Below are 288,358 nucleotides of genomic sequence, written 5' to 3'. Positions count from 1 at the left end.
ATTTGTTCGAAAACATCCAAACAAAACAATTAAAAAGTTTGACTTTCAATGAACCATGGCATAGTTGGATGTCGTATTGATTTTGATAAGCTGTATACGAGGTTGCTAAAATAATTTTATTGGCTAACGTTTCGGCAGAATCGCCTTCTTCAGAGCCTGAATTGGGCCACCCAGTTCACAATTTAAAGGCATCATTTCACGAATCTGAGGTGGTACGGATTTCAGGTGGAGTATTCGTATACGGGATAGTGGATTATGGAGAGGGGGGTGATTCTGACCATTTCTTCCTAATTGCAGTAAAAAACGGCCCGAAAGATACGGCTTCAGGCGTTCTGGCGCACTATTTTCTACAAGGAGTTCAACTGGAGCGCGCAAGCCTTGTGTACGCGCCGCATCTTCCGGGCCGTTTTTTACGGCAATTAGGAAGAAATGGACGGAGTCACCCTCCTCCCCGTAATCCACAGTTAAACTGATAAACTCCATGCCTACTTTTTCAATCACTAGCGAAGCGACTGCAGTGAACTCGGATCCAAGGTGAGCATTCAGTCCAGGGTGGGTGAATATTAAGAATAATGCAACCAGCTGTGGTCGGTCTCCTCTCATGACGTTGCGAACAGGTTGCTCTCCTACCATTGAACGTGATAGAGCCCTGATGCGAAACGTTCCCTCGCATCCTAGAAGATAGAGTTAGGAAGTATATTGCGAGTAAGAGCCCGACCAAGAGCGGGTGTGGTGTAGAGAGTTTCCGCTTCCTGCACGATCGATCGGAGGTTCGAACCCGCCCTAGTGCTCACCAAGTCTTTCATCTCTCCGGAGTCGATAAATTGGTACCAGACTTGTCTGGGAGGATGAAAACACTGACTTGGCACATTGGCTAGCCACCGCAAGTCGTTGTATAGGCCAGTTACACGTTCGTAAACCTCAAGCAATTCTGAACTGAAGTGAACGTGGGGGCTCATCCCAAGTGAATTGATCTACGTCAGAAACTTTGTTCTTTATCCTTTGAGAGCCCGATCACGCTCAATTCCCACTAACTGCCACGGAAAGCGGCGTGAGAAACGGCCGCATCGATCGAATTTCGCTACGAAACACCAGATAACGTGGTCATATGTGCGAGCGCAGACACAGCGAACTGGAGAGACATGGCCACAGTTCACTAACTGTCGGCTCGCCGGCAGACTCACCACGTATGCTTACGCACACATACGTGACAGGTTGTTAAGTAAAGTAGGGAGAGATCCAGAAATTGACAATTTAGTTTTATGCTGCCTTAAAGAATGATATGAGCCATAGTTTGCTCGAGAACTTAACTAAAACGAAAATAATCAGGATAACGGCCGAACAAAAACTCCAGGAACCCTGGCACTGGTAGGGGGATCACAAGCCTTCATTATCCTTGCACGACTAATCAGGAATATCGGGCACCTTGAAGCAAAATTGAGTCTCGATCACGATTAGAGCTGGATTGTGCTGTAGCAAATTAAAAAAAAAAGTGTAAGATGATAGAAGAATTAGGGCGAAAAGAAGCGTGAAATCGTGGATGGACGAGTTAACAGAAAAAATAGAAAAATAGAAAGAGAAGTAAGAATAAAAAAGTTATAGAGTAGAAGATAGTGGAGGGAGATCAACGCAGTTGAAGATGAAGAAAAGTTTGCGGTTTGCTGCTTAGATTCGCTACAAATTTCCAGAAAACTCAGGAACCTCAAAGCGCACTTATTACAGAAATACGTAAGGTTTATAGCGTGCATTCATTTTCTAATCAAAGCATGAGGTCACTCCTCGCTGAAATGATCCATATCTTGGTAGGCAGGGTTTTATTTCATATAGACACGCTAGAACATTCTCCACGTATTTCATTTTATGGAATGACGACAAGTTGCGGCATCCATGAACCAACCATATCCAGCATTTCTCACATGTTTTTCACATGTGCTAGCGGTTCGATAAAGACGTATTTTTTCATATAAGCCCATTCATAAGAGCACCACAATATTTTGACCGTTCCCGAAAATTTCAATCTATGGACACGATAAAGTCGCTTCTTCCACCATACTCGATGATTGCTACGTCTAATTAAGTTGTTATGGTCAGAAAATGTAGGCTAATCGGCACTGGAACAGCCATTCGGAGAGCACCAGCCCAGCGTGCACGGAAAAACACAACGTCTAAACGTGAAATATTTACAGCCATACTCTCGGGGGAGTGTTTTAGGATTGTGTTTTCTTTTCCAGGATGTCTATAAAATTCTGGGATACTTGAAAAATGAAAGGACTATGTAGGCTGTTTGCTTGAGTTGTCCCGAAAAAAAAAACTTTTATGACTTCAAATTTAACCAACTAATCCTGTAGGAAAATTTTTATGACTGCACAGAAAAGACTTCTCATCAGAAACCGTTTTGTATGCAAGAAATAGTAGAAATCGAGGATATGGCACAAGATGCACATAGTGGGGCTAAACATTTCCATTTCCAAGAACCAAAAATTTGAGAGAGTCCATAAAATCAGCCCTCAACCTCAATAAAATGTCTTTTTTCATGTATTACATATTTTTCCACATATTATGTATTTTCATATATTTGCTATTATATTTTTATATTAATTATTTTTTAAATTGTAGTAGTCGCATGGGACCCACGTTGCTACCAATATATCCGAAACATTGAACATTCAACAACTCCCCTTTTAAGGCAGCAGTTCGCAATTTTAAATATATATGCAAAAAAGAAGACCTAAATCTACTTATAAAGAGTGAACACGATCCACATAGTTATCCACAGATCAGAATCAATAATGATCGCCTGAAAGGTGCATCAGTAATGTTTTACAATCATCTTATTTAACAGAAACTTGGAATTTCTTTTTTGGTCTGTAGAAATTCTGGAAACTCGAAGGTGTAAATTTGAGTAAAATCGGCTCCCATCAATACATAAGCAGAAAAAGTGTTGGTGTTAGAGCAATAAGCGCGGATTTGAACAAATAAATGAGAAAAATGAATATTTCGACAAACCAGCGGATTGCCTCAGAAAAAACAGGAAAATAACAGAAGAAGATTTCAGTATTGAGAAGAAGATGTCTGAGATATGTGTCAAGAAGGAAATGCCGTAACAAATTGAGAGAAGAGAAAATGGGAAAGAATTACAACAGAGACTCTCTTGCCTCTACTTCGTCTTTTCTCCAAGTTTCTCTGAAGAAGGAAAGAGAGATCAGGATTCTAACCTGAAGTTTCTCACAATCTTAACACTGAGAAGACCAATCAAAAGTTCCCCAGGTGCAAAAAAGAACTTGTTTTTCAGACTCAACAGAAAACCTATGGGATGGTTGGAACATATCCTCAGCCATTTTTTGAATGACTTCTCTTTTTTATAGGTGTTCCTGAAAGGAAAGGAAGAGCGAACTGCGGAAAGGAAGAGAGAAGAGTGGAGGAAGGAAAAGAGAGTCATAGAAGCAAAAATCCTGACCGAATGATGGAAAATCTGATTTGAAACCCAGCCCGGTTACGCCCCACCACCACCAATTCGATATGGCAACGCGGCTTCTCCGCTCCCCCGCTGACCGTTGCCGGCCGCCAAAGCACAGCGTCGGTGGAACAAAAACGACATAATGAGCCCGATGCCAACCGAACGGAAGAAGCCGTGGCACATCGAACCCGAGAGAAGCGAATGAGGCGAAGAAGTCCCGCACAAGGCGTAGGAAAACTCTAGCCGGCTATTTCTACGGTGTTCTACAGCGCTACTTCTCCTTTGGACACGCAGAGGAGATGTTTAGTCTCGTTCTTTCTCTTCTTCTTATGAGGGTTTTTATCCGTCGTAATAAGAAATAGTCCTGATCACCTACCGCATGAAGGATAGCGTAGGTCCCATGATTTTGTATGCAAGTGAATCTCAGCTTTGCATGATTAAGAAGATGTTGTTTGATTATTGGAGCATTTTTGGATGCACTTGAATAGCTAATTAAACAGATAAATAAATAAACAACGGAAAAAGAGCTGGATAGATTATAATTGTCCAATGAGGGACATGAGATAAGAGAATGAGAAGTATAGGAAGAAGGGAAAGAGATCAACAAAACAGCGCGTAGCCTTCGAGGAAGCGTATTTTTGCATAACATCATCGTGTTTTTATGGTGTTGATTTCAGTTCGGCCGGCTGGAATCAGCAGCCAGCAAAAACATCGATGCAACAATTCACAAATGCGTTTGTCCGACACTTCGGAACTGATGTGCTTTGAACTCCGAATTCATTGTGGTGTTGTTCAAATGCACTCGAAAAGCATCATGCTAAAAAACGTCTTGGAGATTATTTCTCAAAAACAATGTCCAGAATTGGAACGACGGGTACTCCATGCAGTGCATAGTGTAGATGTCTATCGTCTATGCATCTATATATCTTAAGTTCTCACAAGTTACACCCATATTCTTTTGCGTTTCCTGAAAAATACAGAAAAAAACTAGGAGCACTTCATATTTTTGTTTCATTAGAAACGTTACGGTGGCAGTAGCGCAGTCGGTTAGCAGTTCCACTGCCTGCACGATTGATCCGAGGTTGGAATCCGCTGTTTGCTGCTTACCTAGCTTTGCATCCCTCCGGGGTCGATGAATTGGTATCAGACTTGCCTGGGAGGAAAAAACACCGACTTTTCACATCGGGTAGCCCCTGCAAGTTACTGTATGGGCCACGTTCAGAAAACTTCAAACGATTTTGAATTGAAATGAACGTGGTGGTGCATCGCAAGCGGATTTATCAACGCCAGATACTTTGTCTTTTATCCTTAAGAAATGCCTCCGGCAGCTAAATTGAGGTTTCTTTCACCAATACGTTTTGAATCAAATTATTCACTAATTTGTCGATAGTCAAATTTAAGCAACAGCCAAGATTGTTAACAAACTTTATTACGGCTTACATTTCGGCGTTGTGGCCTTCGTCGGAGCCTGGAAAGTAAGAACATTTGCAATATACCCTCTCAAATGCCTCATTCAGAACAGGTCAACATCCCCTAGGATGTTACTATTATATGTTCACTACTTTATTAGCGTGGATTAGATAAGAAAGCCATTTTCTAAAATCTTAGGCTTAGATTTTCGGTCCGGCATTGTTGGTACTTCTTGGCTGTTTCTCTATCGGGCCTATGATAGTAGCGCTTCCAGTTCTACACACCGATTGAGCGAGGTGAGCCAGTGTGATCGTTTCCCGGACTGCCAGCGTTGCACCCACGACTTCTTTGAAAAAGGGCATCTTGGTGGCTGATGTGGATGGATCCCACTATCGTTTAAAGGCATCACCCCACGAATCTGAGGTGGTACGGATTTCAGGTGGAGTATTCGTATACGGGATGGGAGACTACGGAGGGAGGGGTTATTCCGTCCATTTCTTCCTAATTGCCGTAAAAAACGGCCCGGAAGATACGGCTTCATTCGTTTTGGCGCACCATTTTGTAAAGAGGTTCGATTGGAGCGCGCCAGTCTTGTGCGGCGCCGCATCTTCCGGGCCGTTTTTTACGGCAATTAGCAAGAAATGGACGGAATCACCTCCTTCTCCGTAGTCTCCCATCCCGTATACGAATACTCCACCTGAAATCTGCACCACCTCAGATTCGTGGTATGCAGCCTTTAAAGCCTGCTTATACTTTAGTAATTGCTCGGCCATTGAACAGTGGACCTGTCTTCCTAAGAATGGATGTGTTTGAGTACTGAATCACCTAGGCCAGAATCCCTTCACGGAACTGATCCCTGCTCCATTGCGTTACTTTTCTCTATCATTTCACTACGTATTTGCTATAGTTGGTTTACATTTGTCCTTGCCTCATCCTTTTTCACTCAAAATCGAGCGTAATAAATAAATAAATGAATAAATATATAAATGTTTTCCGCAGCACTCAATCCGCCTTATTGGATCCATAACTTTTGTCTCAAGTATAGATATGCTAACACTGTGATGGACAACTATGCGGCCTTAACGGTGAATTAGCTTGAATCCTTAGTCCTTCAAGTATAGGAGTCTATACATTCCTAAAAGAGAACGTTTTCCTTGGTTTCTTTTGCGGAAACTTCCTAAGGATCAGATTACGAAAATAAAACGCAGATACTCGGTAAAACTCGACGCATTTGCATGCACATTTGACAGCTCTCTACTTAACTCCCTATCTTATCCATATCCGACCCCCCCCCTCTTTCCACCAATAACCCTATCCGTACGAGGGGCTGAGATAAAAAAAGGACAAAGTCACTGGCGTATCAATCCACTTCGAATGCACCAATGCGTTTTACTGCAATTCGTAATCGTTGAAGTTCTGAAGCACGTTTTGGCGTTTGCTGTGATTTGTGGACGTGCCAGATCAGTGCTTTTATCCTTCTAGACAAGTCCGGCACCGATTTCGACCTCGCAGGAGTGAGAAGCTTAGTTGATATTAAGGCCCTTTCGAATCGTCGACCGTGTGACCGGACGTCTAACTGACTGCGCCACACCTGCTCCGGCTGGGATAAGACAACGTAAAAAATTCGCATCATAGAAGAATAATGCAAGAACAACACTCATATATGTAGCTAGCTCATAGGAGGGAACGAGCAATAAAAATAATTCACCTGCAGATTTTAATCGAAGCACGACTTTACCTCGTAAAAACGTGAAGAAAAAATGCAAAGATAGTTCTTTTTCAACGAAAAACCTTGACTCGCGAGGTCGTACACAGCTTGAAAAGGGGGAGCGTGCTGAGGAGAATGGAAGCACTCAAGAGCGTAATGTTTTTCTAACGTCAATTAAATGTGCAGAGAAAGAGGAGCATTGGAAATGCTTACTAATTAAGAGTAATTATGTCGAAAGGGAAATTGGAGACTTTTGGGAAGTGTTATGAAGGGAAGAAAGCACATAGAAATAAGATAGAGCATAGAAATAGGTCTGGTGAAATGATCGGTGTCTTTTGACCTGAAAATCTCGGGAAAGTGCAAGAAAATTGCTTGGAACGATAGGTCGACTATAGCTTATATTATAGTATGTCTAGTCTTGCCTATTTTATTATTTATTATTTTTTCAGGGTGGGAGTCTGTTAGAGGTCCGTTGTAGCCACGTGATCGATGTATCGAACCCGCCCTAGGGCAAACCAAGGCCTTCATCCTTCTGGGGTCGATAAATTAGTACCATTCTTGTCCGCGAGAATGAAAGCACTGACTTGATCATCGGCTTGCCCCTGAAATCATTGTGTGGGCCAACACGCGTTCCAGAACCTCGGCGATTACGAATTGCAGTAAAAACGCGCATCCCAACTGTGTTGATACCCCAGTGACTTTATCTTTCTTACTTTTTGTTATTTATTCATATATACCCAGCATTATGCCTAGAATCTGATAGTATGAAAATAAGAGTACCGAACAAGAAGAAATCAAGAAATCCACAAATTTGACTCTGCTCAGTCCTTGGATACAGTGGGCGAACCACCTATTACGGAAGTTCTTATATCCTTTCCGGCTTTTCCAATTTTATGAACACTTACAGGGCAGGGTGCCATAAAACTTCAATTTTTCGGTCTCTCGTGGCCAATATAGAGTTCGGCGCGTGGATTACGAGAGCGGCCACGCTCGATTTTCCCTAATCATGCTAAAAAACGCCGTGGGCAACCGTCTTAGTTCCTACGAAGTACGTTAGAACGTTGCACACTTGTATACGCTCTCAGCACACTCTTGATTGGCTCCGCCTGAATAGGCTGCTGAGGGAACCTCATTGATTTTCAACCGGTCGGTTGTGGATGCGGCCCGTGTACTGGGGCGGCGCGTTCGTTCGTGCGTACCTCGTAGGAACTAAGGCTGTTTCCCATACCATTTCTGGGGACGATTAAAGGGAATTGGCTGTGGGCACGCTCTCACTCGTAATTCGTAACTCATTCCGAACTCTGTTTTGCCTACGAAGGATTCAAACATCGAAAGTTGCATGACACACTGACTTTAAAGATGATTGCAGCTAGAACATGCTCGACACATTGGCTGGTGTTTGCGTTACCAAGTCCAGCTAATGAAGTGAGCACTGGCCAATGTGTTGCGGTTTGAGTTTCCCTACCGCTTGGATGCTTTCTGTAGGTGATAAAGCGCTTGAGAGGATACGTCACTAATGGCTTTGATTTTTCCAGGCTCTGACGAAAGCGCAAACAACGAAGTGTTAGCTGTTAATAAATATCAATACCAATCTTGGCCACAGCTCAAGCAAGTCGATAAAGAACCTGGTCAATCCTAAGCAAATTATCGTCAGGACCATGGAGAAAAAACAGGACGGTAGAAATTCTAGTAGAACGATCCAGCAATTGTCGTTAACCTCAAACGGCTCACTACGGATATCCGAGTTTACGAGTGAACTTAAAAAGAAACTGAATGGTTAACTATGAGCACTTACAGAAGCTAAAATTGTTTCAACATTGCTACTACTATAGGGAAAATATAGAAGAAGAAAGAAGTGGAAAGAAGGAAAAAAACCAGTAATTATGCGGTTCCATCCCAGATTGAGCTTGAACCGATCGATATAGATATCAAAGATCAAAAACGTTGTGGAATGGCTTAGGAGTATGGCTAGGGCTATCAATAAAGCTCAGAAAGACATCTCATTCCCTTCATTTCCTCAATTCCCATTTCCCACAGATATATGAACCTATCTAAGCGTTCCTCAAAAACCATCAAATAAGGTGGTTTTCATGAAAACAACCACGTTTGCAGGGGGTGATCTGAACACGTTCTGAAAAAATTGTTCTCGAGAATGAAAAAATGTAAACAATTCAGGAGTGCGTACAAGAAAAATATTGAATTTGAGGGAATTCTAGTGTAGTGACATTTCTTGTTAGCTTCGCGTTTTTTCCAGAACATAACTGCCGATCTAATTTCCTTTGCGTTGACCGGCTGCAGATCTATTTTCCAATTAAAAAAAGCGTTGCCATAATCTCGACTAAACATACATTCATTGTCACAGTTTAGAAAAATTGAAATGGAATAAAAAACAAAAGTTAGTAAAATTGTTTCAAAAAGAAGCGAATCAAAAGTTCTTCGCTTTTATTTTCCCCCTAGAATCACTCTCTGAAAAATTTTTAGGTACAAAAGCTGAGTTCTGTCGTAGTTCCACACATTTTTGGCTTTCTTCTTCCCTCCTCTGCACTCTTCCGATCGACAAATGCATAATTGATCGGATTTTAATGGTTGGTACAAGTGGTTTTGATGATATTTTCCTGCCATGAAATTGAGGCTGAAATCAAATGCTACCATATCAAAAAAAAAAAACAAATGAGATTCTAAAATTAGCAATGCAGCGTTCACAGCTATGCAGCGTTGATTGGAAAACAGTTGTTTAATGAAAAAAAACTTCAAAAACAATGCGATTGTGTGGTAAACAGTACTAAAATGCTCATAACTACATTAACTACATAGCGAAAATTGCAGCTGCAAGAGCAGGTGAAAACGCTAGCACAGTAAAATCCGTTACTTTGTAAAAACCTGTGTTTTTTTCCACACACTTATTCTCACACAAAACGTTGCGTTATTATCGTCCTCACTTGAGTGGTACAGATTTTAATTTTTAAAGCAACATCAAAAAATGTACAAATTTCATGGAAATGGAAGGAAATTAAACACAAAATGAGCACACAAAGCAGGGATAAAGAAATAAAAGCTGCTTTTCAGTTTTCTTCCCGGAAAAGTTTGACCAATGGAAAGTGAATTTAGTAAAAGCGGAACTCAGGTACGTTAGTCCGAGTATGCCTTTCAGTTTGAGCTTTGCGAAATTTTCAAGCAATTGAATTTTCAAGCTTACTGAATTGAATATGTCGTTATAATTCTTTTAAATTTGAAATCGTTATAATTCTTTTAAATTTGAAAATTTGAAACTATCTTTGTACTGTTTCCTTCGTAGTCTAATTGTTTTAATGTTTTATACAATGGCCATATATTTTTACTGTTACTGTTATTAGATTTGTTCAAAAAATGTTGTTCTTTCTATTCTGATTTGAGCCATGAAAACGAATGGAAAAGCAACAATGGGAATTGCAATTGAAAACTAAACAAAATAAAATAAAATAAATTATTTGGTTATCAAAATTGTTGCCCTTACTTCAAATAAAATTGCCTCGCTATCAAGGCACCGATGTTTTTTCTAAAAATATTACGTAGAAAAAAGGACGTGGAAGGTACAACACTCTTGGATTTAAACTACAGATTATATTTTATAGTTTCTGATTTTCCTTTGGTGCGTGAGAGTTCTTAGGTTATCCTTAAGGATTCTCATAAGGTGATCGGAAAAAGTTCCAAAGCTCCTCAAACCCTACATGAGGCAGCTACGCTTATTTACTTTCCCATATTTACCGAGATTACGTCCATTCTGGAAAGAAAACGCCTAATTTCCTAATATATATGTAGACGATCGTACTTTGGAGTTTGGAGCTCAGAAATCTAAAAACCCTTATTTGGTTTTTAGGCGGCTCTTCAATACGTGGAAGTGCTCAAGCGCCTATGCGCTCAGCCGCCTGGAAAAGCCTTTGGCCTTGAAGAGCCCTTGTTAGGATGCTCGTCTGACTACGACTCGGAGCTGATCTGCTTCCTTCAGTTCAACAGCATTGTCCTATGACGTTTCGCCTGACGTTAACGTCACTTCCGCTCCTCTCCAACGACCGAACTTGAAAGGGAGGCGCAAACTAAGACTAAGTACGAATTTTAGGGACATACGTAGACATTTCTAAATATGCACAATCCGAATCAATGGAGAAATATTTGATAGTGATAGTTCTGGTCAGCAATTTTTACAGATATAATGAAGCATCAACCCTGATATTCTAAATACAGCTCCTAAGTAGTGACAAAAACTTTTTAATTAAAAAAAAATTCTACTTGACGATTTAATTTGATAACGTAGCGCTTTAGTCACTTTTTTGCCAACCAGAGGAAAAACGTGTCCTCTGGCTTGTTGAGTTCCTTTTCATACGGGAGAAGTCAGAAGGAAATTTGAAATAATCTTTTGCCGATAAAATCTTGAATTCTTTGTCGTCATGTCTATCACAATGCAATTGACATCGCAATGACAGAAGTTATCCTGGGATTTTGGTGGAATTTCAAGATTAGTTTGCAACATATGCCAATTTTCAGAGTCAGCTCGACTCATCATTGCATTTTTGGAAGTTTCTGAAGAAAAAAAACCTAAACGACTGTCTCCTTCGCTTCGACACGGACACTGAAAGAAATTCAAGGGTTATAACAGCCCTTTCAAAAAATAATTTCCTTGAATCTTTCCAAATAGCTAGACTAAACAGGTCCGCTTTTTAAATTTTTCGGAAGAGCGGCATCAAGATTTCGTCCAGCGAATACATGATTCCGTCTTTTTCATTCTAGATTGGACTACATATGCGTATATCAAACTAGGCTTTAGTAAGATTTTATTGCTCCCAAAATGGTTTACTTCCAGGAGCAAAGAATGGGGTTGGTTGGTCACTTCCAAAAGTGAAGCATTACAAATCCGCGCCGTATCTTTCTATGAGTTCTTTCCCTTAGGGAAAACAGAGATGAAAGTTTAGGAATTGAAAGTCGACATAGACGGATTCGTCTCAGGCGCGCTGGACGTTTTGTGGGGAAAAATTTGATATTTGATTCCTGATATTGAAGCATTGTTCATTGAGTTTTCAGTACTAGTTCCAAAGATAAACAACATATATTTTAAAAAATATGAATAATTATTAAGCGATTTTAACCACTGTAATAAGTAAACAAACATTTTCACGGGAAGTGGTGAAATTATCTGCGTGCTCTCTACGACTTAAAGCTGGACACTTTCCAAAATATTTCGAGTCTTAAATTATATTATTATTAATATTTAACTACTCTGCTGACACAGGGTTAATTTTAAATACTAAGGACAATTTAGAGATAGCAAAAATAAAATTCTGCCGGAGAAAAAAACCGTGAGATGGTTATGAGGAAAAATTCCGTTCAAAAAACAAAGTAACCGAGATAGGGATAAAATTGGGAAAAAAGAATCCGTATAGTTCTTTTGGAAGACGAGTTTTTGACTGCAATTGTCGGAGAAAACAACTATTTGGTTTTTCAAAAAAAAAAAAACTACCTGGGAATTTTTCAAATTAGAATCCACCAAAATTCATTCCATTCGAAGTAGAACTGTAAAATTAAAAATATTCCACTATGTTTTCTTGAAGGCAATGTGCTACGAAATTGACGATATCATGAAACGATAAGGTTGGTGGCGTGAGACTCGCACAAGAGTATGAACGCGACTACGCTCAATTCCTTCTAAATGTCGTGAATACCGGCGTGGAAAATAGCTTATTGATCAAATTCTCCCACGATACACCTTACAACGTTCCACCTGTAAAAGCGCAGGCATACACTAGTGGGCGCGAGAGACAGTATCAGCGGCCCACCGGCATATGCTTGCGATTTGTGAGTCTCTACTCGCGCTCTTCACGCTTAAACCTATGTTTAGTGTGGATACATCGCTAATTTCATGTAATGCAGCCTTTAAGGCTTACTGTAAATTTTCCGAGTACAGTACAAAAAAAAACTGTGGCTTAAGTTTGGTTATAAACCTAATGGTGTGGCGTGATTGAAACGTATGAAATCTTAAGCAATCGATGCTCCTTCACAATCCTCTAGAATATTATATTATATTATTATATTTTTATATTATATAATATTGGTGTTATAGATATTGCATTATTGCTGCAAACATCTTTATTTCATTATCCTATTACACTATATTTCATTCTAATATAATATTTTTGTATTATGCACCGTTCGGTAATGTCATAAATTGCTGGGATAAAAATTTACGAGGCGAATATTGTCGTAATGACTTCATCGGGGAAGGTTATAAATTTTTTGTGGAAAAAAATTCAAATGGCCATGTCATTGCTTTGTAGTAAATTGCTGGCATTAAGGCTAAGAGCCAGTCATGAGATTCTTAATATGGAAAGATCGGGAGTTCTAAAGTGCTATTACAGGATTTTCAATTGAAATTGGTTTCCGCCCATCTTGTAGGTCCTGGAATTTTTCTAGAATTCCATGAGAATTGCGCGATGCAGATTTTTTCTCATTCTCAACGTTAATCGCAATCATTAGAATAGCTGTTCGAAGTCAATAAGGAGGAAACGGTCAATTATCTTGACGTCATCATGACGAATCTGTCAATGCGGCTGACGGGCTCATAGCATCGTATGCTACGTTAACCCGTCCTAATTGCCCATAAGTTCATAGAATTGCTTGGAAGGAGAAGGAATGCGAGGAAAAAGTGCGGTGATTGAAGCGAAATTATAGGTGGATTTGAGGAGAGAATGCTAGAATTGTGTGGGGAATCAACAAATGCATCTTGAGGGATCTTAAGAAGACTTCATGAATACGTAACTAAAATCTCTAATATTTTAACTTACGTAAGAACCATCTATTATTTGATTCCTTATTTATTATTTATTTATTGTCTATGGGGGCGGGTGTGACACAGATGGTTTAGATTTCCATTGTAGCCACATGGTCGATGGTTCGATTCCGCTCTAGTGCTCCCCAAACCTTTCATCCTTCCAGAGTCGATAAATTGGTACGAGTCTTGTCTGGAAGAATAAAAATTCTGACTTGATCATCGGCTGCCCTCGCAATTCATTGTATAGGCCAACACGCGTTCCAAAACCTCAACGATTACGAATTGCAGTAAAACGCGTTGACGCATCCCAAGTGGATTGATACGCCAGTGACTTTATCCTTATTTTATCATTTATTTATTTTATGATCTTATTTTTCGCTTCTAATTGATTTGTAAAAGCCCAACTGTTGATTATGGATTAGACGTTGAAAAGTCCCAAAAACACTACTGATTGGATTTTTCATGCAGTATTTGGTGCAGTATGGTGCAATTGCGACCGAAACGACGCAGCTTTTAAACGCAGACTCTAAACGGATCAGCGCTTCACAGCTTTAATCGAGTCAAAACGATACGAAGCTCAGTGAACTCGATCTTCAATCGTCGACACGCAGACCGAGTCCGAGTACGGTCAATGTCACTTGATATAGCCGCGTCAGAACGATGTGAAGCTTAGTTCAGCTGTGTATGTGGCTGCGCCCGAGGCGGAGAATTGGGTCGAGGCTGATTCCACTACCTTTTCTGGAGTCCGAGTGAACCAGCGAAGATTCCAGCTTGATAGCTGATTGCTCCCGCTAACTTCACTAAGTTGCTTCGTGCGCAGCTCCTTACGCAGCTGTACTGGGCTTCAGGTCTTTTCAAATATCTATAACTACCGTTCCCATGTTTCTCGACCATCATCCTTTTGCCGCTGGCGGTGCCATCGTCCGCGGTCCATTCCACCATCTTGATGGATCGCTTTGTACAACAAATCGCTGTTAAAACTCCTGACCATGCTTAGGCTTGCTTCTAGCTATTAGATTACTTGATCAGGTTTTGGGATTTCCAGTGTGTAGTGAACTCAATAATTAGGTGATCAAAAAGCTGCATGCCCATAGGCTTCTGCAACCAGGCTGCAGAAATGGACAGGGTCCCATTTCGACCACAGCTTCCTACGCAACCACGCCAGATTTTAACTCCATTAGACCTAGCTATACAGAGAGAGAGTAGTTCAGAAAAATGAGGTGGTGAAGATTAGTTCACCATCATGTACCGCATTCATTGAAATCAGTACAGTGACAAAAAACTGAGGTTATGAACAACAGATGCGAATTCGTCCAGTAAACAAGTCTCCTCAGCATTTAACCGCTGAAAAGGTGGTAATTTTGCGCACAAACGCCCGAAGAATTTCATAAGTAGAGGTTGGTTCTCCTTCTACACGCTGGATCCTATGTTTTCCAAGGATAATTACTACATGAGAAAGAAAACGTAGATGATGAGCTAGAAAAGAGACTACTTACTGTATTTACTGTAGGGAAATAGACAAAAAAAATTAGATTTTTTTCGTGAACGAACCACTTTGGATTGCACTAGTTCTAGAATCGATTAAAAATCGTGAAGGCTTCTCGAGTCGTATGGTGCCTGTAGAATGACCTTTGAGGGTAAGGACATAAATTTGACAACAACTGGAATGTCAAATCAGTACTCTTGTCCTTCCAGACGTGCCAATCTCGTAGAGACGTACGCTTTTAGCACTGAACCTAAGGCTAAGCTAGAGATATTGAAGAATTGCTCTTATTATTTCCTATTACTGTACGGAAGTAGTGTAGCGGTTAGAGGTGCCTGCACGATCGATAGGAGATTTGAATCCGGCGCCCTTGTGGTCACCAAGCCTGTCATCCCTCCGGGGTCGACACATTGGTACCAGGCTTGTCTGGGAAGATAAAAACACATCTTGACACATCACACATCATCACTAGTCATTGTATAGGTCAGTTACACATTCGAAAACCTCAAAGGATTCTGAATTAAGGCCTCCATCCCACGAATGATCCCACGAATCTGGGATAGTACGGAAGGTACGGCGCGTGAACAAGGCTGGGACGCTCCGATCGAACTCTTTGTAGAAAATAGCGCCTCGGAAAGCTCAAAGCTGCATATTCCGGTCCGTTTGTTTACGGCAATTAGGAAGAAATGGACGGAATCACCTTCGTCCCCATAATCTACGATCCTGGAGGGATGTATAAGCATTGCCCATCTGAAACCCGCACCACCCCAAATTCGTGGGGTGGTGCTTTTAAGTGAACGTGGTGGGGCATCCTAAGCAGAATGATTGACGACAGAAACTTTATCCTTTGATCCTTTACCTCTTATTGCTGAGAACATTGTTATTTTAATAAGGCAACGAAACAGATTATTCAATGAACGGTATGCATGGTTTTTTCATACATTTCACATATAAAATTCACGTTCTCGTTGTAACAGTAACTTTGACGGTTGCAGTCTGTGAATGCGCTGGAAGCGTAACCAAAAACAAAGAGCCACTGCAATTAATCCAGGTGATCGGATGGTGGATTCAGCGCACCTTTAGTCGTTTATTCACTGCACTGGAAACTGGCACAAGGTGTCACTCCAACCTTCTTTTGCCGAGGAAAGAAATGTGTGGCAGAGCAAAGTAGCATATGATTTGTTTCGGTTTTTTAAACCAAATTTTTTCTTCGGTTAAGATTCCATGTTTGTGCGTGCTTGTAAGTGCATTTTCTTCCGAAGAAACTGCAAAAAGGAAACACGAGCACAGGCGAATGTTTTTTTTTTTTTGAAGAACTGCTGTTTGCCGGTGCTATCAGCACTGAACGTCATTCGCTTCCAGCTTTGGGACGGAGTATAAATGATAAAGTGCACGGGAATTAATCCTTCTATGGATGCTGGTGGATTCGACTTCATTCAGAATCGCTTAAGGTTCATGAACGCGTTTCCGATCTATGCAAGATCATAGCGTGAAAGGGAGACGTATTTATCGGTCCAGTGTTTTCCCCTCACAAACAAGTCTGTTGTAAATTTTTCGACCACGGAGAAGTGAAAGATTTGGCCGTCAGAGGAATTACTTTGAAGCATTGATCGTACAGGCGCAGCCGAACCTCTTACCGACTGCAATACAGCTGCATTCAGTTGCAATATACGACCACCAACGGATGTAATGCAACTGTTTCAGCTCTGTATACTTTACGCGAGGTACGATAATCTTAAAATATTCTGGATCGCGGGTTTATTCTCATAGAAATGAAGATCCTGATGACATTTTGCTCAGAGATCGTTGGTTTCATTCTGACTCAATTCAAACAGAACCTCACTCAGGCAATTTTTTTTATAATGATCTATGAAGATATGTTTCCTACCGTCTTCCGCACTTTTCTGCATAGCATTGCGATTACGTCGTCACTAAGATTCTCTCCCTGTCATCTTCTCAAAAAAAAACAACAAATCTCCCCATTATCTTAACTCTATTTGCTGTTTCTATGAGCAGAGATTGTAAACGTTGTGAAAACACAAAAAAAAAATCATTCTAATTCTTTTTCCTTGCGTCATCTTTAGGCGAAAATTGATCAGTAACTTTCCATCATTTTCAACAAAATGGCAGAAATTGATCGAATATGCAGAGAAATGAAGTGTGAACTGATTAATAAGTTGGTGAATTTACGTGCTGTCAGTTTCGAAAGAAAGAATTTGCTTCGCAACTTAAAGGATCCACATTGGCTAATTGATGGCTTCATCTTGCGATGAGGATTTACGTGAAGCGAAAGAAATAAAGAACAACTACAGAAGTCCGACACAGAACGAGAGGGTAGAGAACCGCTGCTCGCAAACAATTTGCTGCGTTTCAGAGCTCAGAATGCGAAGAATTGAGCACGCTAGTGCTTCACGTTGATGCTAGCGGCATATTCATTCTTCCAGGAATGCAAACATACTGCCCATCAATTACGAAGCCGTTCTCAAAATCCTCCGCTCCAGAAATAGCTGCACTTACATTTCTAGCTCTAAATCAACTCCTCCTCAAATCGTCAGCATTGATTAAGTGGGATTCCGCTCTCGAATGGTTTTTTTTTTTCGAGCGGAACGCGTGATTCCACGTATCGTTTGAGACGAGACTATAAAATATTTCTTCTTTTTCTAAGATTTTTCATGCAGTCATTTTACTTTCCTGCTCATTTTTTTATTTTGTGATTTTATATTCCCATCAAAAGCAGTTGGAGGACCTTGTAACATCATTACACAATTTCTTCGAAATTACAGGAAGCATAGGATTTTTAAAATTCTTCAGCGCTAGGGAATGTTTGAAGCTTGAATAAGCACCTGATTTCGTCACTTGTCACGCACATCATTGCACGCACGAGGCGAAAAATTTTCACCATGACATTCGAGAGAATTTCTACCGATGATGGTCAAAAATGATTTTTTCATTGTCTCTTTCCACATCAACGATATTTGAATTTCTAAAATGATTGTAGATAAATACTAAAATAAGAAGGATAAAATGAGAACAACTTTTATGAACCGTATGGGGGACGCGTTTAACTTCAATTCAGAATCGTCTGAGGTTTACGAACGTTAGTGACCTCTTGTGCTAACGAGTGATAATTTTTAGGTGCTAATTGGAGGAGGAGGTTCTCCTTTTTCCGTGACATCATTGACATTGATATCAGAAGCTCAAAAATGCTTGATTCTATTCAAATCGACCGACACCAACAGAGACATTAATTGAAAATTGCGAATAGCTAGCTATTCCAGTTATATTACATTGTGTTAGTCCGAAATTCTTGCACCAAAATTTATTTTTTTCAGCAAAACCACTTAAAAGTTTTAAGCAAGTGAGTGAGTGAGAATTTTTTGCGCACATTTTCGCTCAAGTCTACTCTTCTCAACTGCAGAAATTGACAAAATCAGTTAGTGTGAGGCTTAAAAAAAAATGACATGTGTTGCTCCACTTCATGACAATGTCCGACCTCTCATGGTAGAGCGTACATGCCAGGAAATTCCCGAACTTGTTTGGAAAGCTCTACAGCACTCTGCTTATTCTCCTGATTTGGCGCCGTCTGACCACCATTTGTTTCGGGCACTGGAGTTGCATTTACCAGGGAAAAAAATTGATGATCAGAAGGAGCTGGAAAGTGAGATCTAACGCGCTTCTTTGACTCGCATCCTCCAGAGTTCTAGACTTCTGGAACTGATAGTCTAATGAAGCATTGGACATACGTAGTGGATCATGATGATCATTATTCTGTTGATTGTTATCTACGAACGATTAAGTAGTTATAGTAGTTCAAAAAAAGTGTGAAATTTGATAGAAGAGTTTTGGACCAACCTAGTAGCTACGCAAGACGAATCAAAAGGACAACGATTCGATGAGACACTTGAACGTATGCGAATTTCCTGGTATTTCGTTTGAGAACAGAAAGAAAACGCTTTTTCACGAAGTGTCATGAGGACGGAGTGTGCTGCTAAATATTGGAAAAATACGCGAGAGGAGGAGATGATGGAGCGAATCGCGTGGAATGTTCTCTAAAGGAGCATGTCACGGAAGGGAGAGTAAAAAAACGAGGCGAATGCAGTTGCATATAACTAGCCTCGTTGAGTCGCTTGCGCACATTTCGTTACATATTCCTATTTGCTGTATGGAACATCGTTTGTGCTCGTTTTTTTACACGAAATAAAAACCGAGTTACGAATCCGAAATCCTCGAGAATGTTGTTTGTGACAATTTATTACGGATCGAAAAACACAAAAATATCATCAACTGAAATACTTAGAATCTAGCAAATCTCAGATTAATTACTGCAAAAGCTTTCGTGTGGCTACGTTCAATTATACTGGAGTTATCTATATTATTCCCATCCCGATCCAATTTTAATTGTCCAGAAAAGAAGGAAGTCATAAATGATCCACTGTGCATTACGACCCTTTGCAGAGATTTCAAGTGCACTCAATGAGGAAAAATCTGGCAAATATTCTCGGTGCTAAAGAAAGAGCGGTAGGTGGTGAGATCCTGTCTAGAACCATTACTATTGAGAAAATAAAAATTTGAGGAAATGGTAGAAGTGTAGTCGCTGCCGAAAGAATTGTACTAGTCTAATGCAGTATGTCTTCAGTGGAGACGACCAGTGACACTTTGCCTCTCTGAGCGTGCCGATCGATGGGACAATAATCGATAAGAGGGTGGAGCGAAGAAGCTCTTTGAAGATTTCTCTCCTTTTTCATATATAGATTTTTGTTTCTGCATTTCATTAATTTTGCATTGTCGAAATTACTTAACACAAAAAGTCGTGGAAAATCCTCTTCTGGGTCCCGGATATCGTCCCATCGATCGATGGGCGGTGCACGGTGTACGTGTCCTCTACGAGGACGTAACGCGCCATGCAATACATACGGCGGAGTTTCTTCTGATTGTTCTTGATTTTCAAGTGTTCAAAAAGAAGAATTCAATCTAAGATATTCATATCTAAAGTATTCGTAATATTTGAAAAGTAATACACAAATAAGAATAATATGAGTGTTCGAAATTATTCCACGTTTACAGCTTCCCAAATCCTCTCTCCGTAACGCTTCTTTGAGGTCTACTGTTTAAAGGCATCTGAGGTAGTGCAGATTTCATGTGGAGTATTCTTATAAGGGGTAATAGATTATTGAAAGAAGGGTGATTCCGTTCATTTTTTCCTAATTGTCGTAAAACGGCTCGGAAGGTGCGGCGCTTGCACAAAGCTGGCGCGCTCCAATCGAACTCCTTGTAGAAAATAGCGAGCCGGAACGCTCGAAGCCGTATCTTTCGGGCCGTTTTTTTACGGCAATTAGGAAGAAATGGACGGAATCACCCTTCTCTCCATAAGCACTGCTTATATTTTTGATAAAATGAACGCAAAAGGCGTTAGAAGGAAAAGTCTTTTTTTCGAAACAAGTCCCATAGCAGAGGAAAAAGCTATTGCTAAGAGACGCAGTTTGGTGTGAGAATGGGCGATAGCCAATCAGCCAATTGCGACATTTCGTGCCCCTCCCCTGATTCCCTCTAATTCCGAACTAAATAATTAACTGAATTAATTAATAAATAATTAACTGCTATTAGCACCGGAGTAACATTTACACAATGTCTGTTTGTTTATTAATGTGTATTTCGTTAATCACATTAGAGATTAGCATAATGAAACAGAACGTGTAATACAGACTGACAAGCGCAGGAAATAGAGGAAGTAGAACATTATTCAGCGTTTCTAAAGTGCTCTAGGTATGCTTCGAAATAAGAACCAAAAACCCTCAGGGAAGTTGGCCAGGTGTAGCCCTCAGGGTGAGAAAATATGGCTGCATATTTCAAGTAAAAACAAACGAAATGAATGAGTTGAGGAAGAGAGTGTAAAGCGAAAATCGGAAGGAAAACAAGGAGTCTTGTTTTTAGATCTACTGAAGAAAAAGAGGCGCGCAACCCCAAACTTTCAATTTCTGAAATGCAATCCTAGAGCACATAAACCTTCACCAGCGAATGCAGCTTTTCCGAAAATGCCTTTCGTAGTTTTTTCCCATCTCAGTACAGATATGGCTGCATCTTGTCTCTGTAAATGCGCAGACAAATTTCCCCAAATGGACTTTGCTATCAGAAATTTAAAATAAGCAGCCACATTTTGCAAGTGAATAGGATGCTGACTGATAGAAATTTGCTCGGATTTAAATTACTTTTCTGCTCCTCGAGTTACACTTGAAAAGGAAAGTCAATTAATGAAATCTTAGAGTTACCAGATGAGACACAGAGTACACGTGAATTCTTTGCACCACAAACAATCACAGAGAGAACACACGCGTCAGAAGAAATTATTTGCCTTTCTGTTATGCAGCTGCACAAGGAGGAAGAGTCTCTGGATGTTCACGTCATCAAATTTCTTGTTTTCCGACAAAGAAAACGGTAGTTTTGCGCTGCAAACACATAGAAAGGGTGCAGGTTGCACGAAAAACACTTCTACAAATCAAAGCGGATGATAACGATGCTCCTTCCCCTTCCTTCATTCCAGAGGCTGCACCAACCGAGTCTAAGAGCTGCAACTCTTGACTATTTTCGAAAAAATTAAGTGATTTTTTGAATATTTTTCAATGATTACCCCAAAAAAATGCACAAACGAGATGAAAAAGGTAAAATGTTACCATAAGAACTAAGAAGCATTCATTCGGCTGTGACATAGACTGGATCTTATGTCCTGACTACCCCAGGATGTTTCCTAGAAGGTTAACACAAAAACTCAAACGCAATCAAGCTTAGAATTATACTAAATTAAAAATTGCCAAAAGAATAAACTTATTTGAAACGAAATCAGAGCACTGAAATATGAAACTATGGTGGAAAAATTCCTAGAAGAGAACGTTCATGCGAGGATGAAAAAAAAGCATGATACAAAACGTAAACTGCATTCATGTATAGTTTTTGTTGATTTTCTATATGCATAATACATAACAAAATAATTTTAAAAATTTTCAGTAGAAAAAAAGACGAAATACTCAAGTTCAGTTGTGAATTTAAGACAGTTATGAGCTTTGAGTCGTTCTTCACTCATTTATTCGAACGTGAACATCCAGATGTCGACATTTCCGATGTCATAAATCTTGATTTAATACTTAAAACTAGTTTGAAGACAAATTATGTATAGCATTTCAAAAAGTAGAGTGAAACTCTAAGAAAAAAACTAAATTTTTACATACCAACACCGACCGCATCGTCTCGGTCTGACTCCGTCACTCCCTTGGAGAAGGCGCTCACTGATACTCCGTTTCTCTGCACTTCCCGATCGATTTTCAAATAATCGATCAGGCAACAACTAATGAAGACTATTTCGCCACCGATTACAGCTGAGACTTAATTCTAACCAGGTGTCTATGCAAGCATGAAAATTAAATCGAAAAAAATCAAAATCGAATCCACGAATGTCGGAATAAGGAGGGGGAGCTTCGAAGGATTTATCGATTTTTCTGTTGTTCAGTCCCATCGAAAAGAAATCTTTTCGAAGCTACCCGGTTTACAAAGAGATTTTATGGATAGCATCAAATTCCTGGGACATAAATAATTTCCTTTAAGCTCAATCACAACATCCTGAAGCTCTAAAGTTGCTTTTTCCAATAGGAAAAAGAGAAATTCTCGATCAATGCAGTAAAAAGTCTCTTTTGAAGCAGCGTTATCAGATTTGAGCGAGAGTCGTACTGGTTTGCAGGCGAGGCCAGCAGTCAGCGGAGCGACGAGCGCCACGGAGCTGCAGAGATGAGATGAATAGAAAAATTTGACATCCTCCTCAGTCTCGGCGCTGAGCTCGGCCGAAACAGCAGCCAGTAATGGCAGTGGGCATGCTGTAATCCATCATGCAGCAGTCCTTTGGCTATCTACCGCCTAACACCAAAAATAAACATCAAGTAATGAGGAAGCGAAGGATGTGAGGTGGTGTGACTACGTTACGTGGGTTACGTTACGTGCACAACGGCAACACCTGCTAGGCTCGGTTTTAGGAGGAGGAGCTCTGCGAAGTTGTTTCCTGCCATTGTTTTGAAGCCAGGGAAATTTAATAACAGGATGCCGATACGAAAATGTCGCTTAGGTTGAAATATTCAGCGTTGCTACTGAAAGTGACCGCCGTTCGTACACTGATATATTGCCTGAGGGAAGTTCGGAATCAATACGCACCAAAGATTAGGCGAAGACAGAATTGATGCAGGTCTTTCGGCTCTTTGTTCCTGCAACATCCATGCGAAGGGATGGATCGACAAGAAGTGAGTGTCATCAATCCTTTAAAGACAGGGATAAATTTCCAGAGCCACGTGTCCCCAACAGCTATCAAATCCACCGACAAGACTTGGAATGACAAGCGGCTCAAAAATTCTTGCTTGCACTGCTTCGTGTTGTAAATGGTAAAGGGCAAAGTGGTTGGGACTGAGAATATTCTTTACGGGACCACCAACAATTTAGGTTCTCATCCTGAATCGTGGAAGTCTATGAGCGGTCTATACAATGAGGCTCGCTTTCACCAACCTATACATGGTCGGCTCAGAATGACGTGAGCGGAGCAATTGCGTAAACGATTGCACTCGAGGCGGTGCGGAGCGGTTGAATTCGAGGTGGGACCGTGAAGAACGGCAGCGATGAGTGGTGCTAGCTGATTCTAGCGACTGCACTCCACTGCTTCGAGCGCTGCCGCTTACGCAACTGTACCGAGCTTTATCCCTTCAACTGCACTTCATCACTACACGGATAACCCTCAGTAAAAGAAGTGCTCACATAAAATGTCACATCCCTAAACTATAACCGGTTCCTCGTGTCCTGGAATCGTACTATCATCAGTCATACTCGTAATCTACACCCCGAGCTCTACATTTCCCTTCACAGACCCCAACATCATCAATTTCGCGGTATGCTTTAAAGGCATCTCCACACAAATCTGGAGTGGTACGGATTTCAGGTGAAGTATACGGGATACATATCGTATACGGGATCGGAGATTATGGAGAGGGGCGTGGTTCCGTCCATTTCTTGCTAGTTGGCGTAAAAAACGGCCCGGAAGTGCGCCGGAACGTTCGAAGCCGTATCTTCCGGGCGGTTTTCTACGGCAGTTAGGAAGAAATGAACGGAATCACCCTCCTCCCCATAAACTACAGCCCCGTATACGAATACTCCACCGGAAATCCGTACCACTCCACATTCGTGGGATGATGCCTTTAAGTCTGGATGAACTCATTTGACGCTTCCTACACGTATGCTACGTCTGTGCACGTGCATATGTACGTCAGCGAACAGTTCCCACGCTTCTTGTGTTTTTGGTACAAACAATGAGATGATAGTAAAGGAAAAAAATGACAGCAAAATGTTGTAAAGGTTAGAAATTGGTTTCTAAGGTAGGGCCGAAAATGAAAAAAAAAATGAAACGAAATGAGGATTTTCCGTCGTTCTAAAGGAGATATAAATGAGTAAGTGGCACCAGCTGGTCTTGCACTGAGAAATGGATGTGTATACTTTGTTGCGACGTCGTTAAATTCCGTAAGAGTTTCGATTGGAAAACTTCTTCATCGGTTGCTACAAGTCCGGGCATTTTTTCCACTTTTTTCATCGTTTTTTTTGTAATCAAAAATTTACAAGCAATCAGACAAATTACCATGAAAAAACTGAATTATTGACTTTTTAGGTGTTGTAGCACTTTCACTTTTTTTCTTCACTCACTTTTTACAAGCCTTTTCGTCGTTTTTATTTCTCTTTATTGTCCCCGTTTTCTCCTTCCAAATCATCAATCTCTCTTCTGTTCCATTCACCATGCTAGATAGTTATTTACTTAAATACATAGAATGTGTGCCAAAACAAAATTTAAAAATACCATGTCAAAAACAAATTAGGATATTTGCCTGATTTTTACAGAAATGCACAGAAAGAGCAATTTTAATCTAACCTTCTCTGTCTTCTTTTGTAGACGCAAACTTTTATGTGGACCCACTATGGAAAACCGATAGAAAGACAAATAAAAATGTTCAGAAAATGGAACATATTTCTTCAGCTAGAAAAACTTTTTTCCTGAAAAATCCGACAATGATGTAAGTGTTGTTACGCACAGTGTGATTCCAAAGGAGTCCAGTAGTGCGTGGGAAATTTTACCACGTAATTGACGAAGAAAACACAAGGATAAAGAGAAATATGAAATTCCCCTCCTTTATGTATTTAGCGTTCAAGCTGCGTCTTCAGGAAATGAGGATCCGCAGTTATAAATGCAAACACGTAAGTGCGAAGGTGCGGCGGATTTCTTCTCGTAGGTGAGCAATAGTTTGAAATTGCTTTAAAAAATGTTCTAACTTTTTTAATCCATTATTTTTATTATTAATAGCTAGCACAGTATTCGATTTCAGGTGTGCGATTTTAGGTGTGCGATTTTAGGTGTGTTGAAGTTAACCATTCAATTATGACCCTAACGCAATTAGAATCTTATCGTTCTTTAAGTGGAGAATTTACTGGCTCCTACTCAATTCGAAGAAGACGGGAAGCTAAGGTGATGAAGGTGATCACTCGAAATTTGCTAGACACCACTATAATCGTGAACAGATACTGTAAGCAGCAATGGAAAGTGTAGAGACTGTACGGTAATAGCTTCTCCTGCAGTTGAATGATCGACGGTCTTAGACTCTCCTTCGAAGCTATTCGTTTTTTCACTTCCGATGGGTCGATGAAATCGTGCTACATTGATTTGTTCGAGAGGATGAAAACACTGATCTGGTACATCCGATGTGACCCTGGCGAAGAACGATAAACACCAAACACTTCACTCTTCATTCTTTTTAAGGTAATGGATAAAAAAAAGGATAAAGTTACTGGATTCGAACCCTCGGCTGTGTGGCTACAACGGACCTCTAACCGACTGCTCCACACCCGCCCGTTTAAGGGTTCCTTTTTTTCAAAATTTTTTTTTTTTTGGCTTTTTTTTTAGTCCCCCCAGGTAATGAGCACGGGAAAAGTGGGAATCTCGTTTTGCACCATTTCTTCTGAATTTGGCTTTCACATTTCCAAGATGGATGTTGATTATAACAAAATGGACCTATAAAAGATCCCAGAACCTAACAAAACCCCGTCCTGCATCTCTCACAATGAACGCGCCGCATGCCCGCCGCGTATCGTATTATCCGCTGCCAAGAAGAAAGACAGCGTCATTTTCCATTCCTGTTGTCAAAAATTAAAAAAAAAGACAAAAAATTGTCTTCGACGCGGATATGATGTGGTTTTCATTTCTGCTGCACAATTAGTGTCAATGAATCAATGGATAAATGAAATTGATGAACCTACGAATAAAAGGATAAAGTCACACGCGCATCAACTCAATTGGGATGCGCCAACCCGTTTTACTGCAGTTAGTAATCGTTCAGGTTTTGGAACGCATGCTGGCCTATACAACGACAATGATCTACTCAGGGTTTTTATCCTCCCTGACAAGACTGGTACCAATTTATCGACCCTGAAAGGATGAAAGGCTTGGTTGCCACTAGGACGGACTCGAACCATCGATCGATCGTGCAGTCACAGCGGAACCACTCACCGGCTGTGTTGCTACGGCTGTATAGATCCATATTTCAAAGTCAATCTCAGCACAACCGATGCGTACGGGTGCAAAGGAAAACTTCTAACTTCTTTATATTCCACTACTGCTCTTTCGAGGGTCTTAGATGGAATTTTGCCCTCTTCAGAGCCCTACACAGAAGTTGATTCATGGAATCCTACTCCTTTCTTGTCAAGTGTCACCCCACTACACATTTATACCTCGATTATCGTACAAGGTAGTGAGAACGATGAAATCCGTGAAATAGTTGTAATCAGTCACACGTACAGTTCCATCGAATGTGCTGCTGCTAGAAGTACGCAGACGCCACTGCCAAATGTATGAACGATTGGATATTGTTGACTAGAATAATCTGCAACAATATAATATTTCACCCACTCATGAAATATCAATATCGATTTTTATTTCTTTTTTCAAAATTCTTAGAGAAGACGAAAACATTCTTGAAACGAAAACACGACAAAAATATGATATGCAGTTCCGCAGTTTGCCTCTTTTTTTACCTCTAAAAGAGCTTCGCAGGACGAGCAGAGATGAAAACATTCCAGGAAATACCAGTAAACATTACTGGAAATGCTTTAGTTGTCCCGGGAGTAGTTCAGATTAGTTTTTTAGGCAAAAAACCTCAAGCTTGACAAAATCAGAGATGGCACCTCCACTTTTAGCTCAGGAGATAATCTGAATCTTTTGTGACCGTTGAAATATTGAAGGAGCCTCCTCGAATACGTCACGGAGGCGTCTCCTCTATTTTTATGGCCTTGCCGGATTAGGCCATTTACGTAAGTAGATCTCATCTCTGAAAGTGTTGCGAGTTGTCTGTATCACGTCATTTTCGCGTGGGAATAATTTAAGGTCCGAATTGCACCGTGAAAATTGAATTTTTGGGGATATAGAATCTGCCAGAAAGCAGCACATGAATAATTAAATTGTTCGCGAGTAGGAGGAATATGAAAATCAAGGAACAAGACACAATGTTTTAGCCAAGAGGTCTGATGTTGTCCATCGATTTGCTCGAACAGGCACCAGTAATACTTCCACTTGTCCCGATCGCACGCAAGTGATCCCAGTGGCATCTCTTGCCGCGAGGAACTCGCAGAGCGTTCATGCAAAACATAGTAACGAATCATCCCCACAGCAAGAAAATCGATAAATTGATTGACAAGTCTCCTCTGGCAAAATAAGAAATTTGATTCGACACATAATTTGATTCCCGCAGGCTATTGAACAACACGCACACGTGCATATAAACCTACAGTTCTGAGGTGAAATCGATGGCATGATCGGACCCCTGCGTCTCAAGCGCTTTATTACTTGTTTGTTTAGGAGCTGAGAAGGAAAAAAGTAAAAAAAAAACCATGGTTGTTGGAGAAAAGGCAAAAACATTGTTTCGCTCGAAAAACAAAATTTCGAAGAAAAGAACTAAGACGATTCTTCGGCATTGAGTATAACTTGCCGAAGCACAAAATTCGGAAAAAAAATAATTAGATGCAGTAAAGCTTTGCTTGCTTAGGATTCAGGAAGGGAATGTTCAAGAAAAGGGAACTTTATTTCTCAGAGAAACAATTTTTTCGGATTGTTTTCGCTAAAATCTTTGAGGGTTCTCTATCAACGTGTAAGAAGAAATTGTAATGAGAGTATCAAAGATTCAGATAATAGAGAAGAATCTCGAAATAGTGAAGTGTCAAAATTTCCAGAGACTAGGATATAAATAGCAGCGAATCAGTGACTGCAAATTATTTTGGTAATTTTGTACCAAGAGTTCCGTCACGTTTCCTGGTATGGTCACTTTCCTTTTAAAGGCATCACCCCACGAATCTGAGGTGGTACGGATTTCAGGTGGAGTGTTCGTATACCGAATCGTAGATTATGGAAAGAAGGGTGATTCCGTCCATTTCCTCCCAATTGTCGTAAACAACGGCCCGGACGATACATCTTGGAGTGTCCCGGCACGCTAGTTTCCACAACGAGCTCGATTGGAGCGCGCCAGCCTCGTGCACGCGCCGCATCTACTGGACCATTTTTTAGGAAGAAATGGACGGAATTACCCTCCTCTCCATTATCTACTGTCCTTCTTAAGAATACTTCACCTGAAATCTGCACCACCCCAGATTCATGGGGTGATGCCTTTAAGGTGACTTTCAGGAAAATTTTGTAACGGCCGAAACCTTATTGAACGAGTTTTCCGCGATCGAGCTGTTAATAAATGAAAAAAACAAAAGCTCTCATTTTCATAATGATGTGGTTCATAGCACTTTCTCACAGCATCGTCATCATAATGGTTCTTTTTCACGTGGTGCCACATATCTTCAGTGTTTATTTACTCTTTGAAAGAGAGAAATGGCTCATCTGGTCCAGAATTCAGATTAAAAAACAACTTCTGTGTTTTTTTTAGTTCTCTCCGGCAATGTCCTGGTGTACAGGCATAGCGGCAAAACGTTGTCTTTAAATCCGGGAGTGAGGAAAGAACGAAACAACACTAGTAACAATTCGTCCAAGAAGGAAACGTTTGCATATGTAAAACTGATGGATTGAAATTGCACAACGTAAATTGCATTGCTCGCAAGAGCGCAAAGAGCTGCTTTATCGTTTATTTTCATCGACGCTACTCTTCATCTCTGAAAAAAAAATTTAAAAAAATAAAAAATAAAACCAAAAAATAAGTAATCTGAGATGTGGATTAGCTCTAGAACCATCTCAAACAGTTTTTTTTTCCGTAAAACCAAAGAAATCCACTTTGCAAGGCTTCACCTTGTCAGCTTCACAGATGTGAACAGTTACCTCGTTGGGTAAACTGATCCTCCTTTCCGGCTACTACCCATGACTCTAGATCGTGAGCGGTCCTTTCCGTTTTTGCTGGGATATTTTTAGACTACGCGCCTATCCCTTCTCTTTTTAATGAGGAGGCCCATTGTCGAGATTTTTCTTCCTTAGAAACATCTAAGAAATTGTTGTTACAAGCAAATACGAAATTACAGTTATGAATAAAAGGAAATAGAGAAAAGCGGAAATAAACTAACAAATTGTAGTTTCATTCGATATATTTCCCAAATGCGGAAGAAGAGTATCCACGAGTGCTTCAGCTCGCTAACAGCGGATTTGTTTTTGTTTTTCTCCGCTGCTGGTTTGAGGCAATCTAGAAGATATAGCGGAAAAATCGCTCAAGCGTGTCCAGTTCAATGGGCTAGGATTCCATCCAGCGATGATGCGTAGAGAAGAGAAGGATCTTAAAACGATGTACAATGTTGTTTGCTGGAGTTTGAGTTAAGCGTGCTAACAGTTGTTTTTCAAGGATTTTTCTGAACGAAGAAAACACTTGAGTTCGCCACAACGGGATGAGAGAATATGAATTTGAGAGGTCCGAAAATTCGATAGCATACTATTTCTCCAGAATCTTTTTTGATTCCCGGGTAGCTCAGTTAGTGGTTTTACTAGTTTTACCATATATTCATAATTTTACTTTCATTTTGGATGATCTTCTACTCTAAATCTAAACGGATATGAAGTAGCATGCGGAGAACACGATGAGAGCTATTATTTTAGTTTGAGAGGAGTCTACCCTCAAACTAAAATAGTAATGCTGACTGCGTCCCATAACAACATCCCATCCTGTTGCCCTTTACGGATGCGAGAGCTGGCCGACGACCAAAGCCTTGGAAAGGGTGTTGCACGCTACAGAGATGCGGATGTTGAGGTGGACGATAGGTGTAACGCTGAAAGAGAAAGTATCCAACGACACTGTGCGCTCCATCTTCGGCGTCGTCCGATAACTGAAAAGATGAAGGAGGCGCGACTGAGATGGTTCGGTCACGTCTTGCGGCGAGAGGAAGATTCTGTTGCCAAAACCGCTCTGAAGCTCGACGTTTCAGGAGTGAGGCCGCGTGGGAGGCCAAAGATTCGCTGGTGAGACCGTGTGAAGCTGGATATGATAGATGCGCGTCTGTGTACGACTGATGCAATGGATAGAACCAAACGGAAGACAAGAAGCAGAAAGGCGGACCCTGCAACAATGCGGGACAAACGCTAGGAGGAAGAAGAAGAATACGTCTCATAACAAAATAAATACGACCATGCACTTCATCTCTCATGAACGCAGCACAGCTATGATCGGTTACGACGTATGCGTCGTTGTGGAATTGCAGGAATTCTTAGTACAGGACGGTTCAAATTTGACTTTGGATTATCAACGTCATGGTTGAATAGCAGTGAAATGTACTTATATGCACCTGCAAGCTTCTAGAACATTCTACCATACTTATTTAACAAGAGATTCTAATTCAAAACCTCTAAAATTCATGAATGATAATAAATGTTGGTACAACACTTTCCGGCCATCCTAGTACAACACCACGTAGAACAAAGTTGCATAATCCAATGCGGCCATGTGTAGTTGTAGTAGGGTGCAGAACCTCAGAAATTACCGCTCAGACAATCTCGTGGAAATAGGAGCTGTATCTCTCAAACTTCTCGAATATTTCCCTCCTTTTTGATATTTTTCTTCCCGAACATTTCAGTTAACAATTACAGTTGAGTTTTGCATCTGCACTTCACAGCTAAATCAAATCTACATAATCTCCATGCATAAAGAAAAAAGTAAAACTTCATTTGCTATGAAGCGAATCCTTATATGGACCGACTTCAAGAAAACGAGGTTAAAGTGCTTCGAGAAGCTCATCACATTCGTCTAGTCGAAAAAAAGCTAAAGACGAATATTACTGAGTACATGTTTTTTTTTAATCCTGAGTCGAAAGAGTCAGTTCTTATCAGACAGAAAGCACCCATTTCAAGAACTTTCACGTGAAATAGATAACGTTCCTTTAGCCAGTATTCATTGAACTTCTATCACCTCTATTTATCCCACCGCTAGAATGCACTAAATCATGACTTTGCAGCCAGTCTTCTACGTGCCCGATCTTAAAATAATTGTAAGAAAAGCTTGAAATTCATTTATATCCTCTGTTCGGTTCACTGAACTCATTTTCTCGCTTGTTCTACCAGGTTCACAAGCAGCATCCAACGATCGGCACTCAGGTTGGGCGAGTTTTTTGCAGTGAAATTGGCACGAGGCAGGCGACAAATCATATTTTCTGCTGAGATATCCAGAAAACCTTCTAGGATTTGTCTGAGGATCACCGTCCATCTCAATAGGCTTCAGTTCAGAAAATTATTATTTTCCCTAATTACTACAACCATAGCAGTAAGAAGAGGCGGAAACGATTGTAGCGAGAAAGATAGGAAAGCACAGAAGTTCGTTCTGGATCTTTATCACCAGTTGTGCCAGTGGTGTAAATTTGGATCATCTCTGTGGTGTCGACCACGACGACGAAGGAAGGCAGAAGCCATCGAAACGATCGCAAAGAGAAGGATCAGTGAAGCATAGAACTTCATTCTGGAACATCGTAAGCTTTTTGTAAGGGTACCGTCAATTGAGTGGAAAAAAAATGCAGAGAAATAATGAGACAATTTGAGGGAGTACAGTTTCGACTGTAAGTCGGAAGCCTCCAAAAAAGGAAATTGTTAGGCTGATCATTGGGAGCGTAAGCTCGAAATGGAACTATGCATATTCTCCACACCTCCTTTTATGCGCACTTCTTAAAATCGTTCATAATGCACCTTTACTTTAGGCGCTGATGGACATAATGGTTTTTAATGGATATCCTGTGTTTTAGGAAGGAGACAAGACTAATTTTAATTTCAAATGCGATGTGCGCGTGATTGAGCAGCACAATGTTTTATTCAAAATTTCAACTTTCAAATGTAGCGCTCAAACGGAAGCACTCCTTCCTTTTGTGCACTTAGTGCTAGGAAAAATATATACATTGTTTGAACATGGGAAGCATGTAAATAATAAAACTACGCTATAAAATGGTATTGGGACGTATCTGATCTGTTTACACTGAGTTGAATTGGCAAAATTTTCTTTAAAACGCTTCACTAAACACTTTCCGAAAGTGACACAAATTTCTGTAAGATGATGGATCGTCTCGCGTTTCTCTTATTCGGCCTCCGAAGCTGGAGCTAGCCGGTAGTGGCTCTTTTCCATGAGATAACCGCAACGTGTTGTGTGTTTCGTCGCCTTTTATAGTCCACTCGTCGTTTTTGTTAGCACTAAATATCAAAAGTAGTACCAGTTTAACAGAAATCCTCCCGCCTTAGCTACAGTTGCCCTCCAAAGTGGGACACCAGACACCACCAGTGCCATTCTGGGAAAGTCTCCTTTCCTACAAAGGTGTGAAGGCGGTCCGCGCGCCTGGGGACGTTAGCATCCCTCCGTCTTCATTAACACTTGCGTTCCAACATGATGAGTAAATAAATATGGGAACAAACAAATGCTTGGACATCCCACATTCACTTTTATGAGTCCAGCCACCGTAGCTGTACGGGGCCGATTAATTGGATTTGTGAACGGAAACGATTCATAGATGATCAGCGATGGCGAAACCCGCAGCGCTCTGCGATTATCTTACAGAGATAGATCATCTGTTCGATCCAACTTATGAGAACTGGTCGGAGAAAAGCGAGAAAATCCACCATTCTGCTGGAAATTCGCGCTAGAACAAAAACTAGACCAAGTACGTCGTTAAACAATTTGGTAGCGTATTTTTATTGTTTGCTTGCTTCTTGTGCTCAAACAGTGTATACATTGCTGCTAGCGCTGATAGCAGTGCTTCTGTTTGAATTTAGTTTCTACATTTGGTACTTCAAATGGTGCATAAAATCCTTTGCTTCTCAATCACGCGCACATCGCATTTGAAATTGAAATTTGCTTGGTCTCGTCCCTAAAACACAGGATATCCATTTAAGACCATCTTTTCCATCAATGCTTGAGGTTAAGATGCATTATGAACGATTTTAAGAAGAGCGCAAAAAAGGAGCTCCGGGGAATCTACATCATTCCATCCCGAGTTTGCGCTTCCAATGATCAGCCTGAATATCTTTCAGAATTGTCTTACTTTGAAGACAGCGTTACCAATCCAGAGTTCGAACTATGCTTTCTCAAATTACAAACATTTCCGTTCTATTGCAACAACTCCTCTTTTTCGCCTCATTTCTACGTTTTTCTTTCCGTCACAGATTATAAGACTTCTCTAGAACTCTCGACGTGTTCCAGAATGAAGTTATATGCTTCGCTAATCCTTCTCGCTGCAATCGTTGCAATGGTTTCCGCCAATTTTTATGATAAGGATATTGGTTTGCCGGGCAGAATAAAGTACGAAGGATAATGTGTGCCTAAAATAAAGGTTGTTGAGATGAATGTGTTTTTCCGGACAAATTTTGAAGGATGCTGGGAATCTATGGACATTTGACTCGATAAACTTTCCAAAGGAACGTTAACTATTTCACGTGAAAGTTACGATGACAGTGTTCAACTGATCGGGGGGGGGGGGGCTTTGCTACTGTCAGGCGTTTACTGCGAATGGTTACCGAGGAGAATACCATGACAGATATATTACATACCAGTTTCCTCACAAAGTTACCTATCCGCTTATCCAATGGTGGACACAGTTTCTGAAATAAACTTATCGAGATGAACGGTGATTCTCAGACAAATCCTAGAAGGTCTTATGGATATCTCAGCAGAAAATATGATTTGTCGCCTGCATCATGCCAGTTTCACTGCGAAAAACTCGCCCAACCTGAGTGCCGATCGTTGGATGCTGCTTGTGAACCTGGCGGAACATGCGAGGTAATGAGTTCAGTGAACCGAACAGAGGATATAAATGAATTTCAAGCTTTTCCTACAATTATTTTAAGATCGGGCACGTAGAAGACTGACTGCAAAGTCACGATTTACTGCATTCTAGCGGTGGGATAAATAGAGGTGGTAGAAGTTCAATGAATGCTAGTTTTAACTGATTTCCTTGAGCTGTAGCCAAGATTGGTATCGATCTTTATTAAACAGCGGCTAACGTTTCGGCGATATCGCCTTCGTCAGAGCCTGGAAAACTCAAAGCCATTAGTGACCTATCCCCTCAAGCGCCTCATCACCCTACAGAAAGCACCGAAACGGTAAGCAAACTCAAACAGCAACACATAGGCTAGTACTTACCTCATTAGCTAGACTTGTTAACTCAGCAGACCACCACGTACCACAACTACGAGTCACAAGGGTTTTTATATAGGGACCTCACGGCCCGCCCCGTAGATCAGAACCCGCATAAGTCTTGATACGGGGATAACTCGTTTGTGATCGCAATGCACTCATCCTTCTTGTTCATTTTTGGACTTTTGGCGGTTATCCAAAAGGCCTCTAGCGTTCTGCGTGCTGTGATTTCGGACTCGTAGGATAATATACGAACTTCTACCTCTACTTCGGAGTTTGGATGACATATTCTACGGTGTGCTCCAAGTGGGGTGAAGGTTTTTGATTTTGCGAGTCCGTCTAGATGCTCCTTGACCCTAATACACAATGGGCGTCCCGTTTCCCCTATATAATCGTCACCGCACAACCTGCACGTGATACGATACACCACTCCCGATATCATGCAATCACCCTCTCTGCCATACGGGCAAACCACGCAGCTGGGAGTTGTGCAGAGTCGATCATACACACGGTTACGTACCAGCTTCGCCTTGAGGTTTGCTGGAGGTATTTCCACAACCCTCACGTCATTCCTTAGACCCGCTTTTCGTAGACAGCCCCGTACTGCTCTGCTCATATCATCAGATATATAAGGTAAACAGAAGGGGATCTTCTCTGGGCCATCCACTACGTTGGGTCTTCGAGAGGGATACCGTGCTTGTCGGGTAGCACCATCTCCAGCTGGGTACCCATTGGACATTGCTACTTTATGGGCCACATTTATAGACCATGCTTTTTTTTTCCGCAGTACCTCATTTGAGCGTGAATGTGTAGTAGAGACCTTTGACGTTACGTCACTCTATACAAACGTTTCAAACGATGTAGCGATGCAGGCTGTTCACGAACTGCTCACGCAGCGCCAGGCTTCTTTGAACATGTATGGATTCAGCATCAGGCAGATCATGACATTGATAAACGAATGCCTGAATTGCTCTATTTTCCGATGGTCGGGACAGTACTACCGACAACTTAGAGGCCTAGCTATGGGACAAAGGCTGGCACCCACTCTCGCCATTGTTTTCATGGCCAAGATCGAAAAGCCTATAATAGACCGCAAACCACTGCTGTATTATCGTTACATAGATGATTGCTGCGTCGTCTGCTCAACCCAAGCAGAACTAGACGCGTGCTTCAATCTTCTCAATCAGCAGTGTCCGCACATCAAGTTCACAAGGGAGAGACCGATAGACAACTGGTTGGCTTTCCTGAATGTGCACATTTACTTGCGGAATGGGATATGTAAGACTAAGTGGTACCGGAAACCCAGTAGTAAAAACATCTTAATCCACTATCTTTCAGCGCATCCCAGCAAAATGAAAAAATCTGTTATAGGAAACATGTACAGAACGGCGGCAAGAGTCTCATCGAGTAGCCAGGAAAAAGCATGGTCTATAAATGTGGCCCATAAAGTAGCAATGTCCAATGGGTACCCAGCTGGAGATGGTGCTACCCGACAAGCACGGTATCCCTCTCGAAGACCCAACGTAGTGGATGGCCCAGAGAAGATCCCCTTCTGTTTACCTTATATATCTGATGATATGAGCAGAGCAGTACGGGGCTGTCTACGAAAAGCGGGTCTAAGGAATGACGTGAGGGTTGTGGAAATACCTCCAGCAAACCTCAAGGCGAAGCTGGTACGTAACCGTGTGTATGATCGACTCTGCACAACTCCCAGCTGCGTGGTTTGCCCGTATGGCAGAGAGGGTGATTGCATGATATCGGGAGTGGTGTATCGTATCACGTGCAGGTTGTGCGGTGACGATTATATAGGGGAAACGGGACGCCCATTGTGTATTAGGGTCAAGGAGCATCTAGACGGACTCGCAAAATCAAAAACCTTCACCCCACTTGGAGCACACCGTAGAATATGTCATCCAAACTCCGAAGTAGAGGTAGAAGTTCGTATATTATCCTACGAGTCCGAAATCACAGCACGCAGAACGCTAGAGGCCTTTTGGATAACCGCCAAAAGTCCAAAAATGAACAAGAAGGATGAGTGCATTGCGATCACAAACGAGTTATCCCCGTATCAAGACTTATGCGGGTTCTGATCTACGGGGCGGGCCGTGAGGTCCCTATATAAAAACCCTTGTGACTCGTAGTTGTGGTACGTGGTGGTCTGCTGAGTTAACAAGTCTAGCTAATGAGGTAAGTACTAGCCTATGTGTTGCTGTTTGAGTTTGCTTACCGTTTCGGTGCTTTCTGTAGGGTGATGAGGCGCTTGAGGGGATAGGTCACTAATGGCTTTGAGTTTTCCAGGCTCTGACGAAGGCGATATCGCCGAAACGTTAGCCGCTGTTTAATAAAGATCGATACCAATCTTGGCTACAGCTCAAGGAAATCAGTTAAAACTACGTTTCAACATGCCGAGATTCAAAGACAGTCGAACATGGGCAATATCAATGAATGCTGGCTAAAGGAACGTTATCTGTCGTGAAAGTTACGATGACACTGTTCAGCTGATCGGGGGGGAGGGGGGGTTTGCTTTGGTCAGGAGCTCACTGAGGATGTTTACCGAAAAGAATACCAGGACGGGTATTACGCGCCAGTTTTCTCACGGAAGCATCCATCCATTCGTCCGATTGCGGGCACAGTAGCCGTCTTCCTTTCATGTGTGTTCTTTTCTATGTGAGTAGAATGAAAACTGTCCCAGTGGTTACTCTGCACTTTTAAAGAGAGAAAACTAAATCTGGTAGCAAAAGCATGGTTCCCAACATTTATGGAATTTAGATTCATGATTGGAATGCAGTGCTAGTGACACAATTACAAATTATCGCAGAAAAAAGTGTGTAATCTATCGATGGATAATATTACCCTAGAGTGATCAGCCTAGAAATCTCGTAAAAATTTTTAGGAGACTTCCCCCTTCCGACTTACAGTTGGAACTATACTCCCTCAAATTATTTCATCATTTCTCTGCATTCTTTTCCACTCAATTGGCAGCACTCTCTGTTAACTGTTGGGGAAAACAGGAAGAATGCTCATATTCAGGGTGATGCCTTCAAATAGTCCTTGTATTATGTTCGTATCGTAGGAGTGTTTGGATCTGAAGTTAATTAAATGTATGCACGATTTAAAGTTACAATTGTATAAATTAAATTCAGGTCAGAAGTCAAAGTCACATCAGAACGTTTAATGGAATACTTGGCCTGTCAGCACTGTAGTGTGAATTAGCAAAATTCTCCTAAAAACACTCTATGAAATATTTCACTAAACTAACACAATTTTCCAGCAGAATGGTGGTTTTTCTCGCTTTTCTCCAACCAGTCCTTATAACGGTGGATCAAATAGCTGACCTTTTTGTGTGAGATAAACGCAGAACGTTACGTGCTTCGTTAACGTTGGCATCTAAGGCTCCTTTTCGCTCACAAATAAAAGTAATCGGTCCTGAATAGCTACCGTAGCTGAGTTCATAAAAACGAATGTGGGATGTTCAGTCATTTGTTTGTTTGTATATTTATTTATTCATCGTGTTGGAACGTAAGTGTTAATGAAGACACCAAACAAATAAAAAGTACATTTAAAAGATTAATTAATTAATTCGAAATTAATGATTAATCATGAATACCAGAGAGCAACTTCTTATCTCTCCAGTCAAACGGATCATCTCTACGCCCTTGTTGATTATAAAATTAGTTTAGAAAACACAATATAAAAAAGCACTAAAAGAATAATATAAAATAATTACTTCAAAGAATGTCTATTCGGCTGTTTACGTAATTCATCGATTGAACTGCTATGACAGGAAGATTTTATCGCGTCGCTGTTATTTGCATTTATACTTGCTCTTGAAAGATAAAGTATAAACTGCTTGATGTTGATCGACCTTTTTTTGGGATGAAACAATATGCTTTACACCAAACCGCAATTATTTAGAGACTGTAAACACACCTAGTCGACCTGAGCAATGTCTCGTAGAGGCTCTCCGATTTTGTCCTTCCGGTTCCGAACCATCGACCGTGCCTGCGCATCGCTACCTCTTTCGCTGTGACACTATTCGCTCTTTTACAAAATATCACACAAAGCTACTTAAGATGTTGGGAAAACATGTAAAATATGTATTGCCGTAGTTGATTGCGCGCTGCTACCGTATCTACGGATTTTTAAGGACCGACGGCGCGTCAGTGCCAGGGTTAAGCATGCGTTGAGAGTTTCTCAACCGTACTGTCGTAAGTGGGGTGTCGGAGCAGGGGAGGGGTCATAAGACTTGTCAGAAGAAGAGCAATAAATGAGAAGACAAGTACTAAAAGACAAGGGCGTAGTCAGTGTTAAAACACATGCCAAGGTATGAAATGTTAGAATAATAGAAGGCATAAGGAATTTTTTCAAACATTTTGCTGGTGTAGTCCTACACCTTTCGGTCCATGACAACTTTGGGAAAGTTCTAAACAAACGAGGAACATCCGGCTTAGGAGAAATGCAAGAGGACATGAGTACGATGACAAGAAAAAGTGTTTAAAACGTACACTGCGTTCTGAACTAAGCCTTGTGGCCTTGCTCTAAGGTGACTTATTTTAAAGACGTTTCACCAAGAAAATGGAAAGCATTCAGCATGAGAGAAGGAATCAAAAAGAGGAAGTATCCACGGTCAGGAGCCACTCGACTTGAAGGCAGAGCCCAATGCACTAGTACAGTGCGATCGAAATGCTAGTGTCTCTGGGTCTATTTTCCGGAAGTGAGACAGTTGTAGCTGAACCATTACCGAGTAAGAGGACGCTGGCAGGGCTCGGAGCTCGTTGGGGTCTTAGCGAGAGGACCCAAGCCTAAGCAGTTGAGAAGGCGTTCGTGGCCAGAACGATTAGTGCAGGAGTAGCCGCACACAACGCAGGGCTGCATAACCGTTCGGAGCGGTAGCGCTGCATCAGACAAGACGCCCGAGGGAACAGGAAAGTCGGCGAGGTTGCCCACTTAAACTTTTAACCCTCTAATTGTATTCGTTTACGGGCGGGTTTGGTGTAGAGGTTAGAGCTTCCGCTTTCTGCACGATCTATCGGAGGTTCGAATCCCCCCTAGGGCTCACCAAGCATTTTATCCCTCCGGGCTCGATAAATTGGTACCAGACTCGTCTGGGAGGATAAAAACACTGACTAGACACATCAGCTAGCCCTGTATTATCCTTTATAGTTAACCAGACTGAAGTCCGGCTAAAGCCGGACTTCAGGCTTATTTTGGTGTTCGCTCCGCTCGTTTTTACCGACCAATAAGAAATAGCAGTGGCGACATTTTTTGGGAAGTAAGAATTGCTTTTTTTTATCAAGGCTTCAACTTTTTTATTACCCGAAAACTTTAGTATAAATGAATGATTTTATGGTTTTTCCTTAAACTCTCAGTTCTATATTTGGAGAGCAATCCAGCTTGATTTCACGTCTATGTTTCCTTCAAACCTCCACAATTTGGAACATTATTCGACGTATGAGTCTGCTCCGTTCTCAGCTATTAGCAAGAATGCTGTGCTATCATGGAATGACGTGAATATCACTATTGCAGTGATAAAAATAACGTTCTACGTCAGATCGCGTAAACTGTTGGTTACTACGTGTTGTATTTAAGTAGTCATTTGCAAGTATGTTACCTCCTTTTGAAAAAGGATGACAACAGCGTTAGGAAGACATGCGGGGAAATAGATATGCGAAGGAACCATGGAAACCCATTCTACTGCGTTGGTGCTCCCGCGCACTCCGACGCAATGGAACCCGTCTCCCTCCTCTAGCTTTCTCGCACCGGCGCACCATTTCAACCCCGTGGGACCCGCCCCACCCAATTTTACAGCTATCTGGCCCCGGGGCACAAATTCGACGCCATAGAACCCGTCTCACACAACATTACCGCGTTGGGGCTCCAGCGTACCAAATCAACGCCGCGGTATCCGTCTTCCTTTTTTGGGATTTTTTGACCGAGACACACGCATACACAGACGCAAACACGTGGCAGAATAAGCCCGTTATTGTCCAGCGTGATAGTTTGCAATTTTGGGAGTATAAATTCACATAAAAGTTTACTTACCCTCACTAACATATGAGGGAAACTAACTTGCCTTATCAAAGCCAACATACATGTCTAAAGAAGTTTGGACAATGGAGAAAAGGTAGAGCGCTATCAGGTGCATGGCAATAGTTAGGCAACTCAGGTGCAGAGTTTTGCATCATTATGAAGTATTTTCGTGACACACAGACAAAAAAAAACACACACACACTTACTAAGCGCGTTATTATATAGCATGATGATAGAAGTTACGAATGCTATGAAATGGGAAAGAAAGCATATCAAATGCACGTGGCTAAATAAAAATTTTCATCCCCCTAAAATTTAAATTGCAGTCACAAAGCAATTTTCATTAAGAACCACTATAGTACTATTTATAAGTACTTACTATAATTTCGCTTTATTTATTAGGCGTCCAATTTGTTTGCTTAATTCTGTTTATTACAGCTAATTTTTCACTGCTACTTGAGCGACAAGCTACTATACTGGAAAGAAGATGAGGGGAGCGAGGGGAGGGAGATGGTGGCAGTGTTTTTTCTCAACTACACGCTTGACCAGTGGTGGTAAAATTCTGTTCTTCCGCTTAATTGGATTAAAGTTGTGGATGCGGTGGCCGTACACGGCAACTATGGGGATCCTGATACTTATCATTTTCTATTATGTTGCAAATACTTCTAGTGATGCTTTCACGTATTCCGCTTGCGGTTCCTACTGGCTTACTCCTAAGCATACTCTGATCGATGCTTAATCGAGTATGGGCTCCATCACAGACGAAGATTATGCTGACTCATGGGGTCCATAAACCTCAAAAGTGCCTCGATAGTTTTGTGAGCGAACCCACTATTTTCCTCAGCAATAAATTGCTTGCAAGAGTGCCTTTTAAGCGCTCTACTCCAGCGAATTGGTCTCATTCACGTCCGGAAAAATACAACACCAAGTGATTTTCTGAATGTGAAAGATTTATCCTTTCCTAAGGGCTAGATCCTAAAGACTTACAACCTTTAATCTCTTATTCACTGAGTCCTTCAATCTCCTCGTGTCACTGTGTTAAAAATGTAGAATTACCGCTGTCTCTAACTACCGAGTAAAAAATAATTGGAGATCACTTTACCAATCTCAAGGAATTTTCCAAAGAGCTCCATAGCACGGAAACAACGTACATACGTTGGCATGTCTACTGAACCCTCAATAGGCCAAAGTCTTTTCTTATTTCCAAGTACATCTTTGTCACCTTTTCAACCGCGTATTAAACAGTAAAAAACCCACATTTTACATCTTAACCAACAAGACTAGTTTTTTTATTGGATTAGGAGGTGGGTCTGAAAGTAAAGAACAATGACTCCTTATGCAACCTAATCAAGGACAATTCGGGGAAACTACAAATGAGCTAGGATTCCACATGTTGAGAAATGGTTGATTATCATTGGATTGGCCAGCTGCCAGGCGGGGGGACTTGCAAGACATGTGAAGTGTGTATTTTGTGGAATCAAGTGAACGCTTTTTAACGGCAACGTACCAAGAAAATAACGAGGTTGGAGTCAGTGCACGAAAAGATGGGACTAGAGGTGTGGATCACAAGTATGGCCACATTCTCGCTCAATCGTCACTAATTCTCCTTCAAAAAAATGGCTGGAAAACGGACCTGGTGATCCAATCTTGCTACGAGGCACCTGACAACATCCCACGTGAGTGCAGGCATAACATGTTGTTGAGCGTCTTTAACCCCACGAATCTGAGGTGGTACGGATTTCAGGTGGAGTATTCGTATACGGGATCGTAGATTATGGAGAGAGGTGTGATTCCGTTCACTTCTTCCTGGTTGCCGTAAAAAACGGCCCTGAAGATGCGGCGTGTACACGAGGCTGGCGCGCTCCAATCGAACTCCTTGTGGAAAATAGTGCGCCGGAACGCTCGAGGCCGTATCTTTCGGGCCGTTTTCTACGGCAATTAGGAAGAAATGAATGGAACCTTTCAATAATCCTCCTCTTTCAATAATCTCTTAAATAATCTTTCCCTTCTTTCAATAATCTCATGTACGAATATTCCACCTGAAATCCGTACCACTTCAGATTCGTGTGGTGATGCCTTTGATTAAGGGGAATTCGGTGCAACACAGAAGTTTCTCACATCATTTTTCAGGATATTTTGAAGGAGAATTCGAAGTGTTCGTTATTCTCGTTATATCAACTCTATCTTCTTCATCAGTAGAAAGATCCCAACATCGTTAGCTTCGTGGTATACTGCTTTCAACGTAGTTCCCTTTCTTTTCACGTTACGTTCTTTTCGTCACTCATCGTATCTGGTGGAGCAATAATGAGAGCGGTTGTAGGACCAACGGTAAAGTGTCAAACCTTGGTTCTTTGGGAAAGCGTTCGATTCCAATTCAAAAAAACGAGACGTTTACAAGCAGGTGATTTGTTTACACAATGAGTTGCAATGTATCAAAGAAGCGCTTTTCTCCTACTAGGCTAATTTATAATGGTACCAGTTATAATTTTAATAGTACCATTTTGTCGAATCCTTAGTTAAGACATGACTGTTCGTAGGTAAAAGTATGAAATATAAAGTGTGCGACGATATAAAGTGTGTCAAATATAAAGTCAATCCCCTTGGGATGCGCCACCACGTTCAGTTCAATTCACTTCAATTCTTCAATTCGTTTGAGGTTTACGAACGTGTAACTGGCCTATACAATGGTTTTTGGGGGCTAGCCGATATGTGAAACCAGTGTTTCTATCCTCCCAGACAAGTCTGGTACCCATTTATCGACTCAGAAAAGATGAAAGACTTGTTTGGCGCTACAGCGGATTTGAACCTCCGACCGTGCAGACACAACGAATCCTCTTACCGACTGTGCTGCACCACCTCCTACACTTGCTTTGAGCGAATTGCTAAATTATTCGACATTCGAAGTAGCCTTATACACGAATCGTTCTCTGCTCAAATCTTCTTTTTTTTTTGGGGAAGGGAAGAACTTAACAACCGAATCCCGTTCTCGCCAGCCACTTCCTACGAAATTGACAATGTGTCATCACGATCTGTTATTTTCGGACATAAAATACAAGAGAAAATTGAGATTTGAAAAATTGAAAATTGAGAACATTGAAATGAGAAAATTGAAGATTGAAAAAGATTTTCATAATTGAGAAAATACGAAATTCGAGTCAATACTAATCTTTTTTCTGCTTCATTCTTTTCTGAGAATATTCTACAAATGAATCTCCACAAATCGACACTAAAACAAAGAAAATTGATGAGCATAGAAGTCAAGAAATTAAAAGTTAAGAAACACAAAAATCAATAGAAATGACGTAGTTTACGGGAACTTTACACTGTGATACTGTGATATCGATCTATGAAACAAAAAGAAGCGATTTATGAAATAAAGAGAATCGATCTACGAAACAAAGGGATTACAATTTTAGGAAACATGTATGATTCAGGCGGAAAACATATGTATGTACCTCCTTCTGATTCGCACCTCATTTGCAGAAAAAAACTGGAGAGAGTAAAGAGCGCCGAGGAAATGAGACGCTAACGTTGAAGCTGAGTCTTGATCGCGAGCACAGAGGAAGTTTCATGCTTGGCTGATCGGATGCATAATACATACCATTAGAGAACCCTCTAACTCTAAGGAAGTAGAGCGCAGAATTCATTGCTAAAAAATTATAGCCGAGAAAATTGCCAGGAAAATTTCCTCTCTTTCTGGTTGAGGTGGTGGTATTTACCTCTGAAAAAAAGAACGCAGTTTACAAACGCGAATGTTTTCAAATTCCCGGATCAGTCTAGTTATTTTGAAAAAATACCTATAGGTTGTTTTTGAATTTGATTGATCAGCTGTAATTTAATTGCCCAGAATTAATTAAAGTGACGAATTTGCATTCATTCCGAGTGGTGTCGGATATAGTTACGTTATTTATTTTTCAACAAAGGTAGTCCTAGAGCAACAAGACAAGCAAAGGTTCAAAAAAAAGCTCAACGTGATATCTAGAAGTTTCTCGGGGACCTCAACTCCTGCGGAAGCCTAGTGCTTCAAAAGTAAAAGACAAACAACTATGTTAATGGCAAATCTGACGTCATGAGAATGAAATTAGCGCTGACTCTTTCCGAAGAAAACAGACGTGCACTTTTTGATGTGACGATTAGAGCGCAGAAGCGTATGGTTCTGCTTGAGTCTCGTTTGCTTTGCCGAACGCGCATTTGCAACGGGTTTTGAGAAGGAGGATTCTGATGAGAAATTTCAAAGCGTCATCTCGAATCTAACATGTGAATTCGCTTTCGGCTGAATAGATAGCCGGCAGCGATGAGGTGCACTCACGATCGATCACTACCGGTAAGACTGAGAGAAAAGACCATCTGAGAATAATTATGCATCTTTTCTACGATCTTCAATGCAGTTGAGGGGATTTGGATCCGAAAAAAAAACTCTGCACTTTGAAGACAAAGAGTTTTATTATTTATGTGTTTCTGTTGCAAAATCCAGAACCAAAAAGCGCAAATGCGCACACAAAATACATATAGGTAATACTTCAAGTTCTGAAGCAAACCTAGGCTGAGGCTCTATATTACCACTGAAAAAAACATTTTTAAAAAAATCGCGGGAAGTACGATAAAAAAGGACTTGGATTAGTGTAGCGCATTCCGTAAAAGGTTCCACTGCACAGTCGGTTTAAGATTCGAAACCGCCCTAGCGCCAACCAAGACCTTCACCCCTCTGTGGTCGATAAATTAGTACCAGATTTGTCTGGGAGGGTGAAAACACTGACTGGATACAGCTCGGCTCGCCTCAACAAGTCACTGAATAGGTCACACAATGTATATGTCGCAAACTCCGGAGGATTCTGAATTCATACGAATGCGTTGAAGCATTGAAGCAAGCAGCAAACGGAATGAAACGCCAGACACGTTATCCTTTAAGGACTTGAGTTAGTTTCCTGGGCCCACCCGACCGACATCTAAGCTACGGATGTTGGTTAAGCCATATGTCTGATAATCTGTTATAATTGGTAACATTTCCTTCAGTCACCTCTACAATTACATTTAATATAATTTAGTTAATTTAATCTTTCAAATGAGGACGGGTGTGGCGCATTCGGTTAGAGGTCCGTTGTAGCCACACGGTCGAGGGTTCGAAACCACCCTAGTGCAAGCCAAGTCTATTCATCTCTCCGGGGTTGATAAATTGGTACCAGACTTGTCTGGGAGGATAAAAACACTGACTTGACACATCGGCTGTCCCCCGCAAGTCATTGTATAGGCCAACACGCGTTCCAAAACCTCGACGATTACGAATTCCAGTAAAATTGCGTTGGCGCAACCCAGGTGGATTGATACGCCAGTGATTTTATCCTTTTTTTAATCTATCAAGTGATAAACTGGTGACCTGAACTGGACTGGTTGCTACCATGAACATCGTTAATCCATGTTGTTGAACGCCTAGATTTCTTATTTTGTGTGTATTTATTTATTTTATTTATTCATTTTGTATTTATTTATTTTCTGTGAAAGGCAGAATTTTCAAAAAGCTAATAGTTTTTTTCGGCGACAAAATTTTCTTTTAAGAAACAAACCGTGATAATCGTGCATGATAGGTGAAAAAAATACAAAATTATCTTTTGACTGTGAGGTTGAAGAGAAATTCGTAACCGTTCTTTTTTACATGGAAGTAGAAAGAATAGGCAAAAATTGTAGACCATTTGATAAGAAATTTCTCGCTTTACAAGAATCCAATGTTCAGAATTTTTAATTTTGTTGATTTCGGTTTTCTAGTTGATTAAAATGGTAGGTGAAGTGAGGAAGGAGCATTTTTGACACCATTTGCTTCTGCATACAATAGAGACGAAGTGGCTGTTTCAACTGAGATTAGTGCTGTGTGGAGAGAAGAAGCAATGTTTGTAAATACTGCTCGTCGCAAGTCTTCGCGCTCCAAAACGGAGATTTGGGCCTCTAGGAGGACGGATTCCATACTGGTTGACAAATTGTGGTAAGTTGAGGGAAAAAACCCTTTTCCAATTTCCTTTTTTCGAAAAAAAAACTACTGCAAAAAACCAGTGATGCACGCTCCGCTATCGTTTTCATAGTAACTGCAAGTGTTCCACTATGTTTTTAGGTGTTTAGGTTCTCTTAGGCTTTCAATCCTGCATGTTGTTCCTCATCGCTTTTTCTTCGTTTTCTCTTCGAGTTTCTCTGGTTTTTTTCTCGAGGCTCCTATAAGACAAGCAAGAACAACTGGTCGAACGGTGGGCTGAAGTCACATCTCTGTTCTGGATAATTCGATGCTCTCAACAAATAGCGCAAATCTCACGAAAAACATTGGGATTTTTGATACAGCGGTTTAAAGGCATCATCCCACGAATCTGAGGTGGTACGGATTTCAGGTGGAGTATTCGTATACTGGATGGGAGACTATGGAGAGGGGGTGACTCCGTCCATTTCTTCCTAATTGCCGTAAAAAACCGCCCGCAAGATACGGCTTCAGGCGTTCTGGCGCACTATTTTCCACAGGGAGTTCGACTGGAGCGCGCCAGTCTTGTGCGGCGCCGCATCTTCCGGGCCGTTTTTTAGGGCAATTAGGAAGAAATGGACGGAATCACCCCCTCTCCATAGCCCCCTATCCCGTATATGACTACTCCACTTGAAATTTGCACCACCTCAGATTCGTGGGGTGATGCCTTTAATCCAGAAAGCAGAACGTGTCAAATACGATCCGTTCTGTTTACTTGACACCACACTCTAGTGATCTGGAAAAAAAAAAACAGGAAAATGAATAGAATCTTCAGAAAAAGAACAAAGCGTCGTCACTTTGTGAAATGGAAAATTCTCACACAACACTGGATTTTACTGATACCTTCAGCTTCCTCGTGCACTTTTTAGTTTGCAAAATTTCAGAGCTTCTGGCATATGAATCTGGTTGACATGCACCACTGCGTTTGACTGCTAAACGGAATCGTTGAGGTTTTAGCTTATACAATGATTGGTGGGCCCCGGCCGATGCATCGAATCAGTGTTTTTATCCTCCCACACAAGTCTGGCACCGATTTCGATCCCGCAGTGGTAAAAAGCTTAGTTGGTACTAAGGTGATTTCGAGCGATCGACCGTACGGTAATAACTGGACCTGTTACCGACTGCGTTACTCTGCCCATAACAAAATGAGTACTGCCCATGTTCCACTCTCCTTGAGTAATGGGATGTTGAATACGAAACTTACGGCATCGAACAAATTAGCCCCGAATTATTCCTTAACCCAATACTTCTACACGATGTTAGGAACTATGCTTAGTCAATAAAGAAATTTCCACAAAAAGAAAGAGTATAGACATTCACGAAGTGAAATTCTCTATGTAGTTAGTCTCAAATTCAGGTAAAACTGGCCCCTGAGGTATAGATCACAATTCTAATGCAAGATATTGAAATACTAGCAAGTAATTGGTGAGGACACCACTGTCTACACCAATTACTTGTACAATCTACACTACTGTAGAGTAGAGTAGAGTCAGAGAAATTTTATTCAACAATGGAAAACCAAGCCCTGTAAACAACTCCCCCTCACGGGAATTACTTCACAACTCAAACTAACCGCTGCTCCGATGAATGTTTTGCCTTCACTGATCCTTTGCATCAAAGGATTACATTTTTGATCAGTTTGTAGCGGTTCTTCGTGGTGGTTCCGCTGATCTTTTAATAAGAAACGACGAGCCAATTCGATCAGTACCAGCCTAAGCAAAGCCTTCCACAAACTCTCCACAGATTTTCACTTGGAAATCAATGAATATCCCATTGAAAAGATCTCTGAATCCACTGTCAGACAATTTCAAATGTCTGAATAACTTAGCGAGGTTGAAGCTGAGATTCATATCTTGAGCAAAACGAAAACAAAACTTCGTTGTCCATGTTGTCTGTAAGTGACAGAAGACACATACTGCTCACAGACCACACAAATAAGTACACGTAAATGAGCTTGCATTGCCACATTTGTAGATGCGGAGGCGAGACAGAAATTTTACTGTAGCGATAACTGTAGAGGTCAAAAAATATAATATTTTACGGATTTATGTTACCTTGTTTAGCCAATGTAATTTGCCAAGCTTTGACTTAGTTCTAAGTACACCACGAAAGAACACCAAAAAGAAAAAAAAAACAAGTAAAAAAGAACAAAAATGGAACCATTCCCAAGTCTTCAATAGGGATATGCTTGTCGAAGCGTTAGGTCACTAATAACGTTTCATCAAAACCTGATAGGGTAAACAAGGAAACTTTAACCCAGTTTACAATTCTGAACTTTCAAAAAGAGAGGACTAACAGATAATTTCTCCTCCCCATAATTATTATTTTAATATTTTGGATCATTGAAGATGTGAAATCATCTAGAGCTGCTTCAGACGGCTTTTCCTGAATTACTAAGAAGAAATGAGCGTAATCAAGCCTTTACTCGTGAGCCTCTACACCCATACCTCTATCTATTCGTTTAGAATTCCTAACATCGTAAAATTTCGTGTTGCGCTTTTTTCGAGGACGGTCAGAGTTGGAGAACTCCTTTTTAAACGTTTCGTGATGCGAAAAAAAAAAGAAATTTCGTGATATGCTGCCGTTAGGGAATTAACTATTCCATGGAGCAGGAGCCAAGCCACAGCACCGGAGGGTCATTAGTATCTCCAAAGCAAAGTCCATTTCGTTTACAGAGTCTGTGATCCAAATCAAATGCAATTTGTTGCTTTTTTTTAAAGATAAAGTTTTATTTTAACCTTTTGTGATCACTGAAGAAGGAACACAGCCATTTTTTAGGAAAAAGCAGATCGAAATTATGGAAAACTAGGAATCTTCTTTTTTTCCGCTACTCTCGCAAATCAGCCATAATTCAAGGGCATTTTTATTGCGCTGTGTGCTACGCAATCAGCACATTAGAACCGGTTCTCCGGACCTTTCGGAGAGATTCCAAAACGATGTTCCAACTTACCCTTTTGGAGATTTTTAAGATGCCATTAATTGCTTCACCTTACGGTATTTTACACTGTCCACATCTTCTAGTATTCTCCTTCAAATTCCACTGCTACTCCCATTTGTTCAGTTACCATAACACTTTATGCAGCGGTTGAAATCGCTTGTTTTCTACTATCCGCTCCTGTTTGTCCTTTAACAAATCATCACCTGCACGGGTACGAATTCTCAAAATCGAAAATGTCACTTCGTTGCGATTTCCACTTTAAATGCCAATACAGATTCATCTTAACACCTTATAATTTGGGCGCAATGCCCTTGAACAAATGCCTAATTCGCTCCTGTCGCTCTGATCAGCTGGACAGGCTATTCCCACAAATCAATTTGTTCGCATTGAATCTATCACCTCCTGTTTTCCCATTCTTCGTTCACTCATTTCCTGTTCGTTAATAGCTCGATCTTTTATCTTCATTTAAAAAATGAAATTCAAAAGATGATAATGATAAAAGCTGCCCGATGAGAACAAACAGCTTTCTCCAGCGTTTTCGTATTTTCCGTTTCGGATATGATTGCTTTGGATACAATTAGGAAAAGAAATTCCAAACAGGTTCCACTTTTCTGAAACTCGTCCACAACATTAAATTTTAGACCGAAACTTAGCGATTAGTATGGATCTAATGAATCCCTTTGCTACGAATAACTGAAAACGGATTTTTTGTTGAGAGAATGTAACTGCAAAATATCAGCAGGAACACGTTCCATATGTTCTTATATTTATGCAAAAATTTCTGAACACGACTTCCGTTTCTTCTAATTTTTCTGAGTTGTACTGAGCTTTACAAAGTGCCTAATCTCCTTTAGATCGCCCAAATTCACACATTTGTTAAAATTAAATTTTTTGAAAAGTTCGACTTTCAATGAACCTCGGCATAGTTGAATTAATATTATCGAGTTTGATAAGCTGTACACGAGGTTGGTAAACAAATTTATTGGCTAACGTTTCGGCTATATCGCCTTCTTCAGAGCCTAAAAGGGGGGATTCAATCTACAATTCAAAAGACCAACCTCTCCACAATTAAACTGATAAACTCCACGCCTACTTTCAATCACCAATTTAGCGACTACACTGAATGCTCACCTTAGATCGGAGACGCCTAGCATGGACCGCTGACTGGTCGATCACGAGGGCGAATGGTTCGAATGTCACATTCGGAGGAACCATTCGAGATATGGGTGAATGTCTGTCGATAACGCGGGAACTCGCGCCATATCTCGAATGGTTCCTTCGATCCGAATGAGACATTCGAACCATTCGCCTTCGTGATCGACCAGTCAGCGGTCCATGCTGGGCGTCTCCGATCTAAGGTGAGCATTCAGTGTAGTCGCTAAATTGGTGATTGAAAGTAGGCGTGCAGTTTATCAGTTTAATTGTGGAGAGGTTGGTCTTTTGAATTGTAGATTGAATACCCCATTTTAGGCTCTGAAGAAGGCGATATAGCCGAAACGTTAGCCAATAAATTTATTTAACAACCTCGTGTACAGCTTATCAAACTTGATAATATAAATTTTTTGAGTTCTTTTCCACTGCATCTTCTTTGAATGATGTGTTTCCTTATTTTGTGCGTAGCAGTGACCACCTGATTTGCGTTATTTAGGCATCACTCCACAAATCTGGGGTGGTACGGATTTCAGGTGGAGTATTCGCATACGGGAGAGTAGATTATGGAGAGGGGGGTGATTCCGTCCATTTGTTTCTAATTGCCGTAAAGAACGGCCCGAAAGATACGGCTTCGGGCGTTTTGGCGCACTTTTTTCTACAAGGAGTTCGACTGGAGCACGCTAGCCTTGTGCGGCGCCGAATCTTTCGGGCCGTTTTTTACGGCAATTAGGAAGAAATGGACGGAATCACCCTCCTCTCCGTAATCTACTATCCCTTATAAGAATACTCCACCGGAAATCGGCACCACCTCAAATTCGTGGGGTGATGCCTTTAACGATTCAGTTTCTACGCGCATTCAAAGTAAAATCTTTAGAAACCAATGTCGTTCTCAGTTTAAAGAAAATAGAAAAAGATCTTTTACCGGTAGAGTAGAAGAACTTGGTAGATTAGTCCTTGCTAGACCTAGGTAGAGCAGAGGGAGAGATGATTTGCATTTTTTTTCCGTCCAGTGCTACCACGCAAAGCAGGAGTGCATGTACAGTACTGCCCCTCACTTTGTCACCATACGTTCGCAGATGTCACCGCCTCTTACTGTCGCTTTTTTGAATTCCTTAAAAGATGACTATTTGAAAAGAACAAGTAGAGCCAAACGGCCATGATTAGGCCGTTTTTCAAAAATCAGTGGCTCAGATTGAATTTCGGATCATTTCGGGGATCAAGAAAAAACATTTATATATGCATTAATCCCTACTTGCGTTCAGAGGGTACACTATCACCTCACGTAAATGAAGGATCTGAAAAGTGAGCGAAGATTTTTCTGTATACAACATTTGAAACATTCTTAGTAGCACGTTTTTCATAGGGTCGCATCATATTTTCAACAAAATATGTCATATAAAATAGCAGTTCTGTAGAACTTTATACTATCTCCTAATTCCTTTACTGTACAAGATCTAGTTTAGTCTATATATTTTATTTGTGTCTCATGTATAATTTATTATTTCACTTCTTATTTTATAATATTTACATAATCTTTGCATTATATATTATATCTATTTTTTTGCATCCTTATATATTTTCGGATTTATTATCATAATAACTGTTCAGCTTATATCGAAAAACGTGTCAAAACATCAACGAAATCATGAGGTTTCGTGCTGCGGCGTTTCACCTGCGAAAATGTGAAATTGCTACTGTGGTGATGTTATTACTGTTGCAGATGAGATGGGAAGTGATAGCCATCGTTTTGTTAATGGAAATTACTGTAGTTTTTCCACGACGAAAAACTAGCGGTGCCGAACGCTCATTCGATAAACCTAACGAAATTGATTGGGCTCGTCCTGACGAGGATTCCAACAAAGAGCTGTGAGATCTCATTTTTTTCTGAATCGTTTCATGGACCAACAGGCGGGCTGAACTAATATGGTAGGATACATTCTTTCAGAGAATCAAGCGAAAAAAACAAAAATTCAACTGCCCATGAAACTTCAAAATCGTCCTCAACAACACAAGAAACTGAGGTGGTGACAGAAATCCCCGTAACGCTTAATGAAAAGTCGGAAGAAACAACAGCAACAACGGAATTTGATAGTTGGTTTCTTTTTGCACATTGTCCTGATTCAGTAAGCAAACTCCATCAGAAGATTCGTTTTACTCATTATTACAGTAGTTAGTGCATTGCTGAATGGTGTGGGAGATATTTCGAATCTTACTAAGCAAGTGGAAGAGGAGTACTCGTCTTCGTTGGACGACGCAGCGAACAGGTGAGCTCCAGTTATGCATCGAGACAAATTAAATAATTATTATCAGCGAAAAAAGGTATTTTAGAGCTCTCTTAGATTTTCTTATGGGTTCTTAATTGGTATTACAAAAATTCTCAAACGTGCTCACCTCTGTACATTCAAACAATCAATTTTTAGGTAGAAATGAAACCTTATTTACAAAAATAAATAGAATTTCTTAAAATTGAAGATAGAAAGCTGTGTTCCAAATTATGAAGAATTCTACCTTCAAGTCTTTTTAGGTTTGGATTTAAATTAAAAGAAGTTAGAGAATAATACTTATTTTTACACGCTATGGATTCGGTTTCATTCCATTTAATTTTTTTGGAAAAATCAGGAAAAGTCACCCCTCACCCGCAGGGAAAGTCACCCCTATCAATCATATTTATTTGTGCGCATTTATTTAATTAACGTTTATATTCATTCTTTCATATAATTACAAGTTTAAGAACAAAAATTGAATAATAGTCAAATATTTCTTTCAATCAATAATTATCCAAAGCGATAATGATTATTGCAAGAACAGTGTTGTGGATCGACGCCAGTTATAAAGCAGAAGATTTCAAATTGAACACAACTTCACTTCCTGAATGTCAATCGTGGCGAACGTACTGGAGCTTGAACTTAACCTCTGAGGAAGAAGACAGGGTAATGCTTTCCAGTTAATGCAAATATGTATTCATACGTTCATTCGTTCTTTTTCAGTCCTTCTACATTCAATCACAAACTCCTCTCCTCACTTCCAATCTACTAGCCCAATTATTCGCTCTTATGTTTATTCATTCACTTACTTACTCACAGATTCATTCGCTTGAGCATTCATCTCATCAATCATCCATCCACTCAAATCCTCGTTCAATTAATGTTTAAGTGTTTGTTGGTTTACGAAAATGTTTAAGAAATAACGCTCTAGTACCGAACAAAAACACCTCACACTTCAGAATAGCACCTCTTCTGAGGACTCGATTTCTTTGGAAGAACTGGCAAAAAAATTGAAGGAAACCGAATTGATAAAGGAGAAAAAGAAGCTGAAGAAAATTGGATTGAACGAGAAGTTGCTGGACGAGTACAAGGTGTGACTTTCTAGCTCCTACATTTATAAACATTGACCCCGAGGTAAAAGTTGTGAAGGAAAATAGAACCTATGTCAATGGTATAAAACCATTTATGGGCACTGAGGTTAGGTGGAAGAAATGAGAACGCCGGCAGTCAAAGAACAGCAAGTTCTAGAAACTCTAACTTTGACTCCAACTTTTCTCATTTATAGTTTAAAAAAAAATTCAAGATAGAATTACTGGTAAGTCACTTGGTAGTAACTTTTATTAAGGTTTCATCCATCCAATACTTCTTTCTCAATACTACTTTTATTATTACTGCACCCCTCTGGATTTCCCCATCTCAAATTTACTTCGAAAATTTTCAGGAAAAACTACTCCAAATTTCTAGTTCCCGAAATGCACATCCTAAGCTAAATTTGTATCCGCGCTTCTTAATTTCCTTCATGTCTATTGTGAACCCCATCATACCAAAGTCAACGTTTCTACATTTTTTAAAGGCGGCTCAATTCTTCCCTGATCATCCTAAAAAACTGCGTGGGAATTGCTTTAATTCTTTCGAGGTACAACAGAACACACGTCCTTGTGCCTGCTCCGATCCTCTCACCAGCCATTTCATTGCTTTCACTTGAATAAACTGCTGGGGAAAGCTTCTTAATCTACGACCGCTCGCTCGTGCATAAGTATAAACCTTGGAACCGATTTTGTAGGAATGAGCGCCTTCTTCCACACTGTTTTTTTTTGCGATTAAGGAAAATGTTTCGCGTAATCAAATAATAATAACGTTTCCGTAATCTGCATCCCGAACTTATTTTTTATGTTTACCTACCACGTCGTTTCGTGGTACGGGGCCTTTGGATAGAGACTCTAAATAATTATATTCTTTAACTCACTGACGTGCCGACGATTTTCACGTAAATACGCGGGGCTAAACCACATTCCAAGATGGCGGCACGATTTGTGGGTTATGCGATCTCAGGAGACCTCTTTTGTAGAAATTTTTCAAAAAGTGCGGTCGTTTTTTCCGTATTGTCAACACGAGTGCATCATATTTCGCCTGTAACATCCTTATCGCCACTATTTTGGTGGCTTTACCTTAATTCACAACATAAGATGGATGTGGATAATTATGAAGTTATTGAAACGAAAGAATAGACTAGAATGGACTTGGGTTTCTGACGTACATATTTATGAACCTTTCACTCAAGTTTTCTTCAGATAGGATTTTTCAAAAAGTTCAGTTTTCTAGGCAGTCGGACTAGTCTACAAAGAGATATGCGGTGATCACGGTCGCACACTTTGGTTTCGAGACACCACTGATGCTAAGAATATTGGTATCACAGAGAAGTCCCTTATTTGCGAGCCTTTCAAAGTATGCTGGGGTTTGTTGGTGTTCGTAACCACTATTTGTGGTTTGAAAGAAATATTTGTGTACAAATTCCTTACACCTCTTAGGTGGATCTCACTCCTGACATTGAAAAACTTGCAACATTGGCAAAGATGCTCGACGAGTTGGTCGAAAACTCCACTAAGGGAATTGTGCCCACCTTCTCCACAGAGAAGACGTCGATAATAGAAGAAACTGATGTAGTTGCAACTGTCAAGGACGAGCTACTCGAACAGACGAAAGCTCCAGAAGTAGACAAAAATATTAGATACGCTGTTGAAATGGAACGCGCTGGGATTCCAGAACAAAGCATGGATTTTAAATACGGTGTTGCAAAAGAAATCAAGAAATCTGTAGTTGCTCCAGAAGAAGAAGGTAAAGAGAATCTCGGAATCTGCCGAAGCTTCCTTGCGGAAGTTTCGATAATTCATCGATTTCACACTGAGTAGATATTAATAATAATTATTCATTGCAGGGGCTTCATTTCTGGTTGTAGAAGAAGCAGCCAATCATATAGTTAAAGTAGAAGAAGTGGGGAAGTGGAAAACAAATGGAGACCCACCACAAATTTCTGATCTTAATGAAAAAACAAAAAATAGTCCATGGATGGTTAATAACGACGTGATAGATCGTATGGAGGACTATCCAGAAAACAATTATCAACAGTAGGTTTTTCCACAAACTTGAGTTGAATCATTATTCATTTTCCATCTATGAGTTAACAAAACAAAATAATTAAAACTCATAGAGGTAGAGTCTCTGGCGCATCAATCCAATTAGGATGCGCCAATGCGTTTTTACTGCAATTCGTAATCGTTCGGGTTTCGGAACGCGTGTTGGTCTACAATGACTTGCGGGGCGCAGCCGAGGATCAAATCAATGTTTTCTTCTTTCCAGACAAGTCTGGTACCAATTTATCAAACCCGATCATCAATGAAAGGCTTGGTTTGCACTAGGGCAGTTTCGAACCATCGACCGTGCGGCTGGTGCGGACCTTTATCCACACCACACCGGCCCCACTAATAATTACAAGCTTACCAATAGCAGATATCGCAGTTCTGCATTAGAAATCCATATACGAGAGTAATTTGGAGTGTTCAGAAGTCATCCTGCATGTTATTTTGCATATAAGAAGACTAGCGCACACGGTTAACTATTATCTTAGCCCTACAAAAACTATCCATTTTAAACACTACACTACAAAGGAATAGCTACGGTCATACATAACGACATCACACATTTATGAAGGACTGCATGTCAATATACAGTATGTAGTTAAGCTATACAATACACCACAATAGTTTTCCTGCTCGAAACCTATACGTAACTGTAAGTTGTTGGCAGTTACTTTTCAGATGATACAAGGCCGTAGAAAGACTATTACATTCAAGTAATTTTGAAATTGCACAATTGTTGAGGTTAGGGCGTTTCATCCCCACCTGTAAGTATTGATAGAGGAAATGAGGGAACACCTTGTCCCTTCATTCTCTTCACTCATACAAAAGGCAGCTAACATTTGTCCTCAATAAACAAATACAATTGGAGGGCACCACCAATTCTTACTGCACCAATCGTTTTGGCGCCACGCACGCCTTCTCAACTGCTCAGGCTTGGGCCCCCTCGCTAAGACCCGAAGGAGCTCCGAGTCCTGTCAACGTCCTCTTAGTCGCTCATGGTTCGGCTATAACCGTCTCCACTTCCGGAAAATAAGCTCGGAGACACCAACGTTTCGATCGCACTGTACTAGCGCATTGGACTTTGCCTTCAAGTTTAGCAGCTCCCCGCTACAAGGTGTCGCACTGAACTAACGAACCGACTGACCCTTCACTATAAGCGAACTTTTTATGTAGAGGGATCTCCTGCCTGATATCACGTATCACGCAACCGCTCACGTACATGACTCCCCAGTACAATTCGAGTTCAAACTCACGAAAGCTAATCATCTTGCTATCGAGCTATCATTTTCTGTGAATGGCGTGGCAGCATTGGAGCAACGGAAGCAGCCCTCAAAATCAACAGCAGATTCGGCAAGGGCACCATCAGGACTGTCAAGCATTGGTTCACTCGCTTCGCAGGCGGAAACACCAACTTCGAAGACAAGCAGTCTTGCTACGAGGTCCGGATGTAGCCATTCAACGGTCGTCACTCGCCTCCAGGCCCTCGGCTACAGAAAAGTGCTGGCTCTATGGATTCCTCTCTCCTTGACGGATAGCAGTTTACCCGGGTAACCATCTGTCAGTCTCTCCTTCTTCGCCCTCAATGAAAAGAAGTTTCTCGAAGATCTTATTACTAGAGATGAAAGTTGGGTCCTCTACGACTCTAACGCGCAACGCGCCGTGTGACTCCCTCGAGGAGAAAACCCGCCGACGCAAGCCAAATCGGACCTCCTAAGAAGGGTCTCCCTTGTTGCTTCCGGGATTCGAGGGGAATGCTGTTTTATGAGCTGCTTTCACAAGGCCTTCAAGGAGAAAGGGACCGCTATCCTGCCCATTAGGTGGGACATTGTTGTAATTAATAATGGTGATTATATTACTGATTAATTTCTGTTGTAAGCTGATTTCGAAAAAATAAAGCAGAAAAAATGACAATTTATGACAAGACTTTCTGTCCAGCCTAATAAATAACATTCTATATACACCAGTACACGGTGCTGACACGATCTAAAAAATGCTAAATTAGAGAAATCGAGATGACGAAACGAAAACACAGCCCGAACAGCTGCCCCTTACGTACTCGTCTGGCGCAGGTAGCACGGCGCATTTTGTTTATAATCGTCCAACATATTTCTTTTTTTTTTGGTATTCATAATAATGGCACTTTGGACTTCCATTCATGCGAACCATTTTCTGCCACAACTGCCTATTTTTTTCGACGACCCTACTAAAATGAGTCGTATATTTCGGTTAACAACCTATCTCTCAAAGTACCTTTCTGTGACATAATTGTAAATTTCTGCGTAATGGATTGAATACCTATTTTTCACTATTTTCACGATGTTAAACATTGCAGCGGTCATTACAAGGTAATACACCACCACCGCACAAAGCGTGAAGAAGAAAAGGAAAATGAAAGAAAACCTGAAGCAACAAGCCCTGATAATGACGACGATGATGACTGGCTGCTAACGATGGTGAGTAACTTAGATAACAAAAGAATTGTTTCTGGAAATAATGTCCAGTTATGATTGGTTGGTTGGTCTGGTTTGGAAGAGATCCAGCTTCCTCCTTGTCATAGGATTCAAATCAAATAATTATTATAAAATAATTATGAAAAATTATTCTGCAAACAAGTGATTCAGAAGACAGTGCCAGAATTTCGTTGAATTCGTTGGAAAAGCTTAAGTACAGTACATATGTTCAAAATGAAGAGCTTCATATTGACATTTTCCTTTTGAATTATGTCCGTAACTAATTCCGAACATAATGCGGAAAGGAAAATGCTAACAATTATTTGTTTTCTAGATAAAACAAATGGATACTTATGTTTAGAACAAAGTCTTCACGGAAAGTCTTGAGGATGTAACAGATGCTGGAGAAGGGCAGCGAAAAAATGCTACCGAATACAAATGGATCAAGATCGAATATTCGGAAGAAGCTCAGTACGTCATCTGCGTGTAATTACTATTTGCACTACGGTGTAAGTTACCGTAAAGAATCACAGTGTCTATACTCTAGTCCTGTTACAAGACTGGAGTATGGATCCAAATGTTGGAGAGTTTCTTAGAAAAATAATTCTTGTCTCACTCTAGTCCTACACTACTGCTTTCTTCGACGGAGGCTGTCGAAGGTCTTGCGCTCAAAATCCCTGCGGATGCACTGAAACGCTACGAAAACGTGGGGGACTTCAAACTTCGGCATTGAATTTGACTTAAACTTGAGTTTAGGTAGGTTTGTATCTTCCTGGGATTTGCGCAGACTATGTACCGAAATCCATTGACGAGTTTGACAGCAGTAGCTTTGAAGGTGAGTGGGATTATTGTAAAAAGAAAAAGTCCGAGTAGTAGCTCCATATCAGGTGTGGAAATCGAAGGACCAATTGGAGTGAACATCACCGCGCTGGAAGCTGCTGGTGTGAATCTCACGGCACTTGCAGAAAAACTCAGAAATGACACCGAGGTGGACGATATCCTAAGCAGAACAAATGGATCGACAAAGTAAGGTTGATTTGCCCGTAACCACCAACATTTGCACTTACACTTCGGTCAAAACGAGTTGAGCCGTAGTGCCATCGCGCTAGCGCTTGGGCTCGTAGTGGGTCCTTCGCTCCAGCTGAGCTGTGGAGCTGTGGAGCTGAGGTCTCTCCACGTCGTTTGGAGCAAAACTGACTGCGCGTTTGTGTAACAAGATATCTTACTTTAACTAGACATATATCCTTTAACTTTAACTAGACTTCCCACATATATGTAAGGCACAGAACGCGGTAAATCTTTTAAAAGCAGCTTATCAAAATGAATTGGTACAAAAACCCCGAGATAAACGTACAGTTCGGGTCGAGGATTTCGAAAACTGAAGTGGTTTCGCTCATTTTCCCATGATCATAATCATAAAACGGCGTGGAAGATGACGTCCTTTCCCACGAAATCAGTTGCAACGCGCCGTCGTTGCGAACGCGCTGCGTCCATGAGCGGTCAAAGAATAATGAAGTCTCTTCAGTATCCTATTCAAGTAAAAACAATGAATGGATTGCTGAGGAGACCGGAGAGTGTACAAGGAACTAAACAATTCTAACGTACCTCTTAGCAACTAAAGCAGTTTTCACGTCCATTTCCGTAACCTACCATCGAAACTGTACGTTTTCAATGATGTACCCGTACCATGTCAATTTTGTGACAAGCTGCCTTCAAGTCTGACGTAATTTGCTTCCTTTAGGCCCACAATCCTTCGAATTATCCCTTCTTAACGTCGAATGCTCATCGCACTCATCCGCCTACCTGAACAAATTTGGCTCCTGCCCAGGGACGCTCACCAAAATGAAAACCAGCAGCACCAGGAATGAAACAAAGTTCGCACTGAAATCTCGGAAGTCAAAGACTTTCGACTCCGTATAGGTTGTCGAAGTCGTCCTGGGCCAAGCAAGACTTTCATCTCTACGGAGTCAATAAATTCAATAAATGGGTTCAACACTTCTTTGAAAGCACAAAAATACTGGCCTGACACGTTTACTAACTCTTGCAAGGCATTGTAATGTCTGGGAAGTACTTGGCGCTTCTCAACTTCTAATGATTCTGAGTTCAGGTCGCACTGGCTGGCACCGTACCATAATACACCGTGTAATTTACCTTTCAGTATTGTAGAGGGAGTAGGAGTAGAGTACTACGGGACTGGAAAAGCTAGGAAACCAAAGAAGCGAATCAAATAGAAGGCTTTTCGCAATGTAGATATGCAAAAACAAAAGAAGTGCAAAAAAGATGTAGTTTGCGTCAGCAGCTGAAGAAAACGCATGCGAGGAAACAACTGTGAACAAATATGAGTCGAACCGAATGAAATGGTGGAGGAGCAAACAGAATGCAATCAAATATGAGGGAGAGTGCATGGGATATAAAAATTTTATTTCAAATTATTATCAATTATAAAACAGCCCGTGTCAAGAAGGGAAATCGCGCAGTGCCAAATATTCACAAATGACCTAATATTACATATACACCGCTAAGGACTTACAAAAAAAAGCAGCAAGATGCAACAAAGGGTGAAGGAAGACTCTCTGAACTTCCGAAAACGTTTTTAGTAGTCATTTTCCATGCCACGGAAGGAAACGACGTATGAAAGGTACGTTTGCGGCTCTTGACATCTTACAACTTTACAAAACAGCCTTGATAAAAAAAATAAACTGGTTTATTTTGATCTGTGCTGACTAGACCCTAACCAACAATTCTTCGTTGTTAGGTTTTGATAACTACTGGTCAAATTTGGTTGCCTTCTCAGGTGTAGAGTTCTGCAACATGCGTCAAATCAGAGAATTTTGAGCAAATCGGAAAACTCTCTTGAGAATGACTTGAATCTTTGATGTTTTACTTCTGAAGATCTTACTACTGGTCTTTCCAGAACACTTGGTGGAAGTTTCATACTCCCAGTGCTCAACAAAAATCAGTATGACCCATTTTCTGCTCCCATTGTGTTTCAGGTAAACCTTTAAATTGAATAAGGAGCAAAATGGTATTCTAATTTATTTGACAAGTAAATGTTATTTTTAGGGAAGCGCAGTTGTTGTTCGTTTTGGGATCTACATCGAATCAATGTCAAACTTCCAGACATCTACAATGGTAACCTTTCCTTAGAGAGAATTGCATAAGGCTGTAGTTTATAAGCGAGAAGTTAACGAAAACATGAAATGGAATTCTAGATTATATAGATCATTGATCAGAGATTTCACAGATCAAAACGTTCAATCGCAATGTACTACAGTTGCTGCCGAACGTACACATTATGTCGGCAGGAGGCAGCTTATGACGAAATTGATATAGTGCGGAAACCTCAGGAGGAACGCGGTAGAGTTCCTACTGCAGATTTCGGAAACGAGTGTAGCTCTGCTCATCCGCGTTGATCGTCGTAAAAATATGGCGTGCAATATGACGTTGTTTCCTACGAAATCAGATCGCCTTACTCTTGTGTGCGCACCGCGTTCACGCGTGGGCGGTCAAAAACCAATGAAGTCACCTCAGCAGCCTACTCGAGTAAAACTCAAGTTTATGAGTAGGCTGCTTAAAGGCAGCATACCACGAATCTGGGGTGGTACGGATTTCAGGAGAGTATCGGTACACAGGGTCGTAGATTATGGAGACCGGGGTGGTTCCGCTAATCTTTCCCTGAATCACTGCAAGCAGCCGGCTTCGCTCTACCCTTGCACGCGAAGCGTCACTTACTGCCTATCGGGGCAGTCCGAATTGATTTTCGACGAATCGCAGGGCAGAGGCGGAGCAAGGAGTGGGGCGTTTCAATAGATATCACAAATCAGCATTCCGGAGCCGGCTGTTTACAGTGATGCGGGCAGAGATGAGCGGAACTACCCCCGTCTTCATAATCTACGATCCCGTTTGCGGATAAAAAGGATCAAGATTAACGTGTCACCAAACAGGCACAGTTACAGTTACGTGTGCAAATATACAGAGTTGGGCGTGTAGATTACGAGTGTGGTGTGGCTTCACTCAATTCTTCCTACAGGCCCTGAGGAACGAAACGTGGGAACGGTGTTTGTCCATACGTTGCCTTAGAACGGGCTCCTTTGCTCATGCTGTGCGTCTCGTCAGATTATCCATTGCTTTGACTTGAATAGGCTGGTCAGAAAATCTATTTACTCGGCATTTTTACGACGACTTGAGAAATTGAATAGTCTCACACTCAAATTCCACATCCCGAACTCTTATATTTTCCCACACCGTTCCCTACTACAGCAGCGGCCAAAAATTAATTGATAAATGGTTTTTTTGAGGTTTTCTTCTTTAAAAATCATCGAATCGTCCCCAAACTCGCACTAAATCTGTCGCTAGGGATAACAAACCCATTCTGAGAAATAAGTTTACTTAGCTTGTTTAGGATTACAATTATTTTCGGAGAATTGAAAATGTTCTTTTCCACTTTTTTTTATTTCTACTTTATTTTGTCCATTTTTTGTGTTTTTCTGCCAGATTTTTTTTTCGATTCGCTGTTTTGTATTTACATTATGGCAAGGAAATTCAACACGCCAGATTTCCGAAAATCCATTCTGAGAGGACTCGGCTTCGTGCTGTATTAGGGGTTGCTCCAATTACTCCAATTACTTCGCTAATACTTTCTTCACAAAGGCGGGGACAGTCGCTCTGAAGACGTTAAATTGCTTTGCTTATTCGACTTGTCTCATCCCTTTGATCGATTCTTCGAAAAATGGATTTGCGGACATTTGGCGTGTTCCGAATGTTCTAGCCAAAGTGTAAGTGCAATGTAAAAACAGCAAAATAAAAAAATATGGGAGAAAATACAAAAAATGCACAAAATAAACTTGAGATTAAAAAAGTTCCTAATCCCAAATGACAGATCTGGTGCAGATTTGGGGTCGATTCAGTGATTTTCTGGGAAGAAAACCTCAAAAAACCGTTTGTCAATTGATTTTTGTCCGCTACCGAATGTCAGTCTCGTGATACTGCTGCCTTTAAAGTAAGCATCTGACTCCTGCAATTCAATTTCCATTTAGGATTACGATATGGACATCTATCTGATGATGTCATGGCGGGACGCTCGGCTTGTCAATCCTTATGACAAGCCTATACTGGTCAAGGAAGAAGAAATCCTTGAGAAAATTTGGAGACCAGATCCATTTTTTGCAAATGCAAAAGAAGCTGAATTTCATGAAGTGACGTTTCTCAACTTTCTTATGCGCATTTTTCCCGACGGACTAGTGCTCTACGAAACGCGGTGAGTAATTTTTTGCTACCATTTTTGGAATCTCAGCCATAAACCACAATTTCAGGGTCAAGATAACGCCTTCATGTAATCTGATACTGTGCAAATATCCGCATGATAAGCAAACGTGTGATCTACTCATTAAGTCTTGTAAGTTTGCTGATCCATTGTAGCGTTTCGTGCATTTGTGTGGTCAACTCCGGCTGCCCTGACTTGGAAGATCGTCATCCAGAAATGGAGACGTGGAGCAGCGACGTTGACATACCCTGCGGAGTCGATCAGTCCACTAGTTTGCCAATCACGACAACGACGGAAGCACGTGCTATCGTACCTCATCTCGATACGTCACTTGGGTTGACCTTAGTTAGCCTGAAAAGATCGAGTCTAGTGAAGTATCGAAAGGAAGTGCGATGAAGACGTATTTAGAGGAGGTGACCATAAGGGTTAAACTGCCTAGGAGGATTCCGTACGAATATTGCATCCCTGCTCCTTCTTAGCGAATTTCTTCAATCTGTAATTAGGTGACAAGAATATTTGAAGTGAATAATTTCCTACTTCAAGTCGCCTACCCTGTTGAAACTGTACGATTCGAATGGTTCACGCGTAGAGCTGATGCTATAGACAAAAATCCCGATGTAAAACTACCGGAACTGTATATCGACCGTTATGAACCGACAGTATGCACGAAAGCAAGAAAAACAGGTATGATTCTCACATTTATTTTTTTCGATTTTTCTTTTTTTTCTTCTCAATTTTGTTTACTTGTCGCATTTCATCATTCCTTCGGATTTTCATCAATTTAGGAGCTTTTTCGTGTCTTCGTGCAGTGTTTCGACTCAAAAGAGATGTCGGATTTCATATTGCGCAAACCTATATTCCAACATCATTGGCGTTGATGTTTTCATGGGTGAGGCAGTGAATTGTTATGATTATGGTTATGGTTATTGTTCAGGTGGGTTATGCCCATACAGAGTCGTAAATTGTGGCGAAGAAGGTGATTCCGTCAATTTCTCCCTGTATCAGTGGTGCAGTAGGAACTCTACCGCGTTCCTCCTGAGGTTTCCGCACTATATCAATTTCGTCATAAGCTGCCTCCTGCCGACATAATGTACGTTCGGCAGCAACTGTAGTACATTGCGAACTATTCGTTGATTATCATCACTATTCATTGACTATCCTTTCCTTTGATTTACTTTCTTTTTCTTTTTCCTTTCCAAAACCTTGCTTGAAGAGTATATAACACTTATAAGACACAAGCAAAAGTTGGATAAGGAATACTATTAGCACGATGACACATACGTGTACATAGTCGGCGCAAATTGTGTTCAACCGGATGTGTGCGACGCGTCTGCGCAACACGCTCTGCTTAACACATCCTCCCTATCTGCTCTGCTCTGCCCCAATCGAAAGCGCGTGGCACTCGGTAGAAATGGACGGAATCATTCCGTCCATTTCTCTCTGCATCAGTGGAAACGGACGATCCCAAAACCGTTTCTTCTGTTGTAATGCGCAACCTTTGCACCCCCGCCCCTCCTGAGATTCGTTGAAAACCCATTCGGACGAATCGCAGGCGGGGGTGGAGCGAAAAGGTTGCCCATTGTAACAGAAGAAACGGTTTTGGGGTCGTCCGTTTCCGCCCCTTTCCTCCCCCCCCCCCTTTGGGGGGCCCTTAACGAGCGCCACGCACTTTCGATTGGGGCAGAGCAAAGCAGAGAGGGAGGATGTGTTAAGCAGAGCGTGTTGCGCAGAGGCGTCGCACACATTCGGTTGAACACACTTGCGCCGACTATGTACACGTGTGTTTTATCGTACTAAGCTTTTGTCTTCTAACTGTTATATACTCTTCAAGCAAAGCTTTGGAAAGGAAAAAGAAAAAGAAAGAAAATCAAAGGAAAGGATAGTCAATGAATAGTGATGATAATCAATGAATAGTGATATTGAGAGGGTATCACCAAGAGATGCCATTCCCTTCGAACAACACATTTTCCACTACTTCTGGGTCCTCCACTACGTTTCTATTGTCTGATTCAGTTTATGATTGTGTGACTGAAGTAAACAAAGACAAGTCAGTTGATGTAATCCTGTTCCACTTTCTGAAGTGTTTAACATAGTGAATCACAAAATGCTGGCTTTCAATCTCGAAAACCATGACGTTCGTGGACAACCGTTCGGCTGCTCGAAATCGTATCTTCAAAAAAAAAGACACATGGCTGCAAAAGGCCATAACAGTTATTCCAAGCGTTGGTCGTTGGGAACTAGCGTTCCGCATGGTAGTGCAGTCTCATCTCTTCTTTTCTGGCGTGCAGTATTTACCTTCTCAAAATCATGATATCTGATCTGATATCTGATCTGACATCCCAAAATCTGAAAACTTATCCTGACATAAAGTTCAAATGTTCGCAGAGGCCATCAAAATGCACTTTTCGCATAGACTTAACGAGCAGTCTTCCGGTCTCTCACTCACTCAGCGACAGTCGACTCAGTGTCTCTGGCTATTCACAGAATGGTGTCATGGTCAAGAAAATGGGATTTACCTTTTTTAAATGCTTTGCTTCTATTCTTTCTCCTATGATTTCACTTTGGATCTTTCAAAAACAGAGGCTTTGTGTTTCGGAGAAGCTCCGTGGATACCCTTCTTTTGTAACTGAAAGACTGTTCAATAACAAGGGCTAGTTCGACTTTTTAGGGTAGTAACTGGTGAACTATTTGACTTCTCCGCTCATTTTGCTTGGTCACTGAAAAGAAAACGCTCTTGTGTCTTATCATCTTCCATCTGCATTTATATTCAAAAATGAGCGTGGTAGGAACCCTGGCCTCCTAGTACTTCTGCACAAAACATTGCCAGACTGGTATTCGTTGTTGAAGAATTCCCAAAAAGTTGGAGAAAGTATTACAAATTTCCATCGGGCTAGTCTTATAGATGCTTTCCCGAACTGAATTACAGTAAAGCACTTCCTTCCCACAATATTCAATTTAGCCCTTCAAATTGAAAAAAAATAAAGTACAAACCGGTAGTCAACGAGCTGGAGACTTCGATTTGCATTATTCTAAACTCCGGCGAAAACTGTTCTCAACTATGTTCAATTCCTCCTTGTGCAGAGTTACACGTTGGATTAATTTCATTCCTGAAGTTATGTCTAGTCCAAACTTAAAGATATTCAAAACCAGTTCACACAAATCGAGTCCCTGCTATATGGGAATAAGAGAGGCGTAGTTTCATTGTTTCAAGGGCGACGAGGAAGTTACTTTGCTAACACACTATGGATTGGATTGCTTCGTGTTTTTAGTTTAGAATTTCGGTCTTTTTTTTCCTCTTTTTCTTTCGTGGCACTAACCAGCTGCGATTCTGCTTCAGTTTGCTCTTTTCAAAATTTGTCCCTATAATCAGTTGTTATATTTTTCTTGTGGTGGTTAACCGCTCAAGGATAGCAGTATTAGTGAGCCCTTCCTCTTGGGGTTCCACGCCCAGATCTCCTGATGGGCTCATCCACTCTGGTTTGAGTTGGTCACCCAAACCCTGGTAACCCTTGTTCCATTGTAGCATTCTGGGATTGGAGAAAGGATCTTGCGTGAAGATTTTTTACTCCCTGTAGCAGGAGTATGACCTGTCAACTCATCACACGATGCATTAAAAAACCCCAGCTTTGCTGGATAAAATTGAAGCGAAATTCTAGTGCGCTCTTTTCTTTCTTGTTTTTATTTTGTGAAGAATTTCGTGATGTTTTCAAACAAATAAGTTGCGGCTCATTGCTTCTTTTAAACAAGAAATATTTTGGGTCATCATATTTCAGTTTGCGATAAAGTAAGTAAGAAATGATTTTTCAGGTGGGTGTATGGTTACCAGAAGAGTTTATGGAAGGTCGTATAGGTGTAGCAATTACAGTGCTGCTCACACTTTCCACGGAATCTGCGGGAGCAAGAGAACATTTGCCGAGTGTATCCTATTTGAAGGTGTATATTAAGTGAGATTTCTCCCTTTGTATTCCTTTCCGCAAAATTAAATGCAGGCAATCGATCTCTGGTTCGGATTCATCACAGGATTTGTGTTTTTCACTCTGCTACAAACCCTGTTTGTGATCGGATTTGAGAAGCGGTCGAATCAATTGGTTCGTTTTTGTTTTTTTTCTTTTCCCATTCAAGGTTTCGAAGTATCCATGTGGTACCAAAAAAATGAGTTTTGATACCACATGGATACTTCAAAACCTTGAATTTGAACATCTACGACCTCCGCATCCAAAGTTTGGAAGCACGCGTCGAATAGACCGCACTTCCTGTCCTGTCTACTTTGAACCTTGGCCCCCGGCAAACGTTAGACGGCGTGAATTTCATTTTAGAAGAAATGGTCCCTAAAAGTGAAAGCGGACATGACGGAAGATCAACGTGACATGATGGTCCAGAAAGCACAGCGATATCATAAAACTGGCAGGTTCGGGCCTGATAACCACATTTGAGCACACTTATACCTTCTCGCTCCGCCCTACCTTTCCAGGTACTTGGACAACTTTTGCCGTGTCTTCTATCCGCTCAGTTTTTTGCTCTTTCTTATCATGTATTACTTTGTTTTCACTGAAGGCCGACAGGATGATTGTATTAATAGGCGCTAAGAGAATGATTTCTCGAGTCATATCAAATTTATAGAGGAAAAAATGTTTTTTATTTATACCTTCGTGTTGATAGTCGACAGTGAGGTCTCGTCACGTTAATTTGAGTTTATACTACGACCTTAATTGTTTGTTTGATTTGCGTTATATAATTGTTGAGTGAAGAAAAATACCTTAAATTACACGTTAATAAAAATGTAATGTGTAATCCGACAGCAGATACATGACTATTCTAAGTGAAATACTAGCAACTTACTTCAGTTACTCTGAAGACGTTACATACTACCGAAATTAAAAATGAAACATCTTCATAAGACATGCTACGGTCTTATTGCACGGTCTTATTGACGAATATATGTAGAACTGGAAACCCTAGCCCTATTTAAAGGGGAGCAAAGCAGCTTTCAATTTTCTATTAAGAATATTAGGCCGAGAAGAGCGAAGTAATGACCGATCAAAAACATGAAGAATCAGAAAGCTTACAAAATTCCGCCTGTTATCAGTTTTAAAGGCATCACTCCGCGAATCTGAGGTGGTACGGATTTCAGGTGGAGTATTCGTATACGGGATGGGAGACTACAGAGAAGGGGATGATTCCGTCCATTTCTTCCTAATTGCCGTTAAAAACGGTCCGGAAGATACGGCTTCAGGCGTCCTGGCGCATTATTTTCTACAAGGAGTTGGACTGGAGCGCGCCAGCCTTAAGCGGCGCCCCATCTTCCGGGCCGTTTTCTAGGCAATCATGAAGAAATGGACGGAATCACCCTCCTCTCGATAGTCTCCCATCCCGTATACGAATACTCCACCTGAGATCTGCACCGCCTCAGATTCGTGGGGTGATGCCTTTAATTGGGGTATTATAAGGAAAATGATAAGGGAGAAGTTGCTCTCAGTATGCGTTAAAATTGCATGGAATCATAAACAAAACGCACCTTATCTGTGATATTTTCTACAAATCTTTCCGCTGATCCGTTTTTCTGCATCCAAACTCGCTCAAAGAAGATGAAAATGTGAAGGACGACTAAGAAATTGCCTCTTCAGTTAAGATAAGTGAAAAACTTTGCTGCGTGATAAAATTCTCTGCATTTTTGTCCTTTGACATTCGCGAACGTATCGAAGTTCCCGAAACGATGCGTATGGTCCTGTTTATGGTGCAATATCGCGTAACCGATTACGTACAGTCCGGCGTATTCTCCAGCCTTTGGCGGACGAATACAAGTGCGTTATTATTGTAGCCGCTGCGTATTTTCGGAAGCACAATAAAATTCCAGCATAACGATATCAGATTTCTAAATTTTAATAGCTTTTATTAAACCACTATATGTATTTAACGAGTGTAATAACAACAAGAAGTACAGCAAATTAGGCACACTACAGTCTGGGTGCTGTCCAACTGAGGAATGTCGGGGATGTACACGCTTCTTAGTCACAGTGTTAGGCAATTTTACAAACTCTATCACTATCGCCTACCGTATCCACCTCTGCTTGGCATCGCTGGAGAATCCACGGGCTCGTCCTCGTCAGATCTAATTCTTGGTTGTGATCCAGGATGTATGAGAAGAATGGAGTCCACATTTTGACAAATACATACTCCTGGCTCTCCTGGTGGACCCTGTCCACCCATAGGTCCCTCTGGTCCAGGGTAACCTGGTTCTCCATTTTCTCCTGGAACTCCAGCCCATCCTCTGTCTCCTTGTGGTCCAGTAAGCCCGTTTCTACCAGGAAGGCCAGGCATTCCTGATGCTCCAACTGGGCCAGGAGGTCCTTCGTCACCGGGTGGCCCTTCTCTGGGCTCCCCTTCCGGCGTTGGTCCTTTATCTCCAGGGGCTCCGGGTCCTCCTTTGTAGCCTGGAGGTCCCTTGATTCCAGGTTCACCAGTAGCTCCATCTTCGCCGTCTAATCCTTTCTGTAAAAATCGATAATGTCACTGATTCACCGTAAAATAAATGATGGAAAGTTCTACCTCTCCAGGAGGGCCAGGCGGGCCGACATCTCCGGGGAATCCAGGCCAACCTTTAATACCTGGTGGTCCTTTCGGACAAGGTCGACATGGTGGAGGTTCGCGAACGAGATTCATCGGGCAGGTCTGGTTTGGCGTTATTCCTGGCATTCCAGGTTTGCCGGCCATTCCCGGAGTACCTGGCGTACCAGGATTTCCGGATGGGCCACGAGGACCGGGTGGACCAGGAATGCAGCACCCTATGGAATTACCATTACACGCTAAATATTCGGAAGTCTACATAGCTTACGTACCGGGGCATTCCGTCTCTAATGGTGTGCCGGTGACTTCATCGCCGTAAGATCTGGATTGGAATGAGTTCCCACCATATGCACCACGTCTTGTTCGATTGTAAGTCATCTTTCCATATTCCAGTTCCGTTAGGGCTTCTTGATTCGAACGCTATAAATCAATATTGGTTGAACGTACAATAAGACGTTATGGTCTATCGTATATGAGGAAATTTCGTCAATTAGTACTTTTGGTAAAGAAATGAGTTCTTCTTAGTAGTCTTCTACCTGATAGCTACTAGAATTCATGAGAAATAGTTTGTTAGAATCTGAATTCATGGTGGAAGACTCGAGCTGTTGTACGCTATATTTCCAAGCTAATATATGATGAAAAAACTATTTATTTAACAAAAGAAATGAGAGAAAAACTAAGATGAAGTAAAGAGGAGAATAGAAACTTGAGAGTGATAATGGAGGGTTGCACTTAGGTTGCACTTGGCGACAGTGCGGTCCCGTACAGATTCAACGCCGGCAGAGAACGTTAGTGCATCAGATAGAAAACACGTACTCCCACCAACTCAAAACTGCAAACAAAGCTTTCCAAAGCTCTCGCATAACTACTGACGTTTGCAAGAAACGATGGAAAATTGCCAAGGAAAAATCTAAATTTTGAATCTCTAAAAAATTGAGAGCCACCGTAAGGACCGTGTTACTAACTTCTTATTTTGAAAATATTCCGGATAGCAGACAAGAATCCTGTCATTTTAGAGCACTGCTAACAAGGTAACGTATAAAAACAGTCACCATTACCTCACAAAATGCCATTTCTTGTTCCACATAATCGATTGTTGATTGAACATTACTGTACATCAAAGGTAACGTCAAGCAGAGGATTGTTACAGAAAGCACACTGAAATAAACGGAGATTAATAACCCATACAGGAAAAAAGTGGTGCTGCAGCAATGGTGGAACGAATTGAGGTTTGACGAGTTTCCTTTTTTTTTTAAAGAAAATACATGTCTGAAATCAACATTTCACAGTTTAGTCGCTGAGTTATTTTTTATTATATGATCCAGAAACTTCTGTATCCAATGTACTGTTTTCTTATCTCCTATATAAAAAGTTGTCTCCAATTTCTTTTCCACTGATTTTTTTTTTGGCCGAAACAAATTGCTCACCTAAAGGCAATCTGCAGACCGGTAACGAATTGGTAAATCTTTTTTCGGGGGTTCGACATTGTGAGCGAGGACAGCGGAGAGCTGAAAAAAAGGACATTAGGAATCGCTCTTCATTTTTACCTTCCAGAAATGACAAACAACCGCATTCATTCCCTGTATATAAACTTTTATCTGATGAATTAAATTAGAACAAGGATCAATGCAGAAATACAACTACAACTTCTATGGAAATCCAACGACCCCTCATAATTCACACCGTTACATTTTTCCTTTCAATCAATCCAATGTAGAAATTCTCTGTTAAAAGTTCATGGATCAAAATGTAATAAAATTCCATTTTTCAGACAAAAAAATTTAAGTGTTCCAAATTCGGAGAATGTTTTGGAACGCTTCTCACTCCTAAGGCTTTGAGGCTTGCATTTTTTATGGTGATGACTTACCCGTCGTTCTCTGTCTTTGACATTGTTCTTTGGCCACCACCAACGTCGTTTTGTGGATTCTTCTATTTGACTCGATGAGTCGCCAAAGTTGTACGATGCCTGTTCAGGAAAAAATGCACATTTTCTAGTATTCTCATGGAAGAAGAAGCAAAATATACCTTTCGGCCACGTGGATGAAAACTAGGCCTTTTTCTTAACAGTCGAAGTACAAAAGACCACACACGTGAAGTGACAGGTTCCTTTTTCTCAGGTTTTTCTTTAATTATGCTGGCAAAATAAGAAGTGAGATTTTTAGTCAGAAGGTAGCGAAGAAAAACTCACTTTCCGTTAGAATCCCGTTTTTCCCTATGCTCTTGTTCTTGATGTTTAATTTGTCTAACAGTCTTTTTCTTCTTGTGGATTTCGCTGTGATCCTCTTGGTCGCTTTCTGCCTGAAATTCCTGAAGATCTACTAAGGTCCCCGATTGGTAGAGATATGTGAGGTTTCGACTAGCAACAGCGAAAAAATCCATCATCATCAATGTAAGTCCTCCAAACGTTCGTCAAAATGCAAAAATTTTGCTTAAGCGACCTAAGCCTGCGGCACGTAATTGTTCGGTGAAACCACCTCAGATCACGCGTGACCTACTTTCAAAGTATTCTGAACATATGATACCAATATTGAGTTGAGGAGAAGATGAGAGAAATGGGTAAGGAATGCGATAGATTGAGAAGATACCTGTACGACGGTGGGCGGGGTCATACGAGATGCGACCCAGATGTTAGTGTGGACGAGAGCCTGAAAAGAAATTCGAAATCGTCAAGGGACTCCTCACTTTTTCCCCGTGGGAAGAATACGATTCGACAATTGGATCCACAGTATACCGTACATACTTATACAGAAATACTAGTGTACTGTATATGAAAGGACTCAATCGGGTCTAATACCGGAAAAGAAAGAAGGATGGAGAACAGCTCGCCGCCATGCCGAGAGTCATAATAAATCGCCAAACACATTCGTAGCTGATTATTAACGACCAAACTAGTTTCGATGGCTACAAAAGCACTAATCCAGAATCGACAAAACTAAAGCACAGCTCAGGAATACTTCTTTACAATACCCGAATAATCCTGTAGTATTAAAATAAGGTTTGTCTAACCTCTAAAACTCAAAGTCTTAGAGTAAAGCTAAACAATGAGGCCTTAGTAACTTATTCTGAAATCTTTTTTCCTAAATTTACAGGAAATGAGTGGCTGAACGGACGAAAATTATAGAACATTGGTGACTTGCTGGATTTTTAACACTGCTCTCTAAATTCACTTCCTTTCAACTTCTAAAGATCACTTTGTATTAATAGGACTCTAGTACCTTCAGTGGAAATTTTAGTTGTTGCTCGCTTAAATTGAACTTCGATTAAAAATTAGGCTACGTTAGCAAAATTGTCAACTACTAAAAACGCTAACCACAAATAAATAATTTTTTTTTGTATTAAGGAAATCCATACCTCCCACGTATCTCAAAATATGGGCGATGACGGTCTGGAAAGACTACACAGGCTCAAGGTATGCAGCAAAATAGAACAAGTAAATTTGATTATTCGTCCATTGTTTCCATGCAAAAGGACTCAAAATAATAGTAGTGCAAAGGTTAGAAGTTGAAGATTCTAATTTTTCTGGATGCTAGCGCTAGGAGAATGCTAGAGTTTGGCGAATACAACTAAATTATTTCACAATAATTAAACTGCTTGAATTTTTTAGGACAGGAATGAAGATTTACAAATTTGTGTTTGTTTCAGCAAACAAATAGATTGGCCCAAGAGTTATTTCTTAGAGGAGTTCTAATGCGAAGGTATTATGACCATAAAATGAGTTTTATAAATAGCAAACAACTCGTTGATAGTTTTTTACACGTAATTTCATCTAATTTAATGACTAATTATCTTTTTTTGTAGCGAGGTTTTGTAGGTTCAAGCGAGTAACATAGAAATCTGCCAAACATTCGTCTTACGCGTCTCTGGATGGATTTCCTTCAAACACTATGGATAACCACAATCGTTAATCAGAGAATCATTCGGCTATTCCCTTTTATAGCACTAATCACCGACTAAAGAAGCAGCTTTCGTCCCTGAAGAAGCGGGATACTCCTTTCTTTTCGTTTAGTGTACCGTCCCCTTTGAACCACTTTCAGACGGTTCCCATACTAGCGATAAGAAGAGAATGTTCTTTCCCCTTCTACACGATGCCCGAACGAATTGCAAGTTGTCGACGCGTTTTGATCGGTATCGTCGCGGAAAAACTGGACAAACGCTTCAGCTTGGCCTCAATCCCAGGTAAAACATTAATCATCACGAGGAGATGAGTGCACGAATACGGTGACAAAGGCCAGAAATCGCTGAGAGTTTCAGCGTGCGATTTCTCCTAATTTCACGTGCTAAAACCAAACAGAGATCCAATTCTTTGAGCGTGAATTAGAATTCAAGCTGCGATCGGTGAGTATTTTCTCGGAAACATCAAAATCCATAGGAAATGGAGTGACGGGGCATTCGTCACTTCCGCAGAAATCGGGTTTTAAAGTGGACAAACTTCACAAAATTGTGAGCTCCCCAACATGAAGAGAAAAGTAGGAAATGAAATCGAAATTCTAGAATGATGTGCAACTGGAAGTGCAGAAGGCTATCTGCAAAGGTGCGAGAACCGAAGTCGTCCTTGACCGGTATGGATGCACACACACATCCGAAACAGATAAACACCCGATCACACATAGGCAACAACAACAGCCGCAACTCACAGCCGGTAAATCGTCACCGATTACCGTACTCCCGCATAGAAAATTAATTAATGCGCGACTCGTGCAAATGACAGTGAACGTGAACGTTATTACAGCAATTAACATTCTGATGAATACAGCTTTTAGAGGTTGATGAAGTGGTTCCCAGCGGTTTTTGCGATTCTCGATGGTTCGAATCGACGACGTTAAACCTATACCTTTCATAATAGGCTCGTTAAAACTCCGTACATACACTAGAACCACAAAAACCCCTCGCTCGGGTCACCGACGAAGAACGTTAACGATCGCTATATAATTGATTTTCTTGAGCTGCAGCCAAGATTGGTATTGATCGTCTTTATTTATCAGCAGCCAACGTTTCGGCGTTATCGTCTTCGTCAGAGCCTGGAAAAATCAAAGCCATTAGTGATTTATCCCTATCAGGCGCCTCATCACCCTACAGAAAGCATCCAAACGGTAGGCAAACTCAAACAGCAACACATTGGCTAGTACTTACGTATATAATATACCTGTACCAATCTTGGCTACAGCTCAAGAAAATCAATTAAAAACTACGTTTCAACATGCCGAGATTCAAAGACGGTCGAACATGGGCAATACTCAGATCGCTACATAATTTCGAACTTAATTTATTAATTTCAAGCTTGATTTCTTACTTGGACTTGATTTAAAACGCTGAATCGGTGCATTTAAAATCTAAGGCAGTAATATCACTTCGGCGATGAATAACCAGAAGAGCATCATGTTAGTTCTGATTTTAAGGAATCACGCAAATTGCAAGGAACTGCTACCATTCGGTTGATTGGTGTCTGCAACGACTTTTTCCGGAAAAAGAGGTTAATAGAGGATTTCCTGTCATAACACAACAGACTTATTCGTTGTATCGCTTAGAGAAGAAACAAATGATGACAGAAGTGATAGAAAGTGAACAAAAGTAAAGCAAAGGTGAGGTAAAACTGAATAAAGTAATGAAATATAAAAGCTGCATTGGCCAGCAACGTTCTACTGCTTTGAGCGATCACTGAATCTACAAACGGTCATAATTTTTCTTTGCACACTTCTTGCGTTCACGTTCGTTCTCAACTTCGGAAGAAAACCCGGAAGTTTCATTTTAGGTATCCAATACGAAAGGCAGTACAGTAAAGAGAAAATGTTCTCGTGGAAAATCTAAATATTCGGCTAATACAGTCTTTAAATTGGGTCGAACACACAACACAATTTAATTAGACCCTAACATTTCAATACCTGAGTGAACTCAAAAATTTAATTCCACACGAAGTAAATAGGTTGATCATCTATGTAGTACTATTAGAAGAACGACCCTCTCCCTAATAGGATTAAGAAAACAATGCTGGATCTGCTCAATTGAGCGCAGCGCTGAAATCACATGTGGATTTTCGGATCATCTCCGTGGAAAACTATAAAATATGGGGAACGCTTGCTTGAACTTCAAGATCTGGTATTGGTTTTTCAAGAAAGCGAACAGAGACGGATGTAGGTTCCTATTTCTCTGGTATCCTCAAATATGGAACAGAGATCAATCAATACTCCTAAAATAACAGGATGTCATGGTTGTTTCATGAGAATACTAAATCCCTAAGTTTTTTCAGACTTGGTTGTATCCTGTCAATGAAATTAAGGGCATTTGAGGGTTATCAAAGAATGATATAATCGTGGAAAAATATTCCTTGGATTCCAACTTGCTCGAAAATTCGAAGTCGAAGAACTACACGTCTGAAGAATCCTTTTTTCGATTGTCTTCGCTTGCTTGGGTTATTTGCTTCATTTCAAAAACTCGCTGATCATATGAGAGGAACTTCTAAATGGAAATTCATTTCACGAACACATTTGCACTTACCAAATACTCTCAGAATTTTTTTTTCCTTTTATTATGATTGATCAAAATTCCCAGAGACGTAACTTAACAGATGTTCTCTTAACTTCTTTCCTGATAAAATAGTTGTTAGAGATTCTTAAAGTACTTATACTTCCTAGAATTTGCCTTACTGCTTATTGTTAATTTACTTTTGTTTCTATATTTACTTATAGTATATTTGATGAGTATAACGAAAAGCAACATTTTTGCTTTCATGCCACCCCTTTTCACCCCTCCCTTTTCTTTTTTTTTAACATCCTATCTTATTTCTGTTATATAAATGAGCAAAAATGTTTCTTTTTTAAATGATTTGTGTATGATCATTAACTTATGGTCTGTCTAAGGATTCCGTTCGTAGGAAAATTCATCCATTGATGAATTTAAAGGAGCAGTTCATTTTTTGTCGTTAAGATCGTACGTCACCCATAACCTTCGTGAAACGATTCTTTATTACTGTAGTGCATTACTGTATTCAAGACAATTATTTCAATTACATTTTAAGAAACATGTTTCATGAAGGCCTCCACCAACAACTTGTTTACGTAGTTGTGATTTTGTTCTCAAAAAACATTTGCTACATCTAGCAATCACAGCAATGATAATTTAACATCACTGTACTTCAGGACCTATGTACTGCAAATTATAATATTATGTTGATTGTTAAATAAATAAATCACGACATTTAGCACTTTTTTTCCCTTTGCATAAGAGGAACTCAGCGAACTTTTGTCAAATTTTTTCCTTTCCCGTAGTTTCTTCTCATCTTTCGGTTTCCCTTCCTTCACCTCCACTTTTTCTCTCTCTTATCACTTCACTTTTACCTTCAGTGAATTCCACTACTTGTCAGAGTTAATTAACGATCTTCTACTTCTCATATCCGGACTTGTAGTATTTGCGCAACCTGAATGATTTAGGGCAACTGTCACTGCACTGATCCGTTCGTATCGATTCTACCTACATGATTTGCCGATATGTATCCGCTCCGTTACATGCAATTCAGCTCCCGACAAATCGACCTATTTTCTGGAAGTTTTCGAGAAAACATCGGATCGTTCACGCTGTTTCAATTAGATCTATTGAATGACCGTCGGGGCATGAATGGTGTTTCGAGAGGAGAATAGAGAACATAATAACTTTATTACTTCTTTCTATGATGTCTTCAAAAAGTAGGAATGTATACGGTACCTCGAACAACGAACAACACGAAATAATGGATGTTTTGTATAGTACAATTATTGACCCTTAATGTTCCACTTGCAAAAAAATCAGCAAAGCTAAAAATCTTAACAACGACAAGGACAAATGAAAAAAGCTATTGGTGAGCAATATGGTTCTTAGCATCACATGTGCAGTTACTTCCTAGAGCTGCCGAAGCTTCCTGGCTCGCTTGTGCACCTGCCTGTTGTAGTAGCCGCCGTTCTCGTTGTTCGTGTAAGATTCCGTGTTGATCTCATTGTTTGCACCCGATGGAGAGCTACAGATATGAATCGTTGCTCAGGGAACCCAATAGCAATAGCAAAGCAAAGCAAATGTACTTGCCGCAACCGAATGCGCTAACTTACACTTGCTCGATGGCCGCATCTTTCAACGGCGGCGGACGTGGTGGTTGAGGCTCTTGGTAGGGTTCTTCCCTTGGGGCAGGTATCTTTCCATTCACATCTGTCATCACAACCTCAGTGTCCTGACAGACACAAGTGCCAGGAGTTCCTAGAAACAAATGGAATGTTCCGTATCAAACTGAAAGGCAATAAAATGAGCTTTTATCTTCTCACCTGTAGGTCCCTCTTCACCACCTGGTCCAGGTGGTCCTTGTGGTCCCATTAGTCCTGGAGCACCCGGTGGTCCTGGCCAACCTTTCTCACCTGGCGTTCCTGGATACCCATCCTCACCAGGCATACCAGGACTTCCGGGTGGCCCCCATGGACCTGGTGGTCCCGGGTCCCCTGGAGGTCCAGGAATAACATGGGCTTCCGGTGTCCTTCCCTGAAAATAAAGTCTCACTGGGAGCGAATTCTGCTTTTCTGTCTTTAGAATATTTTAACCCAATTTCTCTCACGCTTGTCTACAAATTGCCTGAACTGAGTTACCACACAAAACTATCAACGGCTTTCATATTAATTCCATTCTTTTTTTCCAACGAAAAATCCAGAAAACGGTTACAGAAGTAAGAAAAAGGATGTCAGTCGAAATTGTTAACAAGGATAGAAAACCAACGATTAAAAAACGCATACCTTGTCCCCAGTAGGTCCAGATTCTCCTGGTGGACCTGCAGGCCCTGTAGGTCCTGGTTCTCCTTGTTTACCAGGAAGACCATCGGCACCAGGTCGCCCAGGAATGCCAGGATCTCCTGGATCACCTGGAAATCCAGGATGTCCGGCTACACCCCTCGGTCCTTGTGGGCAGGGAAGACATGGTGGTGGTTCAAACACTCGTTCAGGAATACACGACGCATTCGGGGTTGTTCCAGGCCGGCCTGGGGCTCCATCAGGACCTGGAGCACCTGGGAGTGCAGGCAGGCCGGGGTCTCCCATAGGACCACGTTCTCCGGGAACGCAGCAAGCTGGAAAGAACAAGATAGGCTAATCGTCACGAAGTGAATTATATCTTACCACTCACCAGGACATTCCTGGAATTGTGGAGACTCGCTGGCGAACATTGTAGGGTTATAGTGTCCGTAATTAGCAGCTCGACTTGTTCGGTTACCACCGGATTCTCGGTACGACTCCCGAATTGAGATCATCTCTTGTTCCATGTCACTCATGGCACCCTGATATTTCAATTAGTGTTTTTTTTTTTGATATTGTGTCATACAGTAACATACCTCACAATAGGCGAAGTCAAGTTTACTAAATTGTCCAATATTATCGACCATATTGTACATTGAGGGGACAATAAGACATATTGTAAGAAGGGACAAAACGGAGAGTGATCCGGACACACCAATAATGAACTTGTAGGCTTCTTCTCGAGCCTGTAGAAATAGAGCACTTAGGTCTCTGAGCCGTTTTTCTACGAAGCTTTATGGTTTAATTTCGGTAGAAAAGCACATATTCTAATCACTAACCTCAATTAGAGCCTCTGATTGCGGGTTGGACCCGCGTGGCGTTAAGCCAGTCATGAGCGATTTCGCCCTTAAAAAATCAATTTTTTAACGACTCTATTGACAGATGAAGCTGTGTACTGAGAAGAATGAGTGATGAAGAATTGTCAAATTGGACTGGGAAAAATTTTTGTGACGGAGTGTTTCTTTTCCAAAAGCTACTGAGAGAACCAATTAAAGTTAAAGAGGACTTTGACTTCTTTATTACGTTTCTACTGTATTGTCTGTGTTTCTAAATAGAAACTTAAAGCTTTATTCATATTTGATCCCGAAAAAAAAACTTACCCTATTAGATGTTCTCAGCGATAAGTACTTAACGAAATGAAAGTATTAGAATATGGATGTTCACGGGCTAAAATTAAGTGGTTGGTGGTACGTTGCTTTGCAAAAGAATCTGGAAGAATGAATTATTTTCCAAGCTTTCCAACACCACAATGACGTAACAAAGAAGAACAGAAAGCACTTCGAAACATTCTCGAAGAGGATTTCGTCTGAGTATCTCGCACGAATTCTTCGAATTCTTCTAATTTCCTCCTTCCTTCGCTTGTAAAAAAAAATCGGAAATTCATTGGAGGAAGAAAGGAGGAGCAGGAAAGGAACAGAAAGCAATTTTCGAAAGCATGGAAGAAAGCCAAAAAAAAAATGGGAGGAACTTTGTGGAAAGTGTGAAGAAAGTACATAGAATACATACTTTCATCAGCTAAATGGTATTCACATGAAAAGTAGCGCAACGAGAAATTGGTTTTCGAGACATTAAAAAATTGGCAGAAATTTGTTTTTGACTGAAAAAAACTTCTTATAAAGTCAAACGTCTTCATCCTTGAATCAAACAATTTCTAAAAACGTGCTTCTACACTGATGATCGGATTCATGCGAGATTTCTGGAATTGTTTGGGGAACGATTTTCTTCAACAAAGATGTCACCACTCGAAATGAGGTGCTAAAGAGGGGAACCGAACAAATCCCACAAATATGTTGAACATAAAAAGAACGACTAGCAACTCCACAGTTGAAAAAAAGGTAAAGAAAGCTGGAAAATTACTTTGGAAAGAACACGCTGAGCTGATTAAGAAAGGATAGAGGGAAATTCGCGGACGGTACGAAGTCCTAGGAGTATGTCACCGGGGCGAGATCGGCGCCGCAAGATACGCGTCAAGCCGGCAACGTCGCCCGTGCGCGTCAGGTATCCGTCGGTCTTGACCCCAATACACACTCACATGAATCCCAGCATCAGCAGAGATAACTACTCGGGAATACAGACGAATCAACATTGTCATGGATACGCATCGATTTACAGAAAGCATAGTCGGTCAACTTCCTGCGATCTCGTTACCGTAAACGCTAACGAAATTATTACGTCTGCTCTGTCATTATCCTCTTGCAGATCTTTCCACATCATTGTTTTATGAGGATATGAAGAAAAAACTTGCTGAAGAAAGGGACATAAGTGTTTTAAATCATAAAATATAACAGATAATAATATGAAATGAATTAGCATACATTTGCAAATTTCTAATGGTTGGAAATTAAAGATAGAGTATAAGAAGTAAGCCTGAGAGTTCGTGATCGCCAGAAATGAGCACGAACGGCATATTTCTACTGTACCTCTCTTATTTATTTCATGAAATCCCGTCAATAAAAAGGAGACTTCTTACAATCTAAAGAAGAAATTTCGAGTATGGAGAAGTGTAGGAAAATACGGCGGAATTTCAGTTATATCGGTCAAACGCTTCTTCAAAAAAAAAAAAAACTTTTGACACTAAAAAATCCCTAGGATATATTTCATGTATAATCAAAATTATCCAGTTCTACAATTATGTAATATGTTTGTTGAAGTTCATTTAAACCTCCAAATAAATTAACTTTTTGTTGGAATTATTAATAAGAAATTATTATTATTATTATAAAATTAGAAAGTTAATTAATTATTATTATTTTAAAATTAAAAACAACAACTATCATGGAAACGATAAGTTTTTTCAACAAACAATTCCACGGCAAATGTGTGCTGTCGTTGCTCTTTTACTTTAGTCTTCAAATAAATGAGTGTTTGATGCTTTTCATAATCTTTTTCATAATTAACAATCCGCTAGATACAACGGGTAAATAAATTCCAATTATTTCAAAAAAAGTAGTCTCCGAATTGTGTTTTTGCACTTTTTGAAATTTTGTTCTTTATTTTGAAAAAAAAGAAAAAATTTAGAGCAACTGACAATGCTCTTCTCTGGCGCTGCGATTCGAAAGTCGCTGACACATTTGTGAGCTCTGCACTAATTTTCCGGCCGAACTAGGCGTTCGATACCTCGTAAACGTGAGTGTTGTGCCCTCTCGAAAGAGTGCAGTAGTGACTCTACGTATAGAGCTCCATGTGCTGCGGAATCCCATACTATACCAGTATCTCCTTAAAAGCAGCAAATTACGATCTGACGTGGTATGGATTTCCCATGGAAAGCTTCCATACATGGTCATAGACTGCTGAAAACATTTAAAAAAAAACAAAAAAAAACAGAAAAAAAACGCGGAAAAACATTTTAAAGACGATTGTTTTTTACAGGGACTATTGAGAGATGGTCCAGGTCATTTCTCCATAGTCGCTGTAAAAAATGGCCCGGAAGCCACTGTTTTTCTTTTCGCGACAGCTTGCACTGCAACGCATCACCATTGTGCACGCGTTGCATCGACGAGCGAGCCTTAGAGGATTTATAAGGTCTTCTACTCACGTTTAGCTAGTGAACAGAATGCTGATGGAAATGGAACACATACGCAAAAGGACGCGTTCTAACTCACCTTATAGGAACTAAAGCGATTCCCATGCCATTTCTTACGACGATCACGGAGAGACGAGCGGAGCCACGTGGTTTTCCGTAAGCTACGATCCCATATATAAGCTTTCCATGAGAAATCCATATCACGGTATGATTCATGTGCTGCCTTTACCTGAGAACCAGTTAGACTTCGCTGATTCCATCAAAAATTGGAACCCTGTCTAAGAACAAGACACTGCCAAGTTTCCCTACAAAATACCTACTGCAAAATGTGCTTTAAATAAGTGCACTAAAACGTGTGGTTGATGATTATCCATGTAGAAGCTAAAGCTCGAACTTGCAATCTTCTACTGTGTTTTACTTATTTTACTGCAATAATCGACAGTATATCGCGTGTTCAAGGGCTCATCCTGGCCGTTAACACCTCAAGGAACCATCTCGAAGATTGTATAACACTCTACAAGAAGAGAAGCACCGAAACTTTGTCGTACACCCTGCCATCCCGTACAGGTGGAACCAGACTCAACTCGCTTTGACTGAAAGCAAACTGAAATTCTTTTCAAAATTCAAAAAAAATTTTCAATCTTATCAAATCTCCTCACAGCTGACAACGAAAAAATCACTACAACCGACCAGCAGGACAACCATGTACTACCACGATCAATCGGCCAACTACAGTGCAGCGTTTCGAAAAATGCAGCAGAAAAAAATCAAAATCAAAATTCAGCAAGTGCAAGTATCCCCAATTAAAATGCAAGCGCACAGGGGTGGTGCGCAAAAAAAATGCGAACGTCCGTCCAGAAACATAAAAACTCTTCTACAACAATTCACGCACGCATCCACTTGCAAGGAAAAAGAGAAGACGAATTCATGGCGAAAACCCCATCAGAAACAGATATCTCATTTCAGCTGACCATCAGTCACCTAAGAATCTACATAAAAGGATCGCACAACCTCACACATTGAACGGTTTTACTCATGCTTCGAAGGTGCCTCAGTGAATACACCATGCAGGTCGTCTATTACAGAAGAAACCGCAGAGATCACGTGCAAAATCAAACTCAGCTAACAGTATGTAAACCGGCAAGATGTTTGACAAAATTGACCCTGCACTTCCTGAAAGCGACAAATGAACGAATTGCAACATCAAGTATCCTCGAAAATCACTCTTCTCTCTACAGGGGTAAACTGAACTTCGTCATCGAACCACATCTCCAAAACGACGTTCCGGAAGCAGAACATAAGCAATCAGAACGCTCTGGATTGCTTTCACTCTTAAATGAAATACGAGACCCGTTTTCCTGTAACCTTTCCTCGATCTAGGCGACAATAGCGAATTGGAAAACCTTTTTAGTACTAATTCTTTTCGTTCCTCTCTTAACCCCAATAAACCTTCGCAAACGGGCAGCCCAGTCTGTTTTAGTAAAGAAAACAAGATAAATTCTTTTCTCACGTGAGAATGTCATGAAAGATGAACATCTATGTCTAACATAGGAATATTCCAGCAAGAAATTCATGATAACACCGATCCTCGAAATATCTTACTGGAATATAGATGTCGTCTATACCTAGTTTATTGTCGTTTTTTGAAGAGAAATAGCTTGATATATAGTTAATATTGATATATAAGGACGTTATTGTAATACGAATCAGGTTCACCTTAATAAAGTATTGAAACGTCGCTTTTCAACAAACACGAAGAAGAGATGTGGAATGAAATCTCAGGTTGCGCAGCACGCATTTGATTTAGAATGCATGAACAGTCCCTTCGGAGCCAATCTACTTCGCCCTCATAGGCCAGATAAAATTCATGTTTTTATGTGATTTTCAGAAGACCAAAGTCAAAGTGCCTCCACAACGGTTTACCGCCTCATAGTGGCATGGAGGTGACACTGGGCGTCGCAAGGTGGTCCCTTGATCCATATAGGTTGGGCGACGACCTGTGGTGAAAGCTAAGCTCGCCGTGGCATGGATGCTTAGTTTGGGGAAAAGTCTTTTCCATCAGCATATTCAGCCTCAGTACCCTGCACCGCGTCTCATACGTCGGACGGTACGGCGACCGGTGAAGGCGATCAAACTCAGGTTGCTCAGGACGTCTTGATTCTGGACCAAGGCACACAGCACGACGCCAGGAGACTGTTCAGATTGACACAACGCGAGAACAGTTTCCGTAGACGATGACCTGCATGCCCTTCTCGGAGCTGCAGAGCGTATTAAATTTCACGTGATTGCTCTGCAGAAGACCAAGTGCAGAAGGAGCGACGTACGACAGATGAATGACGGTACACTCATCATTCGTGGAGAGAAGGTTCCTTCGTTCCTTCGCGAAATGTAGGCGGTGTTGGTTTTGTTGTGCACCCATCTGTCGTCCATCTCGTCGATGCTCACGAGATCCTGTCACCTCGACTGGCCATTCTTCGCCTCCGCCCTCTGCGACAAAAATCCATCAGTATCATCAACTGCTACTCACCAACATCAGCAGCTGATGAATCCGAATTGAACGCGTTTTACGAGGAGCTGGAGGAAGTAGTCCGCAACGAGAAGTCCTTCTACAAATTCGTTGTCGGAGACTTCAACGCAAAACTAGGAAAGGCCACAGAAGAGGAATGCAGGATTGGAAGATTTGGACTAGGGGACCGGAATGAAAATGGCAATCGTCTCGCCGGGCTGTTGTCCGCCGCTCGCCTCTTTCATGGAAACTCTCTTTTCATGGAAAAAGATCATCGTCGATGGACATGGGAATCGTCCAATGGCGCGACTCGTGCGGAGATCGAACACATACTCACCAACCGGAGGTGGTGTCTACTTGGCGTCTCAGTAGTACCATCCTTTGGTAGTGGTTCTGATCACCGTCTCCTTCGTGCGAAAATACGGCTTAGCCACACGATGGAAAAGAACATCTGCTATCGGCAACGAAGGAGAAAAGAAGTCGTCTACGACGATTGCGTTCTACTCGAACCTCTTCCGTTCATCAACTCCTGTGTCAAGCCCGATCATCTCCCCTGGTGAAGCTCGACCACGGATTCTCCCTTTGGAAGTACGAGCCGCTATCAAGAGCATGAAACCTGGCATAGCCCCCGGACCTGATTTTATATCTGCAGACTTTCTTCGGGCTGGTGGCCTTCCGCTTCATGTAATCTTAACAGCGCACATGACATCCTACCTTCAGAAAGAAAGAATTCCAGGCCACTGGAAGACCTCGCAAACCGTTCTTATCAATTAGAAAGGTGACCAAGAGGACCTTCGGAACTACCGTCCGATATGCTTGCTGAGCGTGTTATAGAAAATATTCAGCAAGATCATCCTCACACACATATCTAGGACGCTGGATGAAGCCCAGCCTCAAGAACAGACTGACAGGGGTTCAGCTGCTTGGACCACATCCAGACCGTGTCGAGGGTCATAGAGGTTTGCCGGGAATACCGCCTGCCCTTTGTTCTAACCTTCGTCGACTATGAGAAAGCCTTTGACAGCGTAGAAACGAATACAATACTGTCAGCGCTGGTCGATCAAGGTATGGACGCGTCGTATGTGAGGACATTAGCCAATTGCTGCTAACGATGCACGACTAGGATACAGCTTTTCCACCGCCCTCTCACCATACCCATGGGAAAGGGGGTACGACAAGGCGATACTATATCGCTGAAGCTGTTCACGGCTGCATTGCAATAGATAATGAAATCACTTTCCTGGGAAGAAAGGGGCATACGTGTTGATGGAAGATTTCTCTCGAACCTTCGTTTCGCGGACGACATCGTTCTCTTTTCGAGCAGTACCAGTGAGGCAGAAACGATGCTCAACGAATTGAACGAAGCAGGGAAGAGAATAGGACTACGAGTAAACAGAAGGAAGGCACAGTTCATGAAGAACGCCTACTGCGAGGAAGGAGGAGTACAACTTGAAGGCTCCTAAATCGTGGAAACTTCGTCATACGTATACCTCGGACGTTCTATGAACATGGAAAACGACTTGAAGGAAGAACTGAATAGAAGAATGAGAACAGCATGGGCAGCATTCGCAGCCGTCAGGGAAGCTACGGACCAACTGACAGACCAAGATCTTCGTGCCCATCTGTTCGACTCGACAGTCCTTCCAGCGCTCTGCTACGCAGCGGAGACGTGGGCCGACACCGCGGCCACGTCTAGGAAGCTACTTACCACCCACAGATCCCTTGAGAGATGTCTCCTGAAGTTTAACCAGTGCACACAACACCTAGCCGGTCTTCGTAGCTCCGACTTAAGAGGAATGTCCCGTCTTCGCGACGCAGCGGAATATGTATCGAAAGCAAAACATAGATGGGCCGGTCACATCATGAGAAGAATCGACGATAGATGGACTAGAAGAACGCTAGAGTGGATCCCAAGGGACGCTAAACGAACCCGAGAAAGACCGCCAACGAGATGGGGTTACGTGTTCGCTACACGGATGGACCAGCTGAGAGCTCAGCTGGATACGGCTCAAGGACCTCGTCAGCATAACTCACGAAGCTTGGGAACATCTTGGATGACAATGGCGAGGGACGAAACGAGTGGAAGAGATGCTGGGGCCCGCACGCTCCAGTGAAGACGGAGCATCTAAGTATCTAAGTAAAGTCAAAGTGTGAGAGCTGAGTACATAGTGGTACATCCGCCATTCACGAGGAAAAGATTCCAACACAAAGTGTAAGGATATTGGCTATGCTTCGGGCTTGCCAAGTTCAAATCCGTCTTTTTCGCCATTTCTCGGCGAGCCTCGTCGCTGCAGTTGACCATCCTTCCCTCTATCGCCGAAAATCCAACATCAAATGTTCAAGAGTTGAGGAGACCGAATTTGTCGCATTTTGAGGTGAGTGTCACTGGCCTCTCTCATGGGAATTGGCTACGCAATGCACTGTTCCTCTTATAGGAATGAAGGTGTTTGTAAACAATCCTAGTATCCTCAAGGATTCGCTAGCGTTGGAAAACGGGAGAGGACCAAAAGGAGAATTAATATCACTTTCCCAAAGAATCACGAGGTTGCTTCAGTGCAGATTACAATGGGTGTTCTTCAAGTTGCTGCTGTCACGTTGCTGTAGAAGAGCAGTGAAGGAGGATATTCGGAAAAACATCAGGCGGAAAATCTCAAAAGCAGCGTACAGGAAGAACAGCATGAAAAGGGAGAAAAAGTAGCGCTGCCCCTTCCCTTGACCTCGCATCGGCTAAACATCTGCAGGTAGACGGTCACTCTCTTCATTTAACTCACAAAGATTAATTCTAGTGCGCATGAAAACTGGATAGAAATCAATACAATAATAGCCTAAATTCCGTCGGGACTTCAGCTGCATAGACTAGAAACACGGAAGTCCAGCTCTTCGTCTTAAATTTCGTTAAATGATAAGACTTTGATAGGACAGGAATGAATGGTGCACTGAAAATTGCCCATGTTCGACTCTCCTTGGATTTTAGCATGCTGAACACGTAGCCTTTTATTGGTTTACATGAGTTGTAGCCAAGACTGGAGTTGGTCTTTGTTAAAAGCTAACTTTTCGGCGTTATCACCTTCGTTAGAGCCTCATTTGCTAAATCTGGTAACGCAACTGACCACCACTTACTACTGATGGTGATATCATGTCAGCATTGTTTTGCCAGAGAGTCGCAGCGTATAAGAGAACGCATATATGCGAGGATGATTGCCAATTGTTAGCATTGACCTTCTTCTTACCACTCGCCACACACATCAAGAAGAGTTACGAGAATATGACTCGAAAGCCGTTCATCATACTCATCAAAGAATGGGAATCAATGAACAATATAATCACAGTTGTTAGCCACTACAATGGTCCACCTAAAATGAAGGTCAGCGATCCCCTTCCACAAGTATAGGATCGACCATTGCCTGAGTGTCCTCAAACTTGTCGAAGGGATTCTTTAACAAGGAACTCTTTAGTGAAGTAATTACCACAGATGGGTGAAGCAGGAGAGTATAATGAGTGGGGCACCATGTCGCAGCCCAGCTCTTCGATTTTCTAGCATCTTCTTTCTGACGTGGATGCGAGGGTTGTCGTAGAGGAAGTGCACCGAAGCTCGTCTCGGCCGCTTTTCTCGAAGAGCTTCCGCAGGTCTCCGGAGTTGAGTTACATAAATGACGGTATTTCGTTATGGGAGCAGCTCAAAGTAGAGTTTCCGCGTCAAATCTCAGAAGCAGGGCACCCGGCTGGATGTTGTGACGTTTTTCACTTCGACAACCGCTATAAAGATGGTGCGAGTCAAGTGCTACGTTTACAGCTGCCACCAAAGGTACTGTATTTGCCAGTTGCTCTTGTTATTCGCGTTGCGCCGACACAGGGTCAAGCGTGTTATCGCTGTTCTTACGCGATTAAACCACAAAAAAATTAGCTTTAGCCAGTGTGTCATAGTCAGCTGCAGGCGCTCTATCGGCCAGCTGATACAAAAAAAAGCGACTGGAGGGACAGTCAACGGCAAAAGAAAGCGATGCAGCTGGGGAGCATGCACCAATAGACCCCAAACGCTCCACTCATCCCAAAAGTGACTCCGCTCACACTCGCCTCGTTAAATCCATTTACAACACCTTTATTCGCACTATCATTTCACTCATGCTCACTCTGCACACCTTTAGCTTCTCATGTCAACGTTAGTATATTTGTTTATTCATGATTACGCTCCTTGAATACCTATTGCCTTGATATTTCCTCTGGTACTATGTCCTTTAATCGTACCTGTATAGATCTCGCTTCAAGGTCCTTTGTGTTATTCAATATCATTGTTCTTGTGGTTTGATTACCCAAGTTTGAGGCGCTTCTACACGAGACATAAAGACGTTGGACTCGCTGGTGCTCGCACATTGTATAAAAGACGTGTGAAGCTTAAAGGCATCACCCCACGAATCTGGAGTGGTACGGATTTCCGGTGGAGTATTCGTATACAGGATGGGAGACTATGGAGAGGGGGGTGATTCCGTTCATTTCTTCCTAATTGCTGTAGAAAAGGCCCGAAAGATACGGCTTCCAGCGTTTCGGCGCGCTATTCTCCGCAACGAGTTCGATTGGAACGCGCCACCTTTGTGCGGCGCCGCATCCTCCGGGCCGTTTTTTATGGCAATTATGAAGGAATGGACGGAATCACACCCCTCTCCATAATCTACTATCCCGTATAGGTATACCCAACCTGAAATCCGTAATCCTCAGATTCATGAGGTGATGCTTTTAAGAAGGCAATCTGTCGTTATTGGTTTGGTATTCTGTTGAACACAAGAGCCGTCAACGTTATTATTACGACACTATAAGTGCTAGCAGCTGCCACAACCCGCCCAGTTGACGTGTGATGGAATGTTCCCATCGAAGGTAGTAATGGGAGGGGGTTGCAAGGGAAGCGAGACGTAAAGTAGTGTGCGGTGGGCAGTAATAGATTGAAGATGGCATGATAATATTATGTTTATGTATCAGATAATTATATAAGTTATAAAATATTGCAATAAACCATCTCAAATTATTACATAAATTGGGGAACGGTCAAGAGGTACCCGTATGATGTGCCGCCGCATATCCAGAAGGCTAATGAGCGTCGTTAATTGCACGGTGCGTCTCCTGATACTGTCATAATCGCAACAGTAGCCTGATAGCTCCTGTTGCGCTATGTCTTCAAGACGTCCCGCCCACGCCACCCTTCCCCCCACTTTGCCGCGTCTACCGCTCTTACGACGATCTTTTTTTCGCCGCGCCATAGCTCTTATGATGCGCTTTTAAAATCGAACGCAAAGGAAAGTACCTGGTGTTAAATGTTGTTCGAAGGTCTACATAAAGTGTGCTTGTAAGCTAATATAAAAGAAGGAAAGAATGAAATAGGTTTGTATAAGTGATATGCGATTTGAAAATGCGAGTGAAAATGAAATTATCCAGTTTCGAAATGTTACGTGGAAAACACTCATTCTTCTCTGGGAATGTAAGAGATGTTTCAAAAAAATGTCTCACTAATCGGTGTTATGCTATCTTCTTTAGTTTTTTTGCGCTTTCTAAGAATTTCTTTTTCCTTATCTAGCTGGGTAAAACTGGCATCCAACGATTAACGAGGCGCGAATAATGCCTCGCAGACATACCTAAAGGTATATCTCGAAGATACAAAGGTCTCTGTTCGCCAATAATACGTCTAACCTGTCATATTGATTTTATGTAGAGAATAGATAGACATGAAGCGATAAAACGGTGGAAAGAAGTTTGAAGAACCATACAAAGTTCTATTATATAAAACTGTATAAAACGTACAAGCAAGTGTTGAAATATTTGACATGCGTTCTATATAAACATTATATCTAAGTAAAATTTTGAAAAGATAAAATGAAGAAAGGAGTTTAAAGAATGTATACAAAGTAATAAGCGCATAAAGTTGCTATTATTATAGTTGCTGCAGTTGAAATTTGAACACGAATTCGTTGGATGGCATCGTGACAAACACATACTTATGCACTGCTAGTTTATATAGAAGACTTGGGGCATGAAATGTGTTAAATAATGAGATGTGTAAAAATATATGCATGTTATTATTTTCCCTGGAGCATCTTTTTGAGATAATGTTTGCTTATGTAAAGTTACATTGGAGAGAAGGATCTACTTCTTCGCTTTTATTCCCAATAATATGCGCTAAGTTTTCTGTATCCGTACATCAGAATTCGCTGCGGCAATTCGTTTTTCACTCCCCCTCCCTTCAAAATTCGCACTATCCACCGCTCCGTTGCGGTGCGAACGTCGCGCGCAGCATTGATCAGAGAGCAATAGGGGGCGGGACGTAGGTGATCTCAGGCGGTCGTGGAGGATATCTAGCTGGTGGAGAGGCAGCCGTAATTACGCGGAGGAGTGCGGTGCTGAAGGGAGGACAGGAGAGGTCAGCCGGTTTTCACGGGTACCTCTTGTCCCGCACCCCGGTTTGGCAATCCAACGACGAGACTTCGTAAATTCGACATCAAATTGTAGAGAAGAAGGTTTGCCCTGAGACCATAAATATCCATGGTCTTCCCACCTCCTTATCGTTTTGGAATTTTGATGGAGTAAAATTCAAAATTTTTCGATTTTTTTTTGGATTTCTTCCATCTTAGTTTTGAGAGAACCAGACGATCCAGAAAGGAGAGCTTTTGTAAACGAGAGTTTTCTTATTCCCTTTTTCCGAAAATATAGGTGATTTTTTAAAACGCAGCTCCATTTTTCTGGTATGTCTGGGATGGGAAAACTTCACAAAATCCCAATTTTTGTTCGCGCGCCCAAAATTTTGTGATCTTGAATAAAATTCAGCAACCCAGAGCAATTTGGAGCGAAGCAAATTATCTTCCAGTATTTTATAGCTGAGGATTTTTTCTATCAGACGCTGCATCACTTGATTTCCAGCCTCGCCATTTTTCCAAATTTTGATGGGACAGAGATGGAAAAAAATGGCATCTTTCCCATCCTTGGTCCATCAAAATTCCAAAGAGAATGAGAGGTGGGAAAATATCTATACTACCGTTTTTTAGAGCAAACTTTCTCCTCTGAAAAGCTACCTGAAATTTTTTATCTCGTCCTCTGGTGACTAAGTTACTCGCGATCTTCCATACCTAACAATGTGCACAGAATCTGAGATTTTTTAGTCATTAAGTTCCATTAAATCCACTATTAAACTGCGTACCACTACTTGAAATTAAATTGAACTTTTAAAAGTGGTTTCAATTTTCCAACTCTATTGCAAAAATTTGACTCTGCGGCCTGTCGGACCTGGTTCGTCCCATTGTCATACTGTAGAGCAAAATGTTTTTTCGTGCTTTTTTTTTCGACGTTCCTCTGTAATTCAACCAATGCACCTGAGTATTCTCCTTCTCCTTTCTTTCGTATTATGTCCTCTATTCAGTATTTGGAGATATTTCATAGATTTTAGAATAAAAATAAAATGGAATAAAAATTAAATCATCTCAATAACAATATTTCAAAATCATTCCAGCAAATTTGCTTCTAGTACCGCTTGGTGTTTCTCCGCTTCTGTCAGCTGTCAGCTATTAATTTTCTCATTTGCCATTCGTTTATCATCGGGTAATTTTCGATTTTTCGTTTTCGAAATACATGGAATTTCCAATATATTGAGTTGGCAGCAAACAAGAACTGTCACAAGAACGTTGCAGGAGGAAGCAAGGGGGAGGGGGCGCATTCGAGAGGGTAGGGTCCCATCACCACGCTTGACGCTGCCTCGACAACATCGTGGTCCGTCATATCACGACGCGACATGCGACGATTGAGTAGGAAACGAGCTATTGCAGGGAAATGATGTGTGGAAATTCTTGAAGATGCAACGGTTGGACATTTCAATTAAAAATTTAAAGCTGTCAAAGTATCAGTTAAGTTCTAGAGTGATACATATCATCTAACTAAATTAGCATTATATTATAGGCTATATGATTATTATTTTCTTGAGTATTTGATGAACATGCTTTCTATGAGTTTAAACATTTGTTCCTCATTTAACCTTCCCTTAAAATCCATGACCTTGATTAAAAGCCATCTACACATTTACACTTAGGAAGTATGCTAAAGTTTTTTTGCGCCGCTTTCTCAATTAGTTTTGAGACGGTAGCAATATGACGAATGTAGCAGAATGAAAGTATCAAAAAGAGTTCTCATAACTTCCATCCATTCCATTTCATTCTCATTACGTTCTTTTTTTTTCTGAATTTATTCACTTCTGCATTCGCGTTGCAGCATGGGTGGAGCGACCCTGAGAGGAAATAAGTAGCTACGGAATTGGCAACAGCTCTGCACTCAGCGGTTGCCTTACCCCGTTTACGGCGGCTGTCAGAGTGAGAACAGCCGTTTCTGGTACATTACAAATTTAAGGTCACCTCACATCATTTTTCCCAGATACAACGAGAATGAGGATAGTCGATATCTTGTATATTCCAAGATTTTCCGCAGCCTTTTGTTTCCACGTTAAATTTGCAAATGATCTTCCGATCAAGCATGACCGCCTTTTTCTTCTTTTTTTTTTATTAATTCTGTGGAGGAGATAAAACCTGTTTGTTTCTCGGAGTTTCAATAGTAACGTCAATCTCTTCCATGACAAATTTAGGGCGCAGTTTACGATTGTGTGGAAAAATCTATTCGAAATACATTAATCGCTAAGTAGCTCCCTCATATATCTCTGTTTCGTACACATCCATAAAAATTTGCAATTAGAACAATACAGGAATATTTAAATTTCCTGATAGATGGGTGTGTAATTATGTACAAAATACACATCATTTCTACATAGTTTTATTAATGAAAGCATTATAACGTTCTGAGTAGGAGTATTATTATTAAAACAAGCAAGAATCACAGCCTAAGATCACAGAAAGAAAACCAGTTTATAGTATCGTTGCAGGCCCATTCGTTATTTAATTATGTACATAAATGTATTCACTACTTTTCGAGGAATGGGAGAAATACCAGTGTCAGGATTAAGACCAGAAGGAAAGTACACAAATGACAAGGAAAAGTCTAGTACAAACAAGTCGTAGATCGAAAGAAATCCCATAAAATCAAAGCGTAGGAAAGCAAAAACGTCAAATGCATTACATTTGTGACCAAGCTGGTAATTTACATAGGACATCCAGCGAAAAACCAGCAGTGAATGAGCATCATGTGAAGCATAACAGCATAACCGGCCATGATGTATCGAAAATACGGGAATAATGCACGTTGTGGGCGGCGTCGTATCGCACTGAGACGACGTGACAGAAGCGTCACAAGAGAAGGAAAGGGCGTAGAAGCAGATATGAAGTGTGAAGACTAAATTTGAGTCATGAAATACTTCATAAAATGGCTCAAAGAGTTTAGTATAATCCATCACATTACTACTATGCTGATTTTTCAGAAGACTGAATGCACAAACACACCTCAGTAGATTCTGAATGCTGCGACGAACGCAGTAGTTCAGCGTTCAACCCTCTATGACTGTCGCCAACAACCCGTTCAAATTCCTCTAGCTAAATCCAGTAATATCATAGCCGTTTCTTTATGACTTTCTTTATGACTTCCCATGATAAACGCACTGTCACAAACAATAAACTCTTTAAGAAAGGTTTCTGTAAAAAAAAATACCTCTGCAATCCTCCTCTCTGCCCGCTGCAATTCTGTGCGAAGCTTTAGAAGTTCAGTGTTTTCCTGTCCATCCTGAATAATGCAGTAAACAACGGAATTCCATACTGTGTATACTCAGCGAGAAAGGACCTCAAATTCAATTTGAACTGCAACATGTTCTGTTGGTGTTGAATTGGATACTCCGTTCGATAATGGTACATCAGGTGAACACTCGGCAGCCTCACGTTCGCGCAAAAGAGCAGCGATCTGCGACTCTAGTTCGACGATTCTAGGAGAAAAAGGAGAAGTGAAAAAAGAGAATATTGAACTACTTGAGACACGCATAACACACCGTAAAGTAGTGTCCATTTTTGCTTCACCGACTTGTCGCAGACGGTTGGTCCTCTCGTCCAGTTGACCATTAAGAGCAGCTAATTGAGCAAGGAGCGCATCTTTTTCGGCAACAACCTGATCGACATAGGATTGCAGAGTAGTCAGTTTCTGATACAATGCAGTCCTCTCAGAATTACCCTTAATAACAAACAAATTGGTCACCTTTAACAGATTTTTTAGAATAAAAAACTTTCTCTGCAAATGAAACTCAAATCAGACAATGCAAATCACCTGCTCAAGCGCAGCTTCGAGCCGGTGCACTTCTCCAATGGCGCGTGTGAGGCTTTCTATTTCTTGCGCAGCAAGTTCAAATCGCTCGCGCCATGACTCCATCTGATTCATGGACAACATTAGGACAACAGCCATAAATGTTATATTATTTTTTTCATGCCACTGCCAATCTTTGCGAACAAACACAAACGATGAAATCTAAATCTCTATTGAGGTCAAAACGACATGAAACACTGTGCAGTTGCGTAAGCGGTTCCGCCCAAAGCGTTGCGGTGGTGCGTAGCGATTGGAATCGAGGGAGGACCACAGTTACCAAAGTTCATTGCTTCAGTTCGCGATGGTCCCACCTGCACCACGTTACCAAAGCATAGTACTTCATGTCGTTTTGACTCTACTATACTTCCCAACCTTCTACTAATCAAACACACAGTCGTGTGGATCAAAACATATGAAATGTGTGTACACTGAATGCTTAGTTATTTAACCTTATTTCTTGTCATCATGCAAAAAGTTATATAGACCAGAATAGAAGACTTACGAAAAACTCGCGAGGGTTTTGGATTTTCGAAGCAATTCAGAACTGAGAACCCAAGTCAAAAAACAAATGTTAAAAAATGATTCTTTTGATAGGGAGGCATAAAAGTGATTCTACCTAATTGCGCAGGAATACGGAATCACCCTCTTCCCCACAATCTAAGACCCCGCCTGGAACCCGTACCACCCCAGATTCGTGGGGTGATGCATTTAGGTTTCTCAATGTGTTCAGACTAATTTTTAGTTCCCTAGAATTTGTAATTTCGAATAAACTAACGCTCTAGTCATTGTCATGGGTTCTTTTCACGTAGTAGATAAAAATGTAAAGTTCGAACTCTGTATGCTAGGTTCACCTTTCTTGCAGAATCATCGCGCTGACGGAATGCCTCTTCAGCTTTGTCATTCAGCACACGTAAACGTTGTTCACTGGCTTCCAGATCCCCGAGCACCTGAAAATGGAAAGATATGTTCGGGAACAACTGAATGCTCCGATAATTGCCAAAGTAGTTTCAGTAACAGAACTAAAAGGTAGTGCTGGGCACTTCTTTGCAAACTCTTTTCTTTAAAGAACGTTGTTCACACAGAAACCTGTTCCATTTTTTCATCATGTTCGCCTTTCAATTGTGCAATGCTTCGTTCCAGAGTTAGTACGCGAGCTGCTGCCTCTTTTCCTTCTCCCGCCATTAGGATAGTTTGTTCTCGTTCAAACATTGCATGCTCCAGTTGTTCCACCAGTCTGCGAACAGTCAGTAATTGTTGTGTGGAATGAGGTAGCCTTTTCTTCTTTAATTGGCGCGGATACTCGGAAGGACACTATACAAACTCTCATACCCCATTTTTCTGACAAATTTGTCATGTTCTAGTAATCTGTGTGCGAAAACAACTTACAACAACTGAAGACTTAAAGCAGTCCCGCAAAGCGGTTTGCTGCAGTAGTAAATACTCACATACCGTGATGGCCTTTTTTTAATGTTAAACTAGGGACATATAAATACATAAGAACGAAGCAGAAATATATATGTAGTCATTGAATGTAGTATGTTTGAAAGGTGTAGCAAACAAACAAGAGATATAGCCGGGTCAAGATTGCCTGAAGCTAGGTGAAATTGCGTAAGCTTCTCCGCTCGAAGCGGTGAAGTGAAGCTGGCGGTAGAGATCAAGGTATACCATCGGAGGCTTCACCTGTACTGCAGCGATGAGTGGCACCAGCGATGGTCCCCCTTTGACCCCAACCACTATGTTGCACCGCGCCACTTACGCAAATACACCGAACTTCGGTCCGTTTTGAACCTACTGTAATAGTTGTTCCTGTGGACAAACAACGGGAAGGGTGACATCAGAAATGGTAGTGTTAAGAATAAGGTGAATACGAACAAACCCTATAACATTTGTTACCTCTGGTTTTCATTCCTTGTTGCCATTGCGAGTGCTTCGCTGTGTTCAAGGGATTGACGAACAGCACCCAGTTCGGACTGTAACAGAAATAGAGAGAATAGTCTGCCACCGGGAAAATTTAATTGCCAGAAATTGAACCATTTTCCAATGTAAGATATCTAAAAATAACAAGGAGACATATCATATGTCTCGCATCTAATTCTTAATCCACTTGGCGCCAAGATGATACACTATTAACTATTGTTATGTAATTCCTGAGGTGCGGTCGCTCTCAAGAGATAGCATTCTAGCATAAGCAGCTACACAAGTTATTTTCATGCTGTAGATATAGTCGAGTCCAAACAACATGAAGCACGAATAGTTGTGTAAACCGCTGCGCTCGAAGCGGTAGAGACAGAGGTGAGACTTTTGCAAAATGCAGAGATGGGTGGCGGTAGCAAGAATCTTTACACGATTCCAACCGCAACGCTCCACCGCGCCGCTTCGAGCCAAGCCGCTTACGTAACCTTCCGTGCTTTATGCCGTTTACCCGACTATATGTACATATTCTACATTTATCGTCTAAAGATTGAGATAAAGCGTGTTTGTTCTATATGACTATCTGTTTCAATGACATGAAAAATGAAAATCCCAGGTAGAACTCAACGTTCAGCTGGTTCAACAGACTCCTCAATATGGAACAAATTTACAAGTCGTGTTTGTTAGTTTCCGACGCAAAAATCGGTTGTAATCAACAGCTGATCGATGTGTTTTAATCTAAAGAAATATAGTCTGGTCAAAACGACATGAGTCACGAGTGTAGTTGCGGTGCATTTGCGTACGCGCACGAAACGGCGCGGTGGAAGCAGCAGTTGGAACCGAGATGGGACCGTCGCAAACTGCAGCGATAGGTGGTGCAAGCAAGGATTCCACAAACTCCTAACTCCTAACTGCTACACCCTACCGCACCATTGAGTGAAGCTGCGTACGCAATTATACGTGCTTCATGTCGTTTTGACAGTCACTCAGTGCATATTTCTTGAGATTGAAATATAAAACAAAAGTTTTGTATATCAATTACAAACTTAGGGATTTTAAACTACTTCAAATATCTAGAACGAATACATACTCTTGTAGATTCCAGTTGTTCATGAGCAAAGAAAAGTTCCTTCTCCAAGCGAATGTTGTCATCCCTCAAATGAATGATCGTCTCCTCAGACCTCTAAAAATAACACATTGAAAAAATTCGGAATAAATTGGCTACTGAAAAACCAAGTTAATCAAGTTTCATTGACGCACCTTGCGCTCAACAGATGACTGGAGATGCTGAACATTCACTTTCTTGTTGTGCTCGGCCACTTCAATTTGAAGAGCTGCACATTCTGCTTCACATCTAAGTTACGAAAAGGAAGACTATCACAAACATTATTTAGCTGAAGAAGAGAACTTCCTGACAACAACTACCTGGCAAGAGATGTGTTACGATCAGCCAATGTTATTGTAAGGCCTTCGATTTGTTCACTTAGCGTGTCCGAATTAACTTTTGCGATAAGAAGTTCCTCTTCAAGTAATTGAATTTTGCCCTTTAGCGAAACTACTTCATTTTCTTTCGACCGTAAAACAACGCTGAGGTCATCCACCTTCTGCGTAACATCTTTCAACTCCAACAGATCGGCCTCTAAGCTAGTACAGCGTTCTCGGGCACTTTGACAGTCAAATTCAACCGCCGCTAGACGTTCATATAGATCTTTGTTGGCTTGGTCAAGACTTGCGTTCCTCTGAAGCAAATCATCTCTTTCAGATGTTACTGCTGCTAATTCGTTATCTCTTCTGACACACAGCTCTTCGTTTTCGTGAAAAACTGACAATTCTTGTGTCAACACATCATTTCTAGCTTCTAAGTCTGATACTTTTTTCTCTAAGGATTCTACATCCTCACACAGCTTAGCACTCTTCTCAACAAGCTGATCCTGAAATGCTTCCTTGACTAGCTGCTCCTCTCCTATAGCTCGTAACTCCCGCGATAGGCTTTCTTCTGATTTTCGGACGGCATCCAACTTAGACTCGAGTTTCAGCCTTTCTTCCTCGATCTCTTCACAACGTCGAAGTGCAGTGGATAATTCATCAGCAGTAATGTCTAGCTGTTGCTTAGTTCTTTTCAGCTCTTCTGAAAGCAAATCTCTTTCCCGTATCGACAGGTCAGAGTTGAACTTCATATCGTCAGCACACGTTTGAGGAACAGTCAGCTGCTTCTCGATTTCTTCTATCGGCGCATTTCTAGAAGTCGCTTCAAGTCGAGCAGTCAATGCGTCAACAATAGTATTTGACTTCGCTAATTGCTCCTTAAAATACACCATATAGAAAACTGCAAACTCCTCTCATGATACAGTTGTATACTACCTCCAGCTCCTCAACCTTTAATCTAGAATGCGTTTGAGCAGCTGAAGCGGTTTCGGGATCATTCGCTACTTGTTCAAAGATTCTTTCTAAAGTAAATGAAAGAATCGGTTGTACCTCTGCATTTTAGTGAGCTAAAAAAAGAAGATACGTAGCATTAAAAAGCATTAAACAAGAAGGTTATATTGTTTTGTCAATGCAGCCGTCCAGGCAAACGGGTGCAATCCAAGCTCTTACAAGTTCACTGAATTTACATGTTCAATTGAGCTCATTCAGGATGTTCATGAGGTTTAGTCTTTTTTCCTCTTAAGCAACTCGAATTTCATTTCTACTATGCTTCAGTGAAGTTGTGGACATCTCTCCTCGTGGAATGCATTGAATTCTGAGAACTAATCTGCTACAAATCCAAATCCTGTTCACAAACATCACCTATATTATTGTGTCCACGTTCCACGCAAACACTCTCAAGAACAAATAAGTAAAAAATAAAAGTTAGGAAACCTAAATGAATGGAAATGTAGTACAAACAAAAGGGAAAAAGGGGCATACCGAGTTTAGCTTTCAGATAATGGTTTTCGTCAACCTGATTTGCAAAAGCGGAACGGGTGGCCTCGAGGTCTTCCTCTGTGGATTTGACAGTTTCTATGAGGTCATTGACCGTCACCATTAGAAGTTTGTTCTGAAAGAAGAAAATTGCAGAGTATTTGTGCAACACGATGGCGACAATGCGAATTTTTCAGTAACGTTCAATAAAGTCGCGCTGGACTTCTCCGATTACTTGAAACAATAAATGGAATTATCCATTCTTTTTGAGGAAAAAAAATCTATTCCCTTGTATGATTTTACCAAGATTTTACAGAGGAATGAAGAATATGTTAATTCTGCACAGAAAGTTGTATGTTAATGTGCGACCCATCTGTGGGTTGCTTTGTTTTTAATAGCCAATCACCAACGAACTAATGGATCACAAAATTGTCATGGTGTTAAAATCGCTTAATCGCTCACCTGATCGTTGACGGTGCTGAGCTCTTTTGACTTTGAGAGAAGAGTGGATTGCAAATCATCAATCTTCTTTTTGGCTTTTTCCACAGTCGAGTTATATTCAACATTGATAGTTTCTAGTGCCGTGTTTAGTACGTCCACTGAACGGTGATGCTCCGCTTTTACCTTGTGTAGCTCCTCTTTTAAAAGTCGGCACTGTTGCGCCAGCTCTCCGCACATTTCTCGCTTCTCTGACTGGTCGATTTCGAGGAAATTGACAGTGTGTCCATAGTCTTCTATCTTTTCTAGAAGCTCCTCTTTCTCCATGCCAAACTTAACTTTTTCGTTTTCAAGTTGTTTAGCAAGCTCTTCAATTTCCAGCTTCTTTTTCCATTCGTTTTCTTGTAATTCACCGAATTTCTGCTCAAAATCTCTAATCTTTTCAAGCAAGCAAGTATTGTGTTCGCTTAGCCTGATAAGTTCCTGCTGCTTAAGTTCCATTACACCGGCAGCATTATTTGCTTCCAGTTCATAGCAGTTTATTCGTTCTACCAGTTCGTCTCTATTCTTAGTCAACTTATCGTTATCATTCTGTGTTGCAGCCAATTCAACGAGAGCATTGTTGTAAGCACTTCGAGCGTTTTCAAGCTCACCAACAATATCATCATATTTTTCGTTCAACTGAAAGTATTTCTGCTGTAGTACTTCAATATCTTCGTTGTCTGAATCTGCTATAGTTCTCAGACTTGCTAACTTTTCTTCGTATTCTCTCCTTTCAGAGCGGAGCAATTCTTCTAGATTTTCCTTAGCCTGCAGAAGTTCAGTGATAGGGTTTTCACCTACTACACTGACACTAGTTTCTACTGCTACAACTGCGGAATCAGCAACAGTTTCCCGGGGTGAAAAGTCAACATCAGCAACTCCTGACTTCTCGCACACATTGTCACAGTGTGAGTTGTGATTCTCTTGAATTTCTTGCTGATTTCCAGCCGTTGAATCACAGGAATGCCCAGAATTCTCGCTGAAGGATCTCGATAGGTGTTCTGATGTTTCTTCTAAGGAATTCAAATGACATTTGGCTTCTTCGATCACTCGATCACGATCTAAGAGTTTTTCGTTGAGATCGGATATTTCATCTTTTAGTGACGATATAAGAAGGAGAGATTCGCTATGACTTCTGCGAACTTTTTCCAGTTCAGATGATGTTGCGCCGAATTTCACTAACAGCTCTTCTAAGTCTTTTTTAAGAACTGATTTCTCCTCGCAGTTCATGTGATCTTCGGAAGATTCAGAGTCCTGAAAATATGAACGTAAATAACTTCTTTATGGTAGAAGGATATGAAATAAACAAAATAAACAATATAAACTGCTGGAAACTTCTCTTTTCTACACTGCTCACCGTTCAGTGTTCAATAAGCTTGAAAAAATAAAATAAAAACAAACACACCAAGCCCTGTTCCCATAAACATAACGAAATTTACTCGGAATGAAATTATGTTTAAAACATACTAATAGAATAGTGATAATCTGTGGCCAAGAAACTCTAACCTGGCTCTCAATAGCATTTGTTCTAAGGGTCTCCTTGAGTTGCCTATTCTCCTTCTGCAATTTGTCCAACTTCTTATTGTACTCTGATATCAATCGTGAAGAATGCTAAATTCCATAATGAGCATCCACAAAATACATGAATTATGAGGAAGACTACTGTGAAAAAATTACCTCTCTCATTTGTGATATCTGCTTTAGCAAATATGCTGAGTCACGTTCACTTTCGTCTGTGTTTCCGTCCTCCTACAATTCACAACAAGAGAAATTAAACGAAGAGTGGCATTTGAATAATTCGTTCCAGCTGAATTTCACTACGTTCCTAATGCTATCACTCTAAAATTTAAAAGTCATTTAAAAGCAAAAATTCTAGAGGTTAGAGTCTCTCCAGTACTTGCCAGGGCCTGCGAAGTATAGTCGGGTCTGGAAATGGCTGAACTGGCGGTTGCGACCTACTCTGGCTACAGAGATCAGTGGGACTAACGAGGGTCCCATCTTGATCACAACCACTAGTTTCATCGCGCTAATTAGAGCACAGCCGACTTCCACCTACTACTGGAAAGACCTCAACCTCGGAAATACAAGCGAACTCCCTGCCAACAAAACGTCGAAAGAGGAACAAAAAAGGCAAATTTGTAGCCTCAACTGTTAAAAGTCATGAGAAACATTGTGTGCAAAGGATGTAAAAGAAATGGAGTTCTTTCAAATAATGTTAAAAACTACCCGAAGTTAGATATTACAGGATTGACGCATTGTAGGCAACGAAATATGAAATTTAGAAGATTAAAATAGCTCTAAAGAAGTTCCAGACTGTGTATGTCAAGTGTCCAAGTATCCATTATTCAAGTGGATGGGGTGCGGGACAAGAGGTACCCGTGAAAACCGGCTGACCGCTCCTGTCCTCCCTTCGGCACCGCGCGCCTCCGCGTAATTACGGCTGCTGCTTCACCAGCTAGACATTCTCCACGACCGCCTGAGATCAGCTACACCCCGCCTCCCTATTGCTCTCGAATCAACGCCGCGCGCGACGTTCGCGCCGCGGCGAAGCGGTGGATAGTGCGAATTTTGAAGGGGGGAGTGAAGAACGAATTGCCGAGGCGAATTTTGATATACGGATATAGTAAACTAAGCGCATATTATTGGGGATAAAGGAGAAGAATAAGTGAAAATTATTTCAAAAAGATGCTCAAGGGAAAAGAATAACACGCATATATTTTCAAACATCTCATAATTTAACACATTTCATGCCCTAAGTTTTCTATATAAACTAGCAGTGCATAAGTATGTGTTTGTCACGATGCCATTCAACGAATTCGTGTTCAACTTTCAACTGCGGCAGTTATAATAACAGCAACTTTATGCGCTTATTACTTTGTATACATTCTTTAAACTCCTTTCTACATTTTCCCTTTTCAAAATTTTACATAGATATAATGTTTATGTAGAACAAGTATTGAAATATGCCAATATTTGACATATTTCAATACTTGCTTGTACGTCTTGTATAGTTTTATATAATAGAACTTTGTATGGCTCTTCAAACTTCTTTCAACAGCGTTTTATCGCTCCATTTCTATCTATTCTCTGCATAAAATCAATATGACAGGTTAGGTGTATTAATGGCGAACAGAGGCCTTTGTATCTTCGAGATATACCTTTAGGTACAGTGTATGTCTGCGAGACATTATTCGCGCCTCGTTAATCGTTGGATGCCAGTTTTACCCAGCTAGATAAACAAAAAGAAATCATTAGAGAAGAAAAAGTAAAAAAAGATAGCATAACACTGATCAGTGAGACATTTTTTGAAACATATCTCGCATTCCCAGAAATAGATGAGTGTTTTCCACCTTACAAGTCGAGACAAGATAATTTCATTTCCACTCGCATTTCTAAATGGCATATCACTTATACAAACCTATTTCATTCTTTCCTTCTTTTATACTAATTTACAAGCACACTTTATGTAGACCTTCAAACAACATCTAATACCAGGTACTTTCCTTTCCGTTCGACTTTAAAAGCGCATCATAAGAGCTGTAAGCGCGGCGGAAAAAAATCGTCGTAAGAGTGGTAGACGCGGCGAAATGGGTGGGGAGGGTGGCGTGGGCGGGGCGTCTTGAAGACGTAGCACAAGAGGAGCAACCAGGCTACTGTAGCGATCATGACGGTATCAGGAGACGCGCGGTGCGATTAACGACGCTCATTAGCCTCCTGGATACGCGGCGGCACATCATACGGGTACCTCTTGACCGTTCCCCAAGTGGATGGTATGCATAGAAAACTACAAGACAACCAAATGTAACTATATTTTATTAACAAAAAAGGACAGAACAAAAAAAAAGCCAATAAGTGGCAAATTGGAAAGGCACTCCACAAATTCAACATTGTAAGAAACCGTGTAGCAGGAACACATTGTTAAGTTTACTCTGATTGGAGTTCTGTGGATTTTTTGCTCTGAAAATCCATATTTCAGCAATAATAAAGAATACTATGACGAATCCTTACTCATTCAAAAGCACGCAAAAAACTACAATCTCGACTTGTAGGAGTGATAACGCTGTGATGTACAGTTTGGCCGAGTCAAAAGGACCTGACTTGTGGTGCAACTGCGTATGCAGTTGTGTTTGATATGACGCGATGGAACCATCGCCCATTTCCATAGCCTTATTGGATGTTACGAGGGTTCCACTGAATGTGCTACCGCTTGAGTGTGATATGTGAATGCCATAATTTAGTTCATTTTGACTCACTGTATGCAGACGAGCGGCTTCTACTGGAGACTGTATGTGGATATATGGTAGGGTAGCAGCTTTTTTGAGTGCCAAAGATGAGCTAGCAATGATATCACCGCTCAACACTCAAGACTAATGCATACCACTCTAATTATCGCTTCCCATATCGTATAATTACTAGTGTGGCCTTCCGTTACATTAAACAGAGATCAGATAAGCAAACGTCATAAAAGTTTAGGGAGATCTCATTGTGATAGGTGCTATTCAGAACTTCACCATAGTAGGGTCAAAACGACACGAAGCACGGCACAGTTGCTTAAAGGCATCACCCCACGAATCTGAGGTGGTGATTTTCAGATTTCAGGTGGAGTATTCGTATACAGGATGGGAAACTACGGAGAGGGGGGTGATTACGTCCATTTCTTCCTAACTGCCGTAAAAAAAAACGGCCCGGAAGATACGGCTTCATTCGTTTTGGCGCACCATTTTGTACAAGAGGTTCGATTGGAGCGCGCCAGTCTTGTGCGGCGCCGCATCTTCCGGGCTGTTTTTTACGGCAATTAGCAAGAAATGAACGGAATCACCTTTCTCTCCGTAGTCTCCCATCCCATATACGAATACTCCACCTGAAATCTGCACCACCTCAAATTCGTGGGGTGATGCCTTTAATGCCTCGATTTCAACCGCCATCTCTGGCGGTTGAAATCTGCGTGCGACCACCGCGAAATGCAAAGATGAGGGGTACCACTATGGGTCCCTCCCCGATTCTAACAACTGTGCTCCGTCACGTTGTTTTGAGCAGCCGCACCGTGCTTCATTTCGTTGTGAAACTACTATAATACACTATGAACTATGCTGAACATGATTAAGATTTAGTGAGAGATATGACTAATATCATTAGCATCCTAGGACAAAGTGAAAATCCAGAGCTTTGAAAAGCGGCAGCAAAACTGAGGGATATCGCCTCTTTTTCTTTCTCCAAAATTAATGACATTAGAGAGTTATTGAGAATCTACACAAGCACACAAAACTGCTAGACACGTAGTGTACGATTTTCTTTTCTTTCGTTTTTCCTCTATTTTTTTCTATTTTTTCCTCTATTATCCCCTACTACTTACTACTAAGCTTTCTACTGCTAAGAAAATTTTCTTAAGATCTGAGTAGACTTTCAGTTAATATAAATCTGAATGTTCAACAAACAACAAGGAAACGAGAAAATATATACTATTTCTGGACCTATTATTATCCCCTATTACCTATGGACCTATTACTATTATTATCCCCTACTACTTACTACTAAACTTTCTACTGCTAAGAATATTTTCTTAAAATCTGAGTAGACTTTCAGTAAATATAAATCTGAATGTTCTACAAACGGCAAGGAAACGAGGAAATATATACTATTTCTGGACCTGTAAGCTCGTGTAGAATAAGTAAAGAGAGATGATGAAGGGACTTCTACCTTCTCGTTGAATAGATGTGTTATTTAAAACCTAGGCTCAAAATCTAGAAACCAGGAAGGGAAGATGTAAGTCGCTGTGATTCAGTAAGCAGCAGTAAGCAACGCCACCTGAGGATGTAATTAGGAACAGTGATAAAACGCTAATATGCGAACATCTTAGCTTTTGTGAGACTGTGAGATGCAAGGACACGAACGTTCTTCTCGAGATTGTGATGGAGGAACTATAGAAAGCAAATGTAACAGAAGAGGAAATAAGAACATTCTAAGCGGAGGCTGGAGTAAATAATAAAGAGACGATGAACAACCTATAAAAAACCGAGCACTATGCTCAACTGATCGCTTTGAAAAAGGCTGCCACCAAACAAACCGAACCCTTTGGTTCTTTGTACGTCGCGTCAAGTACAGTCGCTGCAGGACGCACTGTGGGGGCCTCATGCGTTACGTCTTGAGTAATGGCGTGTGGGGGCATCGTGCTTCTCTCAATATGTCAACTACAGAACGATCAATCAGTGGCGCTGAGACAATCATAAAACGACTCTGCTACTGGTACAACTACGAAACAGTCCCAATCATGCAAATTTGAAGGAAAATTACCAAAAAAAAAAACAAAAAGAAGAAAGCCTTGATGAATATGCTGGAGCTCAATAGATTAATCGTCCCGTCAATCGACGGGAAAGAGACTAGGTAAGAGGCATGGCTATTAGTGCAAGTCCGAAGCTCTAGTAGGGTCAAAACAACGTAAAGCACAGTGCAGTTGTGTAAGCGGTTGCGCTCGAAGCGAATCGATGGAGAACGCGGTTGGAGTCCAGGTGGGACCATCGCGAAGGGTACCGAAGAATGGTGTTAGCAAGGGTTCTGCCTCGATCCTAACCGCTACGCTCTACCGCACCGATGCAAGCGCAGCCGCTTACGCAACTGAACCGTGCTTCATGTTGTTTTGACCTAACTGTAAACAACTGGAACCGTGTAACGGTCGACACATTGATTCCACCACCATTCAGGTGCGACTCGCTGAGCCCCTGGATATTAACGAGTGAATTAGAACGAACCTGCACAGTGTCTCCAGCATCAACAATGATATTTTCTGTAGACTTTTTTCGTGCCGATGGCTTCTTCCTTGCCATGTTACCGAGATCTCCACGACTACTCGGATCAAGAGCGTCTGAATTAAACCAGCATAAAAATGAAAGACTGCCAGCAGCGACCGGCTAAGGGTATCGGCTTAGGAGAAATAAAACCAGCAAAACGTCATTCCAACAAACAATACGAACTTGACACGTTTGGACATGTACTACGTGAATACGCGTCAGCACTTGTGATCGAATATTGGAAGCTTCGAGACATTTCTCCTAGTTTTCTCTCTGAACGCAGTATTTTCTATTGCTTGTGTTCATCTCAACTGTTCAGTCCTCCTGACACGGCGAAAGCTCAAAGCATTCAAAAATCGTTGGTTTAGCGCCGCTAATTCGTTCTTACAAAAAAAAAAAGACATGAGAAGTTAGATTGCCATCTGCGACACTTTGATGTGGCTGTAGCTGGTTTGTGCGTCAATGTTCATTAAGTATCTAGATGATATAAGTTGTTGTATTACGGTTACTCACCTATGACTTCTTGAACGGTAGTGTAATGGACTTCCTGAGCTTCTAGAAAACGTTCGATACTCTCCACAAACGCGTTAATGGTTTCTCCGTATTCTTGACTTCCTGTCGGAAATGCCTGGGAATAATATCAATTGAAATAAAATTTGCTTCGAACTGCGAGTCGCACAATATTGGCAACGTAAATGCCACTGGAATTAGGTTCCTTATCCTGTATATAGTCGGAGCCAAATGTGTTCAACGAGCTTTCAACTACCAACCGCATACGTCTTCGTTTGGGAGCAGAGGGAAGAAGATGTTTGGGGTGAGTAAAGAAAAAGCTCACATTGCGCTAGAAGGTTCGCTCTCACTCGGTTAAAGGCAGCACATCAGGAAATCTACGATGTTGGGGTCTTGCTCACTCTTTGTGTTCGAATTCACCGCTATACACTCCTTGAAGCTCTTTTTTTGTTCTTGATAGTTCTTGCATTACTTTCCCTGTAGATATTGGATGGATATTACTATGTAGTCTTACCAAAATCCCTTAGGGCGCTGTGGCCTTGCGAATAGGAGTCAGGGCTACGGTAACTCCGCAATTTTGCACACAAAATTGGCTACTGCGAAACGGTGATAGCCAAACTTCGACTGAGGGTTCCTTTTGTAAGTTTGCCTGATACTGATATTTTTATTTGCCTTCAGCTTTCAGGAGATGAGCAGGGAGGTGGCGCCAAATCAGCCCTGACCTTTCCTGGGGCAGATAGCCTCTTTTCGCTGTGGTCTTGTAATTTCTTCTGCTCCTATGGGATTTTTTGTTTTTTCAGATTAGGTTCCTGCTCTTCTTCGTGTAACTGTTATGGATTAACATTTCCAGTGTATATTGTATTCATTGTAAATTCCATTCCCAGAATCCAACAGAGCATAACCCTTTTCAGACACGATGAGGTGGAAAAAATGGGACAGAAATTCAATTCATATAGTCTGTTCCAAATGAAGGTGCAGTTGCGTGAGCGGAGAAAAGGGCGGTTGCAATCGAATTGTTGAATCGACTTGGGACCATCGCGAACTGCAGCGATGAGTGGTGGAGCAAGGGCTCCTCTCGAACCTAACTCACTGCTTCGAGGCCAGCCGCTTACCCAGCTGCACCGTGCTTCATTTCGTTCGGATCCGACTTTTTAAATTCTGAATTTTTTTGGATTCAGAATTTGTGAGTTCTTTGCGAAGATACTGTGGCAGCAGCGGGAACTACTAAACTGGCAAAAAAGTTTTTTTTTTTTCAGAATCACGACTTTGAAAGATGTTAATATGCGCAACTACACCAGAAAATGAGGCAGAAATCGACCTTTTTGAAATAAAATCTTAGAGATGATGTAGGAGCAGAATAATATAAGACTAGTGGGAAAGGGCTTTAGTAATATTATACGAAGAAAAGAATTTAAAAAAAAATACTGTCGAGAACAAGAACAAAAGAGCTCCGAAGGGCCTTCGTGCTCTGTGCCCGTACGCGAGCGCCCGCTTTCATCGGAAGCGTGACGGATTACTCCGTTGCAAAACGTTGTATGCCGACTTGTAACCGTGGTGCAATGCATCCACCCTCTGACACTCATTGAGGTATGACACGCACTTAAGTCAAAGTGACCTGATTTCTGATGCAGTATTGTGAACGTTTACGTTCGACGTCTGCGTAACGCGATCTTCAAACAAACGAGTTCTTAAGGTAACAACCAAGCATTGTAGTGGGCTGCATTGTTACGCTACAGGCACCGGCGAGCCGTTGAGAATCGTGTCCGCTTTAGCCATTTTGCATAATAAGGACAGATCATGTTGACCCGAGCGTATCAGCCTTGAGACTATAACCGAAGACTATGATTCCTGCACTGTGGGCAGGTGTCTCCATTTTGTTCCATTGGTTGTCTCATCGCGACCACAGCCTCGCAGCTCTTTAGAAGATGACTTTTTAGAAGGCTGGATTACTTTGAAGCCACAAGTAATGATCATAGTGCAGCTAGAAAGAAAAGACACTATGGCGAAGACTAAGTGCAGATACGTTGATCAAGGTGATAATCACCATCATGACTCTCCTACGTATGAAAAGACATTCATTTCAAAATTTTAATGCGAAGAATGAGTTTATAGTAGAGTCAAAACGACATAAAGCACGTACGCAATTGCGTAGACTATGATCAATTGCGTACGTGCTCTATGTCGTTTTGACCCTACTATAAACGGTGCGGTGGACCCTACTATAAACGGTGCAGCTAGGAGCGTAGTGGAATCCTTGCTGACACCACCCATCGCTGCGAGTTTGCGACGGTCCCATCTCAGTTCCAACTGCCGCCTCCACCGCGCCGTTTCGAGAGCGTACGCAAATGCACCGCAACTACACTCGTGATTCATCTCGTTTTGACCCGACTATAGGTCTCCAAAAGTGCATCACGGCGCTGCGTCTTCATCTTGTCGTTCATTAATCCACGTATTTCTAGCTTCGAATCCTCTCAAAGATGTTGTAAGAATTAAAGTATTAGTAAGGATCTATGTTTTTGTGGTTTATAGCGGATAAGAAAAGCTATGGTTGATGCTCACAGTAACTGATCGTTTGTACAGCACTCTTCAGATAGCCAACTGCCGTAAAAAGCTTTATTTCCTACAAGCCGAATTCGAAATTCGTCTAACATCAATTAAAACTGTGACTTCCTCAATCATATCCAAAGCACTTTTGCCGGTCAAAATATACAACATAAATACCTTGTACCCATTTTTGAAAAACAAGTCTCATATCGACATCACAGCTCGCAAGATAAAACCGATCAATAAAAGCATATAAATAGTCAGTCCTATTAATTGAACTAATAAACTTCCACTGCAACACCATTCCTTATTTTGACTAGTGGTTCTCGCATTATCGTGGACGTACTTCTGATCCAATGCCACTAATGATGGCCGGGACGTCGCCGTATCATGTCTTTTTCTGCTGCCTGAAATAACATTTCACTGAATCAGGCATGTCCGGTCTCTGCGACCATGAAACACATCGAATAGTAAAACCAGATAGTTTGAAGAAGGGAGGCCAGACATGCCTTCATGTGTGAAAAGCCATTTCCATTCAGTTGAAATAAGAGTGCGAATGCCACAACTTTTTTCTTAGTGCGATTAACACAAGAGAATAATGTTCTTTTTCTAGGCTTCCCTTCTTCTCCAGGCAGTAGTGCATGCAGAAACTGTTCAGGCACAGATATAATCATGGCATGTTAAGGTACGTGGTTCTACAAAGTTATCATCGCAAATTGTATCAGGTTTCCAATATACATGCATCTGAGATCCTATGTCTGTAATATACAGTCGGAGAGAATAAGGGATGAATGGAGTTACGTGGTCCTATAGCAGGATTAGAACGACTTAAAACTCAGGAGCGTAAAATAGCGGTTGGAATCGGGATAGAACCCATCACTAGCTTCACTGGGACTGCACCTATGACTGGTACTAGCGAGGATCCCCATCCTCCTCCCAACCGCTATGCGCCGCTTCGAGCGCAGCCGCTTAGACAAATGCACCATCCTTCGTGACGTTTTTACCCTGGTTTGACTCTAGGTTTGAAGACTACAAGACACTTCCTCGAGTAATTTTCCCCTTTTTTTCTAGGTGTCCCATGTAAAGGCCCACAGAAGCGCATTACACAATGATGGGTACGAGTTCACTATCGTTGTAGAATCCGTGACTGAGATGTGAGTGATCAATTTATACTAATCCTAATATATGTGTCATCTCACTTAGAGTGCCGCTAGAGCTCTTACTGCTTTTTTACTGTTAGAAGATCGCGAAAGCTTATTTATCTTCAATTTGTCTTCATGTACTTATTTCTCGAATCAGTTGTGTGGAGTTCATACATTGATTCGCCAAGTGAACTTTGGCAAAAGGGAAAATACAAGGATTAACTATTCGTATCCTGGCAGTGATTTTGGGCCAAGTGCAGTCTACACCAATGCTTATTCACATTCACTGATATGCTTTTTGAAATTGACAACACAGTACAAATTCAATGATTACCTGATGAGAATAATACGCGTGGCTCGAAGAAACAGGTTCGTGACTTCGTCGTGGCTCTTCTGGTATGTCAACTTCCGGAGTGACTGCAGAAGAACGCCGCGACGTTTCGGCAGAGTTGGCCGCCGCTTGGCGTCGAGCTGCCAGTCGAGAGCGGAGTTGTTCGTACGATCGTGAAATGGACATCTTTTCCTGAAGAAAGTCTGTGGTGACAACATGGTGTGGGAACATTTCTTTTCAGATAAGAATATGAGTGAATAGTCTGTCTGCACACTGTTTGAGAAATTTTCATGTATTTCTTATTTCTATGCCACGGCTCTCTGCGAGTTCAGCGATTTTTATTTAATTTTATTTTTGTTTTAATACATGACTACGTAGTTTTGTTAGACAAAGGTTTGCAGTTTACTGCGAGTTAAGTTTTGCGCATGCTTCTAACTGTTTTACGACCCTAACTCTGAAACTGTTTCCTAAATCAGACTGCACGAAAGACCAAGGAGGGATTAACTTCGAGATAATTAGTACTGGACTTAGGCGATGAAGGGATAACCGTATGCTGCTGTAAGGAGCATAGTTTTTGATCTTATGATATGACCTAACCAATTACCGACTCATGATTGGAAACATGACATATGGCTAAATTTTGGGACAAACGAAAAGGTTTGCTAGCTAATTTTGTTGTGGAGAGCTGAATTGGTTGCAGTTGCACACAGACTATTCGTACTTACTCAAGAGGAGTTGTTGAACAGATTGAGTTTCTAAGCAGATGGAAAACAAATGAAAATCGAGTCATCAGAAATGTCGACTCTTCGGAAAAAGAGTACGCTGAACTCGACCGATAAGGATTGTGACAGATATAAAGATGTTGAGTCAATGAATAGCAGAAAGAACGGAAAAGAAGTCCAAGTTATCCGAAATAACGGCACATCGAACCTACCTGAATTGTTACATCTAACCGTTTCTCAGTTTTCTCCAATCGACATCGCAATTCATTTCGTTCGGTAGTGACTGTTTCCAGTTGGCTACTCTAAAAAAATTCATCACATTCTCCGCAAAGATTTTTAAAGTTTCAAAAATGAGTAACACTTACGAGAAGGGCGAATTCTTTCGTGTCAATTGGTAAAGGTGCTGAGGAGCTGAAAATACCATGACGTTTTCGAGAATTTACTACAACCATAGTAATTCATAACTACTTGATTTTCCAATCCTAAGTGTTCAAGATTAGTTTTTACAAAGGAGAAGGTCCACACTGTAAAGGACAAACAATATCGTCGTGATGGATTGTTATCTAGCACCATTTTTCTTGGTTCTACTTGTTTTTTTTTTCAGGAACTTCTAGTTTGATCACTAAAACCCTTGCGCTATAATCGCTCTGAGCTTATGCAATTGCAATTTGGCGGTAGAAGCACATTGGTATAAAAAAAAACACGAGGCAGAAAAGAAATGGGGTGAAGAGAGTTTTAGTAAGAATTCTTTCTACGTCTTGTCAAAATCTTATGCAGATTTTGAATAGAAGACAAAGCATAGAACCAAACGCTATTAAATAAAAAGTTCCGTTCACAAAAACTTGCAGATTCTTTTCGCCTGGAAGCAATACAACAAGAGAATTGCGCCGAAGGAAGATGCGATTCTGCACATACATACTTTACGCACTACGCGCAAAAACGTGATCTCAAAAATCCGCGTTCTTTGCACCATGGGTCTCTTGGAAGGTCAATAGTGTGTCCCAGAAAAAAGTACAGTAGACGCATGCTCGGGCAGCTATCTGTGAGCTGTTGAAAACTGCGCCCTTTTGTACGTATATGACTGCTTACGCCTTTTCGTGGCGTAAACGAAGCCATTTTGAGCGGACAGTACACACCCAAATCGTCCTTCTGGATATGATAGGACAATTCTGTTTATTCCTTGCAGGACTCAAATACATCTCACAAGGAATAACTTACCTTTGTTCACAAATTCTTGATTCGAGCGTTTCACACTCCCTTTCAATGATTCGTACTTTTTCCTCAGCTTCGTGCCACTGCTGTTCTCGTACTTTCTCATTCTTTCGTAGCTGCGCGATTTCTTCTTCAAGAGCTAGTCTCTCTTTTTCTAAGGTGTTAATAACTTGCTGTAGCCTTTCAGACTCTTGTTGATATCTAAACCAAAAGCTGCGTAAAATATTCGGTATGATAAAACTCTTCTAAAAGATTTACCTTTCAGCCTGTGCACCAAATTCATCTACTGAGTCTAGCAGTCGAGCTTCACTGTCTTTAAGGAGATTGTTCTGCACCTCTTTTTCTTCAAGCACCCGTCGCGTTTCGTTTAGCTCTACCTCGAGATGTTCTTTCTGAGTCTGTAGTTCCCGTATTTCATCCAGAGACTGTTGATCTGACCGCTGGAACAAGCTTTACTTACTCCTAATTAAAATGTTGCAGAAGTTGAGCAACAAGTAGAGAAGCATGTTTAAATATGTTGCACAAGCGACCAAAGAGACACCAGCAAGACGGCCAATTTTACTTCCCTTATGGTACAATCAGTAAATTTAGATCTTTTTTCTGCTTTTTTTTTTTTGGTATTTTACAGAGTTTATTGTTGTTTATATGTAATAAAATTCTGACTTTTTCTTCAATATCAGTGAAGCACAACTGGTTACGTGTGATATGCTTGATTGACTATCGCACGGTCAAGTGAGCGCAGGGAGACGCAACAACTGCATAAACACAGGGTTCGTATTCTTAAAGCCATCACCCCACAAATCTGAGATGGTACAGATTTCAGGTGGAGTATTTGTACATGTACAGTAGATTATGGGGAGGAGGGTGATTCCGTCCATTTCTCCCTATTTGCCGTAAAAACGGCACGGAAGATACGGCTTCGGGCGTTCCGGCGCGCTATTTTCTACAATTAGTTCGTTTGAAGCGCGTCAACCGTGTGCACACGCCGCATCTTCTGGGCCGTTTTTTATGCTAATCAGCAAGAAATGGACGGAATCATCCACCTCTCCATAATCTATGATCCTGCATACTAATACTCCACTTGGAATCCGTACCACCTCAGATTCGTGGGATGATGCCTTTAAAGAACCAACGCAAAACACTCTGTACAAGTCCAGAATTCTGGTGGATTAGGGACGGCAGATTGATCAGTTTACTTGTGAAGGCAATTCTTTATGAGTGATAAAATTCACTTTTGTCCCCTCTAATTCATCACTAGTACGGTCCCAGCTAGTTGCGTCTTCAGGAAAACTGATCAATCCTACCCACTAGCGGATAAAGTGCGACATCAAAAATTCCTCCGGATGCTCCCTTTATGATTGTTGGTCAGAAACTTGCGCAAAAGTCAGGACATACCTGGGCAATGTTGGCATTGGACAAAGTTAAAAAACCTAGAAAACTTGGTTTGAAAACTTACTTAAAAACTTAGTCAAAGTTAGAAATCAAGGGAACTAAACTGAGGCTATTATAGATTTCGCAAGATGTCACTGCATTTTTATACCATGCATGGATAGAGGTAGGATCAGTGCGGTTCAACCTCCTACTGAAGTAATTATTAGTCTGTGAAATCCTGACCATTGTGAAGCACGAAAAAACTTAAGAAGTGAACAAATAAAGTAGGTGATCGTTTAGTTCGAACTATGTTCGAGAACGAGCCAGAAGTTTTCCAAAATGGTATGTTCAACGAATTCCACGTATAGGAGATTTAACCGAGATGCTGGTATCTTTTTGGCTATTTTGACACAGCGTTTAATAGGTTTATTGATCTGCCGATTATATTTTACATGCAATACGGTACCAGCTACCCATTTTTCAATTTGTTTCATCCCCACTTTCATGTATCGATCGATGTATGTAGCTGCATCACAGCTGCGGTTGCGAACCTTGCCACCAACCATTGCGGCGAAGCTACAACGATGACCCGCAGACCAATAAACCTAATACAGACACCGTACTCTATGTAGATGTGAATATTTTCATGCAAAGCAAGTTCAAAGATAAGTAGATCCCCAAAGCACAAGTAATCTACCGATGATAAATTGACAGCGCATGATCGAGGCTTGCTCGCTCCATTATTATTCCGTACTTGATCATTCTAAAGTGTGGGTCAAAATTTTTGAAGAAGTACGCAAGAACACATACTGTATCATACATATTGTATCTTTTTCCAGGTAATCGATTAGTGAACTTTTCATGGTTCAGGTACTCATGAGTAGCTCACCTCGGCCTGTTCCTCTCTACGTTCAATCTGCTTCATGACCATCTCCAATTCGGACTTGACCATACCGAGACGTTCCAACAACGAATCCCTTTCCGCTTCAACAGTCTGCAGCTAGCTACATTATTCTCGTAATAGATTTTGTAAATTTACTATTTCGCTCACCAGTAGCGTTGCTTCTGCATCTTCATAACGTCTTTTAGCATCGTTGTATTTCTCAGTAAGTTCAGAACTGTTCGCTTTTTGAAGCTGTAGTTCAGTCTTCAGGTCATCGCACATCATTTTACTAGCCATCAGTTGTTCTTCAAGTCTGATTTTTTCGGTCTCCGCACTAGCAAGTTCATCCTCTACACGACATTTTTCCTCACAGAGTGTTTCCATCTCACATTCGCTTCTGTGGTGTTCTGCTTCTTGGAGTTCTGTTCGTGACGCTATTACTGACTGAAGTTGTTCGACTTGAGTTTCAAGGCGATGAATTTCAGTTTGTTTCGCCTCCAACTTTTCAGCCTCGGTCAAAAGTTTCTCCTGCAGCTCATCAACCTGAATTATAGTCGATGAGGAAAAGAGGAAAGGATAGGTGATCTGCACAAATGAACGAATAAATCGGCAACGTGTACGAAAACGAAAGAAAATACGTAGGTTTTTTTTTCAACCCACTTGTTCGCGTAATGTGCCGGCAACGTCACGTAGATTTTCCGCCAAAGCTTCAGCTTCTTCTCGACGTTGGATCTCTGTCACCAAGTTGCGGTCCTTCTGAACATCTCACTACAAGTAAGGCAGAATACTCGTCGACTTTTTGAGTTTAATATCGGCCGCTAATTCGTTTCTGTTGGATTCCGACAAGGATTAGATTTAATTATACGACGGGGGACGAAATGCTGGGTTATTGAGTTTGGTTAAGAGTTATCATCCCATCCTGTTTTAAACATGATGGATACAGTGAAGCGAGATTTTCTTCCTCGTGGATGCACATGTATGTATGGGAGATAATTCTCCTTAGAAAAGTGATCTTCGTAGCCAAATCCGTGAACCTGGTGAATAGGACTGTTTTCCATTTCAAAATTTCATGAGGAAGCTGACGAACTTAAAGCTGTAAGCTGTTTGAAAAGTATTAATACAGAAAATTTCCCAGCATTTTGATATACTTAATAGTTTAAAAGGAGACGAAGGAATATGAAGAAGGGTACAGACTAAAATACAAGAAAAAGAGATCCAAAAGGACAGTATAATTAAACACGGAAGACTCCCTAGCAAAGTGAACTGACGTACCTGTTCTCCACCTTGCCAATCCTTTCCCCATCCATCTTCAGCTGCGGTCATCTAGGTAGTTATTTTTCAGTTGCTTTTTAATGTGAAAAATTTTTTTAAGTGTTTCCAAATGTTTTTAGGTGGTGAGCAAAAAAAAGAGGCTCGACCGAATGGAAGTGAACCAACCTGCAGGTCACTTTGAAGTCTTTCATTTTCAAGTTTACTATTCTTTTCTCTCAACTCGGCGAGTTCTTTCTCTGCTTCTGCAAGGGCGCTCGATTTTTGATCTACCAGTGACTGTAACTCTGTGACTTTCTGATGGGCCTGAAAGATGTGTGTGGACAATCCGCTCACTAGAGGAATGAAATCTTCAGAAATACTCAAAATACAGTCAATGGGATTTGCTGACCTCATCCCTGCTTCGTTCCAATTCTCTTTTCTCATCATCCGTTTGCGAGGTAGAAGTGGTTGTTTCGTTCCAGTCATCACCCCAGGAGCTTTCTGTATTCTTTTCTAGTTCAGATATTCTATTTTTTAGTCGTTCTTCTTCGTCACTATATGCTTGTACTTGCTTCTTCATCTGAAATCTGGAGCTTAAGATTGCAACGACTTTTTCCATAACAAAAAGGCCTTTTAAATAAAACCACAATATTTTGTCATTCTGTCACTTTTCAACTACTCAGTAGTCAAAATCCTCTATAGTTGGTCCGCAATAGTCAATATGACCTCCTCATCAATATAACTTCCTCAATAGTCAACCTCAATAGTTCTGTTTCGGAAAATCAAAAAGAGTGTGAGGATACCAGAAGAACTTTCACGCACCTCTCGTAACTGTCTTTGGAGTTCGTTAACCTGCTGACTAGCATCTTCTAGTTCTTCTCGACAATTCTCGGCAGTGATTAGATCGTCTTTCAAGGCTTCGATTTTCGATTGTTGCTCTATCAATGTCTTCTTGCACTGACGCTCACTTTCTTCTAATTCCGCAATTTTTGTTTTCAAAATCTCAACTTCTGCTGCTCCATACTGGGTTGGTGGCGAATCTTCCCAACCCCACCCTTGCTCTTTTTGTTGTTTCCTTGTTTCTTCCTTCTCTCTCAAAAGATGTTGTGCACTTTGTAGCTCTGCACGAACGCTGGCGAGCTCATTCATGATCTTTTCCATTTCGTGCATATGGGTTGTCTTTTCTAGTTCAGTTGCAGCAACACGTTCATTCGATGCGGATTCCAGTAGTTCAGTTAGTTTCTTTTGTTGGTGTAGTTCTTTTCTAGTTTGTTCTAGTTCACTCCTGACATGTGTCAATTCAATTCCTACCAACTCATAGCTGGGAGCTTCCCCCTTCTGATTCTGTAGTTCTTCCAATTCTTTACGGCAGCTAGCAAGTTCTGCTTTCGCATCGTCCAGTTGTTTCAGTAGTTCGCCGACATTCGCGGATGGTGTCTGATCTTCCCATCCCCATTGTCCTTCACTACTTCCACTCTGATTAGCATTTCCAATCTGTTCCAGCTCTTTCGTGAGCGCGTTTTTGTCCGTCTCCAGAGATTGAACCTTCTTCTTCTCATCCATCAGCTCTTCTTCTATTTCTTGTAATCTTTCCTCTCCTTCGAGAAGCTGATCTTCAAGGCACATTATTCGCTCGTTAAGCAGTTTCTCCACAGCTTCCAGTCTTGTGACCTGCAATATCTTCTCATAATAAGTGGAAAGAAATCAAGGAAATCTATAGGAGTCGCGATTTTTCAGTGAATTAAGTTATGGAAACGGTAGAGGGAAGAAGTTAGTTTCCAGTACTTGCCTCATCGCGTAATTCCACAGATTCTTTTATACTCTCTTCTAAACTTGAAGATGGTATCACCTTAGATGGCTGCGCTTCCATCGTTGTTCCTTCCTAAATTTGCTGGTTATGGAGCATAATCACGTTACAGAATTTATTTGCTACAGATCTTAATTTCCTTCTTTAAGAACACAAACTTAGCTAAGACCTCTAAAATTGGATTTGCTGGGGTTTTTCTTTGATTAAAAAAATGTCAAAGCTAATATATACAATAGGTTTCAAAATTGTGTAGAACACCCAGTTTCAAACTAACCCTAGTTCTTAACGAAACGAAAAATGACCTTACCTTTTTAGTTGCTTCTTCGTTCGCTTGATGTGCAGAAGATTGCTGCTCCTGCCGTTCAAAACGAGTTGCATATTCTTCTAATTTTCCTTCTGCCTCACTCAGACGAGACCTAAGCTCCTCCAATTGCTGCCGAAGTGAAGCTTCCGCCGCTTGCGATCGCAATAACTCCGCCTTAAATTCACCGTCTATAGATGTCGATGCATACGACGAATTGAGCTGTGCAAACCTGCAGCTCTTCCACTTGAGGTGTAGGTTGCTCTTCGTCGCGAGATTCCACCTTTTCTTCGTATTCATCAATCTCATTCTGTAGACGCACATTCGTGTGTGCCAGTTCGGCGTTAGCACGGAACAACGAGTCAACGTCCGCTTGGCGAGTCGCCAGTTTCGCAGCTAAAATGGCCAGCTCAATGCGTAGACGCGATGCCGCCAGAGCTGCAATGGCGCCAGCTGAGTCACCGCCGTCTACCGTCACAACTGTACACATCAACTATACTTAAGAAAATTATACCACTGCTTCATGCAACAAGCACACCATGCAATTCACAATAACGAGGACACTAGAGATTGAGCAGAGTTATCCGATGAAAAAAAAACAAGTGGGAACGAAACGGGGGTGCAAGTGAACGCCGTGGAGCACAACGTTAATTATGACAGATTGGACGGCAGTGGTTAGACGACGGTGACTTAACCTGCTGTCCAGCAGCATCAAAACTTGTGAAACAATTCGATACTACATACAAGCGTCGAAGTTCTTGAGCCGACGTATGCTGCTTAATTTTGGAAAGTAATTAGTATTCTTTTGCAAAAGAATTATTAGTGACTATCTAGTCTAATTTTACTAGTTTTATTAATCGTAAGATTGAAACTTGTCAATAAAACATGCGAATACTTGGACAGATTAAAAGAATTGCTGTCTAATAATCTAAGATACTCGCTTCTATAAATAATGGCGTAAGCTGAAATTCTTCAAATTCATTGAAAGCGAAGTTTTTGGCGTCTCTATGTTCTCTACCGTGCACTCTAAGTCTATGGAATCTCTCGAAAAGATAAGCTGAGGTCGGAATCGGCTTCTAAGTATTTTAAGCGAACTTCAGTATAGTTGTATTCTAGTTGTATTCTGTATTCCTATAGAATAAAATTACTTCAATTTCTATGTTGAACTAGTCCGATAGGTAAAGAAAGGAAGAAAATCTCTACGTTCACACAAAAGTAGGGAAATCACGAGAACGACTTTACGCACACAGAACAGAAAGTGCAGAAGAAGGAAACAACTTGAAACCTGAGCCCCAACCGAAACGTTACGACACTACATATTTAGCATCAAAGACGCAAACACTTGAAAGTAAGCGGTGGGCAAATAGTTCGTAAGTGGTACAATAAAACTTACTGTCGCTCTCGCGGTTTCTTTCCACTAATTGGTCAATTGTTGCTTGTAGCTGCAATAGTAGTATCTCTAAGGTTTTGTGGTTTCGAAAGCAGTAGAAAAAAAAAACTCCAACCTCATCGACTCGTCGACGCAAACTATCGCATTCGTCTTGTTTCCATTCCAGATCTCCTTCGAGTTGTTGTAGACGAGCTTTTACATCTCGAGTTTCACCTCCTGCTTTGTGAGTTTCCTCCTCAAGACACTGTAGTTGCTCATGAAGTTCTTCATTTGCACGACGATGTTCCGCAATAGCTTCACGATGTTCCTCGAGCTGAAAATCATTCAAGTGAATATAAAAATATAATTTTTAACCGTACAGAACAGGAAATCCCGTCTCGAAATGGAGCGCGTTAGACAGAGGAAAGGCATCCGTCGCGCTGCGTCGCGCCCACGCAGTTAAACGTATTCGACGCCGACTATGCATCTCGAGCTGCTGCGCCCTGTCGTAACAGCTGTTCAGAATTATTTGAACTTATTCCATACATATTTCCCCCTTCTGCTTTTATTATTTTTTATTTTTTTATAATTTTACTGCTTAGCAACCCACAAGAAAACGATATCTCTTCCAGCGAAGCTCGAAACTATATGTCCTAACGCTTACCAAAATGACGCTCTACGTTCCGACTAAAGCGTATTTTTTAAAAAAAAAAGAAAGTTGTACAACACAGCTAACCATCGACTATCAACGACTTTCCGGCTTAGGTATGAGAAGTCTTCAATTCCGCTAGCGATAGCCGCTGAGCGGTGTCTGCTGGCCTCACTTATATCACATTTATAAGTGTTCATTATGCCAAGTGACTGCATAATGGTGATTACAAAGAAACGGCAAGTCGCGGTCAAAGTCTTCGCGTTCATGTGGTGTAAGCGAAGAAGGCTACGTAAGAAAACGAAAAACTGGTACTTACATGAGAAATCAAGCGAAAACAAGCAATGTGGTTTTATGTGAGGAACACTTGACCACCCACTCAGTTAGGAATTTACTGACACTACCCAGCTACCCTCTATCTATGGCGCTCCTCAAAAATTTTGTCCCCTTATTTCTAAAATTACTACTCATCACCGCGGTTACAGCGCGCTCTAGGTGGCTCTTTGTCAAATCTCGCAATCCACATATAAATACACTATGGGCTTGTTGGGCGATGATCGTAATGTCAATGAAGCGATGAGAACAATGGAAAGGGTATTTGATCCAAGAAAAAACGCACGGATAGGCGATTAGAGACAAAATTCCACGAATCTGACGTGGTAAGGGAATCCGAGTGAAAAGCTAGAGATGGGGTTGCGGAGCGCGAGATTCGGAGTTGTTCCGCTCCTCTCTCCCTAATCGTCATTTAAAAAAACGGCGTGAAAGACGTGGTTTTCACAATGATTTCAGTTGCAACGCGCTGCATCCACGTGCGAGCGGTCGAGGGTTAATGAGGTCTCTTCACTATCCTATTGATGTAAAATCGATGAATAAGCTGGTGAAAGTAGCGGGACGTGTGCACAGAGAGCGTTTTAACACAGCTCGTAGGAAATAACGCGGTTCCCGTGCCGTTTTTTACGGTAATCAGAGAAAAATAACGGAACCAACACGGATCCCGCAATCTGGAATCCCATCCATCTCTAGCTCTTCCCTCACCACGTCAGATTCATGGTATGCTGCCTTTTGGTGGATGAATGACACTACAGAAAACACGAAGCACAACACTAGCAAGGAAGAGCTTAGAACAAACCTCAGCTAGTTTTTCTCGCAACATTTTCTGGATCATCAAAACTTTTCCATGAAGATCCAAGTTCTCTGAGGATTCCAAGTGAAGTTCCTGAAAGAGTTGCACATATCGTAGTTTTGAAAATAAAAGTCGGGATTGCTGACAGGTGCTTACAGAAATCATAGTTTCGATGATGACTTGAATATTGTGGTGGGTGTTATCAGCCGATGGTAGGGATGTCTGCAACAATTTCTTTTTCTGAGAAATAGCGCCATTTTAACGGATTATTACTGACCTGTTCCTGGTTATCCTGCGCAAGAGTTCTTTCTCTTTCTAACTCTGTCATCTTAGCATAGATTACATTATAGGCGGCTTGTAGTTGGCCATAGTACTCGCTGAGCTGAGCGTATGCTTTCTCTACTTGTTCCCTGGAAAAAATAGCAAATTATCCGATGAAACATTTTCTCAGTAAGAAGATGTAAGACGCACCGTCTTGTCTCCATCTCTAAGCATTCGGCTAGTCTGCGATTACTCTCATTTTCCGCTTCAGCAGCTTGACGAGAAGCTTTCTCGGTAAGTTCAGTCTTAAAATTAGTGTTAAACTTTTAAAAAGAGAGAAGTGCACGTGAAACTATGTAAGAACAAATTTCCCAATGTCTAAATTATTAAAATCAAATTAAAATTTTATTCATCATTATTTTACTTATTACTTACTTTTATAAATAATTTTACTCTTTTCGTTAGATTTTCCTGATTTTTTTTTGGAAATACTTCTTCACCTCACCTGTTCGGATAATTCGCAATCTAACGCATCGGCTCGCTTCTTTTCAGCAGTTAACGAGGAATCCAGCTGTACCACACGGTCCTGTAGTTGTTCGCGATCCAAAATTGACTGAAACACGCAAAATGATAATACAAATACAAAAAAGGGAGAGACTGAAGAAGAAGAAGAAGACTGACCGCCTTTAACTGGCCGTTAAGTGACCAGATTTCTCCCTTAAGCGCTTCCACGGCGTTTTCAAGTTCGGTCTTTAGTTGCCACATTTTCTCCACGTCCTGAAAAATATTTTTTTTTTCGCAGTCCAAATAAAAAATTTGTGCCGTCCCAGTCAAAATCAATACCATCTTATAATTACTTTCTGCAGATGAGCATAGCATAAAAAGCAGTGACCCGTACCTCAGTGAGGTCCTTCTGCATCTGATTAGACTCGTTCACGCATTGTCGCAGGATCAAATTTTCCGCGAAAAGATCGGTGTTCGTCGAGATAGGGGCAGCTGTTGTAGACGTTGGTGTTTCTTGAAGCAAAACGTTATTTTTGAAAAAAAAACCATAATAATAAACCTCCCCAGAAAAGAAAACTGTTCTCAGCATACCTTCTTCAACTCGGGGATTTGCTTCAGGAACCGTCACTTCAACGGTTGCTGTAGGCATCTCCATAGGTTCCCTTACATTCACCGTTGCGGTTACCTCAGCTTGATTCGCATCAAATGTTACGGACTCGGTTTCTCCAATCAGGACACTAGCCACAACTTCTGAGGTTGTGTTGGCAGCCCGAAGCAGAGCGGTTTGCTAGAATAATCTGGATACTATTCTGTCAAGAAGGATCTCATCATGCATAAAAGGTACATAACATCCAATCTACAATATGTCTCACATAATTTTTGCGATACAATCAGCTGCAATGTACAGTTGTTCCGAGAAATATAGGATTTTACCATGAATGCTGTTCAAATCTGGATGTATAACCTCAAATAACAACAACTGTAGCGTTGCAGCTGTACAACGCAGTGTTACACTAGTGGTTATTGGTAAAAATTGTGAAATGTGAGATGAAAAGAAAGAATTTCGATGCTGAGGGGAAAAATGGAAGAAGAGACTGGAGATAAAATTTCTCCAATGGAGATCTACTCGCTAGTACTCGTAAACGTCAATACGAGAATTAGTCGTATGGAAGGTACTTCAGCGAGCCATAATGTACGTAAATTCACAAAACATGGTTTTTGCATCGTAACGTGGCCTTTTAAGCCGTATTTCTTTAGGTGAATATTTTTCTAGAGGTTAGAGTATTAGTGATGTTTATAGGGGAAAATTGCTACTGAAAATATTACAACTTGAGAAGAATGGGGTTTAAAAGGTAATTTTTTTAAAGAGCTACAATTGCTCAAAGCCCGCAGAACCGTTGGAAGTATGGGGGATGAATACGACTTATTCGCATCGCGATTCTTTCTAAAAAGTTGTCACATTCCTGCTGCTATTCCTGCTGTACGAGATCCGTATTTTCTGATGCATTACACGCTGCGTTCGTGCATGGATGTGCAGCGCGTTTCAGAGCAGTTACCAATTGGAAATCGAAATGGCGAGCCAGAAACGTCATGATGTACTGCGTTGGTAGGCAGTGATGCGATTACATAGTGCACTATACAATAGAGCAAATTTCATCCTTACAACTCAAATTCTATTCAAGTTTCAGAGTTTTTCGTGAAATGCTTGCATGCTTTCACTTTTACATGTACTATTGAATCTGCTAGAGCACAATAAATCCATAGATTCTAACTCAGACTTTAGATGGATTTGCATGCAATACTTTTGTCACTGCAATACTTTTAAAACCACATAGAAAGAAGCACTACGTATGACAGACAGAAAATCCTCACCAAATTCCACCGTTTTGACGGAGATGTAGTCGGATCATCAATCTGTTGTGATGAGAATTTTTGAAGACATGTTTTAAATTTTAAAATTGGATTAGAAGCCCTAGAATACAAATATGTCCGGGTTTGACTTTAGAAGAAAGACCTTGGTCGACTAGTTCTGTGCACTTTATGTTTCTGCGCTAGTCCCCTATTGAATTGAGTCAACTTGTCTTTCTTCGTTCACAAATACGATATAACATCAGGAAAAAAAACCGAAAAAATCGGCGAAATCCAGAAATTATTTGACTCAACGACTATTCCTTAAGTTATAGGAGTAATAATAGTAATAATAGTAATAGGAATAGTAATAATTTCTAACATGAATGCTTATAACACTAACAAAAAACTAGTAGAATTCTTTACCTGGACATTTTCTGCTCCTTTATACTTCAGTAATTCTCTCCGAAGTCTTTCAACTTCCGCAGACTTCTCCTCTGTTGTTTTCCTCAAATCATCGACAACGGTCTTGCTATGAGCGAGATCACTTTCCGTCTCCGATAATCGCTCCTCCACATCGGAAATGGTACGTCGGGCGTCTTCCAGGGAAATTGAGAGTGTCCTTACTTCTTCAGAATGGGCTAAAATAAACATCTTAATTCAGCGGAAGATGACATTCTTTTCCATATTCTATCTCACCTCTATACAACTCTGATGATTTTTCTTGCTCCTGATGTAAAGCTGTCTCATTTGCGGTCATTTCTTGGAAAGTGGATGCGAGCTTTTCTTCTAGTAATTTGTTTTTCTCGTGAAGTTCGCTAACCTTTGCCATGAGCTCTAAAACATGGAATAAAATAGGCCTATGCGTTCAGCTTTATTTTTTTTTTTTTTTGAAATAGGGAATAGAACAGAAATTCAAAGCGTGAATGGTTCGTTCAGAAAGAAAAAACGAAATAAAGATTAAGGGTCCAAAGTAAATAAGAGAGAACGGTGGAGGCTGGTACATGGATGTAAAATCGAGTATACATTTCTTTTTCAAATTATATACGCATTCCATCGCAATAGGGAGGGAAATAAAAAAGATGGGATTTCTCTTATCAAGCAGGATTGTTCCAGAGTAATCAGAATGACTTCTATTTTGTTACCTAAGTATTGGCAAATTGAATAGCTGTATTTCCAATCAATGTCAGTGCGTTCAGTCATGACGTTCTCAATGATTTGGAGCATATTTTTGTGAATTAATGCATTTTTTACATATTTCTTTTTCTTTCTTTTTTTCTTCGAATACATCCGATTATTGATTTCATATACGATAGTGAAGTCATCGTAAACAAGAAGAAATCGGTGAAATCGGGTGGCTGAAACCATCGACTAGTTGGGTCTCAGCTCATTTACCTTCTTAAATTTTTTTTTCTGAAGAAGTAACTGAGAAAACAATGCTGAGGAAATTTTCGCCGAAGTTTCCCCTACCTCTCAGAGATTCTTCATCTTTCACCGTATCTCCGACGACCTGCTCGTTCAGATGTTCCAATGTCTCTTCATGAACTTGCATAGTTTCACTAAGCTCCTAAAATGAGGATTTCAGGAGAATACCGTCAGTAAGTCAATATAGTTACAAACTTGATTTTTCAATCGAGCTTCAGACAGCTCCTTCTCTAGTTCTTCTTCGAGCATTTCATGCAATTTCAGTTCCATCTCGAAATGTTCCGATTCTCCATGAAGAGTTGTGATTTGAGCTTTCAAGGCAATAACTTCTTTCTCCATTTCTAACATGGTATGGTTGTATTCGGTGTTAAGTTCGCGAGACAAACGATTTTCAAGTTCAAGCTCCTGAAAGTTGATAATTATTATTAATATTCAGGTGTATTGTATAAATTCGCCTAGTAGTTATCTCCAGAATTTTCCGGAACAGAACACCATGTAAGGGTGTACCAACCTTGATGGTGTTTCGAAGCTTTTCTAGGCCTTCATCTGTTTGCTGGGCTTCGGCAGCTGTTGTCTGCACGAACTCTTGGACGACAACTCTTTCCTGCACCTCCTCAACCGTAGGTAAAACCTTGGTCGATTCACTCTTTTCTTTATCCCGCAGCTGTTTTAACGCTATCTTTAGTTTCCTCTTCTCCTGAAAATAATAGTGTCTATTATAGCATGCATGTTTGATAGTGCAGAATTCTTTTTCTTCCCGGATTATAATTTAAGCCATTGGGGAATCGATAAAATGGAGCTGGGCCCTTTTTATGTGCACAGTCGAAGGTTTACGCTTCTCAATTCCATACAATTGATTTCATTATCTTCCAGATTAGTTGCTTTTGCTACCTACACTTTTCTCCAGAGAAAAAATGTACATATGCATACGCAAGGTGGAGAAAGTTGGAAATTTTCTCTGCGCCCAAAGAATTTGATGTAGGCGAATGTACATTAGTAACATGACACGATGGCTTGGATTCATTATTTATGGGGTATGATGCATACTGTACCACTGACTAATTAGCGATTATTGTCGAAAATACTAGGAATATTCGTTTGAACTTTGCCTGGTTTTTTTTCGTGCGAATTTCATTCCAGTAATGGAATAAGTCGCCGGGATATTTTCTTACAAACAAGCATTATTCTCCTATTTTCCCAAGAGTATTGAAATCCTTCCATTTGAAGTATTGGCCGAAAAGCTTACCGCTTTGTCCTGCTCAATCTTCGTCCTCGCTTCTTGCAACTCTTTTTCGAGGCATGTAATCTTCTCCTCAAATGCTGTCATATACTCGACGTGTTGCACCTAAACTCCGCCACATTGGTTGTTTACGGAAAAAGTCCTGGATAAATTCTCTTTTTCAGGATCCAGACCAGTCAGAATAATTCCGTAGTAGAATTTGGTAGAGAATTCTCAAACCTTTACCTCGAGGTATATAAGGAAGCGCCTATCACCTGTATGAAGAAACATGGCTTCAATTGATCAAAGCCAAGTCTGCAAAATATCCTCTATTATGAGTCCATAGTCTCTATTCTTACAAGACCATAGTCCGACAATCGCCACCACCAACAGCCATTCAAGGAGGACATCATTTCACAACCAAAGCAACGTTTATTGTTGATACAGCGTTTTCGGTCAGAAGAAATATTATTCGAAGAACAATCTCATTCTGGACTCTCTACTGCCTTGGACAACGAGATGAATCGGCGTGATCCTTTGAGAAGAAACTCCAATGCCACTATTCTCAAATTTTCGACGTCACCTAGGCACCTGTCTACTTTACGTCAACAGCCGTCCTCGGGCTGCGAAGCAAGGCTTACACAAGATTACCAAACTCGGATTGGAAGTGCTGCTCATGCTACTTATTCTCTCAACCTACCACGACCCGACTAATACTTCGTCCACTGATTCCTCTTTATGAAAAGAAATTTGAAAAAAATTTGAAAAAAGGCAGCAAATCAGAACTGATTTCTTCAAGTCTCCACAGGGCTAGGCACCGAAAATTCAGAATTCCTGGATATATGTATGTTGCAGACCACCGATGTATTTTCTCATCATCAATGGAGATCTCATTGTAATAGAAATATCAAGGTCGCAAGTAAGGAAAACGTCATTCGGGTCTTTTTCGTCAACCCTATAATTGAAGTAAGGACAAGCGAAGTCCAATTTAATATTTTTTCTATTCTGATTCCAACGCACCTTATTGATAACCTCAAGTGAGTTCTTCCTACTCTGAGGTGAGCTCGATTCACCTTCGAGAACTTTCTTACACACCTCTTCCCATTTCGCTCTTCCAGATGATCTTTCTTGCTCGAGCTTAAACAATGCTTTTGCGTGAGGAGTATTTAAGCTGTTTGCTCTTCACTGGGTAAAAACAACTTTCCAAAACTACAGACCTCTTCTCGGAGTTGTTCCAGCTCCTTCTTGACAGCATTTGTTTCCTTTAGACCCAAACGTGCATTGTCCAATTCGGAACGTGCAGCGAACAATTCGCTTTCGAGCCTTTCGATCTTCTCGGAGGATTCTCCTAGGTCCACGCGTTGACTGGCTAGAGATGCCTCTGCAGCTGCTAGGGTAGATTTCAGTGTGTTCAGTTCTTGTGCTACGGTTTGCTTCTGTTCTCGAACATCGTCAAGCTCTTTCCTTGCCGATTCAAGCTCATTATGAAGCTTCTGATCCTGAAATAAAGATTTCCAGAGTGATTACAATGATTAATTGTTCGCAAAAAGTTTCTCGAATTGTTAGCAATCTAACCGTAGAAATTCTTAATGTATCTTTTAAAGTTCTGTATTATGACTTGGATTATATATTTCAAAGGGTTTAAATCCCATATATACCCTGCTTTTGAAAACAGCGTAATAGTGGACAAGTTCAATTCCAAAAAAAAAATCCTCGAGTGGTTCTCCTCTTTTGTAAGTGTATTCTTCTTACTTACTAGTTGAGCGTGTCGAAATTTTCAGCGGGACAAAAATGAAAATCAAATCGAACCCAAGTCCTTAATTTGTTCATCTTATCTTTTCCCTGTTAACTTTGCGCAGTTCCAGAGGCAAAGAGGATTATATGGAGCTTCTGATCCTTCAGTGAAAGGCACTTCACAACACTAAATCCTTTTCTTGGATCTTCTCCGAGACGGAATAAGTGTAGTTCTTAGAATCCGATAGAATCCGAGCAAACAATCCGCTGCCATCAAGCTCAAATAAGCAGCAGAAGCTTCTCAATCTGCACAATCACAGAAGAATTCAGTTTGCCGTCGTTCTACCACCCGTACAATCGCTGGGGATGCAGGTGTGCAACCAAGGCAGCTTCGTAGCCATGGCTGCTTTTTTTGGACATCTAGCGGGAATTGAGCGTGATCACGGCCAGTTTGTAAACTACACCCTTACGTCTCCTACTCATCCAACATCGTCAATTTCGTGGAGCGTTGGTTTTGAGCTAAAGACGTTGAACTCGAGCGATGTTCACATATGTTTTAGCATAATTTCAGGCCAAAAAGTAATAAGTAATCAAGCGGTTCTACTGGTACACAACACTAGAGTTTCTAGTCGAAAATATGTCTATTTCCGTAACGGTAACATGAGGTCCCACAGAATATTATATATTATATATTATATATTATTTGTGTTCTCAAATAAAAATCTATCCTATTACTATCTACATTCCGTCCTAAACGAAAGATTACGAGTTTGATTTGTTTAATTTGAGCTCTATTAAAAATTCATCACTATGTTATAATGAGTCATTTACCTCCTCGTTTTCTGAAGACTTCCGATCCTGTTGTGTTGACAACTCTTCTGATGCCTTTTCGTACATCATTCTCAAACTGCAACAGATAAACCTCTAGACTTTTCAAAAGGGTCCTTTTCAAAAGAAGTTAAGTGATCCAACCTCTGATTCTCTTCGTCTTTAGCGTTCAAATCAAGTACCAGAGTTTCAACCTTGGTCATCAGCTCAAAGTTCGTGCATCGCATCGTGTCAAGTTCCTCAGCAGTTTCCGCACATTTCGCCTTCAATTGTTCTAGTTCTCGGCCGACGACGCTCATTTCTTCCAGCTCCTCCCGAAGACGAGTTAATTCCGACTCTTGTTCAGCCGCTGGAAGAGTTATTACACTATTTTATACCACATAAAACTAATGCGTTGTGAATCACCTCTAGTTCTCAGCTGTTCTACTTCCATCTCTAGTCCGGTCTGTCCCGGTTGAGCACTGCTCTCTCGCCATTCTTCTCTTCTGCGTTCGGTTGATAAGCTTCTTCTGGACAGCTTTAATTGAGCGTCGTGCAGTTCTTCTAGTAGCCGAGCGGCTTCTGAAATAAAATTAGGCAGGATGTAACCGAGTCCGATAATCCTTTTACAAAATAAACTGAGTAGTCTTGTACGAAAAGATGGAGGATGAAATATTCGTCAACCCTTTTGGGATGTGCCAACATGTTCGACTCCATTTCAGAATTGAACAAGGTTTATGAACGCGTAAGTAGGCCATACGATGACTTACGATGGTCAGCCGTTGCATTGATTCAGTGTTTTTATCCTCAAAGTCAAGTGTGGTAAAAATTTAACGATCTGAGTGAGGCGAAAGCCTTGGTTAGTTGGTGGTTTTAGTCACCGACCACCAACAGTGTAAACATACTGGTTTTTCTTACAACTGCATTATACCCGCCTTTAGTTTTCTGCTGAATAAAAAAGTATTAGAATCTATAATGGAGTGTAAGAGGAATGTCACGTGTATCTTTTCAAATAATGATTCGCATCCAAAAATTTCTTCATTATAGTCCTTTAATTTTGGAATATCATTTCTCAAACTATAATAAAAGTCATTCGTAGGAAATTTTAATACCCTTCGTGTCTCACGCTAAAGGAGAAACCACTGGGCGACTGTCGCACACGATCGAGACAAATAGTAAAATCACTGGCGCCCGCTCTAACATTTCGAAGAAGAACGGGGGCAAAAATAATTTCTCAAACGAACCTTGGACACTGTAAACTCTGCATATTCAGAAATGTTTATCTTTTATAGTTTCCTTCACTGCCACTAGTGTTATAACTAGAGAATTCTCCTGTTTTTGTTCCAAATTATTATTTCCACAGTTAAAACTAGGTTGCACTTAGGGTTTGTAGTACCACTTGTTTCATTGATTTCCTGAGTGCATTGCTCAAGCTATATAACTGCTATGATCAGCATTTCAATGCTTCATGTCAACATCTCATGCCCTTAGCATTCATTGTAGATTTCATTTCAGCGGCTTCTCTCCCAGAATCAGTCATTAGAAATCAATATGACCCGTTTTCTTGTGTCAGCGATGAAAACTCATTCATCAAGTGCTTTTATCCGTCCCACGATTATTCATCAAAACTTTAAAACACCGAGATAGTTAATGGCTTAGTTGAAGAAAAGATGACCTTATCTTTTTTTAACATTTTCATGACAAGTAGTTAGACGTTCATAGAATCTGAGACATTTATTTAACACCTATTTACCTCACTAAGTTCACTTATTTCACATACTCAAGACGCATCAAAAACCGGTACCACTAATCTGTTGCAGAAACTCCACGCTGCTTCATACGATCACCATAATTCATGAAAGTCCAGCGAAAAAAGACACTTCACTCACCGTTGCTCTTTCTTTCGGCCTCGAGTCGTGCTGTTTCAATTCGCAGTTCACAATCGGCTCTGTAGACTGACTCGCGCTCCTCAGCCTGTAAGGGAGAGATCAACACAGCTATCCTTACATTCACCCCACTACATGATTGCTAACGATCATGCTGATATAAACATTTGTCTTAGTTCTTCGTTTTTTATGAGATGCTTTGCTTCAAACCTCAAAATATAAATTTATCCTACAATAAAAGTATTAATGGTTACGCCTAAACAGGTATGGAACAGTTTTGACGTTTTGAAACATTACGGTAACCGCTCTTGTTCACGGACCCAACCATTCTCGCTGGTGACGGATTTGTTTTCGGTTCACTGGTGGATAGAAAGGAATGAGGATTTGAGAAATCTCGTACTTCCTGACAGCGACGAAGGCCAATCGATACCGCCTTTTTGCTTGCTAATCAGAGCGAATGCACGTATCGCGCCATCATTTCCATCTCTTTCCAGAAATAGCTAGGGGCAGTAGAATGTAGAATGAAGTTTCTAGTACGCACGCAAGATGATTCCGAAAAGAAAAAAATCCGGGGGTATGGGAAAGAAGTAGGAGAATGACAGCTTGATTAATTTTGAAAGGAGATAAATAGCGGCTATGTGCATATTTTATACACTCTTAAAACTTTTACGCACCCTCTTAATTCAAGTTCTGTTCAAGAAAAAATTCCACTTTTCTTATAATTTTTTGCTTCCATTTTTATTCTCTTTGCATGCTGAAATCACGAATGAAGCTTAACTACAAAATTCTGCGTGATATGGACAAAACAGCTACTCTGAGATTTTCTAACCTCAAGAAATTCCCATAAAAGTTTTTTTTTTTTTTTTGATCAGTCAATGCAGAAGTTGGAAATCAATCAGAAACTCTCTAGATTAAAGATCTCCATATTTTCAATCTGTCAATCACGAGAAATTGTTCTGAATTAATCGTGGGCTTACAACAGTTGCACTTTCCAAAGATTCGTTATGACCAAACTGCATGGAAACGAGCTCATTTAAATATGTCACACCTCGCGGATCCTTTTTTCCAGCTGCTTGCACGTCTCCGTCATGTCAGCCTCGTCTCGCTCACGCATCTCGAATTCACAAACTTTTTCCATCAATTTCTCGTTCTCCTCTTCCAGTACTCTGCATTTTTGATCGAGAGCCTTCGTGCGCAGTCGATCTTCTGAAAAACAGCTGTTCAAACAGGAGATTTGAATTGCTCACTAAGATACACTGAACAGAGTAGCTGTTCAGGCATTTCATCATCTCTGAATCATCCCTTCTCTCTGTCTATACCACGATCAGTTTTTTTTTTTAAATGAAAAGCAAGCTAAAAATGCCCAAAATACAACTTTCGCTTCTTAGTGGAGATCCTTGCGCGCCTGTGAGATCACATTTACGAATTCTCTGTATGGGCTTGAATTCTCCGCTTGTTGAATTTGTAGAAAATATTTTGACACTTTTGCCACCATTCTTGTAAACTACTCCCCGAATGCGAGCTAGTACATCATCACAGCAAGCACGAAAAAATCCCACAAACGTTGTTTTCAAAGCAAAAGTTCACACCTTTTTTATTGCTTCATTCCGGATGAACTAATTACTTTTGAGTGTGATCTAGTAAAATAATGCAACGAATTTTCTGAAGCAACTTTCTGAGACAACAAATATCGATTGCACAAGCGGGAAACTTTGTTCATGTTTATAAAACCTTTCATCTTACTGAATAATCACATACATTTCCATGCTTTGACGTTTGTTATTCCTTCGCTCCCGTAAACGTCACGTATTCTGTTAGATTTTAAGCTTTTTTCCTACGAAAAAAAGAGAAAAAAAGAACCGCTGTAAAGGTAAACACAACACCATCACCCTGCACATATTTCAATTCTTTCAAAAAAACTCCTTCCTCAGCGCTGCTACCCTTTTTTCAATAAAGCTGTCAAATTTTGAAGAAACATGGGAAAAAATGTGTAGTACGTCATTTCTCAGTGAAAAGTCTAATTTCTCACTATGTCTGGCTGTAGTGACATTTGAAAAATGCGCCGCAAACAGGTGGCGTCTGATACAACGTAATGCGATGAAAATCTTTCACGTAACGCTATTGAATTGATAGATGAAGTGGAATCGCACGTTGTAATCATGCGCAAACACGATCCTTTGAGCTTTTTCGTTGAATTCTACAAATTTCAAATTCTACACGTCATTGTTTGTCCTGAGTAGTGGGGTTTTCGTGATCTCTGAAAAGACGATTCGAAATGATTGGAATTTTTCATAGCTGGGCTTTAAAACAATTATGCGGATATTTCGATACGATTTAGAAGTTCATTATTCTTCTGTACATAAGATTAAGGCAAAAATTTCAATTATGTCATCTAATTTACTAGGTTGTAATTGGTTTTTAAACAAATGATCGAAGTTCTTACGAATTTCACTGTTACTGTCAAGTTAAACATGGTGTGGAAGGATAATTTTGAAAAGTGTGGCGTCAAACGGTTATTTCAAATACGCGTTTTTGCAGAATTAGACGTTGAACTGTTCTGAATTACTGTTTTATATCCAGGTATGGCAATCAAACTGTCCATCGCTGAACATATACAGTAACTTGAAATAATCAATATGTAAATCTGTGAAAGTGCGTATTCGAAACCACAATTTGGAGCACTATGTATCAAATTCAATAGAATTTTCGTTCCAGCATCATGCACTGAAAAACATACTCGAGTTCAGAATCAACCAGGTGCTACTGCAGTGTTATTATTGTTTTATCATAATCAGATTATTTTATTTTTGTTCTCTTACAATTGAGAGAAATGTATTATGAGCAAAATAAAATAACAATAAAATATAAACAATATAAATAAAATAACAAGCCAGAAACAATTCCTTACATTCTTTTCCTCAAATTTCTCCTCATACTTAATGGTATGTGCAACCACCCGTGCGGCAAACCCAATCGGTTTTTCCAACTTCAAAATTATGAAGGTTTCACAACAGGTTAAATTCAACACTGTAATCTCAGCAGATGCGTGCCTGGCATAATAATAGAATTTCAGTATTCGAAGCAAACTTTTGCTGAAATGGAGAATTTTCCACTTCAAGGGCAAACGTCACACGTACGTACACATGACAAGTCAACCGGTTTTTGTACGGCAGCGCCTGTTCACTGGATCGCACAGTCAACTTCTTATCAAGCGTAAAAGAAAACATCGCCTGACCTGTACATAGTACTTCGAATGTGATCATTTCGGCCTGTAATCGTTACTCCCAAAACAACGTCTCGCCTCTCAAATAAATCCCAACAATCTCCCAATAAACATTTACGCGTGTATGTGTGGAGGCATCATTAAACGCCATCACACCAAGGACATTCCTCGGAGTTTTTTCTTCGATCATACATGGTCTATCGCCATTCTGTACCCATGTTCGATGAGGGATGGAAATCCACTTCCCGCCCATTCTACGTATCGATCGGCGGTTGGCATAGGAAATTCTTCGCCTGTGTTTCCCAATTTTCTTTCCCAGCGATCCGAGCGCCTACCCTCATAGTGCCGCCCTTTTGTGTTTCCCACAATGATTCATATTGTTGTCACCGCCACTAGTGAGCCGGCCTACCCGCTCATTTGATTGATTTGAATTTGGTGTTACGTTTTTTGGGAATTCACAAATGGAACTACTCGGCAAATCGTTCATGAATCTTTTTCGCCCTAAATTTTTCACGGTGAAAATTTTGTAGAAGCACAAACAACACTTTGGCTTGCTTATTTTGTGTTCATTTTCTCATCAGATTGAAATAACCTTACTAGAAGATGCCAACATACAAGTGCCTTTCTTCTCGATTTTTTCCTAAATTTCTCATTGTATTACCTCAGAATCATGTTCAATAATATCCTTTTTCTTTCGCTTTTTTTTGCAGATTTCTCTTCTCTGAATCCCTCGAAAAGAAAAAGATTGACTAATCGTTCACGATTTTGTCTTTCAAACTGCTCAACTTAACAACACCTAGCAAAAAAATCTTATATTTCTGGATTTTGCAGGGTAGAGATTTATGTATTCATATCCTTGAACCATAACCAGTTTGGGCACCTATTAGTCATAAATATTCCATAACCAGTAGGAATCCTTAAAAGAATTGAATACCTAAACCAGTTATGACTAATACTCCTATCGTTTATTGTGCAGCCATGCTCTACAAATTGAATTCCTGGAATCTCTTAGGTTTATGCAAAGCAGCGAGATTGGTAGAAAGAGTGGGGAAAAATTTAAAATATATCTTGCAGCTTCTCTTAACAGAAATTCTGCCCTTCTTTATTTTTTTTTCTGATTGTCACCATTTTGCTTTCATTTTGTTTCACTGCTTTCATTTCATTCCTCATTACTCATTCATTGTGATTTTCAGCTGCTTCATTTTTCCTTTCTTTCTGAAAGCAGCGTAATTGGACATATCATGTAGATGTACTAAATAGGAATCCATTAGTTGTCCCGCAAACATCATGCAGAGAGACCGTTTCTAAAGCCGACAGGAAATTTACATCTCCTCCACTGTAAATTTCTCGACTTTTTTTTATTCTTCGAATCTGTCACTGTTTATGCACCCATCTCACCGGATCATGTTGTTAGAGGACGAATGACGTAGTTACGTCGAAAATTTTTATATTTCGCGAGGTCTGATGAGGTTAATCGCTTCAGCCGACCGATCGTTATCGACCGTTCGTTTCCTCCTCGGTCCTCAGTCACCGCCGCGTCGCAGAGCGTCAGCGGCTCACACTCCTGCCTGATGACCTCGTCCAGCTCCACGGCAAGCTCATGCCCGGACTGTCAATCTCGAACAGTACATTGGCGTAACACTTTGTCCGGATTACTCTACGGTATTCTATGTTTCCCCTGCGGGATTTATTGCTGTCTCCGACGAAGACAACAACATTGTACCAAATGTGAATGCGATGTAAGTGGTTTAGTGGCGTAATATCCGTTTGCAAGTTGAGTTCCAATCTATTTTTAAACTATTCTGACAAATTGTTGTTTTTTAACATATGTAATGCGACAGCAATGCACAAAATTTGCGGAAATTGCAGCAGTGCCAGTCATAAATGCCATGAAACTGCCTAATTGCTCACCATATAATCGGCCGAATAAGGTCTGCACCGCTGAGGCGACAAAAATTTGCCTCAAAACGAGCATTCTTTCGAGATTAACTTAACGACTTTTCTGGATTTCCTCTACTGCCCCACTTGAAATTTCTAAGAAGGTGCTAAGAACATGTTACTAAAAATATTTTTTAACAAGAACAAGGGGTGCTTCTTAGACAAACTCCACGCCTTTCTCATCGAATCGAAATCCACCATCTACTTCGTTTGGCCTCCATTTTTATCTTCAAGCCGAATCTCTTTCATGGATTGCAATAAACTCAGAAAGCTATGCTGTACTTTGCAACATAAGTGAACGTCCACGTATTCTTTGCTGTTTGGTGCTACCATTACGATTAAATATCGTTTCGTGACCAAAAAACAAGGACAGGGAGGATAAAAAGAACACTAGAAAGACCCAAAATGATCCTTTTCGGTGGGAAAACACTCAGTAAGATCCATGAACAGATCACCAAAAAAATCAGATCATAATCAATAATAACTTTCGGTGGTGGTTGCATTGAAGCATTTCATTTCTCTACAGTTACTCATTACTTATTTTTGCTACTGCCATAAACTACTTTGTTGTCATAAATTTCCCCATTCAGCGAAGACAGACATTCATAATGGTTTTCGAGCAACTGCATTTTCTTGAATATAAAAAACCACGTTGCTTTTGTTCCAAAATACAGTCACAAGTTGGGGAATGCACAAAAAACATTTAGAAGTATTTTCCAGCATTTAGAAGTATTTTGCATCATTTCCAGGCATGTACATTCCACCTAACTTCAAAACATCTATTACAATAACACTTATTATTACTGTTTTTACTAGAACTATTACCATTATCATACCCATTCCGCAAATTCCAGAACATTATTTCACATACTCATGTCTATTTCCGAATATTTTTTCGCCGCGCCGAAATAAGCTGATTACACAGGGGGAACGGTAAAGAGGGTCCCAGCGGATTCTCTGCGAATGCCTCCGAGACATAACGTGCCCAGTGGATATGCCGGCGGATACGCGAACATATCTCGGCGAGGTCACGCTCCAGTCATTCATGAAGACGCAGACAACCGCCGTAGATGTCCTTCCTACCACATAGACGCAGAAAACTGCGCAGTTACAAGGAAATATGCAAAGAAGAGTGGTGTGAGCTGTCGAAATGACCGAATAAGTCAAAGAATAATAGCGTTAGATTGAAGTATATGGGATTTTGTATGGTGTTCTAATGAAGAAAGGGAATGAGTTTGTCTTTATATCACCTTCAGAAAGTCTAGAAATCTTACCAAATTTGAACTCTTCTTGTTCCTGTAAGTTCCCGGAAGTCAGAGATACAGAAGGTCCCTCTGTCCAGAAATAAATTAGGCTACAAAAAAGCAGTTGGGAGTTACAGGATAACGATAATTCTCATTAATTTTGAGTTATTTTTGAAACCTGGAATTTTCCGTTTTAACGAAAATTTTCACGTAATTCGAAGCTATTAGACACATATTTATCTCATACTTCACGTGAGGATTTCTCTTGCTTCTGGTACGATTACTAAATTGAGGTCACCTCATGTTACAAAATTGAAGTGAATGTGTCTGATTCTCCAGAACAATTCAACAAATAGTGAATTATATCCTAGCCGGTGACGCAGCGTATGATTAGCGGTAGGTAAGCAGAGTCAGTTATTTAGGTGCCAACGAAAGTGAATCTCTTTAGGACACGCACCATCGCTAATTGCTCTGACGAGGCATGACCGGGGCATGGCTGAAATTCCGCCGGGACCCTCTTTACACGCACCCATTACACAGCACTTCCCAACGACTCTTTTTAATTCAAATATTATTGTTCGCGTTTGCTGCGTCATCAGAGCAAACAGTCCAGCACAGTTGTCAGCAGTTCGGTCATCCTCAAAACGACTTTGTTAACATTTTTTTGTCCTAACCCTCTAAAAATTCTACTATTAAGGTGATAAAGTCGTCACGAGTTCCGATGAAAACGTTCGGTTACGCGTTTCGAGGATATCAATCCATGAATAAAGGGATTCCAGCCACAATGGCAGTTGCGTACAAGAATTCCGCCTTCTCAGCAAGTACTATGTCGTCACGAGGGAATACGGACACCTCATCGAATTCCCGTTCTGAGCTTATTCATCATCAAGTTAATAATTAACGGCTTTTAACAATTTTTTTTAAAAATATTATGCAACGAAAAAATGTTCAATCAAAACGTGTTTGTTTCCCGAGAAAAAAATCGGTGCTGCTTCAACTTCGCTGTATTGATACAACACTATTAATTCTTCATATTCTGCTTGATATTTTTTTACCTTATCTGTTTTTCTCGGTATAAGCTGATTTCTTCTTGCTTTGTCACGGGTTATAGATCATAAATTTTCAATTTCTCAATTTTACCTCTTTACTATTCGAATATGTACGACAGTGAATCATGTGGTGAAAAACACTCAACAATGCCCTTCTTCGCCAAAAATGACATAACAGTAGCGAGAAAAGTGAAGAAAGGTCACCACAAGTCTGTAAGGCTTATCAATTTGGTCCGAAAACTATAATTCGATGCATAGCTTCTAAAAATTTCGCGAGAATTCCTAACATTTCGGCACTTTCCTCACTTTTCCATTTCGAATTTAAAGAAACAATCTGGTCGAATTCCTTTCTTCTTCTTTTTTTCATTTTTTTTTTGAGTGAAAGTTATTCTTGAGAGTTTAAGACGAATTCACAAAAACTGGATGCAAAAGTCCTTGGCAACAACTTGAAATTGGGAAGAATTTCGCGACAACTGACAGCTTTCAACCACTGAATACTGAGCACATGCCATGTGCATAATTTTAAAAGAGAAAATTTTCTTCAAAATTACATTACTTATCCTGACGTTATGATTGCAAACATAGTATATGGACGTAGTACATGCATACTATGCGAGTTACCGTTGCTGAGTTTCTGAGTGGGTTGCTCCTCGAGAACATGGGAGCGTCTACATATGTATTATGACTGTAAACCGAAACTATTTATGACAACTGCGTTCAAAAGAATGTAGAGAACAAATGGAAAGAAAAAGAGTAGCCATGACCAGCTCGCGCAGCAAATTCCTATTCATCTCTAAGGCTGTGGAGAATTCGATCGGATAGATTTTATACATGAGCAGATTGATCAAACTCGATGATCGACAATTCTTTTGAAAACAAATCGATTACTTCTGTTCCGCAAACTGTTAATCCAATCAAATTTTTCTAGTCTTTTAAAATCCCCTGCATACTGAATGAGTCAAGTTCCATGGGGACTTTACGTAATTAAAGGTGATTTCTGAAATTTTACACAATTCTGTATATCCTCTTGACACCTGCTCTAGAAACTCAAACTTTTACTCTATGTACATGCATAGAGGCATCATTCCACGAATCTGAGCTGGTAGCGATTCCAGGTGGAGCATTCGTATACGGGACGTGAGACTATGGAGAGGGGGATGATTCCGTCCATTTCTTCCTAATTGCCGCAAAAAACGGCCTGGAAGATACGGCTTCGGGCATTCTGGCGCACTTATTTTCTACAAGGAGTTCGATTGGAGCGCGCCAGCCTTGTGCGGCGCCGCATTTTCCGGGCCGTTTTTTTTACGGAAATTAGGAAGAAATGGACGGAATCACTCTCCTCTCCATAATTTACTATGCTGTATACGAGTCTCCACCTGAAATCTGATTCGTGGAGTGATGCCTTTAATTCGATCGGGTCGATTTCCTTTCATTTCTTTTTCTTTACATTTCTTTTCGGGATTGCGATATCTCTCCATCATTCTCAAAATGTTGGCATTCCAATGGACGTCGTCAATCACGTCTTTAAACGTCGACCTTTTGATTCCTCCAAAACAAGGCAAAAACAAAAAAAAACAGGCGCACATTTCTGCATTTTCCAACTCTTTCTTCTGCGTTGGGAATTAATTTCGGCACGAATTTCAATGCATAATGCGGTAATATAAATGAATATATAAATACATACATGTTACAATGCAATCACCTCAACGGCAAGCTGAATGAGCACCTCTTTTGTGATTTAGTTTTCCATCAACAAAAAAACATAACTTACAAAAATTTCTCCTTTTCCCCTCAAAATTGGTGACCCATATGCCTCAAATCTCTGCGAAAGGAAATCTCCTCCATGAGTTCCTTCATGTGCATTTCCGGATCTTCACGGAGTACGACAATCTTAGATTTACAAAATCATCTTCATTTGGAAATTTGCCGCATGTTCCACTCATCTTCCTACGAAATTTTTCGAAAACAACCTGGATATCTCGTCAAATTTCACGTTATCCCCATGAATCTAGGACAAAATCGATCTATTGTCTCGTCTATTGTCTTCTATTGTCCTAGGGGTATTATCAGTGACAGACATCAAAATATTTGGCCCGCTCCATATGAATTGAACCAGTTCAGAGAGCCACCGTAATTCACTGCTTCAGGGTAGCAAACGGTTAGGTCTGGAAACGAGAAAACAGCGCGACATAACTAGAGAACATATCATTTGTGGATAACCTGCACGAATTGTTGACTCATGACTCATGTAGCTGAGAGGTTTACACTGGATGATGATAAACCGCTGGTCGGTTCCTGCCGATCAAATGAAAAAAGTTTCAGTGTTGACACGAGATAAGGTGGTCTGGCTGTTCTATGAACGGCTAAGAAGAACAAATTAAACTCCTGGCATAGGAATTGTCTTTGCAATCCGGTAAAACCAAACATGGATGGCAGAGTACCCTTAAAAGATCACCCTAAATCATAGATGCGATAGGGAGGTGCCGGACCCTCCTCAGATGAAGAGGGTCTAATTCTTGGGCTGCATCTCAAGTGATGAGAATCATTTTACCAAAAGTGAAGGGGGTCGGAGCACTGGCTTCGACTATCGCATCTATACCCTAAATTTTTTCAGAACCGTAAAAACGCACCATTAGATTTTCTGTTGATCTGCTCTTTTTCCTTCTCAAGCGCTTTCAATTTCGTTTCGAAGGCTTTCGATCGTAGGAGAGCTCGATGATCGACCTATAACTCAAAAATTATTTGATTTGCAACTTTATTTAATCATAAAATAACCTTAGAAGCTCCCAATGATTCGCGAAGAATTCCTATATGTTCCTCGTAGATGACGACGTCTGCTTCGAGAATTTCGATCAGTTGATCTTGAGCGATGATCGCATCTTGAAAAGACATACTTCACCCGGGAGGAATGTGCTTCATTAATGTGCACAAAAAAGGAATGTAGTCGACATTTGGATTCTTTGTTTACTTAGAACATTTCCACGGAACCATGAATCATCCGGAAAATGTTCGAGAAACACATCACCCACCTTTAAGTTTGTCCACGTCGTCAAGAATGCTATGTTTCTGCCGTTCCATATAGTTAATAATGTCTTCGGCTTCAGCAAGATCCTCGATAAGTTGATCCAGGAATTCTTCACCTTGTGCAACCTGAACAGAAGTTCGAATCCTGGACAAATTTCTCCGTGAACCATACAAATTTTCTGGATTATTCGGATCCGTTATGAGTGTGCATCTGGCCCACCTTAACCTCCCAATCTCGATTCGTCTTTTCACTCGCGTCCAACTCCTCTGTCAACTTGTGGTTTTTGGTCCTAAAAGAAGTGCTGTGTACGGTATTGTCTTCTGGATACGGTTAGTGCCATACACACCTTCTCCTTCTGCTCATGAACACCACCGATTAAGGTGCGGAATCAGAATCAACTATCAGAATTTTGATTATGTGACTATCGAATCATTACGTGGTTACTAGCAAGAACGTGTACGAGCCGGCGGTGGCGGGTATGTCTTCTGATAACGGCGGGAGTTCAAAACTTGTTTCCACGTGAAGTGTAGGAGAAAGAAATTCCCACTCTACAAACAAACCAGGGCGTTACAGTAGAAATTGCCAAGAGTCAGGGGGAATCCGTCCTCAATTTTTTTCGCAGATTTCTAACACGCGCGGAAAATTAAGGAAAAGTCAAGATCGCATTGGACATGAAGACTCAGCGGTTTATATTTTCTCGAATAGCTATCGATTCGACAATAGCAAGAGCTGGAGATTTCCGGTGTTCTATGCGAGAATGTGAGTGCATAAGTGAGTACTAAATTCCATGGGGCTTAAATCTGTCAAGTCAGCAAGTCAGCACAAGTCTGGCAGTAATTTATCGACACCGGAGGAATGAAGGGGTTGATTCACATCAGGACGGTTTCGAACCATCGACCGTGTGGCCCCAGCGGACCTCCAACCGACTGCTCCACACCCACCCCTAGGGTTTATCTAAGAATATTGATTATGATTATCTGAGATTATGTCCTGCCAACAAAAAGGCTGAGTGAGTGCCGAGGGACAGACTACAAAACTAGCCCTATGCGAAAACTCTTAGTTGTATCAGGTATAGTCAATCTCTCCACCTCCTACGCATAGATAACCTTCTATTATTAAGCAACGCTAGCCTACTCCACAGCACTCTTACTAAAGAATTTTTATTTGAAATTGCGAATAAAACCCGAATATTTCCAAAATTCCTATTTGTAATGCTGAGATCTAAAGTTCTCACTTTAAATTTTGGAAAAAAAACGTTAACTTGAATGAAGCATAGAAAATACTTCATCATTGCCAATATACGAGGACAGTTGAATATGAGCTTTTCTTGTACTTTCTAACTGTCTTCAGTTCCGCTTAGGTTCCACACTTTATTTAGGAAAATACAATGAAAAGAAGGAGTATCCTGTTATTTACAAGGGCAGCAGACGTATGTACAACGCAAAATTACCATCGCTTGAAGGCAGCATATTACGAAGTTAGCGATGTTTGGATTTCTTCACGAAATGTATTATAGATGGGAGTAAGGGCGTAGTTGACGACTCTAGACGCAATCACGCTCATTTCCGACGAGTAATCCAAATAACTTACGTGAGCCTTAGTGGCACCGGTGCTCCCTACGATGCAAATTATTGCGCGATAAAAGGCGAGAAATTCCCTTATCATTCAGCGTCTAGTGTCGTAGTAAGTTGCATCGTTGGGGACACGAGTGCGACCAAGGATGTTTCACGCGCCTTTGTCTGGTTCCCTATTGCGAGTTGAGCGTAATCATATACACAGTCTACGGACTACACCCCTACCTCTATCCATAATGAGATCCAAACATTTATTTCGTAACACTTTCTAAGGAATAAGTTGAACTCAATTCTCTTTTGTTTCGTTAATAGGTAGATCATTCTTATTTTTCATTTTGGAACTGATAAGGAAAAAAAATTAAAAAAAGCTGGATCTAGGAAAAATTTGGTGCATTTTTTCACAGAAAGACTTCAGCGAAACGTAACCAACTCGTCTGTACTCTCTCCGATTGTTTTTTTTTTCTTCCCGAGTCACAAACAGGAAAGTGATGGCGCTCGCGCCACACGAAATATGTGAGAAAGAAAACCTCGGAAAGAAGAAACAATGGAGAAGAAAAACAAAGGTTGTAGATTCACTCCACTTAATCCTTGAATGACTCCAGATTTTCAGAATACACGAGAAATTATTTTCGGGGAGTGCTCGGTTCGAGTAAGAAAACAAAGAGTTATGTAATCATCAAATTTGGCAACATTATAAAAAGCCAGTTAAGGTCCTATGTGGATAACACAAGTTATGAAAAGGGGGAAACTTTCCAAAAATTTTTAGGTGTATGATTTCTCAGAGAATTTGCAGTAGTTTGCAGTTTTGCAATTTTCAAAATTCACCGTTTTGCAATTTTCCGACCAGCATTAATTTAACCTCAATTTTAGTTCTTCACAAGTCTATTTTTACAATTTTTATGGTTTTCTATAGTTTTTTCGAATAGTTCCCGCCCCATCTTTTCAACATCATCGTTGAAAACATACTATATTGGGTAGAATATGGTTTTTTTTTTGAGTTTTGATAGAACGACGCATATTTTCAAAACAGAATTAATTCCAAAAAAATGGAAGACGAAACTTCACTCACTCTCTCACTGCCGGGTGAATTTTCTTTCGTTAGTGCGTCTTTGCTGTTCTACATCAAGCATCATTGTGATTTCATTTTTTTGACACAACTAACTTACAGTAATATCTAACAGACGCAAAAAAAGACGAACTTCGCCTGGTTTAACTGTTCCCGAAGTTGTGCGTTTTGCTCCACTTCCCATTCTCGGGTGCTTCGCAGACTTTCGATCTCAGTTTGAAGGCGATCCACCTGAACACATCCTCACTGACACCTCGCAGACTCGCCGCAGAAGTCTTGTCGTACCTGCTCAGCATGTTGAGCATCCAGCTCGGCCATGTGATCTTCAAGCTCCTTGATTCTCGCCTGTGCTACAGCTCGTGCCTTCAAGGCCTGCGTTTTGCCTTCACGAACGACTTTTGTCATGTCATCGTCAGCCTAAATTATTCAAATCACGGCATTTACGACTGCAACGGCTGTCATCGCACAAGTTTTTGAGGTAACCTTATCGATTTTGTTCTGGAGACGATCCAAACTCGCTGAAGTATCCAATAATTCCCTTCTTAGTCGCTCATTTTCACCCGTTAACTCCAATACCATCTGTGTGAACTGCTCTTCCGAGCGGTTGCTAAAAATCGACAGATGAATTTAACTCTGAATCGTAAGCATACTGTACAGTACATGAGAAAGGAAAAGTGGCCACTTTTCGACTGGAACAGAGAATATGGCTCGTGGAAATGATCACGACGTAAACCTAATAGGATTACATCGAGGTTTTGCATTGTGAAACGAGACCAGATGTTCGAAAAGGTGCTGCACTCGCCTTTTGATGGGATTTCTTTGTCGATTACCCTTGTACACGTAGTACAACTATTGAAAAAGCCCAAAACAGTTTCACGATTTTCATGTGCAACTTCCGATAAGTCTCGGCATCATGATGATTCAGTTCTCGTGTTCCTAAGTTCACAGCCAGACACGAGGCCTCACTCTGCTATCCAGCAGCGGCAGAAAAGTCCCTGGATCCTAAGGCTCTGAAGGAGGCAAACTCGCCTCGAAATGTTAGCCAAGAACAAAGGACTATGACAACCTCGTGTCTGGCTCAAATTAAGAACACAAACACTGGATCTCACAGTCTTCACAACCGAAACATTTTCTCCTTTCTTTCAGTCTGTTCGTTTGGTTCAATTTTGCACTGGGCAGATTCAGTGGACGGAAGATTATGTCTTTGTTGACGAATGTTCTCAAAACACAGTGAAATATTCCCTTTAGAGAATGGGAATAGAAGAGTGCATTTCAAAAATATCAAGTTACATGTATTACCAATAAATGGGCCCACTTTTTGAAAGTTTTCGAAAGTTTTGAAAGTTTTGTCCGCTGGAGGAGACGATTCAAAAATCCTCTCTACATTCTATATTTCTATAGATTAATAATAATCTTAAGTATCGAAAAGTTAAAGATAAAGTTTCCTGAAAGCTAGGGAAAAATCAATGGAGCAACTAAAGAATAGTAGAGTTTCTAAGAGAGAGAGGAGGAGCCCGTCAAAGAAAGAAAATTACCTAGATGTAAAAAAAGAATATGTCCGAAATTTTTATGGAAAAATGACAACAAAGAGAAAGAACAGAAAGGGAGAAGAACTTCGAAAGAAAGGAAGAAGTGTATCCGTTACGGGATTCACGCATAAAACGTCAGCATTTACTCAGTGACTAAGATATTACGGTAGTAAAATCGTAAAAGATATAGCGTTTGCCAACCTTAGCGATTGTTGTGCTTGAGCGGTCGATAGCAGATCGAATGTCACTCGCTTTCGATTTTTCTTTCGGAAGCTCAAGTCAAGATCTGGATTTCTAGCCTAAATCGTTAAAAATCATCATCACTGATCACGACATCTACTGAAGGAATTTGAAATAATGATTAAAATTCCACGATTTAAGCGATTCATGGTATTTACTGGTAGAAAAGTGAAAAAACTGTCAATACCAAGAAAGAGTTCGAAGTGCCTGGTAGGTCATCATCGTCTTCTCGTCTGCCAGATCGTTCGAGAACTTCACTTGGATCAAGTGGCGGTGGTGAAGTGTTCGCCGTTCCTAAATTTGCGAATAAAGTCGAACTAACAATAACTCGTCAACTCCTGTGTCAAGCCCAATCATCCCCACTGGCGAAGCTCCACCACGGATTCTCCCTTCGGAAGTACGAGTCACTATCAAGAGCATGAAACCTGGCACAGCCCCCGGACCTGATTTTATATCAGCAGACTTTCTTCGGGCTGGTGGCCATCCGCTTCATGTAATCTTAGCAGCGCACATGACATCCTATCTTCAGAAAGAAAGGATCCCAGACCAGTGGAAGACCTCGCGAACCGTTCTTATCCATAAGAAGGGTGACCGAGAGGACCTTCGGAACTACCGTCCGATATGCTTGCTGAGCGTGTTATACAAAGTATACACCAAGATCATCCTCACACGCATATCTTTGACGCTGGATGAAGCCCAGCCTCAAGAACAAGCTGGATTCCGCCAAGGGTTCAGCTGCTTGGACCACATCCAGACCGTGTCGAGGGTCATAGAGGTTTGCCGGGAATACCGCCTGCCCATTGTTCTAACCTTCGTCGACTATGAGAAAGCTTTTGACAGCGTAGAAACGAATGCAATACTGTCAGCGCTGGTCGATCAAGGTGTGGACGCGTCGTATGTGAGGACATTAGTCAATTGCTACGAACGATGCACAACTAGGATACAGCTTTTCCACCGCCCTCTCACCATACCCATTGGAAAGGGGTACGACAAGGCGATACTATATCGCCGAAGCTGTTCACGGCTGCATTGCAATGGATAATGAAATCACTATCCTGGGAAGAAAGGGGCATACGTGTTGATGGAAGATTTCTTTCGAACCTTCGTTTCGCGGACGACAAATAGGACTACGAATAAACAGAAAGAAGACACAGTTCATGAAGAACGCGCGCTGCGAGGACGGAGGAGTACAACTTGAAGGCTCCTAAATCGTGGAAACTCCGTCATACGTATACCTCGGACGTTCTATGAACATGGAAAACGACTTGAAGGAAGAACTGAATAGAAGAATGAGAGCAGCATGGGCAGCATTCGCAGCCGTCAGGGAAGCTACGGACCAACTGACGGACCATGATCTTCGTGCCCATCTGTTCGACTCGACAGTCCTTCCAGCGCTCTGTTACGCAGCGAGACGTGGGCAGACACCGCGGCCACATCTAGGAAGCTACTTACTACCCACAGAGCCCTTGAGGGATGTCTCCTGAAGTTTAACCGGCGCACACAACACCTTGCCGGTCTTCGTAGCTCCGACTTAAGAGCAATGTCCCGTCTTCGCGACCCAGCGGAATATGTATCGAAAGCAAAACATAGATGGGCCGGTCACATCATGAGAAGAATCGACGATAGATGGACTAAAAGAACGCTAGAATGGATCCCAAGGGACGCTAAACGCCCCCGAGGGAGACCGCCAACGAGATGGAGTGACGTGTTCGCTGCACGGATGGACCAGCTGAGAGCTCAGCTGGATACGGCTCAAGGACCTCGTCAACGTCACTCACGAAGCTTGAGAACATCTTGGATGACAATGGCGAGGGAACGAAACGAGTGGAAGAGATGCTGGGGCCCGCACGTCAAGTGAAGACGGGCCATCTAAGTATCTAAGTAAGTAAGTAACAATAACTCGTTATAAATTAACGTTGGATGAATTGTGCCGAAAATACAATTCCCTTGCAGGTAACACTTAACATGGAGCCGTAAGGGCTCGGAATCTTAAAAAAAATAGACGCAAACTCTCCACATTATACCGCCATTGATCCATTGATTTTTGCTCTACATTTTGTAGCCGGTGTAGCTAGACAGAAATCAAATAGAGGAATGGACCGGGAGCTATGAATTATTCGTTAATCAATGCCCAGACGACTTCTGTCACTATCCTAGATCAAAATGCAGAGTCCCACACGATATTGCGTCCTCGCTACGGTTACGTAGTAAAAAAAAAACAACGGCACCAACTATACATACCTCTGTTAGCGACGGCACGTCCAGGAGATTCACCTCGGATTCGATGTTCCGCGTACCTCTGTGATGGTCGTGCTGGACTCCATAGTGAGCTATCCGTTTCCGTGCCAATTTCACGACGTTCACGGTTTCGTTCCTGAAACAAATTGCAGCACTTTAAAAGCACTTCTTGTTTGGAGAAGGAGCTAACTTCGCTTTTCATAGTATTTCTAATTGAAGACAATGAAAACGATAAAAAGACGTTAAAATATCGACATTCGCTAAAATAAATAATATATCGGTAAAATATCAACCTAGGTATTTCTTTAATAAAAAAAAGCCTTTTTGACACTTCAGCTTTGCTGAAGAAAGAAAAGAAAGAAAAGAATTGAAGAAAGAAAAAGTACCAATATTTCTTCATGATTCTCTAAAACAAACTCATATTTCTTTAACCATGTAAAATTGTCTTCTCCGACTGAATACTGATGAAGTGCGGTCATGCTGCGAATTAAATTCTGTATGGAACACTATTTTTTCAATAAATTAATTTAAATAGATTAATTAGTGCAACATTCCTCTGGCTTTAGAAGATCTACCAGGATATTTTATTCGAAAGAGTAGGGAACCGGATAAAATAGAAGATACAATTATATCATAAAATCGTACTGTGAATATATTCGAATGTTCGACTATTCAGAAGAAAAAAAACCTCCTTGTATAAGATAAAATGCCGCCAGCCAAGATGTCTATCGTGTATATCTAACGTATTCAGATTTAGTCGCCTCTAGACGAGGATAATTTCTACTTTTGTTTTTATTATGTATTTGTATTTATGTTCGCTAATCTGGGGACTTTGTAAATTTTTCGCCACCCCAGCTGATATTTCACGTGCTACCCACGTGAAGCGGATAGGAAATCTTCTAGATTTGATCAAGATACATACCTCCCACTGCTTCTGGACGATACGTGCTGCTTGAGATGTCACGCTGGCCACTTCGCCTTGTTCACGGCATAATTCCTGAAAATATGGACATAGGATTATGGTCTCAGCTGCGACCAAACGTCGAAGAAAATAAATACACAAAAATCAAAGTGTAGTGAATGGAACGACCCCAAGAATTGAGGGTTTTGAGTTTTAGGTTGATAGTTTTGCTGTGTATATTAGTTTGTTGCCGTAATAAAACATTACTCCTACCTCTTTACTCATTCTGAATAACGGTTCTGGTACATGAGGAGTTTTTTCTTGAGGGAAAAAAGGCGAAATCTAATAATCAATCAAGTTCATGCAAAAAAAAGGATTCTGGATGCTAACGGTCGAAGCAGTGGGTCAAATAGCGCGGTCTTCTTCTTCTACAAACTTTTTTTTCCAAAACTAAGGTGGAGGAAATTTTTCAAGATCTAAACTGTGCTCTTTTTTCTTCACTTTTTACATTACCTTTGCATTTTTTTGGTGAGCTTTCAATATTTTTTTTTTCAGAATTCCACCTCAGTAATTTGTACAAACGAAAGAAACCAAAACTCCTAAGAAAAAAGTAAATCTCCAAAACTTCTTCAAGATGACAGCAAACGTTTTTCAGGACCTTTTTCCGGAATGAATATTGAGATACGTCTTTTCTAACTAAAATTCCTTGAATTTTAATGAACTGCAACAAATTCATTTCGTTAGTGGAACCAAACACTTAGATAAGACGGTATCAAAGGTGGAGTGAGTTTAAACCTTGTCTTCGAGAATCAACAATTTACAACCGCACTCGTCACTGAATTTTTTGTGGTGTTCTAAATACAAGTCATATTTTGCGAAAAAAAAAGAAATATTACACCTTGCTGTTCAGCGTGGTTTTCTTCATTGAAATTCATTTGCATAAATGACTTCAAAAATACGTAAATTCATATACATAACTAAAATTGGTTGCAATTTTGATGATGTTCGAAGTTTTCATAAAACAATCAATTCTCCAGCGTCATCAGTCATTAGTTCTATTCACATTTTGTTATCACTTTAACAGTCTGTCATCATCTTGTTTGAGAAAAAAAGTAATAGAGGTGTTTTCTTTTGTAAACTTTCAACTTTTCTTGTTCTATATCTTTTAACGTAACCAGCTCTGTTTCTCTATTCTCTGATGGAATTACCACCAGAGAATTGAGAAACAGAGCTGATTACAAGGAAAGACGAAAAAATACAAAACAAGGAAAGTTGAAAGTCAACAAGAGAAAGCACCTCTGTCATCATCACATAAAAGAACCTCGCATTTGATCGAATACTAGTGAGAAGAACTCGCAAAAATGATTCTGTCAAGGGATTTCATGCATATTTTATTTATTTCAAAATCATCAAGACCTAATTAGTTTTTGAAATTTTGTCGGGAAGATTCCGTTACGATACCCCAGTTTAGCCAACCTAGATCTGACCCGATTTGTATGAAAAAAAAATTTCCCGATACTTCTATCCTTTTCTTACAAACTGAGGAAACAACGAAGAAAGGGAGGAGATGGGAATTACGAGTGAGCCTTTTCTTCTCGAAAAAATAGTGTTAAATGGCTACAGTTTTTCTGGATAAACAAAAAATGTGGTGATTGCTGAATAAATTTCTAGCTTACGTGTTGTTCTTTCTCAAATTGATTCATAGGTTAAACTCGAAGATTAATAGATCATAATATTATCATAATAGATATTAATAGATCATAGATTCATTCAGTAGTTATGAAAAAATGCTAAGGGCATGAATATAGACAAAGTTCTCCTTGACCATTCAGGATGAGAACAAAATTCTATTCATTCGAAATCCCATAAGGTAGCGTCTTCTCACAGTTTATACAGTTTTTTTTCTACTCTACTGAGGCTCAAGCAGGGAATTATCGTTTATCAAGGGCATTAATATTTCTCAGAAATCGTCCCATGGTAAAGGATTCCTTAAAGGCAGTCTCTTCACGAGTAGATGGTACAGAGACGTAGTTAACGAGTACGAGCGTGATCACAGTCAGTCCCTCCTGGTAATCCAGCGAGGAGCATGAAAAGCAGCCCCACCGATGCAAATTTTTACGCGATAGAATGCGGGGAACTCCGTCGTCCACAATCCAACCAATATAACTCGAATGTCGCATCAGCACCATCGTACATATGTAGCTCGATCGCGGTCAATATCGAATAAGTCGCGCAGCATATTGCGCTCGTTCTATTACTCATGTAATAAGTTGCATCGTTGAAAGAACGGAATCAGACAATCCTGCTTCGCACACGCTTTCCAGGTGAACTAATAGGAATTGAGCGTGATCACGTCCGTAGTTGTGAACTACATCCGTAACGCTATTCGTCCAAAATCGTCAATTTCGTGCAGGCGCTAAAGAAACTGAAGTAGAGCGCTCGTCACGTGTGTGTTGGCATAATTCCAAGTCGAAAAGCGATAAATAATTGAGCAGCACCATTAGAGCACAATACTATTATTTATAGTCGCAAATGTGTATATTTCCGTAACGCTAAGAAGAGAGACAGGAAGTTCGTGTTTTCATTTACAAATCAATTTTACTACAACATTTCGTGAAAAGCAGCCTTTCAGACTACGAATGTGTACCGCCTCAAATTGAGTTGACAAGGTTCTTATCCATAAATGGAGACATACCTGTAGATCCAGAATTTGCCGTTCTTTGTCCAAGATCACGTTGTTTAACTCAACGATTCGTTCGTCCTGTAAAAAAAAATACGATGGATGCAAAATAAATGCATGCTGCGTGTTATTTATGTAAACATAGTTATGCTCTTGTTCTAGTTTTTTTCCTTCTCAAACGAGTCATAGACGAATCTTGAACTCGACCTTGAATAGCATTTGTTGTTGTATGCGATCAATATCGATCATTTGTGCAGCACGTTTCTTCTCCTGAATTTCGACGGAACTCAGAGGTTGAGAGGCACGTAATTGCTCCTCCATGTTCTGAAACATTTGCCGCGTTTGAACCACGAGTTTAAGACCTCTACGACTTAACGGCTTCACCTTAATGAGAATGAGCTGATCGTTGAGTTGCATTTGTTTCTTTGACATCTCCTTACGAAGACTTTCAGTCTCCCTGTATGCAGCATCCAATGCGAGCTCATTTTCAGCCAATCGGATCAATAGTAGAGCGTTATTCTGAAGTAACTACGATAACACAAATCGATCAGAAGAATCAGCCTGTCATTTACATAGTAAGCTCACCTCTTTCTCGTTAATTGAATACCCGTGGTCACTGCAATAGGCTGTGACCTCTTTTCGTAGTTGATCAAATTTCACTTTATTTTTGAGCTTATATCTGTTAAACGTAGCTTGGAGCTCCTGAAACGTGCTTTTGTACTCGTACTTTTTATATATTTAGTGGAAATCAATACTAGTTAAACCTACATTAAGCTCGTGCTCTTTTTGAGCAAGGCGATCAGCGTAAAACGCAACATTCGTAGCCATTCTTCTGCTATTAATAGGTTAGCGTTAGTTAGGAGGATCAGTACATACCAGGCAAATCTAAATTGATTTTTTTCCGGGAAAAAAAATCTGATATTTTCGTTTCACGGACAGTGAGACAAAAGAAGAAGCATCACAACCATGACGAAAGACTGACAATAAAAGACTGCTGAAGAAATTCAGAGAGAAATTCGTGGCCTTATTAACTCTGGAAGAAACAACAGCATCAAAGTGTTTGAAGATGAATGAGTCCATAACTGTCGCGGTGAAAAACAGGAGCCTTCGGGGATTCCGAAGATTTCATCAATCACAAGCAATACATAAGAGAATTGGAACACAACTACAATTTTACAATTAAACGGTAAAATCAGTAACATGGGTGTTTTACCAATTGATATGGAACATAAAATTGATTTTTCCGAAACTTTGGTCCTACTCTGACTGAAAAAGCAATAATATATCCATAAAAGTATAGGAGTTAGTATACATAGAAACCTACCGGATTATTTACGATTCGCTTCTTTAACAAAATATTAAACAAAAGGAGTGGCGCATGGCGTCAAAGGAGACCGTACTTGAATGAACTTTGAATTTGAATGAAGAAGCAAATTTTTCCAGAAAAAAAAACAATGTAATACGTACAGATCGAAGCTGATTACAACAAATATTGATGAAAATCGAATCGATTCAGAAATTCCGGTTTCGTACCTAATATTAAAATGACAGCTAGGGGCGCTCGCAGTGGTATTGTGAAGTGACTTAGCGGTTGGCGATTAGGGGTCTCGAGAGGAAGAAGCGGAGGCGATGTATGTTTTATAAACGAACAATGAATTGTTAGAAGGAAACTAACCAAATCTCCAGACAAGATGCATGAGCCCACCGTATAACGAAAGAAGCCTGCGGTATTCATAATTATTGCACAGCATTTTTTCAATTTCAAAAGTTGAAATATTTGAGGATGAGACTCAGGAGGTCGCTGTGATTCAAAGTGCCCTTTCGATGGAATCAGCACTCAAACAAATTTTCCTAGAAGAAAAAATGGCCCAGAAATATGCTTGATGTACACAATGTAGTGAAATCAAGGAAAACTCCTTGAAGGTCAGGGGAAATCCGACAAAACTATGAACGAAATGTTTCGAAATCCGTAGATTATCAATCGCACAATCGAATCTGAGCGCTGTACCCGAGGAAAAAAGTTATAATTTCAAAGAGACAGCGAAAGTTACACGTAACCGTGACGGAGCGATAAGGTGAACGGTTGTGCTGTGGATCGACGGCCGACCGCCGATCGATTCACCGACAATCCCCGAATGCGACGCGAGCGAGTGTCCGGGTCAGTATCGGCACTGAACAGCCAGAAATTCCGGACTGACCAGTTTGACTCCGCTGAGATGATCCTGAGAGTTGTGCGGTTGTGGGATTTCAGAGATTTCAACTAGAAAACGAGAGTTTGTGTAGCTGCCACATGGCGCTAACGCACAGTTGTCAACGGACTAAACAGCAGGCACCGCGTGTCGAATGCTGTGCGATGGACACAAATCGAATCCGGCAGGAGGCGATGGTGAAGGGGAGATCTGGGTGAGATCAGCTGCATCGTGGATCGATGCCTGAATTCTTTCATGTTCACTTCAAAGCCAGAACTGAAAAAAAACACGGGATTAAGCATTAGCCTTGCGAGTTCAACAACACTCTTGCTAATTGAGTTTTATAAAAAAAAATTCCGTGCAGTATCTGTATTTGAAGAAGAAAAGAGTCAAAGTTTACTCGTGGTGACCAAATCCATAAAATGATCTAGATACTACTGCTGGAGCTATTACTGTAAGAATGAAAGATATGAGAAATAGACTACATACACATGTGCCGTTATTTGTAAGGATAATAATAAGTAAGGATGGTATTTTAGAGGATTCGTTACATACTCCTCTACTTTTCTTTCTTTTTTCGTCATTTTTTCTAGAGAAAAAGGCGCTAGAAACAAGACAGAAATGTTCTCGAACAGTTTATCTCCATCTTTAGTCCGCCATCATTACGATTACTACTTCAATGCTTCTATTTCTACTCATCCCATGCCTTTTTATAATATCAGACCCATTTACAATCTTGAGCAGTTAGGAGGAAAAACAACACCGAAACTTATAACGACCGAGACGACTTCTTCTGTAGAAACTTTTATACTGAACGAAAAACCGGAAATTGTTCAAACAAAACAACGAAAATGAGTTCTAGGATTGAAACAGACCTTCGTTTGTCACAGGGATCACGATTACTTACTTTTTCTTTGGATTCTTCCATCCGAATTTTATCTCCCATTATTTTTCAATGTTTTCTCCTCATGCTTTGGAGTAATTATGTATTAAATAATAATTATTATGCTTTTGCATAGAATACATCCAAAAATGCGTACAACTCGTTTTTTATAAAACGAGCTGTGGACGTTTGTTCTCCTTTTTAATCTCCACTTCTTCCGCATTAAAAGCACTCAGGAATGGATTAGAGCGATTTATTTGAGTGCACTCACTTCCTAATGGGTTTGACACTTGCCAGTTCTACAGTGGAAGTGGAATGCAGTTAGACTGGTCAAAGTGAATAAACTGAAATCGACGACATTCCAAACCACTTGAAATTCCGTTCTATTACTAACGGAAAGTAAACATTTCCCTCATGAGCTTTCCTAACTTTCGATTGACATTAACAAAATAAATAATAACGAAACCTGGCACTAAGTGCATCACAAAATACATAAATCCATATAAAAGTTGATTTCACGAGCCTAAAAAGGTGGTTTTATACGAAACGAATTTTTAATCCCCCGTGAAATGTTCTTCATGATTTTGCCAAACGGTGCCAGTTACATGTTTAGCAATCGTTTTAGAAACTGGACGCTATGAAGAAGTGAAGGATTGTTTTCGTCAAAAAAGCAGGAGTCCGTTCTCTGGAGAATATCTGAGAAGAATTACTGGTCAACGACCAACATTCTTCAGCTAACTATGTCTGAAAACAACTATCTTCCGTATCCATCTGTCTGGAAAATATCTGGAAAATAGAAACTATGGAAGGAATTCCGAACTGTACAATCACAGAAAAACTTGCAAGTTGTGGTGTTGAAACATAACCGACGAATGAATGTACTATAAAAGTTTAATCTTTGCATATCTCCCTGAGCATAAGATAAGGACAGATCTCTGTGAGGAAATCCTGAAAAACCTAACGTTCGCTCCAGAAATAAATCCATGGGACCATCACTCATCTCTGTTGCCCGATTGCTGCCAGCGAAGGGCCCACGTAGATTGCACTCGCTAACTGCAACACAGCGCAACTTCAAGCGTAGCTGCTTCCTCAGTTGCGCCCATCAGGTCGTTCTAAGCCGATTGCACCTACTTACCTTAGGAGCTCTGCCTTCTTGGTACAGGATGCCCAGAAAGTCTCCCACAATTATTATTCACGAACTGATCCGTAGGAGTAGAAGATGAAAACGAGTATTTTTATGAAACCAAAAAAAGAGATGCAGTTAATATTTATTACAATTGGAACACGAAGTATACATTGACGGCCTTCAATGTAGTTCTGTAGCTGCTTTAAAAGTCAGATCCAGCTTTTTTTTCTTAATTCAGTCCGACCGGGTATCTTAAGCTTTTGCGTTGCGTATCCTAGACCTTTCTCCGGCGCAATCCACAGGAAAAATCAAGGCTTGCAGTAGGTCACTCTGACAATTCACGACGATCTGGCCAGGTTCTGAGAAAGAAAAGTAAAACTCTCCAATATCGCTATCAATTCGCTAGGATGCACCATCATGCATGAGAATGAGCTCTTAACAATTTCTCATCAAAACTTCCCCATTCCTATCCCTTCCGGGCTTCAATATTCATGTAAATTAAGGTTAATACACAGAACATCTTGTGTCACTCCGTTAGACGATTAATGACAAGATGATACACGAGAATGGTCGGATCAAAATGACATGAGGTTCGGTGCAGTTGCAGCGGCTGCGCTCGAAGCGGCGCGGTGCAGCTTTGCGGTTGGGGTTGTGTGAGGATCCTTGCCACCGCCAATCATCTCTGCAGTTCGCCGTGGTCCCACCTCGATTCCAACCGCTGTCTCCACCGCACCACTTCGAGCGCAAGCGTTTACGCAACTGTCCATGCTTCATGTCGTTTTGAGCCGACTACACATATCTCTTTCGGATTTCAGTAATCAGATTAGTTAAGGCTAATGCAGAGATCATCTTGTATCAGCACCCTAGACCATTGATAGTACACCAAGATGATACACGGGGATGGTTGGATCAAAACGACCCGACCATCGGTGCTCGGTGCAGTTGCGTAAGCGGCTGCGCTCGAAGCGGCGCGGTGGAGCGTTGCGGTTGGTATCGCGAACTGCGATGAGTGGTGCTAGCAAGGGTACCTGGCGTCCCTAACCGCTACGAACGCAGCCGCTTACGCAACTAAATCGGGCTTCATGTCGTTTGACCACTCGTCACATAAATCTTGGTGCATGAAACAATACGTGATCATCATCAATCGATACGTAATCTCATTCTTGCATTATCATTGGCACAAGTACCACTCACGGATTGTCCTATGTGAGAGATCAAAAGTAATGCTTCGATCCCATTTTCCACGGAAATTAGTCGTCAGTCGTGCGCTAAAAATAAGTACAGTCTCATCAAACATTTTGTAGCTATTCGGTGAAATCAAATCGGTTTGGTATCAGGAACATGTGTACCGTACAGCTTTCTTTAATCAAATGCAATTTTAATGGAATCAAACAGCACAAAATACTAGTTTAAAAAATCTACATGAGTAGAAGGATAGCAACATTGGCTTCGAGCGTTCCGGCGCGCTATTTTCTACAACGAGTTCGATTGGAGCGCGCCAGCCTTGTGCCGCATCTTTCTGGCCGTTTTTTCACAGCAATTAGGAAAAATGGACGGAATCACCCCCCTCTCCATAATCTACTATACCGTGTACGAATATTCCACCTGAAATCCGTACCACCTCAGATTCGTGGGGTGATGCCTCTAAGACATATTCAGTTTTTTTGAGCAGTTTCTTCCCTAAAACGGAAACAAGAAAATTTCGACGATACCAGATGCGCTCCAGATGTTAGAATATCAGAACATTTGAGGAGAACATCTTTTAGATTCTTCGTTCATTGATTTCAACGGAGATCAAGGAAAATATGATTAAATTTTCATTATTTTAAACTCTTCATTTTTTACTTAGATTAATTTTGATTTTGAAGAACTCCTTCTCCTCTGAACAGACTGTCGCACAAACGATCTTTTAATCTGGGTAGTCTTCGCTTGTGTGAAAAAATAAGGGATTTCTATGTGATCATGGATACAAAAAGTTTCTGGACACTAAGAATTTGTCAACTTCAGAAATTAATGTTCATCCACATTCCACAACAGACTATTTGTTAATGGGCAATTTGCATGTAGAAAAAACTTCTCTCAATTCTCTTAGAAGAAACATTAAGAGCTGCTGACATTTCACACTTTGCCTAAAAAATGCATCAAATATTTATGTCAGGAAGAATGGCGTTTTTATCGCCTCATTTTGTTGCATGAACATTTATTTATTGCATCAAAAATCGTAGAACATCTCAATTGCATGAATAAGTAAATAAATAATTATAAACTGGAGATACTCTGCTCAACATTGCAAACAATTAGATAGATGGAGCAATAATACGAGTAAGAATTTAACCACAGAAAATAAGTGTTTGGAGTTGAAATGAGCTTTCACTCCATACAACACCGCTACTAACTTCTGCTCCAAAATCCTTATCCGATGGATTGACCCGTCGCAAATCGGCAGAATCCTTGGGAATGGGCAAAACCAAATTTTGAAAATACCATTCAAAAGCAAATGAGCTGCTGCTCTTAAAGGCATCATTCTACGAATCTGCGGTAGTACGGATTTCAGGTGGAGTATTCGTATACGGGATCGTAGATTATGGAGAGGGGGGGGGGGTGATTCCGTCCATTTCTTCTTAATTGCCGTAAAAAACGACGGCTTCAGGCGTTCTGGCGCACTATTTCCTACAAAGAGTCCGATTGGAGCGCGCCAGCCTTGTGCGGCGCCCCATCTTCCGGGCCGTTTTCTAGGCAATCATGAAGAAATGGACGGAATCACTCTCCTCACCTTAATCTACTATGCCGTATAGGAATACTCCACCTGAAACCTGCACCCCCTCAGATTCGTGGGGTGATGCCTTTAAGTACACTTCCAGAATTTAGGTTTGACAAATGTGTGCCGGAAACAGGCAAAGCTTTCCCAATCTCCGTTTGTTACCTTCACACCTCACCCCACACAGGACAGAAGTAAGTAGCGGCGTTGTACGACAGAATCCTGCAGAAGAAGTTCTCTACAAATCCATGCACCATCGGGTAAAGGCGCTGTTCTTCACAGAATTACGTAATGGCAATAAAAATAAGGGAGGCATGCCCTGCACTTGTATGTTTGATTTTTTTTGCACATGAATACCACGGAGATATCGCGCTTCATGTAGGAGATTCCATGCGTTTCATCTGAACACCGAAATGTTCGCAACAGAACACCTAGGCAGTTCGTACGAGTTCTCCTCTCGCTGACTGTCGTGTCGCGGACGAGCTTCCCGGCCGCAAACACGGCATCGCGCTGATTTCATTGCAGTCGTTGAATTCTTGCTTTGGTGCTGCTGTTCTACGTCTTCTCGCCTGACGATGTATTCGGATTCTGATTCTGAATATGAGTTGGACGATTCGGTGACTATAGGTATGGACAATAGTTTGTTCCTTGTTATATTGTTGGTCGTAAGCCTCTGCGAAGAAAAAAAAAGTGCTCATGTCGTCCGTGCAGTTAATGATCTGAAGCGAAACTTCTCGTAGAATGCTTGTGTTTCTAGATGTTTGGATTAGTGCTGAAGATTCGACGGATAGCACTCTTGCAAAATATATACTCATTAGTCTTTAGGTGATATTTTTGATGACATCGGTCATGTTCCACCGAACTCGAACAACTGCTCGGAAGACGAAGGGATCAGAGACGTTCAAAGCGATGACGACCTTGAAATGGCCTCTTGTAGTAGCGACATTGATGAACCAATAGTACTGGTATCAGTTGGTATGTTTCGAACCGTTTTGCTTCGTGCGGACGGGATTTCCTACCTTTTTTCCCAAATTAACTTTGTGTCATCCCGTATAAATAGATTCAAACTAATTCAAATGTGGTTCAAACATCAACACATTTTGTATCCCTTTGTTTGGCGCTGTTTGGTTGTTTGAAAGAGTTTCTGAATCTGAAATAGAAACCGGTCACATTATATGATGACTTTTCAACTGTTTGCGTAGAAAAGAAAGTCCTTGGTTATTTATTTCGTAGTGAACTGTTTGGTATCTCTGCGAAAAACTAATCTCGAGTTAAGATGCACTGGACATCACAGAATGTGCCTGATTGTGCAGAAAATCCTGTTTTGTGAGGTGATGTGAAACAGTTTTTTTTTCGTGGTCGAATACGATGCCACTGCAATTTTTCTCGCATTTTTCCCCGAATAGATTGTCACACATTATTCGACGGGCGTTTCCCGCTTTCATCGTGGTATTTTTCATTGACAATGCAGTAGGTAACGCTGCAGAAGTACAGAGAAGTCATGCAATTTTATGCGCACTAGTTCTTACTTTTACAACAACCACGGTTCTTTCGAAACGTATTTAATCCCGGAGAAGTTGTATTAGAACTTTCTGACTATTGAAATTTATATCTCACGTCTTCTTCTTTTGTAACCTGCTGGTGTTAGTTTTTAAGTTCGAATGTGCCTCAATGTGCACGATCGACGCATAGTTCTTGCGAGGGAATACCGAAAATTGCTGCCAATTAAGGCGAAACAGCGATATCAACTCTCGTGTTTCGGCAAACAGTAGGACGGTAGGACGTTAACCTGTGGTGATGAGGGGATATCGGTACTATGTTTACATCAATCATTTAGTGTTAACGTGTGTAGGATGTGTGGCTCTTTGCGTCTGTGAAAAACTTCGTTTTTTTTTATTCGAAAATCGAAGGACTTTGGCTCTTGCAACAGTGCTATTCAAACCTGGTACTCAAGCTCAGATTCCATATCAATTCGAAATCAATCATTCCAAGAATTGAGCAATAATAAAAAAAATTAAAAAAAAAGGAAAAAAGCAACACTATTCCACATTTTACTGAGCGTAGAACAAGTTCTGTCGTTAGGATGCTCAACAAAAATTCGTGTTAAATAAAGTAAAAAGTGCGACAAGATGTTAGATAGAAAAAATACAGTAGTAAGCATTGCTCAAACTTCTAACATTGATTTACTTACATATTTCTGGACGCATGTAGCAACTAAAACGTCTCATAATGGATGAAAGATTCCTTCGTTTTAAAAATGTTTGTAGATTTCATAAACGGAACTTCTGAGGTACCACCCATTGTTTTCGTGAGAAGTTAGTCAAATGAATAGAACAGGAGTGGAGCTCAACTTCTGACCTCGCAAAATTCTAAATTCTAACTTATATTTCAAAGTATAATGAAAGTTATTATACTTTGCTCAAGCTACGCTATCGGGATGACCTCTCTCTTGATTTCTCATATAGCATGAATATATATATATATATATATATTTTCATGCTATTGATTTTTGCGATCAAGCAGAGTGACTATAAGGGGATTTTGACCTTACCAGGACTAGAGAAGCTGATTATGGTTTCCCCTCGGGATGGAGTTGCCATTTTCAGATTATAGGAATCTCGATGTGACCAGTGTTCCGCAAACGCTGTGCTTATAGCAAAATCTTCGAAATGGTAGCAAGGCCATACTGGATCTCTGAACATTTTTGACTTCCTATTCATTCATCTCAGCACACTTTTTCCATTTAAATCGATGGAAAATGTAGCTATTTCCAGATTCCTCCGATTGACCCAATTAGTACACCCTCAGTTTATTTTCTAACTACTTTCTTGCGGAAGGGAACACTGCATATGCTAAGCTTCTTTATGTCAAAATCACTCTCTTTTTTTCTTAAATTAATTCCGTCATGAGTTATCTCATATGTCACATCAAGATCCCTGCTAAAAAAAACTCGATGTATTTTGAAGCATCTTGCTTGGGAGTTCTTGTGCGAATTGTTCTCTTCAGTATTATCTCCGTTTTCTATTTGGTTTAATCTGGAACAGCAGTTTTTCTATCTGTTACACCACTCTCTCAATTCCACCCTCATAGTTCCAGTGATGTGGAGATAGGACCGGATCATCTACTTGGTGTATTGTCTCGGTCAACATGCAAGCCTCCTCCTCGGCGCGTTTCACTGCGTCTCTAACCGCTCGAAAGCTCGTGTTCATTGCTCTCCCGCCCTTGAGCTGTGCCAGTCTCTTTTGCTCGCTAGCGGAACCGCCCCGAAGCCAATTAGTTGTGTTTTACGGAAACTGCTAGATTTCTCTGAGTCATTGTGCTCTTTAATCCATTGTATGTCTTACGCTTCATCACATAGGTAGAAATTCCCTCCTTTTTTATATATGCCAAGACGTATCCGGTCCATGTACACCTTCGGGTCATACTGAAGGTCTTCATTCTCCACTAGCAAAATCTGCAAGTCCCTTACTCTCTGTTTACTTTTTCCCTCAGGATAGCTTTGGTTCATATTCAGCTTCTTCATGGTGAAATCTCGAGACTAGCTACTGGAAAGTTTTTTTTTTAACAGCTCGAAATCCGGTCCTAGTCTGTCTTTAGAATCGGTCACGTCAGAATAAGAAAATAAAATCTATAGATTGATATATTTACACCAGAACAGGAACCTATCCCAGAAAACTGATTCTAATGGAATTCATAATTTCGTTTTGCACGCCATCGTGTGTGAACGAGCTATTTCATTGGATTTCTGCCTCTGCTGATTTTCTCGCAGATGTGTTCTGAGTTCGTGCTTCACAAAGTCATGGCACATGGGCGCTGTGTGCGACTGCTGAAAAAGTACGTCGCGGTAAGCGCTGCGAAATTTACGAATGTCACAAAAAATTATGCATTACTTGTGTCTAAAGGGCACAAAACATTATTTATTGTGGTTATATTACGAATTTTTTTTTCCTGTTTCACTATATTGTGTTTCTTGTTATGCACTTTTATAACGAATAATACAGTGCTCATTTTGAAGTGGTCTACACTGGCATCCATTAAGCACCAATAACGATGACTGATGATGAAGGATAACACATTTCATATCAATCTGTTCTTCTTTCGAAGTTTACGCTTCATGGGTACTCGATTTATAAAGCGGATTGCATGGGTTACGTGCTGATCTCCTGGTATAATTGAATTTTGTACTTAGCTTCTCAATCGCTTACTTTTCTCTTCCTTAAACTTGGAATGCAATGTGGTTTTATTCCTGTATCAATGTCATGTCAATTTAGTTTCCCATTAACATTTTATCTCATTTAACGTACTAGAGAAGAACGAAAATTGAATGTTGTTCATGTTACCTCTAGCACATCTTAGCATAGGTGCCGGACCCTCATGAGGAACCGTACCCTTCTAAGGTGAAGGGGGTTTAGCTCTTGGGTGCAGCTCAAGTGAAGGGGGGGGGGGGTCCCTTCCCCAACCGTCCAAAAATGAAGGGAGTCAGAGCACCGGCTCCGACTATCGCATCTATGCATCTTAGTGTCTCAGTGTTGGCTCGGTTTATCCACAGGGAAACGTTGGGTAATTAAAATGATTCGAACCAGAAATCTCTAACATTCTTTATAGCAAGGCTGAGTTAGCTGATATGAATATCTAGAAAATGACTCTAGATATAAGACCAGTGCCTTCTGTTCCAGGAATTTAAGAGCATCTTTTTTGCCCTTTCGTTCTACGCTATCATTAGCATTAAAACCGATGATTTCTACGCTATCATTAGCGTAGAAATCATTGGTTTTTGTTTCTTACCCAGTTTTTTTCTTTGGTCATAGAATAATCATCTCTCTCGAAAAATCTGCTCCAACAATTTCGTCTCTGCGTCACTTCACAGGAATTGTTTCGAATCAAAATCTGCAATCGTATTGCATGACATTTTTTTTTTTTTTGAGGAAAATTTCCAAGACTCTTTGCCTCAAAAATACTCCCCAGAAACCAGCTTTCGTTCATTTCTAGTTTCTCTTAAGAAACTGCATTTTTTTTATCAGACGCGTTCCGACTTTAAAATATTTGTAATACCCAAGGATTATTTTCATTTTTGTTTTCTCCGAACTTTTCTTTCTAGGTTATTTTAATTAATTTATTTTTGCCTTGCTCTTGTTGCGGAACATAGGTAGTTCAAAATAGAAAGTTCACGAACAGAACGATGGAAGGAGAAAGTGTTGTTTACAGAGATACACCAAATAGATTATTCTTGACTTAGCCGTGCTTGCAACGAAGGTGCATGTCGCTAGGACCGCGACACCTCTTGATGAATCAGCGAAAATATGATAATTCGTCAAGTGGGATCGTTCACCAATATTTTCACTTGTTTAACTGCAGCTCCTTTTTGCTATTGTATTTTGTCAAAAGTAGGATCACTCATTCTAATTATACCTCCTTAGATTTCCACACCTTCTGTCCTATTGCATCCACAACACAGATACCCTTCGCATACATCCCAAAGGTAATGACTGGCTCAAGAATAGACTGGTGTTGGTATCAGATGCATCGATTATGTGCATGGAGGAGGAGTTCAAATGTTTTATACTCTCAATTGTTTTGCGCGCTGACCTTAATTACTGTGAAAACTCGCTATGAACGTAAGGAATAAAACTAGTCCAGATAGTTGAAACTTCAAGTTAGGCGTTATAAGGAACTAAAAGTCAAAATTCTTTAAGAATTCCTCGCAAGTGTGATCCATTTTCAACTGTTTTTACTCCTATTTAATAATGTGATGTGTTAGTAAATAGATGTTAAAACAGTTTAAAAATTGAATTAAAAATTGAGCGAGAAAAGGAATGAATTCTGCTATTTCTGTCGCATATTTAAAAGTGTATTCATCACATCTAGAATTATTGATAGTATTCGGAAGCATTCTTTGGTGTTAAGGTGGAATACGTGCATTTAAAAGATATCACCTTTTATGTGGTTTCGACTGGTTTGATTCCAAGATGATGAATCATCGTTGACTTTCTTGTTTTCTTTAGACTCGCTGAAGTTTGGCTTTTACGAAACCGAGAGCACTGGTGTTCTACGTGTTACTCATCGTAACATCCACATCCACGAGATAATCCTTGAGCCAAACGCTATCGAAATCCGATTCTCCAGCAGGTAGCTCCTTTCGTCATCATCTGGTTTGTATACTGCGGAATTTGGTTACTGCTTCTGTTCCTTTTCTCCTTTTTGTGCTTCCGATTTCCCCATTTTCTGTAGCGAGCGGCATTGTGCAAAGGTGCGCTCGTTGCCATAGTACGCCGCTTTATCTAACAAGCTCAGACGGCTTTGAGGTGTTTTCTTCTTCAACTAATTTACGTTATTATTTTGCTGCTTTAGCATCAAAATGACTGAGTTTCTTCTCTTCTTGTCTTGTTGTTTATAATTAGTATTTCTTGTTTTGTTGTCCAGTAACTAGGCTGCAGTGCCCGCGTAAGTTACTTATAGCCACTCCCACTTTCTCTTTCTCATACACACAAAGACATCAGCGTTGTTTTGGCTGTTGGCATTGAATTCGCTCCTACATACACTCGCCTTCTAGTTTCCTCCTGAACTCAACATAAGTTCGAAAGAAATATGAGCGAACAGCAGATGTGACGAGATGCACGAGCAAGTTGGCGACTGTTCACACGCACTCATTGTTTGCTTATTGTTTTGTGATCCTCATTCCCCTAGCCACATTTCTTCTTCCTGCCCTTATGCGTAGGAGGAATGTTTTCATGGTTCAGGGGCGATCTGCTTGCCGCTTACTCACCACATGACTGCTTTAAATTTACTTCATGATTGCAATCAGTGCTGTTACGTTAGCAGTCGTCTAACATTTGTAAAAATCCTCGCTTTGCCGTCAACTATTCTTTTACCATTTTCTATTGTTAACTCGATTCAGCCTAAAACGACTCCATTTTTATATAAGAGCATTTGGTCTATTTTTTGTTCTTCCTTGTTCTTTCTCTGTCTTTCTTGGTTTCTTCCAAGATCTCCTTTTTTAAACATAGGATTGCTTCCCACGCGCTCCTGCCTCTGTTAATCTCTGCCTCTTCTGCTAGTTCGTACCTTTGCTTGTGTTTTATGGTGGAGACAAGCTGGTGATACAAAGTGTGTTTTCTCTTAGTGCTGGTCTGCTTGCCTGTGCGCGCGGTATTGATCTTTGCTATACTTCTATACACAGATCCTGAATTCAGCACAAGCACCTTCCTATTCTTGATAGAACAACTCCAACATTTTAAAAATTCCTTAATTTTTAGGGTTCCAAACAGTTATTCCCAAATTATGTAATAGGAGTTGTACTGCTTATACGAATAGATTCCACAAACAAAAACCCTGCTGTTGCAATAGAACGAGAAAAGGTAACACAAAGAGCTAAGATAGCTACAATGAAATTGGGATTATGAATTTGATACGGTGGGATTCTCGGCAAAAGTATTGATAGGCGTTTTATTTGTTCTTTGGTAACGATCTGATCGCTCTTTCGGCAGGAATCCTCTCATGAAATTTTAATGTGTGATGTTTGGTCATGTCGAGTTGATCATACTTTTACTTCACATCGTTTTCACTTTTCTCTCCGGTTGAAATTGATGACATCAGCACTTAATTTATTTTGGATTTCTCTATGGTCTATGCTGAGGAGTCTGGAGAGTTCGTATCAGCACTTATCTCCGAGAAGTAAGTGCTATTAAACACGGACTTTTCTCCGATGTCCTCTTTTTTCCTCAGACATCGATGCTTAGTTACAGACAGTTTGTACTTAAACATTCGTCTAAACACTACCTTTTCTACCTCTTGTCAGAACAGTTTTTGACATATTGCGCGGAAGTACGTCTTTTTCCCTGCTACCGCAAGATGTGCTGTAATTCCAGTAAAGGAAATTTAGGTTTGGAAGTACTACTATGGCACATATTCACATTCAAGAGGTACTTTCAAGGTTTTTCCAGGAGGTTATTCACTTTCAAGAAGTACACGTTACAAGAGTACTGTACTCATAATGGAAAGTGGTCGTTCTAATGTCTGCAGTGATTACGAATATCTAGGGTTATTACTATAAATTATTTCAGGTGTAATTGAATTTCGCCCACTGCAACCACCTTAGGTGCCCCCCCCCCCTCACTTCGATATGTTGTAATAATGTGCTAAACTGCTGCTCAGCGGCGATTGATCCGGACGAAGCGCTTGTGTTCAGCGCTAGAAATAACTTTCAGAGCTATCTGCCAGATCGACTAGATCCGTTGACCCTCTCTTTACACCTCGGCGCTAAGAATCGCGTTGCTGAATTCTTTTAGTGCCACTATATAAACTTGCCGGCTTCTGAAAATGAGTGTTTTTCGGAATACGCCCCCTCTGTTGGTTGACTCACCGATTTCTTACGACATTGTGGACCTTCATACATACTAGCCTTTTAAAAACATTCATAATTCCATCTGACTCAGCCCTCAATACCTTTTATTCGATTCGTTCTTGAATTTTTTTTAACTGGCAAGAGTCTTGCACATGCTTTTCTCTTTCAATTTTGTTCTTCCAGTGTAGTAGTGACATGATTGTACTCAATCTTACTCATCTCGTTCATAGGTGCGATAGGGAGGAGACGGACTCTGCTCAAGTGAAAGGGGTCTGGCTCATGGGGTGGAGCTCAAGTGATGAGGATCCCTTCACCAACCGTCCAGATGTGAAGGGGTTTCTTCTCCAAAGGTGAAGGTGGTCAGGGCACCGGCTCCAACTATCGCATATATGATTTCCTTAGCTGATTTCTATCGGTCTGTTATCATCTTTGTTCTGAAATAGCATTTTCTCTACTTTGATGAAACTTTATAATGTTAGTGGAGGTTCATCCCTTGAAGATTTAAAGTTGTTATCTGCTGGCTCATAGGTGAATCTAAATAATTCAGGTACACAATTGCTGTAGGATTGATGAGTAGTGGATGGAGTCTGAGATTAATTAGAAGTGCGAAGTCTAAATTCTTAAATTAGAGAATGCAGAAATGTAATGTCACTTTCTATTTCGTTCTGTGATAGCGGAAATAAGTACGTATGTTCACGTGAAGGTAGTTTGCCGTTCTTGCCAGGGTCTTAAGAATGCTCTCCCGTTTCACCACAGTTTATTGTCGATTGACTCAGACAAAATGTTGTTTTACTGCTCTTTTAAATTGCTGTTTGTACTCTTTCACTAACATTGATATTGAGATTGTAAGAAAAAAAAAAAGTTCTGGTGTGATTTTTAATACAATAATATACAAAAGAAGAGGATTTTCGAATGCTCGTTCTTTTACCTTGAAATTCTTTTGTTTTTCTTAACATCCTTTGGCTTTGGTTGACGTGCTGCTAACTCTGCGATGCACATGCAAATGTGTTTTCGTTTAGCGATCCTGATGACAGACTTCTGAAGAGATACGGTGAGGTTCAAGGCACTACATTTGCATGGCGTGTTCAACTTGCAGGTTTAATAGAAACGGATTCGTTACAGGTTGGTAATTCGATGTGTTGTAGTTTGTTTGTTCACATCCTGATGTTCTGCTTTGTTTGCCGCATTCATAGCACATAATTTATGATGACGTTATTTACATGTGCATGAGCCTTCTACCCATTTTTGGATGCAGCTTTTCTCTAAATCGAAGCTGTCTAAACGCTATAAATATTCCCTCCATATAAATCAGCTTCTTTTTTACATCGAATGAGTCACGGATAATCAGTGAAGCAAAACTACATTCAACAACTTATTGTTCGTTACTGATTAAGTGGGCTTGTTTGATCTTTTTTCACTCTCTTTCTTAGTTTTTTTATGTTTTTGTTTTTTCAAGTTTTCACAAATTGTTTGTTATTTTGTCACTCAACTGCGAAGAGCTTCAAAATAAGTTGTCTATTGAATAAAGCTGAGCATAAATTTAGGAATGTATAAACTTAACCACCCATATTATAATGTTATATTACAATATGGGTGATTGTCGTATTATAATGTTATGTATATGTAACATTATAAATGTATAACCTAATGAAGAGACTCAACAGTAGAACATTAAGTCTCCATTACAGCAACAAAACTAAAGGTTTGTATAGTTAGAAGCGCGAAAGTTCGACTTTCCTTGAATCTTGACTTAGAGATTGCAACTTGTCGATAGTCCAATTTAAGCAAGCTGGTATAGTTATTTATTTCTCAGCAAGTTTTCATAGAACAGTGTTTGCAAATTCGAAGTGCCACCTGTTGTTTTCGAGTTCCGGTTCTGCCCAACTTCATGCAATGGCAAACAACTCGGACATGTTTGAGTTTTTGCAGAAATTTTTTGTTATAAATGGGAAATAAAATTTCTCTACTTCTTAGCCCATTCAAATTCTCACCATGATTGAAAGTCTGCTGGAAAGCGAAGTTTTCAAAAAAAAAAAAAAAAAACAGGAGCTGCTCATCTATTGGACTATACAAAAAGGCACCTACCACTGCCTCAAGAACCACCCAGTGTTCATCCCTTAGGAGACTGCCACTGTGCCGGATACCGAGCGTCAATTCCATTTTCCACACTTGATTCTTTTTTGACACTACCAGATTATGCGAAGTAAAGGTTGCCTATCACATAGGTATTGTAGTCAGTTTATTGTTTGTTAAAATCAGAAACTGCTTATCCGTTGCAGAGGCTTTGGATTTGTGCTGCACTCATACACTTGTGAAAGTTGTGGAAATTAACCTGAAACTGATGCAAAGGGAATTGTAAATCGTGACTACTGTAGATATCACCTGTCCAGATATCTTCCCCATGCATCTTTGTTGTGTCAGTAGCTTACCTTTGTACGGTGGTAGTGCCTCACGCGGAGTTCGTTTTTACGGACGAAAAAGAAGAAACTCAAGGAACAGGAAAAGAACTGACACACTAACCTCACTGGAGCTACTTACATTCCCTAATAATGTTATTTAATTCTGTTTGGCCCGTAGAAGTTTCCTACTAGAGCAGTGGATCCACCATACATCATTAGCATGACCTGATGACGCAGGGAAGGATTCTGATAGCATACTGTAACACATGGAAGGGGAGTACTTTGAAAACGAGCTTTCGTCTTTAACCTATTGAATTGTGTTAAGTTGTAACCGTCGGACTGATCAACATAATCGAATTTTTGTCATTTTCCATAGTTTCGAATTTTTTGCAAATGCAAAAAGAAGTAGTGTGTACGTCAGATGCGGGCTGCTAAAATATTTGAGGTTATGTCAATCAACTAATTTTCAGATCTGCTCGGAAGGACGCGAATTTGTTATGCGTAAACAAGAAGGTGGTCAATGGGGCAGGCTGAGCAGCTCAGCCACAGCAATTCGCTCAGGCAGCTACACCACTCCTCGTAACTATGGTCCAAGGTAAGTGATTCTATAGTATTGTATTTTGTTTATAGTCAAGCGCAAGGTGTATACTTCTTGTGAGTTTCATATAAGCACTATCTTTAGCTTAAGTTCGTATCGTTATTCCGCTTCGTCTTATACACCATCGACAAGACCTCCTGCTCCTCCCACTTCCGGTGCAGCCACAACACCTGAGCCCAGTTATGGCAAGTGTTTAACACACCACTTTAACCACTCACCCTGTGTTTTGATTTTTAAAATTTCTTTTTCCTTCTTAGTCATTATGTAAGCCATTTCATAGTAATATTTTCATTGAACTTTTTTCAACTGACGTAACATTTGATGCTGGATATTTGAAATTCTTTCCATCTTTATGGTATATCATAGTAATATTCAGCTTCTGGTAGTATGACCTTAACACGGTCTGGCACCATCGCTTCAACCGGCAGCGCACTGACTCGTTCTTCCTCGGTGTCTCCTGGGTATCAGAGGTCCTTGTATACTACGTATGTCTTCTCTGTTCTATTCAGTTTTTTTTAACTTTGCTATCCACTCTCTCGTTTTATTCTTTTTCTTCGCTTGTTAAGGCCAGCAGCAGCCCGTAGTCCTGCCTTCTCACCTTCTACGTTTGCGACAGGGCCAGGAGCGCAAAGTTATGCTGCGGCAGCAACTGGTTGGTTCTTTCCTACGTTCATTCTGTTCATTTTCGATTTCCTGTCTTTTGAACCTATTTGGAATATGGAATCATGATCGCTGTCCAGGTGTAGAAACTTGTATGTGGTCGATTTATGAACTATTGAAGAACAACTCTTAGTAATCAAGCCTAGAAAATAAGAATCATTTTCGCATTGCAGCAAGCTGAAGTGCGCAAAAGAAGGTTCCTTATTTTCTGTTTATTTTTTTCTAGAATTCTGAGTTTCTATGTTTGCTTTTCTCTACCTGACTTGTGTATTGGCCCCCCTCTTCTACACAGGCATGCGATATTTCGATCTGGGTGTCAACGTTCCGCTTTAGGTGCGCGGTCTTATGCCCCTTCGATGGGTCACAGTCCTTCCAGCTATACTTTGTCAGCTGCAGCATCTGGTCCTCAAGCAGCAGCAGTTGGTGGGACAGCTCCTCAAGCCGCCGCTACAAATACCTCACCGCCTACAACTGTGCGTAGCCGTTCTTCATCAGCTATCGCTAGTTATCGGTAATTTTTTGTCTCATTGTTGCTCTTACATGCTACTGCCGCGGTTTTAAGATCGGTTTTCTTTTCAGTAGTGTTAACGTTGCTCAGTTGAATCAGCAAGCTCGTGAGCGAGCTGAACGTGACGAGAAGGCGCGTGAGTACAAAGAATGGGAAGAACGTGAACGTATTCGCAGTGAGATGGAAGAACAACCTATCGCCGACTTCAGGAAGAGATTCACTGGTGCGGATAAACAGCTCAGAAATATGCTTTATCGTGACTGTATTCACAAGATGACTTTTATTCCGGGAGATTTCTCAAAGAAGAAATCAACATTGCCTACGTACATGTACCCGCTTTTCTCTTAAAGTGGAGAAATTTGCTACTGTCTGCTGCTTTCTGAAACGCTTTAGCTCTTGCCTTTTAAGGAACGGTGCGCTGCCTTACTCTTATGATATAGGGCCCAGAACCTGCTCAACATCCTCCATCAGAATCAACGCAATCTATTTACATTGACATTGTTACATTGATTTGCTAGGAAAAAAAGTTTGATGTTTTGTCATGCTGTTGAACATGGAAAGTATTTTCATACTTTTCAGTTCAAAGAAATTTGATGCTTTCGAAAATCAAGATAGAAAGAACAAACATTGCACTTTAGATATTTTTTCTTTGTCCTTTTGTCATAGACGCCACGTCGTTCGCTTTATGCTAAGAAAAAAGATGCAAAAAAAAATCGGTTGCTTCATTTAAGAAGATTTTTCACTACATTTTCAGTTTTTTTTTCGATTACGTAGTTATTAAATATTGGATGCATCCACATGTGCACAGCTGTTTCGCTTTCTGAAAACATTTTGCGAGAGGTATCTTCTGAGTGATAGATGCCGGAAAGTGTGCTAAATGGAAATGAATGGAAGTACCTTTTCTATGAATTACTGTTAACAAAAGATGGTTCTTTACTGTAACTTCTGAATAAAAATTTCCATTTGAATGTCTTGTTTTTTTCTGCTCATTCTTTTTGCTTTGATAAGAGTGTATTCCATAACACGCTTGCAGTGATATGCTTATCCTTCAGGTCGCTCAAGTACCGGACCTGTATCTTCGCCAGGCTACGCTCAGTTTTCAAAGGCTGTAACTTCACGAACTGAGCTCGGAGCACTATCACGATCAGACTATGCGGGAAACAGCGCAGGAGCGGTGCCACCTGTTCCAGCTGATCCGTCTCGATACACATCATCATACAAGCCAACTGCTACGGTAATCAATTCTCGGATGTCTTTCTCAGTACATCTATACATACACTGTACACGGAACATGAAGCAGTACATAAAATCGACAAAAAAAAGATCCAAATTTTGACACAGTCGCAGGCTTTGAGTTAAATTGGACTTACATGTAGATATCCTTCTCAGTTTCATCACTCACGTCCTGAGCTGTTTTGGTGGTGTTCATGTCTTGTCCGCTACTACTAACCGAAATCGATATACATTCATTGACGATCGGTGCGATGATTGTTCGAGCATTACTGGTCGACTATCCAACTCAAATCTTCCTTCGACTGAAAAACTCTGTCGTTTCTGTTGTAGCTGAAGAAAAACTTCACTCCGGAAATGTTTTAAGTCGTGGTGTCAACTTTTTTTTTAGAAAGAAAAAACTTTTCTACATCGATTGATTAGGAAAGATGTTTTCTAAGAGGATCTAAAACATCTGACACCTATAGCAAAAGTATATCAGGTTATTGGAAGCATCCAGAACAGTTTGCTCCATACCTCATTTATTTTCTTTACCTTCTCGCAAAATCATCACCCCCAAGAATCTGGAGCGGTACGGATTTTAGGTGGGTTGTACCTATACGGAGTCGTGGATTGTGGAGAAGAGGGTGATTCCGTCCACTTCTTCCCAATTGCCGTCAAAAACGGCCCGGAGTGCGGCTTCGGGCGTTTCGGGCGCTATTTTCTACAACGAGTTTGAATGGAGCACGCCAGCGTTGTACACTTCATCTTCTGGGCCGTTTTTTAAGGCAATTAGGAAGAAATGGACGGAATCATCTCCTTATCCACAATCTACGACCCCATATAGGCATAACTCACCTGAAACCCGTACCACAACAGATTCATGGGGTGATACCTTTAAGCAGTAAGATATCATTTTTCCAGTTAGGCTTAGTTAGTTAGTTAGGCTTTGCTCTTTGGAGTGACACTGTCAAGCCATGCATAGAAGAAAAATATCCAGCTGTATTCATAGTGTTCATTTCTAGCAAAAATGCTAGCAGAGTTTTGAGCGCGCAGGTTTTCAGTTTAATTTCTGCATGTATGGTGTACAGTGTTGACTCATTTCATGTATTGATTTTGAGTATCACTGAATTTTCATCTAGTCCCTGAAGATGATTATATATGTGTTATCACAGAAGAAAAATGTACATATGCGGCTGTGTTGTGATGAGCTCATTACAGTGTAGTTTACTGAACCAATATTGTGACCTTTGAGTAACGCTAGAATTTTGCTGAAAATATACACTTCATTTGCATCAGATTTTTATTCCTATCGTGTTTATAGGATAAGTTTTGTGTTCAAAGATTTTTGATGGTCAAACAGTTATATTTTGTGCGATATTAGCCCAGTCTGTCATAGCTGCAATTTCCTCTCCGGAGCGCTTTCCTTTGCTTCACGGAAGGTGCCAGCAGTTTACAACTGTCGCAAAACAGAAATGTTTTGAGATCGTAAAATGTCCGCACTTTTCGGATATCTACACCACTATTTTTTTAAATTGCCTTTGATCGCTGTTTTTCTGAGGAATTTGGTGTCACTTTCAAGAAAAATGTCTGTTCTGTGATTAGATTATTTTGATTTAGGTCCAACCTTTCGAGGATCGTGGAGTAGCTTCAGTGCAGTCTGGTTTCACCGGTTTGCGTAACATCGGTAACACATGCTTCATGAATGCAACATTACAAATGCTTGTTAACAACATCGAGCTTAAAACTTACTTCCTGGATCGACATTACAAACTGGACGTGAATCCAAACAATCCACTCGGGTTTAGAGTTCGTCAATCTTAATAGTACTCGCTCGCGACTTCATCGGTTAAAGCTATCCATCTCAGGGTCGGCTTGCGGATGCGTTCGCCGACTTTATGCGGCTTATGTGGAATTGTCAAAATCGAGCCATCGAACCAGCTAAAATAAAGGTGTTGTGGTATTCGATAATTGTCTTATCGTTTACTCAAACAGTACTTGTAAAGCTGTAAACTTCTATCTAGGAGCTAGTTGCTGAGAAAGCATCACAGTTCGCCAATTTTGCTCAACATGACGCTCATGAATTCCTGTCGTTCTTGTTGGACGGACTTCATGAGGACCTGAATAGAGTAAAATCAAAACCGCTAACTACAACAGTTGAGGGGGATGGCAGATCAGATGTTGATGTAAGTACGATTTTTGATGTGAGAATTGAAACTGAAGCTCCTTCTGCCTTTGTACACCTCAAACTTTTCAATATTGTTGTTTGTCCAGAGAAGTATTCTCTTTGCATCTCGTGTTAGTTTTCCTAACCACGTTCGACGAATTGATCCTTGAAGGAAAAATAGACACCGTATTTTGAGGTGTTCGTACTTTGGTTTTTTGTTCATTAAGCCTTGAGAGTAGTGCTCGTCCCTCACATTTTGATGCTTCTTCAAATTCAAGGTCTCAAATGAAGCATGGTTCAACCATACACTCAGGAATGACTCAATATTCGTGGATTTGTTCCATGGTCAGCTGAAATCACGCCTTCAATGTCCAAAATGTGATCGAGTATGTGCATTCACTAATCGATTTTTTTCTCTTAAAAGTACTTAATGTTCGTGTTTACCGCCCATTTTGCCACAAGGCACTGCTGCTTCCAGGTATCCATAACGTTCGATCCGTTTGTTTATCTTCCCGTGCCATTCCCGAAAGTGAAGAAATCCACTACGCTGTATTTCTGGCCTATTGATCCACTGCTAAAACCGTTGGAGGTGAGTAACTAACTAATCATGTACATAAGATTACTCCGGTCTTCATTTTCATCAATCGTTTAAAAACGAATTCTTAGAAGGCTGAGAAGCATATGTTTTTTTTTTTTTTAAATGAATCACTTACATCACACACACTCAGTGCCAGGTGCATAATGTTTTTCAGCTTTTTTCACTTTGTTTTTGTCTTTGGAATGTTTTTACAGGAGAGCATCGCTATGGTAACGACGCTTCTTTTTCTGTGAACTGAAAATGTGGGGCTTTTTTTTGCACGCTCAACTAGTAAATGACTTTTTTGCGGTTTTTTTTTCTCAAAATTCATCAAGACTGGAGTTTTCTAGGAATTGTAGTTGGAGTCAAGAGCTGGAATAGTCGAGATTAGAAATTTTTAAGGAAGGGGAAGAGATGAACCTTATAGCGAAGTTCTGCATAAGTTGGACTATAACATAAATGGGCAAATACATGTTAGTCTGAAATCATTCTGTTGTGGAAAACAGCAGGTTTCGTTTCCGTCATCCAGAAGCGGCACTGTCGAGCGGCGCTTGATTGGCAGAAAAACGAGCCAACCGAACAATTTTATTTATTTAACCTTTTTTCGGCAGTAATTCAAAATTGGTAAATCAGGAAGGTAATCACGAGAGACGCGATTGTGCAGAATTAAAAACAGAGAAGGGAAAACTTTCGAAAATGATGTTATTCTATTTGTCCAGGTTCTTTTTTTTTTTGGGAAAGAGCCTATTTTTTTCTTCTACTGTTTTGTAGAACAGCCGTCACAAACTTATAATAGTATTTCGAAGCTCAAAAAAACGGGCTAGCCTGAGCTCTTTCGTATCCGTTTTCTTCAAGTGTTCACAGACTTTATGTAGTTCTTACCTGAGAATGATTTCGTAGATGTATATATTGCTCAGCTATGGAAAAGTATCTTATAAAAGAATATATATTTGGTTACTAGAACTATCTTCCGCAGGCAGTGACTCGCTATTAGATGGTGAGATGTTTAAATATTGAAGTTTTTACTTGTTTCCATTTCCAGATAACCGTCCAATATTCTTCCGAAGGTACGATTCAAGACCTTCTTGGTGCACTTTCAGAAGTCGTACGAGTTCCTTCCAAAGCAGTAAGCTCTTTCGTACTAGCACTGCACTTGGTCTATAAATGTCTACTCTGCGTAGTCTATTTTATGTCTTTTTTTTCTCTGAGGTAAGCTGGAGACTTTAATACTCGTTTAGCTTCGTCTCGTCGAGGTATTCAGCCATCGCATACAGAAGATTTTTTCACCATCTGACAAGACAAGTGACATCTGTAGCGGTGACGTGTTGTATGCGTGAGTATTGTGCAGTTATCTTTCTTTTTTCTCTTCATTATCGGAAGAATGCCATCTCTTGTTGAGAGAGTGTTTCCAAGAAATGTTTGCATTTCGATGATGTCTGCTTCAAACACTCGTCTTTGTTTAGTTTTCAAGTGCACGATGCAGCCGACTGTAACGAACCGGTGATCGAATTGCTGGTTGTACAACGTCAACTTTATTCGTCCACCCTCCGTTATGCTTGTAACGAATGCGGCAAAAGCACTGGAAGACTAAAGGCCTGCGAAGCATGCTACAATGCGTACTACTGTAACAAGTACTTTATTCAATTCTAGTATATAATCCAAACAATTGACCTCACAAGTATGTCGTTTAATAGAGCAAAAAGAGGTTGGTGTCGAGCGCGGTGATTGTGTCACGAGCGAGCACCTGAGCAAACAGCTAAAAAACGAAAACGTCTCTATATATTACTAAAAAGTTTGATTAAGCAAACATTACAAAGGCTACGAGATTTTGTTATTTTCACTACAGATGTTGATACTTACAAAGATCCAGGAACAAGTATTTTGAATTAAATCCATCATTTACAACTCTTTAGTGATATATGTATTTAAATTCAGAATCCTTTGAAAAGTTCTAAATTTAAATCCTCAAATAGGCGTAAGTGCTGCAATGGCTTTTTCAGAGAGTGTCAGCTTGCGAACTGGAACACAGGCGGCCATCGAGATGAATGTCGCAGGAGAACAACAGCTGACCATGTTGGGCAGCCCTTTATGGTTTCACTACCACGTAGCCAGCTTACATATCAACATCTGATTCGTGTACTTGAAGCTCGATGCAGGTCAGATTTGCTTTAGTGAATTCATGGTTTCCAGTCCACAGTCTCCAGTCAGTTGTGTTTTTTCATCTCCTTATTTTACTCGAATATTCTGGAAGGACTTACGTGGGGGATTTTAAGTGATATTCTAGGTTCTCTGTTGATATCTTCCAACCACCGCAACTCTCTGCGTCTAGCGAAGAGAATGATATCTCCATTCGTGAGGGTAGCGATGGCAGCAATCAAGAGGAAAAGAAAGTTGGAGCACCTCCGGTGCTTCATCGGGCCAGTGCATCGGTAAACGAACAATGATTTTACGTAGTCTTACCCATTACAGTGCTGCTAATTTCTGTAGTATTTTAACGAACCTGAGTTTCTTTGTTTCTTCTTCTTCACACTTTTTTTCGTCGTTTTAAGTTATGGATCACTGTTACATAGAAGCATCCTCCTTATGCAACTATTTCAGCACTCACCATCCCCTTCAACCGCTGGTTCAACACCCCGAAGACAAACCGTAATGCCAGAGCAGCGCAAAAAACCAGAGTTTAAGATGTTTCTCGTGCGAAAACTTGCTGATCAGGCACATGTGCTCGGTGACACTATAGTGGATGACAAAACAGGTCTGGAATGTTTCGCATTGTTTGAAATTCACCATTACTGACTGTTCCTATCGATATTTTCTTTGTGGACCATTTTCAGGAGAACCGCTTGAGCTTGAGTCTGGGACTTATCTTTCAATAAATTGGTATAATCTTCGCAATGGTAGACCTTTCATGAGTGTTGAGAACAGGAGAGCTTTGGTGTGTTTTTTTTTTCGTAGAAATTTGTGTTGTTTGTTATAGTCGAAATTATTCTCTTGCAGCAAATTGATACCGAGCGATCTGAACAGTTAGCGAAGCAGTTGCGGAAGTTCACTTCAGGATCGTCCTCTGGTGATCCGACGCTTCATGACATGCTGGTGATTCTTTCTTTAGATAAATTTCTCGTTCTCCATTTACTTCTTCTCAACTTTACTTTTTACAGGGCATGTTCTCGGAGACAGAGCGGCTTAAACCGGAAGAATCGTGGTATTGTAATAAATGTCGTGATCATGTGGAAGCAACTAAGAAGTTGGAATTGTTCCGTTTGCCGCCAGTCTTGATTGTTCAGCTGAAAAGATTTGTATACACAGGTAACAACCGCTCATAATTTGTTTAACACTTTTGTGAATAACGTGTTTGTTTGCATCACATATGAATGACACTGGCCGCCTAGGACGACTTTGCTTGAGGACATCGCGAAATATGAAATAGCTCTGATGAATTTTTTGTAATTAAATTAGTTGATTCCTTGATGTTGATTGCTACTTTGTTGTCCACGAAGATTTTTGGATCCATCAAGTTAAAATCATTTTAGCGACATACCAAACAATGCATCGCCGAAGTAAGGATGAGCGTCGCGTTATCTATCCTATCGCTAACTTCGACATGTCTCCTTTCTTAGCTGAGACAGCACCTTCTGGGCAGAATACTGTGAGTGAATTCGTAAGTCGAACGGTGGAATACATGCTGCACGTCATGCCTGTCTTTATGTGTCTCATTTGTGACTCTTGTTATTTGTGTTTCCTATTTCCGGTGTATGACCTTACTGGTGTTGTCTGCCACTCGGGAAGCAGCTACTTCGGCCACTACGTTAGCATTGGACGTCTCGCAGGTTTTGACTCTACAGAAACTGTAGTTGGTAGGTGTTTGTCATATGTATAGTGAAGTCAAAACGACATGAAGCACGGTGGAGTTGCGTAAGCGGCTGCTCGAAGCGGTGCGGTGAAGAGTAGCGGTTAGAGTCAAGGCAGGACCCTTGCTAGCACGATTTTACGCTGCAGTTCGCGGTGGTCCCACAACGATTCCAACCGCTGTGTACACCGTTTCGAACGCAGCCACTTATGCAACTGCACCTTGCTTCATCTCTATATATGTATATACTATATATGAAATCGGACAGATTGGACCTTCTTATTCTTTATATATTGATTTTTAAAGATTGGCGACTATTCGATGATTCTATTGTCTCTAAACAATCCGTGAATAATGTACAATCAGATGACGCCTACCTGCTTTTTTATAAGCAGCGTGGTGTACCTACTAAATCCATATTCAGGTGAGCACTTCGGACTCGTTATTTTCCACAAAAACAAAATTCGTAGTAGAGGATAGTGTAGCTTTATTTTCACAAAGCCCTACCATAGAATAGTCTGCTATTTTTGCTCCCACATCTTGGATATGCTTTATTTTTCAAAAATTCCTGTTTACCGCGATGCTTCCTTCACAGCAAGCGCTCAATACCATTCGCACTTTCATGATCTGTTTTAATCTCTTCAAGATTAAATGAATTTTTGGTTTCTCTGCAATTTTTGCAGTCAAAATTCTCTCATCTTCATTTTCCAATCCTTAATAGGAAAAATTATCGTTCAATATGCTGATGTCACTGTCACTTGTTTTCGATTTTTTCACAAAGATCTTCAGTGTTATTTACACTTACTGGATTAGAATGCTCAAATACTACAATTTTTGCTTACTGAATGAGCACCAAGTTTAGGCTACGTAAAATAGGGTCCCACACATAGCAAGAATTCTGTTATCATTTAAATTTTTGGTTGGTAATTAGTTATCTTCACTGATTCTGCCTATTTCTGTTTTTCTGAATGACCATTTTTCATCCTATTTTTTGTTCGGTACTTTTACTTTTGTTTTCGCTACAATAGCAATTTTATAAAATGTCTTCTCTATTCATGCCTAGCTCATCAAGAGTTTTTGCTTATATAACCTATAAAAAAACCAATAAAAAGTCTGCATTTCACTAAGCGTTAATAAAATATAGTTTACCCTTCCACGCAAATGTGCGCAATGAGCTACTACCGTTACTGGAGTGCGGTGTGTTATGAAGCGAAAAAAAAGATGGCTCCTTCAGTTCTGCTACGTATCCATTAACTCTAAATGAGTCAAGCGATGCCTTCTTATTTATTTTTCTCCACAGGGATTCTTTTTTTTTTTTGTAAATCTTTGCTATGTAGGAAGCATTATTCGTGCGATCCTACTGAGAAGATTGAAACGGATTCGAACGCTCTGACTACGTCAGTGACAGCGCTTTCCATGAACAAAATCAATGGGAATCCCGAACCAGTGATGAATGGCGAAATGAGCGAATGAGAAGTTCAGCACAGTTTCATTAACTATTTGTGTCCAGGTACTATTCGTCATCCTTTTCAAGTTTGACGATATTTCCTATTTAGGTTCTATTATTTCCTTCGATTTTTTTCCAAATTTCTTCTACATTTACTGCTACTCTTTTGGTCACTCCGTTTTATTTCGTTGTATTATTGTAAAGCGGTTTGTTTTCTACGTGTTCGAACAAACGTCGAACGTGAATGAAAATGGTTTGTTGTTTTTATCGATTTCTACCTGTCGCGCAGTCGATGTGTGCTTGTAGCTTTGTTCATTGTTCATTTCCCCCATCCTAGTTACTTCAAAGAATCGTCATAATCGCCAATTGAAGTCATTTCCTTTTCATTTAGTAATTCATAGTCAACAATAACTTAATCTGCAATCTCGCTGAAAATTTCTGTCTTTTATTTGTGGTTTCTCCGTTGTAATTCGATCATGGATGTTAGTAGTTAGTACAGAGTAGGATTCTAGTGAGATTATTTGTAGCCACCTAAGATGGCCGACATATGTTTTATTTGAGCTCATCCAGTCTTGTTGAAATCTATGGGTACATTTTTAGAAAGAGTGATGATTCATCTGTTCCGTTTTATTGTTTTCTCCTCACCTCTACTAATCCTTCTTCCCGTTGGAACGTCCTGTGAAAATTGTTATGAAAAACTGCTTCGCTAATAATACATATTGCAAAACCGCTGATAAAGATGGCTTTAAAGACTCACGAACAAAATGTCTCATAGATATAACTTTTTTCCAGTTCGTTAATGCCTTGACAAATTGATGCTGTTCCCTCTCTCGAAAAAAATAATAAATAAAGATTACATGGCAGAGGAATCATTTCATAATGATTAAAATTTTATATTTTCAAAGTGAATTAAACGGTTTATGAGCTTGCTTACGTTGGGTTGCAAGAAATGAGCCTTTCTGCTTAATAGATATTTCAGAACTCGACATCAATGTATAGTGAGGTTCTGAGATTACTCTTTATGAGGTAAATACAAGTTGGAGACGATAGTTACAGTTGTAAGTACGAGCTCTAGACATGTACTATGGTTTCAGTAGTCTGGCGCCATCGATGGCATCCTAAAAATGTAACAGTTAGTGTGTGTGGTTGTGCGTTCTTGTGCGATCTTATCAATTGTGGCAATGATCGATTTTAACCATGCCGTTCTCTTCTCGTGGACAGATTCTGTCCTAGATTCCCCAGAAAGCTTGTTGCTAATGTTTTTACTAACACATCGTAGGTAATACGGTGAACACTTCGAGTGCTGAAATGTATTATCGCAGAATAAACTAGCAGAGGGCCAATTCGAGTTTTGCTGTTGCTGGCTGGGATTTTTTGTAAGCTTTTTTTACGCTTATCCGTTCGTATTTCTTATCATCCCAAGAATTGTCGGTGGTTCAGTTCTTGTCCTTTACCATAAAAAGCACAGAAGGACTTCTGGCTCATCAGTCAGCATGGGGTGCGTCAAAGCGTCCACTCCAATTCAGAATCGAGGTTTACGAACGCGTCTTCAGCCTATACGATGACTTGAGGAGGCTAGTCAATGTATCAAGTCAGTGTTTATATCCTCCATGATGAGTCTGGTACCAATTTATTGACTCCTTAGTTATTTAAAGCTTGGTTGCCTGTAGGGCGGTTTCGAACCATCGATCGATGGTACAATATTGAGTGCTCTTACTGTACGCGCTACCTCACCGCTCTATAACCTATCTTTGATTTCTGGCAGATTTAAAAGTTTTCCCTCCAAATGTTTTTTATCTTCTACGCCACGATTACGATAGAAATCGTTCAGCTCTTAATTTATAATCTCATATATTGACATCACTACCCACATGTCTACGACTTTATCTTTTGGAAAATTATCGCTTTTCTCTACCATTCCTCCTTTTGTTGATCGGCTTATTTTTGGAATCGCTGATTATTCGTTTTACTTGTCTCATGAGATATCGTTCATCTTCCTTTTGTTCAACTATTTACTTCTACACCCATAAGTTGCGCTTATGAGAAATAGAAGTGTAATCATAGTGGCACAAACAAACAAGTAAGGAAGAGATGTGAGCCCTGAAGCGACAAATCAATAAAGTATACTAAACACGGATCTCTATGTCAAGCAATATTGACTCCTATAAATAAGTACGGCAAAGATGTCATCGTCTCAGTGAAGATTCTTTATGAATGAATAATTAACTTCATAGGGAATATCACCTGTGCCCCGTTGTTCGCCTTTTACCTTGAGCGGGCCCCAGTAATACTTTTGATCGCGAGTAAAGATTACTCAGAGGCTTCTCTTCTCCGACTCAACGACTCGAAGAGAATTTTTCAGAGGACTTAGTGAAGAGGTCTGACAGTTGGACCGGCTGTCTTCCTCCGTTGCCCTTGATGTGGCGTGGTATCCAGTCTCTTACAACTGTAGTCCAAGGATTGTCGCTGAAACCCATGACCTGTTCGTCTAATCTAATTTTACATTTCTTGGCAAATGCGGCAGCATCTCTGATATTCTGTCGTTGACGGTGCATTGAACTGTGAATACCCTATTTCATTTGTGTAAAGGGGGATACTTCTGAAAACATACTTTAAAGGCATCACCCCACGAATCTGAGGTGGTGCAGATTTCAGGTGGAGCACAAGGCTGGCGCGCTCCAGTCGAACTCCTTGTAGAAAAAAGTACGCCAGAACGATTGAAGCCGTATCTTTCGGGCCGTCTTTTACGGCAGCTAGGAAGAAATGGACGGAATCACCTCCCTTCCCCCTCTCCATAGTCTTCCATCCCGTATACGAATACTCCACCTGAAATCCGTGCCACCCCAGATTCGTGGAGCGATGCCTTTACCTTGAGCGTTCTATGGCGCCGACAGCACTTTCCACGTGCTTCAGCAACGCCCAGATTACGGATAGGTACACCAAACCAGAAGGAGCGATCATGTAAAATAGATGAACATTGAGTCGGACGTTCTCGGTCTTGTTCTATACCCTCTCATGGTGCTCTCGTGTGTTTCCTAGCCGCGAAATTCCTTGTGCCTAGTTCAAAGATCAGGTCGTATATACTATTAATTTCATGATCTAGATATATCATAGTTGGAGCAGTCGCATATACTCGTTCATTTGAGCGTGAATGGTACATCAGAAATTCATCCCGACCTCATGAATATCGTCTTGCCGGGGTTCAGTTGGAGACGCGTTTTTCCACACATGTAATCAAATTTGACCAGCACTCCTCCCGCCTGACTGATATTTGATGTTATCGCTGTGATGTCATCAGCTATAACTGCCGGCAATCAACTATCAGTTCTGTGTTATTTCATTATTTAATATGAAAAAATAGAAAACACGAGAAAAAAATAGCTCTTAGAAGCCCTCTGCGTTCTGTAGTGGAATGCCGGAGCGCGTCTTTATCGAAGACGCGACGTTCCTCATTCTTGTAATGCTATTGCGTTGCGGCCAGGAAATCCTCGACTTTAGCGTCTTTGGTATTCTTTTGAACCGATTTAATTTGCATTAATATGCCACCAAAGGCGGTTGTAGCGAAATGGATGAGGGGTTAGGCTGTCACTGCACGATCGATGATTACAAATCGCCTTAGTGTCAACCAAACTTTTCAAGGTGGATACATTGGTACCAAACTTGTCTTGGAAGAGAAAACATTGACCAGACACGTTGGCTCTCCTCCGCAAGTCATTGTAAGCCTCTACAAGTGTTCATAAAAATCAGAGGATTTTGAATTGAAGTCGAATGCCCGTTGCTGCGTCCCTGTAGGGATTGATGGACGCCATTTACTCTTTCACTTCCTTTCATTATGTGACCACTAACTCTGCTGAGTATCTCCGGTGCACCATTCTCACCCATAAAAACCACACTGATATGCTGTGGGAGCGTTCTTTGGCCTTCTGGCACCGGTGTACCAATATATTTCGGTGGTACTCGTGTCGCCCCTTCTCAAGCCCCCCGTCACTTTTGCACCAGGCTGACGCCGCAAGGTTCCCCTTTCAGCTTTCTGGGTATGAGGTATCAACATAACACCGTGTTACCATTCTGTACACGGGGACCCAGCAAAGTGTGACTGTGTATGCGTGTCATATACAAACACAAACAAACACTCAGACTAAACTCGTTATTATGTAGCAAGGTAGGTAGTGGTTTGGAGGTTAAAGGCAGCATACCACGAACTTGACGTGCTTTGGAAATGCACGGGGCATTGTAGAGGTGGGGTTGTTGATCGCGGAATCCATTGTGGTCCCGCTCGTCTCTCTCCAATCTTCGTAAAAATATGGCGGGGAACCGCTTTAGTTCCTACCATCTGAGTTAGAACACACCTCTTTGTACACGTTCCGATCCTCTCAGAAGCCTATTCATTGGTTTTACTGAAAAGACTGGTGAGGATACCCCATCAATCTTTGCCCGCTCGCTCGCAGGCGGGTGCGGCGCGTGTCTAAGGATGGCGCGTTGCAACTGAAGTCGGAAAAAAACAGCGTCTTCTCCCCTTTCACGATTGTTGGACAATTTAATAGCTCGATATGACGATTGCCCGGTGGGAAAATAGCGTCGACCCCATGGAGCTCTCTTTTCTTGTTTATTGGTAATTCGTTTTTTTTTTTGCGTGTAGTCCTGTTTAATTTAAGTTTCGCACCCTCAGTAAAGCTCAGGGTAGTAAATCACAAAAAAAGAGGAGGTGGGGGCACTCTACACTGCTCTAATCGAATTCTACCTTAGGGTGCTCCTAGAGCACAGACCTTAGTTGACTGCTTCAAATGTGAATTGTGGAGAAACAGTCTCTCAGGCCATTTTCGGTTTTCTTAAAAGTACTTCATGATATGACGTAGCTCTTTACTACCTGTAAACCCTATTTGGTGAAGTTGGTGAAGTTAAAGGCATCATCCCACGAATCTTTCCGGTGGAGTATTCGTATATGGGGTTAATAAGATATAGATTATGGGGAAGACGGTGATTCCGTTCATTTCTACCTAATTGCCGTAGAAAACGGTCCGGAAGATACGGCAAGCGTTCCGGTGCACTGTTTTCCGCAAGGAGCTCGATTGGAGCGCGCCAGCCCTGTGCGGCGCCGCATCTTCCGCGCCGTTTTTCACGGCAATTAGGGAGAAATGGACAGAACCACACCCCTCTCCGTAATCTACTATCCCGTATACGAATACTCCACCTGAAATCCGCATCACCTCAGATTCGTGGTATGCTGGCTTTAAAGCAGTAGTAGTTCCAGCTCCATCTTCTTTTTTCTTCTTATTACATTTAGCCTACATGTCATGAATCCTACAAGATCAGTGGTAAGGCTTTAGGGCCCGACTGACTCAGCTTTCTCAACGCCTTCTCAAATGGAACCCATTTGTCACTTAAGAACTGTTTTTGTGCTCTATGAAGGTTTTTGCGCTCAAAAATGCACTTCGACTAGAGCGCTGTTGAATGCCCCTCCAAATACATTTCACCCAAACCCCTGCTGTTACTTTTTTCTTCAGCTTTGCTGCTTGGGCTTGTGAGGTTCCAGTTTGAAGCGATTAAATTCTTTCCCCAAAAGGGGACTTCGCTGAAAAGTGTACATTCTTGCTCCATCACACAACAAACAAGCTTAGAAAAAAAGAACGATGAGCGCTTCGGGGAGCTTATCGACGCCATCTTGCTGTCGATAAATCACCACATCGAATGCGTAGCGCGTCATCCCACGACATCACGTTTGGGGTCGACTGTAGATCCCGATGAAGATTCTCAGTCATTCTATTCGCTATCCATCACGTTCTCAAAGGTCCTATTCTGCTTATGACATCAATGTCTGAGCTTAAAATAATTGCTTTCCAGTCGATCTCCTGAGCCAAATGACTGAACGGAAGAAGATAGTTGTATTTGGTAGCGTTGTTCAAGATCTAGTCAGGTGAGTATTCCTCCTCCAATATTTCACACTTGTTGCGAAATATCATGCCCACTTATTCTTTCATGTTCTTGAATTTTCCATATAGCTGATTCCGCACGATGTGATGATTACGAGGGGTTGAGGGTAATACAAGTAGCAAATAGTTCACGTTGGGGGATTTTTCCTGTTCCTTGTTAAAAACACATCTTAGCAGGAAGACACTTTTGAATTTTTATGGGATTTTCGAACGTAGATATGGGTTTCAGTTACACCACAGATTTTCCCCGCCCTGGAGAGAGCGTTCGCGGCCATATGTTCCGGATGGCAAGCGGCGGAAAAGGTGCCAATCAGGCTGTTGCAGCGGCGCGACTGGGTGCGAAGGTGCAGATGATTGCTAGGGTGAGTTCTATCACCGATTTTTTTTGTACCTACGCGTGATTCAATTTTAGATGCACGTTTGGTCTATTTGATTTTAACTCGCTCTTTTCGGTAACCAGAATCTGTTGAAATTTTCCTAAAAGCTTCCACAAATCTTCAAGATACAAATTAGCTTCTTAAGCAAATTAGTTTAAACGCAGCATACCACGAGTCTGACGTCGTGAGCGAACTCGAGAGAAAAGCTAGACGTTGGGTTGTAGATTGCGGGATCACCACTCATCTTTCCCTGATCGTCGAAGGAAAAAAAAAGGTTCTGATTATTACGGGGTACGTTAGAACGCTCCTCTGTGCACACTTTCCGGCCCCTCAGGAGCCTCTTCATTGGTTTTACTTGAATAGGCTGGTGAGAAGACAGCACTGATCTACGACCGCTCACTCGTGGATGCGGCGCGTTCACAAGGGTGGCGCGTTGCAATTGAAATTGTCTTAAAAAAAGTCGTCTTCTACGCCGTTTTTTACGACGATCAGGAATAGATAGACGGAACCAGCCCGGATCCGCAATCTACATCTCCAACTCAAGATTTTTCCTCGAATTCCTTCCCCACGTCAGATTCATGGTATTCGCTGCCTTTAAGATACTATCGCCCACAATCTCACAATTCCTTTTTCCTACAACTGTGCATGATTATGGCTACTTTATTGTCATAGTTTTAGCAAAATCTTTATTCGTTAATATCTTCACCAAGATCCTAACGATAATGGTCCAATGTTCACCCATGTAGTGCCCGCTTTGATAGAACGCGTTACGTATAGAAGTTCCGACGAAGTCTGTAGACACATGACTTCCATATAAGTATATTTTTGAAGAAGAAAGTCGACAAATACATTAATTTCATGAGTGGGTCCTGTTTGTCACATTCCTTCCAAGTAGACAAAGTAGAATCCCTGGGTATTGTGCCGTATTTTGTACTCTTTACTTCAATAGAGTTCTAACAATAATCGATTTTTTATTCCCTACTCTCAAACTGGACCTACATCATTTCGTTTAAATATGCACTTTTGTTGACTGATTGATTCACTTCTTAGGTAGGAGATGATTTCTTCGGCAAGTCGAACATTGCTGACCTGACGGAGAGCGGAGTTGACACATCACGAGTGGAGAAGTCTCAGACTAGTCATACGGCCACTGCAACTATCACCGTCAATTCACATGGTTCGTGAACATTTCTTTTACGTACAAGCTGGCTCATATACCCTCTCATAGCTGAATGTGTATAGGACGAAGAACAGACTGCTGTTTGTCCAGAGATACACGAAAGTCACACAAATCTCAAGAACAACAGTCTCAGCATCGCGGATTTTCCACTGAGCGCTGCTCCATCAAACAACTCCTAACTTGGGCATAGCAATTAACATAATGGATTTAAAAACAATACTTGTGGATCAGTAGTAACGCAAACGAATCAAAAAAATGTCCCATTTACATGCTTTGAAAGAACTCTGACGCTACAATAATACGCATCAATTTTTGTTGGTTAGTACTTGTGAATAAATCACTGATATTTAAGTAGTTAGGTCAAAACAAGCTGAAGACTTGCGCAGTTGCGTGAACGGTTGCGCTTGAAGCGGTGCGGTAGCGCCAACGTTTGCATTTATCGAGGTGGGACTATTGCTTACCCCTCTCGCACTGTAGAGTAGAGGTCTCGTTCAGCGCATTTCGAGCGCGTTGCAGCACGTGCCAGGTGCCCGACTATAAATTTTAGCTATATTATTATAAACTATGTTGTTGTAACTATAGTTGGGTCAAAACGACATGAAGCACGGACCGTTGCTTAAGCGGCCGCGCTCGGAAGCGGTGCGGTGGAAACAGCGGTTGGAGACGAGGTAAGACCATGGCGAACTGCAGAGTTGGTTGGCGGCAGTGAGGATCCTTACACGATCCCAACCGCTACGCTCCACCGCTCCGCTTCGAGCGCAGCCGCTTGCGCAAATGTCCGTCCTTCATGTCGTTTTGACCCGACTATACATTATATTCAATTTATTTTCTTGCACTTTTTACTCTCTATTACTGAATTTTTTAGTAATGGGAAATCTTTGCTACTCAATCAGAATCGTTGATATCTATACGTATTCAGGAGAGAACTGCATCGTTGTGACATTGGGTGCCAACCTTGAAGTCGATGAATCTACTGCAAATAGACATGAAACCGCCTTGAGGGATGCCGCTCTTGTGTTAATCCAAGCTGAGATCTCCAGTGAAGGAAACAAACGGATTTTCGAATTGGCTAAAAAGCATGGAGGTACTATCCTTCCTTGATTTATTCGTTCGTTCTAAGTTGCATGTTCAGTGAAAACGTTCTTCAATCCTGCTCCCGGAGATCCGAACATGGATAAGTCGATAGTTACACTAACAGATATAATCTGCACCAACGAGAGTGAGGTGGGGATAGGTTTTTCGTTTTTTTTTCTGCTTGTTTTTTTTTCTTGTTGCAATCCTGTGAATCTCAGGCTGAATTCGTGACCGGTATTTCGCAGAATTCACTAGATGACGCTAAGAAAGCTGCTGCCAAAATGCTGACAATGGGTCCTGAACATGTGATAATTACATTAGGTGCCAAAGGTGAGGTTTTCTGAGTTTTTCTGCATTTTTGGTGCGCAGATCCCGTACTGATCCTCCTCATTTTCTGATGCAGCGAAGCGAAATAGGTTTTCTGTTTTTCTTCGCATAAAGTAACGTAGATGGGACTACGCAGCTTGGCAAGTTTTTTTTTTCTCATTAGTTTTCTCGCTTGTCCTGCTCTTAGGAGTTCTCTGCAATTTTAGCTTGTAGGTGTTGAATTTCTGCACCATTTTTTCATGTTACTGCGCATGATTTAACGCATTTTCTGGAGTCGTAATTTGGGAGAATCCCAAAATCGATTAGGAAGGGCTTTCATCATTAATCACGAAAAAGTGGGTCTGCATAAAAAAAGTCAATAGCTACCAACTGCTACAAAGTGAAGTCTTTGAAGAAACATTTTCCCAGAAGAAGATATTATAATAAGGGAAAACGATTTCCCTAGGATTCCAACCCGAAAGATCCTTATCCTGAACAACCACATGTGGAAATGGAGGTGGAAATCCATTCACTACACATTAAATTCTTAGATACCCTCTACGAGCAGATCAAATATAAGAAACTATGGGGAGGACTTTGCGACAATTTTCATAATCTTATTCATGCACTGTTTTTAAAGGAAATAATGAGAAACTCTAAAAAAGAAAAAGATAGCACCCCGAGCACGGTAACGACGTGGCACATCACTTCGACACATGCTCCCGGAAGGCGACGTGCTCTGGTCGAAACGACTGACTTATGGAGCAATTTCGAGAATGGTTGTGCTTCCGGTGGGTCCCTCGTTGGCTCCAATCGAGCTGCAGAGCCGAAAGATGACTACGCCGCGTACTTCGGACGAAATCGCTTTTTGCACGAGTCAGATTGTTTTGAGCCGACTGTACTTCAAGCGTTACGTCGCCATTGGAATTTGACGTAGTATGAGATAAACTTAGTATACCGGGTAATTAACCTTTTTCACGGCCTTATCCTCCTTATTCATTTAGTTTCCTATCGCATCATGATTCTACCGTTCTCAGTTCTTTCTTCATTCTATGTCCCACCATATTTCTGGATTTTTTAAAAGGGAAAAACCTTTTCAGAGCAGAGTGCGGGTGCTTTTTTTCAGTTTTTTTTTCAGGTGTAGCAGTTTGAAGGAGTAGATGGGGGATGCTGAATCATAGATAAACGTTTTCTGGTTTCATTTCGAGGGTTGTCTTTATCTCCTACTCTCTGTGTGTTGTTTAGTGTTCGATTCCTCATTTCTTTCAAGGAAATTTTTGCAACAAAAAGATCTCTGCGAGTTGTTCATGCATTTTTGTTCTTTTTTTTTGTTAGGATATTTATCATCAATTATGTAGTTACACCTCAACTTTGTTTGAGGTTGCGTACTCGCATCAAAAGGTCACGATTTCCAACACATCCCAGTGAAGAAGGTGACCGCAGTTGATACAACGGTATATTCTGAATTGAATTTCTTTGTCATTTCTTCTCATATTTTAAATTTTCCGTTCTAGGGTGCTGGTGATTGCTTCTGCGGTTCCTTAGCCTATTTCCTAGTTGAAGGAAAGCACTCCATGCGAGAAGCAGTTGTGAAATCAGCAGGCATTGCAGCGCTATCCGTACAACGTAAGGGGACGCAGTCATCCTATTGGAAACGAGAAGAAATTGAACGTGAACATCCAGATCTTTTAGAATAAGAACATATGTGCTATGTTGAGCTCACTTTACATTCACTTTATTTCGAAACTAAAACTAAACAGCCATGCACAGCTTTGTGATGTGCTAAAAAGCAACAGATATCTATCGTCATTAGGGGAAAGTCGACGAATAAAGAGATTTTTCTACCATTCCATGTCCAAATATGATTTCAGGAAGCTTTCATGGATTTCGGTGAACATCAGGTCACAGTGACGGATTTCATACCGAAGGAACTGAAAATGTTCATTTATAAATAAGAGCTTTAGATTAACTTGACCGTGTCGCAGCAGCGCGGCTGGGGTGGCCTTTAGCAAGTAGACAAGAGGCGGGACGAAGAAATGTAGCACCTCTCGCTCATTGTTCACTCCATGTTGATCTCCTTTCAGTTTGTCAAATTCAGCGCAGATCCTCTCAATGATGTCGAATTTGGATTCGATTAAATGAAGAAGCCGAGCTTCAAGAACAACGCGATGGCCAAATTTGATATTCCTTTCCTGAAAGTTGTGTTGACAGATGTTGACAGATGGAACATTCTTGTGAGGAGAACATACAACATGCTCATCCCAGATTTCGAATCCTTGGCATGCTTTATCCAAGAGTTCCGTTAAGATCTCGAACCTGAAAGTAATCTTTCTGTACTGAATCATTATTCATTTTCTTTATTTTTTGCACCTGTCCTCTTCAAGACTTCTGTCCTCACGAGGTAACGCCCATAATGTTGACTCTAGAACCTTGATCCGCTTCTCTAACTCCATATATCGTCGACAGATATCCTTAGATGGTAAAAATCAAGTGCTCTTCGTTTACTTGGCTCTTTTTCTAGCGGGTGATTTATTTTTTTTATTATTTATTTATTTATTTTTATTTATTAGTGCTTGAACCTACTGGTATGTATTTTTTAGCGACGTAGTCGGGCAGCTCCTTCATATCTTTGTAAAAAGTAGTTGGCTTTGTTTTCAAGTCTTCATAGAATTCAGCACTCTCAAGTGGTGCTGTAAGAACATTTATTGGGTTGTTAATAGACAAATAATCTAACTTTTGCTTCTTATTGAATGTTTCCCCCAATTGTAAATCTTGAAAAGGTAAAAAAAAAACAACAACATGCAGTCAATCTTTTGAAATACATGCTGACCACCGAATGTGTTCAGCTGGATGGCCGCGACATGTCTGTTGCAAAGTTAGCTTTTTCTCTACTTAACACACCTTCCCCCTTCTATCGTAATCCGAATTCAAAGCGCTTGGCCCTCACACGTTGAACAGAATTGGAGGGTAACATATATTTTAAGCTTAGAGGTACTGTATACCATCCAATCCAAGCTCTCTCACTCTATCAGCGAGAGGAAACTCTGGCGCAGTAGGATACGTCGACGTTTTCTTAGCTTCTTCGCGTTCTTTCTCCAACTGTTTCTTCTCTTCTTCTGTCAATTCAGGCACCAGACGGCCCTGTAATTGTCGTCAAACTGTTGGCGGTGAAGCAACAGAGGACGTCTCCTGACTTACATCTCCTTTCTCAGCTTGATCCACTTCAGTCATCCGGTTAGCAGTAGAATTTCCAATAAAATGAATGAACACAGCTTTAGCTTATATAATGCCTGATATCGGCATCTCACGCTAACAGGATAGCCCGTTGCAAACGTGTTGACTGGGATTCACAAACTCATCTCAATTTAGCTTCAGCATCACAAAGTATAAAGATGTCTAAAGCCCTATAAAAGGTTAAAGTTCAAATATAGTCGGGTCAAAAAATCGAGATGGGACCCTGGCGACCTGCAGAGATGAGTGGCGGTCGCGAGGATCCTAACACGGTCCCAACCGCTACGCTCCACCACGCCGCTTCGAGCGCAGCCGCCTACACAGCTGTCCGTGCTTCTTGTCGTTTTGATCCAACTATATCTGGCGGTTTTGAATTTATGTGTAGCCTATACGATAACTTTTGCAGTGATGAGTCCTCTATCAAGTCAGTGTTCTTAGCCTCCGAGACAAGTTGGGCACCAATTTATCGATCCAGAAGTGATGAAAAGCTTGGTTGATGCTAAGGCGATTCCGAACCATTGATCTTACTGTTACACTGCCCTCTTAACTTCTTCTGTTCAGACAGGCATTTGCCCTACATCCGTTTTTTGCCAGAGTAATCCAAAACAAATCGGCCAAGAAGTACACAAGACGGTAAAGCCGCGGATTTTGTGGCTGCATGTTCCTTCCGCATGCACAGCTTCTCATTGCGCATTCGTCTGCAGTAGACTGGAATACATTGGAAGTATGACGGAACGCTGCAAGATAAATTTTTGACGAAACTGTGCAATCGACAGTCACAGTGATCTATTCGATGCTCACTGAACTCGCAACAAGAAAGATCCATAAATTAGCTGTGATCCATGTAGCAAATCTTTCTATCTCAGTCTTTAACATGCTCAGTTATTCACTACCCATTAAAGAAATCGCGAAGAAAAAAGAATGGCATTGTGTGTTCACTTTCATTGCTTTCAAATCTTCATGTCGTATTGATCCATGATTCTTTATTGCGTAGAATACACGGATTAGTGGAAGACAATCAAACGAACAAATAGTAGTAAAGACAGTTTGTTCATTGAAGTTTATGCTTCTTTCACTAGAGGTTTGTGATGCTCACGCAAAGGGCTTCCATGCATTGATGTCCAGCATGATTCGCAGTAGTACTAAAACAAACATTATAGAAAGTGTTCAAAAGTGAAATTGGAGCATTTGAACCTGTAGGCACTCCAAATGGGGACAGAAGAAAGGTGCATGTCTTCCACCGTTCGGTTCGCGAATACACTCTTCACAAATCTGATCGTCCAACACGTACGGCTTCATTTCAACCTGCAACGCTTGGTTCAGGTTCGTAAGATCTGCAGTATTCTGCAGATCTAAGTCAAGGTTTCAATGAAATGGATCACATACCCTCTTTTCCACTTCTCCATGACTCAATTGAGCATACCTTTCTGTGATAGCCTTCATGTAAGAGTTGTAGTTCGTAAACGCGACCCTTCCCGCTCCTATAAACACCAGCCTTTTTGGTTTTTTTTTCGTGTAATTTCCATATTTAGATGATCAGATGGTGCACCTTTTGGGTATTTATACTCGACGTCTGTGTCAATTCCTGCACAAGCAACGCTTCCATACAGCCTATCCATGATATGTGCCAATTCCACTAAATATAAATCTATTCAGGATGTAAGATATTTGAAATCTAACTACTGAGACTTTCAAAAATCATCTTATGGACGTAACCAAAAGACCTTCCTTCCATCTCTTCTAATGGATTTCGTCTAAGATTTTTGAGATATCTACGGAGACTCGCACAACTAAAGAGCTCACCCGCTCGAATGGGCCTCGGAACTCCACCTACAAAGACAACTCGACGCAGATTTATGGGCACATTCACGTCCACCAAATAATCTGCATCAGCTAAGCGCCACGGACGGATTTGTACTTTCTGAATGACTGTTTCTCAATGTAAAGAAAAAAAAGACTACGGAATAACTGACAAGTTTTTCCGCATTCATAGGAGAACTTATGAAGAGAAAAAGCTTCTCATCCTCAACAGTACAATGCTGCACCAACGTTCGTACAGACGATTCGTGGTTGAAAATCAGGAAGACATAGCCTAACATTAAAGAGAAAGTAATGTCAGTAGAAATGCGTCAAAACAATGTGGAACGATGAAGGACTGAAGTGGTTAGAAGAACTCACCTTTCGGCGGGAAATAACTTTTAGTTTCGTTCTTGTTCGGCCAATCAACTACTAAAGGTCCGAAACGAGCGAACGTTTCAACCAGTTCATCTTGAAAAAAGGAAGCAGAGGGACTCCTTCCGATGTTAACGGACTATGACGTACTTAACTAATGGACACTCACCTTCCTCAATATCAATAGGCAAGCCACCAACGAATACTTTCCGGCTGTAAATTTCTGGCCCCATGTTGTACTGGCGGTAGTATTTTGACTTGAGTGCACGGCTTAACAAACCAATTCTGTGACAAGAAACAAGGCTGCCGCTTTATACTGATCAAGCCGACCTGAAGTCTGGTCGGTAGTCAGTCTGGTTGCGTAGTTGCGCAAGCGACTGCGAAGTGATGAGATGGAGCTCAGGGTTGCGATTGAGGTGGGACTCGGGTTGCGATCGAGATTGGACTACCAGCAGCGCCATTCAGACTAAAGACATGAGTGTAGCTAGCGTCCGACTAAAAGTCCGACACCGATCGCAACGGGCGCTTCCAACGTGCTGCTCTGAAGGCAGTCGCTTACTAATTACATCAGGCTTCAGATCGCTTTGATCTGACTATATGAATTGGCTGAAAGTGACCGTTCTCCGGCATCCAATGATAGCCTCCACCAAACATTAAGATTTTGACTCGAATGCGTAGCAGCAGCTTCTGCTACCAATGTCACTCATGAGAATGAATTGCTTACCACATTGTTGGCTGCTGAAATGACGCCATACCGCTACGAGACTCGCAGTCGGAATTAAGAGTTATTCCACTCTCGAAGAGCTTCTGAATTCCTTGACAAAGATACTCGTAGTACTCGACATACTGCTCGTCAATCATATTTAAATCCGTGCGCTAAAAAGAAAACGAGTTCAGATAATCAGTTGCAGCGAATCGACCTCACTTGCAGTGCAACTGCGTAAGTAATTGCGCTGGATGTGTTGCCTTGCAGCCAGTCAGGCTGAGGCATCGAAGGTTCCAACGGGGTACATCTAGGCCAGCCATTTACGTAGTTGCTCTACATCTCATATCATTTTGAACAAATTTTGAGATATTTCTTTTGAACTTTTTCTTTCAAAAGCAAGTTAATGTGCACGCCTACCTCACTATTATTCCATCCAACTCGTGGACTATCCCCTGATTTTTCGGTTACGCTACTTCCACTGCCAGAGGAAACCACTTAATAGTACAAAGCACGTATTCATACCATGGAGTTGCTGTTGCAAAACTAACGAAAATCGAAGTTGTCTTCTTGAAAATAAACTAACATTCCTTCTCCCAGCTCTCCTTCTCGTCGTCGTCTCCATCACGTTTTGCGGTGTTCCGGCGCTCCTTTGATCTTTGTACGCTTGGAGTTGGAGAGTGCTTCTTACAGCTTGTAGAGTTGAAGGTCTGCATAAAGATTTTAAAAGACTAACATACAGTTTGCTATATGGACGTTACAAAGCAAAGATTGCACAGCAAACAGTTTCTCAAAATTTTGGAAGCTATCCATGAGAAACATTAGAATTTTTTAGATGTTTTTGGTTTGGTATGTGAATTTGAGTTTTACGAATTTTTAGAGTGGTACGCAGAGTGGTATGAGACATGAGGGTTAGATTATTAGAGGCGTTAAAACTTAGTCATTTGTGAATTTGTATCAGTAATTGTCACACAGCGCGAAGTTTGCCTATCTTCAGCGGATACCATGAGTACATTTAAGAGCATGAATGAGCTGGTCAGAGATTTATGCTACTCTGAATTATAGAGACTCAATTCCTGAGTTAAGAAGTTCCCAGAATATCTGCACAGTTAACGTTTCGGATCATCCACAACGGTTTACAGCCTTATTGTGGCGCAGAGGCTTCTCGGACACTGAACTGCTACGCACAGCGGATGTACGTCCACTTGCAGTGTCTCCAAAGCTGAGAACTAGTTCGACAGCATCGACATTCCTACTTCACGGGATCGGAAGCATACTTAAGAGAAAACTACTGCTATGATTTACCACCGTCCTAGCAAAATGTCGCAAGGTGGCTCCCTGATCCATATAGGTTGGGCGACGACCTGTGGTGAAAGCCGCTGTGGCAGGGTTGCTTACTTTGGTGAAAAGTTTCTTTTTACCACTCCAGCATATTCACAGCCTCAGTACCCCACACACTGGGCGCTACCGTATCAGGTTCCGGAAGAGCGACAACTTTGGATCAAATTTTGAAGACTACCAAAGAATTGTTGGAAAGAAGTAGGACTTTGAGGCTTTACTCAAATTCATCGCACAGTGAGCGGTTAGTAGCAAACACTAGCCGCAGAAAAGCTTTGCAGAGGGATCTGTCGAAATAAAGACAAAAGAAATTCCTGGAAGCCACACAAATAAGGACAGTTCTGAAGAAGTCGTAGGGACATCAAAGAATATAATATTCCGCTAACAGCCTTGCTGAGCGATGACGGAATTGGCACCTCTTCGTGAGATGAAAGTTATCATGAAGAGGTTCTATTCTATTTATCCGTTCGTCAACTCCTGTGTCAAGCGCGATCATCTCCACTGGTGAAGTCCTGCCACGAATTCTCATTTTCAGAGGTGAAAGTCCCGAAATGAAACCTGGCACAGCCCCAAACCTGTTTTCTTCACATGGTTTCTATCATATTTTTTATCTCTTTGGGGCGATGGTCATCCTCTGCATGTTATTCTAGCGGTGCACATGACGTCGCATCTTCAGAAAGAAAGGATCCCAGACCAGTTAAAGACCCGCGAATCGTTCCTGTCCATAAGAAAGGTGACCAAGAGGACCTTACCGATCTGATATACTTGCTGAGCGTGTTATACAAAGTATTCGCCAAGATCATCTCCACACTCATTTCCAGGACTCTGGATGACGCCCAACCTCAATAACAAGTTGGAATCCTTCGGAGATTCAGCGGCGTAGACCAGATCCAGACAGATGTCGAGGGTTATAGAGGTTTGTCGGAAATACCGCCTCCACCTTGTGCTAATATCCGTCTACTATGAGAAAGCTTTCGACAGCAGAGTAACGAAGGCAATACTGTCCAAGCTGCTTGTTGAAGGTCTGGACGTGTCGTAGGTGAGGACAATAGCTAATTCCTGCTATCGATGCACCACTGCGATACAAGTTTTCCACCTCCGCCTCACAATATCCATTGGAGAGGAGGTAAGACAATGTGATGCTATATCAGCCAAGCTGCACACGACCGCACTATAGTGAAGAATTGAAAAAATTGAGCCGGACCGCACTCATACTTGTAATCTACACCCCATGCGCATATTTTCAAACTATGTCAGTTTCGTAATACATAACCCGAGTTGTTTTTGTTTTTGAACCCGAACTTTAATTTCATAGACCGGACTTTAGTATCCACCCTCCAATTTCTTGACTTCTGAGGTTTATTCTCATGTTTTAGGGCTTAGACTGTTGTTTTATCCTGAACCCAAAGACCCAAACATCAAATTTTGTGGTATTCTGCCCTTAAGCCCTGATATCCGAGATTAGGCTACGACTCTTCCACTGCTCACTCCTGCCATACTAGAGAAGTGCACATTGTATAGTTGGGTCAAAACAACATGAAGCACGGTGCAATTGAGTAAGGCTGTGAACTCTGCGGGCAGCCTAAGCGGTTATGCTCGAAGCGACGCGGTGGAGAGAGCAGTTGGAATCGAGATGGGGTCACTGAGAACCGCAGCTGAACCCTGTTTTATGTCGTTTTGACTCTAGTATACTCTAGTATACATAATTGTATAACATTTGGAAATGTGCATACATAAATAAATATGACCCCTGTGTGATACATTCACACACACACGCACTCCTACATTTAAGTATGAATATCAACTTTCTATCTTTCTGTCTATTTACATGTTTGCACGAGTTGGATCACGTAAGCATGCATGACATGACATGCGCGACGTGAAAAGACGTGGAAAAAAAATACAAACAAACATGATCTACATGATCTGAACTGTATAAGGCATGACCGGATTACAGTGTCTTACTTTCGAAAGGTTGACTTCTGTACGCTTCTCCAGTTGATTCTTTTCCCTTCGCAGTGCAATTTCCGTACACACGCCCGGATGATCACCATCAATAGCACCATCGAGGCGATTTCTTGCCAATACCTGAATCGATGAGACAAGAAAAACTGGGTCAGCAAGGGAGGCAGACCAGGCTACACCAGGGTCAAAGCGACATTGAAGGCATCACCCCGCGAATCTGAGGTGGTACGGATTTCAGGTGGAGTATTTGCATACGGAATAGTATAGTAGGGTCAAAACGACATGAAGCAAGTACGCAATTGCGTATGCGGCTTTTCTCGAGGCGCTTTGGTGAAGCGTAGTGGCTAGTAGCGTGGTGAAAGTCTTGCTGGCACCACCCATCGCTGCAGTTTGCGACGATCCCACCTCGGTTCCAACTGCTGCCTCCACCGCGCTGTTTCGAGGGCGTACGCAAATGTGCTGCAACTACACTCGTGATTCATGTCGTTTTGACACGACTACAGATTATAAAGAGGGGGTGATTCCGTCCATTTCTTCCTAATTGCCGCAAAAACGGCCCAGCAGATACGGCTTCGGGCTTCCCGGCACTATTTTCTACAAGAAGTTCGATTGGAGCGCGCCAGCCTTGTGCACGCGCCGCATCTTCGGGTCGTTTTTTACGGCAGTTAGGAAGAAATGGACGGAATCACGTTAGCAAGGGTCACCCCTCGATCCTAATCGTTACACTTTACCGAACCGATTTGATGGGAGCCACTAACTGCACCGAGCTTCATGTCTTCATGCTTGATCCAGACTATATACGCGAAGATCCTACTTGATTTTTCATCGAGTGCTGCTATGGAACTGGTATAGTTGGATCAAAACGACATGAAGCAGGACAGTTGCGCAGGTAAGACAGCGGTTGGAATGGGTGCGTATCGTTAGGAACCCGCAGCCTCCGCGACAACTTATCCTTAGGGGGAACGACTATCGTTAATTGCTCTACGCAGCAGTTAGTAGCATCAGCAGACTATTGCGCAGCATTTGCCTTATGCTCCGCCCATCTCATCCTCCCTCACCGTCTAATGGAATGAATCTCTGATATTGCTTCTGTACGGAGTGTCGATCGCTTCAGTAGAGAGATACATCGAATGATTGCACACAAAATGGCAGAAATAGAAAATAGTAGTGTATTATTTATGCAAAACAAATAGCTCGGAACTTTTACAAACTACTGCACTATCTTACGTGGATTAACTAGTCTGCACAAATACAAACATATCTATATCTTCTATGTAATGTTTCCAATTACAAATCCACGTCTTTCGGAGACCAGATCCTCGTTTCTGCACTTTCTAATTTTTATTTTGGAACGTTTCCAATTTCCAGCTTCATTTGTGTTTTCTGATATTGTTTTTTCTAGGACAAATCTTCTACGTACTTTCTTAATTTTTATCATTTTCAATTTATACTTTTTTCCAATTTCTACGTTGTTACCTTTTCTTTCTTTGAACATTCCTTGAAGTCAACTCTATCACTTAATTGCAATGCACACACGGTATATGACATTAGTGACGTGGTGATGGATGATGATGGCTCAGTGATCACAGCTAGCCAAAGATATGCCCTACCGGCAGCCTCCTCTGCAGACACTTATTGGGCTGCTGATAATCGGCTGCGGGTGCCTAACAACTTGGAATCGAGCTGGGACCATGGCGAAGTGCAGAGATGGGTGGCGGTAGCGAGGATCCTTACACGATCCTAACCGCTCCACCGCGCTGCTTCGAGCGCACCTGCTTTCGCAACCGTCCGTACTTTATGCCGTCTTGACCCGACTATACGTAGCATGAAATTCATACCTGATTGTTACCGTGATGTTGTTCATTAGAACGCCTGGAAGACTGTCGTTCTGCCCTTTTATTCTGATCTTCATGGTAGTAATCGGCAGCATTCGTTCGAGAAAATCCACCGAAGAGTAAGTTCTCTCGAAACGGATTACCTTCAATATAAAATAACCATGAACATATGTTCTTTGTGTGATGAATGAGAAAAGTTTAAGTGAATTACAATTTATAAATGTTGGTAAACAGTGAGATAGTAAGGAAATTTCAACTAGAACTGTCTGTATTTGAGGTGGTATTTTTGTTTTAAACTTTTCTCGTGTTTTCACACGCAATGCTCTGCCGATGCCATTAACTGCCCCCCAACGTCCCTCATCGTCTACTAAGGTGTGAAATATGCCTCGCAGGGGCACGCTATCCCTGCTACTGATTCTCTACGGAGTATAGATCATTTACGTGTTGAGATATATCAAACGACTGCACATGAAATCTCAGAAATAGAAAATAAGAGTGTCTTTCATTTGTGTAAAACAAGTAAATCGAAACTTCTAAATCTCAAGGCTTAAGAAGATAAAGTGAATCTGTCGATTAATACCAACGTATTTTGTAAGCCTTTATTTTGTTTGATTTCAGAGGATCCGTACAAATGCTGTCAAAACGGGAAGTTCGAATAGTTGTTTCTTAAAGGCATCACCCCAAGAATCTGAGCTGGTACGGATTTCAGGTGGAGTATTCGTATACGACATAGTAGATTATGAAGAGGTGGGTGATTCCGTCCATTTCTTCCTAACTGCCGTAAAAAAACGGCCCAGAACATGCGGCGCGTGCACAAGGCTGGCGCGCTCCAACCGGACTCTTTGTAGAAAATACGACGCCGGAACACCGGAAGTCGTATCTTCCGGACAGTTTTTTACGTCAATTAGGAAGAAATGGACAGAATCACACTCCTCCTCATAATCTACGATCCCGTATACGAATATTCCACCTGAATCCGTACCACCTCAGATTCGTGAGGTAATGCCTTTAATGAATTCAAGATTGCCCACACAGATCCAGTTCAAAATTTAATAAGGCGTGATGTGGTGAAGATGCTTTTAAATGCGGATTGAATAGTGCACCGTTGGTTCAAGGACGTTCGCGTTTGACTAAACGATTCGCATTTTCACAAATGCATCACCTTGGGTCCCCTCAAATAAATTCTTAAAAAAAGGAGAAAGTTTCGAAAGGGAAAAGAAGAGAAAGATGAGATATAACTGGTTGTTTAAAAAAAAACTAAAACCAAGTTCACATTAGAAAGTGCCAGATTTTATTCTGTTTCGGAGCCGTAAGCCAATATGTTGCGTATCGCGTAATTACGATCCAAACAGCGCACGACCGCAGTGGCATGGTGATGAGTGGGCCTGGTTTAATTATCACAGCTAGCCTAAGATATGCCGGGTCTGTGTTACCGACAGCCTCTTGTAGACACTTATTCGCCTGCACGTAATCGGTTGTGGATACCTTACAACCGCCCTCTCCGAAAACGAGATTCGAGCAATACAGATAAACTGATAGTGAAGGGGAAAAAATGCAGCTATTATCAAAACAAATGCATAGAAGCATAATTAGAAAGAAATTAATGGTGATATGTTGTGAGAAGAGATGATATAGGTCGGAGCTGACGTTATTTTATAAAAGATTTTACAAAAAGATGGCGTATGAACGTACGTTCTTGGTGTCCTTTTGATGATGCACGTATGTTCATGTATAATATTTGCTCCTTAACCTAATTCACAAATACATAACCTGATCTACCACAATGTGCGCGTGAGTTTGTTAGCTCACGACAATATGATAATATGGGAATTGTATCCCAGAAGAATGCAGATGTAGTGGTTCAGTGGTATATTACAAATGTTTATTATAGAATAATAAAAGAACACAGAACAGACAAGTCGGCTCTCTCGGCCAGAGGATCCACGAGTGCCACAAACGTGCCGCCTCCTTGCCATATGGTCGGCAAGGAGGCGAATATCGAATAATATAAACTATCAACATTGCATTATTAGTTATGGAGTTCCGAGATCGGAACACACAGTACATCTTAAAAATCGATATAGACATAACTTCTTGGTACTCTGCATAATTTACACTCGATGCGTTCATGAGTAATAATGCAAATAATCCATTTTGTTGCTGTCAGCGCACTTATCGTACAGTAAGGTCACAACGACATGAAGCAGGGTAGAGTTGCGTAAGTGATTGGCGCATGAAGCGGCGCGTGGAGAAAGCGGTTGGAATCGGATTGGGGCCATTGCGAACTCCAGAAAAGAGTGGTGCTAGCAAGGGTCATCCATCGACCCTAACCGCTACGTTCTACCACATCTTTTATTCTGATCTGGCCACGGATTAAAGGCATCACCTCACGAATCTGAAGGGATGCAGATTTCAGGTGGAGTATTCGTATGCGGGATGGGAGACTATGGAAAGGAGGGTGATTCCGTCCATTTCTTCCTAATTGCCGTAAAAAACGGCCCGGAAGACACGGCTTCAGGCTTTCTGGCGCACTATTTTCTACAAGGAGTTCGACTGGGGCGCGCCGGCCTTGTGCGGCTCCGCATCTTCCGGGCCGTTTTTTACGGCAATTAGAAAGAAATGGACGGAATCACCACCTTCTCCATAGTCTCCCATCCCGTATGCGAATACTCCACCTGAAATCCGTACCACTTCAGATTCGTGGAGTGATGCTTTTAAAATTGAAGATATAGTCAGGTCAAAACAACGTGTAGTTGCTATGCATTTGCGTACGCGTTCGAAACGACGTTGTGGAGGCAGCAGTTGGAACCGAGTTGAAGACAGCATACCAGGAATCTGAGATGGTGCGGATTTCAGGTGGGGTATCCGTATACGGGGTCGTAGATTATGGAGACGGGTAGTTCCGCTCATCGAAAATCAATTCGGACTGCCTCGACAGGCAGTAAGGGACACTACGCGTGGAAAGGTGGCGCGCTGCCATAGAAGGCATCGTACAAAACACATTCAGGAGACTGCTGCTTGCAGTGATCCAGGGAGAGATGAGCGGAACCACCCTGGTCTCCATAATCTACGAGCCCGTATATGGATACTCCGTCTGAAATCCGTACCACCTCAGATTCGTGGTATGCTGCCTTTAAACTGCAGGGATGAGTGGTGCCAGCAATAGTTTCACCACATTCCTTGCCACTACGGAGCGCCTTGAGAGAGGCCGCGTACGCAATTACGTACGTGCTTCGTTTCGTTTTGACCCTACTATGGGGCATAGAAAGGCGGATGCAGCGCGGTCTGTAAGAGGTTATCTCGCGACTGCACGGTCGATTGGTTCATTGGAATTGCCCTGGTGCAAGCAAAACCCTTTATCCTTCCGAAGTAGATAAGCTGGTAAAAGGCTTGTCCGGGAGGGTAACACACTGACCACACATATCTACTTGCCTCCGCAGATCTTCGTAAAGCTCCGCACACGTTCCTAAACTTCAAACAATTCTGAACTGAAGACGCACAGGCAGATACCCACAGGATCTGACCAACGTCATGTACTTTATCCTTTGTCATTCCAACGCTGCTGGAAATACGATGAGAGGCTACTCTGCTGAGAATCGGAGAGAGAGCAAAGCATCGCGAGAAGTGGTTTTGCGATTGTGTTGTGTTTTCCTTTTGGAAACATTACCTATTTTCAAAGAAGTAAAAGAAAGTGAGGGAACCTTAAAATGCGCGATGCCAAAAAAAAAAGGTATCTTTTGCCATTTTGTTCTTCACATTTATATGCCTGGATCATGTTTGAATTGCTAATGCAAGTACTACATACCAGGTTTGACGTTTCGAAAATTTTTCTCTACTTCACTTCGTACATCCTCCCAACAGTCGAGATCATTTTTCACTAAAGCTTCAATTTCCTCAGTTTTTTCTCCTATACACTCTTTCAATTTGTCGTCAGGTAGATCTTCAATCTCTTTAACCTGATCTTCTTCCTGTTCGCTACTACCCTCTCCCTGAAAAGAAAGATAATACAATTCGCTTATTTTCTTAATTGCGCTTACCAACCTTACTGTCCCCATTCCCCCAGAAAGTATCATCGATGAGATCAAGGAATCCTCTTTTGCTCATCTGCAAGAAGGGTATGTCTTACTCAGAATTCGTGCAAACAAACTTATGAAGCTATAAAGAGCACCTTCATCCATACGACGCTAACTAACAGAATGAACGTTACCGCTTCTAACGAAAGTATCATTGTTAAATTGACATGTGCTACCTTGTACTTGTATCTGTATAATAAGTTCATGTCACTAAGGATTAGACTAAGATAACAGCTAATTGCCAAAAAAGTGCCGTTTACTGATAGAGCCAGGGTCAAGTGTGGTGATGGGACAACCTCGCGAGTACGACCCTCCTCTCCCACCGTGCCCATCCAGAGTTGCGAAGGTTCTCCGTTGCTGCCAATTCAATATATTGGAAATTTCATGTGTTTCTAAAACGTAACGTTGGAAATTACCCAAGGAACAAATTGCATATGCGAAATTCGGTACCGGACAGAAGCGCGGAAACAGCAAGTAGCAAAAGAAGAAAATTTGCTGAAATGTTGTTGAAATACATGTCAGTATTGAAGTATTTTCATTCTTATTATAAATCTATGGAATATCTTTAAATACTGACTAAAGCACATAAAACGACAAAAAAAAGAATCGAATGCAGGTCAAATTACAGAGGAACGACCAAACAAATCAACATTTTGTTTCTACAATGTGATAATGCAACGACGCAATTCGACACTTCGCTGAATCAAATTTTTGCAAAAGAGTTAGAAACTTGAAACTGCTTCTTAAAGATGAAGGATTATACGCGGTTTTTAGCAGTTTGAAAGTATACTTAATAGAATTTGATGGCAAAAATACTCAGATTCTGGAACATTGTTAGGTCTGAAAGATCGCAAATAACTTTGTGATAACAGCACAAAATAAATATCTCAGGTAGTTATCAGAGGAAAGGTTAGCGCTTTGAAACAGTCAGTTCGCTGTTTCTTCCTATCTTCTAGTTTTTTTTTTGGAATTTAAAAAGGACAACGATAGGAAATACGACATTTTCCCACTGTTTGTCGCATCAAAAATTTTGGAGAAAGGGCAAGGCCCTGGAAGTCGTTTGATATATTATCCAATAGAGCAAATCCTCGGCTACAAATATTGGAAGACGACTTGGTTCGCTCCAGGTTACTCTTGAATTATTGAATTTTATTCAAGATCACATACTTTTCGACGCGCGAGCAAAAGCTGGGATTTTACCATGTTTTCCCATCCCAGAAAAATGGGATAGCACTTTCTAGAAATCGGTACACACATTCGGAAAGGTGGACTGAGGAAACCTCTATCTAAGTGCAAGCATTCTCCTTTCCACACCGTCTGGTTCTCTTTTTAAAAAAATTAGAATTTAGACTTGAGAAATCCACAAAAAGATGAGAAACTCTAGGTTTTTCCTATCTCAGTTCAAAAAAAAAAAAAAAAGGAACGGCAAAACAGAAACAGCCGTAGTATGACTATTTTGTAGTGGTATCCTTCCTCTATAGAAGCCACCCAAAGTATTTTTCTCGGTCGTCCTATCACGAAGATATTTGCGATCTTCTAGACATGATAATGCACAGAACCTGACCTTTTTGGCCAATTCATCCCTTTAAATACACATTCAAACGGCTGAAAACTATGTATAATCAAATCTTCATTATTTAGGAGTAGTTTTAGGTTTTCATCTCTTTTGCAAACATTTGGCTCAGCGGGGTGTTGAACCTGAGTGGTCCCATTGTCACATTGTCAACACCTTGTTTATCTTCAAACCAAAATGTTGATTTTTCAAGTTACTGTCCTTAGAATGATCTTGAATGAATCTTCCTTCTATCGCCTACAAAGAGCGCAGAATAATATGCGAACATGAAATGAAATGAACGCCATCATCGAGCTGATAAAGACAACGTTCCGGACCAGGTCATGTAAGCCGGTGGCTACTGTTTAGGCAGGCCTTTGCATGCGTGTTCCCGCTTCCTGAAGAAGGCATGTTACCAATCTGAGGCAAAAGTGTAAGGAAATAGACACGCGGACGCATGGAGGTGTAACGCAACACCTGCAGTAGCCTTGGCTATGGAACAGTTACAACGTTTCTCTGCACATGAATCAACTGCGCGGTACAACTGCACAACGACACAACAATTACAGGCTGTTGGACCCGTCCCAACTCATTTTTCCGCTTTGCAGTGCACGTGCACCAATTCGACGCCATAGGCCCCGTCGCAACCCATTTTATAGCATTCTGGCGTCGGCGTATCGTGAAACTCGTTTCCCTCTATTTTTGGGATTTCGTGGCACGGCTGAAGCCGGCGTCCGGCTAAAGCCGTGTTCGCTTCGTTCCGTTCACTGATCAATGAAAATAGTAGTATTGGCATTTTCTGTAATAATAAAATTGTGTTGTCAACGTTTTCTTCTTTTTTAAAAATAAATCTAGGCAAAAGATTTCATAAAAAGATTTCATATTCTTTCTAAACGCTTCAGTTCTACATTTATAGTATATTAAAACTTCAGCTTCAAACACTCCTTCGATACCAATATAATATAGACACGGATTGAAAGGATTACTCGAAGCATGGTTTTTCTCCTTTTTTTCTCCAACAGTTATAAAAAACCAGTCTGAATGTCCAGCTAAACCCCGACACACACAACACACACACACACAACACACACACACACACACACAAACACACACACACACACACACACACACACACACACACACACACACACACACACACACACAACAAAAACAAAAAAAACACACACACCCCCCACACACACACAAAACAAAAAAAAACACAAAAAAAAAAAAAAAAAAAAAAAAAAAAAAAAAAAAACGCACACACACACACACACACACACACACACGCGCGCGCGCGCGCGCACACACACACACACACACACACACGAGACAGAATAAGCCTGTTATTATATAGCATGATCATGATTTTAATATTTTGTCCTATTTAACATGCTACTCTCCTTTGTCTACTGCCCATCGCACAGTTCCTTACGACCACCTCCCTTTACGACTCCTGATAGGAAAATCCCATCACACGCTTAATCTTGATTAGGACTCTTATGGTTGCACTGCCCAATCTAAGATTCTTAAGTTTTCCAAACCAGTCCTAAAAGTTCTTTTTCCTATTCCTGATTGCTCTTCTTTTCTGACATAGATCTCTAATTTGATTTTCCCTTGCTTTGCTTTTATCTTCCATTCTTGATCTCTTTGATTTGGTGTATTGGTCCTCTTAACCATTAATATGATTAATTTTCTCCCTTATGAACGACTGCCAAACTGAAGTCTTTCAACATTCCTCCCACACTTCCCGCTTTAGTCATTATTAATTTGCCTAAAGGTTTCGATTTTGTCGAACAAGAAGTCGAAGTATTCCATGCAAATATTGACACCACTACATCATGTTTCAAGCAGAGTTTTATCTCTTCTGAAGGCTTGAACTTTTTCGGCAGACGACAGACGTGTTATTGGGCGTCCCGCAAGAGGGTAAGGTGCAACAAGGGTACTTACCTGCCGTTTTCTGTTACCGCTTTAATTTGGAACTGAGGATCCTTATTTTGAACGTCATACAGAATCAGATATTGAATTGAAATGTTTGTGAATTATACATCTTCAGAAATGAAATATACTACAAAAGCTAAAACATACAAATAAGAAAAGAAAGATATTTATGATAAAAAAAACAAGCACTGGATGAAAGACGTAATAGACGAAACAATTATGCTTTTAGACCGTTCTTCATGTGCTCATACTCCCGCAGCATAACGTCTGCCTCAAAAAGAAGAGATTCAAGGTGCGCTTTTTCCTGTCTTTCGTACTCCTCGAGGCTTTCAAAGGGACTTTTCGATGGAGGCACCTAAACGAGTGTCGGTCACTTTTTTGGAAGCAACAAACAGACATATTCTTGCATTATATTTTATGGTGCCCTTCTGCATTGGTCTGTCCCACAACTCCTTTACTTTTCTAAATATTTGTTTTAAACAAAAATTCATCGAGAACGAAAACAGTGCACTCAAATTCATTTCGGAAATTTGGAGTAAACTTCAGCTGGAATGTACCGGAGACTACTTTTTGATTGTGGTACAATATCAAATCCAAGCGTCTAGCTCGACAATTCAAAAAGTTGTGTTATAAGCTTCTTATGAGTAAGCACAGTGTGGAATTGTCGTCACCGTTCACTTATATTCAAATATAATGGTGTTTCTGTGACTCGGAATAGCAGGAGAAATCGCCTGACGAAGGTGTGAGATCCCTGGCGAACTATGCCTGGGCTCCTATAACCATTCCATGCCTGCTACGTAGGTGAGCGGAGCCAGAGTAGTTTTGAACCTTGTTAAACGAAGTGACATCGTTCGAAGTACCTTCTCACTGCGAGAAAAACTAGCTGTTCGAAATATTTCAAGTACGGAAAAATTAGTAGAAGCTGCAAAAATCATGTTTTTGCGAAAACAGTCGAAATTTCCTACAATTTGATCACTCAAAAACCAGATATCATCTTATGTAAGCGCCTAAACCATGACTTATGAAGAAAGGAGAGTCCTAAGCCAGTACCAAGCTACCTCTTATTTCGAATTATATGAACAGTGCACTGCGAGCAAGCTAGGGTCTGCAAAACTCCGTCAGAGTAGTGGACGTACCACGTCCACTACTCTGACGGACCTGAAGAAGCAGCTAGTCCGCAATCGTTCCTATGGCAGGCTCTGCAAAACAACTAACTGCGCCGTTTTTCCGAACGGAAAACATGGTGACTGCGCGGTACAAGGAGTTATCTGTCTGATCGCACGTACGCGTGTTGAGTATAGTGGCGAAGAAGGAAGAGAACCATGAACTCGAATCAAGGAGCACCTAGATGAACTCGTAAAATCAAGATCATCAACCTCTTAGGTACTCATTGCAAACAGTGTCACCACAATAACTCTTTCAAGATAACAGTCACGATCTTGCCACGCTGGCCTAATGTTCTTGCGCAATACATTGCGAAACAAACATTGCGAAGCGTTTTATATAACGGCCAGAAGTCCGATAATGAATGCATCGCTCCGACCATCGAGCTGGCGCTGTATACCTCTGCAGGTTTTGACCTATGGTGGCATCCTTATTAGGTGCTATTAGTGGCACAATTCTATTAAAACAACCACTCGTATGTAAATATGATGGCTTTACGACTATCAAGCTGAGCGCTATTTTGGTCTGCTGCACTGACGTCTTCTTTGAGCTATTTGTTTGCGTAGCCTCATTTTGTGGGGTAATGAGGCGTTCGATGAAATTCTTTGGTCGTTCATGTTTTTAATTTTCCACACTCTGAAGAAGGCCACGACGCTCAGACGATAGCCGTAATAAAGATCAACAGAATCAGCACGAGTGAATTTATCAACTAAAAATTCATAAATGAAACAGACTTTGAAACAGAATCGAATCTGTGACACAGTGATCCAAGATAGAAGAGCTAATCGATCCCAGGAATCTGTTCCCAGTTATATCAAGAGGCACAGGTGGGCTGTGTTGGGGCACTTTTGGAGTTTGCTTGAAACTGGATAAGTTGATGGTAATTGGTGATTTCGGGAAGTACGACTTTACTGCTTCATCTCACGCATTTTGTTTGCTGCTCTTTCCATATTGACCGCATAATAACATCATCGACATCCCTTCAACTTCCAATTTTCCCAAGCAGTTCCTGATGACAGCGCTAGAGATGTTTATGTTTACCACGTCATACAGCATTCGAGTAGCTTCACCTGCATAACCGTCTTTGAAGAATTTCAAAAGCAGTGTCTGCCTTTCTTCTATAAATATTTTCTTCTGAAGTTACAATTATAAGACAAAGTAATTTCCAACTTACTAATTGATTTCGATGTATTATTTATTCAAAAAATGGTTCAGAGAGAAAATAAATGTCCACTAAATTTACCTCTGAGTCTCCCATAAGCAATTTCATGTCGGTAGAGTCAAATTCCGACAATGGCACAGTTTTCGTAGAGAACTCAGCTTGCTGCTGCTTGGTATGCTTGCTCAACTCATTGGTGAGTTCTCGCATTTTTTTGAGCATGTCTCCCACTAATTCACTATTCGGCATTCTAAACTGGTTTAACACGACTCTCAGGATCTCAGGAATTAAAACAGCAAAATACAACCGTATCATGTAAGAACACTAATATTCTAAACCCACCGTTGAATAGCAATTTCAGCCTTCTGCAATTTTCTTGCAGTGTTCACTATACGTTTCTTGCAATTTTCGGTGGGAGAAGGAGAACTGCAGCAAGAATTATTCTGAGAACCATGCACTTCGTAAGACGGTACCTCTGTTCTTTCGCGGTACTCATGTGTGAAGATCTCAAACTAAAAGTGTGCTTAAGACAGCTTCAGTGAACTTTTTGAAATCAAACTCTCCCCCCCCCCACTGATAGGTAAGGGTTGAAACGTGGTTTGCAAATATCACGCAGAAAACGCTCAACTTCGTTTAGAAATCCAAGAATATGAGATATCAGGAACACTCGGAAGCATCATTCTTTAACCCAATATATCTGAGAAATGTGGTCCGTCAAAATGATTCATGCAGTGTCCCAAAACGAGGAGAATTTCCGCAAGCGCTGTTTTTAAAGTATATTGCATGTTGCAGTAAAATGCACTATCCAGAACAGCACGTAAGAAAATTGGAACATGAATAGTTGAAGTGTTGTGGTGCGAAGAAATGTGTAAATAACTCCAGTAATTCTAAGTATTCGAATAGAAAACTACTACTCACTTGGGAGCAAGCGAAATTTTGTTGATCTATGTTACGGTCAGCATCAATAGCAGTTGAAGTTTCCTCCAACATTTCGGCCATTCTAATTACGAAAAAACTACGAAAAGTTACGAAAAATTAACGACATCAAATTCATTTTTCAACAATCGAATAAATCCATACAAGCAACCGAAAACGGCTATTCTATCAATAACATAAAACATGGAGGTCAGTTTTATTACATGTTACATGATTTGCCACCACAAAACTAAGTTACAAAGACAACCGAAACCCGCAGGAAAAAATAACATTATGTACAAGTATGTGTAAATGATAAAGATATAACAATGTAACTTAGTTGTTCCACCCAAAGTCGAGAAAAAAAAAACCAAAAAAAAAACACATCTAACAAACTCAGAATTAAAAATGAATTATAAAAACTCAGTTAGCGAGGTTCGAATAATGCTCGTCTCCTTCTACCGGTTGGATGGTAATTTCAGTCATCTAATAATACATATGTGACCACATGAATAGATTTCTAGATGAATTTAAAGGTCGCGTTCACGAGGAAAAAAGGTTTTCTGACTCATACTCTCTTAACATGGGATTCTAATTCTCACAACCAAAAGAAATTAAAATGTAGAAGGAATCGAGTCAAAACTTCTTCCCATTCAAATAACTCGTTTCCAACGAATTCTTCGTTTTGGCCCATCAGGTGTGAGCCCCGCATCAGCGGAGGTGCCTGTAAACTGCGCGTGTGTGCGCAACAATTAGAATCGAGACAGTGGTGCCCGCAATTGTTACTTTTTGCAGTCTCTTATAGAGAAAAAAAAACCGTTTGTTCGTTCTTCGATTTATTATCCAACCTTCGATATTGGTACTTTCTTGCTTTTTTCAGTTCACATACATCTGACAAAGCATGATATTTCTATAAAACGTTTTCTATTCGAATTCGTTTCAAAGTTGTTTTTGTGGAGCTACTACACAGAAGTCGTTCACTGAAGTTCCAAAAATGGCGCAGAAAATGCGAATCTTATGCTGTGGATAGATGGGGTGCAAAATACTGGTTATTATCTGATAATCTTTTATTTGCACCTGCCGATAGCCGGTATGCCGTCTTCCACGCTCAGCTCTTCGCCTCGATTCTAGTAAAAGAGGCTGAAGGTTTAAAGAATTGCATAAACGAACTGTTGTTATTTGCACAGTTTACACAAACGGCACATATAGCAATCATGTGTCTACTATAACATCAAGAGGAGAACAGACAATAAGACCAAACAATTTCTGAGCGTTAAAGCCGCTTTTAAAGGAGGAGAAAACCGTTCTGCATTACTTTCCGCACTAGGGTGTTATATTTTACTGCGTTACTCAACATTTTACCTACAAATGCTGAGACAAACTCTTCCTTTGTTAGATTTTGAAAATCAGTGAAACGCATAAACTCGATGACGAAGTCGAAACAATTCCATGTTCTGTCGTCGTAGAGCTGAATAAAAAAGAAAATAAACCAAATAATTGCAGGAGCAGCTGGTTCACTGAACCGGAAAACGATACATTGTGTCCATACCATGGCGTATAATCACTGTCGAATAAGTTCGTCGCGATTTGGGAAGGAGAGAGGGGTAGAGTGTGCGTCAAACAGAGGAAGAGCTTGTGTTGCGGTAGCATGTCGCGCAAACCCGGTTGAACACATTCGACAGAGACCATAACTACCATAGTCTGGTCAGAACGGCCCAAAGCTAGTCGCGAAAATGGTTGTGTTCGAAGCGATGCGATGGATCATGCGGTTACTAACGAAGGGGGAACCTCGCTAGTTCCACCAATCTCTGCGATCTCAAAGTAGCAGAAATACTCTTCGGTCGTTACCACTCACACCACTCTGCCGCCTCGAAAACAGTCGTTCACGCGACTGCGGCAAATCAATTATAACATATTAGGTTTTAGATTTGGATACAAAAGGCCTTTCTTGTGTAGAAATATAGACCAGAACACAAGTCACATACCTGAGCAACAAATTTTCCAGAACAGCACCCAACAAAAGAAGATAGGGAGCGATCGAATCTTAAATTTCCAAAAGAAGTTGTTCTCTGACTGTGCATCTTCTATAGCGTCATTTTATGACTAGAGATTCTGCGGCCATATTTTAGAATTTGCCAGGTCCCTTGGCAACCAGCACTTCATAACCAACAGCTGCACTATCGAAAAATACGGATTTGTGGAGATTATGACTTGGAACACAAAGATAAAGGTTTGATTTGACATACTATTTCAAAAAATAGACGTCATTCGGAGAAGAATATGCTACATTCTCAAATATCTCGTTCACTTGTCACAACTTTTCTACGGGCAAGATTTTCAAACTCTTTTAAAAGCTGTTACTGTGTTACTTCTCCAACTATATCCGGGACAACAATCGCTGGAAGCCTCCAGACGACCGCTAGCGGCGTTCGATGTGAACAGAACAGAGGAAAGAAGAAATTTGTAGTAGTAATGGTCATGCAAGAAATACAGCTTCGCTACGCATAAACAGATCTAGAGCACAAATCTATCAGTAGTTGTATGAAATATTCAAACGCAATCGTCCTCTTGCTCACAATCCTCTTCAGATTACCATTGAATGTGTTTACTTTTGTAATGACTTAAAAATAATTGCTGAGGCCAAACTAACTTGTTTCCGTCATTGCTGAATTGGCAAATAACCACTGATTCATCCCAGTTGGTATCCTCTGAGGAAATACCATTAACCCAGAAAGAATGCACAGCAGATCTTGAGTCCGATATACCAATATGTAAGTCCTCTCCTGATTTGTACCTCAACATGGCCATGCTAGCCATAGTGTGAATATCTTCAAAGGGAATTGAATCTTACTCAAGAAATGACCCTCGCGTCGGCTTTACAACAATAGCACAATGTAAAGAGGTTTGCTGTTGGAAAGGACATGGGAGAGGCTCACAATTCCAATGGGGTTCCTAAGAAAATTATCCGAATATTCAATACTTAATAGTGCTCGTGGTGCTCTCGAATGAAATTGACTTCAAACGTGATGGTGCAAAGGGATTGATCAACACCAGGCACTCTATTCCTTACTCTTCTTTCTAGTTTCTTCCCTTCTCATCTCTCACCGATGAATTAAATTGAATCTATTCCGCTATTTATTTTGCAGCTAGTGCCGCTAGGGTTAAACAAGCGAGATGAACGCTATTCTCAACACGCAACTAGAAAAGAAACGAACCAAATGAACTTCAGAAACCTGCTGCACTTACGTCAAAAATCATTCCACAAGTAGGACAACTGAAGGAGGTGGAATCAAACTGAGCTACGATCATTTTTGAACAGCATGCGTAGTGCGTCAAACAGGTTAACTCCATGAAGACTCTAAACGGCGGATAATTACACATGAATTGAAACCACCTTCACTGACGTATAGTACAGCATAATGACCGCAAAGAATAAATTACAATCGTATTCACCTTTAATCATCGCACCTCCAACGACAACTATTGAGGTCACTACGAACAGGTTCATTTAGAAACTATACGAATATAGACTACTCAACAATGTAACAATGGAAATGTCAAGCAACAATAGCAAATTTCTACCCAACAACGCTTTTATAGAATATTTTCTGATAAATAATAATCTTAATGAGTACGGTTGACTCTTGCAGTTTCTTTAATGTTTCACTCTTTGATAAAAGCTCCACATAATCTGATCTGATTCGAAGGTGTGCAGTCAGAATGGCGTGTCGACGGAGTCAGCATCATACTACTGTTAGAAACAAGAAAACAACGGATTTCCACTGGCCCTCCTCGAAAAAAAAGAAGAATAAACTGTAAACATTACACAAAATAAGTCGGGTGTAACCTCACTTCAATCAAAACCGGAGATAGAAGAATAACCTTTATTACTATTTATATAGGGGTTCATTTCAAAAAAAGGAACAGGAAAACAAAAGAAGCAGCATATAATCTAACACTAATAGAAATAAAACTAGTTGCACTTCTATATTAACGTATTACCAGTAGTTTTCACCAGCGTTTGACAGAAGGGTAAAGTACAAAACAATAATAATTCGATGAGTTTCAAAAGAAAAGATCCGGTCGTTGTAATTATCTCCTATGTTTAGTAATCGACGATGACCTCCTCGTCACTCATTTCTTCAGCAAACCTCTCTGGTGAGGCTTCACCTTTCAAAGAACCCGAGCAGCTGGAGTTATCATGAGTTTTGACGTCTAGCAAACCATGTCGGGCGGCAATATTACTATAAGAACACAAATTCCGGAAGCTTCTGAAGCGAAACCAAGGAAAAAACAACATACGAGACATCCCTGTTAGTTAAGTAACAGAGCCTCGGCTGCAATTCCTGAGGTGCTTCAACATTCCATCGAGTAATCCGTAACTGAGACACTATCTGAACAAAAGAAAAAATTGGAGACAGCTAGACGCTCCAAAACAATCGGTTTCGCACCTTGTTGTAGGGCATACCAGACAGTATCATTGACTTTACCACCATCTCATCGTCTCGTGAAAGTGGGAGATCTGCTGAGTTGACCTGGTGGCCAAAGTGACCAAAACATGCCAACACATAAACAGTTTTATCGAACCGTTGAGTGGCCTGAACTGAAGAATTTGTTTTTGAACAGCTGAAGAGTCATAAGCGACCAACCTTCGCGAAGCAAGGACAGTGTTTCGACATGCGCTTGTGCTTTTTCTCACGTATCTTCATAGAATCGGTCCTAGCAGTACGTCGACCAGAGTACTGGCATGCGTACACATGCGTGGTTCCTTTCGTGCTCTTTCTACTAGTCCTTCTCACTAATTTCGTAAACGTCTCACGTTCTTTTCTAGTTTTCCATATCTAAGAAGAGTAAAATTGAAGTTTGGAACAATTAAAGCAAATAATTACAACAGCTAGCCAACAAATTCTAAATATTTTCAAACGATACCTCGAAAGTTTTCCAGCAACTAAACTGTGCTTCTATAATAGTAAAATCCGAAATCCCATCATTATGGTCGCTGTAACAGTGAGCAGCCAACTCCAGGTTACTGCGTAATGTTCCGTCGCATCCTGGACAAATAACGTAGTTTTTAACCTGACCAACAACATGATCACTTTCGGTGGAGGTTGATGTTGCGTCGACCCTTTCTTTATGAGTATTCTATAAAAACAAGTTTTATTCACCTCATATTATTTGACATCAATAGATTGTATCTGGGATAAACAACTGAAAGACATGAAATAGTGGAAAATTGCGTAACTTCTAACATGCCTGGCCTTCAACGAGAGAATCATGCGCCTCAAACACGCCAACGACATGAACAAGAAGTGAACAGCAAGATAAAATTTCTCATACCCGTTTATGTTTCCTCAGACCGCTTGGTGAATAGTAGACCTTTCCGCAGACATCGCAGTTCCGTGGCTGAAGAACCCGATACTTCGCTCTCTTGATCGCATCTCGAACATCCCTAACTTCGTCTTCTTTGCAGTAATGAACTTGACGTAAATGAGAATATAGATTGCACAGCAGATATGGACCGCGTTTGCAAATGTGACATTGAGCTGATGAGCTTTTCATCAGCTACTAAGGCTGTAAAATGTCAGCAAAATTATGCAAATCCTGAAAAGACAAGTCGGAAAGATCAACTATCTGAACAAGTGGTAGAAATGATCGACTCCGCAAAGCGTGCAGCAGGTAACTGAGAATGATTGGGGAGAACACGCTACAATACCTTCACTGAAATCAGCCTTCGGAAACAGAAGAATGCTTGTGAATGAGCTCTTATCTGACATTTTCAAAGTTTTGACCGAGGAACTGCGTGAAAATATCTGCAGTGGAATGATAGTGAAGGAAGGAAGTGGGAAGGGGGAGCATTCAACACTGCTCTACTGAGCTGCACTTTTTAGCGCGAAACGTCCACAGAGCACAAAAACTGTCCTTAAATGACAATTGTCCTTCCCATTTGAGAAGATAGTTAGATAATTAATCGGATTATCACTGGAAGTGGATAGCAAAAGTCCTAAAACCTGACCATTAGTCCTCGAAGATCAACACGCAGACAAGGACTAAAACACTAGTAGTTGCAGCACTATCTTCCTTCTTCTCTCAATAGCTTTAACATACATATCATGGATTCCCGAACATTAACGTTTAGGTTTTGGGGCCCCAATTGGCGTCGCTATTCACTTTCAGTGATGATCTGTCGAGTGATGAACTATCGCTTCAGATGCATCTCTAATGAAAAAGACAGTTGATAGTCAATGACAGTCATTGAGCTCTAGGCAGGTTTTTTTTTTGCGTGCCAAAGTACAAATCGATTAGAGCAGCGTTGTATGCCCCTTAGTTACCTTTGCACCATATCTGTTCATTTAAAAATTATGTGTGGGATATAGGGGGATGGAATATTACACCTCTATAATATACATTTAGCTTGTTCACACGTGTGGATCGAGGATCCAACGAATAAAAACAGAAAGAAACAGAAATCGGGAGAAATAAACGCACTTTCCATAACGCTAACGTCACAAGCAAACAATCGATGCAAAGAAAAACAGAAACATGTAGAAATAGATTTAAAACATGTCTAAACACTGTTAAAATAGCGACTCGGCAATCTTGCAACTACTAAAACACAAATTTTATTCGGTGGAAAATCTCACAACTGCACATGCGATAGCCTCTCGAACAAAGGAAGCTTTTTATTTAAAGGAACTCACATAAAAGTATATAGCAACAGTGGGAAATCCGCGGACTAATCGAAATCCTGCACGGATCCAATACGCAGCGCTGGTGTGCTCTCGAGTCCCAAACCTGCGCTATCGTCGTCGAGGTACGCGCGAAAATAATCGCTTCAAAATGAAGCAAAATCAGTCTTGAGCACTCCTTGTCTTCTTTTCTGCTGCGATTTCTTGGATTGTTTCATTCCTTATGCCTGTTTGTGGATCTTTTTCCACACATCTGTCAAGTCATTTCTTTGCAGTTTCTCAAGGTAGCGCTCTGCTAGGATTTTCAGTTTTTGGGATGTCTGTCGAAGAAATTGGTACTCACGAGGACGTCCAGCTGGAACAACTTCTGAAGTGCTCGCTACCAACCTCTCGTGTTAAGAAGATATGTCGTCTAGATCCCGATCTTTCTATGATTGGCGGTGATGCCATTCTCTTCTTGACGAAGGCCACGGTTAGTATTAAAAACATATGGATATATAAAACAAACAAAAATATCGTGGTTTATTATTTCCCGGATTTATTATTGATTTATGTTGCTGTGTTTATGTGATGTAACGGAGTGATCGAGCTTCTCTGAAGCAAAGAGTACATGTGTGTTGCTTTCTTTTTTTCAGGAACTATTTTTAACAGAGCTGGCGAAGGCCTCGTATACGCAAGCAGTGTTGGAAAAGAGGAAGACTATACAAACGAAGGATTTAGGTGGGGATCCAGGTTCCCGGACTCTTATGTATGTATAATGACGGATTTTTTCAAGATTCAAGATTTTCGGAGTTTTTTTCTCTTGTTTTTCTTGGTTTTTTGAAAGAGTTTTTCGTGTAATATTGTGTTAGCATAGCAAAAGTATTTCACATAAGCATCGTAGTCCCATCCAACCGCGGGTAAAGATGTGTAGGAATCCGCCTTCACCGAAGACGTAGTACAATTGGACGGGACAGTATGTTCGACGCTTCGGGTAAAATGTAGTTAGGGGCGGCACTCTGAGGTACCCAAATCGAACTGCTTTCCTACTGCATTTCGTACGACTATTTTAGGTGATTCGTGGCGGGAACTTCCACTGTGCCAGTACAGTACTCAGAGCGCAAAAAAGGTATTGGACCAGAACAGGTGCAACGACGATCGATATAACACGTTAACCGTTCTCGTCATTAAACCATATCATTTGCATAGTGGGTGTCTCTAACTTGCCGACTCTTCGTGACTTCACTCAGATAACTGATTACCACTTGGCCATAGCTTGCATCGAAATCGAAAAAGGATATCGGCGAATGGCTCGCTGATCGAGGATTTCTGTGGAAGGAGCGTCCTTGCTCCAACTGTGAAAGTCCAGTTAAATCCGCGAAGCAGGCGAATCTGCACAGCCTTCATAAAAGCTAACCCAACACCCCTTTTTGGGCCACTAAATTGCGAATACAAATTGAAAATGTGTGGACAAAGTTGTTGCATGCATGCCTATGATCTTGGATTGCTATGGAGTTCATTTTCGGTTCTTTTTTTCCTTTGGAAGTAACACATGATATGACTTAGTTATTTACTTCTCGTAAACTTGTTCGGAGTAAAACGTAATTAAGGGCATAAAAAGTAAATAAATAAATCAGTCGGGGCCCTAAGACCTAGGCATTAGTCTTAGATTATCTACGACATGTAAGCTAAAGTTACTAAGAGAAAAAAAGTGAGACAGATCGTCCAGAAGTAAGGGCGCCACTGAGTGGCCCCACAACTACATTTTTCCCTTGTTTAGAAAATCTGGTAAAGTTAAAACAGTAGTAGTTCCATCTCTGTCTTCCTGTTTACTTAGTAATTTCAACCTACATGTCGTGGATCCTCTAAGACTTATGCTTAGGTTTTAGTGCCCCGAGTGACACAGCTACTCAGTTGTGTTCTATGACCTTTTCGCAGGTACAGTACTGGCACATTGGAAGTTCCCGCCACGAATCGCTCCAAATAATCGCACGAAATACAGTAGGAAAGCAGTTTGATTTGGGTGCATCAGAGTGTCCCCCCAACTGCATTTTACCCGACGCCTCTTTAAATAACTTAGAGTAAGCAATAAGACGTTTTATGATAAAAACATAATGGTCGGTGTTAACCTTTTTCCTTTGTTCCTTTTAAATCTGAGCTTTTCTGATTTAAAAAAAAACCGTATTTGAAGGCTCTCAATTGTTTTACAGTGAAATTGCTTTCAGATAAGGCCATAGCTTCGAAACATATGTTCGAGTTCCTTGATGACACTTTGAATGACTGGCCTGAAGCTGAAACTTCCGAGACATTCTTACAAGCGAAGAATCGCATAGAAAAAAGCACCATTGAAGAGGAAGATGTAGTTGACGGGGATGTCGCTGAATTTTTGGATGATGACCTCGAGGTTGCAACGGGAGAATTCGGAGAGGGTCACGGTCTTGAAAACGACGATGGAGGAGTGGTCAGTCATATTTTAGCGCACATCACATTTCTGTGCTAATTCTTTCTTTCTCTCATGTTTTTGAATGTTTTGTTTGTTTTTGTAGATGTTGTTCTAAATGCGAATTTATTTGGTTCAGTCGAGATGATAGTGAGCTCCAGACCAACGTATTTAGGTTTCATCTGAGTCTGTCATTGCCAGCGTAGATATCATTGAAAGTTCGCAAGCAGGGAGTACAGATTAAGGTGAGACTTTCTTGTTTAACCGAATTCTTTGTGTTCATTGTCACATTTGAATTGAAGATTGGAAACACATCAACATAATATTTGCAAGGTTGAATAGCTGAAAATTATTTCTTCATGTAGAATTGAGCAAATAATTGGTGCATAACTGTGTACAACAACGAAAACAATCATTTTTCGTCTCTCTGTGGAGCTGGTTCATAGACTTCCTTCTCTTTCAAAGGTTCAGCATCGCCAGTGTTATTGACGAATGGAATACAAGGTTTCTGCTTCGACTTTAGCATACTTACAGCATCCTAAAAGTCTTTTCTTGTTTGTGTGTAGGGATTTATCAAGTGAGAGCATAGTTGGGCATGAAGCGAAGTTCTGTGCAGTTGCGTAAGTGGCTGCTCTAGAAGCGGTGCGGTGAAGCATGGCGGTTAGAACCGAGAGATAACCTTTTCTAGCACCACCCATCGTTGCAGTTCGCGATGCTTCCACATCGATTCTAATCGCCACATTCATCGCGCCCCTTTGAGCGCAACAGCTTATGCAAGTGCACCATTTATGTCGTGTTGATCCGACTATACTAGATACTTACCCAAATTGTGTCGGGCAGAGGCAGATCTTGAGTTTCTGGAAGGAACATGACAAGAATTCCTGCACAAAGAGAAAAGACTGCGAAAATTAGCATAGGTACAATGGCAAGGGTAACATCAGAGAGAATTGCGATATATCCGGAGGCACCAGCGCCCATTCGAGCGATCTTAACAAAGGATGGGATGTGAACGGTTAAGAAGAAAAATCATATAGAAAATTAACTGGTGGACTACCTCACCATAGAGGAAATGCCTACAGCACTATTCCGCACGATTGTTGGGTTCAGTTCTGATGTGAAGATATAGAGAATGTTGAACGCTCCTTGGATACATGCTTTGCCCAATAACATTAAGACTAATGCCATCTGGAGTAGAAGTGGACTTTAGATGCAGTGATACTTCTTATTTTTCGTTTCGAAATAACCTACCGTCGTTCTTTTGTTGTACATAGCCAACATGGCTGCCATGAGGATTGATCCAGCTGCCATGAGTGTTATCATTTGGGATCTGAAACGACCCAAAAACCGTCATTTGGGTATCTTCGCCTTCAATTTTCGAATTGAGCAATTTACTCGGTGTCTAATAAACTTAGAGTGGAAATTCTGATAATTGATTATGAAGTGATTCCAATGTTGGATGCTTTACCTTTTCCTTCCATATTTGAGTAGAAATACACAAACGGCTAATGTAGGAAGTTCGATGGCTCCTGCGATAGCATTGTTCAGGAAGAAATTTCCATCAAAAACTGACCTTAAACAGATAAAATATCAGAGTTCATTAGAGCATTTTTGGTTCATTTAATGTAAATTCTGCGCACCTCCCAGGAGAGGACTGATCGGACAATGCAATGACGAGCCCATAGTACACAAGAGCTGTAGCTATCTAAATACATTTAGATGTAAGTTACATAAGTTTTCTGTGAATAGTGCAACGTCAAACGAACCCAAATTATGAAAAGCATGATGTTCCGAACTCGCAATTCTGCGGCGCGGAAGAGGTGGAAATAATGGGGACGTTCGTTCTTCTTCATCCATTTTCTTTTCTCAGCGTGACGTACCTGAATAAGAAGGAGAATGTTCAGGGCGTAGCTGTTTTGTGTCATACAATATGTTCTACTATTATTTGTAAAGACTGGGCTTACCAAACCAAGATCACTTGGCAGACGACTGTTATTGTTTTTGCAGGCTTTCCGTATAATTTTCTCTGCGTCTTCGACCCTATTCATCAAGATGAGCCAACGTGGAGACTCAGGCAAGAAGTGTATAAACACTAGAGCGACGCAATGCAGTCCGACTGTTATCATCTGCATTAAGAAAGAATAAAAATACAGATTTTGTGAGTGTGAAAATCATATGAAATTTCTATCCTGAACATTTGTAAAAGCCTTTCTATCGGGATACGTCAGACTAGCGTTCTTTACGTTTTACCAACCACATCTTCGTTTCTAATAATAAAACGAAACGACAGAGTTTGTACCCACATGTATCGTTGTCCACGATTTTGTGAGGTACGCGATCAGCGCGAGGAAAGCGTAACCAAGAGCCCATGGAGCTTGAAGAAGGCTGCCAACAATAGAACGGTATTTTACCCCTAAATAAACAACGGTCCAGTTATTCCATGCTATAATTCTTAGGAGCGTTGAGTTTAGCACTCGTTTACCTGTAATTTCCATGCAAAGAACGTAGGCGGCTAAATCGGCGGCTTCGTTGCTGACTGCTAGCAAAAATCTGACGACTAGGAATATTTCGAATTCACGCGAATAGCCTAGTAGAAACCCGAATATCATGGAAAGAATCCCGAAACCATAGATTGCAGTCTTTCTGCCATATCTTGAAAAGCACAAATTTAGTGTTCGAATCCAAGCACAGAAAGTTACCGACCTATCACTAACGAATCCGCCTAGCAATCCTCCAACAAGGTAGCCAAGGGAGTAACTCATGTGTACGTGCGCCCGGCTCCAATTATTGTCGCAGACGCGATTCCATTCAGTTACAACTGTTTTCTCCATCACCTGTACTTTGAAAATGTAAGGGAGAAAGAATGAGTTTGAAAGAAAAAAAAACAAGTAGAGTTGTAGTGTAGAACTTACGGATTGGTCATACTCCCACTGCTCACATCTTAGTATTGGAGCATCGACGGTGGTGTAATTTGAAGCCTGTTAAGCATGATTGAAATTGAGAGTTATTAGCATTAGTAGAGCTTGTTATAGTACTTATATAATGTTTGTTCAGTTAGAAATTGTTAAATAATTTGTTGCCATTGTTCGTTTGTGCTATTTTACGAGAATTAAATGTGGCATATTCTTTCTTATACCGTTTCTTTCTTAATTTTCTTTTCTTCTAGTCTATGATCTTTTGCTATTTGTGGAAATGCTTCTAGTTTCTTTCTATAGAAATGTAGAAGAGCTGATATGTCATATGGTGTTCGGTATTTTGGGCTTGTAGTATTTGCTTATTTATTTTCTTCATTGCTCAGATTCACATAGACATTAGCAACAGCCTTGGAGGTTACCTGTGATAACGGAAGGTTTTTGAGGTGTACGTAATCTCGTCCGTAGTAATGGCACTGGTCATGCCAATCCATATCGCCGCGCTGCTTGTTTTTCACCTTGAGCATCCTTTGTGAAGTACTTTCACTGCTACCACAAGTGGATAATCTTCATACCGTAGGAAAAGCTATCTGAGAATTGAGCACGTCCTCCCATGTGTATGAGGTAGTGTTGGCTTCGGAGAAGACCTCCGCGTTGAAGAAAGGTATCTGAATGAAGATCTTTAGAGGAGAATCGCAGAGGGTAGCAGAGTCTCACTTCAGCTAGATAGGAAGATAAATTTGAAGTATCTACAGATTTATATACATATATTTATTTAACCTATTTTCAAGCGCTTATGCCATCCAGCATCGAGTGGACTTTTTGTTCAGGTGCACCCCATTTAGGAGGATAAATAGTAATTTTATGGAATGTACAAACGAAACCTCCTCCACCTCCGTTGTATTCAAATATTTTTTATGTATATGGCACTATAAATAAATGAACTATTACCGTGTTAATCAGGCAACATGAAAAGACGAAGAATTTGTGATACCAATGTTGTCTTTATCAGGAATCGTTCTTTGAAGCTCTACGGCTCGCACTGTTGGCGAGAAACTCTCCTGTGACATCAACTTTCGCCTTCCCCACCATACTGTCCTCTTCCTTCCCCCTTCTAGGCACACTCGATCAATACACCACGTCGTAACCAGTTGCGCTCGAAGCGGCGCGATTGAGCTAGCGGCTGGGACCTCTGCAAACTCTAGCGATAGGTGATGCTAGCAAAGGACTTCCCGGATCATAACTGTTACGTTCCACCGCACCGCTTCGGGCGCAGCCGCTTGCACCGAGCTTCATATCGTTTCGACCCAACTATAGTACTGCACATCTATACGTATATTTCAGTTTTTAACGTGAACCGATAATAACCATGATCGATCAATGACAACTATACCTTGCACCAATGATCTGGTTGGTACATCATGTAAACGACACTGAGATTAAACATTGCATGAGGTATTTGTTGAACAGAAATCATCATATACACCAACACTTGCCAATTTGAACATCCGCCAATGATGTTGAGAATACCTTAATAGGACGGATCAAGCTCTAAGTGAAACTTTTTTTTTCGAGAATCAAACTCAAAAGAAATCATACAAACGATAATCCTGTAGAATTAGCGCGCCAAGGTTATCTAATGACGGGATCAGTTGCAATTTAATTGTGAAAACAGCTACTTCTACTTCGGACTTCTACGCGGCTTCTCTCAAGGCGCTTCGGTGGAGCGTGGCGGCTGGAGACATGGTGAAACCTTAGCCGGGACCACCCATCGCTGCAGTTTGCGACGGTCCCACCTCGGTTCCAACTGCTGTCTTCACCGTGCCGTTTCGAGCGCGTACGCAAATACACTGCAACTACACTCCTGATTCATATCGTTTTGACCCGACTATAAACCTTCGAAATCGATGTCGGTAAGCCGCCGTTGCCGTTTTTGCTCAGCGTATTGTTTTTGTTTCTGGTAGTGTTGGTGTCGTATTTCCAGATCGCTTTTTAGACGTATGTTGTTCCTAAACATAGAATATATCTAACGACATTCGATAGAAGAGTTTGAAAGAAGAGAAAAAAAGTGTTTTTAAGGACACTTTGGGAGAGTCGTAAATACGAATTCAAGAAAAAAAAACTGTTATTCATACGTTGGTACTGTGAGCGTCGATTGACCGCCGTGAGGGCTATCCTCATGCACTGATTGGTCGGATAAGCCCTGAGCATCTTGAGCCATTTCTGGTACCTGTAGAATCGAACTTCATTGTATGCCACTTAAGTATGAGGTTGAAAAAGTACTATAAGATTAGTAGGATATAGAGTAATGATTTCCTTACCGATGTCTCATGATTTTGGCTTGTTGTTGGTCCTAATTGCAGTTCGGGGTCAGAGTATATTAATGGATTTTGTGTGCGCAGTTCATTGCCTGCAGCTCCACGAAGAACAAGGTCGGTGTCACTCTAAAGAACATGCAGGAGTCACATAGACTATCAGAGTTTAAAACCTCGTTCTCTTATTTTTTACTTTTGTTCCTATTTTTATTGTTTACTGTTTTTTCAACTGAAATAAGAGAGGACCTGCAAACTCATGGGTGTTCAAAAACACTGCGGTATTAAGTGTAATGTGTTCTGATGAACTACACGTGGTAAGGAAAACCAAGAAGTTATAGGAAAAACGTCCACGCTGGATGGAAAATAGAGGACTTGGGGTTTAGAATACGGATATGAGTGTGCTCCCGCCCACTTTCCTCTGAACGTCCTGAAAAACGGCGTGGGAGCCAGTTTAGTTCCTGCGAGGTACGTTAGAACGTGCCACTCTTGAACACGCTCCTGTACCATCTACAGGCTATTCATTGGTTTTGCTTAAATAAGATGCCTAGGAGATCCTATTGATTTTCGACACCTCCTCCCTTCGCAGAGATGCGGCCCGCGCACAAGGATGGTGCGTTCTCACGTTCCTCGTAGGAACGAACGCCGATCCTCACGCCGTTTTCTGGGACGATTAGGGAAAAATGAGCGGGCCCACGCTCATTTTAGTAATTCTCACCCTGAATTCTATACTTTCCCGAGGTATCGCAACTACATCCTTCTTAGTCTTGTGATAGGCTGACGTTAAACATACCTGAACAAAAGGAACAGGTTGGTCAGGGCCGAGCATCACAGCGACGAGATTGCATGTGCAATATCCTGAAGAACGTCGTGTGGAATGACCGAATTGAATGACCGTTTTTTTCATAGAATCACAACGCGAACGGAGATGAAAGTGCAATATTTAAGTGGTGTGGACGGAAATTACGGAGTTCTTCATCCTATAAAAACGCTCAAAGAATGATTTTCTTCGGCCCGCACTCGTGATATATGGTGGTTCCAATCCGTTTCTTTAGATGCCTGCATAAATGTTTAGATGGACAAGACTTTTCTTGGATGTAGTGCATAGTGTGAGATAAGCTCTGTGACAACAATCTTCTATGGATTTTATTACTTAAATATGAAAATTAATTTTTCTTTTGATAAATTCAGATTGCCTACAATAGCACGAATCATTTGCAGACTCTTTAAAATCTTACAAATGGTACTTTTTGACCAACAATTCAACCTATTTATGGGACCATTCCATAAATAATGCTGTGATTAATAATTTTTTATTTTTTATAATTAAGATGATCAAGAATTCTTTTTCGAATCTAGTTTATACTCTTTATTTCTTCCAGTCACTTTGTTTGAGATTCCTATTGGCTTCGTTCTAAAATTCTCCCTCGGACTTGAACTTATACAACTGAAAAAAAACCATATCGCCTATGGAATGACCAATATTTCGGGAACTTGCAGATACGGTCACGTATAGGACTTTGAACGTAACTGCGCGATGAGAGCAGTAATACTTCAGGTCAATACGTTTTTCGACTTGTTGTTTGAAAAAAAAAACTTTTGTTAGATAAGCTTTTCACTTTTTTGAGTTTTATTGTGTTTTCAAAAGCTTTAAACTTTGCAAGAACGTACTGTATAAATTCAATGTGTAAGAAAAAATCTCCAAAAGATCTACACATTTTGAAGAACCGAGCAAGCAGAGATTCAATAGAAAATGTGCGGAAGAGAGCAAAGGAACTAAATCCAATCTCAACCTGAACAAATAAAATGACCAGTAAGATGCAACAAAATACTAAAATAAGCAAAATATCAGTCCATCAGCGGGGAATTGTCTTCAATTCGTAGTTGATCGCGGGCAGAAATAATTGGAGATTCAGATATGTAGCTGTCCATACGACATCGCTATGAGAGTGTGAGCTGTAGCTAATGAAACAGTATGAGAACACAAATGATAAAGGATAAAGTTAACATTTATTCTTTAGTTATTTTGTTCACTTAGTTATTTATTGTAATTGTTGCTGTGATTTTAGTGATATGTGGCGACTTCACTATCATTATTTGCGTATTTTTTTAAATTTTCAATACGCACATACAAACCGAAAGCTGGTATCAGAAAGAGCGGGTTTGTGGATAATAGAAAAAATTAGGGCTAAGTGGAATTCGAGGTAATAAATGCTGTCAAATAAAATGATAAGAAAATGTTGTGATCACGGGATGAGAGCGTGCGGTAAAGTCAGGTCAGCTGGCTATCCGACAAGTAACCCTGCCGGCTAGCCCTTAAGATAATGAAGGCATAAAATATTGATGACGTATGTCCTGGTATTAAACTGAAAGCGGCATGAAGAAATCCTGTAAAAACTATGTTTTTTTTTTCCTGCCACAGTGGAATAGCGATGTCAGAAGAGAAGGATATATAGCTGCATTGAATCAACCGTTCTTTGTTCTTTATACTTACCTTGCTCTTAATTATGCAGCAGAAGTAGTCAGTTATAATTACTCAATGGATAATTTGTACCAAAGACGGGTGCATTACATAGTAGCACAATTCGAGCGCAGTGATTATTATTATTATTATTGTTATTATCACTGATACTAATACTAATAATAATAATAATAATAATAATAATAATAATAATAATAATATTATTATTATTATTATTATTATTATTATTATTGAGGTTGTTCGCATCATGAACTAAGATTTTTTAATGAAAAAAATTTAGATTAGATTTTAACCAATTAATTTTATTTAAAAATACTTTTTTGTTCTTCCGTTCTTTCAACAACAACAATATGTCCGTGGGTAAGCGCTCGAAACTTAGCAGGTGTTAAGCGGCGAATTTTGAACTTTGAACTTGAAAAACAGGTGTAAATTTCGCACAGTTGAAGAAAATCCAAATGATCTGGTGTGTAATGCGTCGAAATAAAATTATTAATAGTATAAAATAGGCGTGGTTAAACGCTTTAGGTCCCGATATTCTTTTGGAGCAATCTTACCAAAAGAATTCTCAGAAGTTGTTTCTTTTTGGACAAAAAAAAAATTTGCGGCATAGAAAATTGGAACTGTGCTTGAATTTCCATTATTACTTATCCTTGCAAACAATGAATGTTCTTTTTCTTCTATTTTTTCCTTTCTTATTTCTTTCTTTCGTCTTTCTTCCACTAACATTGTATGTTTTTATCTGCAATCTGTGAAGGATAGTAAAGTGGACTCATGAATAATAAAGTAGCGAGCGCAAAACGATGTATAAAGTTCCTTAAAACAAGGGGACCTCATTAAATTTTATAAAAGTTTCTTTGGATTTAAAGACAGCGTATTACAAAATGGACTACAGAGTGATAGAGCCCTGTATGTAATTCACGACAATGGATCGCCATCACGCTCAACTCACCCTAATAATTCAGAAAAAAGCGTGTGAAACAGTCTTTGTTGCACAAATCCCTCTTACAATGCAACTTATTACGCAGCAGAGCACTGGCAAGTCCTTTGTTGTTTTGGGCCTGCGCTGCAACTGGCATGACCAAAGTAAATAACAGAAGCTGCTTCACTTGCACAATCGCATGCGTGTTAAGGATTTCCCTCGTTTTACTGTCCGTAATAAGTTGCATCGTTGGATTGCGAGCGCAGGCGGAGCAGTTTCACAGTTTTCTGGATTACTGCAGAGTTGAGCGTTGTGATGCGTGTGTTCGTTAACTGCCGATACTTTAGGGTTACCGGCGATTTCAAGGAGTCCATGTCTGACTTTCAATTAACCACAGGATGATGAGGAATCATCATTTGTTTTCCTGAGTTGCAATGGACACGAGGTTCTTCTGATCTTTTAGTCTTGTCCAACGCTTCGACAGTACAGTTGAGACGTGTGCTCGGATAAATCACTTTCGATGACACTCTTGAAGGCTTTGCAGGGGCAAACTCGCTGAAACGTTAGCCAAGAATAAAAGTTTGTAACAAGCACTTGTCGGGCTCAACTAAAAAAACACAGGATTTCAGAGCCACGGGGAAATTTATCACTGCGTGAATATGCTGTAAAGAAAATGAAAGTTGAGAAACTATGGTGTTTAAACAATGGAATGAAATCCTACTAAATTACTTATTATGAAAGAAGTGTAGGTAGTAAAAATCCGGTTTAAAATGTATGCATGTGCTAATACAGTGTGATTTACTTAATTTGCTTCATACTATGCGGTGTAATAAAAAAAATCAAAATGCGGCGATCTCTCTTAATAAATCGAAGTAGGAAGAAGCTTCTAATGCGAAAATCGACAAAAATTAGCGTTGAAATTCCCATTTTTTGCAAAGAAAAATTAGGATGAACGCAAAGTTATTGATAAATGAGAAGACAGGAAAATGAGAAAAGTAAACGAAATATCCACGGTAATTGTTTGAGCTACCGTAATTACAATTTGTTCATGTCTTACAGTACTGTAGTTACAATATGTATGCAGTGTGTGTACAATATGTATGTGGTTTACTGGAAACTGTTTCACTGCTGTAAGTTATACATTCATTTATTTCACGTCCGTTTACTTGAATAACTTGTAAATAATCACTAACCATGACGGTTACGTCATCGCTTCCATTCAGTTTGTACAGTAGAAACGGTTATACATCAGCAAAGAACATGTCCGATCGGGGTTCTGTGGAATTATGTCCATATCGTGAATAGGAACGATACTGTAGCGCATTAAACTAATTAGGATTAACCATCTACAATTAGTATTTAAGTAGCTGCACTTCTACAATCGTATAATGAAATTGAACTAATCATCTAGAAATGAAATCGAATAAAATTACTGAAAATTAAGCAAAGTGCATGTAAGATGATTTACTTGTATAATATGGATTAGGTCAGGAAAAAATGACAGTTACAATTTTCTAATAACAAGCATAAGCACATCTTACTATGTTATTACACCACATTCTTTTCGTTGCTTCATCACTAAATTGTCCTTCATCTCATCAGATTACGTTGAAGCTGCTCAGGCGATAAATATTTCTCATCGATTTATTTCGCAGGGGAATGACAAATAAAAAATCAAAAAAAAGTTCGAAGCACTCGTGATTGATTCTATTCGAAAGGCGTGAAAACCACGACTTATCACGTGTACTAAATCTATGGACAAGGACAGCTACAAGGTTTTGAGCGAAGACATGAAATGCTTACGGAAGCGGATTGATTTTCCCAAAGATTTCTTTTCTTAGCATATCTAATGATACATACATATATCTAATGATATCTAATTACAATTATTCCCTCTTTGTATTGTTCCATATGTGCTGTATTGGATTTGTTCTGTTTCCAGTGTACTGTATCACAATATGTATTACTACTACCATATACTACCGTATATGCATTTATGTATGTTGTATTGCATTTGTGCTGTTCATTATTATTGTTATTATTATTATTGTTATTATTATTATTATTATTATTATTATTATTATTATTATTATTATTATTATTATTATTATTATTATTATTATTATTATTATTATTATTATTATTATTATTATTATTATTATTATTATTATTATTATTATTATTATTATTATTATTATGTTATGTCAATGAAAATTCAATATTGCATGGGAAATGATACGAAAAGTTTTTGAAGCGTAGCATTTGATTAATGATTTACAAACATACAAACTTGAGAGGAATTATAGCGAACATTCCTCTGAAGTGTACATTGGAAGCATCGAGGAAATGATTTCACAGAATATGGAGCATGAAAAGAAATTGTTTTGTTAAATCATATTCAGTCACATTAGAAATGAGAAAAACAAGACACTGAGAAGTTTCTTCAAAAAATTCTATTGCGAAAATAAAGATGGATTCAAACTGTGTAATACAAAAAATCACACACGGAGACACTGAAGAGTATTGTAGTGACAAAAGTGAAATTGCAACGAAATTGCTGCTTTTTTAAAATTTGACCTCATTTTTTCATGCTTGGAAAAATAAGCGCAATCAGGTATTTATTAACGTCATAACATCCAATCTTTCAACTCATCTATTTACTGTGGAACTTTCAACTATCTAGTAAAGATGTGTGCTCCCAATTTCCTGTTTCTTCATTTTTTTCTCTAGTATCAGTTCAAAAGCCGTGCAAATACTTTTAAAAAATATACAAATCAATTTTCAGGGACTCACGTATGACTTCCGATCTGCATTAAAGAAGTGTGAACATGACACTTTGCTTTTACATATCTTAGAGCAGAGTCTCAAGTTTCTAAGTAATTCTCCTCTGAATAATCACGGTTAAAATCCCCTTAGAATTTCGAAAACCTGGAATTGGGGGGAGATTTCCTTGCTGTACCACATGAATCAAACATCGTAAACGATGTACTCAAGTGTTGCGTATGCTTACACCTGCGCATATTTACATAAGTGGAAGGAAATCTGCCTCGTACACTCGTCCTCGTCACACAAAACCGGCGTAAACGATCCGAACACAAATAAAAGCCTCTTATGATTTTTTTTCTTGAAAAGAAGAAAATCAGTCCTATTACTGTCTTCTCAGTCCAGGATTCCTACTATAAACGGACTACCTTACTAGGTTGCATGAAAACATGATTACTTCTTTTAGATAACAGAAACAAAAACACAGGCTAATACCTCTACTTTGACATTTTCAGGACAAAGCCTTCCTTCAAAAATACACTTCATTTTTTATAGAGGAGTTGGACCGTTTTTAAAAGAGCTTAGCAAGTTTCTATGATATGTGAGAAGAAGGAAAAATTCAATCTTCTCGATGGTTTAGAGTTTTCTTCAGGCGTTATATCATGACATCTCGTATCTGCATCCTTGTTTCAATTAGTACACTAACATTTTACTCTTGTTCACTCCAACATAGCTAGTGTCCAAAAATAGGAAATATTAAAATTTTCGAGCACGGTGAGAAATTAATTCGACAATTCGACAAAGACAATTACCATTATAACACTTCTACTTTTCACTCACATTTCTATGCACCACAGAATTTTTTCTACGACGAACAAAAGAAACAGAACACGGATCAAGACGATTAAAAAACTGACTTTTTTCTCTTTTCAAGGAAATTTCTTGTGCAAATGCAAATCTCAGGATGGAAATTATTAAATTCCCGTTTCTCGTTCTGTGTTTCATTAGCGGCCTCGAACATGGGCAGTTGTCCAACAGTTCTACTCTCGCTTTCATGTAGGACCATCTCGCAACACTGTGGGGTTTATTTCATTTAAAAAAAAGAAGAAAAGCAGAGAGAACGGAATTAGCACTCATTCTTCTCGTCAGACAGAAAATGACTTGGCGAACTTTGGAACGTTCTTTCAACGACACGAATTCACGATGATAAAAAGATGACAAACGTCCGCTAAAGCTAAAGTTATGATGTTGATTTGTTTTAAGCAGACTGATTTAGGAGAAAAAAGAATAAATCTAGCTGACCTCGTAGAAAATCTCTTAGAAAGAGATCGCATGGTCAAACTTACGAGTAGGTGCGTATCTGAACATTGAACGAAGAAGTAATTTTAATGAATATGAATGTGTTTCATATACGTTGGAAATAAATCTCCATTTAATCGCTCTCAAAGTTAGTCTTTCCACGAAAATCACTGTTTGACTGCCTATTCAAACGGTGACCACCGGTTCTGAACTGTAGGCAGTCGAATGTGACCGTTTTCTCAAAAGTGGGAACCGTAGAAATTACGCATCCCTTGAATTCCGAGAGAATGAGCTAATTTCGTGCAAACACTAACCGCAAATCACTCAGAAACATTTCTGGGCTCATCAAACAATTGTCAAAGCGTGATCAATGTCTTAGTTTTAAACTGCGTAGACGAGTTTACTGCGATGTCCTTCAGGACTACTTCTCGCGCCAACACGTGCACACGTGATGATTTCACGTGAATATCTCGTGAGATGGCAACAAAAGTGAGCTCGTATGGTTTCACTCATGCTTCCAAAAAAAAACCAAATTCATAACATTACTGAATGGGTTTCGTGTGACCTCGATCCGCATTCGCGTTGTACTCATCGTAAGCCTTTCAAATCCATAAAAATTCAGATGGCTTCGTCATGATATCTTTAAACCTCCAACGCTTTATTTGATTTATTACTGTAATACTCCTATTCTTGGATTATATTACTCCGATCTCTTTTTTCGAAGTTAATTTGTGCATCTTCTTTAAAAACGTAATGGATCTTAAGATAACTTGCATGGATTAGCTAATTTGTGGGTCAGGTATTTCAAATTGAAGATGTGACGACTAGTTGTCCGTTTGGGACTTGCGGACTCAACCTGATGAAAAACAGAAAAAAATGAGGAGAGGGAATCGAACACGAACGATGCGAAATCGATAGGCACTGATAAGGGAGAAATAATCCCAAGAACTTGAGTTGAACGAAAGTGACAGCTGTAGTGAATAGTACAACGGAATTAAAAAATGTTACGCACATCACGCGATAGTAAGAATCAAAATGGACTCTGGTGGGAAAATCGCATCATCATCTTCTATCACCAGCCAACATTACGATTGAATCACCACGAATTTGATGTAAGCTGGCCACTGGTGTGGGCAGTGATGGACGGGTGTGGTGGTGGCGAGTGCAGCCGTCGGTGGTGATCATCGGTAGTGCACAGACGACGGGCCGATATCACCAGCTGTGTGATATGTCCGATAGACACAACATAAACACACGTACACACACATACATGCGCTCGTATTTAGGCACCCCGTTGTTCAAAACATCACACGGAGGCAGTCCCGTCAACCTGAGCGCTGGAAAGCACGAAGAGCCTGCCGTTGTCCGGAAATCACATTCTGCTTAGAACTTGCGGCACAAATCGCTTTGGCCGAACATGACCGCTTTAAACTAAGAGACCTCATTTAGACCTCACGCTCAGATCCTGCGACGAAGTTCGAAGGTTTTTTTGGAGTCTCCTCTTCGCTCCCAACACCTTTCAGGAGCGAATTCCTGGTCAAATATGGATCCAAGGCAGCTGTGATTCAGAGGTGGTAGAGAGTAACTGAAAGCATCCAAAAGAGGAATTTCCAGCCGGTTACTTGAGTTCTATCATAAAACGCAGATACTCCGCTACTTGCTAACTTTCAAATTACCGTACAGCTTCCAGACTAGAGAAATAGCATAAAGAAGAGGTGTGTTTTGTCGAAACCGTGGTTACTTATGGATGTAGACTGGAATACAGTACCTTGCAATGTCTGTGAACGTAATTCTTTCGTAGATATAAAAAATGTAGTTGTAGTAGCAGCGAAATTTCAAAGTCCCGGTCAAAAATACAAATAAGGAAGTAAGGCAGTCAGAAACACCCAGATTAATGTTCACTAGACGGAACAACAATCCGCACGAATGACATAGTGCTGCTCACGCATTACGTCTTCTCAGCTCATCGCTCGCACACACGTAAAGAGTTGTTTCGTCAGGAGAAATGACCAGTTTGGAGACCCTTCTAATTTTCGGATTTCTCATGATTTCATGATCTCGTTGCGGTACTCGGTAGCTATGTCTCGAAGTCAGGTAAAAACGAAATGAAGATCAGTGCAGTTGCGCATGCAGCTGTACTCGAAGCGTTCCGGTGGAGAGTAGCGGCTAGTGTCGACGAGGACCACTGCTAACATCACTCATCGCTGCGATCCGCGATGCTCCCATCCCGGTCCCGACCGGCTAGCTTCAACGCTGTGCCGCTTTGTGCACAACCGCTTACGCAACTGCACCGACGTTAATGATGTTTAGATCCGACTATCCACTGGGGAAAGTCCAACATTGAGAGTTTCTTTTGACGCTCTCGTGACGGGTTATAACACCACTCGTCTATTATGACCCTTTTTTATACACGTTGAAAAATATCCAGTTGCACCTTCGCGCCTGAAACTACTAGGAAACTTTTCCAACAATCTGTATTTTGTTCTCAAAACAGAAAATGTACGTACCTTCTGCATTTTTAAAAATTATTACGTTTAAAATCGAAAGGACTTGAGTGAATGATAAACCCGTTAGTAATATAAGTGAATGGTGACAACCCTTTGTTAAACCAAGAAGTTTTTCTGTTAAAGGCATCACCCCACGAATCTGAGGTAGTGCAGATTTCAGGTGGAGTATTCTTGTAAGGGATAGTAGATTATGAAGAGGAGGGTGATTCCGTCCATTTCTTCCTAGTTGCCGTGAAAACGGCCCGGAAGATGCGGCGCAGCGCAGGGCTGGCGCGCTCCAGTCGAACTCCTTGGAAAAAATAGCGCGCCGGAACACCCGAAGCCGTATCTTCCGGGTCACCTTTAGGAATAGCAGTCACTTACAATTTACTATAATGTACAGTTAGAAAACGTCTCACCCTATGCAATCAATTACGAATCCCTCCTAGCTCGATTGGATGGACCCTTACTTAAAAGTTTACCAACTGTAAATTAGTGGGTAATCGCAGAGCTCCTTTAAAGAAATCACTCGTATATCTCCATACAACTCATCGAAATGCGGTTCGGGTCCACCTCCCCAAAAGAGCAACACATTCGACAATTTTTGTTTCGTTGGACCGAAAAGATAATATTAAAGGCAGCGCATCGCAAAACTAACATGGTGTGGTGAGAACCTGATTGAACCTGATTGATTGAAGCTCCACCGCGGATTCTCTCTTCGGAAGTGCGAGTCGCTATCAAGAGCACGAAACCTGGCACAATCCCCGGACTTGATTTTATATCAGCAGACTTTCTTCGGGCTGGTGGCCATCCACTTCATTTAATCTTAGCAGCGCACATGACATCCTACCTTCAGAAAGTGGAAGACCTCGCGAACCGTTCTTATCCATATGAAAGGTGACCAAGAGGACCTGCGGAAATACCGTCCGATATGCTTGCTGAGCGTGTTGTACAAAGTATTCACCAAGATCATCTTCGCGCGCGTATCTAGGGTGCTGGATGAAGCTCAGCCTCAAGAACAAGTTGGATTCCGCCAGGTGTTCAGCTGCTTGGACCACATCCAGACCGTGTCGAGAGTCATAGAGGTTTGCCGGGAATACCGCCTGCCCATTGTTCTAACCTTCGTCGACTAAGAGAAAGCCTTTGACAGCGTAGAAACGAATGCAATATTGTCAGCGCTGGTCGATCAAGGTGTGTACGCGTCGTATGTGAGGACATTAGCCAATTGCTGCTAACGATGCACGACTAGGATACAGCTTTTCCACCGCCCTCTCACCATACCCATTGGAAGAGGGGTACACAAAGCGATACTATGTTGCCGAAGCTGTTCACGGCTGCATTGCAATGGATAATGAAGTCACTTTCCTAGGAAGAAAGGGGCATACGTTTTGATGGAAGATTTCTCTCGAACCTTCGTTTCGCTGACGACATCGTTCTCTTTTCGATCAGTACTGATGAAGCAGAAACGATGCTCAAGGAGTTGAGCGAAGCAGGGAAGAGAATAGGACTGCGAATAAACAGAAAGAAGACACAGTTCATGAAGAACGCCTACTGCTAGGAAGGAGGAGTACAACTTGAAGGCTCCCAAATCGTGGAAACTTTGTCATATGTATACCTCGGACGTTCTATGAACATGGAAAACGACTTGAAGGAAGAACTGAATAGAAGAATGAGAACAGCATGGGCAGCATTCGCAGCCGTCAGGGAAGCTACGGACCAACTGACGGACCAATATCTTCGTGCCCATCTGTTCGACTCGACACTCCTTCCAGCGCTCTGTTACGCAGCGGAGACGTGAGCCGACACCGCGGCCACGTCTAGGAAGCTATTTACCACCCACAGAGCCCTTGAGAGATGTCTTCTGAAGTTTAACCGTCGCACACAACATCTAGTAGGTCTTCGCAGCTCCGACTTAAGAGGAATGTCCCGTCTTCGCGACCCAGCGGAATATGCATTGAAAGCAAAACATAGATGGGCCCGTCACATCATGAGAAGAATCGACGATAGATGAACTAGAAGAACGCTAGAGTGGATCCCAAGGGACGCTAAACGCCCCCGAGGGAGACCGCCAACGAGATGGAGTGACGTGTTCGCTGCACGGATGGACCAGCTGAGAGCTCAGCTGGATACGGCTCAAGGACCTCGCCAACGTCACTCACGAAGCTTGAGAACATCTTGGATGACAATGGCGAGGGAACGAGACGAGTGGAAGAGATGCTGAGCCCGCACGTCCAGTGAAGACGGGCCATCTAAGTAAGTAAGGATCAGTCCTTCTCCTCGAAAGGACTCATGACTGAGTAGCTTTCTGCACTTTACGAAATCTTCAGAAGATATTCAATTTCATTAGGAAGCTTCTTCTTTAAAACTGCAAACGAAGGTTGGTAGTTCGCTGGTAAAGACTATACGAAGAATACTTCAGATGAGATTTGATGAAAAAAAAAGTGCTGCAGACTCGACATTTAGAAAAGACTAATTCAAAACGTAACCATCCAGGACGTGTATTTATAACGGGTATCTATAGTCGAGCTGGAGCCCATCACCTTGGTACCTGCCTCCAAGAGGGTATTTCTTGCATCTATTTGTTTTTTGCGATGAAAAATAGCGATTACATCTCGTCAAAGGGGTATTTTTGCACTCACTTCTCCTGAGGAAAAGTTGTGGAATACTGGTAAAGCGAAAGTGAAATCACATTTTCAGCAATTTTCACAACCATTGCCAAAATACAAGATAATCAGGGAATAAACCCAGCTGGTTTTTTTTTCCCATTTTAACGGACCATTCTTACGAAGGTCTTCACATAAAGAACAGATACCGCGCCCAACAGAGAATAGGGCGAGCGCGAAAAGTTATTATTTGAAAACATTGGAGATTACCTGCAAATTTATTCTACGGGTGATTTTAACTCATTGTAAACTGTGGCCTGTTCTTTAGAGATTAGATATTATTTGACTGTTCATATTTGATAATTTAGGAAAATGATTCCTGATCAGGTGGATACATCCTTTACTTCTCCGCAGAAATGTGTTACGAACGGGACTTGTTCGTACTCGGAGAAAGTAGCAACGAAGACTTTCAGACCGCAAGTAGAGGTTCATCTCAAGAAAGGAATGTGAGTGTTTCGACTATGAACTATTTCCTTCATAGTTCATACACCCCTAGTTTCAGTTCTTATTCATTTGTTATGATGTTTAACTACGTCCAGAGACTTGCAGTTTCTTTTTTCCCTTTGAATTCGAATTCCTCGGTACGGTGTGCAAATGAAAGGAGCATCCTGTATTCGAAGCATTTGTTTAAATGATCCCAAATGGTTTTATTTAGCCTTTTGCTTGTATGAACTTCAAAGCTTGCTGTAAAATAACAATTTCGGAGTGTTTACGTATGATGTGTCAACACCACTTTTTTAATTCTTGTGCTAATCTTTGTTTTACAGTGCGAAGTCTCAAGTGGAAGGAAAATTGTCAGAATTGGAAACACTTATTAAAACACAAAGAAATATTCGAAATTGGATTCCAATCGTAGTGGAGTCGACAGATGCGGCGAGTGAAGATTCCAAGTCGCTTACAGGTTTCTTTTTCGACTGTTTTGCTACTCATAAGTTATACATTTGCTTTTTCTGTCTTGCGTTGTTGCGTTGCATTTGCGGTTGTTCTTTTAATGAATAGTCCATAAATGCTTCTGTTTTACAGAGTTAATACAAGGAATAATAGTTGGATGCATGAATTTCCCTGACGCATATCACCTAGATGATATCTTGGACACGATAGCTTTGTGTGAACAAAATGTACATTTTTACAAACTTTACTGTGATGGAGCCATGTCTCAGTCTTTGTCAGGTTTGTCCTTGTGTTTTCGATTATCGAGATAAATTTCGTCCTTTATATTTGGGGAACATATGGTTTGTAACTGCTGATGTTCTTGGCATTCTCAAAAATTGTCAGTTAGACATTACATTAGTTATTCCTTTTTTGGAGCTTACTGTATTGGGCCCAATATTCGAAAACTTAAAAGAAGTTTATACAGTGGATGAGAACTCTGACGAAACTGCGATGGGTTCATTGCTTTGGGAACTGCCGTGCACAGAATTTGAGAATCTTTGGGAGAATTTGATCTATGACTCTGACCTGAAGAACGAAGTAGGTTCATTTTTTTAAAACTGTATTCTTTGTTAATAATAGCTGCACATATGTCTCTGTGTCTCTTTAATTTCTATTGTCTTAGATGCGTAAACAGCTCTTCAATTCAGCTTATGTCTTATGCTCACGCTCTCATTCATCTGTCTGACAAAGGAGCTGACATGAAAGTAATAAACGTAAATCGACTCATCATTTTGCTCGGTTCGTTTCAATTTCGGTTCGATAAGTTCTGGTCCTAAGTGGTTACTTTCAGGTCCTCCTGGTACTGGTAAAACTACTCTGTGCCGGGGGGTTGCACAGCATCTTTCAATTCGCTTGAATTCGCGATTCTCTTCTTCGGTGATGGTGGAGATCAACAGTCATAGTTTATTCTCAAAGTGGTTTTCAGAAGTAAGTACCACTTCTTCTCAATCTCACCAAAGTTTGATAATATTCTTGCGTTGTAATAAGATCCAGTTATTCATATTTTCTCTCTTTTATCCATTGTTTTCGTTTTTCCTCTTGGTCGACTGCTTTTCTAAGTTCATTTTCGGTCATATCGGCTCGAATCTTCTTCTAGAAAAGAGCAGAAATATTTAACTAAGGGATGGATTGAGAAAATTGGTTGCTGCTTTTATACGATATTTTCCTCAGAGTTTGGAAAGGTGTATTTTTTAGGAATAAAAATTACAATGTAGCCCTTTGCTACAATTTCCTTAGATATTGCAAATGAAGTTTTTTTTTAGAGCGGAAAGCTAGTGTTGAAAATGTTCGACCAAATAGACGAAATGGCTGAAGATGGAAAATGCCTAGTATTTGTTCTGATCGATGAGGTTCTGTTCATATGTTCTGCTTCCCGTGAAAAGATTCAAGGGGATTCATCTAGGTGGAATCCCTTGGGATGTCACGTGATGCATCCACCAGTCGAGGTGATCCGGCAGATTCAATACGTGCTGTAAACGCGCTTCTCACTCAAATCGACAGAATTCGTCGGTAGGTGATTTTCAAGTTCTCAGGTGGAGCTATCCTTAGTCTGGACCATTTTGGCCGATCAAATGTTATCGTCCTATGCACCTCGAACTTGGAAGATTGTCTTGACCGTGCACTGCTGGATCGTGCGGATGTTGTAAAACACGTTGGACAACCATCTGCTACGGCACTTTATTCTATTCTTGCCAGATGTATCGAAGAACTGACAAGGGTGAGCTGGCTAACATATGCCGTTCTCCTTTTGGGTCCAAATAAATTTTTCTCATTCAGATCAAAGTTGTTACCACAGAGGAACGAATTCCACATGTAAGAGAGCTGAAAGACAATGCTGCTATGTATCCTGCTGGTTGCGAATTAATGGAGCTAGCTAGGTTAGCGCAAGGACTTAGTGGGCGCTCCATACGACAAGTTCCCGCACTGGCATGGTCGAAATCAGACGGGGTAAGTTTTCGACCTGTTAAGAAGTATAAGAACAAGGGTGACATTGAAGGAAATTGCTAACGAATAGCTTTGTAAAGGTAGCCTTGGTAGATGGCTCAGTTGATCGGAAGTACTGTTATTGCAGTGTAAACAATTAATGTAAACACCTGCAGCGGTATTTTGTAATGTAGGGAGGAGCGGGTGTGGCACAGTTGTTAGGAAGTTAGACTGAAACTGGTCGGTCTATTGCTGCAAGCTGCCGTAGAGCCAACCAATCCTCTCATCCTTTCGAGGATCGACAAGTTAGTGCCTAACTTGTCTGGGAGGATAAAAGCACCGTCTTGATACATCAGCCCTCGCAATTCATTGTATTGAGTTCATACACCTCAACGATTCCGAACTGCGACCGATTGCAGTGACGCATCTCATTCACATTGGTGCCCCAGGGACTTTGTCCTTTCTGATGTAGATAGCTTTGCTTCGGGGATTGGGAGGATGTATGGATATTCATTTATTTCAATCTAAGAAAAAATGGTCGTTTTCGGAGTCACTCGCTTTATATTCTTTCGGTAGCAAAGTTTGAACCTCGAGGAGATTCTAGGGAGCTCTTGCGTCTTTATTTCTCTTTTTTTCATGTCATCAGGCAGGTGGTGATAAACCATCAATCCACGTCTATTTTTTTTCGTGTGCATATCCTGGTTATGTGCCCTATGCTATTGCTAGAAGTGGCAAGCAAGTGGACATGATTACGGAGAAAAATCTAGTTTACCTGAACGCCTAGAGATACTTGGCAGAAGTTAACTATGTTGCTTTTCTCTATATACAGAGCAGCGTCACTGGGTTTTTGGAAACAAAAAATAAGGAAATCTTGATAGCCAAATACGTGACTATTCATGAACTATATTTAGGATGCAGTTTCACTCAACAATTGTCTCCTGTTATTCAGAGAAGCGATACTGGAGAAAGCAGAACGTTGTAAGTAATTGATTTCGATCAAAAATGTTATATTATTGTGCTTTAATGACTCGAATAAACATATCTACTACAAGTTCTTTTGTGACTAGTTGGATGTGAGCAATTATTTATTACAAAATATTAACATATCAATACGTCATATAGATTCACCGCATATCCTCGTCAAATATCGGTTCATCAGGCGGGTTGATAGGCCCATGGTTTCCTGGAGGCGAACTTTGTGGTGCCTCCGTATTCACAATCCCTGCGTATTCAGCGTGAACAACTTGTACTCCTCTGTATAGGACGTAGTGTTGGAAAATGAAAATGATGTCGAACAGTATCGACACTAGTCCAAGCCCAAATTTGACCGGATTTCCATAGAACGCAACCCAATCAGCAGCATTTATACATTGCAGGACCATCTGTAGGATGTCCAACGTGCCGCCAGTAAAGTCAAGCAACACGTTACCAATTGACCAACCAACAGTACTCTTTCTTCGAAAATTGAAATACATCTGAAATAAAGATAAGATAGCATGATGTAGAGGCGTCGTAGAAAGCAAATTAGTTCCTTCTAAAGTGAAACTTTACCATTTAATTGCATTAAGAAGCGATTTCATTATCTCTTGTTAACAAAGTCTGCTGCAAATACCGCTTTAAATGTTTCTATTTATAAGAGGGCAAGTAATTGATCAAATAAAAATCAATAAAAATAAAGTTCAAAGAAGAGAAAAAGAGGCACCAGTAGCGAAAGTCCCCCATTTCAAACTATTCTGTTCTACCGGTACCGAAAGTACTACCGGTTTTGGCAATTTCGCGAAAAATCGTAGGCAATCATACTCGACAATTCACAATCGCTCTATGGAGCAAACTACACGGAGAAAATAACGGTTGACATTCTCTTGTTGTTCACCTTTTTTTTGCGTTCATGTTATAGCACATTGTAAAAAAATCAATTTTCTGACTCGTATTTCGTTTTTGAAAGGATGCAAGTCGGGATTAGAGAGAAGGATTAATCGTGAGGGATGATTTTGATAAATAACACCACTATTTTTCTTCCTTATTTGGGAATGCGTACACTTGGATGTATTGAAAGAAGTAGATCAGGATCTTCTTCATGTAAAATTCGAAAGCTCCGCAAAAATTTCAGCGAGTGCTGCCGAATCTATTTTCACAGAATCAGAATTTCCAGCTTTGTTGACGACTTGAAAGTTTGTAGGACTTGAGATTAGGCTAAGCATCATTGTTGTCAGGGTTAGATCGTTTGAATTACATTTGTCTTATGAAGGGTTCTGTAGTAACAATTTCAGGATATATGAAGGACAAAATCAGAATATTGTTATACGGCTAATCTATTCAGTAGCTTTTCAATTTTGCACTCTTCTGAAACATAAAGCTGGAAAATTATCATGTCGCACTAGAATATGAAATTGCTGGTGTGAACAGAAAATGTTACCTGTGGAAAGTATTTGGATAGTGTGACCGCCATTTTGATGTACGAGAAACACATCACAAATTGTAGAACAGTGAGTAATTTGAATAAAGTCGCAATTCCTGATCCAACAGCGAAAAGAATAAGAATAGAAGCAAGCACAATACATGTAATGGATACTCGTTGACCATCTCGCTGAAAGGATAAACGCTCGGATAGCAGGGTCTGGATCATGCAACAGGAGGGTGTACGAATGAACCTCTAGCAAAAAGCATTGCGCTGCTGTTATAACACATGCAGTGAAAGCGTGTACAGCAAAAACAACATCGTTAAGTAGTACTGGTATAGGACTACGGGGATGCTGAGTCTCGTATTCAGCCTGAAACATCAGTTAATTGATTTCATAAAATTTGCTATTATAGAAATTTGAAAGGAAAGCAAAGTCACCTGTACAACTGGATCATAATACATCAATAAATTATATGTTCCATAAGCTGAGAATCCAATGAGATTCAACAGAAGAAAATCGAAATTTAAACCAGTGACGCTGCAAATGTGGGATGTGCTGGTTGGTGAGGAAAGAGGATGTAAATGAAGGGGAAAAAAGGAATAGACATCTCTTTTACCTTTTCCGCTTAAAATTGAGGTATATCTGAGGATAAAATGATAGGCTCCATGCTGCAAAATACATCCACCCGACAATTACTGTGAAGAGGTTAATAAGATGTGACTTGATGACACTGATGCGGACATAAGCGTGATTTGTACTGAAATAGTAAAGGGATTATTTCAAGGAATGAGTAGAGCTCTTCGCGAACCTCTGCTCCATACTGAATAAGAAAGTTATTTTAAAGGCAGCATACCACGAATCTGTGGTGGTACGGATTTCAGGTGGAGTATCCGTGTACGGGGTCATAGATTATGAAGACCGGGGTGGTTTCGGTTCATCTCTTCCTGAATCACTGCAAGCAGCCGGCCCCTGAATGCTGTTTTGATCGATGCCTTCTAGTGCAGTACGCCACCCTTGCACGCGTGGCGTCCCTTACCGCCTATCGGAGCAATCTGGATTGATTTTCGACGAATCGCAGGGCGGAGGCGGCGTAAGGGGTGGAGCGTTGCAATAGATGACGTCGTACAACACAGCATTCTGGAGGAGGTTTTTTGCAGTGATGCAGGGAGAAATGAGCTGAACTACCCCCGTCTCCATAATCTACGACACCGTATACGGATACTCTACCTGAAATCCGCACCCCCTCAGATTCGTGGTATGCTGCCTTTAAATCTGATTTAAAAACAAGTTCAATGCTGAAATTTAAAAGTGATGAGTTGACTTTCTGTTTAAAGGATGGTTTATCGCTGTTGAGCCTACATTCTTTAAAAAATGTACACGTGTATGTACTATTGAGTTATTTCCATTAATAATACGCTTGCAGCAATTTGCACTCCTGCTGTGCGCATTTCAGAATTTCTGAAGTCAAACAGATACTGTAGACGGTGACATTGGAGCATTCTTTTGCTAATGAAGCAGTAAAACTAAGGGCAGCGTATCACGAAATTTTCAATGTTGGAATTTTTACCCGAGTAGATAGCGATAGCGGGGCAGTTCACAATTATAAACGGGATCACGCTCAACTTCCTTCAGAAAATCCAGAAAGAGGTGTGGGTGTAGCGGTTCTGCGTGACCGCACCTCTCCAACGACGCAACTTATTACGCGTACAGGTAGGACGCGTGCGAATCCGTCGTTGTAAAACTCAATTCGGCAGTTTTAGTATGACTAAAGCGAGTAACAGAAGGTGCCCCACCTGCATTATCACTGACCATGCGTATTTATAGGCCTACTTTTGTAACTTCCAGATAATTGGTTATTCTAGTTGAAAAAAGGAGCTGTGTGTGCAAAATTGCGTTGAACTATCCACATTCCATCAGCCGTAGTAAGTTGAATCGTTGGGTATACAAAAAAACGTGATAACCGTGCGCTCTTCCAGATTTTTGGGGGATTCAATTCCTCTATCATTTGGATCTACTCGAACAGAGATCCCAACGTCAAAATCTCGTGATTCTTTGCCTTTAATGTCTTGTTGAAATGAATTTGTAAGTTCCAATTTTATGTGTGTTTAGTGGAGACAATTTAAAGTTGCACCCGTGTCAAGTACGTCCTTTCAAATTTTAAAGGATTTCATCAGTCTGAATTAAGATGAAACAAGTATTAGAAAACACTCGTCATTCCATACCCATAAACATAGGTGTGATAAGGAGAAGCCGGACCCTTCTCAGGTGAAGGGGGTTTAGTTCATGGGGTGCAGCTCAAGTGAAGGGGGTCCTTTCGCCAACCGTCTAAAAGTGAAGGAGGTTCCTTTCCCAACCTTCCAAAAGTGAAGAGGTCAGAGCACCGGCTTCTACTATCGCATCTATGCCCATAAATACGTAGACGAATAATTTTATTATGTGTGCTGTTGTGGCTGACTCTTCAAATTGTAAGTTTTCCAAAAAAAAATACGGACATTTTCACCTCTTCCGCAAAAAAAAAAACAGAACAGAACCGAAAAAAAACCATAATATCGCATAGATAGGAAAACTCCTTTCTATCAATTTGTTCTCACTTTGATCAGTAGAAACAAAAAAGGCCTTGTTTTGGTGGAGGAGAACATAGGAGACATGCAAATGACGACTTTTTCTTAGAAAAACACCACTCACTCAAGTCTACATTCTGAAGCGTCGTCTTTCGTGCAGTTTGCCACATCCAAATAAACTGAGCTGACTGGCTTTAGACCAGTCACCTGAAGAACACCTTCTCGTGTTGTTTGATCCACTTCTATGTGATCAGGTGTACCAAAGTAATCCGATTTGTTGAAGTATAACAATATATTGGATGTAAGCGGGACACTGAAAATAGGGATTTTAGAAGAATCGAGGAACATTTTTCGTTTGTTGTCAAGTCGAAGAATTCTATGTGTATCTGTTACATATGTTTCTTCCTCTGAAAATTTCCTTCTGTATCTTATAGAACCGGACCAAGCTTGACTCTTGAGTTTTATTTACGATAGATATCTTCCAGCAACAATCGTTCTTATTGATTCTCTTACGCTTTCGCTGCAAATCTAGTGCGATCCAAACGACATAAAGCTGCAGATGCAGCAGCGGAAGTGACAGCGGCAGGACCATCTCGGACAGCAGCGGTGGTGCTAGTAGGGGCCTTTCCTCAATCCTAACCGTCACGCTCGACCGCACTGCGTGGGGCGCAACCGCCTACGCGACTACACGGCGTCTCATGTCGTTTTGACCCGACCATAGCACCGGGTTCGCAAAATACGACGAAAATTGCGAAGGTTATATCGGTATCGACCTATTTTTGTATATACCTATACACTGAACACGTGACAGCTGGGGTTTCTGAACTTTCTTAGATTATCTATAGACTTCTTTTGTAATTTGGCATTTAGGTGCTTTTTAAGCACGCGCTACCTTCGCATATTATGTTGGATGTCATAGTTACGGTAACAGTAACAGATTAGATTAGGCGCTTTTTGAAGCTGCTATCAAAGTAGAAAAAGCATCACTATCAATTCATCAAAAACTGGTCTTTGAAGTTTAGCACGTGGATCTTTCGCTGATCTGCTTGGCTTCCTCTTTCCAGCATCGCAGGATTAAAGCACCGGGAATTAAGATTCTGTTCGCTAGACAAATACAATGTTCACAGCAAAAATTTCTGAAAAATGGTCTACTCAAATATCAACTTCGCCTAGCTTAAAGGCATCACTTCACGAATCTGAGGTGGTACGAATTTCAGGTGGAGTATTCGTATACGGCATAGTAGATTATGGGGAGAAGAGTGATTCTGTCCATTTCTTCCCAATTGCCGTAAAAAACGGCCCGGAAGATACGGCTTCTGGCGTTCTTGCGCACTTTTTTCTACAATTTCGACTGGAGCGCGTCAGCCTTGTGCACGCGCCGCATCTTCCGAGCCGTTTTCTTAAAAAGAAATGGACGGAATCACCCTCCTCTCCATAATCTACTATCATCTATAAGAATACTCCACCTGAAATCTGCACCACTTCAGATTCGTGGGGTGATGCCTTTAATTACCGTGAAGTGATAGAGTGGTAGAAAAGAACTGTATGTCTCTATGTCTTTTACTAGTTAAGACATCAGCTTAAATAGAATGGGTTTCCAAAACAAGATCTAAGAATCACCATGGTTCCACGTGCAAAAGACGGTATTTCATTAGTGTCTCAGCTTGTTCCTATTGATGCAAGAAATTCTACAGGGCGTAGCATAAAAGTGCAAGTGCAGACAGATTTCGATTTCATGCTCTCAACGAGGAGTCATAGAGAGGTCTTTAGAAAAAGGCGAGATCTTGAATAATAAACTTCTAGAGAGAAACAATCCACTTATCTTCCAACTTGATATTTATCCTCTAGAGACAATTTTAGCGCTTGATTCTTTCTGCATATACAATAATTCTTTGCCGATATAACTTCTAAGATTCTTCTAGGAGTTCTAAAATTTCAGTTCCAGGTCCAAAGTTCTAACCCTGGAGACAGAGAAGATATCATTTAAAACTTTATAACTGCGTTTTGGTGGCGAGACATTGAGCGATCCTTTCTCATTTCTAGATTTGAATTTCAAACGCAACCATAGAAGGCGTTTCGAAAATATTGTACATAATAATAGACTTGCTTTTGTAGTTCGAGATTTATTAGTTCTTTTAGTTGAAAGAAAGAGATATGAAAATCCAATTTTTTCCTTAAAGATCCGCACGAAAACCAGGACCATCGCGTGAGATCACCATTTTTGTCGCGCAGATTTCTATTTAATTCAATGGCGTATGTATTTGCAGTTTAATATTTAGCCGAGCAAGCAACACTTCTTTCTTTCACTTTTTTTTTGATTTTTCTTGCAGATATACTGTTTTTGCTATTCTGGAGGGTCAGTTTTCACGCGTATTTGATTTGTACCCTCATTTCTTTTACGACGTAAAATCCTAACTCTTTGCTTATTTCAGCCAATGAAAACCTTTTCACCATTTTAGATCAGGCGGCCTATTTCAATTCCTAAAACTAGCACGGCACCGCTAATTACAGTAGTTCGCATTTCGGAAAAATTATTGAGTTTTTAAATTATTGCCAGCAAATACTGCTGCTAATGTAGCCCAACACCTTCATAACCATTCATCGACGGGTCAAAACGTACCTCCACCCCAAATTCACGTCAATTAGTGAAACTTACTTAGAATGATAAGTGACGTTAGTAGTCTCTCCAATCTGTAGCACGACGTTGTTGGGATTTGTTGTAAGGTTGTGCTCAATCCCTAGAACTGACCAGCAACAGGCAGTGAACAGTATTGCAATTCTGACTAGCATCTTTTGTATGTAATGGACTGGAACCCGTCTGGAAGAAAAGAAAAATCCGTAAATTTTCTCTTTGCTACGCCGTTAGAGACTCCTCGACAACAAAGATTAATAAATCTCCGAATAAAAAAAAAATCAATCTAACAGAAAAGATTTACAATTCGAAAAAAACCACATTACTTCTTGGATGACGAATCATATCTTACTCAAAGATACAATTATTAGGAGACAGAGGTGGAAAAACTGCATAACAGCGTGAATCGTAGAAAAAGGAAAAGATCGTCATTGCAAGGATTTCTTTGCATGTTTGAGACTGCTATAGTTAGGAGTGGAATTTACATTAATTAACTCCTCTAGGAATAAAGGTCTTTGGATAAAAGTAAAAGGATCTTTTCTATTTTTCAAGTTTAGGCACGAACCTTGATAGAAAGGAAATAAAAACCATTTTGGAGTCCGTTTTCCTTTCAAAACTGATGAAAACACAATTTCTTCAATTAACTGCTTTAATATAACTGAGTAATTCAGCTAAAGTTCTACGTAGTGACGAAGGCAGCCGATCCTGCGACTGCTAGCAATAACCACAAGTGAAAAAATGTGGTGTAGAGATGAAATGATTTAATTGCTTTCGGCGATTGGATGCCTGAACTTTGTTGCTACTACATTTCTGCAAATGAGTGGAGCGTCCTGCACTCAAAGACAATTTGCTCAGAATACTTATTTATTTATTTATTACTAACGGACTCCGCAAATTAGAAAGAACCACAACAGCCAGAGAAGCGCGGAGAATCACTGAAAAATATTTGCGAAAGACCAGTCCAATTAACACATTAATAAGGACAGCAGACATTGTGCGTCACCAACACGCAGACGCACAACGACACAAGTTATGTCAGAGCAGATCTTGTAGTTTTCATTTGAAATATCTAATAAAAATTTATAGCTGAAAATTGACTCAGATTTATATTAAACTTTTTATTAAATTCAGATCTCTACTAAACTATCATTCGATGACATAAGGACGTGTTTTACATCTTGATGAGAAGCAACTGTGATCACCTGGTACGAGCGAAAGATCAAAGTGGTGCATGTTTCGAATTAAAGAATAGTGTTTTCTGTTTCTCTTGTTTACGCTGAATAAGTGCACGAAAGTCCGTGCCAGGACCTGACCACAACACTGTAGTGTGCCCGTATATAAGAAATAAAATTTCTTCTCTATTTGTTTAGATTAGGCAGGAAGAATATGCGCAAAAAGGAGTAATAGCCCAAGGAAATAAATAATATTTTAAAACGGGATAGAAGTAATTTCACTCATAGCTCCCCCGAAAACCTTTAAGAAGAATTACCAGACAAATAGACACTGACGTGACTGACTACAATGTTTTTTTTTCAGTTGAAAGATCATTAAATACCTGGATGACACTGGATCATAGAACACAGAAGCTCTAAACTCAGAAAATTGCCACTGTTATGGAATAGGCCCGCCCATGATCAAAAATCTCCCCAAGGTGAGTTCTCTAAACAAATATGCACAATTCCACAGGTGTCTATCGACCACTCCTACCATCAAGGTTAGATTCTAAATACAAACAAATAAATCAGAGTAAATAAGTGCGATAATTTATGAACAAATTAATGCTAAACATTAATTACGCAGTAATTTATTTATTAAAAAAAACGATTGAGAACAATTAAAAGTCGCTTTTTATGGTTCTATCTGTAATAATCGGAATAGAAAGAAGAAAGCGTGATAGATACAGCCAGCGTCCTTCTAATTTATGCATAAAAAAGCATGTTCGCCGAAAAATGTCGTGTGATTCGTTTCAGTCTGATAATTTACGATGTGAACTGCAAAAACGCGTGAGTCACAAAGAATAACTGTCTCATTTCTTTAAAATCACCAAATGTACCATCTTCAGAGATGCTGATAATGAGGAAATTTTCAAGTAATGAACAGCACCTCTTAAAGAAAATATTGGATCTCCTTTTGCTGCAAAAAAAATCTGAAGTCCATTCAAGATAGAGTCAAATTTAGTCAAATGTTCTCGTGATGTAAATCTTAGGAAATTTGTATATTGTTAATTCCTCCTTCACGCACGAATCCACTTCAAGAAATAGATAAATATTTCCCTTTGTTTTTTCTTCTCAAAAATAAGAAACCACCTAGTTTATTTTAGTGTGGAGGTTGATTCATCTTTTGATGATGCAAGGAAAGAGCTCGTCGATTTCTCAAAGTTATCGTAAAGACTAATATGTTTTCAGCAAGTGGCAATGCGATAAAGATGACATTGGGGCTGCTTTTAGGACCGATTATGGGACCTAGAAATATTCGATTTTTTCAAACTAAGATTAATTGGGTACTTAAAACAGTTCACTCCAGGTGATTCACAAAACATCGTCCAGCACCAATCAAATTAATTAAAGTGAATAAGAGGAATGACACACGACATGGGATTTTCAGTTCGCTTTGGGGGAAAAGATAGCGAAATCGACAGGATTTGAGAGATATTCAGTCATGAATGAGCTTTCTATTTAAAAAGAATGAAAAAAGTGTTTGATGGCTGTGAATGCCTGTGACATCACATTGTATACACTGAACAAATCGTCAATGCAGAGGGTAGAAATGTAGGCGAACATTATGGGGTCATCCAGGGGATAGATCTAAACATCCAAGATACGATAACTTGTCCTGAAAAATTTAAAATAGCTAGCTTAAGTGTTTGAGCAAATTTAAGGCTTTCTGGAGTGGCTGCCTCCCTATTTGTAAAATCAGGAAGCATAGTTCCACAGCCGCCCCGATCAATGCATTAGCGAACTATTGGCTATAGCAGAAGCGTGTCCGTAGTCATCTCACAGAAAGCGAGTAATCGATTTTATTACTCACAGATGATTCTCGCTAAAGCCTAGGGCTATGCAGAAAAGGTTCTTCTGTTCAATGCCCTCTGTGTTCTCAAAGTGAAGATACCATGCAATTAGGTTTATAAATGTAATTCATTAGAACCACGCTCAATTCCCTCTAATTGTTTTTGAAAGAGCGGCGCGGGAGGCCATGTCCAACCAAATCCCCTACGAGGCACCTAACAACGTGGACACGTCTGCAAGGATGTACGAGCGGCTTCTGCCAGCAAGTGGTAGAGGCAGCGTCATTTTGTGTGTCTTCATTTTTCGCTCCCTCGCAGATGCGGGCGTATGTCTGCTCTCACTCCCTCTATGTATTTATTTATTTGTTTATTTATTCATTTATTTATCTTTATATCTGTCTATTTATGTACAGTTCGCATATTTTTCGTCGTAAGATGGAAGCAACTTCCAAAAGTCCAACTCAAACCTTTTCCGTTCTTCAACCGATGTTTCAAGCTCCACACATTCCTAGTGATGAAGTACCACTTACGAAAGAACGAGATGGGCCAAGAACATGAAACCTGTCACAGTCTCTGGGCTGGATTCTAAGTCCTGACTTTCCTCAGCCACTTTGCTCATGATAATCTAGTGGCTTTCCTTCAAAAAAAAAAACCTTAAAGATAGGATGATAGATCAGTGGAAGACCTCACAAAAATCAGTATCCATTAGTATGATGACCTAGAGCACCTCCAGAATTATCTCCTAATATGCTTCCTGTGTATTTTATACTGAGCGTTCACGGAGATCATATTTGCACACACATCAAATCATACCCAAAACGCTAAGTGAAGCTCAAACTCAAGATCAATCTAAATTATGTCAAGGTATCAGCTGCGCGGACAACGTTTGTACCGTGTTGAGGGTCAAAGAGGCTTGCCGAGAGTATTATTAGGTCCTCTTCTTAACCTTCGCCGACGAGATCGACAGTGTAGGAACGAATGCAATACTGTCAACGTTCGCCTATTAAGACATGATCGTATGTGAAGACATTACCCGAATGCTAGCATCGATCCAAGGTTTTCAACCACCCTTCCACCATGCCTACTGACGAGGAAAGAGAGTCTGACGATGCGATACTAGCGATAAAATCTATTCACGGCTGCATTACCGTGCATAAGGAAAGAACTTCTTCGGGAGTAAAGATGCATAGTGGTTGATGGAATATTTCTCCCTTTCCTAGAGGATTTGTTGAAGGAGGAATACAAATTTAACCTCGGATATTCTATGAGCTTCCAATGCGTACTTCATTTAGATTTCCATGAACGGAAGAAGTCTACCAGGAATAATGAAATAGAAGGATGAAAGCAGGCACAGATGCGATAGTCGGAGCCGGTGCTCTGACCCCCTTCACCGTCGAACAGCTGGGGAAGGGACCTCCTTCACTTTTGAACGGTTGGCAAAAGGACATCCTTCACTTGAGCTGCACCCCATGGGCTAAACTCCCTTCACCTGGGAAGGGTCCGGCTTCTACCTATCGCACCTATGTTTAGGGGTATGGAATGATTGATGTTTTCTAGTACTTTTTTGTTCTCAATTCAGAACTTATTTACTACCAGAAGCGAGAAGAAGAGAACTTGAAAGATGTTTTCTGAGTTTGTTCAGGGTGCAACAAGTCGTAACACCTAGTAGGAACTTGGGGCTCACTAAAAGTGTCCCTCATTCGCGATCCCGCCGAACTCATATCGGAACCCAAGTACTAAGTGATGTAAAACATCCTGGGGGAGAAAACGAAGTGGTCTGGCATGTTCACAGCATAGACGGACCAACTGAGAATTCAGCCGAATGCGGCTTAAAGATCTTGTCAATGTCACTTAGAATACTCTTACAAGCTTTTAGGATGACAATTGTGAGGGGAAGGAGCAAATGGAAAAATGGATGCTGGGCGCGCACGGTCAGTGAATACGGGTTATGTATCTAATCTAAGGATGCATAATAGATTTCTAAATCTCATAATAATTATAACTAATAATCGGAAAGAAAGGCCACAATTGTTTGTGAGATCAAGAGAGGAACTTTAGTAGTGGTCGCGCACCATTGAAGTATCCTGAGATGTTCTGCAATACTCAGTCAGCAAACAGACATTCTTTATTGAGACGTAGCCGTTCTGAACTTGAAGTGCGCGTAAATGTCTGCGCTCAACGACAACACGTCGTACCGACAGTGCTGGCCATATACATGAAGGTAAGGTATCCGTTGGTAAAGAAAAAAGCTCAGTTTTTTCAGAGTTGGGAGTGGACAGTTATGGAAAAAGTGTGCATGACGAGAATGTCGAAGATGAATCCTGGAATTTCAGCAAAAGCTAGAGTAATTAGGTGGCTCGATCATCTGTGCAGGAAAATATGGAGTAGAATTACTAACTTACTGTTTCAGCTTTTAACTGATTCGCTTCTCACAGTTAGCAAATAAATTGCTTAAAGGCATCACCCCAAGAATCTGAGGTGGTGCAGATTTCAGGTGGAGTATTCGTATACAGGATGGGAGACTACGGAGAGGGGGGTGATTCCGTCCATTTCTTATTAATTGCCGTAAAAAACGGCCCGGAGAATACGGCTTCATTCGTTGTGGCGCACCATTTTGTACAAGAGGTTCGATTGGAGCGCGCCAGTCTTGTGCGGCGCCGCATCTTCCGGGCCGTTTTTTACGGCAATTAGCAAGAAATGAACGGAATCACCCCCCTCTCCATAGTCTCCCATCCCGCATACGAATACTCCACCTGAAATCTGCACCACCTCAGATTCGTGGGGTGATGCCTTTAAAATGAGAAAATCAAATTACTTATTATTGTTATATTACTATTAATGTATTATTATCATTTCGTTCAACACATTATATTACTATTATTTAGAAATCTAAATAGGAACTTTTTGTAATAATAATGTCTAAACAAAAGCTGCAAAGAAGTTCCCTGAATCGCTCTGATACCAGTGTTATACTTTATCAAACTTCCCACACTTTATCAAACGTTAAAAATAGAAAGATGTTCAATTTGAGAAGGTCTCAGCGATCACAAAACCATCCGCTTAGTATGAGAAATTTCTGCCGGACATGCATAGTCTTAGAAACCACATTATGGCCAAATTTAACTTAGAAAATAGAAATTTATTATACAGTGAAGTTAGGGAACCCTAACGGAGTAGTCAATGGATCTTTCTCGCGATCAAAAATAGGTAAGTATCAACGCAACGACCGCTAACACACATATGTAACCGCAGTACCGCAGTGCTGAGTTCTCTTATAATTTTGTGCTGAGGTCAAAAATATGAATTTGAAAGGCCTGTACCAAAATGCGAACAATTCCGAAAGAAAGATAGGGAATTGCATAGTTATTCGGGAATTGATTTCGGATATTTGAGTTAGATTCTGCTGGAATCGTTCAAGGCCACGTTCGGGTTAGGTCACCGTTCGGAAAAGTGATTATTCGAATACGTTATCATGCCAATTCATCACTACTCCCCACACGACTGGTGATCCTGTTCAAGACGTACATTCGATAAGAAAAATCTGGACAACCAGTCATGTTACCATGTCTTCGTTCATTTTATTCAACACACTTAGCTGTAAATGAGAGCACTATGTGATTCCATAAAAGTGCCCTTGTATAAATGTTATGGAATAACATCAATGCTTTAATTGATAACTATACATAGATGTTGAATAAATGGATGAATGATGGTGGCATGACTGAATGATTATTAGTTGTTTATCAAACATACATGCTGAATAGAACGACAGGCTTTTACCGAGGTTTTTACAATCAAAAGCGAGGAAAGTGACATGGATATTTATCTCGCGGCACTGTGTGCAGAGTTATGGCGTTGGTTCAATTTATATTAATCAAATTTGATTCAACTTAGATGAAACGAGTCTCAGAGCGAATTTCAAGATGATCGCTCGCTGCGTGTGATTCGACATCAGTCCAAAAAAAAAACGGCGATAGGAAGTTTAGAGCGACTTTTAACTGTAACAAGACTTGCGTCTGCTAACGTGGATGGAAGACAGGTTAGGTGTCGCGTAGGAAAGATCGTAGGAAAGAGCGAAATGTCTGCGATCGGCTAAAACACCTGCCTATATAGTAGTGTGGTGGGTTCAAAGAGTATGCAAGGTTGCAAGAGACAAAGTGGTGCACAGACCTCACCACCTACATAAAAAGCGCTCAAATCCTCAGCTTCTTGGAAATCTATGGAAAAAGAACAAACAACTAGAATAGTGTATGCACTATTCTACTTACTTCTGGGTGTGGTTTTTCAAGAAATGGTACATCGCCAACGTTTTTATCAATTTTTTCCTACGAATATCTATTTACCACTTTATAGAACAATTATTTGTCTTGCACCTTGAGCTACTGTACTATGCTGCACTGATGCAAAAGAGCATTTGTGATTGTCGGCCATGAAAAAAACGGTATAAGAAAGAATCCAGTTCTAAGCGGAACACAGAAAAGTACAGCGATGTAGTTCGACTTCTGAAGCAATAATTAGTTGATTTTGCATGGAATCAGCTGCTAAAGATCGGCTGATTGATGGATGGCGGACTCGTTTATCGCATGAAAACGGGATGAAAGAACTAAAAAGCCGATAGTCGCTCGGCGATCATTGCGTAAGGAAAAGGAGCTAATTTTTAGAAATTGGAAGGAAGCTAGAAAAAAGCATTGGCATCATGACAGCGAATTTCCGACTTCATAGTTTATGAAATTCGATTCCCTTCCAAATGCATAGATGGCTACTAAACTATGTTGCATATTTATATGGAATGATTCACCTCTGCTGTGATGAAATTCCAGAAATCTTAACTTGGCTGAACAATCATTGTTTTCAGAGCAGCAATCCGGCAAAGTCACTAGTGATGAAAGATCTTATTCATATCTACTTCATTTTTCCACGCAATTGTCCATGATTTCGAATTCGTTTCACCAAAATCACTAGCAAAATCTATCTTGACTCAAAAAAAGTGCTATATGCAATGTTATAGTTGACTCGATTAAAAATTTTTCTTTTTTTATTTTTACTATTATTATATTTTATTATTATTATTTTAATTTTTTTAATTTTAAAAGATTAAAAATTAAATAAGTTTCAGCTTTAAAAATCCGTACCAGATACACAGAAAGAAGGATCAGCGAGCGAAAATTCGGGTTTGGCTGACGAAACTACAATAGAACTGATTGATATCGAAAACAATCTGACCCGTCGCTGTAAATTAAACCGTAATGGATACTAGTTCAGTCGCATGACCGTAGCTGCGTTCTTCGATCATTAAAACTAAAGGAGTGTTGGAGAACTACGTCACCTCCACTCTCGTGCTTGGGGAGAAATGGGACGAATTTTGTTCGTGTTGATTTTGGATTTTGTTTCTAACGGATTTCAGGCTTGGTTCGTCCAAAAAAGAACGAAATCTCCTCTAGTACATACACAATAGAGATAAATATTGTGGATGCAGCAGAGACTGACATTTATTTTTAAGAGCTCTAGGAAGAAAATGAAGCAAATCAACTCATACTTCATCTTTAACTTTCGTCCATTGTCAAAACTTTGTCGTAAAACCGATTATTGCTAAGACGGTTGCGATTACAAGACGCCAATGCCATGAAATAGAAAAACCCTACTTCACTGTTTCGTTTGCCATTTAAAATAGAAATAACGTGAAAGCAATAAACAGGTTAGGCGGAGGTCCAACAGTGTGAACGTTACAAGAAAACATCTGTGTCGAAAGCTGGTATTCACGTGCCAAAGACACCAACATTCATGAATTTGCAAACAACGTATGTCTAAGTCTGGTGAGCGTTTTAACATACAACCTCCTTCGAATTTCAATGTTTTCAAAACACTGAAATTATGAAGGCAGCAACGGTCGATCTGATTAGCCTTTGAGCAGAATTCTAGCCTAGGATGCGGCTAGTTCTCAGAGGGGAACACGCGAAAGAGTCTAAGGGACACATCTATATTCAAATCTACAAATTTCTTATACGTTGAACATCGGATGCGGCTGTCAATAAAAGTCCGAAAATATACACCACCTGAACATTAGACTTATTTATTTATTTATTTATTTATTCTATTCTTTATTTACTACGCAACAATGTCGTTTCAGAAAAAAAATACCGGCAAAAGATAAAGAGTAAGTGGTGAGTAAGTAAGTAGGTAAAAAATGGAAGAAGTATAGTAAGTAGCACATAAACAAGCATCGTTCCTGGAAAAAGAACAAATAATAGGAAAACAGGCGAAAAGAAGATAAAGAGCAGGAGTCAGTTCCGTGTACGATTCCGAACGGTGACACTGGCTTCGTAATCTAATTAGATTTGGGAAGGGAAAATTAGGTTTTCAAGAGTTGCGCAAGTCCTGTTCAACAAACAAAAAGATCTCTTCCACATAGGAATCATAGGTGGAACATCTGCAGTTCCGCAAGCGGGTAAAACAACTCACCCGGTTCAATCAAACCGTGCACCGAGTTGGAAGCATAAGTAGTTAAGGGGTTTTTTTTTAACAAGAAAGAAGTAAGGGAATACAATTCGCATCAAAGCAAAATTTCCAAGCACAAAGTTTAGGATATCTCTGCTAATAAGAGGAAAAAAGAAACAACCAAGTTCAAGTTCGAGGATGCATGACGAAGAAAACTAACCTGCCTGTTTAAAATTCTTGGCAATGCTAAACTACGCTTTTTCAAGCGTGCAGAATTTCACAAAATTATTTGCATTTTGAAACTTATTTATTTAATTTCCAAATTTGAGGAGAAAGCGGAATAGCAGCAAAGATGGAACAAAAAATGATCCCACTAGATATTACCTATCGTTGAAATTTTGATTGTGGAGAAGTAGCAACGAAATTCTGATGGATTGTGAGGCTGAGGTCAATTGGATAGGTCTGAAGAATTGGACACTTAATATGTAATTAATTGTAACACGTGTAATTGCTGTCTATAACCATTAAAAAGATCTGGATAGACGCGCACATTAAAATTTCGTCGGTCGAGCTCATAAAGAAACACATTCACTCAAATTCGAATTCTTCATAGAATTATAATCGCGAAAGAAATGGAAGTTGGCGGTTATGTGATGAACAAATCCAGCGGAAAAGGATGAGGATTTTTTAGAAGCATATCTTCGATTTTCATTAGGTACTTTTTTTAAATAAGGAAGACTTCAAAGCGCTATAGAGCGTACACCAACAGTTTCCTCTGAAAACAAGTTGATCATTTTCGCGAAGTAAGCAGAATAGAAAGGAACGACAATAGTTCCCTTCTAGAATACTTTAAAAAGAGTCTGTGAATAGCTTTCTAAAAAGAAACATCAGTCGTTAACCAGGCAGTTACGCCAAAAAAAAAACCAGTTCACTATCACTTTGAACCATTGAACAGTGTATTTTTGTTCGCACGTCAGGCCATCTGTTATCCATAGGGCAGAGATTATTATTGATATATCTGTTGGACTGATAACACGAATATCTTGTGCATAACAAGTGCAATAGATATTCTGAAGTTCTAAGGCAGGCACTGATCACTTTAAGGTGGAAGTTTAAGGTTTAAGGTGGAAAATAGCCTGCTGTTTTCCTTCAGTAGGAAAAAAAAAGATGAATACAGTGATAGAGGAAGAGGCCCTTCCATAACGAATAAAAGGATGTTACCAACGAACTTTAAATAAACGAATGAAAGAAGAATGAAAAAGGAGGACTCGGCAGCAGCACGGAATCAATTAGAGTTCTTCTGAAAAACGAACCATAAGAAAATCGGTCATGGTTATACATAGGTAGAAAAGGTCAACGTCGTCGTCGAAAACGAGGGCAACGAAAGAAAATCTGTCCTGGATTTTTGAATAGGTAAAGGAGGAACGACAGCAGAGAAAAGAGAAAAAAAACGAAAACAGTACTAATCAAAAAAATTTCTAAGGCTGCAGGAGAATATTGGTTATCAATAACCCCAAAGTCTGGGCTGTTTTGTCGCAAAAGGCGACTGTGGAAGAGGTGTATCAAGGAGATCTTGAATTCACTGCAAGGCTATCGCCTTTTACGAACGTGTCTTACTAGCGCTCTTCAAAGATTTTATCTGGAAAAATCGGCTCTTCAAAAAACGAGAAGAATTGTTCTATAAATGAACAAAACAGGGATTTTCCACATGCTAAATTTTCTTACTTCTCTAATCCACTAGACACCAACTGCAAGTTAGCCTTTCTGTAGAACGAAATTCTAGAATTTTTATAATCAGCTACTGCTAGCTAATCTACTTTGTGTGTTTTCAAAAGATCCGGATAAACTCTATCCATATTTCATTGGATTCTAGACATGGAATAGAGATACCCGGGGCTCTTTCTTTTCCTGAAGTTCTATGCAAGACTTTCATCTTTGTCGGCGCAGAGAAAAAGAAATTCCAACTTTCGTTCTTATCTGCGAGAAATCTCGACTTTCCGTATCTCTTCTTCTGTCGCTATTGGGCCAATATTAATTTTCTACTTTCAACTGTGTTTTCAAGAAGGGGTGTAGAGCAGTCGGTAAGAGATTCCGCCCGCCCTAGTGCCAAAACAAGCCTTTCATCTCTCTGGAGTTGATAAATTGGTACCAGAATTGTGTGAGAGGATAATAACAAACCATTATCCCTTAGACTTGTACGAAGAGAACTGATTTGACGCCTAGGTTAGCCCCTGGAAATCAGTGCATAGGCTAGTTACACGTCTCTGAACCTCGAACGATTCTGAATTGACATGAATCGTGGTGGCGAATCCGAATCGGATTGATTAATGCCCGACCTACGCACATTTTCAGTGTGTTTTCACAAGCCTAATGCAACTGCGGTAGAAAAGTAACTGCGGCAAACCGTTAGCCCAGAGACTTGTACAAAGAGAACTACGTATCCAGGCGCAACATATTTTGGCGAACTGTACCGACAAAACTAGTGTGGACGACTTCCAGCAGCTACGCAAAGTGGCATTCAACATCGCAGCGACGGCGAACCGGAACGAAACAGATGAAACATTTATTGTAGAAACTTTCACTGTCCTACAGTGAAAGGATGAGTCAAAACTGATGGATAATACGTGAATCAAGGAAAAGTTTTTGCACATACATTGCCGCCAAACTGTTGTTGTACCGCCCATGAGAGTGTCGAAACCCCCACTGATCCCGCTACAGTATCTCGCTCACACAGTCCGTGTCGCAATAGCTTCGCACAGAAGTGATATGGACCGATACATTTCAGGCTAATCCAAAAAGAGGATTTCTCAGTGTAGAGTGAAACCAATCAAAGCTATATCCTAGTGATAACAAAAGTACCTCGCAGTTTTTTTTTTAAATCTATCTATTCCTGCTACCTCCGTCCTCAACTATTTCTGTATTCTGAATCACCTCTGATGACATTCCGCTGGGCGTAAGTGATAATGGTCGGCAGTCGTCTGGCCAAGTAGTGGGATCCGGATCTCGCCTGGGGAACTAATCGGAATGAGCAAGATCAAAGCTTACTCTTTGGTTAAAAAAACGTTTAATGCCATTGATACTAAACTATTAGCTAGTTGTGATGTATGCCCTTCTTTTTATGGTGTTTTTAACTTTATTATCAGTCTTTAAGATTAAAATTGTATTTTTAATGAGTATGGATAAGGAACAATTTCGTACATTTTTTCTACAAATTCAAGCTTTTCTTATGGTACTGGTTGCTTTTTGGTTTTACTCGGACGACCAAAAAATCTCGAGAAATTTTTTAATTGAGTTGAAGTTCAACCAAAAAACCAAAAAGTAATGATCCTATATCTCTACTTTTTCAAGCATCTGTGTCATTTTCTAGAATATGAACAGTTCAAGGATCAAAACGAGCAGTTTGTCGAATCGACATCGCCAAACTTCTGTTCTGATGGAATTCGAAAATCTGCTTCGCGTTGGTAACACTGTATAGATGCTGATGCTTTGCTTTGGATAAATTCAATTGCCTACGCTTTTCAAAAATTTTTGCCTTTGACTTGACCTTTATCTTTGGACTTGAGGTAAGACGGTATGTACAAATTTCGATTATTTTCCCACCAACCTAATATATTGACTGATGGCAAGGTTCTGGATTATAACTGCGTCTGTTTCCACTGCAAATGAATGAATAAATTCGAGAATGCGGAATTTGTTCTTTCATTTTGACTCCGATAGAGTATGTTTCAACTTTTTTTTGGTGTATAAGAATGAATGAATAAATAATAGATCAACCAGTAAAAAACAAATAAATAATAACACGTATCCCATTATGGAAGAAGACTTTACAACTTCGAAAAACATTAGAACTCAAGTATTTGTCTTACTAAGACTACCTAACCGACACGGCAGCATTCCTAGTGTATTTTTAGTGATAACTCATCAATTCTGATGATCGTGTAAACATCTCCAGTGAAGTAGGGACAACTCGATTTATCAGCACAAACTCGTTCAGAGATGTGAACGTTTCTCAGGACACGTGTAACTCCTGAAGAAGTTCGTACCAACAAGTGACAAGTAGAGAAAAAAAGATTTTCTTAGATAAAAACAAACCATGTGATGACTAAGGGGGAGAATAAAAAAAACGAATAAGCTTTTTCAGAAGAAGAATACGCGCATATTTTTGTGTGAGACAAGTGATATTTGAGCATTTATAGTGACAAATCGTGGCCATCAAAAGAAAACATTCATCTCGAAAGACATTAAAAGCGCAAACAAATCCACAACGTTGTTATGCTCAAAATTCCCATTCGAAAAAAAAAGTAAATCCTACGAAATTCTAGCACAGTATTGACCCTACTTCAGAGTTTCTGTTGGAGAAGGCGATGTGAACGATAACTAACCGGCCTTCTTTCTAGTGATGGCGAACGTAACGTTTAGAAAATCGTGAGTAGAATATATTTAAAACACAATAATCATCTGAAGGAAACAACTAAGTTTGTCTAGAGAACGCTGAAAAAGAGAATTATATCTTTAGACAAGCGTCTATGCAGTAATCGAATATTGTCGCAAATTAAATTGATAGCGAAAGTTTTAAACCACTTTTAAGTGGACATTTCTATCTGGCATTGTCATCGTTTTACAGCCCAAAAAAGCCATTTAATCCGGGAAAATGTCTGATCAAATCGCTCCCGTTCAAACAATCCAAAAATTTTTTGCATTTGAAGAGATAAGAACGACGCCAAAAATGAACTCTGGAATCTGATTGATTTTAATTTTAAATTTTAAGCCGTCTGGAAAAAATTTTCGAAGGATTCACATAACCAGATAAAAGAATATAATATAATACAGTATTATATAAATCGGTTCAAATGGGTAGCCACATGGAAAATCGGTTTTGCGAAGAGCTGAAAGGAGCAGAAGTGAATAAATGAAGAAATGAAGTAAGTGAATTAAAGAGTTCAGGCCACCATATCACTCGGATAAGTATATATTTGGGTTCAAAAACTTCCAGAAATGTTTTACAATTAATCTATAGAATTTTGAAAATAATTAGAACCAATCGCGTTTTCTATGATATCCACAGAATTCGCAGTAATGGGTAGCTTGATTTGAGAAAAGCCCAATACTCGACCAAATTTCAATCATCAAAATAGATTTCGAAAAATTTTTGTGTGGAATTTCGGAAATTTTCAGAAAATATCCAACTATGAACTCTAGTAGATATCGCTTCAATTCTGATAATTCTACCTATTCAATATTTCGTAGTAATAATCTTCTATGTTGCCTGAAAGCTGTCATGCCTCATCCAATGACCTCACGGAATGCCCTGATGTCCTGAACCTCTCAGGCTCTAATTACAGTAGCATACAGTAATAGTAACATACAGGCCCTATAACATATGTGCCATCTCGAGCTGGGTCCAAGCTTTCAGTTGAATTGTTCTTCTGAATGGGATGGTGTATACTAGCGCATAAATATTGTTTGGAAATGAAGCTGAAGCTGCTCAGAAAGACCGTAGAAGCATTTTTTTTTCCAATGATGTCTACAATAAAAATTTGCTATCATCTGAGCCGACAAAGAAGAAGAAAAGCAAAACAACAACAATAAAACATTGGATTTGCTTGATATTCCCCATTTTGGTTCGACTTATACTTTCAGATGCTTGGGCTGTGCTCCAGCGACAGATCGAATGCTGTTCTGAAGGCGAAATGGTTTGAACGCGAGAATCAGAAGATGCAGACTAGAGTTAAAACGAAATGAAGTACGGTGAAGTTGCGTAAGCGGCTGCGCTCGAAGCTGTGCGGTGGTGCGCAGCGGTTCGTGACGTTCCCACTCGATTCCAACCTCCATCTCCACCGCGCCGCTTCGAGAACAGCCGCTTACGCAGCTGCTCCATACTCCATGTCGTTTTGATACGACTACCCTTAGCAAGGACTATGTTTGTCAGTCAAAGGTGTTGGCTCGAATTGAAGTACGGAATTCATTCTCGAGAAAACGTTTTTCTCTTTTAGAATATACATGAAGAAAAAAGAAAATTCTCTTGTCTGTCCAAATCTCCCAATTTACCCATTGATTTGCAACAAGACGGGAACTCCACTTCATCTTGAATCTGTCACTGTTATTCAATCTTGAAATTCTCTAACTGAGAACCATTAATGATTGATGAAGTAGTGTTTATGTGCCACCTTTTGAGAATATTTGCAAGGAACGACCGACGATTACGTGTAGAGTTTTAAAAAAGTGCACTTGATTCCACATCATTCTACTGCAGTTGACAGCACAGCGAAAAAAAACGAAACTACGGTGCTGAAATGAACTGTAACCTATAACTATATAGTTCATAGCATGACAGCTTCCTTAACAACTAAACTTACGAAAACTAAATAAATAAAAATAAAATAAATAAAATAGGTAGATGTCATTCCGCATTTATTTGCTTGTATTACGCTCAATAACGTGCCAAAAAAGCTGTAGCAAGGACGAATACAAACAAATAAAGTAAATTCAGAGTAAAAAGAGCCGAAAGAATACGACGAGCATTTGCAGAAAAACTATATTTCGAGAACATCAAGAAAAAAGACCCGCCCATTTGGGTGTAGGAGACCACTGATGCAGCTTCCGTTTACTTTCAGATAAGGAATGGAGAGGTCGTTGGAAATGTTATTGCTTCGCGATTTTGAATGAAAACGAAGTCAAGGTGTACTAACATTTAGCTGCTAAGCACTTTCACGTAATATATAGTAGACTTGCCAACTTCATAATTTTCCAAATATGTACAACCATAACGGAAACCACTCATCAGAACGTATGATCAGCTCAAAGGGACCTGAAACACAGTGCACTTGCGTAAGCAAATGAGCTCAAAGTGGAGGTCGCGGTTGCGATCGAGGCGGGGACTTCGCTTGTTATAGATTGAGAGCACAGCTGAGTTAGGTTCCACATCGAGTGCAGCGGTTTTCCGGAACTGCTCCATGATTCAGTACATTTTTATCCCACCTAACCATTTCGTTTTCGCAAATCAACATTCAAGCTGTCGTTGAAACATAACTCAGACATCGGAATATTAGAGTAACTCGCACCTAAGCTAGGAATATCAAATGAATCCAACGTTGTTTTGTTAGCTCAGATGAGAGTGGTCGCACGATTGCAGTCCAAATTGACGTAATCATGAAATGCCGGACTATATTCACTGTGATTCGTACTGTCTATTCGACCATCAAAGCATTGCTCACTTTTACATATGTTCTATCGTTTTTCAATGATAATCGATAACATATCAATTAAGTAATAAATAATAAGAAATAGGTAGAAATGATGAACAATGAAAAAAATGAATCAACAAAAACATTCAACAATAACTGGAACAAAGTCCTGGAGCCGGACAGTTACATTTGTTTGGATTCATGAATCTCAAATGGGAAGGACAAATCCAGAAAGCAATCTCTTTCAACAGAGTAGAGTAATGAATTCGAGCACAACCACATCAAAAGTGAGAGTTTCGAAGACCCATGTGTGGATTTTAATGGAATGCCATTTTGATATGCGAACTGATAGTAATGTGCCCTTGAACGGATGAAAAACGAGAGGCAACGTAACAGCCGAATTTTTCAGAACACCCAAGAAATCCAGCAAGTGGTGGCATTAGACATAGACATTACATGGAAACTGTAAGAAACTAATTAAAAACTGCCCTCCTCACAATCGCAAATTAGCCAGTCCTTAATTGGTAATGATGAGAATAAATTAGTAGAATCCCAGGACATTACCAAAAAATGCATAAATTAATACATAATACAATGATTCAAAAACTGGAATAGAACTCTTTAAAATAGATCTACATGTAAAACAACAGTTTTACACACGTTACTTCCAGCAAAGAAAAAAAGAAAAGTAAGAACTAAACCGGCTGTCACGTCCGCGCTGTCCTTTCATCGGTAAGGCCCAAGGACGTAACTCTAAAGTTACCGTACTCTATGAGATGTATATAGGCACAGAGACAATAACCACATAGAGCACATGTATAAAGTTAATTTCTGCTGCCAACCTAACAGCTGCGCAACCACACCCCCACTTCAACGGAACCCCATCCATTTCTTCTCGTAGTTCCACCAACATCAACTTGTCAGAACGATTGCATGACTAAATCAGCGTAACACAGTACGAATACTTCGGATGATGATGTGTTATAGAGAATAAATCCTTCTTTGGTGGATCAGATGGAAAACCTTAAAACTATCTACATTTCACTTTGGGAAAGATGAGTTTATTTGGGTCCTTCTAATCCCTATCTAGCAGTGTCAAATTTATAGCGATTAGAACAAATGAATAGAACTCTGATGCATGATGCGCCAGAAGAATTTAAACCAAATAACACTTTACCGTAAACGCCTCTTGCTGAAAAATAAACAGACGTCAGATTAAATTGTCAGCATATGCCTTTAATGGGGCAATTTCAGTAAACTTGCCCTACATACATACATATGCTTTTTGTACCTCGATCACTACCTCATTTCTTGGTTTGAAGTAACCATGACGCTAGATAAACATATGAGGGAAAGGGTGAAGTTCGCCGAAATTTTAAAAATTTAAAGTGCCACTAAGTTAGCGAATGGTTCCTGTATATTCATTAACCAGCGACAGCGTACCGCAAAATCTTCCATGATGAGCTCCCAGCACGAATAGATTCTGGTAAAAATGTAGTTCGTGAATATGAAAGAGATCCTCCCTAGCAAACCAGAAGTCATGTGGAACAGAACTGGGTGGTCCCGTCTCCCCAACGATGCAACTTATCACGCGATAGAACGCAGACAACCTCGTCATCGTCCAACCTCTCACGACCGAACGAGTATAATTTATGCAAGTGGCAAAAGCTGCCCATCCGCAGATTCGTGGACGCTTAGGAATTAGTAACTCCTCCAAAACTAATGCTTATGCCTTAGGGGCCCGATTGATTAAATTTCTTACTTCGAAAAATAAGGGAGCCACTGAGTGGCCTCCAACTACATTTTACCCAAGGTTTGTTGAGGGAATCAATTCTCCTACCTTTATCTACTCGTGGAGAGATCTCAACATCGAAAATTTAGTATTACTCAGTCATCCATAAAGAAAAGCTTTTAATATATGTAATATAATACTACTAGTAATACATCCTTCATTGTAATAAAGCTTCCATTCACTTCTAATTCCACTCAGTGGCACGTCTCGACGAAATTTATGTCGTCCTCTGCCAAATCAACAGTGAGTATGGTATCAATGGTTCTTTCGTGCTTTCCCATGATAACTGTTCACCGTTATAAGAACGGTCCAGTCACTGATATTCCCAATAATCAAACCAAAAAAAAAAAAAAAAAAAACGAAAGAAGAATGATTGACAGCTGCATTAAGGCAATACTAATCAGAATAGCATATGATAGGATAAAAATAAAGTAGTTGATTAGAATTTTTGCCAAATAGTTTATAATTCTTAGATGTTTCAGAAGTGCAAGAGAAATTCGCTAAGTTGATAGACTTCGAAAGCGCTTAAAACGTTTTCTGATGTGGTTAGACATCTAACATTCTTTATTTTACAACATTTCTCTTCAAACTTTATTTATGCTCTAAAACAAGGTAATTTGATATCCACAGTCACGTTGCCACCCAAAACAAATCGGTATAAAACCATCGAAAAGAACTACTTGGGTGGTGATGAATTCGTGTTTATTGTCAATTTCAAAACAAAAACTTGCGATATCAATGTTCCGCGCTGTAAAATTCTTTGCTCATCCATTAAAAACAGCAATTGGTGGTTTTCCCACAAAAATCAGAGAGAAGACCACTTTAAATGCCGCGTCAAAGTTTTTATCTTCTACTAAAAAATGATTACAATAATGATCGAATGTGATGGAAACTCGGAACAAAATGTAATTGGAGGTGGGGGCACTCAATCACGCTCTTATTTCTGGAAGTAAATAACTAAATCTAACTAACTAAATAACTAAAACTAAAACCTAAGCATTAGTCTTAGAGTTTGACATGTGGGCTAAAGTTATCAAGAGAAAAAAAGGAAGATTCATCTTCGAGAAATAAGAGCGCGGTTGAATGTCTCTCTCCCCCCACAAACAACACTTTTTCCGAAGCTTGTCCTTTAGGAGGAACAAATTGTTCGCATTGTTCGGCCGCTGTTCTGGCGTTTTCAGCGCTTAAACATCCCTGAAGTAAAAGTTGCGCTTTGGTTTCTATTAATAGAGTGGAACTGTCTGCTATCATTCCTGTCTTTTTTTGGGCCCCTTTCAACTGTCACCAGAAATGTGAAGAAGAAAGTACAACTTTTTAACTATTTCTTCTGATTGATTGACACAGCGCCACTTTCTCCGTGGCTGTTTGGAAAATGGGGGTGGGGCTTATGTAGCGGCGCGAAACGGCATTTAAAAAAACCATACGAGCAAAAAACAACAGGAATGATTTATGGATTCAAATGTGATTAATACTGCGAACATTGCATTAAAAATATGGAAAAGACTGAACAACGTTAAAGTGGACGTCGTAGAAGAAAAAGATGAGGACAGTTGAGGCAGATGAGGGATGCTATTGTAGAGCAAGCGCGCAGCAAAATCACTTTGGTCTCATCGATTGTGGATTGACCAAAACAAACAACAAAACCATTGATGCAATCTGAGAGTAGAGTTCTGTTTCCCTTGTTAGTTTTGCGAGATCCGGAGATTATCCTAGAATTGGACAATAAAAATCCCTCCCATTTGAACTACAAAACATCCAAAAGTCTCATTGTTTTCAAATGTTCATGTTTTTCTCGGTCATACCCCTGGGGTACAAACTCATGATCATTCTAGGAACGTTCAAAAAATTGCGACAAAAGTTTGTCAAGAACAACAATGATCCAGGAACAGAATGAGCAAACATGAAAAGCCGATCAAATGTAAATAAGAGCTCGATCGCCCTTATCACATTCACCCCATTCAACCTATTTGATAGCTATTTCTAATAACATACCTTCCCGGAGAACAAATAAATCCTTGGAGATTTTCGTAAAAAAGGAGCAATGAGAACATAGATAGCCAACAATCCAAAAAAAAGGGCCTCTTTTCCAAGAAATGAACAGCAAATCACACTAGACAAATCCCTTGACAGTCCGTGCTCAGGAAACGGTAAACATAAACAATTCGGAGAAATCGTCGTACTTTTCAAATAGTCGACGTAATTGCACAGTTCCGTAGGCGAGCAAGTTTTGCATAGTTTCGAATTTTGAGTCCAGGTTTTTTACGGTTTATTTACTGTCGAGCTTCGTTGGCTGCTTTTTCCTATAGGGATAAGTATTCTAATTATAAATCCATTCGTAGGGAGATTTCATGATGTTTCTATACCTGTTTCTATACTCTATGCCTCTCGTATTCCTTTCCTTTTTTGCCATGACTTTGTAAATTATTTCGATTTCAGATGGCGTTCCACATATTACATACATTAAAGCATGGTGCAGAACTACCTCCAGAAGTTGTCAATTACATGTATTCGACAGGAGCATTTATGGTAAGTCATGGTCCTTTTAGTTAGCACTTTCATTTTTTCTTTTTTTTTTGTCTCTATGCTTTTTTCTACATTGAACATCAGCACAATAAGCTGTGTGCTTCAGATCTGACCAAGGACTTTTGTTATTTTTTTTACTTCCTCATAAATTAGTGGATATGGTCGTTTTTGAAATCGGAAAGAGTAGGTAGTGCGTTTATCTCAGTATTAGCTTTGAGTTCTAGAGCGGATCGATTTTGACTGATATGTGGAATAAGATAAGAGTTTCAATTTGTCTTGATCAAAGAAGAGCAATTCTCAACTTGTGTCTCGCTGATGAAGAGATTAAGACAGAAATATGTACTGTCGGGTCGACGATGATCACAAGACTATCGTTATTTTGTGGTCCTTTCGACCTGACAGTACGTATTGTTACATTATTATTACATTTTATTTGCTTCCTCTAATAACAAACCTTCCCGTTGATTTAGTAAATCCTTAGAGATTTTCGTCAAAAACGAAAGGATAGACACCCAACAGTCCAAAAAATGGCGTTTCTTCCGAGCAAAGAACAACAAAACACACGCTAGACAAATCACGCGACAGACAATTCCGTTTTTTTTTAATCTATTTCTTCACATACTGGTTTCTCAACCTTCAGCGCGTATGTAAAACTGTGGAATTGAAATCAGATAAGTTAGTTCAGTCGAATTCACCATCTTCCAGTTGTCTCGTTTTTGTTTCTTTCCCATCATTCTTACAGTTTCGAAGCAATCTGGAAGAAATTGCTTCCTCACGAAGTTGCTCCCTAACAAATTTATAAAACTATGCTTTTGTAGATCTTGAAGGATTTTCCGGAAGGCCACGAATTTGGTATCGACTACAAGTCTTGGACCGTCGGTCCAAAATTCATGGGTTTAAAAATGATACCTGCTGGTGTGCATTTCGTATATTGCAGTGTAAAAGGAGCACCGAGAATAGGTGAGGACTTTGATGTGCGCATGTTTAAGGAATTCCGTACATAAATAAGTAGAAGCTCATAGCTATAGTTTATACAAGTATAAGTAAATCTTGGGTTTGTGAAGACAATTAGAATTCATCAGAGAAGAATCAGTGATGGCTTGTGAAATGTGCGCTTAGTCGTTGCATTGGTATTTATTGGGAGCGGTGTGCTCCCCGATGATAAAGCCCAACAGATTGCTTCTTTGCAGGTTTCTTTCACAATTTTAAGTCGGAAGAGATAGTGGTAAAGAAGTGGGATAAACAGAAGGAAGCGTTTTCCGATGAGATTATATCCGATGAGGAGGTTAGGTTGGATTTTTTTTGTTGTTATTCTTCCGCTTTTTTATCTAGAATTTGGCAATAGCTTAAAACTTTGTTTAATAATCACTTCCTTTCCCGGAAAACGCCTGGGGAACCCAGTACCTTGCCCAGCTTAGGCGTTGAAGATCTGTCTTGAAAGCGGGTGTTGCCAGTCATATTCATTTTGATTACTTGATTCATTCATGCCTTATGTACAACTAAGCACGAAGTATTTGGGCGTAGTAGTTAAAGTAGGCTTTGGGGACCTCCAATGTATTCCACATTCACTTATCAGGTAACTAATTCCTTGTTAATTATCAAGATAACTTCTTTGGATAATTTTATGCCAACCCGTATCATATTTTCCTTATGTTGAGCTGTGCCACAAATATGTCTGGTGTTCAGTGCGATTGCGTCCATTCTTCTCCTCCAAGCCCTTCAATGCTTTTCACGGAAGCTACTAAATTTGAGTTGGATTTCCTTAAAGGCATCACCCCACGAATCTGAGGTACTTCGAGAGTTCCGGCGCGTTATTTTCTACGAGTTCGAAGCGCGCCAGCCTTGTGCACGCACCGCATCTTCCGAGCCATTTTTTGCGGCAATTAAGGAGAAATGGACGGAATCACCCTTCTGTCCATAATCTACGGTCCCGTGTACGAATACTCCACCTGAAATCTGTACCACCTCAGATTCGTGGGGTGGATTTTGCCTTTAACCAAACAGTATAGGGAGCCACATAGAGACGATTTTTGATAACGTGAAGCTAGAAGAAGTATCTAGAAATCGATAGATATTGATCGACTATCTGTCGAAACTACTGTGACCGGTATTGTACGGAAATGAACAAGTATCCATGTTATCCAAACGGGAGGTGGTGGGATGGATGCTTAAGGCAATGGCTATGGTTCTTTCTCTTCGACTCGGTGCCATCAGTAGTCACTGTGTGTTGAGAGCTCAACAAAGATAGTGGAAAGGATTGCAGCATCTCAGCAGCAACATCCTTCAAGGGTCAAGAATTTGGGATCCAAGACATCAAATAGGTAGAAATGCCTTAAGATGGAATTTAGCGGTGACGTGTAAGAGTCTAGATTAATTTGTTTCCGGATCCATTTTCTTCTTCTGGGGCTGCTACGTCGATGCACATGAGAAAGCAGTAACACACTTCGGTAATGATCGTTAGGAAAACTGAGGAGCTCAACTGTACCTCAGAGATCGCCCAATTAAATAAGTAAATATCTAAAATCCAAATATCTTCGAAGAGGTTTGGTGTGACTGTCGCTCACCGCTTTATAATCACTGGATGATTGTAGGTTGTAGTTCACATTCTGAAATTGATGACTGCAAGTTCTTTGTTTATTGAAAGTTTGTTAAAGTGGAAAAAAGCGAAAATCATCTGAAAGTCCCAGAAAATCTTTACTTTTCTTTTCATTTCATACTTCCAGAATTGTTGCAGGTGAATCGGTTCAGATTAAACTTGAAGGATATTGATTCGACGTTAGGACCTTATCCTTTCGAGAACTATCGTAGTTGGTACGCGTTGACGGACTTCGTTAATGGACAGACTGTGGAAAGGTAAGCTGTTTTTTTCCTTTCAGTGTGTTTTCTATAAGAAGCGTTTTACTTTTTAAGACTCAATCCATTAAAAGGTAAAATATCAGCGCAGGCCGAACTGGTCAGTATGGAGACGTGTTTAATGGAGAATGAAGAGGTATGTGCTGTAATATGGTTAATAGACAAACTTCTGAATTTTTGTAAGTTTGATCGAGTTAGTGAAGCAATTTTTTCTCTAATTGTTTAGCTCAATGCCACTGTTGGATGCAGTAACAGTGTAGATCGTGAGCATCCTGTTCGCACACGATTCGTAGACCAAGAAGGTTTGCCGATAATGAAAATTAGGGAAGGATACGAGATTCGATTTTCTCCCATACCTCAGCTAAGGGTGAGCTTGTGCTTAATTCACTTCTGATTTTACCACATCCCCGTGGTAGGCTACCATTTTGTCAAATTAACTATAATTTCAAATTGAGGCAGACGAGAAACGGGTAGGTATCGACTACACAGATCGACTGGAGCGTCTCATACGACAGTTAAATGGCGACTGGAAACAGTTGCTAGCCGAAGTTCAATTTGCATTTGCGTGCTTCTTGATTGGGCAGGTGCGTTTAATATTATGGGAATGAGTAGTATTGTTGCAATCTCTGGATTCAGGATCTCTTTTGATGAGATCAGGTAATTCATGACAGACGAAGTACCTTTCCACAAATCTCTAGCTTCTTATTGTTTTGCCGTGGGAAATCTGCAAGGAAACCCTGTGTATTGTTGGTGTAACGTTATCTCTTTCATAGTCTTGTTTGTGATATCCAGGTTGATTCTTATGCTGAATTTAATCTTGCCGTTTTGGATTTATTCTTCTTACTCGAGCGCTATGAGCTCAACTACACGCGAGATAATCTATGGTAGCTTATTCATTTTCACGTCTCTGAAATATAAGTAGTTTAGATGAATAATTTAACGTTTTTGGGAACTGCTCTTTCAAACATTTTAATTTGCAATTTTTCGACAATCTCAAAACTTAGCTTTCCACGACTAACCATATATAAAGACAGTTACAACATTTTCGGAGAAGTTCGATAAGACAACAACCTGAACGAAATGATCGAAGATGGAGATTCTATGGTTTCTAACGAATGATTTTTATTTGTGCAGAAATATCTGAGATTGATACGTATAGAATCATTTTACCTAAATATAATGGAGTAAAAACACATGAAGCACGGTGTAGTTGCGTAAGCGGCGCGGAGGAGAAAGCGGTTGGAATCGAGGTTGGACCATCGCGAAGTGCAGCGATGGATGGTGGTTGCGAGGGTCCCCATTCGGTCCTAACTGCTAAGGTCCACCGCACCGCTTCGAGCGCGGCCGCTTATGCAACTGCACATCGGTTAATGTCGTTTTGAGTCCACCTTAAATTGTCTTCCCTGTTGGTGAAATTCAGCTACTTTCGGCTCCGTTCCATAGTTAGTTTTATTGCTTCATGTTTTTTTTTGCAAGACTTCATAGTTCCTGAAGTCTAGGTTTTGTTTCTAAAGGTTGTGTTCAAAAAAAGTAGTTAAAATTTGGATACATTCTGCCTAAATTGCTGCAATGTTTGTTTGTTTGTCTTCTTTCTGAAAGGTATAAAACAAAGCACCGTTTCATAGTTCTCCCTTTTTTCCACTCTTTTGTTCCATTTTGATTTTTCTCCGCATTCCACACTGCCACATTTAAAATGGTTCTAATTTTAAATACTCTGATCCTCAAAATTTCATCGTTATCGCTAGTAGTATGTTTTAATTATTCTCTTAGAAAGACGAGTTCAAGACTGTTCGATATTCAAATTTGAATGGCTTCGAAGTTTTATATTTTAAGTTTTAAATTGTGCGTGGGTTATTGGATTAGTATACAGTTTGACCTATGTATGAATTTGTTGCAGGTTTTTGAAGGATTTGAGCAGTGGAAACGTTTTATACACCTGCTATGTTGTTGCCCATCTGCTCTTGGCTCACTTTCGGAAATGTTTATATCATTCATAAGAGTGAGTCGATTACCTTTTGGTATCTGTATTCAAGCAACTTATCGCTGTTTATCTCTAGTGTTTTTCTTTGTTCAGGTTCTCTTTTTCGAATTGAAGGAATGTCCCACAGACTTCTTTGTCGACATCGTATCACGAGACAATTTTCTCACCACTACTTTATCGATGTTGTTCGCGAACATTCGAGGTTAGTCCTGAATTCTTTTGTTTTTCCGCATTTATTTTAATCATGAAGTCACCTAGAAGACAGGTTCTCTAAGGCAAACATCAGTGTGGTACTATGATGTTATCTAATTACTGGCAAATGAATCGCTCTTCAGATTCTGATTGTGCTCCACCGGAGCTTAAGAAGAAGTCCATGCAATTCAAGACATACCTCACAAAAGAGTTCAAATGGGATTTTGAATGTGATTAGTGCGAAATGAGTATTCCAGTTCTCCGGTGTGCCTTTTCCTTTTCACTTGTAAACTGTTGTTGTTTTCTAAGTTTCCATAATCTAACGAGAACAGTAGTTGAATACCATACAGTTCGATCTCTCAGTTCATTGAATTGATAAACATTGATTACTTACATTATCGGATCACATACATTATAAGTGAACGCTTACACAAAGGCCGTTCTCTGAGCTAAAGCCGTATAAGAAAAAAACTGAAAGAGAAACTCCGTAGTGGCAACTTGGGAAGGCTTAGGAAAATGGCGAAAGGTCACATATTAGATTAGTGAGTCATGGAGCTAGAAAAAACCTATGGGTTCAAACTACTTCAAAGGAGTCTTTAAAAATTAGAAGAAGTGAGACACCTATTTACGTACATGCGAAGTTACTAAATTAAGTAGGACAAGATATTAAAGACAATATTCATAAAACAGAAGGCCTTACTGACCATTTTGGTGAGTAAACGTGAACTATGTGAGGAACTGTTTCCGCTAGAAATACTACTTCAAAAAATTTAAATCCATTCGATTTCTACAAGCCATACATAGTTCAGAATGGAGCACTAAGGAACAAACACGTAAACTCGTCCTTTTGATGCTTTCTTTTGGTGGAGCGAAAATTGGCTAAACTTGTTCGGTAAATAGAAAAATATAAAATGCTGGGCAAAAGCTTCCATAAAAAATGACTGTCTCGAAAAACCAGCAAAGGTACGTCTTTTTTCATAATGTTTTGCGGATGGATTATGTATTTGTATTAACTAGTTTTGAATCGAATTAGGGAGTCTCCACAAACCATTCAAAAAAGATGATTTGTTTTTGGAGTCTTTTTTCTACATTTGCTATGAACTAAGGTGATGGTTGTGCTGGCGTCGTTCTTATTTCCTGATTTTCCGCTCCAGAGTTACTCTACTTTAACAAACTATCAAGAATATGTTCAGTAGACTATCTTCTAGAAAGAAATCATTTGCCTACGACTTCAAAATTAGCGATTTTCATGCTATAGCGTTTCTGCCAGTGACTATGAAAGCAGGGGCAGTCATTTCTTCAGCAAGCTTTTGAGAGTAGGAAACCTGTAGATATTGTGAAATTCGAAATTACACAGCTCTAAGGGCAAGAAAAAGTCATTTGGTTTGGAAAAGGGACTAAAGAAGTTCACTAGATCAACAATTCTTGTATTTGGTAACGAAGCGAAGATCGTGTAGTATATGTTTGCATGCGATGCACTTCAGACATCAGTAATAGGCACGGTTTGATCGGCAATTTGTGGCACGATGCTCTCCACGTTTGGCATGGATTCTGACGGTGAATGTGAGGAGGCGATGTGCAAAATGAGTGCATGTTGAGAACTGGACGCAAACGGACACAATGAACATCGTATTCTTCTCGGGAACACCTCGACAGAATGTGCGAATTGCTTGTGGCGCTCGAGCAACGTTTCCGTTTTGCCCCTGAAACAAGCGATTCTCTTTTTGTTTCGTGGATTGAACAGCGTCGGACGCCATCGCGATTGACGTCGACGTTGTTTTCGTTGGCGATTACTTGTTTCTCGAATGGTGCCTGAAGAACCAGACAAGCAAAGTGTGGCGAAATCAACTATTACACTTACTATACTATGCGCACCTTAATTCGCAAAAGAACCAGATTTCAGCAAAACACGCGAAAACGGGACGATTCGGAGGTGATTGATCGCTACGGTCCCCTCATTCGAGTACGGTATCGCTCGGGTCGCTACGCTAAACTATGCGTTATGTGTGCTGCACTTCGGCGACCGATTACTGTATCATGGAATCACGACATTAACGGGGTCAGTGATGAATATGCGTTTGTTTTTCGAACGATGCAACGTGGCTCGGACTCGGTGTGTGACATCAATAGGTTTGAGCGTGGAAAGAAATTGTGAGACAGGATGAAACATATGTTTGAATATTCTTTTCTAAAACAGTTCGAAATGGTGCTGTGAGTGAAACCACTTAAGAAGTAAAACATGATAAGAAAGATACATTTTCAACACATGAGTTTGTGTAAATCTTTAAATCTAGTATCTTGTTCTCGTTGCCTCCTTACTGCTACAATTTCGAAGGTGGGTCCCAACCGGAACAACAGCATTTTACTGATGCATTGCGCGTTGCCAAATGGGACAACGATGAGGTCACTATGTCATTAGACACTGTAATTCGTGGTTATCGTTCAAAAGCCGTTTAATTTCTCAACCAGAAGAGTTTCTTCTCCAAATAATCTGAGATTTCTCGAGAAGAGGTGGATCAGGAAAATCCAACATATTTTTCATTTAATTGCTGAATAGGTTTCATCTCACAGGAAAAATCAACTGTTTTTGATCTCCCTTCGCAAAATTGGAAAGTTCCAAATTTTCAACGCATTGTCTAAGATTGGAGATTCTCACTCCATCTGTCATTCCATGCGCTATTTAAAAATCGTGAAAGTTCCCGGGGAAAATTTTTTTAATTTCTAGGAAAAAGAGTTGCGACTGATTTGTAAAAATGATCGCCTTACATACATGTTGTTCAGGTTGCATGACCTGGTTCACCAATATTCTGCAAAAAAAAAGAACCCAGAAAGAATCAAAATATTGTCGGTCACAGGAAATGAGTGCAGTTCTAAATATGTATAGGCTCATTGTTATCGGCAACAGTGCCTAGGATTTCCCAGTCCTCTCTCTCTCTCTCAGGCAGTCAAATGGGCAATTTTTTCGGCTGCAAGCTCTTCCAAGTTCTTTTAAAGTATATGTCTGAACGTTCACGAAAGTCTGGTGAGAGTTTTTTTTTTGAAATCTGCGATATTTTTTTTTTGACCTTCTGGAAGGATTTCGACTATTCAACTTCTCGGATTTTTTTCACACGTAGTATTGGCTGATCATTCTTTTTTTCAACGATTAACAAAGAGATAACAATAACAGAGATGACGGAAATAACATATAAATAACTATTACTACTTACTACTACCTAAATAGGTAATTTAGGTAATAGTAAGCAGTAATAGTAATTTCGAACCCATTTTCAGAACATGAGCCGCTACTTCAGGGACAGCGACTACATTTGGATTAATTCCATACAGTTTATGGACAGAAATCCACAGATTCTTCGACTTTCTCCCACCTGTACATGCATTGATCGCAATTGAAACTTTCGGATGGTTTCTCTTTACGTTCAGGAACATGCCGTGCGATGTGCTTCTCCAACATTGCGGGACTTTTTGACACATGCCGACAGAAAGGACACTTCCGTGATCCTGAAACACTGATTTCATTTCCGGCAAAACTGTCAAAAATGTTTCCATACTGAATAGGAAACCAGCTGTTTAGAGATGGGCAATTTAGTAGAAAAGGCTCTTGAAGGTAATCGTGGCTGTATAATTTGAAGAGGAGGCGTGTAAAAATTCAAGTGGTCTGCTGAATATGCTTGCTGTGCATATTCCTATCAGCTATGGGCATATTCCTACATAACTCCTTAGGATGTCACATTTGAATTTCTCGCTTGACCTCGATTATGCCAAGTTTCATGGAGACGGTAGAAGACAGACATAGGTTCACAGTATGAATAGATGCTAATCATTAGAACAAAGAAATATGCGAGCAATTTCAAGTTCTGTGCTCTCTGCTCAAAATAAGGGGTAGATAGAAGCGTTTAGTGGAGAAAAAAGATAGGATTTCTTCTTTTCCTCTCTGCTGAGCTGTACAAAATCAGTATGTGTTGTGAATTTCACACTTGTACGGCAATTGGCATTTATCGAAACAACCGCTTCAGTCCTTCTGGAGCAGAATTCCAGAAAGTTTGGAACAATTGACTACCATACACTGAATTTTAACTATTGAATATCATGCGGGGATTCTGTTTTGATCGTATAACAAAAATTTCTAATAGTTTATTCGAGACGTAAAATTATGTATTTTGTGAATAGGTTGCAGAGACGTTGTATTCGAAAAATATGGGTAGAAGGATTAATAAGCAATGAGCATAGAAGGAAATGAGTAGATCTTCACAATGGAATAGAAAAAAGTGAAACCTAGGACTCGTATCGTTGTTAAAATTTGCGAAGATTCAATTCCGAATTCTACGTTTATTAAGCCAAAAGTGCTCGAATAGATTCCATTTCTTGCGAAAACTATCGGCTCGAAAGATAAAACGTGCGTTCAGAAAGAAAAAAAAAGAAAGAGAGAAATATGCGACTGCAATTTTCTCGGTGACTCTTCTTGAGGTGAGGTGAACAATATGGGAGATGAGTTCAGATTTTGTGAAGACAGCTGATCATTAAATTGCATATGTTTCAGGGAGAAAAAAGCAGGTCTTTCCAAAAATCCATAGAGAAATTTATGATTTTGTGAATTCATTGGAATTAACCTACACATTGCCCTTCTATTACCAGTCTTCCACAGCTTCACTGCTTTTTTGCTTTTATTGTTGTGAATATATATGTATGTATACATATGTATATACGTAACATGATGCATACACCGAAAAAAAAGTAGTTAGACCAGAAAAGACCATCGAGAAGGGCAACTTTAGCACAATGAATCACATCGATCATGAATGATTTGATCTGTAACAGTGATCAGGATTCCTTACTGGAAAATAGATTGAAAACAAGCGACGAAAAGGACGAAATTGTAGTTCTCTTCATGTGAAACTTTGATGCGACAGAACAAAATGTTGTTTTGTCCAGAAATTGAGGTTGTAAGGCAGTATGTACGTAGGTGTGAATAAATTTCGATGATAAGGTCTAATTTTCCTTCACTTTCCTATCCTTTAGGAGTTGTATAAACTTCGAAATAAACATGATGATGGACAATAACTTCTTCCGATATCGAGTAATACCTATTAGGGCCACCCATAAGTTTAAGGATTTTCTAGGAAGTAAAGAAAAAATTTCAGTGCTCTCTCTATGTAAAGAGTGAAAGTGTACTTTAAGTACGTTTTAAGGTGAATGCACATAAATTGTTGTAAACTGTCACGGCGCGCCCACATTTCTCTATAATGACCTGAAAATGAACTAAAGACAACGTACCACAAAATTAACGATGTTGGCATCTCTCCAAAAGTTATTAGAGGTAAGGCTTGAGCTCACGCGCTACTCTCCTCTAATAATCGAGAAACAGTCTTGTTTGATCCGAACTCTCCAACGATGCAATTTACTACGGCTGATATAATGAGGACAATCTGCAAAGTCTCCTGCAGCTTATTTAAGTTATTTATGCTGCGTTTGACGGCAAAGGGGTTGTCCGCTTTTTATCGGAATAAGAGTATGGATGCCTAATTGGAATCACATGAGGTAGTTTTATGCGGATCTTTCCTTGGATTCGAAGGAAGAAATCAGTGTGATCACGCTAATATTCGTGAAATTCACAGGAGATCCCAACATCATCAATTTCGTGATTCTCTGTCCTTGAAAGAATCCATAGATTTCAATGGTATTTCCTCATCGAGTAAAGAAGTGAGGCGTATCGCTGAAACCACTGCCATTCATAGTATCTCATTCACTTTCTCAAACGTACAGGCTTATTTTTGAATTAATTTCGTGTTGATTTTACGGTAAATTTTTGAGATTTTTCCTGATTGTTTTTTTTATTGGGAAAGATTTTTCTAATTTATTCTCGAATCATTCGTTTAATAAGGAGAAGTCTGAAAAGAACCTCTTCAACTCCGGAAATTTTGGCGAACAAACAAATTGAGGAGGAAAATCCCAAAGTAATGTTGATAGTATGTTTCAGTAATCATTTTCGCAATTAGTGAATATCTTTTTCCAGCTCACCTAAATCAATACTTTCCGGAAGTGGTATGTGATGTCTGTAGTATTTGTGAAAGTGAATATACCGTGCCTCTCTTGTGGAAAACTGACATCCAGACTCATCGCACCTGAATTTAATCAAATAGGTGTCGATTTTCTTGTTCACGCATAAATTCTTACCTTATAGGAGGATTCCGATGATAGATTGTCACGTGATAGGAGACCGAATTATATCTACCGTACACCTTTCGGCATACAGTACACATAAATCCACTGTCGACTTTTTCGATGTATTTTTTGTTACGGCACCATCCTAGAATTATTCGGGATTAATTCGAGAAGATTAGAAGGACTTCAGATATGGCGGGAATATTTGAAGTTCCGCGACGGAAAACTGAGATCTTGCGCAACCCTGGATCGCTGGATCGCGTCCCGGGTCCCATGAGATATTGCTGCGTGCTTCGCGCGGTCTTCCTTTCATGACTGGCGCGGCGCCATTCGACTGGCGACATTTCATCAGCGCACCGATCAGTGCAACGAAGAAAAGAAACAATGATGAATAAGTTGGTCATCGTTGCTGCACTGAGCTTACGGTGACATCCATACAAGAGCAGGTAGAACGCTAGAGAACACAACCTTCTTTGTCGTCGTTCGGCACAATTTTTTCGTTATACGAGATGGGCGTGGTCCGCGGAGAAGATGACTCATCCACAGATGCCCTGAAATCTTTATTGGACAGGGAAAGTGCAGGGATAGTAGATTATCGGAGTAGTATGCACCTGCTGTCGTCCGCAGGAGTCGATGGCGGATGCAGGGCGGCAGTGTGACAGGGCAGCAGAGCGCCTCCGAACGTTGACGCCAGTATTCCAGGCTGCATGTAGAGGGCGAGAAGAGTGTGCAAGTATGTTTGCCCTAAACTATGCACGGATAAATGTAGGGCTGACGCTGCTTCGGTTCTTCTTTTGCTCTCTAAGGTTTATAGACAAGAGAAAAAATTCTATAAAAATTCTTTCAAGTCAGTGATAAGTTGGCCTAGCCAGGTAAATAAACTGGTGAATTCTCAGGAAATGTAGGATAAAAAAGACTTAGGTCATTCACATCGAGACATTCTAAGATCAACAACAGGATCGTGCTTTCGATTCTGAGCATTTTCTAGTAAAAGTAACCTCTCACACCCTCACTGAAGAATATCTATATGGTTTCACTGGACTTTTTCCAGGAGATTTTTTCTGCTGCTTCGTAACCTCTTTTTATTTTGCTCATTCACTCACCACAGTTTCGTCATGAAAACTCGAAGAATGCAAAAAACTCTTCCTCAGAATGTTCAAAAAATCAAAGCCGTCTTCTTGGTGCACCCTTCCTAGTATGGTTCATTGAATTCCACGGGAGTTGTTTCCTAAGGTATACTCTGATGCAGAAGATCCTAACAAATGGTTCAGAGGCTTTTTTTTCGGCGAAGCGGGAATTGTGCTGGCCCTTTCTCCGATGTGGTGTTCAATGAGGTTGGGTATATTCCGATGAGGTACTTTGAGTAATGTGAACATGAATCTTCCTAAAATCTTCCATGCGATTCCATGCAGTGTTCATCTAACTGAAAAAAATGTCCTACTGAAGGAATGGTTACGTTCTTATACTTTTTCCTCTTACTTTCTTCTTTTTCTTTTTCTTCTTCTTACTTTTTCTTTTATTTATTTATTTTCTTAAAGTTAGTTACTTTCTAGTACTGAATTTCTCTGAAGGATTCATGACAAACTAATGTCCACATGGTTTTAGAATTCATTTTCCTGAGACTTCACTTTTTGTGTCTTTGTTCTTTTAAGAGAATGACGAACGTATTGTTTATCATTCTATTGATTTCCATTAATTTTATTTGCACTTTCAATTTCCAGGTGTCCCAAGTAAATACATACGTACCCTACTCGGATGCACAATTATTCCAGAAAATGGTAAACGGTCTGTCAGACAACTATCTTTGGCCTCAAAAATAGTAGAACAGGTTATGTTGAAGTGAGATTTGTCACAGAGAGGAAATCACTCAGGTGCTGTTTTCAGTATTTTCACTCAGACGTAGTACCCGAAAATCGTCCGAAACTTCTTATTCACTTCAAAATTTAAGGCCTAATTTTAACAAAATCTTTCAAGCCGCTTTTGTGCAATGTTTACAAGTTTTTTTTTCCGGAAGTAAAGTGCTTGATGCTTTGAACGAATTAGATAAAATCTCACACTTAATATATTAGAATTCATGGAGAAAGTCCAAAAAAAGGGAGTCACAACACATAAAGGAATTTTTGGTCAGCAACCTCCGTGGTCACACATAACTTTTTTTTAAACCCACTGCATCAGAATATTTATCACAAAATACCTCTACTGAACTTACGGAACTTTTAGAAAAGTGAAGAAAGACTTTCATAACTTTTCTAGAAGATTTCCCCGGACTCCCTTACTGAAAAAAAAATCACGACAGGTTAAGAAATTTTGGGTTGGTAACCTCCGTGATCACACACAACTTTTTTTTGAACCCGTTGCATCAGAATGTTTGTCATACACTACCCCTAGATTACGGGAACTTTAGAAGACCAAAGATTTCTAGAACTTTTCTAGAAGATTTCCCTAAATTCCCTGAGATGACTACCAATTTTGAGGTCATCCATTGACATTTCATGACATCATCTGAGTAGTTTCATTAGTAACCTACACGGTGGATTGGACGCTATCGTCGGGAATTTATGTTGTGGCAAAAGGGCAACGAATGGGGCAGGTTCATGGCTGGCTGCCAAAAGTTTACTTTCAATTGTCGGCACTTCACAGTGACGTGCTACGGCGAGGATCTGAAAAAGAACGACTGATTCATCCGTAAAGGGCGTGCATACTGCTTAGCGAGAGATGCGAAAACTCGTCCACATCACCTCAGAATGATCGGCCAAAGCGAAATTCAGTTCTCCTGTGTATAGTCCGTTCAGCATTGCTTTGAAGGCATTGATTGAATTTGGAATCTCCCTCAGATCGATATCGATTTTTGCTATAGGAGATTCATGCTGGTCAGCAGCGAGAAGATTCCGAAATCTGGTCGAAGCCGACGAAAGAACTAGTCGATGTGCCAACACTGGCTCGTCTGAAACAGCTCGATCCAGAATTACTGCGTCGGATCACTTGGTGCGAAGTTCAACTTGCCAATGTCATTTCCTTCCTTACTGCTACGAACGTTGATGCAGGCGTCAAAATCGAAGTTGAATCCGAAATTCCCTAGAATGTTATCCGTCTGTAGAGACATCTGAAAATGATGAGGTTGAACGCATCGAAATGGTCTGTCTGCGGATATTCATGGATTCATGAAGGCTCACATTGTTCAGAAATAGGGAAGAGAGAACAAGAGCTGTTTTTTTTTGTAGGGGAGTTCCCAGAGAGAAAATTTCGAGGATTTCTAGGGAATCAAATCAAAAGTCGTTAAAACTTAAAGGTTCGGAGTCAAAAGGTTTATTCAATATTTTCAAGTTCTATTCCCAGGAACTCTCAGCCAAGAAAACGCTTCTTCACTGTATATTGTCAACGGTACCTTGAAAAACATTCTATGGATTGGTTGAGTTAATGGAATTTTTGTTCAGGAAAACGATGACAAAAGTATTGAATGATTTGGACTGAACATAAAAGTAACACAAATCTGAAAATCATGCAATGCGATGATGCATTATGCAGCAGAATATCAAAAGTTGAAACAAAAATGGGGCGACATGCGGCCGCCTTGGAGACGACAGCAGTGCATCAATTCGAAGTTGAAAGCGTCGGAAACGTTGAAAACGGTGTTCTACATTCGTGTGATATTTGTTCGGTTTTTTATCACAAATTTTAAATAGAAAGTGCTCCACGGGAATAGTGCAGACTACAATTGTGATTATTAAAAATTATATCAATGTTTTTCGCCTGGAATATGAGAGACAGGACTCTTGTCAATTCCATTCTATTTTATGAAACCATCATCGACAGACAATCGTGCAGAGTTTATTTTCGGTGAAGCCACAAAATTAGATCCACAACGATTCAAATGTGCACAATTCATTTTGCTGGAAAAGTTTCCAGCTGTGGTCCAGAAACCTCATCGTTTTCGTGAAAGACGAATTTGCCGTCCTCTCTTTCTATTCTGCTTTACACACTATTTTTATACAAACGAGTTGATAGGATAAAGAGAAAGAGAGAGAGAAAGAAAGAAAGAAAGAGAGAAGAAGAGAGAGGAAGGATAAGAGGGAGATGGAGAGCGAAGGAGAGAGAAAGAGAGAGCAAAATTATTGTTGAGTCAAACGGGTATGACTCATTGTGAGGGATACTTCACTGAGTAGCGCCTTAGGTACGGTCGTCTCTGATCAACATCAGGGATCGGTAACCGCACACGTGGGCACAGATTGTACAAATTCACCGCAAATCGTAGATATTTTATCTTTACCTTTCTTCCAGACACAGACAGTTTCGGCTATAGAAGAAAAACCTTTTTTAAACTATACAGTAGTAGATGACGGATACAGTGTTAGTGGGGAAGAGCGTTTGATTTTCGACAAATATCGTTGACTTTGCTGCAATATTATTAGTGGCATAATTATTCGTGGCAACCGAATCTATGCATGATGGTTTTAGTGTTTTCCATTCGGGACCCCAAGACCTGCGTGATTGAAATTCAATCTATTGATAGATAACCAACAATTGTGCCTAGTGCGTCTACTACTAACTTATCTACACGTACGTTACGGGCACTTATCACGAGTACAGCGAGTATTTCTTTCTAAATCACCTATTTCCATATTAGTTTTCTCTTTTATACAAGCATTTCTTCATGTTATTACTGTAGCGGTACATAACTACAGTGTTTCGCGAATTAAGAGAAAATTACCATGAATTTATAGAAAAAACACGTTACCACGTCAAACATAAACATTCCTATTATTCTTCTTTTTTTTTCGTGCATCTCATTCAAATTAGAAATAATTTGATGAAATTAAGAAAAGGAAAAGATGCGGGGGATGGTGAAGATAATCTGAGCGCTACGATCGGTTTAATGCACCATCGCATCCTCGGTTTGGATTCGCGGAAGTTCAGAAAATATAAAAAGCGAACGGATATATCTAATGAACATATGGGAGTCGTTCTTAGAGAACGATTTTAAACGGTTCGAGACGAGAATTATCAAGGACAGCAGATTATACACCGATCACTATCGTCCGAGGAGAAATCCAAGAAAAAAAAACCTGAGAAATGGAGCGAATTTCGCCGATGTGCAGGAATTCTTTCGGATTCGTTGGCGATTTATTGAAACTTGGAGGTTGTATTTGAGATAAAAGCCGTTCTAAGAGATCTTTTTTTTTCGTTAGAAAAATCACAGAAGGTTTCTTTCCAACGGAATACACAAAACATCCGAGGAATTGTTACAAATTTTCACTACAAAAATTTCATTTTTGTTAAAAGAGTATGAAGCATTGATAAAGTACGTACAATTGCAATTTCGTATTAAAAAAGTTCTTCCATTAATTGTAAATTATTAATTAGCTATTAAAAAAGTTGAATTATAAATTTGTTTATAAAAAAATCCCTGGATAGGGATTCCAAGATTTTTCACAGAATCACAGAGAAGTGGGTCACCAGAATTCATCAGAACTCACGCAACGAGCAGGAGTGAAGTGACCCGGCCACGAAACACGACTACAGTAATTTTGGAGGAATCTGTGAGTGATTCTCACCGTACGGAAATGTGCACAAATTTCTCCGATAACTATTTCGTGCTTTCAAATCAATACATGTGTAAATGCACTATAACCATACCTACTATTTACAGCCAACATATCTAATGATAAGGAAAGAAAGTAGTTTTTTTATTTAGAATGAAAAATTCTGGATCCAATTCCTGTGAGCCTTGGACAAAGGTTTTTAACAAGGATTCAGTAAAGATGTGTAATACTGTAGCGGTTTTTCTGCGATTTTATGTTGTTTTTTTCCTGTGTCCTGAAAAACGGTTGATAAATTTCCGCTTAATGAGGGACGATAAAGACGGTAATATAAATGATAACGTTTTCTAAAACACAGTAACTTATAATCCTTATAATCCTTATAATTCGAAACAATCCGATTTCAAGAGTATCGACTCACCAATACTAGTTTATTTTTATTTAACCGTCTCTTCCTGTTTTGTTTTCCCCCAAAAGGCAGTGCAACGGTTCTTTGTGATTTTTTAAAATCGGATAAATAAAGCCTACGACTTTCATAAAAACTTCCTTAAAAGAAAGGAACTACAAAGTCGATAGCCTTAACGGATTGTCTGTGCGTTCCTATAATAACCATCTAATTACGTTGATTATTATACAATCC

At 40.4% G+C, this 288,358-nt stretch overlaps 25 protein-coding genes across 37 annotated transcripts; 12 read left to right on the top strand and 13 right to left on the bottom strand.

Annotated features, from left to right (window-relative positions):
• Window positions 1-30,069: 30,069 nt before the first annotated feature.
• Window positions 30,070-30,351, top strand: RB195_017667 (uncharacterized protein; the record flags this gene model as incomplete). Its single annotated transcript, XM_064184761.1, has 1 exon — window positions 30,070-30,351. The coding sequence occupies one exon, from the start codon at window positions 30,070-30,072 to the stop codon at window positions 30,349-30,351; it is 282 nt and encodes a 93-aa protein (XP_064040642.1).
• Window positions 30,352-34,591: 4,240 nt separating this feature from the next.
• Window positions 34,592-35,227, bottom strand: RB195_017666 (uncharacterized protein; the record flags this gene model as incomplete). The annotated part of the gene is made up of 1 exon (XM_064184760.1): window positions 34,592-35,227. The coding sequence occupies one exon, from the start codon at window positions 35,225-35,227 to the stop codon at window positions 34,592-34,594; it is 636 nt and encodes a 211-aa protein (XP_064040641.1).
• A 127-nt stretch (window positions 35,228-35,354) lies between these two features.
• RB195_017665 (uncharacterized protein) lies at window positions 35,355-36,578 on the top strand (the record flags this gene model as incomplete). The annotated part of the gene is made up of 1 exon (XM_064184759.1): window positions 35,355-36,578. One exon carries the CDS (start codon window positions 35,355-35,357, stop codon window positions 36,576-36,578), a length of 1,224 nt encoding a protein of 407 aa, XP_064040640.1.
• On the top strand, window positions 35,430-36,819 carry RB195_017664 (uncharacterized protein; the record flags this gene model as incomplete). The annotated part of the gene is made up of 4 exons (XM_064184758.1): window positions 35,430-35,766; window positions 35,827-36,571; window positions 36,630-36,675; window positions 36,787-36,819. 4 exons carry the CDS (start codon window positions 35,430-35,432, stop codon window positions 36,817-36,819), a joined length of 1,161 nt encoding a protein of 386 aa, XP_064040639.1.
• Window positions 36,820-50,598: 13,779 nt separating this feature from the next.
• RB195_017663 (uncharacterized protein) lies at window positions 50,599-50,817 on the bottom strand (the record flags this gene model as incomplete). Its single annotated transcript, XM_064184757.1, has 1 exon — window positions 50,599-50,817. One exon carries the CDS (start codon window positions 50,815-50,817, stop codon window positions 50,599-50,601), a length of 219 nt encoding a protein of 72 aa, XP_064040638.1.
• A 1,506-nt stretch (window positions 50,818-52,323) lies between these two features.
• Window positions 52,324-68,303, top strand: RB195_017662 (uncharacterized protein; the record flags this gene model as incomplete). The annotated part of the gene is made up of 23 exons (XM_064184756.1): window positions 52,324-52,469; window positions 52,549-52,694; window positions 52,771-52,867; window positions 53,407-53,533; window positions 53,827-53,958; window positions 55,190-55,312; window positions 55,396-55,702; window positions 55,803-55,992; window positions 58,337-58,457; window positions 58,816-58,925; window positions 59,076-59,160; window positions 59,211-59,289; window positions 59,342-59,480; window positions 61,369-61,447; window positions 61,518-61,586; window positions 63,491-63,711; window positions 63,767-63,849; window positions 64,261-64,401; window positions 64,503-64,606; window positions 67,525-67,650; window positions 67,707-67,805; window positions 68,034-68,125; window positions 68,189-68,303. 23 exons carry the CDS (start codon window positions 52,324-52,326, stop codon window positions 68,301-68,303), a joined length of 2,931 nt encoding a protein of 976 aa, XP_064040637.1.
• A 1,456-nt stretch (window positions 68,304-69,759) lies between these two features.
• Window positions 69,760-82,815, bottom strand: RB195_017661 (uncharacterized protein; the record flags this gene model as incomplete). 3 transcript variants are annotated; one of them, XM_064184755.1, is made up of 14 exons in its annotated part: window positions 69,760-70,206; window positions 70,264-70,499; window positions 70,554-70,701; window positions 71,340-71,439; window positions 71,709-71,789; window positions 72,470-72,579; window positions 78,187-78,265; window positions 78,354-78,498; window positions 78,564-78,774; window positions 79,023-79,351; window positions 79,408-79,558; window positions 79,613-79,762; window positions 79,856-79,922; window positions 82,679-82,815. In XM_064184755.1, the coding sequence occupies 14 exons, from the start codon at window positions 82,813-82,815 to the stop codon at window positions 69,760-69,762; spliced, it is 2,391 nt and encodes a 796-aa protein (XP_064040635.1). The 3 variants fall into 3 exon arrangements, with proteins under 3 accessions (XP_064040635.1, XP_013303322.2, XP_064040636.1); XM_064184754.1 differs by lacking the exons at window positions 69,760-70,206; window positions 70,264-70,499; window positions 70,554-70,701; ... (1 more) ...; window positions 71,709-71,789; window positions 72,470-72,579 and having other exon boundaries at window positions 78,151-78,265; XM_013447868.2 differs by lacking the exons at window positions 78,187-78,265; window positions 78,354-78,498; window positions 78,564-78,774; ... (3 more) ...; window positions 79,856-79,922; window positions 82,679-82,815 and having other exon boundaries at window positions 72,470-72,666.
• A 487-nt stretch (window positions 82,816-83,302) lies between these two features.
• Window positions 83,303-85,665, top strand: RB195_017660 (uncharacterized protein; the record flags this gene model as incomplete). Of its 2 annotated transcripts, none has more annotated exons than XM_064184752.1 (2): window positions 83,303-83,426; window positions 84,992-85,665. In XM_064184752.1, the coding sequence occupies 2 exons, from the start codon at window positions 83,303-83,305 to the stop codon at window positions 85,663-85,665; spliced, it is 798 nt and encodes a 265-aa protein (XP_064040633.1). The 2 variants fall into 2 exon arrangements, with proteins under 2 accessions (XP_064040633.1, XP_064040634.1); XM_064184753.1 differs by lacking the exon at window positions 83,303-83,426 and adding an exon at window positions 84,929-84,938.
• A 942-nt stretch (window positions 85,666-86,607) lies between these two features.
• Window positions 86,608-87,219, top strand: RB195_017659 (uncharacterized protein; the record flags this gene model as incomplete). 2 transcript variants are annotated; one of them, XM_064184750.1, is made up of 1 exon in its annotated part: window positions 86,608-87,219. In XM_064184750.1, one exon carries the CDS (start codon window positions 86,608-86,610, stop codon window positions 87,217-87,219), a length of 612 nt encoding a protein of 203 aa, XP_064040631.1. The 2 variants fall into 2 exon arrangements, with proteins under 2 accessions (XP_064040631.1, XP_064040632.1); XM_064184751.1 differs by having other exon boundaries at window positions 86,614-87,219.
• Window positions 87,220-94,219: 7,000 nt separating this feature from the next.
• Window positions 94,220-110,600, bottom strand: RB195_017658 (uncharacterized protein; the record flags this gene model as incomplete). 2 transcript variants are annotated; one of them, XM_064184748.1, is made up of 21 exons in its annotated part: window positions 94,220-94,411; window positions 94,519-94,608; window positions 94,724-94,795; window positions 94,853-94,991; window positions 95,055-95,233; window positions 95,327-95,428; window positions 96,214-96,309; window positions 96,449-96,596; window positions 97,256-97,332; window positions 98,364-98,456; window positions 98,534-98,627; window positions 98,699-99,576; window positions 99,635-99,720; window positions 100,181-100,310; window positions 100,637-101,908; window positions 102,161-102,265; window positions 102,332-102,403; window positions 107,401-107,513; window positions 107,953-108,067; window positions 109,565-109,619; window positions 110,509-110,600. In XM_064184748.1, 21 exons carry the CDS (start codon window positions 110,598-110,600, stop codon window positions 94,220-94,222), a joined length of 4,200 nt encoding a protein of 1,399 aa, XP_064040629.1. The 2 variants fall into 2 exon arrangements, with proteins under 2 accessions (XP_064040629.1, XP_064040630.1); XM_064184749.1 differs by lacking the exons at window positions 109,565-109,619; window positions 110,509-110,600 and adding an exon at window positions 108,119-108,214.
• Window positions 110,601-110,855: 255 nt separating this feature from the next.
• Window positions 110,856-153,873, bottom strand: RB195_017657 (uncharacterized protein; the record flags this gene model as incomplete). Of its 2 annotated transcripts, none has more annotated exons than XM_064184746.1 (55): window positions 110,856-110,900; window positions 111,970-112,158; window positions 112,901-112,990; window positions 113,054-113,099; window positions 113,907-114,101; window positions 114,159-114,340; window positions 116,161-116,265; window positions 116,323-116,697; window positions 116,815-116,910; window positions 117,427-117,477; window positions 117,592-117,729; window positions 117,815-117,985; window positions 118,228-119,076; window positions 119,195-119,287; window positions 119,520-119,690; window positions 119,746-119,951; window positions 120,907-120,955; window positions 121,019-121,216; window positions 122,661-122,747; window positions 122,811-122,876; window positions 122,932-123,064; window positions 123,126-123,220; window positions 123,421-123,528; window positions 123,597-123,692; window positions 123,814-123,932; window positions 124,011-124,206; window positions 125,694-125,908; window positions 125,967-126,104; window positions 126,738-126,834; window positions 126,888-127,097; window positions 127,204-127,389; window positions 127,939-128,037; window positions 128,932-129,048; window positions 129,129-129,410; window positions 130,477-130,552; window positions 130,618-130,822; window positions 130,879-131,034; window positions 132,342-132,426; window positions 133,387-133,544; window positions 142,423-142,516; window positions 142,568-142,671; window positions 142,822-142,942; window positions 143,037-143,106; window positions 145,591-145,688; window positions 145,743-145,874; window positions 145,941-146,064; window positions 147,188-147,285; window positions 147,414-147,520; window positions 149,468-149,600; window positions 150,387-150,461; window positions 153,061-153,126; window positions 153,253-153,369; window positions 153,430-153,564; window positions 153,631-153,747; window positions 153,814-153,873. In XM_064184746.1, 55 exons carry the CDS (start codon window positions 153,871-153,873, stop codon window positions 110,856-110,858), a joined length of 7,824 nt encoding a protein of 2,607 aa, XP_064040627.1. The 2 variants fall into 2 exon arrangements, with proteins under 2 accessions (XP_064040627.1, XP_064040628.1); XM_064184747.1 differs by having other exon boundaries at window positions 119,746-119,909.
• Window positions 153,874-160,576: 6,703 nt separating this feature from the next.
• On the top strand, window positions 160,577-181,777 carry RB195_017656 (uncharacterized protein; the record flags this gene model as incomplete). Of its 2 annotated transcripts, XM_064184744.1 has the most annotated exons (29): window positions 160,577-160,628; window positions 160,827-160,976; window positions 166,004-166,127; window positions 168,573-168,692; window positions 169,362-169,464; window positions 171,212-171,336; window positions 171,424-171,518; window positions 171,716-171,824; window positions 171,906-171,991; window positions 172,333-172,510; window positions 172,579-172,730; window positions 173,560-173,741; window positions 175,337-175,525; window positions 175,585-175,668; window positions 175,741-175,902; window positions 176,162-176,269; window positions 176,362-176,472; window positions 177,503-177,586; window positions 177,699-177,793; window positions 177,924-178,091; window positions 178,461-178,616; window positions 178,745-178,889; window positions 179,059-179,212; window positions 179,292-179,392; window positions 179,455-179,550; window positions 179,616-179,763; window positions 179,988-180,311; window positions 180,611-180,728; window positions 181,642-181,777. In XM_064184744.1, 29 exons carry the CDS (start codon window positions 160,577-160,579, stop codon window positions 181,775-181,777), a joined length of 3,855 nt encoding a protein of 1,284 aa, XP_064040626.1. The 2 variants fall into 2 exon arrangements, with proteins under 2 accessions (XP_064040626.1, XP_064040625.1); XM_064184745.1 differs by lacking the exon at window positions 168,573-168,692 and having other exon boundaries at window positions 171,424-171,524.
• A 3,513-nt stretch (window positions 181,778-185,290) lies between these two features.
• Window positions 185,291-192,315, top strand: RB195_017655 (uncharacterized protein; the record flags this gene model as incomplete). 2 transcript variants are annotated; one of them, XM_064184743.1, is made up of 11 exons in its annotated part: window positions 185,291-185,327; window positions 185,391-185,483; window positions 187,507-187,539; window positions 187,593-187,665; window positions 187,911-188,043; window positions 189,109-189,235; window positions 190,158-190,322; window positions 190,371-190,462; window positions 190,531-190,642; window positions 191,999-192,072; window positions 192,133-192,315. In XM_064184743.1, the coding sequence occupies 11 exons, from the start codon at window positions 185,291-185,293 to the stop codon at window positions 192,313-192,315; spliced, it is 1,122 nt and encodes a 373-aa protein (XP_064040624.1). The 2 variants fall into 2 exon arrangements, with proteins under 2 accessions (XP_064040624.1, XP_013303330.1); XM_013447876.1 differs by lacking the exons at window positions 185,291-185,327; window positions 185,391-185,483; window positions 187,507-187,539 and having other exon boundaries at window positions 187,610-187,665.
• Window positions 192,316-192,459: 144 nt separating this feature from the next.
• Window positions 192,460-193,849, bottom strand: RB195_017654 (uncharacterized protein; the record flags this gene model as incomplete). The annotated part of the gene is made up of 7 exons (XM_064184742.1): window positions 192,460-192,549; window positions 192,664-192,810; window positions 192,868-192,934; window positions 192,989-193,089; window positions 193,202-193,308; window positions 193,621-193,759; window positions 193,817-193,849. 7 exons carry the CDS (start codon window positions 193,847-193,849, stop codon window positions 192,460-192,462), a joined length of 684 nt encoding a protein of 227 aa, XP_064040623.1.
• A 1,061-nt stretch (window positions 193,850-194,910) lies between these two features.
• On the bottom strand, window positions 194,911-206,141 carry RB195_017653 (uncharacterized protein; the record flags this gene model as incomplete). 2 transcript variants are annotated; one of them, XM_064184740.1, is made up of 16 exons in its annotated part: window positions 194,911-194,991; window positions 195,044-195,154; window positions 195,236-195,330; window positions 195,399-195,485; window positions 195,653-195,770; window positions 195,823-195,941; window positions 196,028-196,117; window positions 196,191-196,291; window positions 196,746-196,897; window positions 197,145-197,221; window positions 197,311-197,434; window positions 200,028-200,150; window positions 201,866-202,005; window positions 205,668-205,851; window positions 205,904-205,966; window positions 206,031-206,141. In XM_064184740.1, 16 exons carry the CDS (start codon window positions 206,139-206,141, stop codon window positions 194,911-194,913), a joined length of 1,776 nt encoding a protein of 591 aa, XP_064040621.1. The 2 variants fall into 2 exon arrangements, with proteins under 2 accessions (XP_064040621.1, XP_064040622.1); XM_064184741.1 differs by having other exon boundaries at window positions 206,031-206,090.
• A 3,504-nt stretch (window positions 206,142-209,645) lies between these two features.
• Window positions 209,646-212,750, bottom strand: RB195_017652 (uncharacterized protein; the record flags this gene model as incomplete). Its single annotated transcript, XM_064184739.1, has 4 exons — window positions 209,646-209,783; window positions 211,836-212,001; window positions 212,094-212,263; window positions 212,670-212,750. The coding sequence occupies 4 exons, from the start codon at window positions 212,748-212,750 to the stop codon at window positions 209,646-209,648; spliced, it is 555 nt and encodes a 184-aa protein (XP_064040620.1).
• Window positions 212,751-213,264: 514 nt separating this feature from the next.
• RB195_017651 (uncharacterized protein) lies at window positions 213,265-215,975 on the bottom strand (the record flags this gene model as incomplete). The annotated part of the gene is made up of 6 exons (XM_064184738.1): window positions 213,265-213,390; window positions 214,033-214,134; window positions 214,652-214,709; window positions 215,317-215,460; window positions 215,518-215,618; window positions 215,913-215,975. 6 exons carry the CDS (start codon window positions 215,973-215,975, stop codon window positions 213,265-213,267), a joined length of 594 nt encoding a protein of 197 aa, XP_064040619.1.
• Window positions 215,976-216,771: 796 nt separating this feature from the next.
• On the bottom strand, window positions 216,772-218,225 carry RB195_017650 (uncharacterized protein; the record flags this gene model as incomplete). The annotated part of the gene is made up of 6 exons (XM_064184737.1): window positions 216,772-216,910; window positions 216,969-217,060; window positions 217,118-217,264; window positions 217,316-217,507; window positions 217,596-217,808; window positions 218,004-218,225. 6 exons carry the CDS (start codon window positions 218,223-218,225, stop codon window positions 216,772-216,774), a joined length of 1,005 nt encoding a protein of 334 aa, XP_064040618.1.
• A 1,443-nt stretch (window positions 218,226-219,668) lies between these two features.
• RB195_017649 (uncharacterized protein) lies at window positions 219,669-222,015 on the top strand (the record flags this gene model as incomplete). The annotated part of the gene is made up of 4 exons (XM_064184736.1): window positions 219,669-219,824; window positions 219,988-220,072; window positions 221,557-221,792; window positions 221,947-222,015. The coding sequence occupies 4 exons, from the start codon at window positions 219,669-219,671 to the stop codon at window positions 222,013-222,015; spliced, it is 546 nt and encodes a 181-aa protein (XP_064040617.1).
• A 168-nt stretch (window positions 222,016-222,183) lies between these two features.
• Window positions 222,184-227,821, bottom strand: RB195_017648 (uncharacterized protein; the record flags this gene model as incomplete). Its single annotated transcript, XM_064184735.1, has 19 exons — window positions 222,184-222,309; window positions 222,594-222,758; window positions 222,831-222,956; window positions 223,020-223,098; window positions 223,237-223,341; window positions 223,409-223,473; window positions 223,535-223,648; window positions 223,733-223,894; window positions 224,072-224,181; window positions 224,251-224,420; window positions 224,472-224,602; window positions 224,681-224,746; window positions 225,103-225,198; window positions 225,256-225,348; window positions 226,074-226,210; window positions 226,577-226,689; window positions 226,816-226,910; window positions 227,002-227,124; window positions 227,786-227,821. The coding sequence occupies 19 exons, from the start codon at window positions 227,819-227,821 to the stop codon at window positions 222,184-222,186; spliced, it is 2,112 nt and encodes a 703-aa protein (XP_064040616.1).
• A 4,568-nt stretch (window positions 227,822-232,389) lies between these two features.
• On the top strand, window positions 232,390-232,629 carry RB195_017647 (uncharacterized protein; the record flags this gene model as incomplete). Its single annotated transcript, XM_064184734.1, has 1 exon — window positions 232,390-232,629. One exon carries the CDS (start codon window positions 232,390-232,392, stop codon window positions 232,627-232,629), a length of 240 nt encoding a protein of 79 aa, XP_064040615.1.
• Window positions 232,630-238,568: 5,939 nt separating this feature from the next.
• RB195_017646 (uncharacterized protein) lies at window positions 238,569-243,446 on the top strand (the record flags this gene model as incomplete). 3 transcript variants are annotated; one of them, XM_064184732.1, is made up of 13 exons in its annotated part: window positions 238,575-238,735; window positions 239,810-239,833; window positions 239,913-240,050; window positions 240,372-240,505; window positions 240,628-240,774; window positions 240,962-241,074; window positions 241,185-241,275; window positions 241,328-241,464; window positions 241,800-241,886; window positions 241,940-241,982; window positions 242,070-242,254; window positions 242,314-242,484; window positions 243,372-243,446. In XM_064184732.1, the coding sequence occupies 13 exons, from the start codon at window positions 238,575-238,577 to the stop codon at window positions 243,444-243,446; spliced, it is 1,506 nt and encodes a 501-aa protein (XP_064040613.1). The 3 variants fall into 3 exon arrangements, with proteins under 3 accessions (XP_064040612.1, XP_064040613.1, XP_064040614.1); XM_064184733.1 differs by having other exon boundaries at window positions 241,940-242,046; window positions 242,086-242,254; XM_064184731.1 differs by lacking the exon at window positions 239,810-239,833 and having other exon boundaries at window positions 238,569-238,735; window positions 241,940-242,046; window positions 242,233-242,254.
• A 138-nt stretch (window positions 243,447-243,584) lies between these two features.
• Window positions 243,585-250,213, bottom strand: RB195_017645 (uncharacterized protein; the record flags this gene model as incomplete). Its single annotated transcript, XM_013437542.2, has 7 exons — window positions 243,585-243,935; window positions 244,877-245,047; window positions 245,112-245,231; window positions 245,300-245,399; window positions 245,479-245,619; window positions 247,548-247,736; window positions 250,080-250,213. 7 exons carry the CDS (start codon window positions 250,211-250,213, stop codon window positions 243,585-243,587), a joined length of 1,206 nt encoding a protein of 401 aa, XP_013292996.2.
• A 20,693-nt stretch (window positions 250,214-270,906) lies between these two features.
• On the top strand, window positions 270,907-276,257 carry RB195_017644 (uncharacterized protein; the record flags this gene model as incomplete). Its single annotated transcript, XM_064184730.1, has 10 exons — window positions 270,907-270,996; window positions 271,812-271,953; window positions 272,184-272,278; window positions 273,728-273,846; window positions 273,904-273,982; window positions 274,073-274,213; window positions 274,302-274,430; window positions 275,744-275,845; window positions 275,921-276,029; window positions 276,163-276,257. 10 exons carry the CDS (start codon window positions 270,907-270,909, stop codon window positions 276,255-276,257), a joined length of 1,101 nt encoding a protein of 366 aa, XP_064040611.1.
• A 1,242-nt stretch (window positions 276,258-277,499) lies between these two features.
• Window positions 277,500-285,284, bottom strand: RB195_017643 (uncharacterized protein; the record flags this gene model as incomplete). 2 transcript variants are annotated; one of them, XM_064184729.1, is made up of 9 exons in its annotated part: window positions 277,500-277,722; window positions 279,388-279,520; window positions 282,038-282,141; window positions 282,194-282,326; window positions 282,650-282,732; window positions 282,793-282,925; window positions 284,709-284,841; window positions 284,920-285,125; window positions 285,185-285,284. In XM_064184729.1, the coding sequence occupies 9 exons, from the start codon at window positions 285,282-285,284 to the stop codon at window positions 277,500-277,502; spliced, it is 1,248 nt and encodes a 415-aa protein (XP_064040609.1). The 2 variants fall into 2 exon arrangements, with proteins under 2 accessions (XP_064040609.1, XP_064040610.1); XM_064184728.1 differs by having other exon boundaries at window positions 285,206-285,284.
• Window positions 285,285-288,358: the final 3,074 nt, after the last annotated feature.

This window comes from Necator americanus, chromosome II (genome assembly GCF_031761385.1).
Source record: "Necator americanus strain Aroian chromosome II, whole genome shotgun sequence".
NCBI classification, from domain to species: Eukaryota; Metazoa; Nematoda; class Chromadorea; order Rhabditida; family Ancylostomatidae; genus Necator; species Necator americanus.
Note: the sequence above shows the minus strand (reverse complement) of the source record. Positions and strands in the feature narration are given on the sequence as shown.